Below are 265,308 nucleotides of genomic sequence, written 5' to 3'. Positions count from 1 at the left end.
AAACAATATCTTTGTAATAATCAGAATGTTATCCAGTTGTATATTCTTTATTTTAAATACTGGTGTACAGTAGTCGATAAATAGCTTCACATTCCTTTATATATATAAATATATAATATGAATATATATATTATTTATATATATAAATATATAATATGAATATATATATTATTTATATATATAAATATATAATATGAATATATATATTATTTATATATATAAATATATAATATGAATATATATATTATTTATATATAAATATATAATATGAATATATATATTGTTTATATATAAATATATAATATGAATATATATATTGTTTATATATAAATATATAATATGAATATATATATAGTTTATATATAAATATATAATATGAATATATATATAGTTTATATATAAATATATAATATGAATATATATATAGTTTATATATAAATATATAATATGAATATATATATAGTTTATATATAAATATATAATATGAATATATATATTATTTATATATAAATATATAATATGAATATATATATTATTTATATATAAATATATAATATGAATATATATATTATTTATATATAAATATATAATATGAATATATTATTTATATATAAATATATAATATGAATATATTATTTATATATAAATATATAATATGAATATATTATTTATATATAAATATATAATATGAATATATTATTTATATATAAATATATAATATGAATATATTATTTATATATAAATATAATATGAATATATTATTTATATATAAATATATAATATGAATATATTATTTATATATAAATATATAATATGAATATATATTATTTATATATAAATATATATGAATATATATTTATATATAAATATATATGAATATATATATTATTTATATATAAATATATATGAATATATTAATATATAAATATATATGAATATATATATTATTTATATATAAATATATATGAATATATATTATTTATATATTATAATTTTTACAATATATGTATATATAAAAATATATAATTTTTAATTGAACAGAATATACATATAAAAATTTCAGTTTTTATATGAACATATGAATGCATATATTCAGTTCAATTAAAATTGTTTAAAATTTCTTGGATATAACACTAAAATCATATGTAAAAAATGTTAAAATTGAAAAAATTAGACCATCAAAATCTAATGCCTCAAAATTAAAACATTTGTGCATTAGCTCATAAGCAACAGAGTAAAAACGCAACCCACATAGTATAATAAAATATTTGCAAATGATATATGTGATAAGGGATTAATATCCACAATATATTTTAAAACTCTTACAACTCAGTAGTAACAAAAAACAAAACTGATTTAAAACTGGCCTAAAGGATGAATAGACATTTCTCCAAAGAAGAAGATAGACAAATGAGCAACCAGTACATGAAAATGTGCTTACCATCAGTAGGGATTTGCCTTAGGGATATGCAAATCAAGTCCATGAGAATGGCTAAGATAGATTTTAAAAAACACACACATACACACAAAAACAAGATAAAATAACAAGTGTTGGCAAAGATGTAAGTAAGTTGGAACCCTTGTGCATTGCTGGTGGGAATCTAAAATGGTGCAGCCACTGTGGAAAATGGAATGGTTGTTCACCAAAAAATTAAACATAAAATTACCATGTGATCTAGCAATACCATATCTGAACATAAACCCAAAAGAATTGAAAGCAGGGGTGGGCCAGAGATTTGTATACCAATGATCATAGAAGCATTATTCACAATAACCAAAACGGAGAAACAATCCTAGAGTCCATCAGTGGATGAATAAATAAATGAAATGTGGTATGTACACACAATGAAATATTACTCAGCCTGAAAAAGGAAGAAAGTTCTAACACATGCCTCAATATGGATGAAGTTTGAAGATATCACATGAACTAAAATAAACGAGTAACAAAGGAAAAAAATGTTGCAGGATTCCATTTATTTGAGCTGCCTAGAATAGACAGATTCATGAAGACATAAAGTAGAACGATGATGGCCAGAAGCTGGGGGAAGCTGGCTTGGCAAGTTATTGTTTAATGTGTATGAAATTTCAGTTTGGGAAGATAAAAACGTTCCGGAGATGGATAGTGGTGATGGTTGCACTACAGTGTGAATTTACTTAATGTCACTGAAACTGACACTTGAAAATTGTTAAAATGTTAAATTTTATGTTATATATGTTTTACTACCATTTTAGAAGTTTTAAAACTATTTAGAGCAGTGTCTACAGAGTGTAAGCATCAGATCAAAGGAAATCTTCTGAAAGAATTAATTCAGAAAATATAACATGGTAACTACTGGGGCAAAATTTGTCATTGACCATGAAAGCCATGAATATTATAGTTATAACAAAAGTAAAACGTTTTGCAGAACACATATGAAGAGTTGAAATTCACCCTCTCAGAGGCTATTCTTATCTTAAAATGCTATGCATTTCTTGCCATAAAAGCCACTACAACTGAGCAAAAACTCTTCTAAGTGCTTTCAAAAGACAAATTTTAGACAGAAAGGCATAGGAAATGCATAATCTAGTACAGGTATTTGTTTCTCTCAGAACTCCAAATTTTCAGAATGATTTTCTTGTGTCTTTTCTCTCTCCTGGGACTCAGCAGAGAGATGAGACAAAGTTAAAGCATAGTAATCAGCTACCTTTCTTCTCTAATATATTCTTACAAACCTCCTGAAACAAATGACTGAACTTGACATCGCTCATCTAAACAATGGAGAACTATATTTTTGACACAAACTTTATTGAAATACAAGATGCATTTTATAAATTAAACCCATTTTTGTGTACAGTTCAATAATTTTATCAAATGCACACATAATTTAATCTCTAACATAAACAAGATAGAGAAGATTCCTATCACCTTGGAATGTTCTCTTATATCCCTGTTCAATCAATCTTAATACCCACCTGTGGCCCAGGAAACTCCCTATCTGCTTTCTATAACTATGCATTTTATTTTTCTAATGTTTTATGCAGATGAAATTGTACAACATGTGGTCTTTTTCTTCTGAGCCCCAAAATGTAAAGAACTTTCCGGAAGAAGAAGAAATGGGGCAGAAGAAGAAGTCAGAGAGATTTGAGCACCAGAAGGACTTGACATGCTATTGCTGGTTTGAAGATGAAGAGGGCAATATAACAGCAATGCAGCTCTGGCATTAAGTGCTGAGAGAGGCTCCCCGCTGACAGACAGCAAGGAAATAAAGACCTCAGTCCCACTGCTACAAGAAACTGATTTCTGCAAGCAACATGAAACAGCTTAGATGAAATTTCTCCCCAGATAATAACCCAGGTGAGCCAATACGTTAATTTTGGCCATGTAAGACCTACAGAAGAGGAACCAGTGAAATTTACTCTGATTTCTGTCCTACAGAACTTAATGTGAATGGCTTTAAGCCACTACATTTATAGTATTTTGTTACAGCAGTGACAGAAAACTAGTGTAACATGTAAACACAAAGAAGGGAAATAATGATATCTGTATAAATAATTAAAATATAAAAACCTGGCAGAGACACAACTAAAAAAGAAAATTTCAAGCAAATATTCCTGATGCATGCAAACGTTGTCAACAAAATACCAGCAAACTGAATCCAGTTCCACACCAAAAAGCTAATCCACCATGATCAAATAGGCTTTACTCCTGGGATGGAAGCATCCTTTGTGTTCAACATATGCAAATTAATAAACGTGATTCATTACATAAATAAAACTAAAAGCAAAAACCACATGATATCTCAATAGAAACAGAAAAGGCTTTGATAAAAGTCAATACCCCTTCTTGTAAAAAAAAAGCCCTCAACAAACTAGGCATTGAAGGAATATACCTCAAAATAATAGGAGCCATCTATAACAAATTCATAGCAAACATCATATGGAACAGGCAAAAGCTGGCAGCATTCCCCTTGAGAAACAGAACAAGACAAGGTAGCCCACTTTCCCCACTCCTATTTAACACAGTATTGGAAATCCCAACCAGAGAAATCATACAAGATAAAGAAATAAAAGGCATCCAAATAGGAAGAGAGGAAGTCAAACTCTCTCTCTTTCAAGATGATATGATTTCATACCTAGAAAACCCCATACTCTCGGCCCAAAGCCTCATAGATATGATAAATAACTGCAGTGAAGTTTCAAGGTACAAAATCAGTTTTCAAAAATCAGTAGCATTTCTACACACCAATAACATCCAAGCTGAGAGCCATATCAAGAATGCAATCCCATTCATAAGAGCCACAAAAATAACAAAATAACTAGAAATACAGCTAACCAGAGAGATAAAAAATCTCTACAAGAATAATTACAAAACAGTGCTGAAAGCAGGCAGAGACAACACCATCAAATAGAAAACATTCCATGCTCGTGGATAAGAAGAATCAATATTATTAAAATGGCAATAATCCCCAAAGAGATCCTATCAAACTACCAAATACATTTTTCACAAAACTAGAAAAAAACTATCTTAAAATTCATTTGAAACCAAAAAAGCCCAAATAGCCAAAGAATTCCTAAGTAAAAAGAACAAAGATGGAGGCATCACAGTACCCAAATTCAAACTACACTACAAGGCTACAGTAACAAAGACAGCATGGTACTGGTGCAAAACAGACACACAGACCAGTGTAACAGGTTAGAGAGCCCAGAAAAAAAGCTGCCCACCTACATCCATCTGATCTTCAATGGCGAGTGAACATTACTGCCTGAGCTCCACCTCATGTAAGATCAGTGGCAGCATTAGATTCTCATTGGAGCTCGGACCCTATTGTGAACTGTACATGCATGGTATCTAAATTGTGTGCTCCTTATGAGACTCTAATTCCTAATGATCTGAGGTGGAACAGTTTTATCCTGAAACCAAGCCTACCCCCTATAAAACATGGAAAAATTGTCTTCCATGAAAGCAGTCCCTGGTGCCAAATAAGTTGAGGACCACTGACCTACAGAATGAGAGAATATATTTGCAAACTATGCATCAGACAAAGGTCTAATATTCAGAATTTATAAGGAATTTAAACAACACAGTAAGCAAAAACCAAAAAATCCGATTTAAGACATGGGTGAAGACATGAAGTGTTACTTCAAAGGAAGACATGCATGTGGCCAACAATCATATGAAAAAATGCCCAACATCATTCATCATTAAAGGAATGCAAATAAAAACCACACCACACCAGTCAGAATGGCTATTACTAAAAATAAAAATAAAATAACAGAAGGTGGCAAGGTTGCAGAAAAAAGGGGACATGTCTATGCTGCTAGTCGAAATGTAAATTAGTTCAGCCCCTGTGGAAAGCAGCGTGGCAGTTTCTCAAAGAACTTAAAGCAGAACTACCATCCAACTAAGCAGTCCTATTATTGGGTATATACCTCCCAAGACATAAATTATTTTACCATTAATTTGCTTAGGATAATGGCCTCCTAAGACACATGCATGTGTACGTTCATCATAGCACTACTCACAATAGCAAAGACATGGAATCAACTTAGACGCCCATCAATTGTGAAGTGGATTAAAAAAATGTGGTACATATACACCGTGGAATACTAACCAACAACAAAAAAGAACAAAATCATCTCCTTTGCAGCATCATGGATGGAACTGGAGGCCATTAACTTAAGCAAATTAATGCAAGAACCAAAAACCAAATACTGCATGTTCTCACTTATAAGTGGGAGCTAAACATTGAGTACACATGGACATGAGGAAGGGAACAATAGACATCAGGGCCTACTTGAAGGTGGAGGATGGTAGGAGGGTAAGGATCTAAAAACTACCAATTGAGTACTATACTCATTACCTAGGTGACAAAAAAATCTGTATACAAAACCCCTGTGACATGAAATTTACCATGTAGCAAACCTGCGCATGTACCCCCGAACCTAAAAGTTGGAAAAAAAAATAGAAAAATTTGAAAATCGTGATAATGATGGGTAAATCAGGAACAATCCTCCTTAAAAACACTCATGAGGGAGAAACATTTATGGTAAAACTGATTAAGGAAACAAGAAACCTAAATTATTTTAGAGGGATAACAATGGGAAAGAGTTTCCATACTGGATATCTAAATTTTTTCAATATTATTTATTTAAAGTAGGATGATTTTGGTGTAAGTTTAGAAAAATAAATTATCAGAACAGAAGAGAGACTGTAAATAAGCCCACACATATCAAGTATCTTGATTTATGACAAAAAACAAAATCTCTGCAAATCAATGAGGAAAGAATGTACTTTACAAAAGAATGGTGTGTGGTGCTCAGTCAATTAAATATCCATTAAAAAATCCTGTGTCCATTACCTCAAATCATACCTAAAAATTAATTTGAGATGAATTTTGAACTAAATGTAAAGGTAAAACGATTAGGAGCTAGAAGAAAGCCTAGCGCAACAAAACACACTCATGACCTTGAGACAGCAACATTTAAAACAAAAACAACAGCAACAAAAAAACACGGGTAGTATCAACCATAAAAGGAAAACAGGCTGGGCGCGGTGGCTCACACCTGTAATCCCAGCACTTTGGGAGGCCGAGGCGGGCGGATCACGAGGTCAGGAGATCAAGACCATCCTGGCTAACGTGGTGAAACCCCGTCCCTACTAAAAATACAAAAATTAGCTGGGCGTGGTGGTGGGTGCCTGTAGTCCCAGCTACTCGGGAGTCTGACGCAGGAGAATGGCGTGAACCCAGGAGGCAGAGCTTGCAGTGAGCCCAGATTGCGCCACTGCACTCCAGCCTGGGTGACAGAGTGAGACTCTGTCTCAAAAAAAAAAAAAAAAAAAAAGAGGAAAAGAAAAAAAGGAAAACAAAAATTAATCTCCACTTATCAAATGATAATAATAAGAAAGTGAGAAGGAAAGTCACCGACTTGCAGTAAATGCACTTGAATAAAATATATTTATAAAATTATCCAATATGCAAGTGAAAATATGTGCAACCTCATTAGGGCTCAGGAAATGCAAAGTAAAACCAGAAGGGGATCATCATATCAGAACAACTATAATTGAAAGACTAGTAATTTCCAGTGTATGCCAAGAATGTAGACATCTAGAACTGTCATATTTCTGGAAGGATTTTAAATAGGTTCAGCCACTTAAAAAGTTAGCAGTAGCTAAAAAGTCAAACCTTCATATAACTTATGATCTTTGTAATGCATCATTTATGCTCTTGAGGAGATACTCAAGATTAATGAGTTAATGTGTCTATTAAAAGATTCTACCAGCCTTATTCATAATAGTTAAAAACTGAAAATCAACCAAGTATTCATCAAAATTAATTAGAAGAAATGAGATACAATATTCTAACAATTACAAAGAATTTTGTTTTTCTTGAGACAGAATCTCGCTTTGTTGCTCAGATTGGAGTGCAGTGGTGTGATCTCAGCTCACTGCAACGTCTGCCTCTCAGGTTCAAACAATTCTCCTGCCTCAGCCTCCTGAGTGGCTGGGATTACAGGTGCCCACACCATGGCTGGCTAATTTTTGTATTTTTAGTAGAGACAGGATTTAGCCATTTTGGCCAGGCTGGTCTTGAACTCCTGATCTCAGGTGATCCGCCCACCTCAGCCTCCCAAAGTGCTGGGATTACAGGTGTGACCCACCACGCCCAGCCAGAATTTTTTAAAGGAACTATTTTTACATGCAACATGTATCAATAATCTCAGATAAAATGTTGAATGAAAGAAATTAGACAAAATTATTTATTTTTTGTATTTCTGTTTATATGAAGTTCAAGAATAACCAAAACAAACCTACGGTATTAGAAGTCCAAATAACAGTTACACTGGTGTGTAGAGGGATAGTATTGGCTGTGAGAGGAATAAGGAAGTTTTCTGGGGAGCCGAAATATTTTATACCTTTATCTGTGTGATATTTAAAAGAGTGTACCCAGATCTAAAAATTCTTCAAAGCATACACCTATGACTGGTGTATTGATATACATCATTGATTTAAATCATTCTTCAATAAAAAGTAAAAAAATACTGTTAGAAATAAAAATCAACATAATAAAAGACAGTTGTCATATGAAATTACTATGAACTACCTTTCAAAAATACCTTTGGAAAAAAGAATTGCTTCCTAGGAAGATATACCTTTTCAAAATTATATAAAGAGGGTTAAATACCTATACATGAAAATGAAAATATTAAAACATTTATAAGAAAATATATGAAAGCAATGTTATGACATCAATGCAGATAATATTCTTATTAATAAGATAATAGATAATAATATTCCTATTAATGTAATCAATTAGTGAAAGAAATGAGGTTTAAGGATTGAAAGCTAAAAAAACAAAACAGTGATTATTCATTCTTATAACAGAAAATTCAAAAGAATCAACAAAAAAATAGAGATTCATGAGACATTTCAGCAGTATCTTTAGCTATAGAATCTATGTACAAAATGTAATAAAATTTCATATATCAGGAACAACAAATTAGATAATATAATTTTTAAAATCCTATTCTATAGATCTAAGTTGGTATAACATATCTAGAAATAATCCTATCGAATGTTGTCTATTTGGAGATAACAATTTTCCCTAAATTAAGTGATATATTTAATGTAGTTCCAAAAAAAATCTCAGCAGGGTTTTTAACAATTCTCACCAAGCTATCTAAAAGGCTTATGAAGGAATACAAGAGTAGCCAAGACAGTATTAAAAAGTAATAAGCAACCAAAACTTGTCCATCAGAGTTCAAAATGTGTTGACTAATTAAAACAATGTGGTTTCAAAGTAGTGTTAGTCAAATACATATATATATTTTTAATATATATATAAAATACATATTATATATATATAACATATATATATTTGCTACAAAATAGACTAGCAAAAGACAAAAAATAATGCGGATGTGATACAAACAGACCTCTGAATATATTGAAAGGTGGTCTTGGCAGAAAAAGTGTTATGCATCAGCAAAGAAAAGATGCCTCTTCCTAAAAATGATGCTAGGACGACTGGCTCTCCATATGGAGAATGATAAATTAGATGCCTACCTCTTAACATGCCTGAAATAAATTCCAGATGGGTTAAATACCTATATGTGAAAATGAAAATATTGAAACATTTATAAGAAAATATATGAAAGCAACGTTATGACATCAATGCAGATAATTTTTTTTAAAGGAGACAAACAAAATTACCCCATAGAGTTAAAAGTAAAACATAGTCTGAGAAAGATATATTTACAATGCTTATAGCTAATACAATCCTGGTAGCCATTCTCCTTCTAGAAACACTTGCAACATCTACACAAGGGCTGAAACAGATGTTAGGTGTAGAATTGTTTGAAATAGTAAAAAAAGAAGTGAAATTTAGAAAAAACACTCATGCATATGTATATGTATGCATATATGTACACATTTATACATATATGTATCAATATATACATATGTAAGAATATGTATGTATATACATACTCTTCTTCAAGTATATAGGAGATATATACATATTTATATATTCATATAGATATATAGATATGCATAACATATATAAAAGGTATATGTATATATGTGTGTGTGCATATATCTCATTTCATTTCAGATCATGAGTATTGTAAAAGTACTATATAATAACATATAATATATAATATGTAACATATATAATATACATCATATATTATATATGAATAGATATGTGTGTATATATCATTATATGAATAGATATATGTAATATATGTGTGTGGATAGCTATATGTACAATAAATATATAGATATATTGCCACAAATTTGTCTATCTTGCTAGCTGGCTAACTATATTTGTTGTAAAACCATAAAATCAATGCTATATGAATTAAGTAATCTGATTTCTACAATAATCATGACCTGAAATAATAGCAAATACATAATAAAAGGATAAAGGAACTGTGGAGATAAAAAAAGTAGATTTCAAATGTATGTATAGCATTCCACTTTCACAAAAGTAGAAAAATTGGCAAAATTTTGCAAAAAAGTAAAATTATGTATTAATATTTCATAAGACTTAGGCCGGACACAGTGGCTCTCGCCTATAATCCCAGCACTTTGGGAGGCCAAGGCGGGTGGATCAAAGGTCAGGAGTTCGATACCAGCCTGACCAACATGGTGAAACCCTGTCTCTACTAAAAAAATACAAAAATTAGCCAGGACTGGTGGGCCTGCACCTGTAGTCCCAGCTACTTGGGAGGTTGAAGCAGGAGAATCGCTTGAATCCAGGAGGCAGAGGTTGCAGTGAGCTGAGATCATGCCATTGCACCCCGGCCTGGGCAACAGAATGAGACTCTGTCTCAAAAAAAAAAAAAAAAAAATGGTAAGGCTTAGTGGAACATACATAGATTCAGTTATATTTTATCTATATTGTATGATCATCATGATGATTAATTTCCAAAGTGTCAAGATAAAAACACTTTGAGGTGCATGTTGCATATTATAATTAAGGACTCTTACCTATTAACTTGACAGTTTTCCTAGCAACTTTATTTGGAAGGACTAAAAATTACATATAAAATATTATTTATATTCTCAATCTACACTACACTATTATAAATAATAAATAGCATGGCAATAAGTATAGATATTATAAGACAGAAGGAACAGACATATTTAAAAGCAATTTATTTGTAACAGAATTAGAGATGTCCAATGGACCTCAAAAATCATAGAATTTGAACAGAGCAAGCAAGTGCACTCCAAGAAAAAAAATTTAAAAACGAGGTAAGTCATCAAAGTAGATATTGCTAGGATCTATTGTAGGGTGAATTAGGAGCTTGATCTAAATGAAGCAGATTCTATATTCTGGGGCAAAGCGAGCGGTAACCAGGAATTTCAAAGACAGTATTAGTTTACGACGTACCTTGAAAGCTTGTCAGAGACATTAGTAGTTGAGAGATATACATGTTTCCTACATGAAACAAATTTAATCTTTATAATTAGATTTAATTTTGTTGGTCCCACAATTAGTATGCCATGCTATTTCCTAGGAGAGTGAATTCTGGTATTAACTTATTCTGCAGCTGCTTCATCTCTAGATGTTGACTGGTCCAGAATATGGGTGATGACTCTACCCTTTAATGGTATAAATCCTGCCTAACTTTTCACTCCCCAAACCTCTCCAAGATCAGTTTAGTCTGTATCTCATGGAAGTTTAATAAATTTCCAGAGTAAAGGAGCTGGAGATTATTCCCAAACAGTAGAATGTGAATTAGTTGGGGAAGTGAGATTACAGAGTACACTTTATTCTCCTGGTCTTTCATTTATTCCTGGGCTTTTATGAGTTTATATCTATATAGACACTCTCAAGGCCTTCACTAATTCCCTCACTCTTTTCCCTTCTTTCTGTATTGCATTAGAAATTAATATGTTCTTTTTATATATAACTTTTACACTATACTTTCCAAAGAAAATCTAGGTATTTTGTCTCTGAAGCTAGATTGCCTGGGTTGGAATAGAAGTTCTGTTACTTACTAGCCATACAACCTCAGGCAATTTATTATATTCCTCAATTGTCAGTTTGCTCATTGTAATAAAAGAGGTTTTTTCTGAACATTAAGTAAACTAAAAGGGTTTTTCTGAACATTAAGTAAACTAAGACCGTCTGTAACCCAATTATAAAATGGCCTAGCACATAGTAAGTGCCCAGAATAGTTAACTGCTGTTTCACATCATTTCTTGTAACTTCTGACTGATATCCTCTGGGGAATACCCCCTAGGGAAGGGGTCTCTAACTGCTGAGCCACACACCAGTACTGGAACCAGGCTGCACAGCAGGAGGTGAGCAGCAGGTGGGTGAGTGAGCAAAGCTTCATCTGTATTTAGAGCTGCTCCCTATTGCTGGCATTACTGCCTGAGCATCGCCTCCTGTCAGAGCAGCAGCAGCATTAGATTCTCATAGGAGGGTGAACCCTACTGGGAACTGCTCATGCGAGGGATTTAGGCTGCATGCCTTCCTTATGAGAATCTAATGCCTGATGATCTGTTACTATCTCCCATTACCCCCAGATGTGACCATCTAGTTACAGGAAAACAAGCTCAGGGCTCCCACTGATTCTACCTTATAGTGAGTTGTATAATTATTTTATTATATATTACAATGTAATAATAATAGAAATAAAGTGCACAATAAATGTAATGCACTTGAATCATCCCAAAACCATCCCCCACCACAACCCGCCCCAGTCTGTGGTAAAATTGTCTTCCATCAAACCGGTCCCTGGTGCCAAAAAGCATGGGGAACACTGTTCTAGGGAATATATTCAGTCTATGTGCTGCTCCAGTGGTAGATTCCACTCTTCTCTAGAAGTGAGTATTGCAATTAACCAAGCTCTAATTGGTTTAGGGATGGGCATATGGTACAATTAGGGGCAATGAAAGAAAACAGGATTGGGGACAGGTGGGCAGAGGTGCTAGAAGAGAGGCAGGTGCTTATTTTTTACTATTACGAGTTTGTGACAATATAAATTGAAAGCTACTGATATTTTATGATAACAAGGTTAAAACTAAGGCCACATTTGACTATGTTACATATTTTTGTAGTTGCATTTTTTTGTCACTTGCAACACATATTCTAAATTATATACCTGGCCTAATAGGCTAAGAAGATAGTTGCAGTCCTATACTTAGTTAAATCACAAAATCTTTTCTCCTTCACATTTAAAGGAAATGTTCGGGGAAGAAATTGAGTAGATGTCCCCGTCTTAACCCTTCATATATCTTATTCATCAAAAGTAGTACTAATGAAAATAAATGTTCTTGGGAATTTACATGCTCTTGCTTAATCTTTGTTAGTGATAATAAGTAAGGCTTTTTACTAAAGAATATTCTAGCTACATCAAAGAATAAATCTAACCCTAAACAAGAAATGCGTCATTTTCTTACCAGTGATTGATATATTACACATCATTCTTGGTTAAGACTGTAAACAAGATTTTATATCTCATTGTGCTTAATGAGACAAACAATGATACTTTTATATGAGGTATTTTGTACCATAGCCATGAATAACAAAGCACTGAGATACTATTTAATCTTTAAGTTTCATTTTAGAAAATAAGAGAAAGGGAAATATTTTTAGTACCAGGAACCAGGAGGCAAAGAAATGTCTGTGGTAAATCTATCCAAATAATGAGAATCAATACATTCTGCAATATCTGATTCAACATATCAATACTTACAGAAGAGATTCAAAAGGGAGGTGATCTTAAATATGCATCTGGCTACTCCTTGGTGAACAGATTGCCTTCCTTAATGCTTAAAGTTTAGAAACATTTTAAGAAAACACTTCTGATAGTACTTAAAAGATTCATTTTCATGCAGTGCACTTCAGATTTTCAAAAAAAGAATTAAAAATCATTACTTTTTTGCTTTATCATCACCTCAGCATGTTTCATATGTCCTTTCAAAGAGAAATATTTTGACTTTGTTTTTAATTTTGGCATATGTAGTAGAGAAAATATGAAGAATTGAAAAGAAGAGTCCCATTCATCTTCCCTTTTTAATTACAACAGTTCATTCTTATTTACTTATGCAACCTAATCTGAATCTTAAACTAATTTTTAGGTACAGTGAACCTAAATCTTGCAGATAAATACAAAATGATGAAATAATTTTAAGTTAAATTTGATTTTAGAACAAATACCTATCAATTTCTTAAATAATCATTTTGTTCTTTATTTAAATTTTGTGGTAGGAGACATTAGAAAGCCCTTTGCTTCTTGTGTTGCACAAACTGAAAAGGCAGTCTAAATTTAGAAAGCATTACATAATTAATTTTAGGAATCCTAACAATGAAATGTAAATAATGATTTTATTTTATTTTATTTTTTATTATTTTACTTTAAGTTCTGGGATACGTGTGCAGGACGCGCAGATTTGTTACATAGGTATACATGTGCCATGGTGGTTTTCTGCACCTATCAACCTGTCATCTAGGTTTTAAGACCCACATTCATCAGGTATTTGTCCTAATGCTCTCATTCCCCTTGCCCCCAAAATAATGATTTTAAATAACAAAAATATGTAGTGTCATCATCCCCAAAGCATTGATTATACTGCTGATTTTTCATGACATAACATGAATCCTTGACAATAATGAAATGTATTATTATAATGACATCTTTTATATTGTGAGTTCCCAAATGATAGGAAATAACTACCTTTAGAATACTTCTACAGTCTGAAGTAAAAATGGCAATTGGCCATTATCATAAATAAACAAGGAAGGCTATACAAAATATATATCACAGGTGATTAGAAACACCTTTCCCAATTTAAAAGAACTATGGTTATTTTAATTTAATATACCTTTTTAAAAGTGTACTGTTGATTGAATGTTGCCAAATGAATGTGATAGTGAGGCCATATCACAAGCAAAATTTATTTCCAGCTCTCCGAAAGTTATATCTTGCACTTTGTAGTAAATCTCTTCCCAAGCCCTCTGGAAATCACTAATCTGATTTCTGCCTCTATAGTTTTGTCTTTTACAGAATGTCATATAAATGCCATAATAAAACACGTAGCCTTATAAATCTGGCTTCTGCCTCTTAGCAAAAGGCTTTAGTGATTCATACATATTGTTATATCAGTAGTTCATTTCCTTTGAAACTGAGCATTATTTCATTGTGTAGAGGTACTACACTTTGTTTAGCCATTTACATGTTGATGGACATTTGAGTTGTTTCTAGTTTGGGATAATTATGAATAAAATAGTCATAACTATTTGTGTACACGTCTTTATGTAGACATATCTTTTCATTTTTCTTGGGTAAATACCCACAAGTGAAATTGTTGGTTCCTATGCTCAGTGTACAATTATCTTCATAAAAAAAGTCAAAATGGTTTCCAAAGTGCTGTACCATACAGCATTCCCAAAACAAGGTAAGAGACATGCAGTTGCTCTGCACCATCACAAGGATTTGGAATTGCCAGTATTTCTAAATTTAAGCATCTTAGCAGGTGTGTAGAGGTATCTCATTATGTTTAATTTGCATTTCCTTTCTAATGATGCTCAGCATCTTTTCATGAGTTTATTTGCTATCTGCACATACTCTTTTGTTCACATCTTTAGCCCTATAATTTAGTGGGATGTTTTTCTTCTTATTGAGTTGTAAGAGCTCTTCCTATAGTCTGGTTTACAAGTCCTTTATCAGATAGATGTTTTGCAAGTATTTTCTGTCAGTATATGGCTTATGGTTTTTTATAGTGCCTTTCAAAGGTAGACATTTAGTTTTGATGAAGTTTAATTTATTAATTTCTCCCTTTATGTTTTTGTGCTTTTTGTTGTTCTAATAAACATTTGCCTAACTCAAGGTGCAATAATTTTTCTTTTATGTCTTTACGAAAATTGTTTCACTTTTGTCTCGTTGCAGGTCTATTTCATTCAAATAAATTTTGTATATAGCGTGAATTAAGAGTAAAGATTCTTTTTTATATGAATTTCAATTATTACAGACATTGTTGTTCAAAAGACAATCCTTTCCATTTTGAATTACTTTGGCACATTTTCAAAAATTAATAAATTGATATGTGGGTTAACTTCTGGACTCTGTAGCCTTTTGTCGATGTTTTTGTCCCTTTTCCTCCAAAACAATACTGCCTTGAATTTTCTTAGCTTTTATTTTCCTGCAAATGTCTTCATTTATAGCAAATCTTAAAATCCAATAGTCCATGTCCTACAGTTTATTTCTTTTTTTTTTCAGAAGTGTTTTGATTTTTGTCCACATAAATTGTATAATTAAGTGGTCAATTTCTACCAAAAAAAAAATGGGATTTTGGTTGGGATTGTGTTGATTCTATAAATTATTGTGAAGAAAACTTGATATCTTAAAATATTTTTTTCTTTCAATCCCCAAATGTGGGATAGGTCTCCATTTACTTAGGTTTTTAAATAATATCTCTTCACAATGTTTGTAGTTATTAATCTAGAAATTCTTAATCTTTCATATTTTTATGCTATTATGAGATATAATTTAATTTCAATTTTTAATTTCTCATTCTATATTTCCAATAGTCTAATTTCTTCATTTCCAAGTATGATGTCCCCAAGTAGATGGTGGGTGACAGATGGAAGTCCATGCACAAAATGAGGGGCTTTAGTTAAGGAAGGTCGTAGAAAATTTATTTATTAAAAACAGAATTAAAAAGAATACATGAAGCCCATAATCATTGGCAATAATCTCTTATAAATTCACTTTAACAATAAACTCAAGATGGAAAATATTACAGTTTACATGTTGGTCTTGGTTGACAAAAATGGTCAGCAGTGGATAGCTATTAAGCAAAAGAAAAAAAAAGCCAGCATTATCTCTCAATCAAACACCAGGCTACCACTTAATAATTCAAGTAGATTTAACGTCTGAATAATATCACATTTGTATTGTGGCATTTTAACAGTTAATAATTTTTTTTGAAGAAAGGGCTTTATATGTTGAGAAATAAAAAATGAAACACTGGAACATAAAATTAATGTACAAATTATGTAATCATCTATCAGTACTTTGATATAAAATTCTCATTAATTTAGGGGGAAAATAAGGTTGAGTTGAATAAACATCTTAAACAACATGTAATAGTTACAAAAATAATGCATCATAAAATAGGATTGAGTTCAGTAGACATGTGGTACCATATATTAGTATCAATGATTACATATTTGATCCCACAATGTGTAATTTATTTGTCTATTTAAATACAAATTTTCAGATAATCTTGTATTTCTTATATCTGAGAGTATTAAGATTTTCTTTTCCAGCCCATATTAACCATCTGCTGTTTCTATGATTCCACATTATTTTCAATTAACTAGGAAATTAACTAGGTTATTCTGAAAACTAAGCTATTATTATATTTATAACTATACTTTTGGTTGAGGCAATGAGATGCTAAAATTTATAAATCTGAATATCACACAAGAAACAGGAGAAAAAATTTTGAAAGAAAGTCTTACCAGAATTCCTCATAAATTAAATTCATGAAAAAAAATGAAGGTGTTTAGCCTTAACAATTTTTGTTAATATTTTCTAGAAGAATTAACATCTATTTTATTATTAAAATGCTATTACTCTTAAAATGTTAATATTTAATAATATAATCTTCAGTTTAATTTTATTTCTTTTTTAGTAATATGACGTTTAATGAGAAAGAAACATTTACTTTCCTGTTTTAAGAAATATGTTTTCATGTTAATTAGAATGTCATTTTATTAAAAAAATATGCCCTTCATCCTAAAGGGCATTATTCACCTATGGTTCCTACACATAATTACATATTATGCATTTCTAAAAAAGAATAAGAAATATCTCAATATACTGCTGTGTAATGATCTTGTGTATATATTATTAAATAAACAATCAAGAAGGGAAAAGGTTTGCATATTGTGCTATGATTTTCTCCGTAAAAGTAGAGAATAAGCATAAGCCTTCATATTTGCTTATATGTTTTAGAAAACGAAAACAAAAACCAAATCTCTATTCAATGATCCTCTGTTAGGAAAGGAAAGGATTAAGATTAAGGGGACAGTGACAGAAGCTAAATTTCTCCAAATATAGTTTGTCTTGAAGATTTACTTTTTAACTATGTAACAATATTTTACATAATTATAAAATATTTAAAACAACCTCTAAAGAGTCTAAAGTAAAATAAAATCTGCATACTCTGTTAGATGCATAATTAACACCTCACAGAAACCACTTGAACTGAATTTAAAATACAATAATGTATTTTTCCTGTATGTCTCTAATAGGATATATCTCAAGGAAAAAAAAATTATAAAAAATTTAAACTTGTTTCAGTAATTACATTGTTGGTAGACTATTTTTGACATGGAAGAAAAGATAAACTAAGATATGTGATATTAAGTAAAAGTCCTGTATCCTTAACACACATTCAAATAGTGTAAATTATGAATTTTTTTCTTAAAATACGTATGTATGCATATGCATTTGTGTGTGTACATGCAAACATATAAACAGATCTCTAGCTCTATGTACATCCAAACATACACAGATTTCCAGCTCTATCCAACTGAGATGACTTAGAAACAAAGACCAATCTTATGGAATGAAGATCTCTAAGTCTAAACTTGTAGATTCAAACTACATATCGAAACAAACAGAAAACATGCATGTTTTCCATTAAAAGAAACCAAAATCAATGATTCCATGTCTGGGGAAAGAACCAAAGAAGGTGATCCTGAAAGATCTTGGTATACCAGGATGTAAGGAAGCTTCAAAGACTACTGAAAACACGTGGTAACCTACACCCAAAATCGCCACCATTGACCCTCATCTTCTGGTATTTATTGGGTTGTGTAGTTGCCTCTATGATATAGTGTGAAGACCTATGTAAATAATAAAATATTTGGAATTAACTATGTGTGTGTCCTATTACTAAGTCATTAGAGTCATTCCTCCTTGTGCTTTGCTCTTACTGAAATGGCTTGCTCTGGGGAAAGCCATCTGCGATGTCATCAGAACACTAAAACAGCCTCTGGAGAGGTCCGTGTGTGAGGAAGAGAGGCCTCCTGGTAACATGAAGCACAAGCTTGCCAACCGTGTGAGTGAAACAACTCAGAAGTGTATCCTCAATTTCTTTCAAGCCTTCAGATGACTGTTTCTGAGACAGACATCTTTAAAATTTCGTAAGAGACCTTGATACAAGCTAATGAGCAATACTTAGTCACGAAGGGAAATGATATTTTCTTTAACTCACTGGTTCTGTCTGAAACATATTTATATAATAACTTTGTAAGACTTCAGTTTCCAGGAGCACAGACTTTAAATATTTCTCCTTACTTTTTCTACTAAGTACAGCTAAAAACCATGCACATGATATATTAAACAGAAATAAGAAGGCTGTGAAAGATAAAGAGAAGAAGGTATATATTAAAGATAACTTGGGATCTAAAGAATAACATAGTGGTGACCTTACTTGGATTTTGTTTTTCTGTTTTTTTGAGATGGAATTTTACTCTTGTTGCCCAGGCTGGAGTGCAGTGCCTCTTGGGTTCTAGCAATTCTCCTGCCTCAGCCTCCCGAGTAGCTGAGATTATAGATGCCACACCTGGCTAATTTTTGTATTTTTAATAGAGACAAAGTTTCACCATGTCAGCCAGGCCAGGCTCAAGCTCCTGACCTTAAGTGATTCACCTGCTCGGCTTACAGATGGGTACCACCAAACCTAGCTAATTCTTGTATTTTTAATAGAGACAAGGTTTCACCGTGTCGGCCAGGCTGGGCTCTAACTCCTGACCTTATGTGATTCATCTGCTGGGATTACAGACATGTACCACCAAACCTAGCTAATTTTTGTATTTTTAATAGAGACGAGGTTTCACCATGTCAGCCAGGCTAGGCTTGAACTCCTGACGTTAAGTGATTCACCCGCCTCAGCCTCCCTTTCACTCCTGAAATTACAGGCGTGAGCCACCACTCCTGGCCCTTACTTGGTTTTGATTTTGTTTCTTATGTATCAGACATGGAAATGACAAAGCTGGCAACACAGAGATGTCAATGAGTAAAGGAAAAACAAACAAAAAGCCCACAAAACCCTTCTCTCTCTAGACAAAATAACGGAAAAGGAGTGGCCTCAGAAGACAGAAAACTTTTAGGCAATAACTGCATAACCGCTCCACTCTTCATAGCTTCAAAAAACAACAACAAAAAATCATCAAGATGAAGCCTTTAATTTCTCACATGTAGCAAATAATTTTTTGATAAATCTATAATTTATATTATTCTTTATTCTGGACTAATATAGATACCTTAGTGAATGGATTCTATAGAATTCATTTAGATAATCCTAGAAAACAAATTAACATGTAAGTTGCCTCTTTTTCATTATGTTTTAAAAAATAATTTCAGGGACTAGAGAATGGCATGTGGCTCATGAAGTTGTAAGCAAGGTCATCCAGCATAGGAATTAAACACTGACTCCACTCAACCTTTCCCAATATATGACATTAACAAGCTATTACCTGTCTAATCTTCCTTTCCATATCTGTAAAAGTAAAAATAAAAAAATCTTTGCAGGATTTTTGCAATAATTAGCAATAATGTCATATATGGTATCTGACACAGAATAGTAACTGTATTATTTATGGTAAATCTATCACGAAGTTGGCACCTTACAGATGATTTCACTAACACAGTGGATGATAATTTTCCCTGTGCATGTCATTTCTAAGCAATTTTGAAGAATCTTTTAGAGGACAGGAAATCCACAATGCTGAATATTTTAGGCTAGACGGGAAGGGAAACTGCCACTTTATATCAGTTCCACCATCTATTCATTATCTAGCTAGAAATGTAAAAGTGTTCTTTCTTCATGTGAACGCATTTTCAGCACCCTGGCAATCACAAGGTTGAAACAATTCTCCTACTTACATATCTCTTAAATCCCTCACCTCTTATCCCACTAGCTTCCCTCTCACTAAGGAACTGGTCATCTCTTAGCTGAACACCAAACAGCTGCCTCACTGACTCTTAGTATCTGAGTCCTTCTAATCATCACTTCTGTCCTGGAGATTCATCAAACAAGTTGCATTATATCATGTACTTCTTAAAAATTATTCAGTGGTTCCCATTACCTGAAAGACACATTTCCATGTTTACTACATGAGATGCAGAGTCTTTATCATCTGGCTCCCTTTCCTACCACCCTCATCCCCAAATCTAGGCTATAGAAATATTGAATTATTTGCAGCTTCCAAAGCACAATTCACATTTGCAGCACCATCTTTGCATTTGTTGTTCATTGCTCTGATGTAATCACTTGACTTATTTACCAGAGGAATCTTATTCTTTTTCTCAAGTCTTAGATTAATGTCGCATCTTCTGTGACGTTCTGTGTGGCTTGTATAAATCAACCTAATATCTTCTTCCAACGCTTTTTCCACTTTACCTTATATATTATGCACATTATTATTAATGCCTTTATAATTTTATATTTTCATGTCTATCTTTCTACTAAACTTTATAGTTCTTAGTGGTGGGAACTAATTATTGCCATCACTGTGTATTCTGGCTCTTGTATAGTTGTAGCTCAATAATTATTTGTTTAATACATGAGTGCATGAGGATCCTGGTCTACCACTCATATGCTAATTGGATACACTAATGGGTAGCTCATTCCTAACCAACCCATTTCAATTGTTTTCAACTTGCAGGGATCAGAGGGGCAAAGTTTCATATACCACCTAGTTTTCTTATAAGCAGATACTACCCTGCTCCTACCTCATTAGTATGAAGTACTCACAGAGTTCAGGTGAAAGGGGAATCATGGTCACAGTTATTGACTAAATCGTATTATTGTTCAAGAGAAACAACAATATTATCTAATGTTTATCATTTAACATTACCTAATATATGTAATTTTAAATACTTAATATTACCTACTGCCCTGTAGAAACTTTGCATAGGTTAACTCATTTAATCTTTAGATGCTATATTTATCTTCATTTTATAGATGAAGAAATTGAGACAGAGAGGTTACAGAGCTTGCCCAAGGTTATACAGAGAGCAAGCGAAGGATCAGGGATTCATCCCAGAGTGTGTAGCTTTAGAGATCTGTGTTCTCAGCCACTACATTATATCACTTTATAATTGACTGTAGTGTCACAAGATTTTGACTCAGCCTGTTTCTAGGCTTATCTGTGTAAAGTTGGTGAGTCCGCCAGGAGTTGTTTGCAAGAGAAATTGTTTTTAAGCTGAAAAAAAAAAAAATAGGAGAAAGATTTCTGTACAGCTGCCTGAAGAGTTAGAAAAGACTGCAGAAGATAGCATCCTGCCTATCTTGGGTAATAGTTTCCCAGCAGGGGCAATGAACTTTTGCCTGAGGCTTATAGAAAGAGGAACTCTAGGCTGAAAATAAAAAGTTGTTTGCACAAGAGAATCTTAGAGGCACAAGGCATAAATGGCTCTCAAGAATCCAGATGACAAATCAGGAGGAAGTTAACATTTATCTCACTTTTGCACAGAGCATAATAGGAATTCGGCTTATCAGTATTTTAGGGATGTGGTTCTAAAACTTAGAGGTACATTGGAAACACCTGGGAAGTTGTTAACATTCAGATTCCGTAGGTCTAGGGTGTGCCTGATATTCTGCATTTCTAAAAAGCTCCCCAAATGTTAATGTATCTGAACCCTGAACCATAGATTACACTGTGAGAGTAGGAGGGATCCAGAGAAATTCAAGTGATGTGGGCTGTGGTCATCAACAAGGGAGCTAGAAACAACAACAAACAAATAAAAACCCAACAACATAGGAGGAATGTTTGCAAAAGAACGTGCAAATCAACTGGGAACCCAAAATTATCTAGTTGAGGCTTTGAGGTAATCTGTATTTCCCCTGTTATTCACAAGCAGTGCAAAGTCTTTCTTAAAACATAAGCAAAATTCTGAAAGTGTATATTTTCACAGCAATTTTGGACTATCAACACCAGTGGCTGCTGCTCCACCCATTCTCACTTGAATTCTTCCTCTCATGAATAACTGCTTTCTGCGTTAGCACACTCATCCAGAAGGAAAACCAAGTCAGTTTTCCACATTTTCCCCCCAAACTATTTACCAAAAACCATTGCATCTGAAGTCTTTAATGCATAGCAAATTTTAGTGATGCTTTAAGTGGTGAAGCATTTCTACATATCAGAAATGCAGACATCTACCACTATTCTTGAATTCTTTAGCTTCCTCACCACTGATCATTTCTCTGGCCACCGTACCCCAAAGAACTCAACCTCATGTGTCTTGTTGCATTGCTACCTCTCTTCCCATATTCCATTTCTCCCTGCTTGCACCAAATAAAAATTCCTTAATAATGTTTTATAAATAACAATATGGCTCTTACTTTGTGTTCTATAGACCAAGGCATCAAAGGCCCAGATTTCCCCTCCTAAGACAGCATATAAAAATACCCTCCCCTAAAATAAAAATAATTAGTAAATGTTTAAAAAATTATTTCTTACAGAATCCCTGGTAGCAGCAGTTAAAATGTTTTACCAAACCATCTATAAATGTGTATTGTTTATTGACTGTCAAGTATATGCACAGTACAATGTTATGCATGTCATTAGGCTTGCAAAAAATAATTCTACACTTCATCACTAATTATTTACATTGAAGTTATGTCTCACTAAGTCTTTAAAATCACAGTTTTAATAGTTTGTATGTGTGTGTTTTAATTTATTCATCTTAGCCAACATGCTAAATTAAAATATATATTTATTAACATATATGTTTATATATATTTAATTTTATGTGGATAAACAAATGTGACTAAATACCAAATTGTTTTTATTTAAGGACAGTTTGTTGTTGTTGTTGTTGTTTCTTTTCTTCTTTGGTTGGTAACTCCTTACTCCTCTTCTCTTTTTTACCCTATAGTTGAGCCCCTATTCCAAGTCTAATTGTTAAGAAAAAACTGAATGTCTTCTTCTATTGTTCTCTGTACTAATGGAACGCTAAATAGAACCATGTATCTATCACACACACACACACACACACATGCATGCATGCACGCATGTGCACATACACATATGCAGGATAAACTAGACTGATGATATTCTGTGGCTTGCTTTTCTCATTCAATAATACATAAGGAAAATAATTACATAATCTCATGTAGCTATAATTCATTGTAACATCTATTTTTGACTTTTTAAAATTTATAAATAAATGGAAAAAAGTCTATCAAATGCTCTTTCTCTCAAATCAGTGAGTTCATCCCCAAGTAATCAGCAAGAGCAATCAATAAATCAATAAAATCATAACTTTTATAAACCTAAAATTATTTCATTAAAGTAAACATTCAAATCCCTAAAATGACTACAGATTTGTGTCTTAAGAGATCTCACCATACTTTTTGGTGTAGCAACCAAAAGTTAAAGTTGTTCATTTGTATTCTTTCATGAGTTGGTTCAGCTAGGTGTAGCCACAAGAGGAGACACAGGCAAGGCTCAGGAAAACAAAATTTTTTATACTCACAGGTCCTAGAGGCACAAAATGCCACCTGAGTTCACATGGGAAAGACACCGTGGTAGTCAGGAGGCAGAAGACAGGAGCTAGGGGAAGAGTTAGGCCACTGCCTTTATTGAGGTTTCCAAAGGAAAGGTAAGGCAGATGGAGTGAACCATTCGTGATTGTCTAGTTTGCATAATTACAAAAGGCGTTGGGCTACCTGGGTGATCTCTAGTTCCCTGGCACCTGGCCCTGGGATGATTAAGGCAGAGGCATATTGCCTCCTGGGTTTATGAGCCAGACGGAGGAGATAAAGCTTCTGATTGCTTGGTTTCCATATCAAAGACATGAGCCCTTTATTATATTTAAGAATTAACTAGCTCAAAGAGGAGCAGTCACGACCTTGCTAGAAAAGTTTAAGATGTCAAAACATCATAACATAAAGAAAATATTAAAGTATTTTAATTCATTGGTTATTATTTAGTTTACCTGTAGAAGGCAATTAAGATTTATCTTGCATGGATGCATTGATTTAGAGATCAAATTACTTGCAACTATATTGTGAAGACCAACATTTGGAAGACTCATTTTGCTTTTCTATTTTAAATTGACATAATGAGGTGAGGCAATAATTTTTTCTCTTGCCAAATAATTTTTTCTCTTGCTAAAGATGGTAAATATTCTTTCTGCAATTACAACTTTATTACAACATCATCACAGACCAGAGGCACTCTCAGGCCATGCAGTATGGTGTAATGGAGAGATTCCTCTCCACTCTATTACTAATAGCTCAGTAAGCACGACATCAATTAACTTCTGTGACCTAAATGGAAAAGGATTACAGATTACATTAAACTGCTAGAACATTACAGAAGGCCATGCTAAACTATCAGGCATTAGGATGACGCCAGGAGAAAACAAAGAAGATATAGAAAAAAATAAAACACATCATAATTGTCAGAGTCAAATCACAATTAACACATGGGTTTGTACAAGATAGTTTAAAATATGGTCATCTTATGAGTAGAGAATAAATATTTCTGCTCCCTCTCTCATAGCAGTAACATATTATTAAGAGGCCAGTACAGATATTCCCACTAGTAACAAAAGACCATCAAGTTTCTATATCCCCATGCAAATCTCTTAAAACTCCTGATATCGAACTGCTGGATTTTTGCACAGGGCATGTCAGAATGTGTTATGTGTGGGGATACTGGAGAGTAAACTCTGTTGCTACAGATGTTTTTATCTGAAATCACTTGTTCCAGATCCCAGCTTGGCCTTTGGTCTTTCTTCTCACAGGAGGAAAAAATGTTAACAGTGTTATCTTTCCCTCTGAGAACAGATAAGATATGTCATTCCTTTTATTCATTTGTTATTTATCCCTTGAGTTTCTTGCCAATATATGTAGGCTGATGCCCTAATTGTGGTAACATCTTATCCTTTAAAAACAACTAGACTCAAAACAATTATAGGCTTGAGATAATAAGAGACATAAGAGAAGGAGAAATGTAGAAGAATACATGTGGTGGAAGTGAGGTGAGGGTAACTGAAATGTAAGAAATGGAGTGACATAAAGTGCAAGAAATGGAAAAATGGAAAAAAATAATAAAACCATTAAAACTCCTAAAAATGTAAGGTCTACTCTTAAGGAAATATTTTGCAGAACTTTGTGGCATTGATTTGTCTTCTTGACTCAATAAACTGAGCTATCATTTGAAATCTATTCTGACACAAAACTCCTGTTCCATAAATGTTAAGATCTATAGGTTTATTGCACAAGAAGATTAGGATGTATCCTAATTGTTGTTTTCTTTGCTCATACATTACAAAGACACACGTACACACAGAAGAAAATAAAAGGATAATTTTTAATAAAATTATGTTACTATTTTAAAATATATATTTGTGTGTGATAATTGTGAATTTAGATAATTTCTTAGAAAAATGCATCTAAGACAAATTTGCAAAACAAAAGAATGTGAGGCTAATAATGCTGTTTAATCACACAAAATTTACATGTCATCTTTGTCATTTATTCCAAGCAATATAGTAAAATGCTCTACAGTTTTTCTGTTTTATTCTCAGCTTCGTTTATGCAACTTAACATGCATTTTTTAATGCTGTACTTTCATTTCTGACTGAGTGTGCATTTATTTCATTTTATTGAAATTGTGGTATGCCATATGATTTATCCTCATTTTGTTGGTTAATTGAGAGAAACTTTTCGTTCACACAATACGCTGCATTGTGTTCATTGCTAAAAGTAAATGCTTTTGTTTTTTCAGGGTATAGTCTCAAACATGAAATTGCAAAGCCTACATTTATACTTGATTTTATCCTTATTATTAATTCATTATTCTCATTTAATTATAATTTACTTGATTCTTAGCATTCTTTTAATTTGCATTTCTTCCAATACTAGTAAGATTGTATAAGTTCAATGTGATGAACACATATACATATACACATACAGGTGATGCTACTACCTGTATGCTTTGTGTAAAATCATTTGCTCACTTTGAAGTCTGCTAATATTAAATCTATAATAGAGAGTCTGATAGTGGCATAAGAATATACATGTAGATCAATAGAATAGATTTAATGATTCAAAATAAACTTTTATATTTGTGGTACATTGATTTTTCACAAATGTGCCAGGGCAATTCAATGGAGGGAAATTTGACTTATCAGCAAATGGTACTGGGGCAATGAAATATTCATATGTAGAGCTTTCTCTTTGATTCACACAATACACAAAAAATTAGCTTAACTGAATAACAGCTCTCATTGTAAGAGCTAAACCTGTAAAATTTCTATAAGAAAACATACAAGAAAATTTTCATGATTTTAAGTTCTGGATTTCTAAGATATGATACTAAAATCGTGATCCATAGAAGAAATCAATGATAAATCATACTTCATCAAAATTAAAAACTTTTGTTTCAAAAGATGCTATTAAGAAAATGAAAAGAAAGAGTCACATACCAGGGGAAAATATTTGCCATTCAAATATGGAAAAAAATGTGTCTTAAACATATATTTAAAAAATATTCTTAGCCCAATAAAAATGAGAAAAGGTAGTGCTGGTTCAAGATGGCTGACTAGATGTAGCTAGTGGGCACCTCTTCCATGGAGAGAAATAGAAATAACAAGTAAATACTTACACTTCAGACAGATTATCTAAGAAAGAACAAAGGATTTCATCAGAGAAGTGACAGGAATTATGGAAAGCAGATGAGAGTGAAGCCAGGCAGCCTGCTGGGCTGTGATCAACATGGAGCTGGGAGAGACTCCCTCACTTGTGGAAGGGGTGAGTGGGGAACTACTGAGGATCCACACTTTCTCTGAAGACTTTTATAGTCCTAACTACAGGACAGCCTCTCAACCACCCAAACCCAGGCCTCCAGACTAACACAGAGAGCTGCCTACAGATTGCACAGAGGCATTGCTCAAAATCGCACAGAATCATACAGGCATTTGAGTCCTGAGCAGCTACTGCCCAGTGCCACTCTGAAAGCCCAGACCCTAGAGACATGGGCTTTGCTCTGGGACTGCCAACACCACTTGTGCCATGACTTCCACCAAGTAAGGGATGGAGCATGGAGCCTGGGCAGCGATGTGTGCCCCAGCAATGGATACAGCCGCAGCTGCTACAAGATTAAAGAGAGTGTGAACTATGCACCCCATGGTTGCCTGCCTCCACTGGCTCCCTCTGTGCAGGCCTGCCATATTCAGTGGTGGGCCCTCAGTGCAGCCACCCTGCCCCCTCCTGAGCATTTCAACTGTAGCTCAGCATGATTCTGAGACCCCAAACCCTAGAAGTTTGTGTTCTGCCCTGGGGTTGGCACTGCTGCCTCAGCAGCTGCCACTGCAGTCAGGCCATGGAGGGAGTATGGAGACTGTGCACCTTCATGTGCTCCAACAATGAATACCATTGCTGCCACTGCAGGATGGAAGCATGAGTCGGCCACATGCCTGATAGGTGCTAGCCTCCACTGCTTCTGCTGAGAGGGGCCTGCCTTCCCTCCCGACATTTCCATGGCAGAGCTACCCCGCTCTTGCCTGAACCTTTCAGCAGCAGCCTGATACATTCTGACAGCCCAGTCCCCAGAGACCTGCATTCCATGCTGGGGCTGTCACTGCCACTGCTAGCAGGCCCGGGAGAGAGCGTGGAGACTGAGGGCCTTCAGGCATGCCAGGGATGGTTGTTGTTGTTTCTGCTGCTTCAGGACGAAAGCATGAGCAGTCTGTGCATCCCTCAGCTACCTGCCTCCACTGCTCCCTCTGAGAGGGGCCTGCCTACCCTGTTGGCAGGCCCACAGGGCAGCTAGCCTGCCACTGCCTGCGTGTTCTACCTGCATGCCCTAAAAACCTGACCTCCTCTCCCTATCATTACCAGCATCTGAACTTGGAGACCTAAGGGCAAATCTCCTGGTCAAGTTCCAGCCCAGTCCTTCCAAGACTTGTGCATGCAGAGGGCTGTCTAGGGGCTTGAGGACTGCAGATTGCCTCGCCTGGTCCACCATCTCTAGAACCTGATCATTCCTCCCAGGGTCTGAGGTCAAGCTGACCCAACCAGCTGAAACCACCACAGCTACAGCTGACACCTACCAGCATGCACTAAAAGGCATAGCCCTTTCCCCTCTCTACACAAAACAACATCACAGCATTTTTCCTCTATCAGGGGACAGGTGAGCCACAAAGCTGTCTGTATTTGCTGAGGGAATATGTTTCACCTTAAAGCGACTTCCATGGAGAACTGTGGGACAGGTGTTTTCCTTGGCTCTTGTCTACATTGTGACCTAGAAATAGAGGACAGTGTCTGACTGAACTGAGAGTCCCAAGCCCTGGGACAGGGGTGTGATAGAGAACTGGATCATGTTCCTGCCTGCTAGGGATATGAAGCTGGTGCAGTCCCCTTGCCTACTGTGGAGACCTCAGTACAGTGGAGACCTCAGTACAGTGAGAATACAGTGAGCACTGCTTATATGCCTAGAACATTACTACTGTAACCATCACATAAGAAACCCCCTACACAAAGTCTGTCTATAACCAAGGAACTCATACAGAGCTTTAATCTCATGAAAGCACATATAATTAAATCCAAACACAACAAACATTACAGTCACATCCTCAAGGCAGGAAAAAAAAGGTCCCATCTAAATAATCTAAATGAAAGTAAATTCAAAAATAAAAGTAACAGCTTCTTCAGAGGAGAAGGAACCAGCATAAGAACTCCGGCAGTATGATTAAATAGAGCATTAGGAAATCCTCAAAGAATAAAACCAACTCTTTAGAAATGAAAATTCTGAAATAACATGTAAAGAATTCAAAATATGGATTTTAAGGAAGCTCAATGAGATTGAAATGAAAATTGAAACTTCACACAAAGAAATCAGGAAAACAATTCAGGATTAAAAGAGAAGATAATTACTTTTAAAAAAGAAAACTTTTGGACATAAAAAAATTGCAGGATTATAAAATACAATTGAAAGCTTTAACGATAGGTTAGACCAAGCAGAAGAAAAAAATTTCAGAACTGGAAGACAGATTTTTTTTTGAATTAGCCCAGTCAGACAAAAATAAAGAAAAGGGATTTTTTTTAATAAACAAAGCTTTTGAGAAATATGGGATTATATGATGTGCTCAAACCTACAAATTGTAGCAACTCTGGAGGGAGAAGAATAAAAAGCAAAAAGCATGGAAAGCCTGTTTGAGAGGATAATTCAGGATAAGTTCTCTGGTCTTGTTAGAAATCTGGAAATCCAAATACAAGAAGCTCAGGAAACTCCTGGGAGATACAGGGCAAAAAGAACTTCACCAAAGCATATAGTCATCAGGCTCTCCAAAGTTAACATGAAGGAAACATTTCTGAAAGTGGCAAGAGAAAGGCATCTAATCATGTATAAAAATAAAATCACATCAGACTAACAGTGGACCTCTCAGCAGAAACTGTAAAAGCCAGAAGATATTGAGATCCTATCTTCAGCCTTCTTAAAGAAAAAAAAAATGCAATCCAAGAATTTTGCATCCAGCTAAATAAAGCTTCATAAAAAAAGGAAAAATAATGTCTTTCCCAGTTAAGCAAACACTACAGGAATTGTTCACCATTGGACTGGCTCTAAAAAGGTGCTCAAAAGAGTTCCAAATATGGAAATGGAAAACAATACTCATCATCATAACAACACGTGAAAATATAAAACTTTCAGGACTTATAAAGCAATTACACAACTGAGATAGCAAAGCAACTAGGTAATAATTAACAATATGACAGGAACAAAATCTCATATCATTTATTAACATTGAATGTAAATGGACTAAATGCTTCACTGAATGAGATAAAAAAAAAATCCTGATCCAATCATATGCTGCATGGAAGAAACCCATCTAACTGGTAAAGATATTTACATACTGAAAGGTAAAGGAGTGGAAAAAGATATGCCATGCAAATTGGAAACAAAAATGATCAGGAGTGTCTATATCTACATCAAAGAAAACAGACTTTATAGAAAATACAGTTAAAAATGACAAATGTCATTATATAAGGATAAAGGAATCAATTCAACAAGAAAACATAATAATTTTAAATATGTATTCACTCTATACTGGAGCACCCAAATTTATAAAACAATAGTACTTGATATGGTTTGAATGTGTTCCCACCCAAATCTCATCTTGAAATGTAGTTGCCATAATCCCTACGTGTCATTGGTGGCTACTTACCCCCATGCTGCTGTTCTTGTGATAGTGAGTGACTTTTCAAGAGATCTGCTGGTTTAATACGGGGCTTTTCCCCCTTTTGCTAGGCACTTCTCCTTCCTGCCACCATGTGAATAAGGACGTGCTTGTTTCCCTTCCCACCATGACTGTAAGATTCCCACAGCCTCCCCAGCCATGCTGAGAAGTGAGTCAATTTTATTTATAAATTACCCAGTCTCAGGTATATTCTTATAGTAGCGTGAGAATGGACTAATAGAGTAAATTGGTACCAGGTGTGGGTGCTGGTATAAGGATACCCAAAAATGTTGAAGCGACTTTGGAACTGGGTAACAGGCAGAGACTGGAACAGTTTGTAAGGCTCAGAAGAAGACAGAAAATGTGGGAAAGTTTGGAACTTCCTGGAGACTTGTTGAATGGCTTTCAACAAAATTTTGATAGTGATAAAGACAATGAACTCCAGGCTGAGGTGGTCTCAGATGAAGATGAGAAACCTGATGGGAACTGGAGTAATGGTCACTCTTGCTGTGCAAAGATTCTGAGAGCATTTTGCCTCTGCCCTAGAGATTTGTGGAACTTTTACTTGAGAGAGATGATTTAGGGTATCTGGCGGAAGAAATTTGTAAGCAACAAAGTGTTCAACAGGAAGCAAAGCACAAGACTTTGGAAAATTTGCATCCAGATGATGTGATAGAAAAGAAAGCCCCATTTTCTGCATAGAAATTAAAGCCTGCTGCAGAAATTTCCATAAGTAATGAGGAGCCAAATGTTAATCACCAAAAAATGGAAAAAATGTCTCCATGGCATGTTAGAGACCTTCACGGCAGCCCCTCCCATCACAGGCCTGGAGGCCTAGGGGGAAAAATATGGTTTCATATTTTTATTAGGCTGCTCTATGCAGCCTAAGGACATGGTGCCCTGCATCCCAGCTGCTTCAACTCCAGCCATAGCTAAAAGGAGCCAACTTATAGCTCGGGCCATTGCCTCAGAAGATGCAATCCCCAAGTCTTGGTGGTTTACACATGGTTTTGGACCTGGGGGTACAGAGAAGTCAAGAACTGAGGTTTGGGAACCTCTGCCCAGATTACAGAGGATGGATGGAAACACCTGGATGTCCGGTTTGCTGCACGTGCAGAGCCATTATAAAGAACCTCTGCTAGGGCAGTACAGAAGGGAAATGTGGGGTTGAGCCCCCACACAGAGTCCCTACTGGTGCATTGCCTGGTGCACCAGTTGTGAGAAGACGGCCAGCATCATCCAGAACCCAGAATGGTAGATCCACCGATGGCTTGCACTGTGCACCTGGAAAAGTGGCAGACAGTCAACACCAGTCCATGAAAGCAGCCAGAAAGGGTGCTATACCCTGCAAAGCCATAGAGACGGAGTTGCCCAAGGCCATGGGAGGCTACCTCTTGTATCAGCATGCCCTAGATGTGAGACATGGAATCAAAGGAGATCATTTTGGACCTTTAAGGTTTAATGACTGCCCTGTGGGATTTTGGCCTTGCATTGGGCCTGTAGCCCTTTTGTTTTGGCCAATTTCTCCCACCTGGAATGAGTACATTTACCCAGTGCTGTACCTCCATTGTATCTAGGAAGTAACCAACTTACTTTTGACTTTACAGACTTATAGGTGGAATGGACTTGCCTTGTCTCAGATGAGACTTTGGACTGTGGACTATTGAGTTAATGCTGGAATGAGTTAAGACTTTGGAGGACTATTGGAAGATCATGACTGTTGCATTAGTTCTCACTCTGCTAATAAAGACATACACAAGACTGGGTAATTTATAAAGGAAAGAGGTTTAATGAACTCACAGTCTACATGACTATGAAGTCTTCACAATTGGAAGACAAAGAAAAAGCAAAGGGACGTCTTACATGGTGGCAGGCAAGAGAGAAGTGAGAACCAAGTGAAAGGGGAAACCCCTTATAAAATCATCAGATCTTATGAGACTTATTCACCACCACAAGAACAGTAGGGGGAAACAGCCCCCATGATTCAATTATCTCCCACTGGGTCCCACCACACATGGGAATTATGGGAGCTACAATTCAAGATGAAATTTGGGTGGGGACACAGCCAAATCATATCGATTGCGTTTTGAAATGTGAGTACTTGAGATTTGGGAGGGGTCAGGGGTAGAATGGTATGGTTTGTCTCTATCTCCACCCAAATCTCTTCTTGAATTGTAGATTCCATAATCCCCACATGTTGTAGAAGGGAACTGACTAATGGGGGCAGTTTCCCCCATGCTATTCTCATGAGAGTAAGTTCTCACAAGATCTGATGGTTTTATAAGGAGCTTCCACCTTTGCTTGGCCCTCATTCTTCTCCTTCCTGCCACCTTGTAAGTAGGATGTGTTTGCTTCCCCTTCTGCCAGGATTGTAAGTTTCCTGATAGCCATGCTGAACTGTGAGCCAATTAAACCTCTTTCCCTTATAAATTACCCAGTCTTGGGTATGTCCCTATAGCAGCATGGGAATGAACTAATACAGTACTAGACCTAAGAAATGAGATAGAGAGCAACAAAATTATGATGGGGAGGGGGCTTCAGCACCCCACCAACATCATGGGACAGATCATCAAGGCAGAAAATTAACAAAGAATGTCTAGACTTAAATTGGACTGAAGACCAAATGAATGTCACAAACATTTACAAAACATTCCATGCAACAACTGCAGAATATACACTCTTCTTTTCTGCGCATGGAACATTCTCAAAAATAGATAATATACTAGGCCACAAAGCAAGTCTCAATAAATTTTTTAAAATCAAAATTATATTAAATATTTTCTTAAACCACAACAAAATAACAATAGAAATCAATACCTAAAGGAGCTCACGGAAATTAAACAACCCATTCCTAAATATTTGTTGGGTAAAAATGAAATAAAGGTGGAAATTATAACAATTTTTAAACAAATGGAAATAGAGACAAATCATACGAAAACCCCTTGGATACAACAAAAGCAGGGCTAAGAAGAAAGTTCATAGTGTTAAATGCCTGCATCAAAAAGATAGAATGAGCTCAAATTAACAACCTAACATTGCACCTCAAGGAACTAGAAAAAAACAAAAACCACACTCAAAGATAGCAGAAGAAAGGAAATAACAAAGATCAGAGCATAACTAAATTGAGATCAAAATAATATAAAGCATTAATAAAAGAAAAAGTTAGTTCTTTGAAAAGATATATAATGTTGATAGACTGGTAGCTAGATTAACCAAGAAAAAAAGAAGATTCAAATTAGCACAATCAGAAGTGATAAAGGTCACAGTACAACTGATACCACAGAAATACAAAGATCATCAGAAACTATCATAAGCGTCTCTATGAGCACACACTAGAAAACCTAGAGGGAATAGATGCATTCCTGTAAATGTACAATCTCCTAAGATTATACCAGGATAAAATAGAAATTCCGAACAGATTAATAATGAGTAGTAAAATTGAATCAGTAATTTAAAAATTATTCTAAGATGAAGAAGCCCACCACCAGATGAAATTTATAGCTGAATTCAACCAGACATACAAGGAAGAACTGATACAAATCCTATTGAAATTCTTCCAAAATATCAAGGAAGAGGGAATCCTTCTTAACTCATTCTATGAAGCCAGCATAAGCCTAATACCAAAATCAGGCAAGGACGCCACAAAAAAAAAAAAAAAGAATGAATCCAAGAACCCTAATGGACATAGATACAAAAATCCTCAACAAAATACTTGCAAAGCAAATCCAACAGCATGTCAAAAAATAATACACTATGATCAAGTGGGTTTTATTCCAGGGATTCAAGTATAGTTCAACATATGCAAATCAATAAATGTGACTCACCATATTAACAGAATTAAGGACCTAAACCATATGATAGTCTCAATAGACCAGAAAACACATTCAATAAAATCTAGCATACCTTTTTGATGAAAACCCTCAACAAACTAGGCATGGAAGGAACGTGCCTCAAAATAATAAAAGGCATATATGACAAACCCACACCCAACATCATGTGAAACTAAGACAAGTTGAAAGCATTCCCCCTAATAACTTTAGCTAGACAAGGATGTTCACTATCACCTCTCCTATTCAACACAGTACTAGAAGCTTTATCCATGGCAACCAGGCAAAAGAAAGGGAAAAAATGCATTCAAATTGGAGAAGAGAAAGTCAAATTATACCTATTCACAGATGGTATGATCTTATATCTAGAAACCCCTAAAGTCTCCTCCAAAAGACTCCTGGATTTCATAAATGTCTTTAGTAATGTTTCAGGATATAAAATCAATGCACAAAACTCGGTAGTATTTCTATACACCAGCAATGATCAAACTGAGAACCAAATCAAGAACTCATTGCCATTTACAATAACTACCAAAAAAGGACAATATGTAGAAATATATTTAATCAAGGAGATGAAAGATGTCTAGGAGCAAAACTACTGAACACTGAAAAAAATATATATCATGGATGACACAAACATATAGAAAATCATCCCTTGTTCACAGATTGGAAGAATACCAAGAGGTCTACCCATGTGTTTCCTTTATTGTCATTACTTTGAGTGAAGACCTTGTAGTTGCCAAATGCTACCACTACAAATGAAATGTATTAAGTAAAGTACATATTTGTTTGTTATTTTGGCAACCAGTCTCTTTATTACTAGGTAGTATATTTATTTAACAGGGGTCATAGTTTAAGTTATCAAAATAAACAACCAAGTTACAGAGAGACATAAGCTTAAAGTAAAGCATGAATTCAAGGTGGCATTCCTTTTATTGTGTCTGCAATTGAAATATGCTCATAAACACAGTCTGTTTCTAAGTTGCAATAAAGATTGTGAAGATTTTATCTTGAGCCAAGATAAGGTACAGTTAAAACTAAACACAAGCCTTTTGCCTGCTGCCACCCCTAATCATAAAGGCATCAACTTCTGAGGAAAGCAGGGAATGTTTATTTTATTAAGTTGAAATACCGTTATCAGCCCTAAAACAGAATTAAAATGTGGACTATGAGGGAGAATTTTTAAAAAATAAGCAGAGAACAGCAAAATTTTTTCCCAGTTTATAATCTTGTTCTAACTTTTGAATTGGTTCAAAAAGATGTACTATATTTCTGGAATAAGAAGTATGATATTAAAACTGGCCATGTCTCAAACCACATAGATTTTAAAAATATAATTAAATCATATATGTGTGTGTGCATGCATATATACAAATGCATATCCTCCAATCTTTCAACCATATATCTGCTTTAGACAACTGATAAAAATACATTTGCCCTATTTACTTTTATAATTGAGATACCTTTGTCATGTTTTATCTAAAATGTATTCCACAATTTGTTATTATTCTCATTCTCTATTGCATGAACTTCCCACACTTGATAGTCCAGTTACATTAGACAACTTTCTGTTTCCTTTTCACATATCTTGCCCTTTTCGGTGCCCATATATCTTCATACACTGTTCATGTAACAAAGAGTGATTTAATCCCTACATACCACTGTGCAAATCTCACTCAACATTTTGATCACTTCTGCCGATGCCCTCTATTCAAGCATCACCAGGGATATATCTGTAGTTGAAGAAGTTTGGTTTATTATTCATTGCAGCAAGGGAGAATGTACATCATGGAAAATGGTGAGATAGCTCAGAGAGTGTTCAAAGAACTGATAACAAGATTTAGCTTTGTGTTAGCTAATCTGAGAGAGGGTTCAAAGAATAAGAGTTTTCCAATTTTTGTACCTTACATTCATTTTTCCAACTTAAACTGTCCTCACTAGTCCCTGGAGAATTCTGTTGACTAGAAGTGATCATATGAGATAATCTTCTTTTGTTCCCTAACTCAGAGGAAACGTTTTCATCATTACATGAACTACAATAGATTTTGAAGTTTTGGTAGGTACTCTTTACTGGGTTATTGATGTCCTTTTTCATACTGCTTGGCATGGGTTTTCATCAGTAATGAATGTGAATCTTAACAAATGCATTTTAAATTAATTGGATCATAAAATCTGTAAATGATTTGGTTTGCAATAATTTCAAAGGTATTAGTGTTATTAGCTCATAATTTTTCATGTTCTATCTCACCTTTATCAAGCATTTTTCTTTAAAAACTGTTAAATTTATCGAACAAGTTAAGGTGTTTACTTCCTTTTCTACATTGTTAAATAATATGGTAATATTGGAATTTTTATTCACAAATATCTGGTGAATCTTGTGACAAGAATTTTTTTGAATACTCATTGATTTTTAAAGATAGAATCAGGAATTTAAAATCAGAGAGGAGACAATAATACTGGATATCAGTACTTGTATTAATAATCTCGTTCAAGGTCCTAATTTAAGAAAATTATTAAAATAAATAAGATATATAAGGAATGGAAAGTAAATAAGGAATGGAAATTAAAACTTTTATCAAATAATTTGATTTTATACTTAGAAAATATACAACATTTCATAAGGATTGGAAATAAAAAAATCACTATCCAAAAACATATGGCTATCTACATACAAAATCCAAGAAACTCAGAATTTTAGATACACATCAGAGCATTCCTATTCATGAATAATATTTATGAAGAAAATGCATTTTTTAAAATATCACTCACAAAAGCAGTGACATCTAAAAGTATCAAGATATTTACTTAATAAATTATGTGTAGACATGAAAGGGGAATTATAAATATTTATTAAAAGACATCAAATAAGACTTGGATAAATGGAAAGTTAAATACTACTCTCTGTTAATATAGAGAATCAGTATTGTAAATTCTTCTCAGTTATACCAAAATATAATGCAATTTCAATCAAAATTCTGTGAGAGCTTTTCATGGAACTTAAAAACCTGATTATAGAAGCTGAGAATTAAAGGGCTTAAATACAAATAAAATTTTGAAAAAAATCAGGTGCACAGCCTTCCCTTATCAGGCATTTCAGTTTTATAAATTAAAAATTCCATTTTCTCTAATGTTTTCCTTAAATCCTATTCCCATAAATGTGCATGTCTGTTTCCGTGATTTCTATTTTATTTCATTGTTATCTCATACTGTTTTGTTTGTGATAGTCTTAATATTTGCTAAAGTTTCAGCTTTAAAAGTAAACTTGTCACTATTAGGAGTGTTTCAGCTATTATTGGCACTGTGTATTGCCTAAGAAATGTTAGCAACAGTTTGCCAACTTAAAAATCAATGATGGGATTCTGAGTGGTCTGTATTGGTTACATAAATTTGAGAGAGTTGACATCTCTACAATATTGAGTCTTCAAATACATAAATATAGCATATAGCTCCATTTATTTGAGTCTTCTGGAATGTTAATAATGTTTTGTAGTTTTCCCTACACAAGTCTTGCTCTTGTTTTATTAGTTTATTTTTAATGTACTTTATTTTCTTGATGGTATTATAAATGACACTTCATTTGGAAAGTATTTCTTGGTGATGCAGACCTTTTCATTTGATTATTGTGTGTCGTCCCTGAATCCAGTAATTTTGCAAAGTAATCATTAAATCTTAAAGTTGATGTGTTAAATTGTTTGTATTTTCTACATATAAGAGGACTTTGTCTATGAATAATCACAAATTTAGATGTTTTCCCAAATTTTCTTTTTTGTTTATTCACCAAAGCATACTGTAGAATACCGAATAGGAGTGGGAATAGGAAGGGAAAGCTGTCAGTGTTTCATTCTTTTTTGTTTTTCTTTTATTTTGAGACGGAGTCTCACTCTGTCCCCAGACTAGAGTGCAGTGTTAGTGGCACAGTTTCGGCTCACTGCAACTTCCACCTCCTGGGTTCAAGCGATTCTCCTGCCTCAGCCTCCCGAGTAGCTGGGATTACAGGTGCGCGCCACCACGCCCAGCTAATTTTTGTATTTTTAGTAGAGATGGGGTTTCACCATGTTGGCCAGAATGGTCTCAATCTCTTGACCTCGTGATCCACCCGCCTTGGTCTCCTAAAGTGCTGGGATTACAGGCGTGAGCTACTGCACCTGGCCCAGTGTTTCATTCTGAAGTTTTGTATATTGCTGTAAAATTTTTGTGGTAATATTAAATCACTTAAAGGATTTTTATTTAATCCCTGTGATAATAAAAGTTCATCTTTTTTTTTTTAATAAACTGCTGGTGATTTTCTCCAAAATTATTTTCTACACCTATCGTTTTTCTAATTTAATCTGTTGATGAGGTGAATTGTACTGAGTAACTTTTATATTCCTAAAATAACCATGGATGTGTGTGATAAATCCAACTTGCATGTGATGTATTATTATTCTTTTTAAATGTTTTTGAATAAGGTTTAATAATAACCATTTTCAAGGACTTCTCTCTTTTCATAAGTAAAATTGGACTATAGTTTTTTATTCACAGAAAGTACTATTCAGGTTTTGATGTGAAGATTATGCTGGTCTCATAAATTAATTTGGAGAAAATGCCTCTTTCTCTATTCTCTGAGAGTGTTTAACATTTTAATAATTTATTTCATGACTACTGATTGAATTTACTAAAGAAACTCTCCATGTAGTTTTCTTTGCCGTAGGATTTTATTTACTGATTCAATTTCTGTAATGATTGTAGAACTCTTCACAATTTCTCTATATTTCTACATCTGTGTTGGTAATTAACACTTTCTAGGAAAAATTTCCATTTCATCTAAGTTCTCAAAGGCATCATTGTAATATCCAATTCTTATATTTTTATTAACTGCAGCATCTGTAATGATAATTGCTTTTTTATTCTTGATGTTTTTCTTCTTGATCAGTCTTGACAGAAGTTTATCAAACTTTTAAGTATGTTATCTCTATTTTTTAGTTTGTTTTCTAATTCATGAATTCTTGTTATCTCTATTATTTTATTAATCATTTTTCCTCTGGTTTTATTTTGCTATCCTTTAACTTCTTAAGAGAGATTTTTATCTCATTAATTTTAATTTTTTTCTAATATTTTTATGCATTTAAGGTATAAAATTCTCTTTGCTTTAACTGGATTCTACAAATTTTGATCACTAGTTTTCTGTTAAAATTGATTTAAGTATTAACGAATTCCCATTGTTATTTATTCTTTTAACCATGTACTACTTAAAGCACTTTGTTAATTTTTAAATATGTGGATTTTGTTTTCTAGTTAGCTTTGTCCTGTTGATTAACAGCTAAATTGTGCTATGGCTAGATAGCAGATTCTATGATTTTAAATCTGTAATTAATGGACACTTGCTTCATGGTCCATGTATCATCAGTGTTTGTGAATGTTCCAGGTATACTTAAAGGCATGAATGTCATGCTTTTATGGGTAGCATAATGCTCTATTTAAATATCAGTAAATTTGTAATGAATCTTATTTTTCCAATATCCTTAATAATTTTTATTCAATTTTTCAATTACTGAAATAGAATTGTTAAAATATTCTGTTATCATTGTGAATTTATCAATATCTTCTTTTAGTTTATTAATTCTTTTGTATCTCTTATGTTTATGATTTTAGGTCATTTCACTTGAAAATTGTTGTATCTTCTTGTGATTAATGCCTTTCATAAACTTTGGTAAAGTTTTTGACTTAAAGTCTGTTTTGCCTGTTATTAATGTATCTATCCCAGGTTTATTTGAGGTTGCATTCTTATTGTATATCTATCTGCATCCTTTATGTGTGTCTCTTAAAAAATAGAGGTAAATTCTTCCTACTGTCCAATCATTCAATATAATTGGTTGGCAAATTCTCACTTTTTTACAGTGTGCAGTTTTACCCACAATGGAATCTGGATACCTGCCAAGCCATTTCTGAGTTATGGAAGTATATGAGTTATGCCAAAATGTTTAAATTGCCCTTTGTAGCATGGTGGCTCATGCCTGTAATAATACCAGCACTTTGGGAGGCCGAGGCAGGTGGATCATGAGGTCAGGAGATTGAGACCATCCTGGCTAACACAGTGAAACACCATCTCTACTAAAAATTCAAAAAAAAAAAAACAAACAAAAACTGGGCGTGGTGGTGGTCACCTGTAGTCCCAGCTACTCGGGAGACTGAGGCAGGAGAGTGGCGTGAACCTGGGAGGCGGAGCTTGGAGTGAGCTGAGATCATGCCACTGCACTCCAGCCTGGGCGACAGAACGAGACTCCGTCTCAAAAAAAAAAAAAAAAAAATGCCCTTTGTAATAAAATGTAATGCATTGTTCACCAAAGCTATTGCTAATGCCTATTTATAGGATCTAATTCATCAGTTTTACAATTCTTGTTCTCTCTTTGCAATGAAATTCCATATAACTTTTATTTACATTGTATGAAATATTTATTTGCAAGAAAAATATACTTAATTTAGTTAACCTAAGAAAGAAAAATGACAGTCAAAAAATAATGTATGTTGAAATACTTTTAAAACCAAGTTTCTCTTGTTTTAACTTCTTTTTTTTTAATTTATTTATTTTACTTTAAGTTCTGGGATACATGTTCAGAAGGTGCAGGTTTGTTACATAGGTATACATGTGCCATGGTGGTTTGCTGCACCCATCAACCAGTCATCTAGGCTTTAAGTCCCGCATGCATTAGGTATTTGTCCTAATGCTCTCCCTCCCTTTGCTCCCAACCTCCCGACAGGCCCCGGTTTGTGATGTTCCCCTCCCTGTGTCCATGTGTTCTCATTGTTCAACTCCCACTTACGAGTGAGAACATGTGGTGTTTGGTTTTCTGTTCCTGTGTTAGTTTGCTGAGAATGATGGTTTCCAGCTTCATCCATGTCCTTGCAAAGGACATGAACTCATTCTTTTTTATGGCTGCATAATATTTCATGGTGTATATGTGCCACATTTTCTTTATCCAGTCTATCATTGATGAGCATTTGGGTTGGTTCCAAGTCTTTGCTGTTGTGAATAGTGTTTTACCTTCTAACAAATCACACCTCTTTCAAAAATTTATCATATTCTAGTTGTGTAATTTAATCAATACCACTTGCACTGACTACCAACTGTGCTAATTCTAGGAGTTATGTTGTCTTTCCTCTCATCTAGTTGGTTTGCAACCTCATCCAATTTATAGGCAATTTTGATTTGGTTTCTAAATCACATTCCAATATATTTTAAACTAAAATTATTTTAAAAACAAAAATTACAAATTAGTGCAAACATTAATACAAGATAAAAAGTCTTTATTTTGATTACTTCATAATTTAAAATGATGTAAACAAAATTATTATTGGTCTATAAAAATGTATTAGTTTCATAGTCATAGCTGTTTCTAATACTATGTCACTGGTTTTCTTCTGACATGTTTCCAATTTGACCTTATTTTTTAAAACCTTTGTGTACTCTTATTCAAAGTTGTAAAATAATTTTAATAGTTGACCCATTAAAATATTGATAAAATACTGTCCTCTCCAAGGGTATGACTCCAAGGGTATAACTAATAAAAAAAAATCAAAATATTCTAAATGAAGTTATCTTCAATGCAATTTACTGTTTCCGTATGTCCAAACTAAACATAACAACTTCTTAATCTTATGGTAATTATGCAGAATTCCAACTTCTTAACAATATTGCTATTATATTATATTTAGAAAATAGCCTGAAGAACTCCCTTTGAGAATCAAATTAAAGCCAGTGAAATGGCTAAAAACTGTCCATGTGATTCAAATTTAAACAATGCCAACTACCAATATAAGCACTTTAAAAGAGAATTAATGACAGAGGGAATCACATTTTTAGGTTTTCATCAGGTCTCTTTCCCCATCTGTTGTACAAACCATGATGTGTGCACATCCAGTATTTCTTCAGTGATGGACTTGTTGCCCTGTCTGCTGGAAGTGGACATCTGTGGACAGATGCCTTCAGCTGTCAGCCTATTCAAGGGTTGCCTCAGTTCCAGTGTCTCAAGGCTCCTTCTCTTTGCAGAGAGCTGCAGCCAATGACTGATCAATGAGGGCACAATAAGGCCTGGCATCTCAGGGGCATTTTAGTTCCAGAGCTTCCTGTACAGTCAGTAGAGCTGTTGTGGGACCTGCATTACAATTTGAATTCTGTTCAGTGTTGCTTCCTCCCACTCCCTTCCATAGACTTGGATGCCCTTGTCGCTTTGTAATAAGCATCTCACATTGAACGCTTTCCCAAAAATCCAACCTGTGATACCATTGATGTTCCCATTAGCCACAGGAAAAACAGTGGAAATGTGTTATGTGCAAAACAGGATAAGCTCAAGTTTAAATTATACAGAAAAACTCTGAGAAAAGTAGGAGAATCTACCATCTACACACTCAGACATATTTACACAAGTAGATGTAAATATGCAGATGCAAGAAAAAGTCAACAGAATAATGGGTAAAGATTATAAATTAAATATTGACAGAAAAGGATAAAGGGGCCTTAAATATTAAAATGTGCCTAATCCCTGTTATAATTAAATAAATTCAATGTAAAATACATTGCATTTATACTTCATCTGCAAATTTGACAAATGTAACATGAAATTGATAAACAACTTTGTAAAGAAGGTTTTGGGGCAATAGGCTGGTTGATAACATTGAAGGTAAGAATGCTAATGAGTGCCAGTTCTAGGTGGTGAAATAAGCATTTTCTATCAAAACTGAAAATTTGTGTATTGTTCTTGATCCAGCAATTCCACTGCCAGCTTTTTATATTGTAGACATATTCCAAGACACATTAAGTGGATAAAAGAAAACGTGAGACCATTGAACATATATTTGTAGTGGGCTTCAATGTGTGAGAGGAAACAAATTTTTAAAAACTATATATATATACACACACATAGTTATATACAACTATGCAAACACAAATATGAGTGTGTGTGTGCACCTATAATTTTCTATGAATTCTATGCTTAGAACTGCATAAGATGCCTCTGAAATATTCTGTGATATATACTTATATCTACATAGAATATTTCTAGGTATATACATAAGGTACAGGCAATAGTGTTTTCCCCTAGGAATGGGAATGAAGTGGCTCAGTGGGAAAAGTATAGGAGATACACTTTTCACCATACAGACTATTGCAAATTCTGAATTTTATACCGCAAGCATGTATTAACTATTTGAAAAGTAACATTAAGAGCTAAAACTATTAAGGCTCAAAGTTCTTGTCCAATATGTCATAGTAATTACATTTATGTTGTCGGCTGGAGATGGACAAATTATTTGCCTTTAAATCCAATATGAAATTGTAAGTGCTTATATTTTCTGGAATTTCTTTTAACAATTTTAGTTACACTGACAATAATTATGAGTTAATATCAATGGTCTCTGCCAAAGCTAAGAATCCCTTTTCATTTTATTTATATTATCCATCACTCTCTCTTCTACCGTCTCAGTTGTTAAAATGGGCATTTCTATTTTTGAAAAATAATATTTCTTTTCTACGGTAGAAGAAAACTTTAGCTGTCATTTTCTAAAATTTCTTCCCCAACTATAGATTTCAATCTACCTGTGATTGACTAACAGTATTCTTTCAAGAAGTACACATGAGATGTTATTGATGTGATTACCTGAGTTGCCACCAGGGAGTCTCTGATTATTCACTACTTACTCTTGTTTTTGATTAAACTCATTACCTGTATATTACTGTGTTAATATTAACTATGTATTAGAAAGGCAAATATTTCTGATTCATTTAATTAGTTTCTTAGGGTACCATGGGTATATGATTTTTTTTCTTTCATTAACTGTTGAAGCAAATTTCAAGGCAAGGATATGATTCTGTTACCTAGGATCAGACATAATGAAGTATGTAACACTACCTTCCAAAACCTGGGCTCAGAATACAGCACACTGGTGAAAATCAGAAAAAGGAGCTCTCTCTGGAAAGAAGTATGAGAGAGAAATCCCCTCTCTGAGTGAGCAATTAGACACAAAGGGCCCCATCTGGTGAATACCACAATGTTTAGTTTTGCCAGTGTGCAGAGGTTGGATATCAGCCTTTCAGGCAAAGCACAAATCACCCAGCAATGTATGGAAGGGCTGCTTTCGCCAGCCTAAGGAGGAGACAAATTTCAGGTACAGTTTAGGACCAACAGTCCACTTTAATATCAGCTAAAGTAATTTACCTTAAAGGAAACTAACTCCTTGCTCTGCCTCCACTGAGAGTGACCAGTTTATCAGAAACCATTTAAGAGAAGAGGAAAAGAAGAAATGTTTGTTTCATTAGATTAGGAACAAATTTTAATTATTTAATTTAAAATTTTAATTTAATATAAATAAATAAGTAACCTTCTCATCTGGGTTACATCAGCTTCTTTTAGTTTTAATTCCCCAAATAGATGAAACCTTGAGCTTTTCCCGACCTCTCCTCAAAGAAGAACATATTTTTTTTAATCTGGGCTTTGGAGTTCTGATTTTTGAAAATCTATAAGCAGCCTGGAAAATATGAAAATCACATGGGGAAATTGTAGTTTTCCATCAACGACAGGTTTCCATCAATAACCTTGCTATTCCTGTGGGTGTTTTTTTTTCTTTTTTTTGGTAAGCCAGTACTCCTGTTTTCCCTTGTAAGATTTCTTTGCCAGTAGACTTTGTTTCTTTTCTAAATGCTTTTACATCAGAGTCTTATTTGACAGTTTTCATTTAAAGTATGCTTTTGGTGGGTGTGCTAGGTTTACAAAATGAACATGGAAACTTTGATTTGTCATGTGTTATGTTAAAATTATAAAGGCAATTGCATTTTATTTTGGCAGAAATTCCCACTAGCTATCTTCAAAAATATTCAGAATACAACTACTTCTTACTAAATGAATAGCTATCTTCCTAGTTCCTTTCTCAGCATCTCTTCTCTGTGGCTTATTGCCAAAAGCCACCTAAATGGTCTCCCTGAGTTGTTCATGCTCCCTATCATTTGCTTGCAATACAGCAGCTAGTGTATTGTGTTAAATACAAGCCAGTGTGATTCTATTAAATATATATTAAATCAACAAAACTCCTTTGCTCAAAAATTCTCTTAACAGCTTCTCACTCCATGGCAGTAATTAAAATGGTTCACACAACTTCATACACCTTCAATTTACCACGTCCTCCAATTAGCTCACTTACTTAATCTGACCCTTCTTAATTATCCCAAGAGAAATTGTCATTGCTGCTTTGAAATAAAATAACTAAGCACGTTTCTGCCTTGAGAGAGTTCCCACTTTTGGGAATTTTCCCTTCCAAGAGAGCTCTGGAACCTTCTACTGATCTTCATTCAAATGTCACTATCTCAGTAAAAACTTCCTAGTTCCCTACCCTAGCATCACTTGTCTCTCTTCCTACATTTTTCAGCACAGTGTTCATCACTTTCTACATATTATATATCTTACCTATTTGTTTTGTATATTGCTTATCTTTCCAACACTATAATATTTTCTCTAAGAGAAAATGTTTATGTTTATTTTGAGTGTTTTTATCTTCTCTTATATATTTATATATTCATTCCAGTCATTGAGCATGCACTTCCCTGCATTTGAAGAGCATTAATCTAGCTACAGAACATGCCTGTGTCAATATCTGCATTTTCAACATAAGGGTAATAATTGCATTTATCCCGTTAAATGCCTATGAAGATTAAAAAAGAAAAAAACGCACATTAAAGAATAGGCACTAGACTTTCAATTTCAAAATAGCAGCATAGAAGCAAGCTGGCTTCACTCTCCTCCACAAAAAAGCCCCACACAAATATATAGAACAGATTATTACCAGCAAGATTCCAGAACTCAAGTATGAGGAACAGCCAGTTTCTAAGGCCACAGAGACTTGAAAAAACTCCAAGAAGACAGAAAACAAATCTGACTTCTATATGTGTGATGCCCCTCCTCCAATCTGTGTATCCCTAAGCATGAGGAAATTTCCCCTAACTTATAGTTTCTCCCCTGGTAAATGTAAGATTGCGATGGACAACAAGCTTCCCTGCCATTTTGGAATCTCTGGCCAGAGACCAATATTTGCCTCAATCCACAGGAAATGATGGGAGTTCCTGAAGGAAGAAATATTCCTGAGGACAGTCAGTGATAAAGAGCAGGAAGCAGGACTAGCATAACTAGCCCAAGAAACTCTGTTCTGTAACTTGGCAAAAAGACCTATAACTTTAGTCACTCTAAATTAGAGTGGCTGTTCGGCAGCACCACATTGTAGGAGATTTGTTTCACAGATTCCCTGGGCATGAACCCCCTAGCCAGTCTTCCCACACTACTGAGATTAGCTTTGGGACCTTTCTCACTTGGAAAAGGCAATGCTATGATTGTTTACTAGAACCAAGGCAAACCTAGACTTAAGACATCATCTAGTACTGAAAAGAAGGTAGTGATGTAGCAGATTTAAAAAAAAAAGAAATCAACAGATAAATTACAAAGAATCTCTAAGGAAACATATCCAATATAAATAAACACAAGCCATACAAAGAAGACTGAAATAAATCTAAGTATACTTAGATAAAATGGACAACAGATCAAAGGCTATAAAAAGAAATAAAGATGGTCACTATATAACAATAAAGAGGTCAATTCAATAAGAGGATATAACAATAATAAATCTCTATGCACCAAACACCAGAGCTCCCAAGTTTATAAAGCAAACATTAATAGATCTAAAGGGAAAGATAGACTTAAATACCACAATACTAGGGGTCATTAATTCTCAATAATGGACATCTACTCTCAATAATTGATAGATCATCTAGACAGAAAATCAACAAAGAAAGATCAGAGTTAAACTATGCAATTGACCAAATGGACCTAACTGATATTAACAGAGTGTTTCACCCAACTGCTACAGAATACATATGATTTTCATCAGTACATATAACTTTCTGCAGAAGAGACCATATCTTAGGACATGAAACAAGTCTCAACAAATTAAAAATAGTAGAAATCATGTTAAATATCTTTTCTGACCACAATGGAATAAAACTAAAAATCAACTGTAAGAGGAATCTCAGAAACTACACAAATACATGGAAATTAAACAACATGACTCTGAATGATCAATGGATCAATAAAAAAATTAAGAAAAAAATGTAAAAATGTTTGTGAAATAAATGAAAGTGGAAAAATAACATATCAAAATCTGTGAGATAGAGCAAAAGCTTTATTAAGAGAGAGGTATATACCAATACACAGCTACATAAAAAAGTTGAAAGATTTCAAACAAACAACTAGGCAATATCCCTCAAAATACTAGAGAAGCAAAAACAAACCAAGCCCAAATTAGTAGAAAGAAGAAATTATAAAGTTTAGAGCAATAATAAATGAAATTAAGATTAAAATAACAACACAGGTTAATAAAACAAAAACTTAATTTTATAAAAAGATAAAATCAACAAACTTTATCTAGACTAAGAAAAAAGAGAGAAGATTCAAATTAAAATTAGAAATGAAAAAGGAGAAATAACAACTGAGACCACAGAAATATAATGAATTATTAAAAACTATTATTAACAACTATACTCTAAAAAATTGGAAAAATTAGAAGAAATTGATAAATTCCTGGACACATACAATCTACCAAAATTGAAACATGAGGAAATAAAAAACCTTGACAAACCAATAACAGATAAGAAGTTCAAAGCTATAGTAAAAAGTCTCCCATCAAATAAAAGCCCAGGACTTGAGAGCTTCACTGCTGAATTCTACCAAACATTAAGAAAAGAATTAATGCCCACTCCTCAAAACAAATGGAAAAGGATAAAATACTTCCAAACTCATTTGACAAGGCCAGCATTACACTGCTATCAAAACCAGACTAGAACACAACAAAAAAGAAAACTACAGGACAGTATCACTGATGAACATAGATGCAAATATGTTCAACAAAATACTAGCAAATCATTCAACAACACATTAAAATGATTATTCACCATGATCAAATAGGATTTATCCCCAGAATGCAAGGATACTTCAACATATGCAAATAATAAACACAATACATCACATTATCATAAGCAATACCAAGAATCATATGATCATTTCAATAGATACTCTGAAAAGCATGTGATAAAATTCAACTATACTTTATGATAATAATTCTCAAAACACTGGGTATAAAAGGAGCATAACTGAAAATAATCACAGCCAATACTGTAGGGCATAGGGAAAAATTGACAGCCTTTCTTCTAAGATCTGGAGCTAGACAAGGATAACCACTTTCAACACTTTTATTCAACATAATACTGAATGTCCTGGCCAGAGCAATTAGGCAAGAAAAATAAATAAATGACATCTAAATCAGAAAGGGAGTATTCAAATTAGCATTGTTTACATATGACATGATCTTATACTTAGGAAAACCTAAAGACTCTATGTAAAATCTGTTAAAACAGATAAATTCTGTAAAATCACAAGATACAAAATCAACATACAAAAATAAGTAGTGGCACTCCTCTGCTCTGAAAGCTGGGAGAGAACTCAGAAATCAAGAAAACAATGACAAAGGTTAGAGGGGGAAACCAAGATGGGCAACTAGATGCAGCCAGAAGGAACATCTCCCATCAAAAGCCTGGGAAGACTGGCATACTCCAAGCAGATCTTGAGAGTAAAGGCATTTACAGTGCATGGAGAGAGGATGCTGATACTGGGCTGTTGGGGGAGGAAGTTGGGAATGCTGAACAGCACTACCAAGCATGGGGACATGTTTCTGGCCCTAGCAACTCCTAGGGAAAGAGTAAATTGAAAAGGTGAGGAATGGCCCACTGTTGCCACGGACCTCCAGAATCCAGACAGCAGGAGACCCTCATACATCCAAGGACACTTGAGCTAGGATGGAGAGCTGCTTAGAAAGGTAGTAGGGGTAGATCTCCGGCCTGTGCAGAGCCCTTATGGTTTTGTGTGGGTATGTCTGCAGTGAAGCAAAACCAGGGATGCCTATCCCTCAAGGTTGGCCATACTCCTCTAGGAGACTTTAACCTTTGGGTGACTGTCAGACCTGGACAAAGCAGTGTAGTTTTGCCTGTTAGCCAGGGCCACATGGTTCTGAGGGCCATCTGTCTGCTTGCCTCTCCTGGGTCTGCAACCTGACCATGTCTGCTTGCAATACAGTCTTAGATGCCTAAACAGACTGTCTCCTCAGAGCTATCATCATAGCTCCTTCACTGGTAGACCATGCCAGACCACAAAAGAACTCCAGCAGATTGGTTCCCACTGACGGGCAACAGCCAACCCACAACCTCACCCCAGAGCCTTCCCACAATGCTTTCTCAGCACAACTTCCCAATGATCACCCTTCTACCACTTGGTTGACACATGTGTACAGGTGGACCTCACCTCCCACCACTTACCCACTAGACCACATGTGCACACACAGCCCCTGTGCAACTTCTGCCAGTGTGAGTGCACCCCACCATGCCACCTCATTGCTGACACACAGGCACCTGGCTGTATGCCATTGCCAGTGTGAATACAAGCATGGATGCCGAAAACCCCATCCCTCCTACATTACCACTGCAGCTGCTGCAAACCCATGCACAGAAGTGGGCAACCCCATGCCACCACTGCTGCTGGTACGTGAATGCAAGCGTGGACACAGTGGCCCCACCCTCACCAGTGCCGTGTCTCCATTGCTGCTGATGTAAACACATACAGATATGCAGCAGCCTGACTCCTGCTGGTACCGCATCCCAGACAGCACACGTACACCCCACTGTGCTACTGCAGCTGCTGGCATGAGTGAACGAGCACGGTTCCCACTGCCACCATCCTAATGAAGTGCTTTGGACAGCACTACTCATCCAGATATTGTGGATGGCAGACCAGGAACACTTAGGCCCCTCCAGCATAGCAGGTTTCTAAGCTCTAGGGGGCCCTGTACAAAGCTGGGGGCCCTGTACACATGCAGAGTAAGAGTACATAGGTCAGGAGTGCTGAACTGAGTGTTGGCCCCTAAAAACTTCCAGAAATGAAGCCAGTTGACTGAACCCACCTTATGCCACAATCAAACATGCAGCGTATCAGGGCATAAAATAAGATAGAAGCAAAAAAAAAAAAAAAACCTCATCTAATGGACAGCAACTTCAAAGACTTAAGGAACATCAGCCCACACAGATGAAAAAGAATGAATGCAAGAACTCTGGCAACTCAAAAAGCCAGAGTGTTGACTTACCTCCAATGAGCCCACTACTTCCCCAGGAATGGTTCTTAAAAAGGCTGAAATGTCACAAATGACAGAAATAGAACTCAGAATATAGACAGGAATGAAGATCATTGAGATTAAGGAGAAATTCAAAATCCAATTCAAGGAATCAAAGGAATACAATAATACAATACAGGAGCTGAAAGATGAAATGACCATGTTAAGAAAGAAGCCAGCTGATATGATAAGAGCTAAAAAAAAAAACTTCACTTCAATAATTTCGTTATATAATTGCAAGTGTTAATGGAAGAATTGACCAAACTGAGGAAAAAATTTCAGATCTCAAAGACCAGTTGTCTAAAATAACTTAGGCAGATGAAAATTAAGAAAAAAGAATACAGAAGAATGAACAAAATCATGGAAAACATATTTGAGGATATTGTCCATGAAAATTTCCCGACCTTGCTAGAGAAGCCAATATTCAAATGCAGAGAATCCCTGTGATATACTGTAAAGATAACCATCCCCAGGACATATAGTCATCAGATTCTCCAAGATCAAAATGAAAGAAGATAATGTTAAAAGTCACTAGAGAAAAGGGGCCAGTCACCTGCAAAGGGCATACCGTCAGGCTGTGGACCTCTCAGCAGAAATGCTACACACAGCAGAAAAGATTGGGGACCATATTCAGTATTCTTAAATAAATTACAACCAAGAATATCATATTTAGCCAAACTAAGCTTCATAAGAGAAGGAGAAATAAGATCCATTTCAATCAAACAAATGCTAAGAAAATTCATTACCATCAGACCTGCCTTACAAAAGGTCCTTAAGGTAGTGCTAAATATAGAATTGAAAGACTGTTTCCAGCCATCACAAAAACAGTTGAATACATAGACCATTGACACTATAAACAACTATACAATCAAGTCTGCATAATAATCAGCTAACAATATGGTGACAGGATAAAATCTGCACATATCAATATTGAACATGAATGTACATGAGCTAAATGACCTAATTAAAAGCTACAGGGCAGCAAGTTGGATAAAGAAGCAAGAACCAACTGTATTCTGTCTTCAAGAGACCCATCTCACTTACAATGGCACCCATAGGCTCAAAGTTAAGGAATGGAAAAAATCTACCAAGCAAATGAAAAACAGAAAAAAGCAGGGGTTGCTGTTCTCATTTCAGACAAAACAGACTTTAAACCAACAATGATCAAAAAAGACAAATAAGGGATTACATAATGGTAAAAAGTTCAATTTAATAAGAAGTCTTAATTATCCTAAATATATATTCAGTGAACACTGGAACACCCAGATTCATAAAACAAGTTCTTAGGTAACCACACAATAATAGTGAGAGACTTCAATATCCCACTGAAAGTATAAGATAGATCATTGATGCAGAATACTAACAAAGATATTTGGGCCCTGAACCTGATGCTTAGCGAAATAGACTTAATAGACAACTACAGAACTCTCCAACCAAAAACCAAAAATAACAGAATATACATTCCTCTCATCTTCATATGGCATATATTCTATAATTGACCACACAATTGATCATAAAGGAATTCTCAGCAAATTCAAAAAAATTGAAATTGTACCAACCTCACCCTTAGACCACATTGTGATAAAAACAGAAATCAATACTAAAAAGATCTCTCAAAACCATGCAATTACATAGAAATTAAAACTTCTTCCTGAATGACTTTTCAGTAATCATTGAAATTAAGGCAAAAATCAAGAAATTCTTTGAAACATACATAATGATAAGAAACATACAACATACTAGAATCTGTGAGACATGGCTAAAGCAGTGTTAAGAGGAAAGTTTATAGTGCCAAATGCACATATCAAAAAGTTAGAAAGAGCCCAAATTAACAATCTAACATCAAACTGAAAGGAATTAGAAAAGAAAAACAAAACAACGCCAAAGCTAGCACATGACGAGAAATAAGAAAAGCCAAAAGCAGAATTGAACAGAAGGAAATTGAGGCATGAAAAACCATACAAAAGATCAATGGATCCAGAAATTAATTTTTGAAAGAATAAATAAGATCGATAGACCACTAGCTAGACTAATAATGAAAAAAAGGGAAGATCCAACTCTAGACAGATTAAAAGCTTAAATGTATATCCTAAAATTATAAAGCCCAGAAGGTAACCTAGGAAGTACCATTCTGGACATAGGCCCTGGCAATGATTTTATGTTGAAGACTCTGAAAGCCATTGCAACAAAAATAAAATTGATAAATGGCACCTAATTAAACTAAAGAGCATCTGCACAGCAAAATAAACTATCAACAGAGTTAAAAGACAACCTACAGAATAGGAGAAAATACTTCCAAACTATGCACCTGACAAAGGTCTAATATCTAGAATATATAAGAAACTTAAACTTACAAGCAAAAAACAACCCCATTAAAAAGTGGGCAAAGAACATGAACAGACAGTTGTCTAAAGAAGACATAGATGGGGCCAACAAGCATATGAAAAGATGTTCAACAGCAATAATCATTAGAGAAATGCAAATCAAAACTACAATGAGATAACATCTCACACCAGTCAGGTGGCTATTGTTAAAATGTCAAAAAATAACAGATGTTGGTGAGGTTATGGAGAAAAAGGAATGCTTATACACTGTTGGTGGATATGTAAATTAGTTCAGTCATTGTGGAAAGAGGTTTGGTGATTACTCAAATAACTTAAAACAGAACTACCAACTGAGCAAGCAATCCCATTATTGGTATATACCCAACAGAATATAAATCGTTCTACCATAAAGACATATGCACATGTATGTTCGTCACAGCCCTATTCAGATTAGCAAAGACATGGACTCAATGTAGTGTCCATAGATGAGGGGACTGGATAAAGAAAATGAGGTACATATACACCATAGTACACTATACAGCCATAATAAAGAAAAGATCAAGTCCTTTGCAACTACACTGATGCAGTTGAAGGCCATGGTCCTAGTGAAACTAACACAGGAACAGGAAAACCAAATACCACATGCTCTTACTTGTAAGTGGGAGTTAAACATTGAGTATGCATGGACATAAAGAAAGGACGACAGACACCAGAGCCTACTTGAAGGTGGAGGGTGAGAAGAGGGTGAGGATCGAAAAACTATCTGTCAGGTACTATGCTTTTTACCTGGGTGATGAAATAATCTGTACACCAAACCCCTATGACAGACAATTTACCTATATAACTGCACAGGTAACCCCGAACCTAAAATAAGTGTTTAAAAACAGGGAGAAGAAAGAGTATAAAGAGAAGGAAAGGGGAAAGAAAACAGAGAGAGAGAAAGAGAAACTGGAAGAAGAATCCAGTTAAGAATTTGGAGGAAAAGAAATGTAGTTATGGCATAAAGAATGCAGAATGCCGAAAATCTCAGGAGGAGGACTTGGTGGTAGCCTTTTCTGACTAAAGTAAGAGAAAGGTGTGACATGGAATACTACATAGCTGTAATGAAGAATGAGATCATGTCCTTAGCAGCATCCTGGATGAAGCTGGAGGTCATTATCCTAAGCAAAGTAGTGCAGTAACAGAAAACCAAGTACTGTGTGTTCTCACTTATAAGAGGGAGCTAAACAGGAAGTACACATGAACACAAAGAAGGGAAAAACAGACACTGTGGCTTACTTCAGAGTGGAGGGTGGGATGAGGGTAAGTAACTACCGATAGGGCACTATGTTTATTACCTGGATGATGAAATCATATGTACACCACTCCCTCATGACACACAATTTGCCTATATAACAAAACCTACACATATACCCTTGAACCTAAAATAAAACTTTTAAAAACATCAGTAACATTTCTACATGTCAGCAGAGAACAACCTAAAAAACAAATTTAAAAAGATAATCCCATTTACAATCACTACAAAAAATATAAATTTTGTAAGAATCAGTCTATCAAATAAGTGAAAGATCTATACAAGAAAAACTATAAAACACTGATGAAAGAAATTAAAGAGGACACAAGAAAATGGAAGGATACGCCATTATCATAAATTGGAGAAATAAAATAGTTAAAATGGCATTACTCCCCAAAGCAGCTTGTAGATTCAATGTAATCTTTATCAAAATGCCAATGACATTCTTCACAAAAATAGAAAAACAAAACCCTACAATTTATATGGGGCTACAAAAGATCTCAAATAACCGAAGCAATGCTGAACAAAATGAACAAAGCTAGAATTTTTACTCTGTTTGACTTCAAAATATACTACAAAGTCATAGTAACCAAGTCAGCACGATATTGGCATAAAAATCAGACAAATAAACCAATGAAATAGAAATGAGAATCCAGATATAAATCCTTGCATTCACAGCCAACTAATTTTCCACAAAGGCACCAAGAACACTCATAGGGAAATGGACAATCTCTTCAATAGGCTGTGCTGGGAAATCTGGATAAGCATATGCAGAGGAATGAAACTAGACCCTATCTCTCACCATACACAAAACTCAAATCAAAATTTATTAAAAACTTACATCTAATACTTGAAACAATGAAACTACCAGAAGGAAACCCTGGGGCAAAGCTCCAGGACTTTGGTCTGAGCAAGAATATTTCTTATATAAAACCTCAAAAGTACAGGCAATCAAAGCAAAAATTGAGAAATGGGATTACATCAAGGAAGGATGTTCACAGCAAAGAAAACAATTAACAAAGTGCAGAGTCAACATACAGAATGGGAGAATATATTCGCAAAACTCTTCAGCTAACAACGGATTAATAATTGGAATATACAAGGAGCTCAAACAACTCAACAGCAGAAAAATAATCTGCTTTAAAATTGGCAGTAGTTCTGAAGAGATATTTCACAAAAGAAAATATACAAATGGCCAATGAGCATATTAAAAATGCTCAACATTACTAATCATGAGAGTAAAGCAAATCAAGCACACAATGAGATATCATCTCATGAGAGTTAAAATGGTTTTTACCAAAAATATATTTATGGATGCTAGTGAGGATGTAGAAAATGGAAAACCCTAGTAAACTATTGATGGGAATGTAAATAAGTACAACCACTATGGAGAATAGTATAGAGGATTCTCAAAAAATTAAAATAGAATGACCTTATGATTCAGTAATTTCACTACTAAATATACATTCAAAAGAAAGGAAATCAACATATCAAAGAGATATCTACACTCCTATATTTATTGCAGCACTAATGACAATAGCCAAAATGTGGAATCAACCTAAGTGCCCCTCGGTGGATGAATGGATATAGATAATGTGGTGTATATACCCCAAAGGATATTATGCAGCCATAAAAAGAAGGAAATTCTGTCATTTGCAGCAGTATGGATAAAACTGGAAGCCATTAAGTGATATAAGCCAAGCACAGGAAGACAAATATCACATATGCTTGCTCATATGTGGGTTTCTTCAAAACACAAAAACAAAAACAAAACAAAAACCTTCTGCTTATTCAAATCTGAAAAGAGTTTGGGCAACTAAAACCTGATTAACTAGAGAAGACTCTTACTTTCAGAAGTTTATTAGTATTTGCCTTTCATCCTACAAAGACCATGGCAGTACATTTCAATTCTATAATTTCTTCTTCTCTATCTTGCTACTTCACTTTATCATAAATCTCCTCTATGTATACTGTCAAATCAAAACATCATCTTTTGAAGCAAAGGATTCATCTGTTTCATGACTCAAGTTGTGAAGTCCAAAACATACAGGCAAACATTTGATCTTCCCAAGGCTTTAATTCTCAAAAGCAATTGCAGCCTCTAGCCTCTATTAGTAAACCATTTCACTTCTTAATATAACTTCTGTTTAAGTGTTTTCCATTTCAGTTGAGTAACAAACCACTTTCCCTTCCACATTATTGGAATTTTACTTATATCTCTGAACTCATTCTTGTTGTCATCTTCAATTTTATGCTTTTACTCTTCTTGCTGCATTGCCTAAAACATAATTCCCTAGAGAAATGGATACAATTGTACCAGCAAATTAATAACACTATTTTTGCTTCATCAAAAAGCTTTAGGAATGCTAATGTCAAAATGTCTAAGTAGTTTATTCTGCATCAGCTTTATCTAAAGATCATACTGATTTTGAGATACACTATGAAAAACATTATCTTATATAAGAATTTTTGAATTGAACATTGCTAATTAAAATTTCAACATCCAATTTTAACACTGATCTCAGAAGGCGAAATATTTTTTAAACAATTACTGTATGCCCAACATGTATTATGCATATGCACACAAAATGTTATCTTTTTTTTACCCTCCCAAAATGAAGGCCACCGTCAAAGACTGTTCTATTTTTTTAACTAAACCTAGTGAAATAAACATTTCTTTTATTTGTACTTTTAAGATTTAAGTGTACTTTGACTTTACCACAAGGACATATATTTATATAATAATTCAGTTTTAAACATGCTTACTGATTGAAAACAATTTTTGAATCCAGTAATTGAATGAATTTGTATACATAGGCTTATATTCACACTGCAGTTACTTCTGTAAAAAAAAGATTTTAAGGAGAAATAAAAAGCCTAAGTTACTAAAGGAAAAAATTGTTGATAAATCATTCCCCTTTAAAAAGACATTATATGATCTAAATCCATAGAAAACACCAAAAACAATCAAAACATTGGATGTAAATCACACTGTGCTTTTGGAAACAGGTTAATATTTAGTCCATGAACATGTTCAGAAATTGCCATCTTGTTATATTTGTTATGTTTATGGGACATGCAATATCACAACATTTCCTGATGAATTTTATAAGTTGTTATCTAAATAAGTATGTTGAAATTTTCAAAATATAGTTTGTGAGGTTTTATTGTGGCGATAGCCAGGGTGGGTGACTGTTAGGTTTTATGTACCATAAAGACACTAGAGGATAATGCTACATAAGCCTGGCTATTTCAGTAACCAGTTTCTGACAGAATCTGAAGACATCTATGGTTTCCATCAAGGTGTCCTTAGTGAAAAATGCATGTGAAAAATAAATTTGAAAAAAAAATTCTCTTTTACACATTATGCATGCAAGATAAATCCACATTGTTATCTACAGTCTAGATCCTTTATTTTCATTTATTACAACATTTAATTTTATGAATTTATCATGATTTATTTTTCCTTTCTACTGTTAAAAGTCAGATGGATCTTTACATTATGTGCAATGCTATTGTGAATACTCTTTTACATGTATATTGGTATAAATGTGACTGAGCTTCTGTAGTGTAGAATCTCAATATCCATGGGGTATTAGTTTCAGAGCCCCTGCAGATAAAATCTGCAGATGCTCAGGTCCCTTAGATAAAATGAAATGGTATTTGCATATAACTGATGCAAATCCCTTCTTATAGTTTAAATTATCTCTAGGTTACTTATACTACCTAATACAATGCAAATAGTCAATATACTGTAGTGGTTTTATTATTTTTAAACTTTTATTGCTTTCCTGTTAGTTTTTTCATATTTAAAAAATTAATGTTCCTTATTTCACTTTATCTGTAAAGTGAGCCCAAATTTCTCAGCCAAATTAAAACAAAATGTAATACCTTATATGTCATAAATTTCTGTTTAATTTAGATTTGGGCATACTCTTATTAAGAGCGTTTCTAAATTATATTAAAACCAACTTTGTTTAAATTTTACAATTTTATTATAATTTAAAAGCTATCTCAGAATCCTTTGTGGATGAGGATCTAGAAAGCAGAGAAAGAAGTAAAATAAATAATGAATAAATATACAAGTAAATAGACTAGGTACATATTTGTAATTGATATTGGAAAAGGAAAATAGGACAAATAGAAAATTCTCTCACCTGCTTACCGCTACACAGATTTTTCATAAAGGTCTCACTTCACATCATGGGTAAGATCTGACTCATAGGTTTGTATCTTTGCTTTGAGTAATTTTAGAAATTTTGAAACTTATATAGGACTAAATAAAAATGTAATTGATAAGTTATAGGAGGTTTGTGTGGAGTCCTCCATATTTGATATTTTGTAAGACGGAGAAAGTAGCAGACGACATATTCTAGCAATTGTCTGTTCACCTAGAATCTTGGGAATTTATCTATATGTTCAGATTGTTAAACTCTATTTAAAATTATCAGTCTCCAGGCCAGAGAGAAAAAATTTCTCATATGATTCCCACTTCCTGGGATTAATGCCGTTATATAATCCTCTCCTCTTGAGTGTGAGCAAGACCTATGGCTTGCTTAAGTGAAATGAATGTGCCAAAGGCAATGGGATTTAGATTACTTGTATGTGATAACATAAAAGTATAGCAACAGTCCTACTGGGGTCCCTCTCTCTATCCCTTGCTAGCTTTGAAGAAGCACATTGCCATCAATCCTACAGCTATAAGAAAAGAAATTTTTCTTACTTATCCTGATTACATTACTTCTGAGTAGCAGGATTATTATAGTGCATCACTTAATTATTATTCAAGGATAAGTAGGCTCATATATTTCTCACACAAAGTCGGGAGACCAAAGGAGTCACTTTAATTAGACTTTATCAGGAAAATAGCACTCAGCAACTATATTGCATATTTTATGTTAGGAACTACCATTGTGTTGGATGTGAAAGGAATGCAGATTAAGTAAGAGTTCACTGGATTCCTATCTAAAATTTTCTGGGGGATGGTTGTAACGGTAATTACATACTCATTTTCAGCTGAGAAATTTGTTTCCATGTGCCGTAGTTAAAGAGGAGAACCTGATGTAATTCAGTAGGAAATATTAATATATTCTTACTAGCATGGGAGTTCTCATTGGAAGATGGCTAAGAAAAACAAAAAGCTTTCTATGGTTTGGTGATTAAGGTGTCATCTGCTTATGGAAAATAATTATTGACAAACTGTCAATCTGCAGCATGAAGGAAACTGTTTGAAACATCCCAATTGTTTTACGTGGAGGCCTGGTGCTAACTAGTGGCACTGAGTTTTCTCCATTACAATTAGTTCCCTCCTTAAGACCCAGCTGAAATTTTCCATGACCTAAGTGGCTCATTCATTAATAAACACAAAAGTAGTTCTCTTGATGTGCTAAAAATTATCTGAGTATTTTATCTGTTTTCCATATTATACTAATCACACATTTATTTTGAAATCATTTATACATGTGCATGTAAGCATCTAAAATAATAAATGTAGTGTCTCTCCTAACAAAGATAGCATAATTTTCACATTTCAAATTCTCTGAGAATGTGTACAATTATACGTACACCAAAATATATTAGGTAATTTGTTACTGTAAAACTATAGTTATTTTTATGCATTGAATAGGCATGGATTCTAACACTAATTAAAGCAAGTACTTGGTTTAGTGATCTGGCAATTTATATATTTTTTCACAAAACTGATTTGAGGTGGAGTTTGGCTAACTTGTTTTTCTTCTTGTCAGACTTCTCAGTACTGCATCCATTTTGATTTTTGCCCAGTCAGCTGCTAGTAATCATTCTGGGTACTCAGATAAGTCCAGGAATGAATTTCTTCCAAGTGAGCACTCTCTTGAGAAGTTGTTCTGAGAGATATTTGAAAATAAACCTGTGTTAGTAAGCTCAAAAACATCTGCCATATTTGTGTAATTTTCCATTTGTTATATTGTAAGACTAAATGGAAGCTGAGATATGTTTAACTCAACCAACCTCTTCAGAGGATATGTTGCATCTGCGTCCTTCAAGCCAGATATTGATTAGGGTAGTCAATTTCTGCTGTTATTTCAAAATGACCTTTGATTTTAGGGTCACCAACATAAATGCCAGTTATTGGCTGTGCTTTCATTTCTCTTTTTCTAGATTTGGGAATTAGCTGTAAATTAAAATTGTAAAGCAGCAACTCTGATTTGTAGTTCATCAAAGTTCATACAAGTTCCGCGAATGTAAATGCAGATGGCTTATGTATGAATATCAGTCCACGTGCTGTCTATATTGATCAGTCACTATTCAGAACTCCTCTGTTAAAGGGGAGGTTTAATGTATGAACATTTATTGCCTAGAGTGATATATCCTAATACCCAATTATTTATTTTAATGCAAATAATTACTGAAAAAATGCCGTTTATTGGATATATTTTAAATTCTAGTGATTTAACAAATGACTCTTATTACATTTCAAATAATGGACCATCCATAATATTACTTGAGATGGCTCTAGACTGTGTACCACCACTGGGCATTTATTTTCTTTTTAAAAATTTCATCTAGGAATTATTCATCTGAAACATATATCTAATACAAAATCACCTCTTGGTTAGCAAGCATCTGCATATCAATATTGTTATATTTCTCACACTTGCTTTTTCAGTTTGGATTTTACTGCCTTTATTTAAACAAACTTCATACTCTTAAATGCAACAAGAGGAAACAAAGAGAGAAAATAAACTTTTTTTTTTGATGGAGTTTTGCTCTTGTTGCCCAGGCTGGAGTGCAACTTCCACCCCCGGGCTCAAAAGATTCTCTTGCCTCAGCCTCCTGAGTAGCTGGGATTACAGGCATGCGCCAATAAGTCTGGCTAATTTTTGTATGTTTAGTAGAGACAGGGTTTTACCACATTAGACAGGCTGGTCTCGAACTCCTGACCTCAGGTGATCCATCCACTCCAGCCTCCCAAAGTGTTAGGATTACAGGAGTGAGCTACCGTGCCCGCGCCAAGAAAATAAACTTTCAAAACAGCTTCCTTTCGGGAATGGTTCAGATGGAGTGCTTAATTGCAATGCTTGAGGAAAGAGACATTGTTGTGAAAGTCTAATGAGAACTAAAAAGTACTAAAATATTTGGTTGACCTTTGGGCAATTGTTGGCTTTCTCCTTTTCAGATAAGGGGAACCACAAACATGATCCCCACGCTTTTCTAAATCTCATCGGACAAGAGTGAAATATTACATTTGGTAACAGCATCTATATTATCTTTTGCATTTAAAATTATTTTTGCTTTTTTCCTTATCTTCATTGTGTATTTAATATTATTCATCTTTTCATGTAACATTTTTAAGCTTCTAAAATTATTTTTCTGAAAAATGTGAACTATAAAGTTTAATGAAAAATACATTGGTTCCAATGAAATAAAAAATTATAGAGTTAATTTATCTTTAATATACGTTGGTGGAGTAAATTTTCTAAAATGCGTATCTGGTCCTAACATCTTAAAAAGCTGCTTTGAACATAAAAATCCAACTATTTTCTGTAGGTTATAGTACACATTGTCAATGTGCCTACTTGTTTCTCTATGTATGTCCCATATTGACCCACTTCTCACACCCCATGTTCTAGTCTTCCTAAACTTTTATTTGCAAAACATATTTTCATGAGTGTCCCTGTGAAGAGACCACCAAACAGGCTTTGTGTGAGCAATAAAAGCTTTTAATCACCTGGGTGCAGGCGGGCTGAGTCCTAAAAGAGAGTCAGCGAAGGGAGATAAGGGTGGGGCCGTTTTATAGGATTTGGGTAAATAAAGGAAAATTACAGTCGAAGGGGAGTTGTTCTCTGGCGGGCAGAGTGGGGGGTCACAAGGTGCTCAGTGGGGGAGCTTTTGAGCCAGGATGAGCCAGGAGAAGGAATTTCACAAGACAATGTCATCAGTTAAGGCAGGAACAGGCCATTTTCACTTTTTTTGTGGTGGAATGTCATCAGTTAAGGCGGGAACAGGCCATTTTCACTTTTTTTGTGGTGGAATGTCATCAGTTAAGGCGGGGCAGGGCATATTCACTTCTTTTGTGGTTCTTCAGTTACTTCAGGCCATCTGGGCATATATGTGCAAGTCACAGGGGATGCGATGGCTTGGCTTGGGCTCAGAGGCCTGACATTCCTGCCTCCTTATAGTAATAAGAAAAATAAAACAAAATAGTGTTGAAGTGTTGGGGCGGCGAAAATTTTTGGGGGGTATGGAGAGAGAGAATGGGTGATGTTTCTCAGGGCTGCTTCAAGCGGGATTAGGCGTGGCATGGGAACCCAGAGTTGGAGAGATTAAGCTGAAGGGAGATCTTGTGGTAAGGGGTGATATCGTGGGGTTGTTAGAAGAAACATTTGTCATATAGAATGATTGGTGATAGCCTGGATACGGTTTTGGATGAATTGAGAAACTAAATGGAAGATACAAGGTCCAAATAAAAGAAGGAGAAAAATGGGTATTAAAGGACTAAGAATTGGGAGGGCCCAGGACATCCAATTAGAGAGTGCCCAAGGGGATTCAGCATAATTACTTGCTTGGTTGGCAAGTTTTTGGGCTCTACCCTTGAGTTTTTTTATGTTGTCATACACCAAGCCAGATTGATTTAGGTAAAAACAACACTCTTCATTAAAGAATATACTGAGTCCAAGGCCTCGGCGGTTTTGGAGGACAACTGCAGCTAAAGAGTCAACTTGGGCCTGGAGGACTGATAAAGTTTGTGATATGTCTGTGATGCTAGCAGAGAAGTCATTAGACGGGCTACGGAAGGTGGTGACAGAGGTTGAAACGCCTGCTATTCCAGTACCGAGAGCAATAGTGGAGGCAGAAAGTCCTAAACCGACCATCAAGGGAATTAGTGGAATAACTCTTTTTTGTGGTGTCAGTGTCATGAGGGGAACAGGGAGCTCTTTGGTCCCATTTGCAAATTGAATTTTGGGGGTAAGGAAAACTAGTGTGCATGTGCCTGTCCAATTAGCAGGTAGACACATGTAGGTAGAGGATCCACAGAGGAAGAAGAGACCTTGTGCGAGGCAAAACTGGAGATGTAAAGTAAAAAGGTGAGAAGGAGTGCTGAAAGGGGTGTCTTGTACCCAGACTCCTAGGAATCCAGCTAGGGCGGCAGCTGTCAGAGGTTGTAATGGGGACTGATGGGCTAACTGCATAGAGGAGGAGGTTCGATTTTCATGGTGTATGAGAAAACGTTGAGTATCTACGAGCAACCTTTCACTGTTATTTTGGGGGCTGGGTGTAAGTAAACAAGAAGAGGGCCTGGGAGGAGAGTCTGACGAGCAAGGGGAAGGTAGCCAAGGATGGAGTGAAATATAGGGTAAGTGTCTTCCTAAGCAATAATTACTGCTAACATTTTTGAGTTTGTCAGTGTTGATAGAGGGCTTGTCTATAATATGGAGCTGGAAGACTCCAATTGTTTCAGTGATGTGTGTAGTTGGGCTTTGGAGATGGAGAGTAAAGGAACATCGAGAAGGTGAAATATTACCTAGGGGAATTCCGGTGGGTCTTTGCCGAGAGATACATAAAGGAGCGGCCACAGGAATAGCAGTTTGTGTTGTGAGAGGTCCAAATATGAGGGGAGTAGAGTTAATATAAGGAGAAAGGTTTTTCAAATAACTGTGGAGGGCGGCAGCTGGCTGATGTGAAATGTCTGGGGAGGTTTTGCTGGACCTGTCTAGAAAGTAAATGAGTTCTTCAGGAGGGTAAAGGTGAGGGCTGTTAAAGGAAGTTCGGAGGTGTAAGGAGACAGGAGATGTTGCCCAGTCTGTCTGTAAGGTGGGGACAGCTATGTAGGCACTGGAAGAAAGGGAAATGCAAAGCCAGCAGTTGTTCGCTAAGGAGGGATTAGAAGCAGCTAGGAGAGAATGGGTAAGGTTGATAGTGTGGTGGATAGCTGGGGAGAGGTAAAGGGTGGTATAAGAATGGGAACGAGAATAAGAGTGAGTATAAAAGTAAAGAATAGAACTTCATCAGGGTGGAAGTATTGGAGGGTGCCCTGCCAGCCAAGATCATCTACCCACTCTAAGAGGGAATTAAGAATGGCGGTTTGGGGATAGCACCAAGAGATATCAGCTGTGAAGGCATGAAGAAACAGTGTAAACCGGCAGTATAAACAAGAGTAGGGCATTTATAAGTAGTTGAGAATGGAGAATAGGAGTATGACTAGACAGAAAATAGTAGGGATGACAAGTTACTTTGGGGCACAGTCTAAGTTGGTCTGGTGTCTGGAATGAGACTTGGGCCTAATAAAAAGGAGCATCTATATGGGAGCTCAAATGGGCTGTACCCTGTAGTATTCTGAGGACAGGTCTGACTTCTGAGAAGGGGAAGTGGTAAAAGTATTGTCCAGTCCTTTTTCAGTTGGTGGCTGAGCTTGGTGAGGTGTGTTTTTAAAAGATCTTTAGTCCGTTCTACTTTTCCTGAAGACGGAGGACCGTAAGGGATATAAAGGTTTCACTGAATACTAAGAGCCTGAAAAACTGCTTGGCTGATTTGACTAATAAAGGTTGGTCTGTTATCAGACTGTATAGAGGTGGGAAGGCTAAACTAAGGAATTATGTCTGACAGAAGGGAAGAAATGACTGCGGTGGCCTTCTCAGACCGTGTAGGAAAGGCCTGTACCTATCCAGTGAAAGTGTCTACCTAGACTAAGAGGTGTTTTAGTTATCTGACTTGGGGCATGTTGAGTAAAGCTAATTTGCCAGTCCTGGGTGGGTGCAAATCCTTGAGCTTGATGTGTAGGGAAGGGAGGGGGCATGAATAATCCCTGAGGAGTAGTAGAATAGCAGATGGAACACTGCGAAGTTATTTCCTTGAGGCTAGATTTCCACGATGGAAAGAAAATGAGAGGTTCTAAGAGGCGGGCTAGTGGCTTGTACTATAGCATAGCCTGCCTTTGCTGGTGTGTGGCGATTAGGCCTGGTGGAACGGCCATCAATAAATCAAGCATGATCAGGGTGAGGAATGGGAAAGAAGGAAATATGGGGAAATGGGGTGAATGTCAGGTGGATCAGAGAGATGCAGTCATGGGGGTCAGGTGTGGTATCAGGAATAATGTGGAAGGCCAGATTGAAGTCCGGGCCAGGAACAATGGCAACTGTGGGAGACTCAACAAAGAGTGAGTACAGCTGAAGGAGCCAGGGAGCAGAAAATATATGTGTCAGGTGTGAGGAAGAAAATAGATTTTGGAAGTTATGAGAACTGTAGAGAGTGAGTTGAGCATAGTTTGTGATTTTAAGGGCCTCTAAAAGTATTAGGGCGGCGGCGGCCGCTGCACACAGACTTGAGGGCTAGGCAAAACAGTAAGGTCAAGTTGTTTGGATAAAAAGGCTACAGGGCGTGGTCCCGGTTCTTGTGTAAGAATTCCAACTGCACTAACCATGCCTAGGAAGGAAAGGAGTTGTTGTTTTGTAAGGGATTGAGGTTTGGGAGATTAATCGGACAGGATCAGCAGGGAGAGCACGTGTGTTTTTATGAGAATTATGCTGAGATAGGTAACAGATAAGGAAGAAATTTGGGCTTGATTGAAGTAATGGGGGCTGTCTGTGAAGTTTTGCGCCCAGGTAATTTGCTGAGCCTGATGGGTGTCAGGGTCAGTCCAAGTGAAAGCGAAGAGAGGCTGGGATGTTGGGTGTGAAGGAATAGTAAAGAAAGCATGTTTGAGATCCAGAACAGAATAATGGATTGTGGAGGGAGGTATTGAGGATAGGAGAGTATACGAGTTTGGCACCATGGGGTGGATAGGCAAAACAATTGGGTTGATAAGGCGTAGATCCTGAACTAACTTGTAAGGCTTGTCTGGTTTTAGGACAGGTAAAATGGGGGAATTATAAGGAGAGTTTATAGGCTTTAAAAAGCCATGCTGTAGCAGGCGAGTGATAACAGGCTTTAATCTTTTCAAAGCATGCTGTGGGATGGGATATTGGCATTGAGCGGGATAAGGGTGATTAGGTTTTAATGAGATGGTAAGGGGTGCATGATTGGTCGCCAAGGAGGGAGTAGAGATCTTATACTTGTGGGTTAAGGTGGGGGAATACAAGAGGAGGATGCAAAGGAGGCTTTGGATTGGGAAGAAGGGCAGCAATGAGATGCAGCTGTAATCCAGGAATAGTCAGGGAAGCAGATAATTTAGTTAAAGTGTCTCGGCCTAATAAGGGAACTGGGCAGGTGGGATAACTAAAAGGAGTGCTTAAAAGAGTATTGTCTAAGTTGGCACCAGAGTTGGGGAGTTTTAAGAGGTTTAGAAGCCTGGCTGTCAATACCCACAACAGTTATGGAGGCAAGGGAAACAGGTCCTTGAAAATAAGGTAATGTGGAGTGGGTAGCCTCTGTATTGATTAAGAAGGGGAAGGACTTACCTTCCACTGTGAGAGTTACCTAAAGCTTGGCGTCCGTGATGGTCTACGGGGCTTCCGAGGTGATCAGGCAGAGTCAGTCTTCAGCCGCTAAGCCGAAAAGGAGTCAGTCACACAGCCTTGGGCCAGAGATCCAGGGGCTCTGGGAGTGGCTGCCAGGTGAGTTGAACAGTCCGATTTCCAGTGGGGTCCCGCACAGATGGGACACGGCTTAGGAGGAATCCTGGGCTGCAGGCATTCCTTGGCCTGGTGGTCAGATTTCTGGCACTTGTAGCAAGTTCCTGGGGGAGGAGGTTCTGGAGGAACGCCTGGCTGCTGCGGTTCAGGCGTTTGGAAGTTCTTGTGTGCTGGAGATGTGGCTGGGGTTTGTCTCACAGTGGAGGCAAGGAACTGCAACTTTTTTCTATTATTGTACACCTTGAAGGCGAGGTTAATTAAATCCTGTTGTGGAGTTTGAGAGCCAGAATTTAATTTTTGGAGTTTCATTTAATGTCGGGAGCAGATTGGGTAATAAAATGTATTTTGAGAATAAGACGGCCTTTTGACATTTTAGGGTCTAGGGCTGTAAAGTGTCTCAGGGTTGCTGCCAAACGAGTCATGAACTGGACTGGATTTTTATATTTGATGAAAAAGAGCCCAAATGCTACCTGATTTGGGATAAAGAAAAAGGAGCATTAACCTTGACTATGCCTTAACTCCAGCCACCTTTTTAAGAGTAAATTGCTGGGCAGGTGGGGGAGGGCTAGTCGCGGAACAAAACTGTAAACTGGACTGGGTGTGGGGAGGGCAGGTGATAAAAGGATTATAGGGTGGAGGAGGGGATGCAGAGGAAGAATTGGGACCTAGCTCGGCCTGGCAAGGAGCACAGCCTGGGGAGAGGGGAGAGGTCAGATGGGTCTGTAGAAAAGGAAGATTAGAAAGACTCAGCGACGCTTGGGGTTGGGACTGAGGGGACAGGTGGGAGGGAAAGATGGAAGATTTGGGATGAGTTGCATTCGGAACAGAGACTAGAGAGGGACCAATGTGTAAAAGAATGCCTGGATGTCAGGCACGTCAGACCATTTGCCCATTTTACGACAAGAATTATTTAGATCTTGTAGGATGGAAAAATTGAAAGTGCCGTTTTCTGGCTATTTGGAACTACTGTCAAGTTTGTATTGGGGTCAAGCGGCATTGCAGAAGAAAATAAGATGCTTAGATTTTAGGTCAGGTGAGGGTTGAAGAGGTTTTAAGTTCTTAAGAACACAGGCTAAGGGAGAAGAAGGAGGAATGGAAGGTGGAAGCTTGCCCATAGTGAAGGAGGCAAGCCCAGAGAAGAGTAGAGACACACAGAATGGGTGGGGGGTTCTTGCCCTCCTGAAAAGCAGAGAAGAGGTTGGGGCATAGAGATACGAGGTCGGGGCATGGAAATAAGGGATCGGGGTGCAGAGATATAAGAGGTTGGGGCGCAGAAATAAGGGATCAGGGCGCAGAGATATAAGAGGTCGGGGTGTGGAAATAAGGGATCAGGGTACAGAGATAGGAGGTTGCGGTACTTGACCCTCCCCCAGAAAAGTGGGACTTGCCACTCAGGGTGAAGGAGAAGGGGTTGGGGGTTTCTTGACCCCCAGAAAGGCAGAGAAGGGGTAGAGACACGGAGAGAAGGGGTTGGGGTACTTGCCCCTTCCCCAGAAAAGCGGGATTTGCCGCTAAGGGTGAAGGACCAAGGCAGGCGTCCCTGTGTGGTCTGACACCTCTGAAACATGGGGGAATAATCACAGCAGCATCCCTGCAATGATTAAACACCAAGGGAAGGCTGCCTTCCCTAGTCCGTGACCGGCGCCGGAGTTTTGGGTCCACGGATAAAACGTGTCTCCTTTGTCTCTACCAGAAAATGAAAGGAATTGAAATTAAGATAAAGGAGAGATTGAAGTGTGGCGCCAAGATTGAAAGGAGAAAGAGGTTGAGGGATAGTGAGGGAGGCTGGAGAAGAGAGTAAAAAGAGGCCGCTTACCCGATTTAAAATTGGTGAGATGTTCCTTGGGCTGGTGGGTCTGAGGACCTGAGGTCGTAGGTGGATCTTTTTCACGGAGCAAAGAACAGGAGGACAGGGGATTGATCTCCCAAGGGAGGTCCCCCGATCTGAGTCATGGCACCAAATTTCATGCGCGTCCATGTGAAGAGACCACCAAACAGGCTTTGTGTGAGCAATAAAAGCTTTTAATCACTTGGGTGCAGGTGGGCTGAGTCCGAAAAGAGAGTCAGGGAAGGGAGATAAGGGTGGGGCCGTTTTATAGGATTTGGGTAAATAAAGGAAAATTACAGTCGAAGGGGAGTTGTTCTCTGGCGGGCAGAGTGGGGGGTCACAAGGTGCTCAGTGGGGGAGCTTTTGAGCCAGGATGAGCCAGGAGAAGGAATTTCACAAGACAATGTCATCAGTTAAGGCAGGAACAGGCCATTTTCACTTTTTTTGTGGTGGAATGTCATCAGTTAAGGCGGGAACAGGCCATTTTCACTTTTTTTGTGGTGGAATGTCATCAGTTAAGGTGGGGCAGGGCATATTCACTTCTTTTGTGGTTCTTCAGTTGCTTCAGGCCATCTGGGCGTATACGTGCAAGTCACAGGGGATGCGATGGCTTGGCTTGGGCTCAGGCCTGACAAATATTGTTTCCAAATTCTGTATAGGCTTCTTTCTTTACTTTTCCTCCTTTTCATTATCTAAGTAATTTATTCAAGTCTTCTAAAACACAATTCCAGTATTCTTTACTATAAAATACTCTTCAAGATCTTCCCATCTTTTTTAGCCCCACGCAATTCCACATCATGCATAACTTAAATCACCTTATTCGGTTTTCCCATAGCATGCTGTGCAGTTATGTTTCAAAACATTTACTGTATTTTAATTGTCAGTCATTTTGAATAAGTTTATAATTTTTTCCCTTTATTATTTTCTATAACCCTCGTGCATACAATAACACCTACAACGTGACACAAAATTGGCCAAACAAGTGATTGTTGACTTAATGCTTTTAAGTTGATGGGTCTCTGTGGAGATTTGAAACTTCTGTACATGAATACCAATGAAGTTTGTGTAAATCGGCAAGAGATGGGGCAGATTCTATACATGATACAAACTGCTTCCATAATTCTCAAGTAAGAGCTTCCCCTATAAAAAGCCATGCTTAACAGTTTCAAAAGTAATCATAAAGTATTGGGGAGAAATAACAAATAAATGCATAAAAGGTGACTAATCTCTTTTTGGCTCTGGATAATAGAATATTGGTTTGAATAGTGCTCATTCACAGCTTTTCTTCTATTCCAACATTTTAGTTCTCATCTGGAGGGGAAAATACCCTCTTTAAGGCTAACTATGATGCATAATTTCCAAAGCAATCTTTTCCTATGACTTAGCCATCAATAAGAATTTTATCAATTAATAAGCCTAAGTTTTCTGATTAATCCTTACTTTTTAATCACTACATATTTCTAGCATAGTGTAGATCTCACTTTTCCAAATATCTTCCACTTAATATCTTCTTTACAGTTGAACATCAACTCTAATGGCTGGCATTCTATACAAGATTCTTATATTTAACTAAAAAACTATAGTTAGATGAGAGATTTTATTCACATGTCCAAATCGAGATATTTTAAGAAAGTTGTAGATAATGTGAAATATGAATCTCAGTATGAAAAGTAACGGAATATAATTTCCCACTATAAATGTTATACATAGGGAAAGCGAGAGCCAGTGAAGTGAAACCTGTATAATATTACAAAAATATGGGACTATAATATAATTGTTTTATTCTTTGCCCACTTTTCCCCTCAATATAGCTTGCTTTATGAACCTAAGAAATCACTTAAGCTGTGAGGTGGGTGGGAGATAAAAGTTGGTAACAAAAAACAATAATTATTTAGGAATTTTTACTAAGAAAGAAAGCCATAAATCTCATCAGACTTCACAGCCCTCTATATGACAATGGGATACTAGTAGAGGATATGCTAGCAGCTTTCATTTACAAAATTAAACCTGCATCTAAATGACATTTTCTGACTCATTCTTCTCATTGAGTCAGCCACTGAAACTTAAAAACTGATCAGTGTTCACTCTCATGGGCCCATCCAAAGTCGCTATATACATTTCATTGATCACCTGGTTAAAAAACATTGGAATTCATTTCTAAAATTAATTGCCAGGCCACAAGTTTTTATATATTTTATGTGTCTGTGTGGCACAGTAACATTTTTCTCCCAATAAATACTGACACCAGCTCTCAAGTTGATCTACTGAAACTTAAATCTAACCTTGATATTGTTTTAAGACTATAGGGTAGGGTAGTGAACCAAAAGAAAGTGGACTTGAGATACATTCTTAGATTCAGAATATTGAAGTTATACATGTTAATTTTAATCCATTTTGTTTTGTTTTGTTTTATCTTCCATGAAGAAGTATAAAATAAAACCTGGCCAGACATTTGTTCACAGACTGTGACAGAAATAGATTTCCAAGAGAATAATTAAACAATGTACGGGTAAATATATTTCTTCACAAGGAAAAATGTCATTAATAGTAATAAGTGTCTTCTCTTATTTTAAAATTTTCATAAATAGATTAGTGAAAGAACATACTTTAAAAAATTATTCTTATATTCTCTTTTTATAAAAGGGAAGAAGAAAGAAAGGTTAGTGAGGTAGGCAGAATAATGACGTCCAAAGAAGTCTGTATCTTGATATCTGGAACCTGTGAATATATGACTTTACTTTGCAAAGGGGACTGGAAGATGTGATTAGGCCAAGGAACTTGAGATTATGAGATGGTGAGATTATCTTGGATTACCTACCCCAGTGTAATTGCAATGTCTCCCAAGGTTGTAAGAATAATGTAGAAGAGAGTCAGAGCTAGATGTCACTATAGAATAAAGGCAAAGAGGGAGGTCATTTTGCTGGCTTTGATGATGGGGAAAGGACAACAAGCCAAAGAATGTGGATGGGCTCTAGAAATTGGAAAAGACATGGAAATGAATTCTCTTCTAGAGCCTCCAGAAGAAACTCAGCCCTGGTAAGACATTGTCTTTCGCTCAGTGAGAGCAGTGTCAGACTTCTAGCTTCAGAACTGTAAGATAGGACATTTGTGTTATTTAAGCTGCTAAATTTGTGGCAATTTATAGCAACGGTGATACTATAGTCTAATTAAATACATTAAGTGTGTTAATTAAGACTCAAAATAACTTAAATATAAGCATTTATTTATTGATTGATTTCTGAAATTACTAAGACAGTAGTTGAGGGATATTAAAGCACAGTAGAGCGAAGAGGTCAGAAAAGGAGATGATAGCAAGAAACTCACTGAAAGCCCATTTAAGGAGCAGATCCCCTTCTAATCAACTCAACTTGTTGATTGCTTCTCTCATATCCTGGCAGAAAACTGTATCTAGAATCAGAAGCCTAAACAGTCTTGAGAATGAGGATACTGTTCTGAAAATAGGATAGAGATAGTCATTCTTGAACGCACTCTTCCCTGTGAACACTGGTGGCCAGGTACTGACCCTTCACAGACTGCAAGAGCAGATTGAAAGAGTCTTACCTGGGTACAGTTACTGACCTTAAATAACAAGCTGAAGGATATACTAAGCTCAGGTAAATAGCTCAACCACATCACACACCAGTGAAGATCAATTTGATTTACCCCATACATTTGAACAGAACTTCATTGATCATTGCAATTGCTCCATTTTTCAGTATGAGAAAAGACCTAACAATCATCAGATATATGAGAAAACAATCTAATATGAAATATAGACCCCAAATCATACATATAAAAAGACATTAGAAATAGGTATAATGCAGAGAGAAAAAAACATTTAAAACACATTATCTTTAATAATTTGAGAGAGCTAAAATTATGCATTCATGAAACAATAAAAGGACTTGTAAAAAAGGAAATGTTTATAGAACAGGAAAAAGTACTTGAAAATTAAAACTAGTATAGCAGAAATGAAAATCTGGAAGATAAATGACCTAAAGTGAAATAAATTGACAGAAATAAAAATCGTAAAGGATAAAGTCAAGAAAATCCCCAATAAAGTACAGAAAAAAATGCAAAAAGATAAAAGAGGAAACATGAAGGGGTTAGAGAATCAGTCCAAGAGCTCCAACAGCCAAACAATAACAATTCCAGAAAGAAAGAATAGAGGAAAATGGAGAGGACCATGAGGATACAGATTGCAAAGGCCCAGCAAAAGGGATTAAGTGGGCCCCTACGAAGATAGATCATTTGAAAATTTTAGAACACTGGGGAAGAATAGAATATCTTAAGAGCCTTATGGATAAAAATTACTTTCATACGAAATATTATTATAATTCAGAATGGTATTAGATATCTCAGTAGCAACACTGGAAACTAGAAAAAAAAGAACAATGTCACTGAAATTCAGAAGAAAAAATAATTTCTACAAGAGACCAAACAATTAATTACAAGGGAAAGATTTATTTAAATATGTGCAAGGCCTCTAAAAGTTTATCACTATTTCTTTCTCAGAAACCCCTGGAAAATATGTTTTATCAAAACAAATTTTATCAAAACAAAACAAAGTAAACACAGAAAGAAGAAAACATGTTCCATGAAACAGGGTTTCTACACCAAGAACAAGGTGAATGGACTCTCCAGGATGATTACAAAGGAAGATCCCAAGACAACATCTGTATGGCGTCAAAAGATCTTTCCTTCGTAGGAAACGTCTCAGAACGTCTTGGTGGAGGCTTCTTCAAGAAGATGAAACTTGTAGGGTATCTAATGAGTCTGACAAATTAACAGGAAATCATTTACATAATTGGGAAAGATTCTATGACTGTATTAGTGATACATACATAAATGAACAAAGAAGTCAGTTATCAATTATAGGAGGAAGAAGCTACAAAGGGTGAGAAAAATAATCAAAATACATGGGGCTCAGTTGTGATAGAACTTAATGAGGACATTGATAATTAAACTCTTAAAATATAGCTGTTGAAAATCTAACTATACTAGAGTGGATGTTGAAGACGTATAGTGGATAGCAAGGGTTAAAATAGAACTAAATAATTTACCACAGTGGAAGGCAAACAAATAATACCCCAAAATGGAAAACCAAGGGAAGCAATAAAAGAATGATTAGAAATTTGCATGTAAATAACAATAGAGTCATTTAAAAGGGTTGAAAGTCTTTGTCTCTGGGGAGAGAATGAGGAGAGAGTAGGTAGAGAGTGGGGGCTGTTTTTATTGTAACAAGCCTTGTAAAAACTTCATGACTTTGTGTATGTGTGACTTTCTACTATATATATATATATATACACACACACACAGAGAGATATGCACATGTATATATGTATGAAAGCGTGTGTGTGTGTGTATATATTTATGTATATATATATAAGACATATGAAACAATGTCTTTAAAATTCAGGAGTTTCTTCCATGTATGTGAGTGTGTGTGTGTGTGTGTGTGTGCAAATTCAGGAGAATTAGACACGGAGAAAGGTTCTAATTTGGGGACTGAGATTTTAACACCTATAATGGGAAAGGTGCAACTTCGATACCTGTTAAACAGGAAACTGGAACTGAAGACCCTGAATAAGTCTAGGGCTGTGTAAAACCTTATCAGGAACCAAACTTTCCACCTAAGGCCCAGTGACAAGGAAGCTTGTCTGTGCACGGGGCTATGGAGAGAGCAGAAGGTATTCTGGGAGAAGCTGAAACCTCAAACCTAAGCATCATGCAATTATGGATATCTTATCCAGGATATCCCATGTGAAGAAATTTTTGTTACCTGGCTCCTGAAAAATGAAATCATAGTGAAACTGAAGAATATGAAAATATTTTCCTTCCTGAAAACACATCAATTAGACATATAATATAATTTTAATCAACAAGAATGTCCAGAAAAAAAAAGTAAAAAAAGAAAAAAACATTTAAGATGATCACAGATGTTTGCCTAAATAACTGTTAAAATACATACTTAATTAAGAAAAAAAAAGAAAGGATGAATGAGTAGGATGCAAGAAGCTATGGTGAATGAAGAAATCAGGAAATATATAGGCAATTATACAGATGCACTGACTTAAAAATAACAGTTTTTTGTTAGAACATTAAAAACACGTGTAATACTATGCAAAAATAGCAGAGAAAACGGGAAGATGTGGCTGAATTTAATACGCTGTAAGATCCTTCTTTTGTTTGAAAGGAAGGTGGAGATGTTAATTAGCTTTGGTTTCATTAGTTGCTGTATGCAAGCTTAAATTTTGAAGGTTACTACAATAATAGACATGGAAATTTTTTTTAAAAAAGGCAAAGAAAACACAAAATCCAAGAGAAGAAAGAAAAAATAAAAACAAATTTATCAGTAGGTGTGTATCTATGAATATTTATATTTATATTAAATATATATTTATATTTATATTAAATATATATTTATATAGCATGTTATAACATTTTATAGAAACATTTATATAACAAATATATTTTATATATAAATATCACATATTTATATACATTTGTATAGAAATATATTCAAGTAAAATATCAGATTGTTATAGTATGTATTACATATAAATTTATGTATATGCAGTATACATATACACACCAGCACAGGAAATATACACACTCATTTCTAGGTAGTAATGCCTTCCGATGAGGAAGAGAAATGGAATAGTGTAGGATTTGGAAGAGACAAAGTGGCTGTTTTAGGTTTCTTTCTTTTTCTTTTTATTCTTTCTTTTCTTTTGAGACAAGGTCTTACTCTGTCACCCAGGCTGGAGTGCAGTGTCGTAGATCATAACTCATTACAACCCCAAACTCCTGGGCTCAAGGGATCCTCCCACCTCAATCTCCCTAGTAGCTAAGATTATAGGCACATGCCACTATGCCCAGCTAATTTTTTTAAACTTATTTTTAGTAGAGATGAAGTGCTACTGTTGCCCAGGCTGGTCTTGAACCCCTGGGCTCAAGCAATCCTCCTGCCTTGGCCTCCCAAAGTGCTGAGACTACAGGTGGGCCACCATGCCCAGCCCGTTTTAGATTTCTATGACACTTTATTTAATAAGTACATGAGGTAAATACAGCAAAATGTTACTGTATCATTTTTTAAAAAAACCTCTGGGTCTGAGGTACCTGGGTTTGAAGAAACTTTCTGCTTGTTTGCAGTATTTTTTCAAGTATCCAGTGGACTCTTGATTTTTTAGCTTGTCTTTTTCATTTTTACCTCTTTGCCACTTAGGTATTTCTTTGTGCAAAACTTCAAGTGTCTACTTTCCTCCACATTTTCTTCATTTTTATTTGTCCTTGCTTCCTACCTACTTTTTTTTTTCCTCCTCTAACCAACACACAATTGTGACCACAGCTACTCCTTACACGACTATCATTTTCCATCCACCACTTCTCCAAATGACAGCTAGGAAAAATGCAAACTCCATTGCACAAGACATTCTGTTAGGTTAGAAGCCATTGCACACAGTCATTGAATATTTATGTTCATGCATCCAAATTTTCTGGAATATGCAGTTGTTTTTAAAAGGGATTCTCTTCATTCTTTATACTTCCAGGGAGCAGAGACTATACCCCATGTTTGTGGATTTAATTAAAAACCCGCTAAACAGCCTCTCTGAGAATAAGTTTCTTCAAGTGTAAAATAGGGATGATCTTTACCATGCAGAGTTGTTTCTAATATATAAATAATGTGTGCAAGTCACCATGTACATGATTGACACATTCAGAGCTGGGAGAGGATAAATAGAAGCATGGATTTGATTCTTTGTAAACAAGGAGAATATAGTAGGTCCTACAGTATTTGTGCTCTATAGCATCTATTGGTCATAAAAAGCCCAGATATTCTGAAACAGCTATAATTTCAAAAAATCTTTACAAGTAGATTTAAAAATCCCAAAGAAATCACAGTGAAACTGGAGAATATCTAAGTTAAAGAGAATATGCAAACATCCTCCTCTCTGAAAACACAGCATTCAGACATATAATAGACCTTTAAGCAACAAGAAAGTCCAGAAGAAAATTGTAAACAACAACAACAACAACAACAAAATATATTTTGAGGAACAACCCTAACAATTCTACTAAATGATAAAAGACCATCTGTACGGAACTCTACTAGGTCAGAAGCTGCAGCGGCTTAGCTTTTCTAAATTAATTCTCTGAGGTGCCTGGGGGTTGGGCACATTACACATCACAAAACTCATCTGATCCAAGATTAAGAACACAGTTTTCTGTGAAACACAGGTGAAGCAACTGAATGCTTTATTAAAAGATGATTAGATATTTAAACAAAATTAGAATAACTATGCGTTTGTCTCCTTTACTTACTGTAGCTTTTAAAACACTGGTTCAGCAAGGGGTAGGATAACCATGAAGCTTCCTCCAAGAAATGCAGGTCCTGAGTATCTGCATTATTAAGCTGACGTTTGGTATTGCTGAAGCATCTTACCAATAAGCAGCCAAAATAAAAGGAATTATCAAGGAATGACTTGTGATGAATTTAATGATTGCCTTTCAGGAATTAAGAGTCTTATGATAAACAAACTGAGTCAAGAAATGTGAATAATTAAGTGGTGAAGAGTGCAAAAAGGATGAGAACACTAAAAATTAAACCCAATCATGTTTCAAAAGTTTAATACCGTTTTTTATAAAATTGAACTTGCAGTATTGAATACATGAGTTTATATTTTTGAATCTAAATGACCTTTTACACTTAAATAATTATAGATTTCATGCCAGAAAATGGAATTAGGTTGATGCTAATTTAAATATGTACAATGTAATTCGAACATAAATTCTGAAGAATGTAAGAACTAATAGAATGTAAGCCAGCTTTCCCATGACCCCAGTCTTCCTCCAGTAGAAATACTGTATTATGAGCCATTTTGTCCCAACAAAAAAGCTCTTTTCATAATATTTTAAGCCATATATAGATAAATTTAAAACAGCTTAAGAATCTTTCAGAAATAATTAATGGTAAAATATCCTTATTTTTCATTTTGTATATATTTACAAAAGTGTATTTATATATTTCTGAAAAGAATGTTTAAACTGAAGATAAGCATTATCAAAATAATTTTCTTTTATTTACACCATTTTGATAAATAGAATGAAATATCTTACTATAACAGGACCTATATCATGAAAATGCTATAAAAAAGTTCTAGTTTCCACTTGTTATGTAGAGTTATTCAGTTCAATGATCACATTAGGTTTTCCTTTCCAATAGCCATGACATTGGTGGCTTGAAAATGATCTTGGCTTAAATTGACTTTTACTCTCTTTAATGTGAGCTCTTACAACTTCCAGAAATGGAAATAGCAGAGGTTAGGTTTTTATTCATTCAATAAAATGCGTAACTTTTCGTTACTGAAAGACATGTCACGAACATATTGAACAAATGTTACATGAAATAACTTTGGTAAGAAGTACTTCAGGCTGAAATATATGAAGCTGAGATGATTTTGCTTAGAATGATGTGTCAAAAAATCAGCAAAAGGAGAAGAAAAGCAATTCTTTATTTTTATCCAAATATATCAGACTTCATAATTTAGTTTCAACAAAAACTTCACCATATATCATCCAAACCAAGACATTGTAAGAGTGAAAGGGAGTGCTACCAATAATTACACAGGTACAACAGGTATAAACTGGAATTTTCCTGGGTAAACTGGGACCTATGATCAACCTAGAAATAAGGGTTAAACTGCAATTACATGCAGAAATCATACCTTTCCCACGCATGTGTGGAAAAGATTAAAAAAAATACCATTCACTCAGATAAGGTAATTTTGACAACAGTAGCACTTTCTCATGAGATAGATTTCTGTTCACATATTATCCCCGTCCTAAGCCAGTCACATTTTCTAAAATAATCAATTTTTATTCCACACAGTTACTTTGCATTATGTTACCCTGTTTTCATTCTTTTTTTTTTCTTTTTTTTTTTTTTTTTTATGTTGAGATGGAGTCTCGCACTGTCACCCAGGCTGGAGTGCAGTGGCAGATTCTTGGCTCACTGCAACCTCTGCCTCCCAGGTTCAAGCGATTCTCCTGCCTCAGCTTCCCCAGTAGCTGGGATTACAGGTGCCTGCCACCATGCCCAGTTAATTTTTGTATTTTTAGTAGAGACGGGTTTTCACCATGTTGTCCAGGCTGGTCTCGATCTCCTGACCTCAGGTGATCCCCCAACCTCCGCCTCCCAAAGTACTAGGATTACAGGCGTGAGCCACTGAGTCAGGCCTGTTTTCATTCTCTTAACTGATACTTTGATTGTCTGAAGTGGTCTTATTTGTTTTTTGTCTCCTCCCCACTCTCCTTCCGGTATACAGTGTTCATGGTGAGCAATGGCCTTCTCTGACTTAGCCATGTCCAAATCCCCAGGAACTAAAAATGCCTACGACATAGAAGGCATGCAAAAATTTTGTTGAATGTGTGAATATACTTGGAGAGTTTGTTTTTGGTTCCGTCTTCTCCTTGGTACCAAAGACAAATTAAAATGACTCTCCAAAGTAAATTATGGCTCTATTTAGTTTTAAGTTCTTGGACTAAATGATCTACGCACTTTTTTTCCACTGCTGATAAATATACCATGCCCTTGGACCCCCTTCTCTCTCTGTCACTATTTTGTTTCCTACATCTGCAAACTAAGAAAGCTTGGTTATCAATGGGTATAGGGCAATTTGCTCCATTCACAGTGGATGCACACTCCAGATTGATCATTTTGCCAGTAAGAATTCCCTGGTATATGTTTGCACCTACAGAATTTGGTTGATACAGAGGTAGCCAGAAGGTATTATTATAGTCAATGATTTAAGTGTTGATGTATTAATTTGCCAATAATAAAATTATCACAAAAAAATTGTTAAAAAACAGGAAATAATGAGAGCCCAAACTAGCAATTAATGACTGACATATTAATGAGAATTTTTTTTAAAGTTGGGGCAGACTTAAATTACAATACTTAAAGAAGTTTTATAGGAAAACCCATGATATTCTGTTAAGGAGCACTTTTAAATTTTCATAAAAGTCTGCATTCCAAATTTTTATTTTGAAAGTGTTCTACTGATCACTAGTTTTGATTCCTGCTAATGAGTCATAAATATCAGACTTCAGGATTAGAAAAAACAGTACTGTTAAAATTATTTGGGTAGACTAGGGATCCAAGACACCAATAAAATCAGTGTTCACCAAAAAACTGTGTGTAAGATATCTTCAATTTATCTAATTTTAATTTCTCTCTGGTCTGTGCAAAATCTTCCTCCTGAACTATAAGTGACAGGCACGGGATAGGTTCCCTAGGTGAGGAAAAAGTCTATCCTGTTACAACAAATGCCATAAACAAGAAAACAGAATAAAAAAGAGACTCAATTAGACATACATATTTTAAGCATAAATATTTATCATCTGTTTCATTGCATTGTCATGTCTTCTTAAAATGATTGGTTTTTAAAATGGACAAAATTTCCAGAAAAAGAATGAAAATGTTTCCAATTTACTCAGTTTGAAACAGGGACAATTAATTGTGTAACTTCACACAGATTCTGATATATTCAATATAACTTGGCTACTGTCTATTAACATGATTCAGTGTTTGTTCAGAGCTCATCTTTGTATTAGATCATATACAAAACAGATTTCCAGATTTTAATTAGTCTAGGAAAGGAATAATTCTCAAATTAATCAACAATTATTTCTCCCCAGTACTAGCAACTTTTAAAAATCATAAGAAATGTTCAATGCTATACTGAGTACTGGTATGCTGTAAAATTTACAATTTAAACATGTAATGGTTATATTTTTGCAGGGCCATAGATAGCACAAACTTGTGTGATTCTCTCATATAAAATACAATTGAAAGCCTCCCAAGACCTTAAACAGCAGAAAACATTAAATCGGATTTTAAAATGACAAAAATTTAAGGCTAAAATATTTGGTATTAATAATTAATGCCAGTAGCCTTCCTACTCTAATAAAGTAAACATGCACAAGAACTACAACTTTGAACAAAACATCACAATTTTATCAGATATATATGTATGTATGTATGTGTATGTATGTGTATATATATGTATATGTGTGTATACATACACACACACACACAGACATATATTTAGTTTTATCGCCCTGAAAGCTATTCACTCATGTTTGGCTTAATACATATGTTAGAAATGTCAGGGAGAGTATCTCCCCTTTAAATATATATATATATATATATATTTTTTTTCCAGAATATACAATATAAATATGCCATATATAAATCATGCCATAAAACTAAATGCAAAATTTGCACATTATTGCATGCTTGATGTGATAATACATGCCCGTTAATAACTTCCTTATGATGTCCTCCCTCCGTAACTGTTGCTTTCTGCACATTAGCAATACTTGGGAAAGGAAGGGTTCTCAAATATGCTTGTAGAACTGGGAGGAAAATATACTTTCAGATTCCTTGGGGAGAATTACCTCATCGCCAAATATTGGACTATTACTAAATCAAACATTAAATAATGCCTAAGGGAGTGCTTTGTTATGTGAAGCGATCAGAGTTCATTTTTCTTAATTTGGCTGGAAGGTTCCCTTCCATCCTAGCTGCTCCTCCAGCCATCTTTTGAAGCTTTGGTGGCAAATCAGCCACAGACTGGCTCATGGGATCAGATAACATCTTGGTGGTTTTAGATACCAGTTTTTCTTCTGAGTTGCCCGGAACTGAACTTATTCGTTGAAGTTTCATGGGCAAGTCTCCCAAGCTGTAGGCTTTTTCTGAAGTTGTAGAACTCATCCTCAAGAGTTTTTTGGGAAAGTCTTCTCTTCCAGTAATTTTCTGCAGCTTAGATGGTAGTTTTGTAGTAATATCATCTAGTCCATCTAAGCATTCCACAGAATTATGTCTTTCTTTGCTGTTAGTTATGGCTGGTGCTATTAAAGGGGACGACATGAGAAGCATTTCCTCCTGCTCTTTCACACTGTAAGGTGGGGTGGGGACTTCAAATGTTGCATGGAACTGGGAGTAATCAACTTTAAAGAATCCCTCTTCTAAGGAAATTACAGGAAAAAAACGATGACCCCAAAGAACTTCATCTTCAGTATATGATGTTCGAGCTTGACAAGTCATCCCTACAAGAAAAGAGAAAATTCTTGATAAATTATGCATAGTGGAAGCACATGTAAAGCCGGTTTGGCCTAAATAATTCATTTCACTTTCTTATCTAGGTTTTGGACTGTTTATCTGAAGCCTGAATAATAGAATAGATTAAAAGTTGTACTCTAAGTTAATAGCTTTGATACATATACTTTCTTTCAACAAAAAACACAGGGTGATGATACTATTCATGTCTGAAGGATAATGCATCATTACCTAAATATTAACCACAAACCAAAAGCAAAAGTAGCATAGAATAATCTCAGAACATACATGTCCCTATAAGGAGATAAGTGGAAAAATTATGCAACAATTTTTCATTGTTTAAGAAACAGTGTCATAAATAAAACAAATCTGATTTTAAATCTAAACTTTAATATTGTGTAAACTTAGAAAATATATTTAACTGAGTATCACTTTATTCTTCTGCAGAGTAAAGCACTGTCAACAATACCTGTCTCACAACACTGCTGTGACCATGAAATAACATACACAAATGTAACATTTGTCATATAATATCTACAATAAGTGACTCAATTAATGGACGCTTACCTTTTTGTCTTTACATAGCAAAGGCTTGCTATGGGGGGGTAGGAGGACAAAAGGTAACTCTCCCAAGTATTTGTTAAACAAATAAAAGGTGGTAATATTTATTTGCTAGAAAAAGAAAAGCCATTGTGCTGGTTCTGTTCTTTTGCATCTATAAGGCCAGAATAAACTTTTGCTCAAGTTTCAGAAATCCATATGCTAAAATCAGTGTTCTGGGCCATGTGATGTATCAAGTTCCATTCCTGCTCTAGGAATATCTGGAACTGGTTGCTGGCTATCAGATGTAAATTTTTTCAATTTATCAATTATGTTCCTTGGATATCATTTGCCTCATGGTATTCTAATTTACTCAATTGTGTTCTCTTCATAAATCATTTATTTCGATTGTGTTACAATCAAATCAGTCAACTTGTGAATATTCATTTTGTGAAGACTGGAAGTACAGGAATAAATTAAAACCATATATCAAGTTTCTGTCTCATATTAGTCAAAAGACACAATTTTCTGTAAATAGTAAAATTCACCAATTTCTCTACTTTAATAGAAGTCTAATAGACTTCTATTAAAGGCTATTAAAATGTAAGATAATGATGAATTTTAAAAACCATCCCCTCAATAATTAAGTGTAATTTAAATAAGTGATGATAGTTTTTCTTCATTCATTTCAATTCTCCTCCATCCATTATAAGTAATTTCTATTGTTTTTAAGCCTGGCATAGTTTGAAGGAAGGGATATTCTGTCTTTTTTCTAACTGACTAGCAATCAGACATACAATACATATAGATAATTAGGATATAATGCATAAATAAGAAGCCACATTTGAATCCTTCCAAAATCTTGCCTTATGAATATTCTGTTATATATTACCAAAGAATTAGTTGTTATCACTATATACTATGTTTTTTCAAGACAGTTTTAAAATAAACTCATGTAGAAAATTAGTATCTATCATGTGGCTAGCACTGTGTTAGGTGCTCTCTCTCTTCTTCCCTCTTTTTTTTTTCCATTCTAATCCTCAGTATGGTCCTGTTAAGAAGATATTCTTGTGTCTATTTTAAAGATAAGGAATTTAGTGCTCAGAGAGGTTAAGTCTCTTGACCTTTCTTGAGCACAGATCTAATAAGCTGTAGAGAAAAAAAGTATCATCCTATTTCTGTGTGTGGGTTTTTTTTTTTAATTGTTGTTGTTATTTTACTTTGCTGTAATGTCTCTAATATTTTAGTTATGAACTCAGTTATCACTTAAACTCTGTAATGGTGCAAATCTGACTATGATCAAATATCCGTGTTTATAATCAATTTTACGTGAGGAATAGCCCCAGAAACATTTATATATAAGATAATAAAATTAGTTTTAAAATATTAAGTGTAAACACACACATGGCAGCATTCTGTATTTTCTAATAACTTTCTAGCCTCTAAGTATTTCATAAGAAAAATCATAGATTATCACTTAATCAGGAAAAATAAAAAATGTATTTCCTGATATATTTACTTGGTTTTGAGAAATTTAAAGATAAAGAAAAGTATCTAGAATAAAGAATAAATATCTGATGTCATTGTTAAGATAAGAAATAGTAAAACAAATAATGTGGAAGTGCCTTATATTTTCTCCCTAAAAGCAGCCACTGTCATTCTAAGTGTCTTTCCCATCCAAGACATTAATTTACATTTGAGAAAAAAGACTATAAATATATTTTTACTAAGTGATAATACTGCCTTACAATCTTTTTTATTTTTATGTTTTTCGAGATGAGCTCTCACTCTGTCGCCCAGGCTGCGGTGCAGTGGCACCATCTCGGTTCATTGCAGCCTCAGCCTCCCTGGGATCAGGTGATCCTCCCACCTCAGCCTCCCAAGTGAGCTGTATTTCTTTGTAGAGACAGGGTTTTGTCATGTTACTCAGACTCATCTTGAACCCAGCCACTTTTTTAATTTTAAAAACTTCAATCATTGAAAATTGATGTCAGGCAGAATTATCCTAAGTAAGGTCACATACTCAATATAATTCAGTGTCTTAAAAAGTAAGGAAAGTTTGTAAGTTTGTCCTTTGATTAATATAAATAAATATTTACATTGAGTTAAAGTAAATTCAGGTTATGAAGTCTGTTCGATTATTTCTAACAATCACAAAGTAAATTTTGAAGTAAAATTTGATGATATCACCATCTTAGCCCATTTCATTTTGGTGGCTTTTTCTTATTTTCACATTGCGAAAATAACATTAAATAAAAAAATCAAAATTTTGCCCCCGCTTTTACCATTACAATTGGGAAAATAAAATCTTATAAAATTTTAACATTGGGAAAACTGGCCATCAATTATTAAGGTACTTAACGTGCTATGACATCTACAGTGGAAACGTGTATTCAAATGTTTGTTGGCATTAAAATACTTGTAATCATTGTTACTGAAATGCCAATGCATGATTTCAGCTGAAAAGGAAGGTGGAGAATCTATTTTACTAGATAAAATTAACTTTACTTATTTTCACAGCAAACTCACATAAGTGAGGCAACATCTGAAATATAATTAAAAAGTTTATGAATCTGGCTGTCAATGCCACTATTAAATAGCTTGTGAAAATTACCTAAAGCTCTCTCGCCCTGTTTTCTCCTTTATCAGCTAGAGATAACAACATATCTTCTCTTAGAAACCTACTGAAAGTTTGAAAGTAAAAGACATAGAACCTTGCTTGGTGTTTAGGTAATGCCCGTTAATGACTAGTGATTTATTGTTCTATAATAGTCACTTACATTTCCTGTTCTTCCTGAAAATTAGTAAGGTGCCTTAATATGTGTGATGAATTTTTACATCTTTGTAATTTATCCCATATTAGTAATATAGAAAATTAAGAATTAAGTTTAAAAGTCACTGGCTATGAGATAACAATTATTTTTTTTCAGATGGGCTCTTGTTCTGCCACCCAGGCTGGAGTGCAGTGGTGGGATCATAGCTCACTGCAGCCTCAAACCCCTGGGCTCAAGCAATCTTCTTGCCTGTTACTCCCAAGTAGCTGGTATTACAGGCACGAGCCACCAAGTCTGGCTAATTTTCAATTTTTTGTAGAGATGGGGTCTCACAAAAGGCTGCTCTCAAATTCCTAGCCTCAAGTAATCCTCCCACCTCAGCCTCCCAAAGTGCTGGAATTTGCCCAGCCAGTAATTTGTTTTTAAAATTGTCAGACAATTAAACATTCAAAATATTTAAAAGTATAGAAAAAAGTTACATTACTGATATTTCCAACTTTTAGGGTTTCTGAACATTTTCCACCTAACTACCCCTAATAGCAGAAGAGACTAAGTATGGATATATGGGGTGTATTAAAAGGCTTGCAGCAAGCAGAATGGCTAAAATCAATGTTAATACTATGTTAATCATGCCAAGAACATTTGTCAGCACCTTAACCTTTGTTTGTTTGTTTTTCTACTGTTCCTGTCCTACTTTCATTAGATGTAGGTACCCAAATAGCAGACATTTCCAATTCACAATCATAGTTTTAAAATCTGGTTTCATCTCAGGATATTATGAATTTGCAATCAATATATGGATAAGGATATGGAAGATTTATAAATTGGATAACAGAAAAATGTCTATGTTTGCCAATCTGCATCTTAGACAATGAACTAAGATAAGATAGATATAATTGAGAGAGTACTTCTTTTTGCAAAAGTTATCCCAAAATGGTGATGAAAAAATAAAATGCAAATTTCAACTGAGAAGATTTAAAGTAGATATCATTATGGTTTCTAAGAACATGCATGTACCATATCATTCTTCCTTCTAGAATTAGAATGCTTTATATTTCTTATTCTAATTAAAGTTATTTTAAAATAATCCATGCTTAGATTCATAATTGCAAATGCCATTTGAATTAAAATAAATGCAAGTGACTACTATTATTCAAAGGGTACTATGAGATTGCACCTCTTAGCCAGCAACACAACTGTTTGCATGTTTTAACCAGATTCCAGACTTGAACAAATGTGGTGAAAATCAACACGAGCTCATCTCTGTGGAAACTGGCAAAGCAACAGATGCTGCTACTGGAAATAGCTGGGACTTTTGAATCCTTAGATAAAAAACATTTTGTAAAAAAAAAAAAAAAAAAAGATTTATTCTGTGCATTGCATTGCAATATTCACAGATTTAAAAGGGTATATATTATTGTTTAGTGTAATTTATTCCAGTATCAGTATGTCCATTTAAAATGGTAGAAGCAACATAGTCTAACCTTTTTATTTTTGACATTTTCCTTTCCTGATTCTGCCTCTAAACTGAACTAAGTCCATCCTTTTAACTGAATTAAACATTCATTCAAAGAACAGATCTGTGGAAGGTTTTAAAGTGAAAATGACAAAGTGAGTTGTTATTTGACAAGTCCTTAATTAAACTTTCAGGATATCTCTAACTCAGTTATTTTCCATTGTTTCTCCCAGCCGGAGATGGTGGATGTGTCACTCACACAAAGAGGGCACAATATGGTTAAAAACAATATAACCACAGGCCAAGGGAAATGTCTGAATGCTGTGACACAGAAAATATCACACAATCAATAACTTCTGAACATAGAGGCTTTATCTAAACCTTACCCAATATAGATGTGCTTGGTGGAGGTTGGGGGAGAGAAGAAAGGGAAGGAGGAAAGATAGATACAGGGATAGAGAGAATCAGACCCAGAGAGAGAAAAAAGAGACAGGAGAGAGAGCAAAAGAGCGTTCTCCTGTAATGGTAGCTGTGGCTGTGTTTTATCATACATACGTCAAACAAAAGCAAAAAACAAAACAAAACAAAACAAAAAACGGAAGAGCAAATCCCTTTCAGTTAAGTCATGTAGTAATAATATCTCTATAGGATTATATGTCAAGTATCTCTCTAAGCACTATTTACAAGTTGTCTTTAATCCTCACAACTCTTCGAGGAAGAGACTGTTATCCCCTTTCCTATTTTCTAGAGGTGGAAACTGAGTCACAGAGGGATACAAGATAGTAGCATCACATAGAAGTGATGCAGCTGGAAATTGAACATAAGAAATCAGGCTTGAGGATTCATGCTGTTAATCTCATCTCTCTATCAAGTAGTACTGTGTAGGCAAAAGAAGAAACAAAAGAGAGTTTATCACTAGTAATATAATTAGTGAATATTCAAATTAAAGTGTCAACAACTTTTGGTTACAAAAGCATCAAGTCTGTGATTCTGTGGTCAAGGGGACCAGATTTGCCACAATAAAAATCAAAGCAAGTGATGAAAGAAATGAACCTTTCTTCAGGGATGAACACCAGAGGCACTCTGCACAACTCCCTGGAGTAAGTACTGTGGTGTCAGACGACCCTGGGGCCGCATCCCAGCTCTACCACCTATGCTGTTTACCTTTGGAATGGTGCTTTGCCTCTCTGAACCTCCGTTTTTCTAATCTTGAAAATTATATTAATAATAGTACTTATATTCTAGGATAATTGGAATAATTTTATGAGATATTGTATGCAATATGTTTAGCAATGTCTTAATAAATATTAGTGATATTTATTGTAGCTGCTATTACATGTGGAAAAAGTATGGGAAACCAATTGATGAGCGAACTTTTAAGAATTAAAATAACGAATGAATCATCTTCCTACTGGACGGGAAAAAGAAATATTTGCTAATGTGACTGTTGGTTAAAATTGCTAATTATAAACATAAAAATAATAGTGGTGATATTAATTACATATTGAGTAACAATGTGCCACATAGTGTGCTATATAGGTTTTATATATTTTATCTCATTATCTCATCGCAGCAAAACTGTAAATAAGATTTTATTATTTTCATACTTCCAGGAGAATGATAGAGCTTGAAACTTCAAGTAACAGAGAATAAACAGCAAAGCTAAGTCCAGAACTCATACTGATTCCCAAACCTAGCTCTTAACAAATAACTTTACTATCTAATGACTTCATTAGTGAAGCATATTACACCAAAACGTAGAATTAAAAATTAATATTATTTGTACAAATATATATAGGTGGTATATGTATATGTGTATATATATTTGAGTTGTTATTAAGTAAATTGTACACTGTTCATTTCTAGTGTGGCATCCAGATTTCTTAACTACTTTCCTGAATAACAAAGCCTTTTGGTATCACTATAAGGATCTGAAGTGAAGAGATTCTATAGGACAATGCTAGCTGATATTCTGGTGTCCACAGTAAGTAAGTCATATCAGCCCTAGAGGTCAGTTGCAGAGAGGGTAAAGCATCGGTTTTAATGCCAGATGCACCTAACATCAAACACTGAATCCCAGCTTCACCAGTAATTAATATGTGGCCTTACAAAAACTAATACATCTCTTTAAGCTTTAGTTTCACTATCTGTACATTAAGGCCCACCCTGCTGATTTCACAAGAAGATTGTGAGAATTAAATGAAATTAAGTGACACATGTAAACTACATGCACAATAAATATTGATAATTTTCTCTCAGAAGAATCCTTAATAACAGGCTATATGACTACAACTTTCATTTACACAGGCACATACACAGAAGAAAAAATCCTGAAAATTTAACCAAATAACATGTTAGTTTTTTCCATAAATCTATTCTATTATTTACTTCAAATTGGCAGTTGTTTTAATAACTGAATCAGCTAACAGCTTAGCATGCAAAGCATGTTGTATATCACCAAGTAACTTCCTAGTCCACCCTACATATTGCCCTGAGGATTATTAAACGAGGACTATAGCTCTTTCTTCTCTAAGATACTTCCAAAATTTCACCCATCTTCCAAGATATATTAACCGTAACACTAACTTGGCATTCTCTGCATACTCGCTATTGTGTTGCACTGAGCTGAACCCAAATGTAAAATATAAACTTTCTGAAGAAGCTTATGATTTTTTTTTTAAATCTTGTTTATAAAACACAAAGACACTGCATACATTACAGTTCAATAATACTAAGGTTACTGGCAATAGGCTCTTTTGAGATACAGGTTGCAAAGCCATTAAGAATACATAAATTGCTTCCAGAAACTGCAGTTTTCAAAAAGATGGAATCTCTTTAAATCTCCACATATTCTGCTCAAAACAGACTTTTAGCGAGGAGTAGAAGGTTCTGGCATGCATTCAACTCAATATTATCCTCTATTATTTACAAGCACTTGGTCTTACAATGTGTTCTCAGACATCAGTTTGCCACTACTGCTTGAGCTAGGTCAAAGAATTTTAAAAAACTAAAAATAAAAAAAGAAGAAAAGCCCAGTTGTATTTGTCAGAAAATAAAGCTTCAATAAGAATTTTATAAACAAATATTTCAAATAAAATACTTAAGGTTTCTAAGCTCCCAGAACAAAAGAAAAAATAGATTTTTAACAATGACAAACAGAACACAGTATTAGATGTTCAAAAAGGAAGATAAGTGCAGATGCTAAAGGCTCACGGTCAGGTAGAAAACATGACAGGAAATTCACAATCATATTGCTGAAAATATATTTAGGAGAGACAGGGAAATATTAAGCAAAAGAACATGGTCTTTGAATATAAACTTGAGATTGTTCCTGTTTGGATAACTTACTGTTAGTAAGACGTTGGGCATGTTATAATTATCTGAACCTTGACTGCTATAAAATATGGGTAGTAGTACTAGATAAAATATATAATGTATATGGTTATTGTGACTATGAATGATATAACCTATTTATGGGCCTACTATATTAGCTGGTAAATAATAAAGGTTCAATCACTGATCACTATTATCAGTCATGATTATTAAGGTTCCAATTAATTAAAAGATTAGTTCAGATATATTTTAAATAATTCTTTAGTGATCATTTAATTTCTCAGAAACAGATCAATGCATAGAATAATTTTCACCATGTTAATTTCTGGCAATTTGATACAGACTATGTTGTCTATATTTATCTGGAATATGAGGAAGTATATATAATGAAGTGAGTAAAACAAACACAAGGAACTGAGCCCAGTCTACTATCACTGTCAACCTGGCCTGCTCTGAACAAATTTGACTTAACTTTGTAGTAACTACTTTCTCAAAAATATAATTGATTTATCTGCTGTGTTGACAAAGCACTACCTTTAACTCTCTATTCTATGACTTTAATTAGAAGCATTGCAGAATTTGCCAAATTCACTTCCTTTTTTTTTTTTCTGAGCCAGAGTCTCGCTGTGACGCCCAGGCTGGAGGGCAATGGTACGATCTCGGCTCACTGCAACCTCCACCTCCCAGGTTCAAGCGATTCTTTTGCCTCAGCCTCCCAAGTAGCTAAGACTACAGGCACATGCCACATGCCCAGTTAATTTTTGTATTTTCAGTAGAGAAAGGGTTTCACCATATTGACCAGGCTGGTCTCGAACTCCTGACCTCAAGTGATCCACCCGCCTCAGCCTCCCAAAGTGCTGGGATTACAGGCGTGAGCCACTGTACCTGGCCTAAATTCACTTTCAACTGAGTATTATTCCTTTAACCTAACAGTGGAAATGTCCCAGTCTCATCACACCTTTTTCTGCTTTCTCCTTATGGTATTTATTAAAGCATGTTTCTTTGCATTGTTAATTATAGAATGAAAGCAATAGCTACCTAAATAAATTCATGCTATTGCAGTAAGATACAATTTTTAGCTTTCAAAATATCTTAACTATGTAACTACAATATAATATAACTATTGTTGAAACAGACTCCATATGACTGGTATCGGAAAAGATATTTTTCAGGCCCGGTGCAGTGGCTCACACCTGTAATCCCAGCACTTTGGGAGGCCAAAGCAGGCAGATCACTTGAGGTCAGGAGTTCGAGACCAGCCTGAACAACATGGTAAAACCCCATTTCTACTAAAAATACAAAAATCAGCTGGGCGTGGTGGCACATGTCTCTAATCCCAGCTACTTGGGAGGCTGAGGCACCAGAATCGCTTGAACCCAAGAGGCAGAGATTGCAGTGAGCTGAGATTATGCCACTGCACTCCAGCCTGGGAGACTGAGCAGACTCTGTCTCAAAAAATATATTTTTTTCAAAAGAAAAATATAATAAATTTCTAGCTTAAGGCATTCCAAAATGGCCAAATAGGAACAGCTCTGGTCTACAGCTCCCAATGTGATCAACGCAGAAGACAGGTGATTTCTGCATTTCCAACTGAGGTACCTGGTTCATCTCATTGGGACTGGTTGGACAGTGGGTGCAGCCCACAGAGGGTGAGCTGAAGCAGGCAGGGCAAGGCGTCGCCTCACCCAGGAAGCACAAGGGGTCTGGGGATTTCCCTTTCCTAGCCATGGGAAGCCATGACGGACTACCTGGAAAAATGAGGCACTTCTGCCCAAATACTGTGCTTTTCCCAAGATCTTAGCAACCAGCAGACAAGGTGATTCTCTCCCATGCCTGCCTCAGAGGGTTCCACACCCACGGAGCCTTGCTCACTGCTAGCGCAGCAGTCTGAGATCAATCTGCGAGGTGGTAGCCTGGCTAGGGGAGGGGCATCCACCATTGCTGAGGCTTGAGTAGGTAAAGCGACCGGGAAGCTCGAACTGGGCGGAGCCCACCACAGCTCAACAAGGTCCACTGCCTCTAGACTCCACCTCTGTGGGCAGGACATAGCTGAACAAAAGGCAGCAGACAACTTCTTCAGATTTAAACGTCCCTGTCTGACAGCTCTGAAGAGAGCAGTGGTTCTCCCAGCACGGCGTCTGAGCTCTGAGAATGGACAGACTACCTCCTCAAGTGGGTCCCTGTCTCCTGTGTAGCCTAACTGGGAGACACCTCCCAATAGGTGCCAACAGACACCTCATTAGGCGGTTGCCCCTCTGGGACGAAGTTTCCAGAGGAAGGATCAGGCAACAATATTTGCTGTTCTGCAAAATTTGCTGTTCTGCAGCCTCCGCTGGTGACAACCAGGCAAACAGGGTCTGGAGTGGAACTCCAGCAATCTCCAACAAACCTGCAGCTGAGGGAGCTGATTGTTAGAAGGAAAACTAACAGAAAGGAGTAGCATCAACATCAACAAAAAGGTCATCTACACCAAAACCCCATCTGTAGCTCACCAACATCAAAGACCAAAGGCAGATAAAACCACAAAGATGGGGAGAAACCAGAGCAGAAAAGCTGAAAATTCTAAAAATCAGAGTGCCTGTTCTCCTCCAAAGGATCGCAGCTCCTCGCCAGCAACGGAACAAAGCTGGATGGAGAACAACTTTGACGAGTTGACAGAAGTAGGCTTCAGAAGGTCAGTAATAACAAACTTCTCTGAGCTAAAGGGGGATGTTAGAACCCATAGCAAGGAAGCTAAAAACCTTGAAAAAAGATTAGACGAATGGCTAACTAGAATAAACAGTGTGGAGAAGACCTTAAAAGACCTGATGGGGCTGAAAACCATGGCATGAGAACTTCGTGACACATGCACAAGCTTCAGTAGCCGATTTGATCAAGTGGAATAAAGGGTTATCAGTGATTGAAGATCAAATCAATGAAATAAAATGTGAAGAAGAGGTTAGAGAAAAAAGAGTAAAAAGAAATGAACAAAGCCTCCAAGAAATATGGGACTATGTGAAAAGATCAAATCTACATTTGATTGGTGTACCTGAAAGTGATGGGGAGAATGGAACCAAGTTGGAAAACATTCTTCAGGATATTATCCAGGAGAACTTCCCCAATCTAGCAAGGCAGGCCAACATTCAAATTCAGGAAATACAGAGAACACCACAAAGATACTCCTCGAGAAGAGCAACCCCAAGACACATAATTGTCAGATTCACCAAAATTGAAATGAAGGAAAAAGTGTTAAGGGCAGCCAGAGAGAAAGGTTGAGTTACCCACAAAGGGAAGCCCAGCATACTAATAACGAATCTCTCAGCAGAAACCAAGCAAACCAGAAGAGAGTGGGGGCCAATATTCAACATTCTCAAAGCAAAGAATTTTTCAACCCAGAATTTCAGATCCAGCCAAACTAAGCTTCATAAGTGAAGGAGAAATAAAATCCTTTACAGACAAGCAAATGCTGAGAGATTTTGTCACCACCAGGCCTGCCCTACAAGAGCTCCTGAAGGAAGCACTAAACATGGAAAGAAACAACCAGTACTACTAGCCACTGCAAAAACATGCCAAATTGTAAAGACTATTGATGCTATGAAGAAACTACATCAATTAATGGGCAAAATAAGCAGTGAACATTATAATGAGAGGATCAAATTCACACATAACAATATTAACCTTAAATGTAAATGGGCTAAATGTTCCAATTAAAAGATACAGACCGGCAAGTTGGATAAAGAGTCAAGACGCATCAGTGTGCTGTATTGAGACCCATCTCACGTGCAAAGACACACATAGGCTCCAAATAAAGGGATGGAGGAAGATCTACCAAGCAAATGGAAAGAAAAAAAAGCAGGGGTTGCAATCCTAGTCTCTGATAAAACAGATTTTAAACCAACAAAGATCAAAAGAGACAAAGAAGGCCATTACATAACGGTAAAGGGATCAATTCAACAAGAAGAGCTAACTATCCTAAATATATATGCACCCAATACAGGAGCACTCAGATTCATAAAGCAAGTCCTTAGAGACCTAAAAAGAGACTTAGATTCCCACACAATAATAATGGGATACTTTAACAGCCCACTGTCAACATTAGACAGATCAACTAGACAGAAGGTTAACAAGGATATCCGGGACCTGAACTCAGCTCTGGACCAAGAGGACCTAATAGACACCTACAGAACTCTCCACCCCAAATCAACAGAATATACATTCTTCTCAGTACTACATCGCATTTATTCTAAAATTGACCACATAATTGGAAGTAAAGCACTCCTCAGCAAATCTAAAAGAACAGAAATCACAACAAACTGTCTCTCAGACCACAGTGCAATCAAATTAGAACTCAGGATTAAGAACTCGTTCAAAACTGCACAACTACATGGAAACTGAACAACTTGCTCCTGAATGACGACTGGATAAATAATGAAATGAAGGCAGAAATAAAGATGTTCTTTGAAGCCAATGAGAACAAAGACACAATGTACCAGAATCTCTGGGACACATTTAAAGCAGCATGTAGAGGGAAATTTATAGCAATAAATGCCCACAAGAGAAAGCAGGAAAGATCTAAGATGAACACCCTAACATCAGAATTAAAAGAACTAGAGAAGCAAGAGGAAACACATTCAAAAGCTAGCAGAAAGGAAGAAATAACTAAGATCAGAGCAGAACTGAAAGAGATAGAGACATAAAAAAGCCTTCAAAAAAATCAATGAATCCAGAAGCTGGTTTTTTGAAAAGATCAACTAAATTGATAGACAGCTAGAAAGACTAATAAAGAAGAAAAGAGAGAAGAATCAAATAGATGCAATAAAAAATGATAAAGGGGATATCACCACCAATCCCACAGAAATACAAACTATCATCAGAGAATACTATAAACACCTCTATGCAAAAAAACTAGAAAATCTAGAAAAAAATGGATAAATTCCTTGATACATACACCCTCCCAAGACTAAACCAGGAAGAAGTTGAATCTCTGAATAGACCAATAACAGGCTCTGAAATTGAGGCAATAATTAATAGCTACCAACCAAAAAAAGTCCAGGACCAGACGGATTCACAGCCAAATTCTACCAAAGGTACAAAGAGGAGCTGATACCATTCCTTCTGAAACTATTCCAATCAACAGAAAAAGAGGGAATCCTCTCTAACTCATTTTATGAGGCCAACATCATCCTGATACCAAAGCCTGCCAGAGACACAACAAAAAAAGAGAATTTTAGATCAATATCCCTGATGAACATTGATGTGAAAATCCTCAATAAAATACTGGCAAACTGAATCCAGCAGCAAATCAAAAAGCTTATCCACCACAATCAAGTCAGCTTCATCTGGGATGCAAGGCTGGTTCAACATATGCAAATCAATCACTGTAATCCATCACATAAACAGAACCAATGACAAAAACCACATGATTATCTCAATAGATGCAGAAAAGTCCTTTGACAAAATTCAACAGCCCTTCATGCTAAAAACGCTCAATAAACTAGGTATTGATGGAATGTATCTTGAAATAATAAGAGCTATTTATGACAAACCCACAGCCAATATCATACTAAATGGGCAAAACCTGGAAGCATTCCCTTTGAAAACTGGCACCAGACAAGGATGTTCTCTCTCACCACTCCTGTTCAACATAGGGTTGGAAGTTCTGGCCAGGGCAATCAGGAAAGACAAAGAAATAAAGGGTATTCAGTTAGGAAATGAGGAAGTCAAATTGTCCCTGTTTGCAGATGACATGATTGTATATTTAGAAAACCCCATTGTCTCAGCCCAAAATCTCCTTAAGCTGAAAAGCAACTTCAGCAAAGTCTCAGGATGCAAAAATCAATGTGCAAAAATCACAAGCATTTCTATACGCTAATAACGACCAACAAAGAGCCAAATCATGAGTGAACTCCCATTCACAATTGCTACAAAGAATAAAATACCTAGGAATCCAACTTACAAGGGATGTGAAGGACCTCTTCAAGGAGAACTACAAACCACTGCTCAACGAACTAAAAGAGGACACAAATAAATGGAAGAATATTCCATGCTCATGGATTGGAAGAATCAATATTGTGAAAATGGCCATACTGCCCAAAGTAATTTATAGATTCAATGCCATCCCCATCAAGCTACCAATGACTTTCTTCACAGAATTGGAAAAAACTACTTTAAAGTTCATATGGAACCAAAAAAGAGCCTGCATTGCCAAGTCAATCCTAAGCCAAAAGAACAAAGCTGGAGGCATCACGCTACCTGACTTCAAAGTATACTACAAGGCTACAGTAACCAAAACAGCATGGTACTGCTACCAAAACAGAGATATAGACCAATGGAACAGAACAGAGCTCCCAGAAATAACACCACACATCTACAACCATCTGATCTTTGACAAACCTGACAAAAACAAGAAATGGGGAAGGATTCCCTATTTAATAAATGGTGCTGGGAAAACTGGCTAGCCATATGTAGAAAGCTGAAACTGAATCCCTTCCTTACACCTTACATAAAAAGTAATTCAAGATGCATTAAAGACTTAAATGTTAGACCTAAAACCATAAAAACTCTAGAAGAAAACCTAGGCAATACCATTCAGGACACAGGAATGGGCAAGAACTTAATGACTAAAACACCAAAAGCAATGGCAACAAAAGCCAAAATTGACAAATGGGATCTAATTAAACTAAAGAGCTTCTGCACAGCAAAAGAAACGACCATCAGAGTGAACAGGCAACCTACAGAATGGGGAGGAAATTTTTGCAATCTTCTCACTTGGCAAAGGGCTAACATCCAGAATCTACAAAGAACTCAAACAAATTTACAAGAAAAAAACAAACAACCCCATCAAAAAGTGGGCAAAGGATATGAACAGACACTTCTCAAAGGAAGACATTTATATGGCCAACAAACATATGAAAAAACGCTCATCATCACTGATCATCAGAGAAATGCAAATCAAAACCACAATGAGATACCATCTCATGCCAGTTAGAAGGCAATCATTAAAAAAGTCAGGAAACAACAGATGCTGGAGAGGATGTGGAGAAACAGGAATGCTTCTACACTGTTGGTGGGAGTGTAAATTAGTTCAACCATTGTGGAAGACAGTGTGGCAATTTCTCAAGGATCTAGAACTAGAATTACCATTTGACCCAGCAATCCCATTACTGGGTATATACCCAAAGGATTATAAACCATGCTACTATAAAGACACACACACACATATGTTTATCGCAGCACTATTCACAATAGCAAAGACTTGGAACCAACCCAAATATCCATCGATGATAGACTGGATTAAGAAAATGTGGCACATATATTATGCAGTCATAAAAAAGGATGAGTTCATATCCTTTGCAGGGACATGGATGAAGCTAGAAACCATCATTCCCAGCAAACTATCTCAAGGACGGAAAACCAAACACCGCATGTTCTCACTCATAGGTGGAAATTGAACAACGAGATCACTTGGATACAAGGCGGGGAACATCACACACCAGGGCCTATTGGGAGGTGGGGGGCTGGGGGAGATACAGCATTAGGAGAAATAACTAATGTAAATGATGAGTTGATGGGTGCAGCAAACCAACATGGCACATGTATACCGATGTATCAGACCTGCACGTTGTGCACATGTACTCTAGAACTTAAAGTATAATATAAATAAATACATACATACATAAAAATTTCTAGCTTAAAAAAAGAAACATCCAGGCAATGCTGGAATTTAATTATTTTGGAAAACATTATCCCTAGCATAGATAAGAAAATCTTTTGAAATATCGTATAAAGCAATGACATACGTGTTATCTTTTTCTAAATGTTACATGCAAAGTACAATAATCAAATGCTTAGGTTAATTTCTGTTTTCAAAGATTACTAAAGCCTTGCTTTACAATGTCATGTTTTACAATGTTACATTTATATAAAATAAACAAATAAAATTTAAATAGGTAATAAAAATAAACCCCAAATTTTCTAGCATGTCTTTCTAGTTCCTTCAAAATCTAGTTCTAACTTACCATTACAATTTTCACTCTTAAAAATCTTTAACAACAATAACCACACACACAGTAAAAACATACGTGCCGGATCCTAAGTGCTTCTATGTGTATTATCATATAATTCTCCTCACTACCCTAGGAAGTATGTACTGTTCTTTTTCTCATATGACTGATAAAGATACTGAGGTACAGGGAGGTAAAGTCACTTGTCCAGAATCACAGGACAAGAGATGGTTGTAGTCAAAATACACACTCAGGTCCTCAATTTTAGAGCCAGCCTTTTTCACCTCCATGCTAGTCTGCTATTTTGTTTTCATAAATTATTGACTTTTCCATTAGAGAGAAACTAGTATTTCCCATTCATATTACTTGGTTGATGCCTGGCATGTCCTCTTCCATCTCTCCACCTGTTGACATAACTCCTCACATTCAAGGCTGACGAAATGCTCTTAATTTTATGAAGTCATTCCTGATTTCTCCATCTTAATTTGTCCTTTGAATGTGTCATATTGTCACACACACAAACATGCATTCACATACACACACTCATCCTGCACCTGCTATGTACTGTAAATGTCTCAATGACATACATACTTGAGTTCAATCAGTAATAATATTTAACATGTATTCATTTATTAAAAATTCCTTTCTGCCAGGCTTTCCAGATGCTAAATTACAAGATGCTATGACAATAAAGTGAAGAATAAACTCTCTTAAATTCCATTTTTAAACCTATTCTGGAAAGGCAAGTAGCAGTTTCCCATATAGTCTATATCCGCAATGTGAGAAAACTACATTCCGGGGTGGATGGAAAAAGAGCACATGCAAAGGCATCACCAGTCAACATATAATTCCTATTTATAATCCACTGCAGTTACAGACACATTTCAGATTACAGTAAGCTTCTTAAGCGAGCTCTTATATACCTTATCCGTCTCCTTACCCAGCATTGTGCCAGGTATGAGATGATTAATGCATTCCACAGGAGAGACAGCAGAAGGAATGGAGAAAGAGGAAGAATGGGAAGGTTAAAAATGTTAGCACAGGTGAAGTCAACTTTTTGAATAATAAAGGTCTTCCATTCCCATTACTATACCAATCTACTTCACCACCACTCCAGAGGGTCACAAATAAAAATAAAAGGAATATAATTATTATTGAAATAAATATATGCTACATTTCAATCTGGATTATTTCCTGTGCTTTTAAGACAATGATATGTTAATCAATTCAACTCATGAACTCAAAAATTGACTTTGAAACATCCATACAAAGAGCTTCTTATATTGATTAGTGAGGGAGAAAGAATGTCAACATAAATTATATATAATCATTGTTTAAATCATGAATGACTTTTGCACAAAAAAGTAAGATACATTTGCTGACAAATCAAATTCAGTCATAACCAGATGTGTTTTTTCTTTCACCCTTATGAAATTATACACAGATAGATGTATATCTAGTTACATTTACTAAAAAAGTTGGCTTTATCGTCATCCAATCATTAAACCATAGAATAATTACAGGAATTGGACATTTCGATACACTTACACACTTGACATCCATGGAATCTAAAGTTTTGGTGAAATTTCTATCCCTCGTGTAACTACGATTGATCACCTTTAAAATACACTGTATCTATTTTTACCTGACAATTTTAAAATTGTTTTACCCCAACTCATGAGTCTTACTCTTTACATAGGCTGCCACATCTTTTTAAATCACAAACTATGGCTATTTTTTAACATCTCCTTTGGCAGAAATTCAAATACATTTTGTTTGCTTGCAGGCTTAAAACAGGGCCTGAATAAATATTTGCAATTCAGCAGTTGTTCTGGTTCTATGCTTTGCAGTAAAAGGTCAGAGAATTTTGCTTCTAATTTTTCTTTTATGCTATTTATAGAACCTAAGTGAAAAATAAATTCCCTATAATTTTATGAAAACATTTTGGAATGCTTTGTATTTCGGTTGTGAAAATGCATCACAATAATAATCACAAATACATATTTTAGTACATGTATTTTAAAGGAAAAAATAAATGATTGCTTTGACCATGTATATACAAGTCTGATAAAGGAATTTAATTTTCTGCCATGACATAAATAGGCATTTAAAGTCACATTATTAAAAGTTTCCTAAACTACATGGCTTCTCATTTCCTTACATGCAATTTATTTCAATTAAGAAAAAAAAAAAACAGAAAATCACTTTTAAAAAGTCAAAGATATAAAAATGCTGAGACAAATAACATATGAGATGCAAACAGTGACTTCCTTAAAATTGACATTTTCAGAAAAGAAATGATAATTTAGCTCTGTAAGTTTAATGCTAAAATGTAGCTCAACTCCAAGGCAGGCTAGATTTCCTCCTAGTTTTTTTTTTTTTTTTTTTTTTTTTTGAGACGCAGTCTTGCTCTGTCACCTAGGCTGGGGTGCAGTGGTGTGATCTTGGCTCATTGCAATCTCCACCTCCTGAGTTCAAGCGATTCTCCAGCCTCAGCCTCCCGAGTAGCGGGGACTACAGGCGCATGCCACCACGCCAGGTTAATTTTTGTATTTTTAGTAAGACAGGGTTTCGCCATGTTGGCCAGGCTGGTCTCAAACTCCTGACCTCAGGTGACCAACCCGCCTCAGCCTCCCAAAATGCTGGGCTAGAGTTTAAACTAAAAGATAATCTGTCTATAAGCATTCTGTTAAAATCAAGAGCCAAGGTCTAGATATAAAATTCTCTAGGTCTGGTGACCTTTCAGAAAATTTTTTTCATATGTGAAGAATGTTTTGACATTTATGAACATAATTATCCATATTATATGAATGATGGTAAGACATAAAATATATGAAACTGCCTAATATTCAAAAGCTTGTTAATATTATAAAATGACATAGCTAACGTCTAAACAAGGAAGGGAGAGAGAAAGGAGGAAGGTTGGGTAAATTAAGCCACCTGGGATTTTGGAAATCGAGCCCTTTGGCCATATACTCACTTAGGAATCATTAGATAGAAATAATAATTGGTGAAGAAAAGGTTTACGTTGTGGCCAAACTTATCCACAGGTATAAATTATTATGTCATCCAGAAAATATATATTCATATATATATAGTTTGATATATATATTCATATTCATGAATATTATATATTCATATATAATCTGTAAATTTTAACATCCTTTTGCTAGTGATATTTACCCTTAAATATATTACTTTTTGAACAGTAAACAAAAAAAGTAGAAAATAATTTATTGTTGTAAAGTTATTTTAAGTAACATTTTATGCTGCCTAATAAGCATTTCAAAAATTAACAAGGTAATATTCCAATTAACCTGAAAAATATATAAACTGTAATGATTAAATCCTTTCTTATACATATTGACAAAAGTATCCAAGATTTTTCTGAGCCTACTTAATGAAGTAATGACTGATTCATGTCTTATTTAACAAAAGTTTCAGAGAAATAAAATGACAGACATTTTTCTGTATTTAGTTTATGAATCAAGAATAACAGAAATGCTTTAAGCCAAATGAAAAGGAAGAATATCGGAGGTAATGATATTTAAAAAAAAAATAGGAAGAGAAGCTGGGGTGAGAAGGAGTGAGCAACATTGGGTTCTAATTATTATAATTGATTAAAATAATTCATAAAGCCATAATTAAAGGTATTTTAAACTTTTAAAATTTACTATTAAGGGTGGAATGAGAAGTTGTTATTATTAAGTATGTTATTATGATGTAGATAACTCATAAAAATGGCATCATTTAAAATTTACTGCATATATATTATATGCTAGGTTCTATGGTAAAAGACTTAAATGATTTATTCTATTTTATTTTATTTTATTTTTTGAGATGGAGTCTCGCTCTGTCACCCAGGCGGGAGTGCAGTGGCTCACTCAGCTCACTGTAAGCTCCGCCTCCCAGGTTCACGCCAGTCTCCTGTCTCAGCCTCCGGAGTAGCTGGGATTACAGGCGCCCGCCACCATGCTTGGCTAATATTTTGTATTTTTAGTAAAGATGGCGTTTCACCATGTTAGCCAGGATGGTCTCTATCTTTACCGCATGATCCACCCGCCTCGGCAGCCCAAAGTGCTGGGATTACAGGTGTGAGCCACCGTGCCCGGCCTAACTGATTTATTTTCAAATCCTTGTAATATAATTAATATTTTATTTTTCAGATGAAAAATCTATACCTCAATAAAATAGGGGCAAAAGACCTTAACAGAGACTTCATCAAAGAAGATATACAGATGGCAAGTAGGTGTATGAAAAGATGTTCAACATCATATGTCATCAGAAAATTGCAAACTAAAACAATGAGATATCATTACATGGCTATCAAAATGGCTAAAATCCAAAACATTGACAATACCGAATGCTGGTAAGGTTATGGAATCACAAGAACTCTCATTCATTGCTCATGGGAATGCAAAATGGCACAGTCACTTTTGAAGACAGTTTGCCAGTTTATTACAAAACTAAACATATTTTTACCATACAACCCTTGATATTTACCCAGTTGCACTCCTTGATATTTACCCAGTTTAACTGGACAGTTACGTCCATGCAAAAATCTGCACAGGAATGTTTATAGCAGCTTTATTTATAATTGCCCAAACTTGGAAGCCATCAAGATGCCTTCAGTAGGAGACAGACTGTGGTACAGCCATACAACAGAATTATTATTTAGTAATAAAAAAAATGCACTATTAAGCCACAAAAAAACATGAAGGAACCTTAAATGCATATTATGATTTGAAAGAAATCATCTGAAAAGGCTACATCCTGTATTATTTCAACTATATAACATTCTAGAAAATGTAACTATGGAAAGAGTAGAAAGATCAGTGATTGCCAGGGGTTTAGGGAGAGGGAGGGATGAATAGATAGAATACCAGAGATTTTTAGGGCAGTGGAATTATTGTTTGATACACAACGATGGTTATACATCATCATACATTTGTTAAAACTCACTCAGAATATACAACACAAAGCATGAACCTTGATGTAAACTATGAACTTGGCTGAATAATGATGTGTCAGTGTGGTTCATTGATTATAACAGATGTACCACAGCATGCTGCAAACTGATGGTGTGAGAAGCTGGAGTAGAGATTGGGCTGGGGGGAACATGCATGGAAACTCTCTGTACTACTTGCTTAATTTTGCTGAGAGTCTAAAGCTACTCTAAAGTCTATTAATTGGAAAATTTTAAAGTTTAAAAAATTTAAATAACAAAAACAGAAAAACCTTGTACTTTAGAGAGGTTACATAACTTGCTTAAGGCCTCACAGTTTGTAAGTGGTGAAGCCACATTATTTCTGTTCTTTAAGTTAACTATTCCACAAAGGCTGTATGATTACATGCTACATTTCAGCCATTTCACTATGCCATAAAGGACCTATGTACCGTGATGCATATAATGAAATAAAAATGATTGACATAAAGATTTACCACCAAATCTGCTTACTTATTTAACAATTTCTAAATTTTCACTATAATAATTCCTAGAACTATATTTCAAGGAATTTTAAAAATTTAAAAACAATGCCTTTAAGGGTGGAATGAGAAGTCACATAGTCAAACCTTATTTTTGTTGTTCCGAAATTTGTATATTCTAAATACCCTGCTCACCACATTTGGCAACATTTTGCCGAGTCACCTAAGTAAATAGGCAAATCTGCTTTGTTGTACCTATTCCATATCTCCACACAACTCTCCAAAACAAATGAAGGCAAGAAACATGTAGATTTTCTGTGCCTTATAAGCCAATTTCAGAAGCCTCAGTCTAATGTTAAAGTTTCTGTGAACAAAGATAAAATTATTTAATCATTCTTCAAAATGTAAAGCATCTCCATTTGAAGCCATCACTATTGCTTATACACTCTATAAGCTCCATTTCCTCTGATGTTAATAACTCCAAGTTATTTATTGGCTATCATACTCTTTTATAACTGCTTCTTCCCTCAAGCAATACATATTATTTTCTTAATCTGTCTTCAGACATCAATTAGTTAAGTATATAAAATATCAAATAAATGGTGGAAGAAGCAGAGCTTACTATAAAGTGTTATCACATAAGATCCAAGTTCAGGACTATAATGAGAATATGCTATGATCTTAAAAGAGAAATGTTCCCATCACCATCAAACAAAGAGAAACATGCATAGACTATGTTTCAAGAGGAGCATTAACTAAACATTCAAAACTTCAACTGGCCAGAGGTAGATTTAACATACTTGTGAAGATTAAGCTTCAGGGACTCTCACTAGCACAAGTCCTTTCCATTTTCATACATTTGATTTCATACTTTTTTTTAATTAAATTGAAACCCACTCCTATGGTTTGGACACTTGAACCCTTCAAATATCTTCCTGAAATTTGACCCATAATGTTGGAGATGGGGCCTGGTGGGAGGTGTCTAGATGCATGGGGGCAGATCGCTCATGAATGTCTTGGTGCTCATGAATGTCTTGGTGCAATGCATTCTCCATGAATGTATTGGTGGTAAGTTCTCACTCTGTTAATTACAAAGACAGCTGGTACAAAGAGCCTGGCACCTCCTTCCCTCTCTCTCTTGCTTCCTTTGTCACCACGTGATCTCTGTGTTTTCTGCACACACTGGTTCCCCTTCACCTTCCGCCATGACTGGGAAGCAGCCTGAGTCCTCACCAGAAGCAAATGCTTCTTGTACAACCTGCAGAACCATGAGCCAAATAAACTTATTTTATTTATAATGTACCTAGCCTTGGGTATTCTTTTATAGTAACACAAATGGACTAAGATACATCCCCACCTAGATGTGCTCCTGCAAAGTGCTATAACATGTAATCAAAGCAATGTTCCCTGACCTAGACTGCATGCACAGTTAAAAATATTTGCCAGTACCTTGGTGGTATCGTTACATAAATTTTCTGTTCTTAATATTTATGAACACTGAGAGCAGAATACACATTCTGCACATCTTTTATAGACATTGCCTGTTTTCCCTCAGTGACACATCTCATCCATACATGTGGCCCATTGGACACTGTCCTTAACCTGGTATCATCTCCCCCACCCCATGCTACAGCTAGTCCTGACAACAGTCTTTGACAGACCTGGCAATTATCCTAACCTTAAAACTGTTCCTCATAATCACCCTTCTTCTCTTTCAAGGGGTACTCAATAAATATTGACTATTACTACTACCGTAATTATTAATATTTAAAGATTTAATCTTATGAAATGGAGTCTTATACAAAACTATTTTTAGAGTAAAACAGACTTTTCCATTTCTTTTGAATGATGACAAACCTCCATCAGATAAGGAGTATTTGGTGTTGTATATTGAAGGGAAATTGTACTTATCACCTGAAAAAAATGTTAATCCATTCAGTAAGGGGTAACTGTTGTGCTTTATCAAAGGCTGTGACACAGTCTTATGAGACTGTGTTTTGCAGAGATCACTTTGACTGTCCATTGGAGAAAATATCTGATGAGGTCAAGACTGAACAAGTAAACCAATTGGGAAGCTGTAGTAAAAGACAATGGCCAAACAAGTGACTGCAGAGATAGATCAAAAAGATATTTAGAAGGGAAATTTAACAGGACTTGACAACTAATTGGATTTAGAAGGTGAGGAAGGCTGGCTACGAACAATTTCTTATTGTTGCAATGATGAAGATGGACATACTCTGAAATTTTACTTGTACTTCTTGTAAGAAAGGAAAGATAAAAATAGTAAATTAAATCATGCCCTTTCATTTTCTGAACTTTTTGATCAAATTTGTCTGACAGTTTTGTAGAGTCATCCCTGCCAACAGTCTTAGCAGCCAGTAGAATGAGAAAAATAATCATTCTCATCCGATCATGTGCCATTAAACTAAGAACAATTACTTCCAACTAAGCTGTCTCTCCATTCTGCCAAGTTCAAAGGAAATGTTATGACCAAAGTGTCACCTCAAGTCTCAAGTTTCTATATCTGGCATTAATTTCATTAATTATAGCCTCTTTATTTTACTCCTGATCTGCTGACAGAGCACTGGCTGGGTCCCAGCCAACTAATCAAGATTAAATACATTAAGTTTGAAACACATGAAGCACATCTTAATGCAATTGTTTTTTCCAAGGCTCTTTTCTGGAAAAAGAGGTATAATAATCTTTCAGTGTTTTGATGACTTTAAAATACAGTTTTAATAAAAGGCATTAACTTTCCTATAATCAACAGGAATCTGCTGGAATATAGCCATAATTCAATGCTACTTTTTCAGGAATATGAGAACAAAACAGGCAAAGAAACTACTTTATTCATATCTGATGAAATAAAAATTATGTCTCTTGTAAGTGAATAACCTTATTGCCTGAATAGTGCAATTTAAAAATCCAGACTAATTTGAGTTGGAGAAGCCTGAGGAAACATAATTTAAAACACTAGCTTATATCCAAGAGGGAAACTGAGGTACAGAGGAGGAATTTCCTGTACTTATCCTGGCCTTATCTATTTTCACTTTTTATAACGTAATTCAAGGTTTTCCAGATGAACTTTCTGTACAGGTTTACTTATATTCTGAGTTACCTCATTTTAATTAGAGGTTGCTACTAGAATATGTGAAGGAAACAGCCATCTGTCTCCTTCTCTACTATCATTTATAAATAATATTTGGGACTTTTCCAAAGAAGATATATGTGTCACCAACAAGCATATAAAAAGTGCTCAACATCACTAATCATTAGAAAAATAAAAATCAAAACCACAATAAGATACCATCTCACACCAATCAGAATGGCTATTATTAATTGATAATAAGAATGTTATTATTAGTATTTCCTATTGATTAATAAACTGTCAAAAATAGAGGCTAGTGAGGTTGCAGAGCAAAGGGAACACTTATACACTGAAAAGCAGCATGGCGATTCCTCGAAAAACTTAAAATTACCTTATGACCTAGCCATCCCTTTACTGGGTATATACCCAAAAGAATATAAGTCATTCAACCATAATGACACATGCACACATATGTTCATTGCAGCACTATTCACAATAGCAAAGAAATGGAATCAACCTAAATGCTAATCACTGGTTGACTGGATTTTAAAAGTGTGATACATATACATCATGGAATACTACACAGCTATAAGAAAGAACAAGATCGTGTTCTTTGCAGCAATATGGATGGAGCTGGAGGACATTATCCTAAGCAAACTAACGCAGGAACAGAAAACCAAATATTACGTGTTCTCACTTATATGTGGGAGTGAAACACTGAGTACACATGAAAATAAAGAAGGAAACAATAGACACCAGGGCCTACTTGAGGGTAGCAGCTGGGAGGAGGGTGAGAATCGAAAAACTACCTATTGGGTACTACGCTCATTATCTGGGTGACAAAATAATCTGTACACTAAACCCCTATGACATGCTAATTGCCTGTATAACAAACCTGTGCATGTACCCCTGAACCTACAATATCAGTTATACATAAACAAATAATATTTGAGTTTCAGTCCCTTAGTATACCCATTCTGAGGTCCCATCAGATATTTTTAACCTCCACTTTACCAGGCCACAGAGGAAAGTCACACAATCAAGATGGTACAGCAGATATAGTCATTATTAAGTGTTTATTAAGTTTTTTACTTCAGATGTAAACATTACATAAAATCAGTTATATACCATAAGAGCACATACCTGGCATAATATATTTTTGATATACTTAATTGGTTAAATAAGTTCTATTTTCCACCGTATTTTGTTTGAAAAACTCAAACTAAATATTTTACCCCTAAATCTTCCTATTTAGCAATATAGAGCAAAAGTTGTTTATTTTGAAAAGATACAAGACTTTACATACCCAAAGGCATGGAGATAAGAGATAATTAGTTTAAAAGAGATTTATCACCTCTGCCAAAGGGAATAGCATTCAAGGGAGCAGTTTGGGAACTGAGGAGATGCCCAAACTTGTGCTTCACATTGGACTAGAATAGCCCAGTTTGGTCTGAGCTAAGAGTCTAGTTATTGTTCTCATTGCCAGGTCATATGGACATCTCTCAAACCCAAAGGCATGCAATACAATGATTATTTCAAATCTCTTGACCAGTCTCGACAAAGCACCACCGAAAAATTCCAACACTTGTGCCCCATTCAGTAAACTGATGATCCTGATCATACTGATGATTCTAACTCAACCTTCCCCACTCCCAGAACATGGGAACTTCCACGCTTCCCTTCCCTGATGGCCCTTGCATGTGGGAGGTGGGTAGGACTGCAATCACTGGGAGCCCCAGTAGGATATCTAAAGCTTTTAATATCTGTTTAAAACACTTGGATAGCTTTTACAAAGTTCAGTTTCATGTGGTTTTCATATGATGGCTCTCATCAGTGAAACCTACCCATGCAGTAATGTAAAAACCATGCTTTATAATTTTTAAATGTTGACAATAATAGGTAAGTAGTAGTAATTCTTCAGAACTGAGTCATTACAGTATAAATGTCTTCTAAGACTTAGTTTTAGCATAACTACAATGCGGATATCAACCTTGCCACCCATTTAATGTGAAAAGAATTCATATGAAGATAATGAAGTATAGAAGTCAAAAATTATGTGTTCTTTCATCTAACACAAGAATAAACATCTGACGGTATCTGTTTATATTTTCTAAAATCTAAGTTATTTACAGAAAATATATTGTTCTTTCCAGAATTTGATCATTAGAATTGTTAAGTTACATTGAAGAACAAAATTGCTTATAATGCTAATAAGGTACTCTATGACTAAGACGTGTTTATATTTATTAATTTCTATTAAGATGCACTTGATTAGAATATATTACAGTGAATATGGCTAACATAGTAAAAGCCTGGTTAAAAATAAAACCTTAAATGCACATGCCAAAAAAATAATAATTTCTTGAACATTTATATAAAGCACCTATATAGCCTATATTTGATTTGTTTACACCTTCCTTTCCTCCTGAGTCTTCCAAATGTCACTAGATTGAGAGGCTTCCAGAGGTTTAGAGTCTGTTGTAAATTGTGTTTCAAGCAGCAGTTATTACTAGAAAGGGTCCCTGTCTCTTCCTACTTGCTAAGCAGAAACAGTCTCATTAACATAAGGCAGGATGTTAAGCAGAACATCTGTTAAACTGATTTAGGAAAAATATCACCTTTGAAAGGCCTTAGGGGAAATTTCTGGGTTTAGAGCACTAAGTCACAGGACGATAATAGATTTTATCAACATACAAGTGAAAATGAATGAGAGGTTCTTTTAAAAACCTTTTTGAATAAAATAGAAAAATACCCCAAAGATTAGTGAAGCCAAGAAAGTAAAAAGCTAAAGAAAAGTCTATGCCTAGAGCGCTTTGCCTTTAGGAGTCAGATTTTCTCAGCAAATCAAAAAAGATATAAGTCAATTAAAAGATATGCTTATTTTAAACTATCAGAATGGGAAAAATTCAAGCAAAATAAAAACAGACTTATTAAGCTGGGAGAAGGATACAATTCGGCAAAAGGTTGTCATCTCCAAGAACAGGATATACCAATCAGAAAACGAAACAAGGATCTTGGAGGCTCAGCTAAACAGAGACACACACACTCTGACCTGCTCTGAAAAATGAAACTGTCTAAGATGGCTAGAGGTCCCCAAATCACATATGCTGTTTTGAACAAGAAATACAAATTATACACACTTAGTAAGTCCAAAATTCTGATAAATGAAGTGTACCTGCTTTAAATTAAAATGAAATTGCAGAAAATATCACCCCGCCCCTGATATCCACACACATCCACACATGTGCACAAACAGATAGGTTCATTTATAAAAATAAAATGTCTGATCTAAACTTGCGTAACAAAATTGGTGCTCTCTGAATTCATTGTGGGGTATTTTGTAACAAGGAGTCTTGCTAACATTCATCATATCTCATGGCGGGACAACCCCGATCCTCAAGGTGCTCGTGTCAAAGAGAAACAACAGTGCAAAAGTAGCTGCAAGTATTTATTTCTAGCTCCATATAAAACGAGTTTTAACTTTATGTCTGCAAAGCTTATTTTAATGACAATTTTTAGTAAATTATATATGTGAAAATAGTAATGGCTTTTCCAACATTAAGTTAAATTACCACAACTTCATTAACCAACACTGCAAATGACTAGTGTCTTCAAGAAATTCCATTTTATACAAGTAACAGGAAAACAACATAAGGGTCTGAAATTCTTTAAACAGTTTATAAGTATTTGAAAATTTCCAGATGCCAAGGTTAACATTTCAGAATGAAAAGCTGTTGTTAGCCAAACTGCTATGTATTCTGAACCACTCTTTATAAACATTTTCACATATCCCATTGGGCAGACTATTTCTTATTCATCTGTGCCCCTTCTAATGATTAGTCTCGTACATAGCTGGCCCTCAATAAACAATTCACGAATCTTGAAACCAAATGACAAAGGATGCCATAGGTAAGTTAGTCAGAGCCTCAATCAATTTCTATTATTCTTCCCTCTAAGTTAAATATGGGAAATATTTACTCTATAAGACCAATAAATGGGAGGGAAGTATTATCGAAGATTTGTTTCAATAGAATGAATTGTGCATTTATATTAGGTAATTCTACCACTAATCTTTTGACTATTAACACTTCTATCACAGCCCTGTATCCTGGGTGGAATGTGATTGCATGATTAAGCTTGTTTGTAATATGTTAACATTAATAATTAAAAAAAAAAAACAGGTGCAGTGGCTCATGACTGTAATCCCAGCACTTTGGGAAGCCGAGGTGGGAGGATCACTGAAGCCCCATAGTTTGAGACCAGCCTGGGCAACATAGTGAGACCTCATTCTCTACAAAAGTTAAAAAAAATTAGCTGGGTGTGGTGGCGCATGCCTGTGGTCCCCGGTATTTAGGATGCTGAGGTGGGAAGATCACTTTAAGTCTGGGAGGTCAAGGCTGCAGTAAGCTGTAATCATGCCATTGCACTCCAGTCTGGGCAACAGAGCAAGACCTTGTCTCAAAAAATAATAAATAAATAAATAAATAATTTCATGAGTTCTTGGGGCCCTGAACCTTCATTACTGTGACTAGATCTTTGAAATTGCTACTTGCTACACAATATTTCTCCTAATATTTCAGTTACATCGTTAACATTCACTCATACATTAGATATTGAATATTGTACTAGGCACTGAAGATAAATTGGTAAGCAAAACAAGTTAGATTCCCACTCTTATGGACCTAAGAAACTAGCAATGAATAGATTTTTAAATACAACATTTCAGCAAAGTTTGATAATTCCATCACAGGCACTTTTGGAAGACAAAGCTGGGCATTCATCCTGAGCATGAGGTCAAGAAGAGTGAGAAGGCTTCCAAAGGTAGGAAAAACACAGAAGGATGACAGGAAAAGGGTAAGTTGGGAGGAAGACTGTTCCAGGCCAAGAGATCTGCCTATTAGCATGCCCAAAAGGGAAGCCCCTTGAATGTATTAAAGAAAACAAGTTATAAACAAGGCACAGACTATTAAAAAGGAAGCAGAGAGACATCAAGTAAATAAGCAAGTATTTATCTTAACAGAAATACTCAAAACAGATTGCGCAGGACTGCAACACCAAATCATCCACATAATATTTTCCCATAAAGAGGATTCACACATGCTTCACTGCATTACTTTTGAGAAGACCCCACTGCAGTCATTAGTGCACAGTAGTTGCTTTGGCCTGCACCCCTGCAAGGTAAGTTATTAATGTGTTTTTTATATAAGCCATCTTCTAGTTATACAACTATTCATGCGGTTTCTGCAACATGCTTTTCTTCTGGCTGGATTCTGCTTCCTGATTTCCATACACGACAATGGTTTGTATTACATAATTTAAAAATAAACACTTTGTTTTCCTGTTTGTAAAATACATTTATATGTTTCTCAATACAAGAAATACCATTGCAAATAACAGGTATATCTTAAGTTTTTTATAGATTACTCACTAGTTTTATTTCAGTGGTAGAACCTCAATAAATCCTTGACTTTAAAATCACTTTTAAAACACAAATTTGGTGCAGGGGGATTTACATATGTCTGACATATTTTAGGCACCCAAACCATTGTTAAAATGAAAAGCTGATGTTTAATATTTAAGGAGACTGGTGTGAATATATCAAGAATAAATATTAATAAAAATAATATGACAGTAATATATTCTCAAGTATAGGGTAATTTTTTATTTCTATTTTATTTTTCTTGAGATGAGATCTCACTCTGTCATCCAGACTGGAGTGCAGTGGCGCGATCACAGCTTACTGCACCCATGACCTCCCAGGCTCAAGTGATCCTCCCCGCCTCAGCCCACCAAGTAGCTGGGACTACAGGTGCATGCCACTATGCCCGGCTGATTTTTGTATTTTTTGTAGAGATGTGGTTTCACCATGTTGCTCAGGCTGGTCTCCAACTCCTGAGCTCAAGCGATCCATCCACCTCGGCCTTCCAAAGTGCTAGGATTACAGGTGTGAGCCACACTACATCAGGCCTAAGTATAGGGTAATTTAAAGCCAAATATAATTTTCTCAATTTCTCATTGCAAAGGGAACAAACAAAACTCTATACACCAATAAATTTTACTTCAAGGAAGTTGTAGCTCTTCATTAATTAATTTATTTATTCAACAATTATATGATGAGTACTTCCTTTATGCTAAACACTAAAAAGTCATAAGATCAAAGACGAATAAATGACACAAACCCCCTGACTCCATGGACATCACAGTCTTCTATAGAAGACAAAAATATAAACACCTTACAAAAAAGCAATATAAATAAACTAAGATGTATATGTATAAATATCGTGATAACAGGAAACTAATTTAAATTGAGCTGAGTAAGATTGGGGACACCACTTAAGAGGAGGCAATATATGAAGTGAGTTTGTAATGCAGACATACATTATATTGAAAAGGAGAATAAAAAACAAGGAATTGATATATTCAAGAGTCAATGAAGGCAGTGAGAGCAGAGAAGGAGTTCACATTTGAGAGATGTAGGCATTGGGATCTATGTGCTTACCACATGGTAGATGCTCTAAATACCTGCTGGTTGAAGAGATAAAAAACTGAATAAATCAAACCGTGATTATTGCTGGACTTTAGTCATTGACTCGATGTAAAAAAAAAAAAAAAAAAAAAAAGAATGTGGAAAGTTTCTACGGTACTGCAATTCTCTTTACTTTACCCCCACCTCTTCTTCTTTCTCTCTCTCTCTCTTTTCCATCTCCTTCTGCCCTTCTAATTCTCTATCAAAACATCAACTATTCTTTATTTTATCATTGCCTTTTGTCCTTTTATTATTCATGTAATTCCATTCATTGTGCAGTAATAAAGGATTAAAAGTTAACTCAATGTTGCATATGCATGATTGTATGTACCATACTTTTTACTAGTACCATATCAATATTATTTGGCAATGTAAATTATTAGAAACATCTGTTTCGGTTCCCAGTAGTCAAACAATGTACTTCAAACATGTACTCTTCATAAAAAGAATATCCTTCATGTTATAAAAATATCAGATTTTAATATTATATTAAATATAATATATTATATTCATATGCATATGCATAAGAAACATATTAATTACATATGATTAATACATAGTAATTATATACTTATATTAATGGTTTCATATTATATCCAATGCCAAATTTAACAAATATTACACTATTACTTAGTCAGCTAAAAGCATTTAGAATTATAGTACCACAAATTATTTCTGTCTACTATATCAGATTATTTTATTCAACTATTTTTGGTATACTGTGAATTCAACTGCTGGTACTTTTAGAAAATATATTCTATTTTAATAATTTGAGCAATTTAAAAATATATATTTAAAAGTATCTAATTAGCATATTAATTAATGTTTAATTTACTTGGAGGAATGAAAACTTTACTCCTGTAATCAAATAGGTATGTTTACTGCAATTCAAACATAGTATTCATTAGCACAGCAAAACGCTCAGAAACTGCTACATAAAGTGCCAACTACATTAACTAAACTGAGTTCATCATGTCAATGAAGGAATGACAAGTGGAAAGAAAACTATTTTATTTGTAAAAATGAATGGATAGATTTTTATGGATCCAATTCTAGTGTTTGCCACAGTACTATTTCATTTGGTCAATTAGAGAAACTGAACAGACCATTTGTAAATGTCATCCTAGGTCAGTTAGAGCTGCAGAAATGCCTCAGTGGTTCAAGATAATTATGAGGCACACAGATAAAAAATAGAAAGTATGAATTTTAGTACCGTAGATTTAGCACTATAGTTTCAATCCCACATATTAAGAAAATTTACATGATCATGTACATTTGACTTATTCCACATCAGATATTTGCAAACCTGCTCGTGTTCATTTGTAAACATCTGAAAATATATTACAAAACTATTTACTGAAGTCAGAAAAATGTTACTCTGCTGCCTTGTTTCTGATGTTTTCGTGGAGAACATCATCATTAAGTTTGGCAAGTGTAATACTGTATAGGTAGTGAACAGTAACATTGGCATACTTTAAGTCCAGAAATAAGAAAATAGAATGATTGCACTCTTTGGTGTAGTTCTGCTGTCAACAGATGCACATTTAAAAAAAAAAATCACATATTCAGGCTGGGAGCGGTGGCTCACTCCTGTAATCCCAGCATTTTGGGAGGCCAAGGAGAATGGATCATCTGAGGTGAGGAGTTCGAGACCAGCTGGGCCCACATAGTGAAACCTGGTCTCTACTAAAAATACAAAAAATAGCCAGGTGTGGTGGCACATGTCTGTAGACCCAGCTACTCAGGAGGCTAACAAAGGAAAATTGCTTGAACGAGGGAGGCAAAGTTGCGGTGAGCGGAGATCACACCACTAAACTCTAGCCTGGACGACAGAGTGAGACTCCATCTCAAAAAAAAAAAAAAAAAAAAAAAATCACATATTCTCTTTTTCTTTTTTTGGAAAAGTTGGTGCTAGCATATCTGCTCAGTCACTGCAAGCTTTTGAGGCAGGCTGTTCTTTAAATTAGAAAGCCATCCCAAGGAAGGTACAAAATACACTAATGGAATCTTGTTTCAATTACTGTACAGAAACTGATTTGTAGATAGCTTGGCTTTGAAGGGATACAGGGAAAATATTTTCAAAACAAAATTTCCTACCCTCAAACTTCGTAGTGGATTATTTTCTAATAGTTGCCTAGTAATCTGCTCATGAAAAATAATGCACTTTCAAGAAATATAGTGTCTATGTCTTGACTCTCACATCCAGGCTATGATCTCCTAATACCATTTTCACTTTCTTTCACAAAGAGAGAAATTTGGGCTTTTTGAAGGATTGGTTCATTCCAGATCTGGGGCAAAAAAATGCACAAGATGAGACTGACAACTTGTGCTGACAAACAAGAAAACTGTCAATGTCTAATGAAATTGTGTGCAAAGGGCATGAGGGCCAGCTTGACTGGGCTAGTACTGATAAGAGACAAGGAATTTGAGCATGGAAAAGAATAATGAGTATAATTAAGAGAAATATTGAATGTATAATATCCAGGAGCTCATAATGATACTTAAAAACATAGACGTGATACAGAGACAAATTACTCAAACCAAATGAAAGAGAAAATAAAATCTCTTGTTTCAGCTGAAGGTAGCTAGAGCACCAACCCTTTACTCTAAAAGTTGGTAATTAAAGGGAGAAATTAAAATTCAGGGTAACTAAATCACTTTAGTTGTTAAGGACAAATTTTCTTTTACAGAGTAATTCTAGACAATAAATTTTAAGAGAAACAATAAAATTAGAAAATTACCATCATTTTGCAACCTCAAATGAAATAAGTGATTCATGCAATGATTATCAATGGATACTGTGAATAAACCTTCTCTGAAAAGGAATTTAGACACTGAAAGCTGTAACTGCCAGGTTTGCAAACTGTTCACTAGAAGACAGAAAGTTTCTGTCTTCCAAATCCCTTTTCAGAGAACTTTTGTTCACAATACTAAAACCATCAGGAGAAAAGTTGATAGGAAAATTTACAATTGAACAACCTGGCCTCAAGCGTCTTCACCCTTCAACCTCCAACCACCACTAAAATGGGACAAGCAAATATTGCGTCTCCTGATGTGATACAATATTAAGTACACAGCATCACCTTTGAAATATTTTAGTTAAAAATGATGACACTGAATCAAATCAAACCATTTGGTCTATCTTCTAATTTTCAGGAAATACAATGGATAAAGATACATAGTGACTAACATCGTAAGAAAACACAAAAAATTCAGAATGTAGAAATTCTATCAATTGTTTCAGTTTCTTCAATAACTCGATAACGTTGGGAGATAAAGCGGGCTGTATATGCAACAAGGGATCCTGGGTTGGATCCTGGAAGAGGAAGGAAAAAATAATTAATGAAAACAACTGGTGGAATTTGAATTCACCAGTAGGTTAATTAATAATATTGTGACCAATGTTAATTTTTTGGTTTTGATTATTGCACTATGGCTATGTAAGATGTTAATACTAGGAGAAGCTGAGGGAAGAGTATTTTCCAACTCTGTGCTATTTTGCAATGTTTCCATAATTCTAAAAACACAACAAATGCAAAGCACACAGCTTGTTTTGTTCTGAATTTGAACATACTCATCATAAAGGGATTTTTTTTTTGCCAATCTGGAAAACTTAAATATAAATTCAGTATTACATGTTAAACTTAAACTTAAGTTTGTTATATATAATAATAGTATTGTATCCGGGAGTGGTGGCTCCTGCCTGTAATCCCAGCACTTTTGGGAGGGTGAGGTGGGTAGATCACGAGGTCAAGAGATTGAGAGCATCCTGGCCAACAGGGTGCAACCCCATCTCTACTAAAAATACAAAATTTAGCTGGGCGTGGTGGTGCACACCTGTAGTCCCAGCTACTCAGGAGGCTGAGGCAGAAGAATAGCTTGAACCCGGGAGGCAGAGGTTGCAGTGAGCCAAGATCATGCCACTGCACTCCAGCATGGTGACAAAACAAGACTCCATCTTAAAAAATAAATAAATAAATAAATAAAAATAAAATGTTATTGTGTTTAGAGAAGAATATATCATTAATTTGAAAAACACAGAAGTATTTAGTAATAAAATGTCGTGATTCTAAAGGTTCAACTTAAAAATTCAACAGAAAAAAGAAAATTAAGCATTGATTATTTGTCACTGATACTGATTGAATCTGAGGATGGGTATATGAGAGTTTACTATAACATCATCTCCACATTTGTGTTTGTTTGCAAACCCTAACAATAAAAAGTTTTTTAAAAGTTTACATTTTATAACATTTGCTTGGCCATGAAACTAGGACAAAGTTCTGGGCCCATTTCAGCCTCTGGTCATACCTTTCATTCACTATATGCTGAGGTGCAATAGTTATCTCATGGTCTTTTTTTCTTTTCTTTACTTTTTCAAAGACATGGTTTCACTATGTCTCTCAGGCTGGTCTCGAACTGTTAGGCTCAAGCAATCCTGCCTCTGCTTTCAGAGTAGCTGGGATTATAGACACACTCTGGCCTTGCCTCATTATCCTGCTATTGCAAGGACTGCCTGGCAATCCCTGATGGCCTGCAGTAGAATTTCACAAGATGATTAAAAAAAAAAAAAAAGGCTTTTGCAGCTACAGCTCAAGCTGTATTGGATTTCTATTATGTTTAGCTGGCTGCTGAATTCTAACAAAATGGACAAAATGTCAAAAGCATGAGTTGTGCTTTGTCCACACTCAAGCTTTTCAGATGTTTTGAAACTTCCATGCATGTAATCACAGACCAATTAAAGAAAACAATACTTTCTTAAATAACTGAATACTCTTGTCATTACACTTTCTTTTTAAAGTTTCAAAATAAGTATAGAATGGCAGCATAGTAGTGAGGTTAAAACCAGTATTTAGAATCAGACATTTTTTTAGGTGTATGACTTTTCTAGGGTCTCTCTAAGCTTCAGTTTCTTCATCTGACAAAAGATAATAATACCTGTAGTTGGAATTCTGAGAAATAACTGAGATATCACATGTAAAACACTTAGGAAAATGTTTGATGCAAATGACTGCTAAATAAAACGAAGTAATAATGATGCTATCTCAATTCTTCTGTTCTCCAGATGGAGAAGTAGACGTTTCTTTTGAACAACACTGGTCTATGACAGGATGCAAACAACTAGTTTGTGTCAAATTAAAAAAAACATGTGTCTAGTTTCCCTCCCTAGCCATTTCAGTGGGAAAATATTTTCAATGTTAACTCCAATCCAAGACCCATACTTCGAAGAATTTCAGAAATTGAGGAAGGCTATGTTATTCCCCACAACCTAGAGGAGTCCAAGGTTACATATGGTATGATAAAAGTATCAGGAAATGAAGTATACTTTTATCATACCATATATACCCATATATCATATATAAGTTAATACATAATAAAGGGAATATTTATTCTAACTTTTCTTCCACCAAAAAGGGGGTGCAAATAGCTTTGCATGATCAAGTGTGGCTCATGATTTTCATATAAGAACATGGAGAGAGAGATAATAGTATAAAAATGATTATATCAGTTTCTACAAGACATGAAATAAGAAAATTTCTTATTTGATTAATAAATATGACATTGTTGGACACGTTTTTATTGACCATGCTTTAAATCTCAATGGGATAAAGGCAAAACTTATTTGGGATGTGGGTTTTATACAAGGTACAGGAACTAACGGACAGTAAAACAAAGGTTAAAATACGAGAATGGCATGAATTAAAGGGGATGAATGGGAAGGTTCAGTTATTAGGAAGCACTTCCTAACAATGAAATCTATTAGAGCAGGGAAAGTTATCCTGGGGGAATTATAGAAGTCTTATGGACCAAATCATTTCGGTTGACTAGACAAAATAATCAAAAATGGCATTAAAGAACAGTCCCTTAAGAGAAAGAGAGGGGAGGTAGGTTGATTAGATAACCTAATAGAGCTGTCTCTTCTTTAAATTTCCATAATCCTAAAATTCTATGAGGTTTTTAAACAGTTTGATCACTCACTAGAGAGACTTTAATTTCATTTTTTGTGACACATCTAATAGGTGAACAGCAGTGATTGTGCAAACTTGGCCCAGCTTGCTCTCTGGGGCTTGGATTTCTGGCAAAAAAGCTAACTCCAGCTCTAACATAAACCTCAGTGAAACCAATAATTACTAAGTAATCCCTGTGCAGAATTTCCATCAGACATTGAAGGCTCCTATCAGCACTGCTAATGTAGAATTATTGAAATTTAAATCAGAAGTGTTTATCCAACACTGTGATGAAATAAAGTGATTTGAGACTGCTTATCATGATTAAGGCTGCAGACTACAGGTTATTATTGGAATGCAAAAGAAGTATGAAATTAATGGGAAGAAAACCAAACATAGGTTCTTATTATCAGGGGGAAGAAAAGGATTGTATCTTGAATGGAATTAATGCACTCAAATGATTCTGTTATTTTTGTTTCCTCACATTAATCATTTTTATAACTGAGGACTGCCATAGATATGATATAACGCCTCAGGGCCAAATGACTTGCCAGGAGAAGAAAAATAAAGTCATAAACTATTTAAAATTACTCACAGGGCTTTATCTTTCAGATATGAAACTAATATCCGTGATTAATGTAAAGGCCAATGAGAAATTGCGATAAGGATAGAAGGGCTACACTTTACATCCATACACTTTACATCCATATTTTAGAATGTGTGTACAGAATAATTATTAATACTTGCATGCAAACATCACCTCGGGAAAATCAGTTTTTCCTAAGGCTTACATAAACTGAAAGTTTAATGGTGAAAGTTATTTGCTATGACATCTGCTGATGTATTCAAAAATTTTCTATCCATTATTTTATGGTCCGAATTTATAAAGATAGAGCCTACCAATATATAATTATTTGTATGTATTAAACACCATATGTATAACTTTTATTACGGCCAGTTGTCAGTGCTTTTCTGTTTTCACCAGTTCACAAGCCTTTAAAGTATTTGTGAATGTGCTTTCATTTCCAAATAGAAATGAGCTCCTCCAGCTTTGGGATTTCATTTATTCATATACTATACTGCGTGACATAGCAGGCATTCTAAAATGCATGTTGCATAAAAGGAAAAGTTAAAAACAGGTCAAAAACAAAAACCAAATGATGATGCTTTTTTCCTTTTTAATCAGTGATATCCAAACTGTAGTGTAGAAGCTACTTTTAAATGAGCAACTTTTTTAAGACTTTGATCAAGTCCCAACAACCAATATTCTTTTTGCATAATATTGTGTAAGGCATTTTTAACTCACTGCAGCTACTTTTATACAATTTTTTAACTGTTTGATCATATTAAGTAATTTACTCCTTTGTATTTAAGAATGTTCTGAATTTCAAATAAAGGTTTTCTTCATTATATCATTCACAGTTTTGCGAATCTACTACATGCGAGGCAGAGCAACACCCTCATGAAGTTTGCATTCTAATGAAAAGAGAAAGAAAGTAAGCAAGCAAACAAATAATTGGCTTGCAGGCAGTGATCAGCTCTCTGAAAAATACTAAAGCACTATGGTGGGACACATTTATATTCTGGCTGCCAAGAAACACTTCCCTGATGAGTAGGTACGTTAATAAAGGGAACAAGGAAAACCATGGAAATATGTGGAAGAACTGGGTTTCAGCAAAAGGACAGTAAATGAAAAGACCCTGAGATGGATACAGGCTTGGTAAGTAAGAACAGCAGTATTCTGTCCAGTATGGCTGAAGGGCCTGCAGTGAGGCAATGAATATTAAGAATTGAATCAGGGAACAAGTAAAGAGTCTGCTTATGCAGGCCTCATAGATTAACAGAAAACATATAATATACAAGGAAGACAGGAAGGGCATTTCTCTCACGAGTCAAAATGCATGAGCACTTCATATATGCCTATGCATAAGTACACACAAGTTCTATACTGGGTTAATTAATACATTTTCCATCCATTTAGTCATTGATTCTTTCTGGTGAACATGGGCATGTGTGATAGTCCTATAAATAAATTACAAAGGACAACATTGAAAGCTGACTGCACAATCAACATTAATGTCTAATGCAGATTCAAAAGGAAAAAAGAGGAGATAAAAAAGAACTGAACAAAAGATGCAGTTCCTGCTTGCTATTACCAATGATTGATATAGATCTTTGGAATAGAATTAGCCATTGAGGATTTTTTAAATTCCTGGGTATTGTCTATAGCTGAATTAATAACCATGTATGTTTACCTTTTTAGGATTTAGTTAAAATTGAAACACATATTGAAGAAGTTGAGAAGGCTCTCTACCTTAAGGAGAAAAAAAAAAGATACAGAAAAAAATAATTTCTATAGAGATATGGCTTTAAAGGAAATGTTTATATTGAAAAGAAGTCGAACAAATTAGGCAATTCAACTGTTGTATTTGCTTGACTCCTAGGGATAGCAGCAGCTATTCCTGCACTTTCAGCATACCGTATACACACAAGCCTTGCTTTTGTGCAAGTCATGGTGCCTGCTTTAACTGTCTTACCTACTTACAGTTGTAATCTTTTCCAGAATTGCTTTCTGGCTCTAAAAGTATTAACTGTTAAATTTCCTATCTTAGAGTAAATGTTGTTTCTACCACTTTATTCTTAGAACTTAGAACTTAACAAAGATTACAAAATGTTCCTGGGTGTCACCTTTCATAATAATGCATATAAAGTCATTGACTACAAATTTTTACCTGAAGGCCTGTGAAGGCAGTTCTACAGAGATAATTATAAAATAAAAAGATTGAAAGGTGAGTAAAAGTGATTTTTGTAAATTTTATGTATTGAGAGATTTCCTCCCTTAACATACTTCATTTATTTTATTTTGTTTTATTTATTTATCTTTTTTTGAGACGGAGTCTCGCTCTTGTTGCCCAGGCTGGAGCACAGTGGCACGATCTTGGCTCACTGCAAACTCCGCCTCCCAGGTTCAAATGATTCTCCTGCCTCAGCCTCCTGAGTAGCTGGGATTACAGGCTCCTGCCACCACACCTGGGTAATTTTGTATTTTTAGTACAGACGAGGTTTCACCATGTTGGCCAGCCTGGTCTCGAACTCCTGACCTCAGGTGATCTGCCCACCTCGTTCTCCCAAAGTATTAGGATTACACGCATAAGCCACTGCGCCCAGCCAAAATACTTCATTTTATACCTGATACATACTTTGAGGATTATAATATTTGTATACTTATATGTTATATTAGACATTATATATTTAAAAGATTTGCTAGTAATTTATAGTATTGCATGTGCCCTGGGAATAGAGCTGTCACCTTATGTCAAAAGTCACACAGTTAGGTGAACAACAAAATTAGTTACTAAATTTAGTTTTAAAAAGAAAATTAAACCTTTAAAAATGTATGTTAAGCAATAATATTAACAGAACTGTTGAGGAAGTAATGACAAGGTAGGAGAGAATGTGATGAGACTAGAATTTAAGACATTGTTGGAGAAGTGTAGCAATTGACCAGTCAGTGGCAAATATGTGGACCACACAACTGGCTGATGAATATACACATTTTTAAAGGCTACAACTTGTGACTATTTATCTGAGCATGTAAACCCAATATTGAAACATAACATTAAAGGGATAATGCATTTATCTCTGGTTCAGTAAGAGTGTAAAGCATTGTTCTATGTGAGGAAGATGCCAGTTGACATCATCAGGGCCTATAACTAAAGCTCTCTCTCACACAGTGTTAACATTGTATCCTTAGGGCACAAGGTTGCATTTATAAGGTCCATAACAAGAGTTATACATTTTGATCTCTAGATATGAAATTTGATTCAGCTGACTGGATAGTATCAAGATAATTTATATTACATATTTTACATAGTACAAATTTACATAATACATATTTTGCTAAACCAATGATAAAACATCCCAAATAATAACAAATGTCTTGAAAAGTGGCAAATTACCATATCCATCTAAACCTATGTTCTACCAGAATTCACTGAAGCAGTCAACAACATAAGAAAAAGAAAAAAAAAATTAAACTTTGGATTCCAATAGAAGTAATTTCTGCTAAATAGAGTATAGAAAGAACTAGAGGATGGAAAGGCCACTTTGATCCAGGGCTCCATGCATGATGAAAATGTTTGTTTGAGAAACAAGTGGAGCAGAACTCAGGAGACCATTAACAACATAATCTTGCAGAGATTATGGATGGGGGTTCTTATCAGCAATGCTTCAAACAGAAGCTTCGCAGAGCTTCCCATAATTTGCATGTAGAAAAGATCTCTGTGCCTGGCAGAAAATGAAGCACAACTGCAAGCTAGTTACTAAAGAGGGCAAGTAGACTAGAAAAAAAAAGATGTGATCGGCCCTGCTAACTACTAAGTTATGAATGAAACTCTTTAGCAATCCAACATAGTGATTAGGAGTGAGTTCTAGCTACTAACTAGCTGTGTAACCTGGGTTAATGAGTTACCCTTACTAACATCAGTTTCTGCATTTGAAAAACAGGAATGATCGCAATACTTACCTGTGGATACTGCCTGTATTAGTGAACACACTAAATGTAAAACACTAACATATATAAGATATACTATATAAGATATACACAAAGTGCTCAATAAATGTTACTTACGATTATTTTATACAATATCTAGAATGAAGCTTTTACTGCCCTTTTTCTGGCTTTATTCACAGGCAATTTGACATATGACCTAGCAAAGCAAATTATAGATAAACTGTTTTTATATTTTTTAACCTCGTTATAGGAGAGCCAAAATAAATCAAAACAAACATTTGAAAAGCCTATATCAACTCCCAATATTATACTGCACCTGTATGAATGAAAAAAGCAGAAAGTTCCCCAGATTTTAAAAAAAATTCTTTAGTCTAAAAGAAGGGGGTTACTCTGGAGATCAGAACCACTGCTTTACGACGAAATCAATGTCCTACAAGAAATTCCAAGCAACTTGAGAAAGTTTCTAATTTGTCTTCTCAACAGAATTCAGAAGATTCTACAGCTTTCACAATAGAAAAGTCATGAATTAGCGATGGTAGATCAGGAAAGCTTAGAGATTTTTTAAAGACTCTTTTAAAATTAAAAGTGTATATATATTATAATTTTTGTCCTAACTCTTCTTTTTCACCTAAAAGTTGGATATATTCTGTGTCCCACACACCATGACAAGGCAGTCTGTCAAAATTTTCTTGATTATATAAGTGTCTGCTTGGTTCTACTGGGCTTTGGATTAAAATTATATTAATTTTAGAGATAAATTTGAGCCAAGTTTTACCTTTATAATATTGACTCTTCTCATCCAGGGCAATGGTATTCAAAGTTTTTTGTACAATAATCACTCAGTAAGCATTTATCAAAGGAATACATAAATGTCACCCAATTATTTTTTGCAATGGTCTTAAAATGCGTCTTAAACATTTATTTTCAAGGTTATTCCAAGTTATTTTGTACTTCTGGTAAATGAGATCATTTTCCTCTTAAAGAATTTTGTTTAGTTGTCACTAGTAGAAAAGGATGCTGAATAGGACTTTTTTCTTTGCCCAACAATTGAAAACTGGTGAACGACCTGGAAACACAGGAGGCTTTAAGTATCTTTTATTCTAAAGAGAATGTGAAAGAACAGGGAGCAGACCCTGCTAGTATATTCCAAGGTTAGTGCATTAAATGTGGCAGAATTAAGTAAAATACCACCCATCTCTGCTACAAACCTGCAATTTGTCTTCCTCTATCCCATTTCCCTAAGATGGCTGAAAAACACACTGAAATTTGCTTCTTAACTAGATGTTTCTGGAGACCAAAGGCTTGCTAGAGCTCATGGGATTAGGACAGGAAGTAACAATGGTATAGTGGAGTGAGGGTTCATGAATTGATAGGGGACAAAAGGGAACAAAGTTTCCCCCTCTAAGAAAGTGATAGAGTGGGCCGGGCACAGTGGTTCATGCCTGTAATCCCAGCACTTTGGGAGGCCAAGGTGGGCGGATCACAAGGTCAGGAGTTCAAGACCAGCCTGGCCAATATGGTGAAACCCCATCTCTACTAAAAATACAAAAACAAAAATTTAGCCAGGCATGGTGGTGCGCACCTGTGGTCCCAGCTACTTGGGAGGCTGAGGCAGAAAAATCGCTGAAAACTGTCCCCAGAACACTTATCTTTCCTGAGGAGGTATTTCATTGGCAGAGACTCCAAGAGCATATGGAACCAGTTTTGAGCTACCACCCTCCTATCACATTTTAACATAACCTGTCATTTGACGTATACCACATCTCCTAGCCCTCTTCCGGCCATGCATTCCAGAAGATTTAGAAGGTATGGGGGAGGAGATAACCCCAAGCCACACCCCTACTGCATAACTGCGTAAGTTTCTGGATGTGTACATCCTGATTTTCCCAGAGTTGTGCTTGGTACATATTAAGCATACAATAAATGTAATAAATATATGAAGGTGAAGAAAGTTGTTCACGCTTTATCCCACACAGGAACAAACCTAGTCATCCTATTTTCATTTGGACAAGAGAATGCAAGAGACATTCCAACAGCGTGATCTAAAATAACATTTAACTTTGGACAGTAAAAGGATCATCCATGAGCACTGGCAAATAAAATATCTTTATTCTGACAAAGTTTTATATAAGTCTGAGATCATTTGCCAGGAAAGAAAGTGATATGTATTTAGATATCAGTCTTCAGCCATTACAGTTTCTTAAATTTTACTAGCCTGAGGAATAGCTTAGCCACATTGAGCTCAGATAAATACTTCAATTATATTTCTAGCTAGTTAATTTTGGTTTAATTTTTATTGTTTAATTCATCTGTAGTTTGATTTGATATATTTTTGACTAGTTTTTCAAATAGTAAGCCAACTGTTATGGCACCACTTAATAATTTTTTTAATAAAAATAGATTTGAAATGCCAGTTAAATGCCAAATTTATTTTTCGTTCTTCTACTTTGATTAACTGATCTGGCTAGTCTTATAATAGAATTATTTTAAGTATTGGATCTCTTAGTTTTCAATAATTGATTCAATAATTGGCCCTTATGATATCTTATCTAGTAGGAAATGTTTTCCAAATGTGTTCTTGTCTTGCCTGTTTTTCTTATTCCTTGAATTTATTGCAGAGAACAGTAGTGGCTGCGTGTCGTGGCTCATGCCTGTAATCCCAGCACTTTGGGAGGCTGAGGCAGGCAAATCCCTTGAATCCAAGAGTTCAAGACTAGCCTGGACAACATGGTGAAATCCCATCTCCACAAAAAATACAAAAAATTAGTCAGGCGTGGTGGCACACAGTTGTAGTCCCAGCTACTGTGGAGGCTGAGGTGGGAGGATCACTTGAGCCCAGGAGGTCAAGGCTCAGTGAGCCGAGATTATGCCACTGCACTCCAGCCTGTGAAACAGAGAGAGACCCTTTCTCTAAAAAGGGAGGCACAGAGAGAGTGAAAGAGAGAGAGAGAGAACAACGTTAATCATTGTTAGAACCGTATTTAGTGCCTTGCACATATAAATGTTCCATATATGTGATACTGAACTGAACTTTGGAAAAATGTAAATAAAATAAATCTGTGCATGCATGTATGTGTGTATATCCAGATAGTATATATGTGTGTGTGCGTATATATATATATAATATTTTCTATGATATAGAATTTCATATGCAATATGTAAAATAGCCAATGTTATTTCTTTATAATATTCACACACAGGTATAAAAACTTGCATAAACTAGCTATGCAATGTTTGCTTTTTGAGTATTAGGCAAAAAAATTATTATGGATAAGATACCACTTTGCAAAGTATGTTATTGCTCTATATGAGTACATGACCAAGACTGCTTTAAGTTTTTGTTTCAAGTTCACAAACAGACAATGGAACTTTCTGCCTATGATAGAAAACCGGTAAATAAAGGAAAACCTCAAGCCAAGGCTTTCTGTGGTAGACGGTGCTAAAATGAAAACCTGACCACTCTTTGTCAATCCAATGTTACTTATTCTCTGCCTTGTATGAGAGCTTCTGATAATTGCTTTTATAGACAATTCACTTTACCTCTCAATTTGGTAATCAACCTGATTATCTCATTTAATTAGCCAACTATCCAGCCTACTCATTTTCACAGCCCTATTGTAGGTAAGATCATTCCCTGCTCTTCTCAGTTTTCTCCGTAATGAAATAAAAATTCTAATCTCTCAGCATTAATGGAAAACCTCCTCTCATTGGTGGTTTTCCTTATCTGACTTATCTGACTGGTGAGATCTGGAGAAAAAACCTGGTTGATTTACCAGGAGTTGCAGGTTTCTTCTCTTGCCTTTCCTCTGCTATGCAGTAAGGTGCTCATTGCTGGACTGGGCTACCCAAAGCTGTCTAGGTCTGATTATATCCGAGGGAATGAGCCCGTGGGGTGGGGAGGGGTCAGGAAAACTGTTACTATTCCAAGCTGATTAGCCAACTCCAGCTACATCATTGTGGCCCATGAAACTGAACTGTGTCATGCTTTTAGCTTTCCAGACCATTTTCCATCTGACAATGATACAACTTTTGTCAGAAAGGTCACCTAGCAGTGGGCCAATAATCAAGGTATCCGACGGACATTTCATACCCCTTTTCATTCTTAAATGCTGATGTCATTAAGAATTGGCATGGTCTTTTAAAAATGTACAGAAAAAGATTCATGACCTCACCTCCTTCACCTTCTCCTGATCCATACACTTTAGTAAAGGCAATTTGGTCACAGAATATGGCAGTTTCTCCAAAAGATTAATTTTTTTCTTGATTGTCTCATGGGCAATAATCAAAATAAAAATGGTTGAAGAGTTATATCAGTCTAGTTTTTAAATTTGGGATGCCACCATGCATTTTTTGGTCATGATGCTATTTTTTGCCCTTAAAAACAACCTCAAGGCAGCCTGGTAAGTACTCAGACTAGGTGGCAACCTGGACCAAAGGTGGTCTAAGGAACTAACACTTAATTCTTGTTCAGCCACCTGAATTGTCTTGTTGGGTTGTTATCGTTCTCAGGTCACAAGGATAATGATCACTAACTGAGTGCACTGATCCTGAGTCTGTGATAGAGACCCACATGAGGCAAGGTAGGAGAGTGTAATCCACCTCAACACATTTTATTTAAATGCTCTTATCCCGCCGAGTGTGGTGGCTCACCCCTGTAATCCCAGCACTTTGAGAGGCCGAGGCAGGTGGATCACCTGAGGTCAGGAGTTCAAGACCACCCTAGCCAACATGGTGAAGTGCCATCTCTACTAAAATACAAAAATTAACCAGGCGTGGTGGCATGTGCCTGTAGTCCCAGCTACTTAGGAGGCTGAGGCAGGGAGAATTGCCTGAACCTGGGAGGCAGAGGTTGAAATAAACCGAGATTGTTCCACTGCACTCCAGCCTGTGTGACAGAGTAAGAATATGTCTCAAAAAAAAAAAAAAATTTAAATGCCCTTATCCCTCTTCCATTTGACACTCCAGATGCAAGATCTGGGTGCAGGTAGATTATGATTGAGGAAAAGTTGAGTTTATGGGTACTAGAATGAGACACACTGATGCTGGGGGAGTACAGAGAGAGCACCAACTCCAACACCTGGGGAGGAAACACCTTAGAACCCAAGAGGGATAGAGTGGGGAGAGATACTAACGATCTTTTTGTCTTTCAGAGCCACCCTGGTGCCTTCCTCACAAAGAAACACATCCCAGTGTCCCAGTGCATCTCTCCTAAAGGATAGCAAGCTGTTTAAATTTAAACAACTCCTAGATCTGCCACTCTTCACCAGATGGTGGTGGCCATGACTTGATCACCAGTCTCTAAGTTTACCAAGGAGTCAATCAGAAACATTAAGAGGCAACCCTAGCTCCTGTAGCTCCAATGTAAAACACCTGTCACCACCTCTAGATGTCTTCTCATCTCCATCCCCATTTGTATCAGTGGATCATCCCATGGGATAGATAAATGCCACCTGGTAGTTGGTATAGACAAATATTATAAGTCAGACTGCTGTTCTCAGGTTATCCCTCCAAAGACAAAGTCTTAGCTGAATTGGAGACCTTAAGGTTTACAACCTAGCGAGGAAGCCACATCAGAGGCATTGTCAACCTGTGTCCTTGACTGATGTAGGTCACACATTGGGTGAACAACTATTGTAATTAACATTTTCCCTCCAAGGGTGCTATGTGTGTCACCAAGATTGTACTATTTCTGTGAATGCTAGGCATTAACTTTCTTCCCCCCAAGCCTACTGTAACCTGTACCCAAGGAATGGTAATAAGAGCCCTTCAAATGTTTAATGAAACACCACTAATCAATCATGTAGTCCTCAGATCAATGTGGAAATCTCTCTGGAAAAGGCCACTATTCAAGGAGCTTCCAGGAGGAAGAAATGACTGAATGTTTCTGTGCACTCTGTGGGTGGTTATCTTTATAACTGATACTATCCAATTAGAAATAGTGATAATAAATGTGTCCCTGATTTTAGGTGAAATTATCAATGACACCATTATGGAAACAGAGGCATTTATGTCACCTCAACTCACTGGCAAGACTCTTACGCAGAACAGTATTGTCCTATGCATCCCTCTTTGAGACCAAGGTGAAACCTGTGGAATCTAATATACCCTGGTGTACCTGGACTAGTTCCCTTGGACAAGAGGAAAGGTCAGTGCAGAGACTTAAAGAGAAAGTTACGCGTCTTTTTAAGGTATATTTTAAAATTTATAGGATTTGCTTAGGTAGCTGAATCTGGAAACCTGAGGAAGGCAGACATGGTTGAGGTAAATAGTGTAGGTTGGTGCCATCCTGCTGATTGGAGTCATGTTGATGGTAGCCTTACACATGATGTGAAAATCTGAGTGCAGCTAAGAATATGTAGGGCCACAGAGTGTTTTTTTCGGGAGAGGCAGTCTTCCAGGTCTCTTAGCATCCAGTATGTTATTGCTGAATACGCCAGACTTCAAGGCTTATTTGTCTCTTGATACTTAGCAGTTTTTCTAGCTAGTCACATAAGCAACTAAACAGGTCAAGTCTACCAGAGTATGACAACCATGTAACTGTGTGCTCCCTGGTGGACAGGGAATCTGCTTGTTTGCCATTTGGCACAATGTTTGATCCTTGCTCAAAAAGTTCTGGGCCCTTAGTCCTGGATTCCTCAGCTGTGAAGCAAACCCACTGCTTGTGTAACATCTGTCTGGTTCCATTGCATTGCTCCATTGGTACTTGAGAGGCAAAGGAGACAGACACAACTATGCTGATGCTCATACTGCTCACTGTGTCATGAGTAATAACATCCTTTATCTCTGACCCAAGAGTCTTGTGTCTTCTGTCAGTATTCATGTAATGGAGGAAGACTGCCTTTTCACTTGCAAGTAGAGTAAAATCAAATCTCAGAACATTCACAGTTCTTGAGAGGAAACAACATACATTTTGAATGAGATAATTGTACTCTAAGCATCTCACTCGTTTTCAAAAAACAAATGGAATATATCTTTATAATTTGACAAAAAGCACACTACCTAGAAAGTAGCCAGACTCGGACTTGAACTAGTATATGAATGCAGAACACATTTTTGGCTATTGTCTATGCTTCCCTATATGTTCATGTAGAACATTGAAACATTAGAATATTTTGCATTTTGTTTATAAAATTTCCATATCTGTCTTATGTAATTCTGCTTATAACTCACTAAATATAATTTTTTTAAATCCTATTTTCTAAATTGGAAATCACTTCATGTAAATTTGATGAGTCTCATCATTATTCTTTTTAATTTTGTGTGATATATGCACATTCTTAAACTACAGATTTAATTGTAATATGCCCATGCTACATATCATAATCTATCATTTGCATATAACAGTTAAAGAGAGTTGATTCAATATTTAAAATAATTTAAATATACTTCTATCATAGCCCTTTAACTAAAAAGTTCCACAAATTTAGATGCCAGGAATTTGTTAAGTAAAAATACAATCTTTTAGCTCCTTTGCTCCAAACTGTAATTCATATGATGTGCTGACTTTAAAATTATCCCTGCACTACCATTCAATAATTAACCAGAAGGAGAGAAAAGCAAATTTAAAATCATTTCAAAATGTTATTGAAATGTTTTCTGAAGCAGAAAAAAATACTTCACAAGATTTCTCCTTCATTTCAGCCCGGCGTTCTTCTACTCCCTCTGAAGCTTTTGTTCCTATCAAGGCACTTACACAATTTCAGCAATCTGCCTACCCCAGGCTGATGGCAATACTTCATCAGCACAAGAAGAAATTATCTTGCCTCAAATTAGCCCTCCCTTTAGTCTGTTAGGTCACAATTTGTACCAAAAAAAAACCTGTTTTTTTTCTGTAATATTTCACAAGTTATTAAATTCACCTCTTTTGAACACAAACTTATAGATTGCAACTTTTCAATTCCACACCATATTCCAATTGCTAAGTTTACTTCTTAGGAAAATTGTTCATTCTTCTCAGGATTTCATTTGTCAGTCCTTCATTGTGTTTCTTATCCTTATATTCTAAGATCTGATAATGGAAATAAATTTCTGGAATAGAATCCATTTGTAATGTGGTGGTTCTCTATAATTTTATATTGAAACACATTTCAATATAAACAACTCAAATGATGTAATAATAAAAAACTGATAATGTGTAATTCTTACTGTAGACTATTTTTGTTTAATGTTTACAAAGTTTAGGAGCATGTCAGAGGAAAATACTTCCTCCAGTTGGGAACTCAGCTTCGGGTGATACTGACCCAGCTTTCAACATCAGCACCATTATTTTTAGTGTATGAACATGGATAAGCTCCTTAACTCTCTCTGTCTTGGAGTATCTGTCAATACAATGTAGATAATACCTACTTTACAGGGTTGGATGCTATATAAACAGCACCTTGCCTAGTACTTGACACTTACTTGTCACAGAATAAGTCAGAGCTCTTATTACCTGATGAGAAATTCAGCAGAAAATTCAATAGGAATACAGTAGATGGCTTCTGCTTCATTTTTACTCACCTGACTATTTCCTCCCACTACAACAATGTGAAATATCTTCTAAAACAATAGGGAAATCAAGAAATTTTGCAAATGCTGGCAGTGAAGGAAAATAGAAAAGTTTGAGGCTGACAAGAAAATCAAGTGACCCGGTATCAGAAACAGCTCAATCATAAATATGTTTAACTACTTTTTCACTAAAACTAGCACTTCTAGTGAAGTTGAAACTTTTATCATTATTTCCTTATGGACATTTTGTACACCTGCACCTTTGGATTCAACATTTACCAACATTCATCGGGGATGTCCTATGTATCGCAGGTTGTGCCATTTTACATGTATTATATTTCTCCTGTCTGAAGACTACTCATTGAAACAGGTATTATTTTTATCTATTTAAGCATTTTTTAATCATTTTATTAGCTATGTCTTTATAATAGCCAATAACATTTTAGGACTCCAAATTTTGAAATGGCCTTCAAAATACTGAAATCATTCTCAGAAATATAAAACCTTTTTAAAAAATAAGCTTGAAAAACTTGTTAGAATGCATTGAAATACTCTAACACAACCGTTAAATTTTGTAACTTTCCTTTGCTCTTTTAAATTTTTTCCTTCAGTTCAAAAATTATACTTAAAATGTCATAATTTTCTGCATCCAGAATATTTTTATTCACACACAGCCTAATCAGCGTTACTCATTTTATATTAAGCCTCAATTCAAATTCAGCATTAATCTTGACTGCATTTCATCTCCATATCACAATATATTTTTATTTCTGTATGCATATTGTCAGTGAGATGTTCTAATTAACTATTTTTATCCTTATTTCAACTTCATCAGAGAAAAAATAAATGTCAACATACCATCATGTAAATTAGAACTCAGATTTTAAAACTTAGGTTTTTGAAATAATAATTAAAGGGATACAATAATTTGGTTTAAGCTTAATTATACTAAATTCTTAACTCTGTGTAGGAAAGAGTGTGATTTATCAACCTTTATTCTTTTGCCATCATACTTGAAACTGCCACTAAATATTTTATAAATTAATATAATATATTGAATCCTTATCAATTATTTTCTGTGTGTTAGTGCGTGTGAACTATTTTAATTTAAAAATAACATTATAAAAGTCCAAGGTTTGAGAATGATTTTTAAATTATTCCAATTCTTATTTTTTAAAACAGGTGCTCATTTAATTCAATTCTAATTTCATGATATACCAAATTTACATTTCATAGATCTATGAGAAAATATAGGAAAGGAATACTATTTGCTAAAAAGTAGCTTTTTTGGCTTCTTGAATATTACATTCTCTGAATATGAAAAATCCATTTAAAATAAATTTTAAAACACTTTTTATTGATAGAATCTGCAAAATTTAAGAAATATCCAAATTTGTTCCCACTGTGTCATGGAGATCATCTAAATAACCTTAAGCGACAGTAGGTTACAATTTAACATTGTTCTCATCTATTTCCTTAATCTGTTTTCTTTTCATCATTCGTTCCAATAGTGGAATTACATTACATTATTGGTTTCAGAGCCTTGAAGATACCATTTAATTTACTATTAGAAAGTGGGTAGGTTAATTGCAAAATCTAGAATCTGTAAAGTATTTTACTCAATCCATACAGGCAATTCCTCCATCCCCTCAAAAAAAAAATGTGTAGTTCATTTAAAAGCCAACTAAAAGTCAATAAATTATCCGTATCACCTTCAGTTAGTTACCTTATAAAATGGCTGTGCTGCTATGTATCTCACTATAAAACTGTTAATCAACATATTATAAATATATTTCACATATCTGTGAAACTATGAGACTGAATGAGGTAGAATTAATTTCTTATAGCCATGAGTTATTGTGTATATGAAAGAGAACTGGGAATGTAAATTATTTTATTATAGGAAAGTGTAGTTATGCATATGTATCATGCAAAGGCACAGTTGATCTTTTAGTCAAAATGTCAATATACTTAAAAGAGACAATCATGATTAAAAGCATGCAACCCAGGTTTCCTTTAGTCTTTCTCCGTGGCTCGCTATTTATTCAAAAACACTATGAAAATACACAGCTGTAAAAACTGGCAATGTGAAATGAACTACATGTGAGATAATACAACCAAGTCATGGCAGGGACCATAATATCAGGCAACGATAATACTGATTAAGATCCCTAATCCAAGCCATGGGGAACCAAGCTCCCTCACATGACCACACCTATGTTCCCATCTATGGAACATTACAGCACATTTTATGTCACTGTAAACAACTGGGTGACAAGCAAGCTACAGGTAGCGCATAAGAGAAAACTTGTTGTCTTAGAAAAAAAAAAACTCCCCAAATCCTTAAAAACCTAAAAAAAATTTACATAATGGGCAGCAGGTTCTTTTATCAAAGATATATAAACATATGGACATTACTCCTGACTCACAATTACAGTTAGAACCAAAGAGCCAGAGCAGGAGAAAATCCCAAAGCAGTAGTTCTACAGATGCAAACAACATTAATAGCAAGAAAATGAGATGGAGGTTAGGCTAATTACTTTTGTTGTTGTTGTGTTTTGTTTTAATTCTAGGTGTGATAAGAAAGTAGGAAGACCAGTTGCAGTGGCTCACGCCTGTAATCCCAACACTTTGCCAGGCCAAGGCAGGTGAATCGCTTGAGCCCGGTAGTTTGAGACCAGCTTGGGCAATATGTCAAAATCCTGTCTCTACTAAAAATACAAAAATTAGCCAGGTGTGGTGGCACACACCTGTAGTGTCAGCTACTTGGGAGACTCATGTGGGAGAAGAGCTTGAACCTGGAGGGTAAAGGCTGCAGTGAGCCCAGATCACCACTGAAATCCAACCTGGGTGACAGAATGAGACCCTGTATCAACCTGTCTCAAAAACAAAAACAAACCAAAAAAAAGAGAAAGAAAGAAAGAAAGAAAGGGAAAGAAAGAGAGAGAGAGAGAAAGAAAGAAAAGGAAAGAAAGAAAGAAAGGGAAAGAAAGAGAGAGAGAGAAAGAAAGAAAGAAAAGGAAAGAAAGAAAGAAAGAGAAAGAAAGAAAGAAGGAAAGAAAGAAAAGAAAAGAAAAGAAAAGAAAAGAAAAGAAAAGAAAGGAGGGAGGGAGGAAGGGGGCCTTCCAGGCCCTTGGAAAACATGAGGTAGGTAGAAAAAATTCCTTCCTGGTACCAGAAGCTAACAATTGATACATGTGTTCTCTTTCAAAGATTAGGAAACAGAAAAAATTCACTAAAACTATGGGATTTATAAATAACAGTAAATAAAATTAAGAATAAATATGCTAACATTCACAGAGTGCTTAATCATGTTTTTAGATATTTAACCTGCATTCACTCATTTACTCCTCCTGAAGTCAGTGGTTATTTCTATTTTATAGATCAGGAAAAGGAAAAGGAAGACCAGAGAAATTAAGGTAAGTGGCTTTCCCTGAGTCATGGAGCTGACAAATGTCAGTCAAAGTGGGTTTTAAACTCAGGCATCTGGCTCCAGAGTACACCGGGTTAATACTACACTGTACCTGCTATATCCAAGGCTTTAAAAAAGTGAGACTGTCTAAGATAGATGCTAAAACAACTAATAGATGTCTCCCCCATGTCACATGGGAGCCAGAGGGGCAGGAGGATCATAGGGATAGGAAGGCCAAGGAGCTTGTTCTTTTGACGGCGATGGTACCGCCAAGAATTCTGCATTGTGTAGCCATCTTCCAGTTATACTTTTATATACTGTACTTAAAATATAATCTATACAATAAGCAGACTCTTTCTCTAAAGGCACTATAGAACAGCACAGCAGTGACAAATATTGTTTAAATGGGATTTAAAATGCATTTCTGAAAATAATTGTTTGGTGTCATCAAAAAGTGTCAAGATCAATGAAACAGAAAAATGAGCCATAAGGCAAAGACAAGCAAGGATGAACAAGATAGTACAAAGAGGTTGGCAGAAATAAGAAAAAATGCAAAACATTCTAAATACTAAGGCTCAATTAAAAGTCATATTGAAGGCAATAAAAAGTAGAATTTAAAACATAAAATTGATGATGTGAAGGAAAAACATAAGTGCTCTGTAAATAAAGAAGAAAGTCACTGGAAGAAAAACTACAAGAAATGTGATAGGTGTGGGAGAATGGAGTGCAGATCTCTACATCCCGTCCTCCATTTCACAAATACTTAACGAGAATTTACCTAGGACTGCCCAAAATTGAAAACCTATTGCCTTTAAAATCATGTCCATATTTTTACAGAATTTATAAACTGAAAGAAACAGAACGCTTGACCTCATTTAGCTTGAATTTTAATGCCTGCAGAGGAAACCAGAACAGCCCAAACTATATTCAAAGTTATTAATAGTAAGCTTTCTAGAGCTGGAGGCAAAGAGGTCACAAACCTATAAATCAAAATAAGTCAGTGAAGACCAGACAAACATCATGCAAATGGACCAACACGTACATCTTGTTTTGAGCATCAAGGGTAATGAAAACATGCTCTTTAGTGTAGAGTCCAGATGTTTCCACTGATAAATCCACCAAATTCCTTCAAGACTTGGTACAAATGTCATCTTGTCTTTGGCTCTGTCCTGACCATCCTATTTGAAATTTCAACCCACTCTCCAGCTAGATCCCACTCGGTTCTACTTTTACTTATCCTTTGCACTTAAAATCTGCTAACGTGCTACACAATTTCTTATGAATTATGACTAGAATGTAAGCTTCTTGAGGGATGGGACATTTTTAATGCTGTCCAGGTATAAATTCCAAGAACAGAGAACACTGATGAGTATTAGGATATCAACAAGTGTTCGATTTATTAAGGGGTGAATTACCTAGGAAGTGGGTAGAGAGCAGGCTGCACACACACAGGAGGAAACAGCAGGCCTCAAGCACTTACACTTAAAGAAGAACCTGAAATATGGTTGGAATGGTAGATTGGAAGAGGGACCTGTATGCTAAGTCTGGAGATAGTGGCTATAGATTGAGGCTTTGGGCTGTCCAAGGTAAAAGAAAAGGGGTGGTTGCATCTAGCATGCAGAGCCTTGGAAACATCTTGGAGTTGATTAGACCATTGACTTCTCCATCCTCCTCCCTCTAGACCCCACCACCCCTCCTCCTTCCTCAGCATTCTATCAGGAATTGCTTTAAAATTTTACTCTTGTGGCTGGACACAGTGGTTCATGCCTGTAATCCCAGCACTTTGGGAGGCCAAGGCAGTCAGGAGTTGAGAGCAGTCTGGCCAACATGGTGAAACAGCATTTCTACTACAAATGCAAAAATTAGCTGGGCGTGGTGGCGCACACCTATAATCCCAGCTACGGGGAGGCTGAGGCATAGGAATCATTTGAACCTGGGAGGAGGAGGTTGCACTAAGCCAAGATTGTGCCACTGCACTCCAGCCTGGGCCACAGAGCAAGACTCTGTTAAAAACAAAAAACAAACAAACAAAAAACTTACTGTTTCTTTTCTTTTGACTGTGGAGTTGCTAAATTCATAGAATTACATACGTACATACAGATCTACCATCTAACGTACTAATCGCTGTTTCTCTCCCACTTCAACACACACCATATACACACACCTGACACACCACACACACTACACACCACATACACATACCACATGGCATACACACAGAGACACGGCATGCACATACACATCACACACACTATACACACACCATCAGTACTATTCATAACAGTCAAGATGTGGAAACAATGTTAATAACTGGATGAAAACAGTGTGCTATAAACATACAATGAAATAGTCTGCCTTTTAAAAGAAGGTAATTTTGCAATATGCGACAACATGGATGAACCTTGAGGACATTATGCTAAGGTAATAATCCCATTACAGAAGGGCAGACTACCTTTTTAAAAATATTAAATGAAGTTGCAGGGACTAACATGGTTCACTTATCTTAATGCTCAGGTTTCAATATTCACAGACTCTATTTTTTTGTCACTGATATATCCCGATATATCCCAGGACCCAAAACCATTCTATGTTAATCACTGTGACCTTTTGTATGTTTTGATAACGAGAAAGGCTAGTCCTCCCTTAATATTCTACTTTGTTTTAAGAAATATCCTGGCTGTTCTTGCACAGTTTGTCTTCCAGATAGACTTTAGAATAAACTTGACAAGTTCTCAGAAAAAAAAAGCAACCTGTTGAGATTTTGATTGAGATTGCACTGAATTTTACATGTATTTGGGAAGAGTTGACATATTTGAGGTATAGGACGTTTAGTCTAGGAATCTTTTAAGTTTAACCATATGTCTTTCATTCGGTGTTGTAGTGGGCAGGAGTGCTGTGGCTAGGGAACAGACTCTGTGTGTGTGTGTGTGTGTGTGTGTGGTGTTCGAATGATGGGTATTTGTGGTATAGGTACATTTAGAGTGTGTGTAGTGTGTATATGTGCATGGTATGTGTGGGGTGTATGTGAATGCTCTGTGTACATGTAGGGTGTGTAAACATGTAACATTGTTTCCACATCTTGGCTCTTATGATGGTGGTTGCCAGAGGCTGGGAGGACTAGGAAATGAAGAATTGTTCAATAAGTATAAAATTTCAATTATGCAAAATGAATATGCTTTAGAGATCTGCTGTAGAACATTGTGCCCACAGATAACAATACTGTATTCTACCCTTAAAAATCTGTTGAGAGTATATCTCATGTTAAGTACTTTTATGATAATAATGCAATATAATAATAATAAGTAGAAACAATCTGAATGTTCAATCTAAAGGGAATGGTTTTATAAATCATCATATGTTCCATAAAATATTTTATATAGGAAGAGTGTGCTCAATGTAAATTTAACTTCTAAGGAGAAGGCAAGTTACAGTAGGACATATGTACATATGTGATTTTATATGTATATATATAGTGATTATGTTTATATGTATATCCTTATAATCACACCAATATACATACATACATATATCTTTTTATTTTATAAAATAATAACACTGAAAACAGCAACAATATCAAAACTAAACGTGTTTGCTTCTATGCATAACCATGGCTAAAATCATCAGATACCACACTAAACTATAGACAGTGGGGTTTGCCCTGGAAGAATTTCACTTTTTATTTTACGGAGTTTTGGTTTATTGAATATTTTAAAAAGAAGACATTTCATGTTTTACTTTTATAATTAAATGTATATTTGTGCATGTATCATAGTATCAAATAAAAGGCTTTTTCCAAAAAATCTATTATCTAATTTAAGGTTCATATCAACTTTTGGGAAACACAACCACACATTAATACCTCAGTTTTACAAATGAGAAAACAAGTCAAAAGATGCTCCACAGAATGTAACTAAAATGCTTCGGCACCAGACAAGTGACAGCTGCCCACATTTGCCAAACACCTCCCACATTAGATGGTGCATTGTGTCTCTCAGTAAACGCTCAATGGCATGAATAAAAGACAGATTGTTTCCAGAGACCAGTAATCTTAACATCTAATTTGAGGCTCTTTCTCCTCCTACACCTTGTACAGGTGAGCATTTCGCTAGACATTGCTCAATGGGTATGTGCTAAAGTCTCTTGGCCAGCAATCCTAGAATAGAATGGGCTACAATGAGTCTAGAATAAAATGGGCTGGCTCAACCAGCTATAGCCACTGATTTTGATGCAAGTATTTTGAAAAAGATTTTTTTACCCTTAAGAGAATATTTTATAAAATTGAATGATACAGCTTCTTCTAATAAGCATATTCTGTGACTCTTAAGCACCCTTCCAAATTTAAATTAATAAATTGCAATAATGCTAACAAGGTAATCAGCTAGTATTCTAGGTAGTCTACTTTAAATGTTGTCAACATCAGGTCATTCAACCCTGTTATATAGCATACTTTTTCATAAGTATCACAAAAAAAACCTTTAAAACATGATTTGAGTTCAGTGACTCAAACATTAGTGAGCAACATAGACTTCTACACTGCCTTCTCAAATGCTAAATTCTTTGCCTGCATTTGATACAAAAACATGACCCAGGATCCTCAACTGAGTAATGCCCAAAAGGTATCGCTTCATTTAGTAAGGTGGTCAGGTGTTTAAAAGATACAAAGCAAACAATTATGTCAATATAACAGTGAAATCATTGAGATATAATAATAAAGGAAACTGGAATACTTCAATAGTGTCTAGACAACATAATTAGAAAACTGCATTTTTAATTGTGTATGAAGGGGTATTTTATGTTCACAGAAATCCACAGAATCTCTTGAATGTCTACCCAGCTTGGCATTTCTTCTTTTCCGACTGCATCTTCTCAGTGCCATTCCTAGAATGAATCCTTCTACTGTACAAATAGACACTGTACCTCAGCAATAGACCTCAATTCCTTTAATTCCTCAGATAACCTCACACGATTACGGAATTTAGCACTGCATCCCAACCTTCGTTAAGACACTCTTCACAGTTTGCGTTTTAATCTATCACTCATGTTATATACATGATAGTTAAAGAAAGGCACATGAGGAAATTTGCAATCTAGTAGGGGGAAAGAAAAGAACACTAAAACTATGGCCCAGGATTTTGTGAACTATTCTACAAGGATATTCCAAAGATGCCATTTTCTTAGAGTTTGAGTTACTGTCATTCATACTACACTGGGGAAATCCAACTCGTCAAAATCCAATTTCCCAAGTGGAAATTCAATTCTTTCCTTATGCTGTGATGATGCTTTGGGCTCCACACTGATTTAGCAAAGGGGATAAAAGGGAAAGCACTTCACAAAGAAATGCAAAAATAAAGCAGCAGGTATTCTTACATGACTGAAAAAGAGGCCTCCTTTTCCAGTGTACATAATAAAAAAACTCATAATTTATTTCATCTACAAAGCTACCAAATCAACATGAAACATTAAATACTTTAAGCCTATTTGATTGACTCTGGAATATTAAATAAAAATGCCCTTCATAAGCTAAAGACTTAAAAATTCCATTAAATGTGGAAACAATGTTAACTGCAACAGATTACTGATTTAAAATCTCCAATTTTATAGAACATAGATTTTCCTCTAAAACTGTGGAAAATACATCATAATTATGAACCAAGCCCAATTAAGGAGTTACAAGAGGGTCAGTAAACATCATAGATTTCCTTAAGACATAAATGGAAGAAGAAAAAAATTAAAATTGAGACAGATTCTTGATAGCGAAATCAACATTTTTAATATTAAAAATCTAAATGTAATCTAGTAAAGAGTCATTCTTTCAATCAAAATTTTTTATTGAGGAGCACTGATTTGTGCCAAGGGATATGTGTATTGCTGTTGAACAATGTATACTTGTTTGCTAAATTAAAACAGCATTCATATAGAAAATAAAAAGAAATTATGGTTGTTTAAAAAGTAGATTATTCAAAAAGGTGGAGTTTCAATCCAGTTATTCCAAGATACATGTAAATGTTACTAAGAGAACAGTTTTCCTTGATGAAGATTCCTTAATGTCCTGTGTAACATTTCCCCCTTAGTATTACTAAGTATTCCCCTCATTTCACTATGAGTTTCCTGATGGCTAGAATGTTGTCTTATTCTCATTTTTATGTCTAATTAAACAGTGCTTGGCATACACTGTTGGGTATTAGAAAAGAAAATTCTTTGTTAACACGAGTAGTAGGCTTTCTTTTAAGGATGTTCAGTACTTCATCATTCACTAGTATTTATTGAATACCTACTATGTCCTCAGCATTGTGCACAAACATCTCAATATGACTAATCACTAAACTATCTTTGATTGAAAATGAGAAGTCAGATAATTCATGTATTTTTCAACAATGTTTTGTGCTTCACATAAATGGAAGTATTCATCAGAAGTAACTATCACACTTGTTCATCAATGAGATTCATTATGACTTTGAGGGCAAGATGCCATTTGGCAAGTTAATCTTCTTTGCTGGGGAAATGAAAAGACAGAATTTTTCTGTGAGCACTCTTCTAGATATATTTATTCCTGGATCTCTTTCTCTCCTCCACTCAGTCATACTGCAACATATTGCATGCTGCTCTAACTTGGAACAAGCACCAACCTCAAAATTCAATTTGGAGAATCTTAAAAATAGACTGAACATATCATGACAAATCAAACGTTTTGAAATAACACTGTTGGCAAGGTGGTTTCTACTTAAAATTGAAAATGTTAACATTTTGCAAGAAGGTGAATTAGTTTCATTGGCAGATATTTTTAAAGAACATTGAAAGGAAATACTGAATAAGAATAAAAGTTTTAACGTAAAATCATTTCTCTTAAAGGAAATAAAAACATTAAAGAGAAATGACAAGAAAATACATGTCACTTTTTATCTGGCAAAAACAACTTTATCTGACCAGCTTCCTAAAAATAAAGCAATTGAAATTCTTACCCAATAGCCCAAGACATAAAATTATAGAATATATTAATCTGATTCTTTAGTTAGATTTGAAATGTCATCTCCCAATTCAGCAAAACCAAACTTTTCTCATAGATTAGCTTTGAGGAGATTCCAGACACCTCCACATTACATTGCTGAAAGTGAACACATAACAGTCCCTGAAAATAGCAAGGCATTTGCTTCAGGAAAAAATATATATATATATACCATAATGTTTGGGCTCAGACTCTACAGTACAAGTGCCTAGAGGCATTAAATCCAATTACATATATTTAATCCATAGCCATTCCCTCTGATACAACTCACTCATTTATTCATTCAACCAGCAACTATTTAAATGCCAGGCTCCCTGTGCTACTTGAAGAGCTTACAGAGAAACATATTAACGGTTAGTCATTAGTCTCAGCAAAACTTAAACCTAAGTCCAGTTTATGTGTGTATGTGTGTTTATCAGAAACTTCTAGTGGCTAATACTTGGCGAAACTAAAATTTTAGAAGTGTTTGTATTTTAAACTACAGATACAGCTTTAGACAACACTTTAGAAAATTTAATTTGATAAGCAATATTTTTTGAAGAATTGAGGGCCATGTAGTCATGGTAAGCCCAAGCAATCACACTTTTCTGATACACTATTGTCCTGGAAATCATATTTTTTAAAAAAAAAGACATTAAAAGGAAGACCACTCATACAGTGGGGTGTTCCTTGTTTTCATCTGTTTGTATATAGGCCTGCAGTTTCTAGCTTTCACCATAAATTGACAAGCATGTTCCTAGAAGGCACAAACCTGATAGGGTTTATGCAGTAACCTTTGATTATTCAAAATATTCACTGTCATCAGTGAATATTTTCCGGTGAGCAAAGAGAAGTCGTGAAAAGAAGCCTTCAAGTATTGGACTGCCTCAAAGAGAGGGAAAAAATACAGTAAAAACTCGCCAATATAATATAATCTTTATGACCTATGCTTGCACTTTCCATGAACCCACTTATTTCCACAAAATCTTGAAGTCTTTCACTTTTGAATGTCATGATGTGAATACTTAAAAACTATACTATATTTGGAGGGAAAAAAATTTTAAATCAGCCTGTGGCCTAAATTTATTCTGTTCCCATAAAACAAACCATGTAAAGAAGCACTTTCCAATGTGCTAATTAGTACAACTCTGGCCTTTCTTTCAAATAAAACTGTTGTAGACGTCTTTTTTAAGATTCATCCCAGGGATTTGTGATAAACATTTATCTTTCTCCTACCTCCATGGTCTCCATTTACAATTACGAGACAACTTTGTTCAGAAAACAGTTTGCCAAGTGGATTGAAGTATGGTTGACAGCATGATAAACTAAGCAAATATTTTTAGGTAGAATAGTCATTTCTTTAAAAACACCCAAATAACTAAAACAGAAAACAATAAACAAGGACAACCATTCTGTGAGGCCATAGATCTCTCTGCCTTTGGGCTTGGTGATGAAAAAGTAGAGAATGATTCTCCTGGCAAACACAATCACATACTAGTGATTGACTGAATAATCTGCACGGCTCCTAAGAGGAGTCTGTTGAAATTCTACCCTACTTCAATACGTGTGATATGGGGAGGGGACCTAGTAGCAGGACAATTCACACTGCAACAACTGTATAAACTAACAGATTAGCTTGTCAAGCTCCATAGACTTTGACAGCAGACACAGGACTCCTGGGTCACAGAAGCAGAAGAATCAGCACAGTTGTTAATCAGTTAGTGCTGATTCCCCAAGCCCTAAATCCCACAGGGCAACCCAAAGGGCTAGGTAGAGATTGTATATTCAGTGGAGTGTGTCATCAGAGAGGAGCCCTGAGTTTAAGGAGCACACTACTTTTACAATAAACATTAAGCAAGCCTCTGTTCTACTCATGGGGAGACCAAGCATACCTCAGGTAAACACGATACATTCCTGGGATGCATGGCCTCAGTTTCCAGAAATGGCTGCTACATAAACAATCCTGAGAAAAGGCACAGGTGAAGGAATAGTCAGGGCCTTGTCATCTTGGTACACCCAGGAAGAGAAGTAGGAGCACAAGATGACAGCAGTGGACTGCTTTCCAACAGATCTGAAAACTGTTTTGTGTTTGGGAAGCCACGTGTACAGGATTAGAAATATAAAAGCAGTTAAAAGACAAAACACCCACTTTTACTTTGCCTCCTAAAGAAGCCACATGAGGACAGAAGCCCTCATTTGCTTTGCTGACTAATGCAATCTCTGGGCCTTATACAAAATCTCGCCTGTACTAGAGTTTTTAATATATTTTTCTTGAATGAGTAAATGAATTCTGTTTGCCAGTGTACTTGTCACATTCTATTGAGCATTCTGCTGATTAGCCACATAGATCTTGTGTATTTTCTGCTTGAATCACTAACCTTGGCTGTATTAAAATTTGTCTTGACCCTGTGGACTAATACTAAAGGCTTTCTAGTCTCTGATTTTATGCTCTGGTTCCCAAGTCCTTGCTTTAAATCTCTTATCCTTTATCTATTTCAGAGCTTTTATACCACTGCTGTTCACAGTCATGGGATCTTACCTCCCATTTTACCCAATTCTTGCACCTATCCATCCTGGATAAGGGTCAGTGTCTAGCTTCAAAATCTGGCCTTGCCATCCACTAACTGTGTGAACTCAGACAAGTTTTATAACCTCTCTTGAATGCACATTCTTCAAATAATAATAATAATAGAATCCATCTCATAAGGATTCAGTGAGGTAAAGCACATGTAACCAGTTTACAGAACAGGCTGGACTCAGAAGGCTTAAGGAAAGAATAACAAACTTTACTTGTTTCTATCACTTAGTTTTAGCACCTCCAAAATCAGCTTTGTTGCCCCTATCTTCCTCTTTCCTAGACCAAATTTTGGGCATATGCTTTAGCACTTTAACGACTTTCAGAAATTAATTAATAAGCAATTCTTAGGTGATGTATTTTAAGCCACTAAGACTCTAATCTTAACCAAACAAAATTTCAACACTTCCCTAGATCAGGAAAGACCAGCAAATCTCACCGGCCAACAGTGGGGTGAGGCTTCTGTCTTTCTCCAGTACTCTTCCCTGTGTTCTTCCTCACCTCCTCCAAACCTCACCCTCTACTCACTGAACAGCTTCTGGGGAGAGAAGGAGGACAAATGCGATGATAAGAAGAAAGTCATACTTTACTAAGATTGTTGAAACACAAATATTGGTAATCTCTTATTATTTTCTGACTTACTCAAAGATCACTCTCTCCCCTTTCTGGGGGTCTCTCCACTACCCCATTCCTTGTCAAAACAGGCAGATCTTCCCTGGCAGACCTCTCAGGACTCCCACGCAATTCCTGCTGTATATTCCATACGTCTTTCTGCTGGGATCATCACATGCATTAAAAATACATGGACTTGAAAATGTAGGCATTCTAATAAGTGGCCTATGTTTTCTACATCCCCCAAAATCCAAAATTTTAAACATCAAGAAGAAAACACTCTTATATCTTGTGATAACCAACACTTTATAACCTGTTTGATATTTTGTGGGGGCGATAACCTTCTTCAAAGCATTTAACCTCACCATGGAACTACAGTGAGAAATGAGAGACATGCAACGTAGCTAAGCATTAGTGTATCTATCATCCTATCATCATACCCTCCTAGTCATTTTTTTGGGAAGCCTCAGATGAGTTCAAGGGCGTCAGATTCAGAATAAGTATGTAAGAGAAATAACAAAAGCAAGGGGAAGAGATGATTGAAGTTTATGCAACAATACCATTAGAAAAACAACAGAGTGTCAGAGAGGGTACAAATTACCTTTAGCATCTGCTGCTCTGTTTCCCTAGTCATTTAGTTTCTAGAGTTGGATTACTAAAGTTATAGTTTGTTCTATAGATCACTGCATCACCTGTGATGGAAAAATAAATATTCCTTGGATAACTTTCTAGTTCTCTGCTTTACATTGAATAATCTGGTCAATCTGTCTTGAACACTGTGCTATTTTTGGACATTTTCTGTTAAAAAATGTTCTCTCTGTCTGTTTATCTGTCACGACAAAGAAGTAAGATCATGCCCCCCAGTGACAGTGGCATTTATGAAACATGTTGGATCATTTACTTTCCTTTTTTCCTATAGGGAATGAAACTGCCTCTTATTAAGACTTGATGGAACTTGATTTCTGCGAAATCCTCAAACATTATAAATTATTATACATCATATTCCTATTAAAGAACTCTGATAAAATTAGTGTTCATTTTGTACTCCTTTATTTTGCCTCAAATTCTCTTTGTTGCAAATCTTTATTCTCCCCATTGCACCATTTTTGAACTCTTGATTATCTCTAGACGTATTTATGTTTTAATAGCTAAAGCCTTTCCTAGGCAAGTATTTCAATAACAAAATCACACATTTTTACACTGAACATCAACAAAGATTTTAGAAATTATATGACAATTTGGGTTACTTGAGTGCAAATACCTACATACGTGTGTATATAATGTGAGGACAGAAGATAAAGGGAATTTGTTTAATTACACTATATGTATGTTCTGGCTACTTTTTTACCTTGCCCAGAAGCTTCTGTTTTAATAAGCAAATAATATCTAACATTTGAATGATGTTTTTCATGGCACTTTTGAGTGCATTATCCCAGTAATCAGGTTTGACTTCTACACCAATCTGTTAATTATATGAAGGGCACAATATGTTTTCTAAAGAAGGTAACTGTAGGTCCCTAGCTTTGTTTGCTCTTCTAACTCCTAATAAAGTCTTGCATAAAGCAAATTTACACAATTTAGATTACTAAATAAAACAAATATTCTTAGTGTTTTCCTCATATAAAAGCCCCATGGTATTCCAACAAACAAGGAGATAGTCAGTTTAATTTCCCCCGTGGCCACTGTCTTCTTTACTTTACTGATTACTATTAGGCCCTAGGTACATGGTAACTTCTGGATTTGTTGATTAAAAAATCTAATATTCAAATATCCTTGTGCTTTTTCTTTTTGCAATAATATGCAGCTTGGAAAATAGCCACCAAACATCCATATCTTCAACAAATTAAAGGTTTTGGGGTCAATATAACACAGGACAATCTATAATATCAAAAAATAACATTCACACCAACAAATTCTCAACCATGTGGTAATGGTTTCTCAAACTTCAAAACTAAACTTCAGAATGAGAGTCATAAACCACTCTGAATCAAGAACAGATAACACAGCTTTTTAAAAGAACTGCCATAGTCACACTGAGGCAAATTTTGAGTAACCTTTTTCTCCAGCATATCCTCATTATTTTTCATGCAGCATGCTGCCTCACTTCTTGAAAATTATCCTTTCAAATATATTTGCTAGTAATTCTTACACCTGAGTTTCTTTTTTTAAAAAAAAAACTCACACTCACATACTGATATTTTCCCACCCATATTAAAATCTATGGAAATTTTAACAGCAGGAAACATAAACGTATTTTAGATCAGTATTTTAAAAAGAGGAAAAATTCACGACCATGCAAAACATATGTCAATTACAAGTGTTACTGGCTATCTCAAATTTTCCCATCAATATTTATTTTAAAAACTGCTTTTGCTAGCAGACAAACAGTAGTAAGTATCAAAGGAATATGAGAAAAATGATAAGACATCTGTTTAGACACAGGGAAATTCTAACCAGTAAATTGCTTTTTCTGCAAAATGCAAAAAGACCACCATTTTTCACAATTGTAGCAATATAGCACCTTGATTAAAGTCTAGAATATCAGCAGTCTGATATTCACTGGGACCACTGGCTCTGCTCATGAACTTACATTCAAGCAATTCCTATCTACCAGAAAGCAGCTGAATACAATAATTTGCAATATTTTTTTCTAGTTACTTTATTATATCTTCTCAATATCTCCATTTTGCCAGCTGCATATTTTGGCTAGACTATACTTATGTAGATTTTATTTACCTTATATAGCAATAAAGAATTTAGATGTAGGATGTGTCTGCTTCTTCTCACTCTCTCTGATGGCCTCCTTTTCCGTATCTTAATTATTGCTTACCTTCTATGCTCTGTCCAAGCACATCTTCTCAGCTCAGTTTTCATGCATTTTATAGAAATATCAGCTGTTCCATTTCTTAATTTTCTAAACTGAATAAATGAGTGTGGACAGATGTCTATGTGTCTTTCTAAACACTCTTCTCTCTCATCAAAGAGTTTTTACCAATTAACACAAATATATGTTGGATCATATCATAAGCAACGGTTAAATAATTGTCATAAAAGGTACTAGATCTCATTTAGTTTGACAGCACCAGTAAATTATATTTGGAATACTAGAAATGACTAACAAATGATGTACAAGTTTTCAAATGGAAGAGATAAAAAAAGTTGCATGCCAGTTAGAGGGAAAGTCATGAAAAAAATGTTTGAGTGCAAAATGGCACAGGCTAGTTTCAAGGAACCTGGGCAGTCCAGCTTGAAGAGTGAGTAAGAAATGCCAAATTATCTACATCTAAATCCACTGAGATGTGGCTTTGCCATGTATTAATTGCTACTTGTTGTGAGAATTGGACTCGGAAAAGTTTGAGAAAACAGAAAGAATAAGAAGAGGTAAATACATGGATCTGCATTGCTGGGAATAGTCACATTCACCCTTTGCTCCTGATGTCCTGAGGTTTCAAAGAGGCACTTGATGATTGCTGTAGTGGTGGAGGAGGAGGGAAAAAGAGGGTTCAGTCTCTGCACAGGGCTGAGTCAATCCCTGACTGAGAGCAGCTCCATTATATGTTGAAATTCTACTAAAGGTTTTGTTCAAAAAGAGTATTAAGAGGGCACAAAAAAGAAAAAAAAAGACTGAAAATTAATTTTTTCAAGACGATGCTAAGAGCAAAAGCCATTAGTGAATGGTAGAGCTCAAGAAGCAATTCAAAGAAGACAAAGTTATGTCAATAATACTAAGTGGTATTGAAAATGCGAGGAGGATGAAAGAGAGCCATAATTCCACAACAGAATATTAAAAGTTCTTTTCTTTCCTTTCTCAATTTTAAAATTATCTTTTCGATATACTTTATAACTATTTTTAAATTTACACACTTTTTTTCTAGTGGTCATAAAAACACTTATTGGAAGATTCCAACAAATAAGCCAACCGTTATCATTATTAACAGCATATTCCCACTTCATACCTCAAGTTATACAGAAAGCTAAATTTTAGAATAACAAGTTAATATTCTCTGGCTCATAGTTGCAAACATAGCCACTAAATCTGCTTTCCCTGTGCCAGTGGATATTATCCCCTGAGAGTCCATGTCTAATTCATTTTTGGTTTGCTCTTCAACGAAAAACAATACATTTTGTAATTCAATTTTGGCAACTACTATTCTAAACAAAGGGAAATGTATTTTTTCTTGATTTTTTTTCAGTTAACTAAAATGAAATTCATTTTGTGACAGCTTTATTTATGGTGTACAGTGATTCATGATGTAGGCAGAAAGTACTTTCATTTGGTGTGTTTGGGCCAGGGGCAATAAATAATAGAGGAGTCTTGAATACATATATACGTATATATCTGCATCTCACTGGTACAATATAGAAGATTGTCAAGTACTCAGAAGCAATTTGACTGACTCAAAACAACATGGCGAGTGACATTTCATTCCTCACATAAATGGTGTCTAATAACAAATTGTTAATTTATACAGCTTTGGTGGATAGCATCATTGATCCTGAAATACATTTTGTATGTCTATTGTCTCATCCTTCAGAAATGAATGAAATATTTATAAATTTGAGTATTTATTTTTCCAGAAAATATTTGGCTTTCTATGTCCCCTTGGTTCCCAAGGGTCTATAGAAAGAAATGTTTATAATTTTCCTCCCACAGTTCTCAAAGTAATGGAATAAAATCTTCGTTAGAAATATACTGAGGTAAAAAGACTAAATTCTTCTAACTGGTGGCTATTTTATCTCTAAATAAATGTAGTCAAAACCCTAATCTAAAAGCACCAGATCTGAAACACTTTCCAAAGGCCTCAGTCTGAGTGAGCTGTGTTTCTACTATAAGCAATCCATTTCCTCAGAAGATGAAGCTCCATATTACCACAGCAGTCCTAAAAAACAGATAACCATCAATTTCATGATTAAAACATTGACACCTTAACATTAGCCCAGACATTTAGTCACAGGTCTTAAAATTCATTTACCTCAAAAATGACTGTTATGAGCTGAACCGTGTTTTCTCTCCAAATTCATATGTTGAAGCCCTGACCCCCAGTATGTCAGAATGTCACTCTATTTGGAGATAAGGACATTAAATAGGTAATTAAGTTTAAATGAGGCCATTAAGATGGGCTCTAATCCAATCTGACTGGTATCCTTATAAGAAGGGGAAATTTGAATGCACAGAGACACATCAGGGATATGTGCTAAGTCCATATTTGTTGCTATAATAGAATATCACTGACTGGGTAACTTATAAAGAAAAGGAATGTATTTCTCAAATTTCTGAAGGTGGAGAAGTGCAAGAGCACTGTACTGGCATCTGGGGAGGGTAAGCACATTAGCAAAAGGCATCACATGGTGTGGGAGCCGATGAACCTTTTACCAGGAGCCCAATCCCCTAGTAACTAACACACTCTCTCCATAACAGCATTAATTCACCCGTGAGAGTGGATCCCTTATGACCTAGTCATCTCTTAAAGGCCCCACCTCTTCATACTGTTACAATGACAAGTAAGTTTCAGCATGAGTTTTGGAAGGGACAAACACACAAACCATAGCACATGTGCACAGAGAAAAGATCATGTGAGGACGAGGCAAGAAGATGGCCATCTGTAAGGCAGGAGGAGGGTCCTCAGAAGAAACCATACCTACCAACACCTTGATCTTGGACTAGGATCCTCCTAAACTGTGAGGAATCAATTTTGGTTAAGATATCCAATCTGTGGAATTTCGTTACTGCAGGCCTAGCAAACTAACACAATGACTTTACCACACATCTCGCTATATACATGAAATTACACATTTTATTTAGCCATCATATATTCTCTATGAGAGAACAGTTTATAGCAGCAGCATTTGGAGTAACATTTCACTCATGTAATGCTGCTATGTCTTATCTGCTATTTGGCACATTTAGACCATAATTCAGTAAAGCCCTCTTCTCCTCCTCACACTGCTATCACCATCACAATATAATCTCACTTTTATTGAGCACATAGTATATTGCAGGCTCTGCTTTAAATGCTTTGCACACTAAATCATTTAATTCTCACAATGATTCTGTAAGGTAGGTACTATTACTGTGCTCACTTTAACAAGTTGAAAACAGACACAAAGAAATTAACTAACTTGTTAATTAACTTAGTTAATTAACTAAATTTGCAGAGCTAGCTTACAAACACAATGTAGATAGCACAACTTTGCTTGTGTTCTTTAACCAATATGTTAAAGGGTTACCAAAACACCACTATGACTTTTAAAAAGTTAGACTGTCCAGGCCGGGCGCAGTGGCTCACGTCTGTAATCCCAGCACTTTGGGAGGCTGAGATGGGTAGATCACGAGATCAGGAGTTCGAGACCAGCCTGGCCAACATGGTGAAATGCTGTCTCTACTAAAAATATAAAAATTAGCTGGGCATGGTGGTGTGTGCCTGTAATCCCAGCTACTTGGGAGGCTGAGGCAGGAGAATTGCTTGAACCAGGACCCAAGAGGCAGAGGTTGCAGTGAGCCGAGTTGCACCACTGCACTCCTGCCTGGGCTACAGAGCGAGACTCCATCTCAAAAAGCAAACAAACAAATGGGCTGTCTTTCATTCTGTCTCAATCACTCTGTTAACCTGTCTTTATTACAAAAGTCATGTCCACTTTTCACTCAAGCATTTTTCTCTTTTACAAAACGCAAAGATCTTTTTAGCTCAGATAGATAAGCTAAATCTAAATTTTGTCCAATTTTGCCATTATAACAAATAATATTTCTGTAATAAATAAGAAATTTTAAATATTAAACACGGTTTGAAAATCTTTGAGTTAACATTATCAATTCACAAAACGTACTTATGCTTGTTACAATTGTTGATGTATCATTAAAGCAATACCTTCAAATCTAAGTCATTTTATAAACCTCAAATTTTATCACCCAGCAAGAAATTTTAACTATTGGATTTTTATGTAAGGTTTGTAAAATATAAGAGTACCATACTCTTCTATCATTCCTTTATGAATCAATTCTCTATTATTCCATCATTGTATATGTTCAGGAAATTATTTTTGCATCTAATTCAATCAATAATAGTGGTAATCCAAATTTATTTTAAGGTTGCAGCATACATGGAATTTAAACTGAGCAAATTTTTAAAAAAGCAGAATAATGGAAACAGTTGCCATTGAGTTTCTTATATAGAGAAGAAACACCATCTCTTGTAGTTAAGGAGGTAGGGTATAAGGTCACCTGGGTTTAAATCTGACTCTAGTACTTAGCAGCTGTGCTGACTTGGGAAAATTATTTCACCTCTTTGTGCCTTGGTTTCTCTTCCATAAAATGGGAATGCTTGTAATACCTACCTCATGAAGTTTTTATGAAAATTTAATAAGTTAATATTTATAAGCCACTTAAAATGTGATTTGAACATATTATCTTCTATATGTGTTTTTTCATAAGCCATGTAAGTATTATTATTTTGAGACAGATCCAGGGTGTTAGTAGTGGCAGGAAAATATAATAAAGAGCCTTTCTCTTGCTGCATCATATGAAAGCATATTCCCATGTCTCCTTGTTTCTGTCTTGTTCCAAGCAAAACAAAGAATCCAACAAACAAAGAACAGATCTGTTAACATCACTAAAACTCATTTTTAAAAACCTGAGTTATGCAAAATGCACTGAAGAAGCACATACAAATTTTTTAACAGCCTTGATTATTCCAATTCTATTAAAATCCTACTTGTTGTTTCAGTGTCTCCTCTGTATATTTCTTAACCCAAACATACTAAAAGTACTTTTTTTTTTGAGATGGAGTTTCACTTTTGTCGCCCAGGCTGGAGTGCAGTGGGCAATCTTGGCCCACCGCAACCTCCGCCTCCCGGGTTCAAGCTATTCTCCCGGGTTCAGCCTCCCGAGTAGCTGGGATTACAGGTGCCCGCCACCACGCCCGGCTAATTTTTTGTCCTTTTAGTAGAGACGGGGTTTCCCCATGTTGAGCAGGCTAGTCTCGAACTCCTGCCCTCAGGTGATCTGCCTGCCTTGGCCTCCCAAAGTACTGGGACTACAGGTGTGAGGCACCACACCTGGCCTAAAAGTACTCTTTTAGGATTTAAATTCAGAGCTCTTGGCTCAAAAGGAAATATTAAGTTTTAATTTAATTTTAACCCGAGTCTTCTTTTGTACTTGTATACACTCTGGCCAACTGAAAAAAATAAACAAGGTAGGGATAGGCTTCTCTGTGCTTTGATCTGAGTTGTAGAACACTGTGAGAAAACCATATCACTCTTCCCAATCTTTTCACAGAGAGAACACTTTATTATTGTCATGCATGGCACTAGACAGGCAGTTGGGGACACAGATTTATTAGTAGATATTTTATCATGTCATTTTGCATTCAATTTCTGACCTATAAAATGCATGTTGGATGTGAAAGCCTGGGTGTGAGTATGTGTGTGTGTGTGCCTGTATGTTGTAGGAATATGAATATGTATGGTATTATTATGCTATGTATCATGACAACTTTAAATGCAAGCCTGGATTATTTTCAATATCATATGTTGCTTAAGTAAATAATTAAAGCTAACATTTAGTTAGCACCTACTATGGGCCGATCACTGTTCTAACTACCTTAAATGTATTAACTCATTTAATCCTTTCAACACCCCGTGAAATAGGCATTATTATTATCCCCATTTTATACACAGTAAAAATCCTGATGCATGGACAGATGAGAAGCTTTCTTAGAATTAGTTGGTTAGCAAGTAGCAGAACCAAGTTTAACCAGGTATTCTGGCTCCCTGATTCTTCCTCTGAGGCATTACAATGTTTCTTTAAACTATCTCACTCATTAAGACTTCCTAATAATCACTGAATGCACAAACATGATGAACATGATGAAGCTCCTAAAAGTACCCCAAAACTAAACAATAATTGTATACACTTCAATATCACAGACAAAAATCATCACAAAAACAGATTTAAAAGTCCAAAGAATTATTTATCCATTTAAATGAGAAAGTTCTAAGCACTCAAAACCACTGAACTTAGAGACCAGTTCGCCATTTGTTAAACCAGCCTAATTAAAACACTGAATAAATGTAATTATATTCCTTAGGGCTCTATTGAGCCCCTCCTAAGAGTAAGGTAAGCATTGTTGGAGAAATTAAAAGTCACAGATATACTCCGCATTTACATCATAATCTCTATATTCATTACACGTAGCTATTGCAAATAAATTATTAAATGGTTCGGGCAAGTAAAAAGTACCTAAATATTGACTTTTTTTCAATTTAAGATCTATTTTTAACCTACAATATCAGTGACCAGAAACAAACCAATCAAAAGCCAAGATCTTGCATGCTATTAAATTCTGCCATCATTTCAGCAGTTAAAATGCACTTTAAGTGGTACAAATTTCAAAACAGACTCCTCACAGCTAATTCTTGCATCCGTACTTTGTTTCGTTGTGTGCTGCTTCCTTTTTCTTTCTCAGACTATATTTCTTTCCTATCAGCAAAATACTAAAATTCAAAGGTAAGACCTCCTTGGAAAAGTTACGGATAATTTCGTATTCATCTATCAGTTGCAAACTTCATGTAAATAATTGAGCACAAGATGGCAGAAAAAAGATACAGTCATAAGGTTCATTCCTGTTCCAGAGTGAATTAATTTCTTGTTGTGGCTATAACAAATTACCACAAACTTATTTGTTATAAAAAATAGATCATTTTACAGTTCTATAAATTAAAAACCTGAAACATGTCTCACTGGGCTAAAACGAAGGTGCTGGCCGGGCTGCATTCTTTCTTGGGGCTTTTAGGCTAGAATCCATTTCCTTGCCTCTCCACCTTCTAAAGACTGCCTTTAGTCTGGCCTGCTTCCATCTTCAAAGGGCCAGTTGTTCTTCTCATATCTCATCACTCTGAAGCTGACTCTCTTGCCTTTCTCGTCCTCATTTAAGGACCAACTGCGATTACAGTGAAAGCCCTTTCCAAGATAATTCAGAATAATCTTCCCATTTTATAGTCAGCTAATTAGCAACTGTAATTCCTTCTGCTGCCTTAATTTCCCTTTGTCAAGTAACGCAGCATATTTAGCTGTTCTGGGGATAGCAAGTAAACATCTTTGGGCAGCCATTATTCTTCCTACCATAAAGGACCATTGTTTCTTTGCTGTTCAGAAATTATTTATGTCAATTTCTTTGTTCAAAAAAGAGGAAAGCTGGAGGGATATATATTTCTAAATACATGCATATGGTATACACGTATAACATTTATGTATGATATATATGTATGAAACAAGAAAATCATAAGCATAAATACCCTGTAGCCCATATCTCAGAGACCATGCGAGCTGGAACTCAGGAGTCCCTCCGAGACCCCCAACCCCTCTCACTCTTGCTAACCCACTGCACTAATAACTAGGTTCCTCTTCTCTGTCTCCACTGCCTTGCTCTGAATCCCATTCATTTTTTGCCTGGACACTTCCTATTGACTGTTACCAGTGGTTTCCTTTCCTAACACCCTTCATACTGATAATGCAGTCATTATCCATCATGTAAATCCTATCATGTCCTCTTTGTTAAAATTGTTGCATCGTTCTCCATCACCTATAAGATAAACTTAAGTCATTTAAGAAAGCAATTCTCTATCCAGCAGTCATATCACATAAAACACAAGCCTCTCTCACAATATAGGCACATAAACTTGTGCGAGAGTGCGTATGTACACACACACACCTTAATCCATGTTGAAACACTTATTATAACCAGAATGTACCAGGCTGCCTCCTGCATTTGTGCCTTTTTTTCTTTACCGCAATCCCTCCTTAGTGTGTCTCAAAAACTCCTCTTCATAATCCACTTCAAATATTTCTTCATGAGCAAATTATCTCCTGACCTTTCCAAGGTAGTACATTTCATTCTCTGTATTCCCACAGTACATGATATACTGTTATTAGAGTGTTATCACATTACTCTTGAATGTATGTCCTTGCTTCTCTCTCATGCACACACACAACCTGTTTTTTCCTCTCTTCCTTTTAACAAGACAATAGTACAAACAGAGGCATGTTTTGAAGCCATAGAAAATAAAATTATAATACCTCATCATAATCCTAAACTAGTAGGGCACACAAAAGATTCAAACTTGGCTGGGTGTGGTGGCTTACACCTGCAATCCCAGTGCTTTGAGGCCAAGGTGGGCGGATCAGGAGATCAAGAGATTGAGAACATCCTGGCCAACATGGTGAAACCCCGTCTTTACTAAAAATACAAAAATTAGCCAGGCGTGGTGGCATGTGCCTGTAGCCCCAGCTACTCGGGAGGCTGAGGAAGGAGAATCACTTGAACCCGGGAGGTGGAGGTTTCAGTGAGCCGAGATCATGCCACTGCACTCCAGCCTAGGATATAGAGCAAGACTCTGTCTCCAAAATTATATATATAAATATATATAACTATATATAAAATATATATATAACATATATATACATATATATGTATATCAAGTCTAGTAAACTGACCTCATAAGTCTCCAAGGATTTGAGTCCTTTAGGATGCTAGGAGGAGCTCTCATGTTAGAGAAGCCAGTATTTTGAGCAACTTTTAGGTTCCTAAGCACCATCTCATGTGGTCTCTTTTTACCAATAATTTGTTTGCACAAGATCTGCAGAAATCACTTCTGGGCTAGAGGTAAGTGACTCAAAACCAACACTGTTAAACTTCTCAAATGATTCTGCATGCCATCTAGCTCTAAACTATAAAATGAGTGGTCAATGTATTGTGTGGTTTTCCGTGTACCACACAAGAATAGAATAAATCATTTAAAAATTAGTGATAATTTTTATTTCATTTCAGAAGAAGTACTGCTAAGGTTTTATTAGGTACTGACCATTTGCCAAGCACTCTCCTATGAAATTTACACATATTTAATCCTATGGCGCCTCAGAAGTATATTATTATCTCTATTTCACATAGGGGAATACTAAAATTTAGGGCATTGCATCAACCCTTTGGTGCTAATGTAAAAAGTTTTAGCCCCCTTCAAAAACTAAGCTGATGCCCTAAACTCCTAAGTTTTTCTACATCCCCATAGACCTGAGGGAAAAAATATTTCAGTAATTAACCACTCTTTTAACCACAGGAAAGGAGTAGAAAAAAGAATTATTCCCAATCTCAACTATAATTTTACAAGAATATTATTGTTTTCCAAAAAGAGCATATGCATATGTATGATTATTAAATACATCAATAATAATTAAATAAAAATTATCTCAGTTCCAAACCTATTGCACCATTTACATGGTGCTTAATTGTCTTAAGGGAAATCTATCCCTGTCTAATTCTACGACAAATCTCATTATAATGTAATAGGCTAAGAGTTTGAAAGGAGCTTAATGTTTTCAATCATTATAAATAACACTCCCTGACTGATATTGTAGAACATACTTCCTGTCCTAGGGATTTTGGTTTACTAGACAGAAATTACCATATGGAAGTCTGTCATTTATTCTTGAAAGAGTTTCAAGGGACAATTTGATCTGTTGTTTTGCACTGGCCTTTAAATATCTCAATTCACTACAGTAATCTTGGCAACCACATACAAATTATAAGCTATGACTGCTAAGTCTTTGTTTTAATAAAAGAACAAAATGAATTATTATATAATACTTTTTTCGGAAATTTTTTTTTCAAAATATGAGTTTCAGTAGTGAAACTACAAATAAGCATTTGGTCATAAAAACTGAAGAAACCTTTATCATTTAAATAATCAAATTGTGTAGCTAGACCTAAGGACTCTTCAATAAAGATTTAGAAGGCAACACAATGTTATAAGTATTACACCTAGTATCTTTTCTTTATGATTTCTAATTATTACTCTCCTTTGTGAAGAAGAATTAGGAGAGAATAAATTAATAAGCTAGCTAGGGAATATCCACTACTTTGGCATAGCAGGAAACAGAAACTATAGATGAAGTGGTTTATTGAACTCATTTTTGCTATGAAAGCTTCATATTAAAGCTCCATATATGTGTTCATGTTTTATTTTATAATGGCTACCATAAAGCCAATCTCCTTTTTCTCCTCAGTATGTTTTGCCAACCGAGTCTAAATTAAATTAGGACAACTGACTCAGAGAAGCTAGAGTTGAAAAATTCAGTAGGTTTATGCGAAAAATATTTTAAGCCTTTGCAAAAGCATTACTGAAGAAATACATTTCAAAAGAAAAAAATTAAAACATTCCCAAAATCCTATGTATTTAAACAGGATATACCACACAGTGGGGGTGGGAGAAAAAGAAGTTACTGATTCAACTAATAATAATACCACTTCCAATATCCTATATTGTGCAGAGCTATAAAAAAGTATCAATTTGCAGGCAGGAAATGAAGAGGGAGAAAAAGCGAAGCGGAAACAAAAGATAAATAAAATTTTTGATAGAAAAGGAAGATAAGTTATAAATTTCATAGGACTGTTTGTTTTTGGTTTTCTCTGGGTCAGTGATTTTTGACAGCAGACAATGCCAACCTGGCTAACCCAATAAATGTACATGGTTTTCACTAAGGATGGAAAATTTAAAAGGATATTTGCTTAAGTTTGAGACACACACAAACACACCAACCACCACATACACATATATTCACAAATAAGTCGCAGAAACACTGTAGTCACAGGAAAATAATGAGGCCTATTGCAATGCAATTCAAACATTCTCAATGAAAACTGTTTGAAAAGACCCTAGTTACAGAAAATGTTTTCATGTATCTGCATTATGTATGGAGATATTTGCAGGCGGGATTTGCTATTTTGATCCATCGGACAAATTTAGCTCATGTCCCAACTGCATCTTTCCAATTTAATGAGTGTGTGTGTGTGTGTGTGTGTGTGTGTGTGTGTGTGTACGTGTGAAAACTGGTTGGAGAGACTTCTGGATAAACTAGCACAAGATTTCCTTGGAACATTAAGAAATGGAGTGTGCCTGGTATGTGTGATGTCATTTTAAAATAGAACACTAGAACATAATTCCACTCTTCTTAAGTTCCTTTTTGTTAATGTAGAGGGATTTTTTTTTCTATTTATTGCCAATGGATTGCGAAGAAATGTAAAAATAAAGACAAAAGATAATAAAATTTCAGTCATCTTAGGAACACTGCTAAATGTCTAGTACTGTCATAATCATCTAACTATGGTATTTTTTTTGACTGAGATTGCAGTTATGTATCTTTTCTTCAGAGGGACTAGGATATTAATTCAATATAATCATATGAATATTTTCAAAGTACTTATCGGTCCTTACTGAATTATATTCTAGAGATACAGTCATATAATTGAAAGAATGTTTCCTAAATTAGATATGTGACAATTTCAGGAATGGTAAGAACCTGTTTTACTAAATAATGAGATTTGAAAATTACCATGAAATAGCTGAAATCTTCAGCTTCAAATCCACTAATTAATTAATTAATATATGTGCCAATATATTATGTGTACGTGATTTTGTGATGGCCAATAATGAACAAATGCTTTTGTTCAAGTTCCCTCCCCAGCTATTTTCTAAACTTCTTAGCAGATGGGGGTTGGGGGTGGGAAAGGGAACCGTGAGGCAGTGGAAGAGTATAAGTACTAAGAATCCCTGGCCAGGAGCGGTAGCTCACGCCTGTACTCCAAGCACTTTGGGAGGCCGAGGAAGGCAGATCACCTGAGGGCAGGAGTTCGAGACCAGCCTGCCCAACATGGAGAAACCCCATCTCTACTAAAAATACAAAAATTAGCCTGGTGTGGGGGGGTGTGCCTGTAATCCCAGCTACTTGGGAGGCTGAGGCAGGAGAATCATTTGAACCCAGGAGGCAGAGGTTGCAGTGAGCCGAGATCGCACCACTACACTCCAGCCCAGGCAACAAGAGCAAAATTCCACCTCAAAAAAAAAAAAAAAAAGAATCACTTCTCCTGAATTCCTTTTTCAAAAAAGGTTATCTGTCTGAAAAATAAAAATACTAATATGCACTGCAAAATACAATATGAAGAAAACAAGCTCAGTATTTTGGAAAGAATTTTTGTCTGCCTCATAGATATTACTTAAACTTTCATTACATCAACCCCTTCTCCTGGTACTTTTTATATCTTCCCAAAGTTGTCTTGGTCTAAGTTTTTGTCCTTTCATGTTTTACGCAATTACTTGTACCCAAATGCTTTAGTGGATAACTTCTGTAAACCCCCAAAAGGACATATACTGAATTTCCTTAATCCTAAAATGAATATTGAGGTACATAGTGACATTTATAACAATAAAAATGTGTTCTAAATTCAATTAGTATATTTAAGTAAATGGTATTATTTGATTTTTTTATGTTTACTTATCTTAAAATGCTTTGTAAGCTCAATCTTTTATTTTTTAGCAGTCTGTGATATTTAGGAAAGTAAAATAAATTAAGAAATGTACATATTAAGGAAACATCTAAAAAATTATGCCCAATTCTGGGAAGCAAATAGCACTATGATACAGGAATCAGATACAAATAATATACATGAGTGGTTTAACAAAATCTCTTCTGCAAAATACTGATTCCAGAATAGCATAATAAATTAACCAAGCATCTTTGAAATGATTTTTTTTAAATTCTACCCAACTGAAAACATGTCATTTATAAGTTTTTGTGATATTCACTAAATATTATGAAGAAGGCAATTCTTTTGTCTTACAACAAAGAAAAGTTAGCAAAAACAGGCCAGGTGCAGTGGCTCAAGCCTGTAATCCCAGCACTTTGGAAGGCTGAGGTGGACTGATTGCTTGAGCCTAGGAGTTCGAGACCAGCCTGGGCAACATGGTGAAATGCCATCTCTACAAAAAATACAAAAATTAGTCGGGCATGGTGGCTTATGCCTGTGGTCCCAACTATTCCAGATGCTAAAACAGGAGGATCGCCTGAGCCAAGGAGGTAGAGAGACTGCAGTGAGCTATGATCGTGCCACTGCACTCTAGCCTGGGCAACAGAGTGAGACCCTGTCTCTAAAACCAAACCAAACAAAAACAACAAAAAAAGAGAAAAGTTAGCAAAAATAAAATTAATTGGGAGATGTTAACAAAAATAGAAGGATAACTTCAACATTTGTTTATCTAAATTTTAAACATAAAAGTGCCCAGTTATTGTCATTATAAAAGCTTTAAAAATGTAACATCCTAAAGGGCTTATCATGATTTCATAAAAGTAAGTTTGCATTTGCCTTTTCCCTGTTTCTAATATCTTCAGAATTTTAAGGTTTTTTTCCATGTATTACAGAATAGAGAGTTCCCACTTGATTTAACCATTTCATGAAAATATTTGTATTTTTGTACTGCAGAAGGTCTTTAAACCAATGAAAATGATTACCCCTCTAAAGGCTATAAATAGTTTTTTTCATAAATATTAATTTAAATAATTAAATCTTAAAATAAGCGAAAAATTTTGTCAAAAATTACATCAGTTTTTTCTAAATAATGATGTTAATATTTAGAAATATTTTATATAATATGTTACAGTTACCCTTCTGACCATAAATTGCTACATTAAAACACTGAAGCAATGCAAATGATGAAAAGGTAAATGAGCGTAACCTTCTTTATCAAAGTGCTGTAAAACTAGTCTTGGAGATGAGATGAAATGAAATGAAGCAGACTTTACAGGCATGGAAATTGGTTTTTATTTGAATAAACTAGTTCTATTCTATAAAATCTCCTTTAAAGAATTTGTCCTGGACCAGTGAGTTGTTTCATTTTGAGAATATATGTCATTTGTAAAATAATATGCTAGAAGCTAATTATGATTGTCAAATGAGAGTCAGTCTACATGGAAGTGATATTAAAGTATTACTGAATGAAATTTTAAACATAATAAAATAGGAGAGCAATATGCATCTTTGGTAACTTAATGTCAAAATTACATTTGAAAACCTTCTTTGCAGCTCATTGGGATGATATATATGGAAATATGAACTCCAGGGAAAGGACAGAATTAACAACATCAGGCAGTTATGAATTGGTGGTATTAAAGTTGGATAGTAAGCATAAAAATAGCTAAGAGACTAATACATTTGTGAAGAAAACGTCATTCTCTGACAAAGTATCGAAGAAAGTTAACATCTCATAATGACTACACAATGTTTTTAGTAGATATAATTTACATATTAAGACATGCTTCAAGTGTGAATATCAGACATTCAATCAATTTAATAACCCTTCAAAACTTCTGAAAATGCATAAATGAAAAATGTGCAACCTAAAAAAGATAGGTCTGAATTATTAAAGGAGCATTAAAATACAGAATACTAGTGATATCAAAGTCAGAATAAAAAGACATTAATTGAAACATGACTTCACATGACTCTGGCTTAATCGTCCTTGGCATGTGGAAGAGCAAGTGAATTTGGCAGCACCATGGAACTAAATATCACCAGAAATTATTCCGATAACAAAGTTAATCTCTGGATCATGAAATCTCTCCCTAAACCCTACATACCCAATATCTTAATGTTGCCTTTAATCTACCCCCAAATTCCTATTTTCAGAATCACACTTAAGCCAACCCATTAAGCAAAACAGCCCATGCTCCAAGAATATATATCATCCTTAACCATCACACACACATGCTCTTAAAATTTATATTTTGGTACTAATCTCAGCAGGTAATCAAAAAGAAAGCAATCCTATGATATGATGTGTAGGGAAATATAGTAAGTCATGCAAGAAGATGCTTACATATTAAAAGCAGAGACTAAATGCATTAAAATAATTGATATTAACAAACAGTTAATTTCAATAGTCAAAATGTGATATTTTTCCCCAATTACATGTGATAACTTTTCACCAAAGGTTTCTCTTTTATCCCTTGCTTAATTTATTTCACTACTTTATATTAATCTATTCGGGGCAATTTGCAATCCTGCTTTTTAAGGATTCATGGATTGTAGATCTTATAGCACTAAATATTCCAATGATTTTTTTCTAGAATAAAATATATTTAAACTTGGAAATACTATTTTAAAACAAAATTGAGTTAATAAAATTACTTTGGGAAAAAAATCATCACACTTGGTTAACTGCACAGTTTGTATGACTGAAGCTTTATGTGACTTTTAGACACCGAGATGAGTAAAGACACTAAGGCTTGAAGTTTGCTGCAGCCATCTCTAATTAGGTTTACAAGAAATGGTCTCTGAAAACAGAAGTCTAAGGATAATAATGCAGAATGACTCCCAGCCTTCAGATGATCTTATTTTCTCAGTTAATGTTTAAACTAGATTAAATACTGTAAACATTCATTCATTACACAGTACATATTCTTTTTTAACAATTTGAGGGAAAGTAAAACGGAAAGTAAAAGGTTAAAATGACCATGCAGCATTGTGCTTTCAAAAGTCCTATTTCAAGAACAAACCCAACATTGAAAGTAGATTTTATAGTACTTGTGTTTCAATCATTACAAATTCCATGAAGTATTTTTAATACCCACGAAAACACATTAGGATTTTCGTATATTCCAAAGTATGTAGCAAATTAAAAAAAGAACTGAGATAAAAAAAGAAACACTTTGCCATAGTGACTCTCAGCCTTTATCTCTTGTTCTCTCTCTTTTTTACAATGTGCTATCCCATACGTAAGGAGTGGGAACAGGAAAATTAGACTGATCCACTCAGGACAATATTCACTATGTAAAATACAAAAATACCCTGTCTTTTTGCAAAACAGTTAGTAAAACATTTATCACTATTTAGAGTTTCGCTTAAATTCAAATTGTCATTACAAATTATTAGTTTGTGTCAATGTTATTTTACGGCTTCACTCAAGCCAGTCAGTCATCTTTCTCAGTATCAATTTATGTATTTTTAGCATCTTGACAACAGATCTCTCATTTCTGTCCCTGCATCTGTTTCTAGCACACATGAAATTAAATGTCCTCAACCTTGGGTGGTTTCTCTGATTACAGTATTTACAAACATAAGCAATAAGAATTCAAGCTAGCATATTACTCTAATACTTAGTAACAAGTGACCGTGGGTATGAAGCCACCACTATTGTACTCCAGGGTATCCGTTCAGTAATTTGCATAGTGCTTCAATCTTGCTGATATCAATTCCTCCCTTAAGGTTAGAGGAGTACAGCCTATGACCCCAATCTAAGGTATTGTCCTGCCATCTCTCAACAATATTGTCTAGTTCCCAGAGTGTATTTGCCTCTTGAACAGGATTGAACTGTCCCTTTTCTACCGGATTCTTAAAACATTCTAGCCATGTTGGACCCAGTCGATACCAACTGTAATGGAGCACAATTGCTTGATAACTGGTCCAGAGTTTAAGGAGCTCTACCTTTTGGAATACGCAACCTCTCTAGTCCCGTGGTTGAGTCTGCCGTATTCTGCACACTCATTTTTATCCCTTTAGCTACCCTACTTCAGTAGCTCTAAACTTTCTTCTCGATTCCTGCTCACTGAAATCAAGTGAGCTTTTCACAGGATCACTCCATGATTATAAAGCAATTCTCCAGTATTTTCATCTACTACTTTCATGCTTTCAGGTTATATATTTAAATATTTGATATATTTGCAATTTAGCTTATGTAAGTGATGAATCCAAATTTATTTTCTCTTCCAGATGATTGTTCACTTGTCCCAACATCATTGATTAAAAAGCCCTGTTTTACATGGGGGACAGAATCAATAGCTTTTTTCCCCTTCCTCTTCCAGATAAATTTCCTTTAACAAATAACCATTGAAAATTATCTTCTTGGGAGGGCGCGGAGGCTCACACCTGTAATCTCAGCACTCTGGGAGGCCAAGGCGGGCAGATCATTTGAGGTCAGGAGTTTGAGACCAGCCTGGCCAACATAGTGAAACCCCTTCTTTATGAAAAATAACAAAAATTAGCCGGGCATGGTGGTGTGTGCCTGTAATCCCGCTACTGGGGAGGCTGAGGCAGGAGAGTCACTTGAACCTGGGAGGCTGAGGTTGCAGTGAGCTGCGATTGTGCCACCGCACTCTAGCCTGGGCAACAGAGAAAGACTCCATCTCAAAAAAAAAAAAAAAAAGAAAAAGAAAAAAGAAAAAAATCTTGAGACTTACTGTCTATGAAAATAAATTTAATATTTTTACAATCACAAATTTATCATATAAATCAAATTCTTTTTGCACCTTCAAAATGATGTCTTGAGTATTTTGTCATAGAAGAGCTGTCATCCAGAGACTACAATAAGGAGTAACAAAACTACTTTTCTAGTGAATGAAAATTAGAGGATCTTTATGGATCCCTATGATTCCTAACCTATTCTTAAGTACTTCTCAAAATTCCAAAACAGCAATAAAACTATGATTTAAAAAGAATCAGCAGTGTAATAAATGAAATAGACTGAGGACAACTCATTTGAATCACAAAATCATCTAATAACAGTGGAAGGAAATGATCAAGATACTACACAATAATATATCCTTAAAACACTACAGGCAAGAAAGAAAGAGAAAAAGAAAAAATTGCGGCAAAAAAAAAAAAAAATCCCATTTCTCAAATTTCTTCAAGCTGCCAAAAATGCTCCTCCCAGTTTCCAAGAGCTATGACGGAACAGAATTAAGAACCAGGAAGATTTCCATCAACATGAATTCTACTCCTCTTTCTAAGAAGTCTCAGTGATACAAATTCTTCACAAATTACTTTAGTGTACAATATCTGGGATTTCAAAGAAGATTGTTCAGAGGGCAGTTAAATGGAAGCTATGTGCTAAGGAGAAGGTGTAACGAAGCAAAGTAAAGGTCATGATTATAAATTTTGTGGCAAATACGTTTGATACTGAGAATTGTAGATTGTTGAATTGGCTCCCGATGACATACTTGTCTCCTCAGTTAAGGTGTGCAACTCATTCTGAAACTTAATCTATCATTAGAAATACTTTTTCAGAACCAGTAATAATATAGTGCTGAAGATATAATCATCTTATTTAAAATGTCTTTTAAAAGGCTTGAATTTTTTACTGAAAACTTTTTCATTAAAACTATCAATGGAGGAATGATACCAATAAGCAAAATTTATTATTAGTTTTGGGATTCATAAAGCTTTCCTTCCACCCATTTCTGTATATACTATCCCAACATTGTCATATAACCACAGAATGTTGGGATAGTATATAGAGTCCATTAAAAAAAGGTAAAGAAGAGGTACAAAGAGGACCTGGTACCATTCCTTCTGAAACTATTCCAATCAATAGAAAAAGAGGGAATCCTCCCTAACCCATTTTATGAGGCCAGCATCATCCTGATACCAAAGCCTGGCAGAGACACAACAAAAAAAGATAATTTTAGACCAATATCCCTGATGAACATCAATGCAAAAACCTCAATAAAATACTGGCAAACCGAATCCAGCAGCACATCAAAAAGCTTATCTAACATGATCAAGTGGGCTTCATCCGTGGGATGCAAGGCTGGTGCAACATACGCAAATCAGTAAACATAATCCATCATATAAACAGAACAAAAGACGAAAACCACATGATTATTTCAATAGATGCAGAAAAGGCCTTCGAAAAAATTCAACAGCCCTTCATGCTAAAAACTCTCAATAAATTAGGTATTGGTGGGACGTATCTCAAAATAATAAGAGCTATTTATGACAAACCCACAGCCAATATCATACTGAATGGGCAAAAACTGGAAGCATTCCCTTTGAAAACTGGCACAAGACAGGGATGCCCTCTCTCACCACTCCTATTCAACATAGTGTTGGAAGTTCTGGCCAGGGCAATTAGGCAGGAGAAAGAAATAAAGCGTATTCAATTAGGAAAAGAGGAAGTCAAATTGTCCCTGTTTGCAGATGACATGATTGTATATCTAAAAAATCCCATTGTCTCAGCCCAAAATCTCCTTAAGCTGAAAAGCAACTTCAGCAAAGTCTCAGAATACAAAATCAATGTGCAAAAATCACAAGCATTCCTCTACACCAATAACAGACAAACAGAGAGCCAAATCATGAGTGAACTCCCATTCACAATTACTTCAAAGAGAATAAAATACCTAGGAATCCAACTTAAAGGGACGTGAAGGACCTCTTCAAGGAGAACTACAAACCACTGCTCAATGAAATAAAAGAGAATACAAACAAATGGAAGAACATTCCATGCTCATGGATAGGAAGAATCAATATCGTGAAAATGGCCATAGTTCCTGAGGTAATTTATAGATTCAATGCCATCCCCATCAAGCTACCAATGCCTTAATTCACAGAATTAGAAAAAACTACTTTAAAGTTCATATGGAACCAAAAAAAGAGCCCACATTGCCAAGACAATCCTAAGCCAAAAGAGCACAGCTGGAGGCATCATGCTACCTGACTTCAAACTATACTACAAGGCTACAGTAACCAAAACAGCATGGTACTGGTACCAAAACAGAGATATAGACCAATGGAACAGAACAGAACCCTCAGAAATAACACCACACATCTACAACCATCTGACCTTTGACAAACCTGACAAAAACAAGAAATGGGAAAAGGATTCCCTATTTAATAAATGGTGCTGGGAAAACTGGCTAGCCATATGTAGAAAGCTGAAACTGGATCCCTTCCTTACACCTTATACAAAAATTAATTCAAGATGGATTAAAGACTTATACATTAGACCTAAAACCATAAAAACCCTAGAAGAAAACCTAGGCAAGACCATTCAGGACATAGGCATGGGCAAAGACTTCATGACTAAAATGCCAAAAGCAATGGCAACAAAAGCCAAAATTGACAAATGGGATCTCATTAAACTAAAGAGCTTCTGCACAGCAAAAGAAACCACCATCAGAGTGAACAGGCAACCTACAGAATGGGAGAAAATTTTTGCAATCTACCCATCTGACAAAGGGCTAATATCCAGAATCTACAATGAACTTAAACAAATTTACAAGAAAAAATCAAACAACCCCATCAAAAAGTGGGTGAAGGATATAAACAGACACTTCTCAAAAGAAGACATTTATGCAGCCAACAGACACATGAAAAAATGCTCACCATCACTGGCCATCAGAGAAATGCAAATCAAAACCACAATGAGATACCATCTCACACCAGTTAGAATGGCAATCATTAAAAAGTCAGGAAACAACAGGTGCTAGAGAGGATGTGGAGAAATAGGAACACTTTTACACTGTTGGTGGGACTGTAAACTAGTTCAACCATTGTGGAATACAGTGTGGCAATTCCTCAAGGATCTAGAACTAGAAATATCATTTGACCCAGCCATCCCATTACTGGGTATATACCCAAAGGTTTATAAATCATGCTGCTATAAAGACACATGCACACGTATGTTTATTGTGGCACTACTCACAATAGCAAAGACTTGGAACCAATCCAAATGTACATCAGTGATAGACTGGATTAAGAAAATGTGGCACATATATACCATGGAATACTATGCAGCCATAAAAAAGGATGAGCTCACGTCCTTTGTAGGGACATGGATGAAGCTGGAAACCATCATTCTCAGCAAACTATCACAAGGACAGAAAACCAAACACTGCATATTCTCACTCATAGCTGGGAATTGAACAATGAGAACACTTGGACACAGGATGGGGAACATCGCACACCAGGGCCTGTCATGGGGTGGGGGGAGTGGGGAGGGATGGCATTAGGCAATATACCTAATGTAAATGATAAGTTAATGGGTGCAGCACACCAACATGGCACATGTATACATATGTAACAAACCTGCACGTTGTGCACATGTACCCTAGAACTTAAAGTATAATTTTTTTTAAAAAGGTAAAGAATGTACTAGCAGTTAGCACAATTTGCATTCTCAGCTAAAATAACTGATTTAATTACAATTCCATTTTTGAAACCTGTGGTACAAATGAGTGAAAATTACTGAAAAGACAAAAAGAGATTTATAGTTGAATTAAAAGTGACAGTTAAGACCTATTCCAAATAAATTCTTCTAAGAGTCTTATCTAGTATTAATATCTAGATATTAATAACTTGTGAGTAGCTTAGTAACCCTCTGGCGGATACAGTGATAAAGTCTAACATCTACTCAGCATTACAGTTTAGTTTCAGCATTAACAGATAGATGGCCCCTATAAAAATAAAAATTAGGCCAGGCACAGTGGCTCATGCCTGTAATCCCAGCACTTTCGGTGGCCGAGGTGGGTGGGTCACAAGGTCAGGAGTTCGAGACCAGCCTGTCCAATATGGTGAAACCCCATCTCTACTGAAAATACAAAAATTAGCCAGGCATGATGGCACGTGCCTGTAGTCCCAGCTACTCAGGAGGCTAAGGCAGAAGAATCAGTCGAACCCGGTGGTGGAGGTTTCAGTGAGCCAAGCTCATGCCACTGTACTCCAGCCTGGGTGACAGAGTGAGATTCCGTCTCAAAAAATATATAAAATAAAAAATAAATAAATAAATAATATATAAATAATGATGGATAATTTTTATTAAAATTTCTTTTATCCACTTTGGGTAACCTGGAAAAGCCTCTAAAATCAATACCGGTTTCTTTGAATATTGAGCTTCAGCATCACAGCAGAAGAAAACCTGCAACCTTTATCTTTCCTAAGTTTCTTGCCATATATTCTACAGGTCACAATGATATATCATGGCATAAATATATTACACTCAGACCTGTTAAAATATATTATTGCTTACATAAGGAAATGCAAAATAGTGTCTATAAAAAGAAAGTGGTTAGAATGAAAATGGTTAAACTGGTTAATGCAGAGATTCTGAACTTTCTCACTTCATCACCCCCTTACCGTTTCAGTAATTTTGCTCATTACGTCCTTTTGCAAAAAGAAATATCTATTGTTCTACTTCTTAAGTAGTTAAATTCAAGCAACCTACTAATTATTTATGTCTTTAGCAACCTGATAGTCATTTTAAAAACTAGTATACGTAAATAGAAAAATAGCATTTCATTTCATTCTTTAGTAACCACAGTTACTTACTAATGGCATGTGTGCAACTGTTTGGCGCCACACCGTTTCTGGAATCTTAGAATCAGACTAAATATCACCACCCTCGTTTTCTGTTCCAGATTGATTTTTCTTCTAGTATTTGCTTTTTCATCACAGCAACTGTCAAAAATACAGCTTTGCAAAGATATGACATTGAAAAAGTAATGTAATGTGCTATAATGTTGAAACTGAACTAACTAGAACTAGTGGTTTCCAGGGTGTATGTAAATGTTACTGTATTTTCTTTGAAGATTAAAATATTCCACAGCGTCCCAAGAGTTCACTGCAGTCCTGTGGCACCCAGTTAAGGAACCACTAGGCTAAATATTAATATAATCACAATAACAAAATTCACTGTTAGGATTCCGATAACTGCAAATATTTGCTAGTTTCAAAAATACTAGTTTTATGTAGTAGGAATAAACAGAACCAAAATGAAAGATCATTCAGTTCACAAATGCATACTGAGTGCCAACTATGTGCAAGGCAGTATGCTAGGCACTAGAAATACAGTAGGGAACCAGGCAGAACAAGTCACTTCTTTTTGGGCTTTACATTCTAGCAAGAGAAATTAATGCAAAATATGTATATAAATATTCCTTCTGTAGTTGAAACTGGTAATAAGTGCCACAAAGGAGACTTTGATAGACGAATAGGATAGAATGACTTGAGAATGAATAAGGGCTGAAAGAAGCCAAGTTATTTCAGGGGATAAAAGAAGCCTTCCTTAATAAGCAAGCAACATTTGCAGTAAACTCTAAAGCAGTGGTTCTCAATCGAAGGTGAGTTTGCTCCCCATGGGACATTTGGCAAATTTCTTTTGGTTGCCATAACTGGGGCTCTGGAGAATGCTACAGCCACTATGGTGGGTAGAGGCAAGAGATGCTGCTAAACACCTAAAATGCATAGCACCGCCCTCATGCCCCTTCCCCCCGACAAACTACCTGATCCTAAATGTCAATCGTGCCCACCTTGAGAAATAATGTTCTAAAGTGTAGAAGTTTTTAAGTAGGCAAAAGTGTGTATGTGGGTGTATGTTTGGGGGGTGGAGAGCATCAATGGCCATTTCCACTAGAGCAAACAACATGTGCAAAGGCTTTGAAATACAAAAAGCATGGGGCATCCAAGGATCCAAGAGAGGGCTAGTGTTGATGGAGGATAACAAGCTTGTCCAACCCATGGCCCTTAGGCTCCATGCAGCCCATGATGGCTTTGAATGAGATCCAACACAAATTTATACACTTTCTTAAAACATTATGAGATTTATGCCCAGATCTTTTTTTAATTAGATTATCAGCTATTGTTAGTGCTAGTGCATTTTACATGTGGCCCAAAATAATTATTCTTCCAATGTAGCCCAGGGAAGCCAAAAGATTGGACACCACCGGCTGTAGAAAATTGCAGTAATTCTCAATATTCACTCAAGAAAGTTAGAAGAAGATGTAATCAAAAAAGTGAGTGTGCCTGAATATTCCTTAGAGTAGAAGGAAGATTAATGGCTATTATTTTAATTATTCATGCCAATGCCAGGCTGTATGTAGTATTCAACATTTTCTTCTGTGAAATATGATACAGGATGGAAGGCAACTTGTCTATACAAAAGTCCACACAGTCATTAAGTGGCCATACCGTGGTTGTGTTGGCAACTAAGCAGCCATGAGATTCTGAAGGCTGATCAAGCCTAATCTGATCAAAACAAAACAACCAAAGGGTAAAAGAGAGGAGGGCATTCTAAAAATATAATCAGAGATATTTTCACCCCTTAACTCTCCTTTTAAATAAACACTTTCATTACTCTTAATCTTTATTTTAGCCCAGAATATAATGGAGATAGTGCTAGCACTTTTCGTGCTTAAGAAATTCAATGATGTAGTAAGCTGACAACTAACATTGATATCACACTTGAGAACAGAGAGACTGTCTCAGTTTGAATGACAATTCTGTATATTTCAGGTGTGATACACATAATCAGCAACATCCTAATTTATAGACCATCAGACAATATCTATGATATGCAGCATAGACTCTTTAAAAATCATTCCTCATATTAGTACTTGAACAACAGAGAGAAAGAGAAGGGATGTAGTATTTGTTAAATACCTAGTTTGTATATGCTACATTCAAAGCTAAATCTTTTCACTTGTTTCTATCTAACCTCTGAAATATCTTCATTTTAAGAAAAGGAAAACTAAGTCTACACAAAGAAATGTTACTTGCCCAGCTGTAGCAGCTAGAAGCTAGAAGCTGGAAGCTAGAAGGTAGAGCTGGGGTTTGATTCTCAGCATCTCTCACTATGCAAGATCCTACCATATCATACTTCCCTTCAGTAGAAAGGGGAAAACCTAGCTTTCCTCTACTCTGCAAGTGATTCTTCTTCTGCATTCTAGCTTCTTGGTGTTCTAACAGCTGCTGGGAAGACCCTGAAGTGAGTACCTACTTCCAAATCTTTCTCTCATAAAGAAAGCCTATCACATTCTGTGTCCCCGGAATAGATGGTCGATGGTGACATGGATCAGCACTATCTCACATCCTCCAGGCCATCAAAAGTAATGCAGGAAAAAGAAAGAAGCAGCTGAAAAGAATAAGCATTCATCTAAGTAAGAAATACTAGTATTCCAAGCAGCCTAGGCCTGTGCAGAAACACCTTAAAAGGATGAAAACTATAGCCCCACCTAGAGAAAATCCAATGGGGAAGAAAAAGCTTCCGTTTATTTCTTCTTGACAGCACATTAGCTTCTAAGCCTTATTAGGTAGACACAGACAAGAGACTAGATTAATTCTGTTAGCAGCATATAAAACAAATTTAAAAGGTGCACTCTAAGATATTTATGCTTTTAATAAAGTTCTCACAAAATTGACTGTCAGAAATGTGAATTCCAAAGTTACAGATATAATGGAATGGGTATTGTCATTATATTATTTCCCTTTATCATCACAACAGTTGCAGTTGTCACGTTACAGATGAAGAAACTGAGGCTTGGAGAAATTAAATTTCTAATCTGAGAAGATAATTCATGGTAAAATGAAATTTTCTCTGCACTTTCCATGAGACCACTTACAAGGCATTTTATCCACTCCTCCCCACCCGCTTTTTATTTCTCTAGCCCAAGTAGCTTAAAGCTTCCCAGCCCTCTAACCACCTGAGGCTATTTACATTTTTAAGTCAATAGCCAATGCAATGTAATGGCAACAGTTAAAAGAGTCTCACATCCATTGTCATTACCAATTTGTTTTCCTCTTTCCAGTTCTGCTTCCTTCATGTGGGCCCCAGGGAGTGGAGTTCCTCTTACCATATTATTTTGTATATAATTTGAGAATTAGTTGTAAGATTTTATTTATTTCTCCCAACAAGTCCTTGAGATAGAAGATATTATAAACCCTATTTTAAAAAAAGGAAACCAAGTTCCCAAGAGGAGAATTGGCTTTGCTGGGAACACTTCTGTAAAGAAATGACTATCAGATCTTAAAAAATCTAGTCTAGAATCTCCTTATTACAACTGGCTACCTCCCTTATATTCAGCTAGCCTCAAATCCTGGCCCACTCTCCAGGGGCCTGTGTATAAATGATGAATGTGTAACTGGTAAGACTGAACCTCCTCTAAATGCCTCTACTTCTAGATTAATGTCACTAAACCAACAAACTCTTCACACTATGACAACGTTTGTTATTTGATACATAATATTAAAGGCATTTTTTAATTATTACATTGAATCCCATCAGAGCCTTGCAAAACAATTTCATTACAAGGTATATTTGTTTCCTATTATTGCTGTAAAAAAATTGCCACAAACTTAATGGCTTAAATCAACACACATTAATTACCTTACTATCTGGAGATCAGAAGTATAACACCAAGGCATTGAGAGGGCTGTGTTCCTGCTGGAGGCTCCAAGGGAGAGTTCATGCCTTGTCTATTACAGCCTCTGGAGGTTACCCACATTCCTTGACTACTGGCCCCATCAATCTATTCTCTACTTCCATCATTATATCCTCTTCTCAGACTTTTTTTTTATAAGGACTCTGTGATGTCACTGGGTACACCTGGATAATCTAGGTATGATACTTAACATAACCACATCTGCAAAGTCTCTTTTGCCATGTAAGGTAATATATTCACAAGTTCTGAGGATTATGACCTGGACATCTTTAAGGAGTCATTTTTCTGCTTACTACAAAAGGTAAATTTTAAAAAGCAAGTACCCTAACTAATTACATTTTACATAATTCTCATAGGCTCTGATATAGCCATTTCCAGAAGTTAAAAAAGGGATTCACATTTAATGGTAAAAATTAAATTATTCCCTTTAAAGTACAAAATGGAATAAAGTAAAAAAATCCTATCTATCTCATTCAACATGTATGTGTGTCCTAGAAAGCATAATAAAATAAGATGTAATTAAAAAACACATTAGGATGTAGAGACCCAAAATTATGAAGTTGATAGTTCTCCTAAATAAATCTAAAAGTGCAATTAAATTCTAATCAGCATCACAGTAAGCCTTTTTCTAGAGCTTGATAGAGCTGATCCTAAAATTACACAAGAGATCAAATGACAAAAATAACGACAGGGGCATATGCCCACAAGATATCATGACTTATTTTACAATTGCAATAATTAAATTAGTAGGGATTGATATAGGCATAGATATACATATCACTGAGGAAGTTAAAACCTAAAAACAAATGGCAATATAAACAAACTTGTGAAGGTAGACTTGGCACTACAGTTTGATGGAGAAAATATGCTCTATTTCTTCTGTTAAGGTCAACTATCCATATTAAAACAAAAAAAAGATGAAGTTAAATCATACCTCATATAATACTGATAAATGAATTCTAAAGGATTACAGACCAAAAAGTAAAAGGCTAGACTGGGCAACATAGTGAGATCCTGTCTCTACAACAAAAAAAAAAAAAGAAAAAATTTAAAAAAAATTTAAGGGGGCCGGGCGTGGTGGCTCACACCTGTAATCCCAGCACTTTGGGAGGCCAAGGCGGGTGGATCATGAGGTCAGGAGATCGAGACCATCCTGGCTAACACGCTGAAACCCCATCTGTACTACAAAATAGAAAAAATTAGCTGGGTGTGGTGGCGGGCACCTGTAGTCCCAGCTACTCGGGAGGCTGAGGCAGGAGAATGGCATGAACCCGGGAGGCGGAACTTGCAGTGAGCAGAGATCGCACCACTGCACTCCAGCCTGGGTGACAGAGCAAGACTCCATCTCAAAAAATAATAATAATAATAAAAAATAAAAAATAGCCAGGGTGTTGGCATGAGCCTGTAATCCTAGCTACTTGGGAGGCTGAAGTGAGAGGATCAGTTCAGCCCAGGAGGTTGAGGCTACACCAGACCACGATTATACCACTACAATCCAAGCTGGGTGGCAGAATGAGATTCCGTCAAGAAAGAGAAAGAGAGAGAGAAAGAGAGAAAAAGATTCTGTTGAGAGAGAGAGAGAAGTGAAAAGCAAAACTTCACAACATTTGGAAAAATTGAATTCGCTCAAAGTAATTAAGATCCCTTAAAATAAAACCAACTAAATTTAAAGGAAGAGACCAATAAATTTAATAATAAACTGAAGGGTACTATACAACAAAAACTCCTACATAAATATTTAAAGCCCAAAACTTAGAGAAAACAGTCATAACACACATATCTCATAAAAGGTTACGTCAGAAAAATAATGACTATCTCCTACAAGTCAGTAAATAATAGATAATTCAGAAGATAATCAAATGAGTAATAATTATGTGAAAAAAGGTTAAACTTTACTAGGATCAGAAAAATGTAAATTAAAACAATGGCAGTGTAACATTTCACAGTAATCCAGCTGGCCCAAAATTTTAAAGATTTAATAACACCAGGTGCTGGTTAGGATGTGTTAGTTACAGAGTTCATGAATAGCTGGTAAGAGTATAACTGGAGTAATCACTTAGCAGAGCAATTTGGCAGTGTGTTACAGTATTTAGAAAATCTGTTGATGTATATTCCCTACCACTCAGTACTTCTTTAAATAGTTCTGTAGACTTGTAAAGCCTTGTCTTATCTAAAGAAACATCTAAAATGATACAGATTTCAGTGACGCTGGTTAATATGTAAAATTAGAAACAAGTGATCTATTAATAAAATACTGATTATTGAACGCTCTTTCATAACATGCAAGACTATCCAGTGGTTCAAATACATGAACAAAATTTTATTTTTTGAAAAATACAATGAAGTTAAAGAAACAAATTGTAAATGACACAATTTACCTGCATTTTAAAAGTAGAACAATCAATATTCATTTTCATGGGCTTATATAAATATGATTAAAGTAAAAATCAATACACGGATTTGAATTTCCTTGGGAGAAGTAAGAAGTGGAAAGGAAAAGGTGCTTTGGTCTTAGTGATTATGTATACAGAGATGTATCTATATCTATCTATATATATATCTATAGATAGATATTTTTTAAAAGAAAAAAACAAATATTTCAAGCAATACAAAATAAATATTTCAAAATATAAACAACTATTACATCTGGACGCTATATACACAAGGATTTACTCTTACCTATATGTTTGAAATATATTTTACCAATGAAATTAAGTTGAATTTAATACCACTATGAAGGTCCTTTAGGTATATTGCAAAAAAAAAAAGTTGTAAAAAGAAGACTTCTAAAACCATTATCAATGTCAAAAAATCCTTCTGGTGCATTAGAGAGTCCTTCTTAGTCCAAACACAAGATCAAAGTATTAGTTCAACTACACACACAAAAATAATAAGAACAAAATTCAGTGTCCTGGCACTAGCAGTTGTTGCACTGTTCACTTTCAATTCTACACAATCCTGTGCTTTCATAGCCATGAGACTTGCTCTGTGTTGGCTACAGATATGAACATTATAAATGGGCATTTAATAGAAGGATTAGAAGTACCATCTGTTCCTGAGTCAGCATAAACAGAGAATTTCCACCAACCATTTTATTTCTTTGCTTATGAAACTTGTTTTTCTGTTTTTAGAGGCCTCTAGGGCAAATCCAAGACTCCAATCAACAGCCTGAGAAGCAAACTTGAAATAACTAAACATAATGCCCTGAAGAAAAAGCTTAAAAAAGAGCTGTCAAGACAAATATTTTAGAACACCCTTTTCCTTAAAAGTGGGTTCTCGACTGGTTCAACTGTCCTCTTTCATATTCAGTTTAATGTTTAATCCAGTATGGAGATCAGCATTTGATTCAAGTCACAATTTTTCCAATTCAACAAAAGAAGCTTTCTCCCTTAACACACATCGCCTGATTTGCAAGACTGCAATTTCTCCAGAGACAGCCAGTATTAGAACACAAGTGTATTTTATTGGGGATCCATGGGGTTTCCCATCTGTGGATTCAACCAGCTAGGGATTGAAAATACTCAGAAACAAAATGGATAGTCATGTCTCTACTGAACATGTAAGGACATTTTTTCTAGTCATTGTTTCTAAACAATATAGTATAGCAGCTATTTATATAGCATTTACATTGTGTTAGGTACTGTAAGTGGTCTAGAGATGAATTTAAAGTATACAGGAGGATGTGCACAGGTTATATGCAAATACTACGTAATTTTATATCAGAAACTTCAGCAACCACATATTTGGTACCTGAGGGAGGTCCTCATACCAATCCCTTACAGATACCAAGGAACAACTCTACTATGTTGTATGTTTGTCTTTAATTTTTATTCAATTGCATTTAATGTACCACTTCTCTAGAAACCAACAACAAGTATAAATTCTAAACAATGCTACTGACCAAGTGCCATGCTAGCCATAAGAAAAATAATCCTTACTCTGAAATTCTGAGATTCCCCACCAAAAGCCCTGCAAATGCACTCAGCTTAAACATAGGAAACAAGTATCAAGACGTTCTCTATTGTTAAGAAATTTTAAAATGCCTGAAATAAAGGAACCTTATCTAATAGAAATTATGTTCAATAAATTTGAAATGCTGAGTACTTCTCAAATACTAAACATATAATTTTTAAGTGCCATCTGCTATGATATGAATATTCATGTCCTCCCCAAATTCATATATTAAAACACAATACTCGATTTGATTGTATTAGGAGGTGGGGTCTTTGAGAAGTGATTAAGCCATGAGGGCTCTACCCTCATGAATGGGATTAGTGCCCTTATAAAAGAGGTTCCAGGGAGCTCCCTTGCTCCTTTCCACCATGTGAGGACATAGCAACAATGCACCATCACTGAAGTGGAGAGGGAGTCCTCGCCAGATATCAGATCTGATGGTGTTTTGATCTTGGATTTCCCAGCCTCTAGAACTGTGAGAAATAAATGTCTATTATTTATAAATTACACAGCCTAAAGTATTTTGTTATAGCAGCCTGAACAGTTTAAGACACCGTCAAAATCAGAGATTGAAAACAAATTTACAAAATAAAGTGAAGTATTATATCTACATCCTTTTTTCTAATTCTTACTACACAATAAGACCTCGTGGAGAAAAAAACAAAAAAAATGCAATATATAGAATGGGGATATATGGAGAGAAATTTATAGAGGGAGAAAAGGGCACAGAATTAATTTAGTTGAGTAAAAATTGTATTTTATGCTCCTATTCCTCCTTTTGATACTCTAGAAGCACTATTTCTGATAAGGGAACAGCTTGAGCCAGCCTTTGCAATACTACACTTTCTTCCCAAAAATATTTACCTCACTTATTTTACTGCCCTACTGCTCACAAATAGAAAACCAGCAGCTTTCCTTAGTTGCTCATCTTGAAAAAAGCCACCCCACCTTCCCAAAACACAAAACAAGGATGGAAAGGGCATTCTGTTGAATTCAAATGTCTTGACTTATATTCTTGATTTATAATATTTTATCTACTCATGTCCTGTTCCACTTTGAAAAATCCATATTGCTGTGAAAAATATATATATAATACTTTGACATTTAAAAACTTTTTAAATTCATTTTTTATTTCTAATGAATTGTGAAGTTATCCTATTTTAAACATTTTTCTTGGAAGAATATAGGAATTTACAGATGAGTTCAATTTTTCCAAGATTATACAGTTTCCAAGAGTGTATTTCAGTCAAAATCCTCTCACATATATCTTATGCTCTTTCTACAGTACAAATGTCTTAGGTGTCAAATTTGTAAATTTGCTTTTGTTCTAAATATTAAATTAAACTGAAAACAAAGGGCTTTGCTCTATTATCTGACACAACATTTGTATTTTATTTTATTTATTTTTATTATACTTTAAGTTCTGGGGTACATGTGCAGGACATGCATGTTTGTTACATAGGTATACACGTGCCATGGTGGTTTGCTGCACCCATCAACCTGTCGTCTGCATTAGGTATTTCTCCTAATGCTATCCAGAAAACCAAACACCGCAAGTTTTCACTAATAAGTGGGAGTTGAACAATGAGAACACATGGACACAGGGAGGGGAACATCACACATCAGGGCCTGTCGGGGGGTGGGGGTCTAGGGGAGGGATAGCATTAGGGATAACATTAGGACACAACACTTTTAATGAAAATGGCACTATGAAAATATTACTCATAGCACCAGTTATATAAAATCTAACATTATATATCTATCTGATATTCACTAAATTACCAAACATGAGTCACAATTAGGCTGGAGGATATCAGAGCATAAGTACATAATACAGTGTTGTTTTCAAAAATAAAATACCAAGTGTAAAGTATTTTAGCTAGAACCTTGTCTATAAGAAATAATATATATGGCAATTGCTACTTTCATTATCATTATTATTTATCTAGATAGGTAATGGTTAACTCTAGTTGATACTGGTATCAAGTTCTGTAGTTTATTCAAAATGAAGACTGTAAGAAGGATGGATCAAATATCAATAATAAAAAGTATGTAATAAGTATGCTGCTTACATAAAGATCTAAACCTGTCTGGATATCTAGGAACCACAATATAAAGATGCTGAAGACTGAAAGTAAAAAAGGTCTGCCCCAAAGTGACATCTTTAGGGGTAGATGATGTGCAAGAAAAATGGCATATTTAAAATGTAACAGAAATTGTTTTAACATCTTCGAGACAGTTGTATCTCTATTAACTATCCCTATTTCACACATGAAAAAACTCAAGGAAACTTTTATTAAGTAACTTAATATCAGAAAGCTAGTACAAGACAGAACCAAATCTAAATTTCCCACCCTATCACACTAGCCTTTAGATGAAATTATTTGTTACATTTTCTACATTCCTTTTGTATAACTTCATTTCTAAGCAAACTTAAAAAGCAATAAAGAACATATTAGTTTGCATTCGATTTCAAGCAAAGAAGAAAAACAGATTTGTAAAAAAAAAAGTGAATAAGAACCTTAGTACAAAGTATTTATGCCCTCGTAGATTTTATGAACATAAAATGCTGACCATGGTCAGAAATAATCTAGTATGCTGGAATAAAAAGCAAAATTACTTTAATTTGAGTACCTCCTACGGCTACATTTATTTACAGGTATCCTTAACCTTTTTTGTGGCATGCATTCCTTAGGCAGAATAATGTTTGCAAATGCCTAATATCAGATTTTGTAAAACATTAAAATATTTGAAAATTTAGCAACAAAACTCTAAATGCACATGACAAAACTTATCCAAATGAAAACCAGAGAATACTCATATTTTGAATTTAATAAAAAAGACTCATTAATGTATGCTCACATCTCAAGAAGCTAAACAAATACGGTAAATCAATCTCAAGAAGTAGAAGAAAGAACAAAAGAATGGTAATAGAATAAATTAATGGCAAATATGCCAGACATACAATGGAGAAATTCAAAATTTTATTCTCTGAAAAACTTTAAAAATGTGGAAAAATCTCTAGCAATACTGATGGGAAGAAAAAGGTTAAAAATACACATTTCCAGTTATAGTAATGAAAAGAGAGGTATCACTACAGATCTTGAAAATATTATAAAAATAATACAAAGGTATCACAAACAACTTTACAATAATAAATTTGACGACTTAGAATAAATAGACAAATTTCTTGGAAATATAACTGACCAAAACCAACACAAGAAAAAGTAGAAAATCTTAATAGTGTTATATCTGATTTAAAAATTATATTTGCAATTAAAACCTGCTACATTAAAACTCCAACCACAGATAACTTCACAAGCAAATTTTATCAAATATTTAAAGCAGAAATAATATCAATCTTATGCATTCTTAAAAATGGAGAAAAATTTTACCAACTAGTTTTATAAGGCCTGTATAACCTCATGAGAAACTTCACAAGGACATTGTATATAACTTCCACTGAAAAAATCCTGTAAGCTAATGTCTCAAAAATAGACATGTAAGCCCTAAGTAAAATAGTTCCAACTCAAATTCACCAAGATATAAAAAGGATATTATACCATGTATTGAAGTATTATTAAAGAAATGTTTACAGCCGGGTGCGGTGGCTCATGCCTGTAATCCCAACACTTTGGGAGGCCAAGGCGGGTGGATTGCCTGAGGTCGGGAGTTTGAGACCAGCCTGGCCAACACAGTGAAACCCCGTCTCTACTAAAAATACGAAAAATTAGCTGGGCGTGGTGGCACATGCCTGGAATCCCAGCTACTCGGGAGGCTGAGGCAGGAGAATCGCTTGAACCCAGGAGGCAGAGGTTGGTTGCAGTGAGCCGAGATTGCACCATTTCACTCCAGCCTGGGCAACAAGAGAGAAACTCCGTTTCAAAAAAAGAAATGTTCACATAAGATTTATTGAAGGAGTGCTAGGTTAATTAAATATTCAAACATCAATGTTATTTATCACATTAATGTCATAAAAAGACCATTCAATAGATTGAGAAATAGTATTTGCTAATGGTTAGTATTTATTCATGATACAAAACGGGAATAGATGGGAACTTTGTAAATCTTGGCAATTGTCCTGTAAATCCAAAACTATTCTAAAGTAAAAAGGTTATTAAAAAATAGTGGTGGAAAATTGGCAAAAATCAAGTAAGATTCATAATAAAAAATTATGGAGTCAATGCTAATTTTCTGTTTTTGATAATTGTACTATGGTTCTGAAAGGCAGTAACATTAAAAGCGAGGTTAAGTGTAAGTGGGAACTCTGCTAATTACATAACTTTTCTGTAGAATTATTTCAAAATAATATGTTTTCTAAAAAAAGGATAAGACAAATTTCTTGAATAAATGAACAAATCTATGTATTAAACAACAGAAGCAAATGTATAATTATTTGAATGTCTTCTGAATGATGTTTAAAATCTATCACTTATAAATGCCACAGAGTCAGCCCTTCCCAACACCTGCAGTACCTTCTAGAAGGCTTTTCCATTTCCATTCTTTCAGAGTTGTCAAATACACATTTTTAAATGTAATTTTAAAACCATGATTAAAAACAATCCATGTAGCTATAAGAAACCAAAATATTCAGGATCCGAAATCGTAACATAAAACACAGTAAGCATGAGAAAAGGTAATTCTACTGAAAATTGAAACTTGAGTGAAGGACTGGTATTTATACTTCAGTGCTAAAATCTGGAAAAAACTCCACAATTAATGTGATTTCTTACAATCTTGAACGTGCATAAAGGCAACAATAAATAAAGAAATAACAAAGGAAATACAGACATTTTTCCTAACGTTAGTATCAACAAAATTTTAATAAGCCAACACGCCATGCTGCTTCTAAACGGCTTTCAGTCAATCAGAATGTTTCTATTAATAAACATTACTATCATCCATTTCTGTGGTAGTATAATTGGTATAACCTGTATTGAAAGTAACAGGGGACTGTCATATCACTGGCCTTTGACTTTATAATTATAGTTTTAGCAATCCATTACAATGAAATATTTTAATCACTGAAAAAGTCTTACTACAAAAACAATGGTCATTGCATTATACATTATTAGAGAAAAATTCTTATCCAATAAGAGAGAATTAGAGGCTTCATCTGAGGTCAATAATGCTAACCAAATAGGATTGCTGTCTTAGAACAATAACTGATACCTAAAGATTGATCAATATAATTTTTATTAACAGTGCCACATACTGATTGGTTATATATTTTTAATGTTTTAGACATAATTGTTTTGTTTCATATAATTGTTTTGTTATTGTTTCTCTTCATTTTTTTATGATACAGAAATTTTAATCTGCATCAAGTCATATCATGAATAACTTCCTTTACTTATAGTGTTCTATATGTTTATGTAGCTTAACAGAATTTCAAGCTAACTAACACTTTGTCATACTGGCACAATTATTGTCCCCAATTTATAGTTGGGGATATCAAGGATAGAGAAGTGTGAACACTCACATAGAATCTTACAAATTGTAAATATTTGAGAAATTTTTGGACATAACAAATAATGTGCACTTGAAAATTTACAAATAGTAAACAGTCAGGAAAACTTAGTGATTAGCTATTACTGGGATCATCATAGAAAGTTTCATAATATTTCCGATTTTTATAGTTAATAATGTACCATATAAATAATTTTTAGTAAATTACTAGCTTATAGAGTTTTGTTTTAACCAAAACATATATCTCTCAATTTCATCAAGTTTTTAAAATCCTTCTTTAAAGCTCCATACTTTTCATTTTGTCTTTCACATTCTTTCTTAGATATATTCATCTGTATTTTGTAGTTTATGTGGTAGTTGATGTTGTTATTATGAATGGATTTGATTTTTTTCCATCATATTTCCTAGTTGACTATTGCTATTGCAAAGGAAAACTACTATTTTTTTTTGTATTACTTTTATTATGACAATAGCACTTTCTAAAGAAAAACAATCTCAGTTTGAGTACACCAAAATGTTTATATATTCAAGAATATATTTTTCAGCACTTAAGATAACATCAAGCTATTTTATTTGTATGGAAATGTATAAGAGGAAATTACTTTGTAATGAAAATAAAGGAAGTTACATTGCCTTTAATGAGTAAAAAGTAATTTTAATTGGTGTTATGGTGTGAATTGTGTCCTTCCAAAATTCATGTGTTAAAATTCTAACCCCCAATTCCTCAGAATGTGACTGTATTGGCAAAGGAGTCTTTAAAGAGGTGGTACTTCAGTTAAAATGAAGTAATTAGGGTGCCCTAATCCAATATGACTGTTGTCTTTATAAAAAGAGAAGATTAGGTTGCACACAAACACAGAAGGAAAAGTACGTGAAGACACTTGGAGAAGAGTCCATCAATAAGCCAAGCAGAGGGCTCAGAATAAATCAGCCCTACTGACCCCTTGATCTTGGGCTTCAAGCCTCCAGAACTGTCAAAAAACAAATTTCTATTTCTTAAGCCACCTTGTTCGGTACTTTATTAAGACAGCCCTAACAAACTACTATAATAGAAATAAATACAACCTTTCTTTCTAGAGGATATAATTATTTAATTGTATTACATATTATGAGAGACTGCTTTAACCTTTCAGCCTTTTAGATGAAATGTAATAAATACACAGAAAGGCACACATAATAAAAATGGATACATGAATGGATGCAGATCATATAGGACATATCCTGTGTCTATAAAGCAACTAAACTAGATATTAATAATAAAGCTGAATTTGAAATGTCACATACTTGCCAAATTATGAAATAAAGTACTAAATATCCTGATTCAAAAATGAAATAAAAATTAGAAATTATTTTGATATGTAATGAAATACTATATTATTCAAATTTATGAGATATAGCTAAAGCTTTCCTTAGAGAGAAATTTGCAACTTAGAAGAAAATGTATAGCATATATTAAAAACATAGGCCAAAAGTCAATAAGCTAAACTTCCATTTCAAAAATTTAGAAAAATATCAGTAAAATAAATTCATCTAACTTATGATTTTTAATTTTTTTTATTTCCATAGGTTTTTGGGGAATAGGTGGTATTTGGTTACATGAGTAAGTTCTTTAGGGGTAATTTGTGAGATTTTGGTGCACCCATCACCCGAGAAGTATACACTGAACCTGATTTGTAGTCTTTTATCCCTTACCCTTAAGTTATTATTATAAAGCAATATAGATAACGAAGTGTTTTGCTATTACAATGATAATATGCAAAACTCAGTTTTTCCAAATCACAAATACAAATTTTCAGTTTTTCTGGAGAAAAATAATTATCTACCACCAAGGAAAAAAGTGAAATATACTTATTTTTGACTAGAAAATATAAATAATGAGAATTTTCACTGTTATTTGAGGCTCAAAACCTACACCTTTGTTCATTTTGGTCTATAGAAGGAAGAGTTGCAATGAAAACAAAATGGCAAAAGTTGCTGGTTAATCACAAATCCACAAGGACAAATCCAAGCCATAGATTAAATTAGTTCTGGACGGTGAAAAAATTGTATGAAAGGCACAAGCAGCTATGATAATAAATCAATACTGTAAGGTTTTTATTGTTGTTGCTTATGTATTTTTCTATTTGTTTATGCTAGCCTGATAGCAACAAAATTATGCTGTTCAGAAGCTATCTCATAAATAATATAATTTCAAGATAAGAATTTATAAAAGTTATAGAAATAGAATTCTAATCAGTTTTGGAATAAGTTACCATTGCATTAGGGAACAACATAACTTTTTAAATGTTTAAAAGTTCCATAATTTATATATATTAGTTGTGTCTAAAATTTCTTCAGTACAGATATTTTAATTATATTAGCAACAATTAGTAGCATAATACTATTACAAATTAGCAAAGTTTATAACCTAACCCTATAGATACTGAAACTAAAATGAAGTCTTTGTCAGTTAATCACTTAATTATAGCTGTATAATATAATTGTGTACAAATAAAACATAAGGAAGCTCTTATTTCATTTATATGTTGCACATAATAGTCATAATCTATTCTTTAATATTGTTCAATAGGAGAAATAGGAGAAAAAATATAACTTCTGGAAATGCAACACCTTAATAAGAGGACATACTTGCTTTATTGCTATTCACTAGGCTTTCTTCTACAAGACATTTACAATAAACTACTATTTTAGGCATGATTTTCAGTTTTGAGTCCATACAAAGGTAAATTAATAAGCATTTATTTCGGTGGTTATGGTCACTAATCAGCTAGTTTGGAGATAGGGAGATTGTTATGAATTATTCAGGTGGGTCCCATCTAATCACATGAGTCCTTACACACAGAGGAAGAGACAGAAAGGATGTCAGAGAGCCAAGACATGAGGAAAACTTGACTTCCATTGCTGTCTTCAAAGATGGAGGAAAGAGGCCAAGAAAAAAGAAAAGAAAAAGAAAAAATTTACATATATGCACTCACTACGACTCCCTCAGTAATAATCTGTTCCCACTTTACAGATAAGGGAAAATGAGTGTGAGGAAATTTATGTTACTTTGGCAAGGTCATAAAACTATGTGATCGAACCAGAAGCCAAACACATTTTAAAATAAAGGAAAGCTCAAAACGCATGATCTTGCAGTACAACCCTCTGACATGGGCTGCATATTCACAGAGTTCAAAATTTCAAGTTATGCCTATGCAAAATTATCACAATCACATGCAAGAAAAAAATCTTTTGCTCATTTGCCCACAACATGCCTGCTAAATGTTGAGTTGGACAGAGAACTAGATTACCATCCTAAGGACTGGCAAACTGACTACCTGCATGAATCATAACGAAGCAGATCTGCTAAAACTTTTGAGCATATCCTACTTTTCCACAGACATGTAGATGAGCCTGCTATAAATACACATATCTCAGAAAGCTTTAATTAATTTTGAGGGGGGTCTCTTGGTATCATCTAAATTCATTTGAAAGGTAGCTTACTTGTCAACGAATCTATTACTTAGTGTTCAGTGGCTAAATTTCTAAATGATAATTTATAACAAATTAATGGCTTCTATAAGAACACCTTGACTTCTGCAGAGGCTCAGTTCACTCCACCACTGCCCATTCCAAACAAAAACAAAAGTAATGATTCTCAGTACACAGCAGATCTGGTAACTTTTAAAAATTAAATGGGAATAATATCTGCTGATGTTGGAGAATAAAAATATTGGTAGTTCTCCATTGCAATAAGTCAGGTCAGCTGAAAGTTGCAAAGTGCCTTGCAAGCCACTTCATTTTTCACTGTGAAGTGAGGGAAAAGTCACGTAACTGACAGATAACTGTTAATATGTCCGTATCAGTGGTACATTTACCAAATGTCTGGTCTCCAAAGATTAGACAAGTGAAACGATTTGTGTTTTCTAGTATGTTGATCTGTCTTCTCACTGACAGCTGTACTTAAAAGAAACATTTGAATTTTATCACTCTTTCTTGAGAATGTAAGTCATTACTTACTCTATTTTCATAATACAACTCAATGAAGAAAAGCATAGGTTTCTAAGTAATCTGTCAATTGATGTATGACTGACAGTGTTCAATTCACTCACATTTATTTTAAACTAGATATCTTACAATTGGATGAGTTTGGTTCCAAGGCACAGGACGAAGGGCACTGGACATCCCAGAAATGTCATGTAGAATTGCTTCCTCACTTCCTCTCACTAGATGACATCACACTCCATAGCAGTTTGAAAGGAAAACCTAGTTTTTAACAGAAACTCCACACATAATTTTCTACTTTTCGTTTCTTAAAGGGAACAAGGAAGGAGCACTATTGTACCTTCAATATGCCAATGTATTTTTATTTTTTTGCAAGTTTTATTTGAAAGGCCACTATATCCCTAGCACATGAAAGACAGAAGGAAATAAATCAAGTGATTTTAAGTTAACTTTAAAATGAAAGTCACATTTCTTTTATAAAAAGAGTCTTATTTAGTCAGTTTATTTAGGTATGAATTTGTTCCATGAATGGCATTCAAGTGAAAGAAAAGTCATTTCATAACTTTTCAAAAAATTAAAAATAATCTAATATGGTTTATTTCTTCTTGTCACACAGGGTTGACAGAAAATTTTAAACTAGTCATGTATTATATTTTGGGATGGGAGATGGAGGCAGGGGGCGTCAACAATCTCTAGGGTTCTAGGGTTTTATTAGATTCCCAAAGCGGCATACTTTATCCAGAAAACTTGAGGAAGAACATTGGGTTTGGTAAGAACTGGTCAGGATGCTTCCTGACAAAGCCCATGCAGTTGACCAAAAATTGACTATTTTTCTGCCTTGGCCACTGGAATCTTCCACCTTATTTCCCCAAACCAAGGTCCCTGGTATTCAGCTCCCAGGAGCCATACGTCACCTATCAAACAACAGGCCTTTATCTGGGTTTCTATAAGTTTTAGGCTGAAGGTTTTTCCACTTCCAAAACCTACAACTCTAATTTCATTTCTCTTGGGAAATTAACTCCATGCAGGGCTATTTGTCTTTTTCAAATTAAAGCAATAACCTCTCCTTTCTCTATTCTGGAATAGGAATGAAATCACAAAGCTGTTTACTTATAATGGAGATGGGGGTAAGATAAGGAGAGCTCAGACTTGTAAAAACATTAAGGCTATTCCCCACCCCTGCCTACCTGGAAAGGGGGAGAATACAGATTAGTATCACTCTTCCTTAACGGGTCCACACTAACAAAAAATCCTGGGCACTAGTTTTTTTCTTAAAAATATACTTTGTTATATAAGCTTTATAAATATGTATATAAGCAAAAAGATTAAAAATGAAGTAGAATATTAATTAAACCCTTTCAATTTCCCCCTCAAAAACCCTTTAATCTTATCTCTTACAACTCTCCTACTTTACAAATAATTCTACAAGAATTAGGGACCATAGCCCCAAACATACTGACATATGAGTAAAAGGAGTAATTGTTAATAGCTTAAAGGGTGTATGTTTTATGACAAGTATAATACTGACTTCCTTAGAGAGGCAAATTATAAACTATTATCTATAGTCACTAAGTAAGAAATGAACTGAAAATAATTCACTTCTTAGTAACTATAAAACACAACTCTCACGTGCTTTATACAACGAAAATGTACTGTAAGTTTGAGATGTGCTACCTGTTGTACAAAAGTAATGGGACTTCCCTGTTCTTTCAACAGCAACAGTAAGAGGTAGTTTTCCTGTTTGAAGTTCTTGCTGTCATTTTACAAGAGGCAGACTAGATATTATTGGTAAGATTCAAGCAATGAGCTATTATTGCTAATTTAGATAATAACATTGTCCATATTATTATGATGTAATGACATAGGGAATATATTTCACAAATCATTTTCCAGGAAGTTATAGAAAGAAAACCTCCAAGTAGAAGAGTTTAGTGCCTATTAATTTCCAATGTAGTTTTAAAAAGACTTTATGAATTTTCTTGTGCTCCCTGTGATTTTTTTCCAAAGAAATTTCAAAATTGAAATATCTTGAAATATTTGAAAACACACACACACACACACACACACATATATACATACATACATATATATATATATATATATCTGTGTATATGCACATACACATACAGTGGACCCTCCACATAGACAAGTTCTGCATACATGGATTCAACCAACCTCAGATAGAAAATATTTGTAAAAATAACAGTACAATAATAAAAATAATATAAATAAAAATCAATATAGTATAATGCCTATTTACATTGCCTTTATTTTATACTAGGTATTATAAGTAATCTAGAGATGATTTAAAGTATATAGGAGGATGTACATAGGTTATACAGTTCACCCTTAAACAATGTGGGGTCTAGGGGTGCCAACTTACCACGCAGGCACAAGTTTACATACAACTTTTGACTTTCCAAAACTTAACCACTCTACCATCGACTGGAAACCTTATCAATAACTTTAACAGTCAATTAACAAATATTTTAATGTTATATGTTTATATATTGAATTATTATAATAAAGTAATCTGGAGAAAGGAAAATATTATTAAAAAACCATCACGAGGAAGAGAAAATCTATTTACTATTCATTAAGTAGAAGTGGGTCATCATAAAGGTGTTCATTCTTGTCATGTACAAGTTGAATAAGCTGAGAAAGGAGAGGAAGAGGAGGAATTGGTCTTGATGTCTCAGGGGTCGCTACCTGGGGAACAGTAGTGTGGCATTTCTACACCTCCCAGACAGGGAATGGAGACCTAGTAGGAGGCCAGTACTCAACCCCTGCCTAGCAGTAAGAAAGCTAGGATATCAGTGACGGCTGAGTGGGAATCTGAACTTCTATCTACAACTGGCGGTTACGATGTGGTACTTCACCTTTCTCTGTTCAAGTAGTATGAAAGGAAGCCAGCTAAACCAGAAAATTTAGATAAGATCAAGTTTCAATTAATGTCCAGGTTTCAACTGAAAATCTCTAGTTATTCCAAGAACCATGAAGATAAATGTTAAAGACAATCAATAGATGGCCAAATGAAGATGCCAAAAGTGTGAGACTTCTCTGGAAAAAAATTTTAAAGCAGACATTCTAAAAATGCTTTAATGAGCAATTGTAATCACATTTGAAAACAATGGCAAAATAGTGGCAACAAAGAAATGCAAAATATAAAAATGAACCAAATGAAAATTTTAGACTGAAAAACACAATAACTGAAATAAAAATTACCAAGGACAGAGAAGTATATTAAATAATGATGAAAGAGTCAATCCATCAAGAAGATATAGCAATCCTAAATGTGTATACACTAAAAGCAGAGATTTAAAAATGTGTGAAATAAAATATAACAGAAATGAAAGAAGAAATATACTAATTGTCAGCAATAGTTAAAGACTTTTGCACCTGTCTTTCCACAATTGATAAAACAATTACACAAAAACTTAGTAAGGATATAGAAGAACTCCAGACACCATAAACCAGTAGGATCTAATTCACAAAAAACATTCCACCAATTAACATCAAATACATGTTTATTTCAAGTACCAACATAGCATGTATCAAGATAGGGCCTATACTGGACCATAGAACAAGCCTCAGCAAATGTAAGAGGTTTTAAATGAGGTAGAGTGTGTTCCCTGAACACAATGGAATCAAACTAGAAACCAGAGACAGAAAGATCACAGAAAAATTTCCAAACAGAAACCAAACAACATACTTCTAAATAGTCCGTGGGTCAAAGAAGAAATATCAAGGAAAATAAAAAATACCTCAAACTGCATTAAAATGAAAATACAACATATCTAAATTAGAGCAACACAGTTAAAGCAGTGCTGAGATGGAAACTTATAGCACTATATAAATCCAAAGCAAGCAGATGGAAAGAGCAAAATCAATAAAATTAAAAACAGAATAACAACTAAAAAATCGATGTGACATATACCTGGTTGTTGGAAATGATCCATAAAATTGATAAACCTTTAGCAAACAAAGACAGAAGATGCAAACTACCAATATCAGCAATGAAACAGAGGATATCACTATAGACAATGCAGACATCTAAAGGTTAACAAGGGAATATAATATACAACTCTATATATATAAGTTTGACAACCTAGAGGAAATGCACTAATTCCTTAAAAAAATGTACTACCAAAATACAATATGAAATAGAACATCTGAATAGTCATATAGCCATAAAGAAATTGAATTCCTAATTAAAAACTGCCCAAATATAAACTTCAGGCTAATTTCACTTTTGAGTGAAATGTTTTATAAAACATTTAAGGAAGAATTAACACTAGTTATAAACAATACCTTCCAAAAAAACAAGTCTACTCAGTTCATTTTTGAAGCTAGTATTACCCTGATACCCAAAGCAGACACAATCAGTATAAAAAAGAAAACCACACCTCAATATCCCTCATGAATTTAGCTATAAAAGTTTCCAACAAATATAAGCAAATAGAATTCAGCAGCATATAAAAGGAACTATACACCATAACCAAGTAGGGTTTATTATTCCAGGTTTGCAAAGCTGGTTCAATATTCAAAATCAATCAATTTAATCTGCAATATTAACTAAGTGAAGAGAAACATCACAGAATCATTTCAGCTGATGCAGAAATAGTACTAATATTTAACAGAATTCAATATCCATTCATAATAAAAACATATAGAAAATAGGAATACTCAGGCATTTTCTCAACTTTATAAAGAATGTCTACAGAAACCATATATAATATTATATTTAATATTAAAAGATTGAAAGCTGCTTTTTAAGATAGAGAATAAGGCAAGAATGTCCACATCTATCACTCTTACTCAACATAGTGCTGGAAGTTCAAGACTCCACATTATGGGAAGAAAAAAACAAAAACAAAAACAGAAAATGTGTTCATGTTGAAAACAGAAAAATAAAACTGCTTTTTTGGAGATTGCACGATTTTCTTTGTAAAAAAAATAGCAACCTTTAAATACAAAACCTCTTGGAACAATATGTAAGATCAGCAAGTTTACAAATATAAGATAAACATTAAAAAATCAGTTTTATTTCTATACACTTGCAATGAATGAGCATATAGACACTAAAACAAAAAAAATACAGCATGTATAACTACTCAAAAGAATATACTTAAAAGTAAATCTGAAAAAATGTATACAATTACAAAACATGAGTGAAAGAATAAAGAAGATATAAATAAACAGAAAGACATCCCATCTTCATAGACTGGAAGACAATATTGTTAAGATGTCAATACTACTCAAAACTATTGACAGATTCTATCCAATCCCCATCAAGACCTTGATGACATTTTTTGAAGAAACAGAAAAACTCATCTTAAAATTCATTTGGAATTTCAAGAGACCCCAAATAGCCAAAACAATTGATGGAAGACTCATATTTCCTGATTTTAAAATTTACTATAAAGCTACAGTAATAAAAACAGTGTGGTACTGGTATATATAGATATATAGACCAATGGAATAGAGAGCCCAGAAATAAACTCTTATGTATATGGTCAAATAATTTTTGACAAAGATGTCAAGACCATTTAATGAGGGAAAGGACAGTCTTTGCTACAAGTGGTGCTAAGAAAACCTGATATCCACATGTAAAAACTGAAGTTGAATTTTATATAACACCATACACAAAAAATAATCAAAATGAATCAAAGACCTATATGTAAGAATTAAAACCATAAAACTCCTAGAAGAAAACACATGGCAATAGCTTACAACATTGATTGGCCATTGATTTTTTGGCTATGATACAAAAGGTAAAGATAACCAAAATAAAAGACAAATTGGACTTAATGAAAACTTAATTTTTTTTGCTTCAAAAGACACTATCAATAAAGTAAAAAGGCCACCCACAGAATGAAAGAAAAGATTTGCAAATCGTATATCTGATAAAGAATTGACATCTGATGTATAGAGAGAATTCCTAAAACTCAACTATTAAAAAACAAACAACCCAACTCAAACATGAGCAAAGAACTTGAAAAGACATTTTTTTTCCAAAGAAAATAAACAAATGGCCAATAAGCATGAAACAATGCTCAGTATCAGTCATCATTAGTGAACTCCAAACCAAAACAATAATGACATACCACCTCAGATCAATTAGGATGGCTAGTATCAAAACAGACAATAACAAGTGCTGGTGAACACGTAGAGGAATTTTAACCCTTCTGCACTGTTGATGGGAATATAAAAGGGCATAGCTGCTGTGGAGGACTATGGTGGTTCCTCCAAAAATTTAGAATAAAATTACCATATGACCTGGCAATTTTACTTCTGAGTATACACCCAAAAGACCTGAAAGCAGGGTCTTAAAGAGATATGTGTACACCCATGTTCACTACAGCAGTATTCACATTAGCTAAAACGTGGAAGCAATGCAAGTACCTATCAACAGACAAGCAAAATGTGGTATAGACATACAATGGAATATTACTCAGCCTTAAAATGGAAGACAATTCTGACACATGCTACAACATGAATAAATCTTAAGGACATTATGGTAGGTAAAATAAGTCAATTATAAAAAGACAAATATTATATGATTCCACTTAGATGAGGTACTTAGAGTAGTTAAAATAATAGGGATAGAAAGTCAAATGGTGGTTTCCAGGGACTGAGCGTATCTGAGAGAATGAGGAGTTATTGTTTAACAGGTACAGAGCTTCAGTTTTAAGATGAAAAGAATTATAGAGAGGGATGATAGTGACGATTGCACGACATTATGAATGTGTTTAATACTACAGAATTGTATATTTTAAATAGTTAAGATGTAAATTTTATGTTTATTTTACCACAAAAAATACAGGATCTGTACGCTGAAAACTATAAAATTCATCAAAATGTCTTAGCTACATCAATGATTGTATGTATTCTTTTCTGCTTCCTGGGATTGTTATAGACTCATTTCTTTGCATATATATTTCTCTGTCATTTCAAAGAAATTTGGAGAATGAGGGGAACTAAACTCACATGTTTAATCTGCCATCATAAACCTCAAGTCAATCTTCTAAATTCTGTTTTCAGCCATGATTTTCCAGATAATTATTGTAAATTCATTTTATTTAGATTTTCATCTGATTTTACCTACTTCCATAAGCAGATGATTTGACTGAAGAAATGACCACATCCCAAAAACAATAAAACACTTGATTCTGATAATTTTTAACACAATTGATTCTCTGTCAATCATTTTAAGGAAGACCAAAACAAAAAGCCTAAATGGAAAAAAAAATTCATCAAAATGCAACACTATAAAATGACATATCAAAGTTAACAAAAACATATTTTTGTTTATAAGGTAGTTTGAATTAAACTCATCAGGGAAATGTGGGTCAAAAGGGGGCTTATAGTTTATCCTGGAGATAATCAGTTATCAGAATGTGGTCTGTGGTCAGACTGCAAGTGTTCATATCTCAGATGCACCATTAACTAGCTGTGTGGCTTTGAATAAGTTACTTAATCTTTCTTACAATCAGATTCATCTAATGTAAAACGTAATAATAGTTTATATCTCATAAGGTGATGTGAGGCTCAATAATCTATAAAAACACTTAAAGACAAGCATCTGACAATTTCTCAATAAATATTTCCTAAGATTATTAAAAGCTGTGTTTCTCAGAAACTATACATGGAGTGATTCCCAGAAACTTAGACTGAATATTCTCTCAACATTAATTCCAGTTATAAGATTCTCTAGAAACCTATATTGTGCTGAGTGAAATATTCAGCTATTTGGTACCCAGTACAAACACTCAAGGAAGGTGACTAAAGTGCTTGGTACTGGTCTTATTTGCAATTTGCATTATTTTCTATCTGACAAGTCAGGTACAGAGCTAGAACCGGTAGATTCTGACAATCCAAAACTTGTGGTTTTGATTTCATCTCATGTACCACATTAAAATGATTTTGTACTGATTTTCTATGCAAGAATTGTCATTTTTTGATTATATAAAACGTTCACCAAAAAATATAGAAAGGAGATTAAAAAGAGAGTCAGTGCTAAAACAGACTCTTTAAAAGCAAAAGCCTACCATCTGTAGCAGGAGGACTTTATAAAACCCAGGGGTGTCTTCTTACCCAACTGTCAACACCAGGAAACATGCCAAGGGGACAGATGCTAAAACTGGAAAGTCTCATCTAGGGCGTGACATCAGAGTCCTATAATTTCTCTCTAAAAAGGCAACAGTCACCACAATGGCAATGAGATATTATTGAAAAAACAAAACTCCATCCTTAATGAAGAATGGCCTCCATTAAATAGTTACGCTACTAAAATTCTACTAACAGAAATGAACATACTGGTCTGTGGGATGGGAGGTAAAATCTGTACTCTATTGAACAAGTTCCTAAGAGACCAGCAGGTACCTTTTTAATTACTGGCAACAACAGGGAACATAAGATCAATCAAGGAAATAATAACAGAAGCCATTACTAAAAATAGTTTCCAATCCCAATGCAGAGTTGAAGAAAAACAATAAGGAAATCTCTCCGTCTTTTTTAACAATACACTGACAAGCATGTGATAATAAAAATTGTTAACTCAAAGGTAACATCCAGCATTAAAAATGAAAAATAATCTATAATTACTACTATTACCTGGGGAGTTTATGTTTACTTTATTTCATTTTACTCTAAGGCAAATATATAAAGAGATTTTCTTCTCATCAGTCAGTCCTTTCCATTTCTATACCCCACTGCTTCTCGTTTCTATTCACAGAGAGGAAAACTCATATATGTCCCTACAGGATGCAATGCCATATTTGTTGCTGAACACATATGAAAAGACTGAGTTATTTGCCAAATAGTGAAATAAAGGCAGAAAAGGCACATTTGTCAAAACATATTTGGTGGGCTATATCTTGAAGTATTAGCCTGAGTACTCTTCTGTATACATTTTGTGCACACTTCTCATTCTGTAATCTGAAGGGAACTCCAGTTTGAGCGAATTTTCTTTTCCCCTGCCCATATTAAAACAATGACTCAAAGAAGCCTCAAGCCTCTGGGCATAGAAGAAGTATTTGAAAGACTCAGATGTATGCTTGAGTTGTTCTGTTCCAAAAGCCAAGATAGGATGAAGGTTGGGAGTCTCTGGAGAGTAGGAAATTATAGCTACATGAAAATGAAGGTGAAGAAGGATGGATGGTCCTTCCCCAAGTGGTAATAAGGAAGGCAAATGACAGGAGAAAGACGAGAAAAAGAGAGTAACCAACTATCGTGTGAAAGCACCAACTCATCACTCATGGAAAATTCAATTGGACGCTTATTCTAAGAATCTTAAATAGAGACTGGGAACTTGAACTCTTTATGTGGGAATGAGGACATGAAAGAAAAAATATCTTGTGCTCTGTCCAAAGTGAAATTTTTGACACAGTTGAAAATTTTCTCAGAAGCTGGTACAGTGGTTATCGTATAAAAATAACACTTAGTTCTCTGTAGTAATTTAAGACCTCTTTTTGCATAGGAAATAGTATAATAGGTTAATACTCCCACATGCTACAGATTTTATAAACTCCCTTATACTAAAATGTATAAAAACAGCACCTGAGGATCTACCCACCCCCACAAAAGTAACTTTAGAAGATTACGAGTCTGAAAGTTATTTTTTCTTAATTATATAATTTATGATTTCTGCTTTCTAGTTTTTAAAATAAGTATTGCATTAACAATAATGAAGTAATTCAAAGTAAGAACTTTGGGTGGGTTTCTAAGATATTTACTAATATAGTCACCATTTCCATGTTCTTCACTTCATCTGGTACTATTTTTCTCCTCCTGAAGGACTTCTTTTAACAATTTTTCACGATGTGGAGCTTTTGGTGATTATTTCAATTTCGTATGTATGAAAAAAAATTGCTTAATTGCACCTTCTTTTTTTGAAAGATAGTCCTTGCTGTTTACAGCAGTCTAGCTTGGCTTCTTTTCTCCCTTTCAGTATTTTAAAGATATTTTTCCACCGTCTTCTGTCTTGCATTCATTTTGAGGATAATCGGATGTCATCCTTTATTCCATACTTACATGTCTTTTTCTCTCCAGTTACATTTAAGATTGTCTACGCTAATTTTATTTTTAATTTTTATTTTTTGTAGTATATAGTTTTTAATTTTTGTGGCTACATAGTAGGTGTATATATTTATGGGGTACATGAGATGTTTTGATATAGGATTCAATGTGAAATAAGCACATCATAGAGAATGGGGTATCCATCCCCTTGAGCATTTATTCTTTGAGTTACAAACAATTCAATTACAGGCATTAAATTATTTTAAAATGTGCAATTAAGTTATTATTGACTGTAGTCATCCTATTGTGCTACCAAACAATAAGTGTTATTCAGTCTTTAATTACTTTCTTGTACCCATTAATAATCCCCATCTCCCCACCTCCCTTCCCAGCCTCTGGTAACTATCGTTCTGCTCTCTATCTCCTTGAGTTCAATTGTTTTGAATATTAGATCCCACAAATAAATGAGAACATGCAATGTTTGTCTTTCTGTGCCTGGCTTGTTTCACTTAACACAATGATCTCCGTTTCCATCCATGTTGTTGCAAATGACTGGATCTCATTCTATGTTTCAGCACTGTTTATAATAGCTAAGATTTGGAAGCAAAATAAGTGTCCATCAACAGATGAATGGATAAAGAAAATGTGGTACATATACAAAATGGAGTACTATCACTAATTTTAACGAATTTAATCATGGTATGTCTTAATGTAGTTTTCTTTCTTTTGCCTCCTTGAGATTTATTGAGCTTCTTGAATACATATGTACATGGAGTTGTAGTTTTCATTAAATTTGGAAAATTTGTGGCCACTGTTTCTTCAACTATTTCGTCTCCCCACTCTTCACCTTTAAGATAACCCCCACCTGACTGATGTCCCTTTAAAAAAAAAAAATTCTGTGTTTCATTTTGAATAGTCTCCTTTACCATGTCTTCAAATTCACCAGTCTTTCCTTCTGCAATGTTTAATTTGCCATTAATTCCATACAGTTTATTTTTCATCTCCAACATTATAGTTTTCATGTCTAGAAGCTTGGTTGGAGTATTTTTAATATTTCTATGTATCTCTACTGGTCAGTCCTTCCTCTAGCTTTATGCAGATAAGGAATATAGTTTTAATAACTGTCTTAATGTCCTGGATTGATTTTTCTCCTCCTTGTGGATCATATTTTCCTGCTTCTTTGAATGCCTGGTTACTTTTAATTGGATGCCAGAAATTGTGAAATTTGCTTTATTGGATGACAGAAACTGTGAACTTTACATTGTTAGGTACTAAATATTTTTGTATTTCCATAAATATTTTTGAGTTTTGTTCTGAGCATATTTATTTGTAAACAGTTTCACTTTTTCAAATCTTACTTTTAAACCTTTTTAAGCAGATCTAGAACAAACTTCAATCTAGAGATAATTTTGCCCCAATACTGACACAAAACCTGCCTGCATATTCTACACAATGTCCCAAAATTATGAGGTTTTCTTCTCTGTCTGGGTGAACAAGAACTTTCCCTGGCCTTGCCTGATTTCCAGCACATGACCTCTACTCCCTTTGAGTGGTTCCTCCTCACCTCAGGTGGTGTCCTCATTCATGGACATGAGCTGATCAGTCCCCAGGTGAAGACTATAGATCTTTGTAGATGTCCAGAGTTATTTCTTTGTTGTAGCTCTCCCCTCCCTGATGTTTTGCCTGTAAACTCTAGCCACTATGATGACCTCTCCAGATTCCAAGTTCTCCTCAACTCAAGGACATCTCTATGCTTTACCTGGGTTCCCCTCCCTGCACCACAGTCTGGAAAAAAGTATAAGCAGTAAGCCGGGGCAGTTTTAGGTCTTACCTCATTTGTTTCTTGTCTCTCAGGAATCACTGGACTTCCTCGTGTGACATCCAATTGTCCTGAAAATTGGTGTTCAATATGTTTTGCTCAGTTGTTTCAGGTAGAAGAGTACACCTTGTCCCTGTTACTCCATCTTTGAAGGCATGGAATTTTGGATTTGTTTTTCTTTCATATATATACTTTTAAAGATAAGAGTCTGTTCTTTTCTCCCCACATTCGTTGCTCTTTACGAGTTCTGTTGCTTCACTGCATATATACATTGTAAAACCCTCTGAGTTGTTAAGAATAAGTTAATTCAGGGTGGCCACAGGCAGAATCCAATGTCAGGTTTGTTTTTGTTTTTGTTGTTTTAGAATAAGTCAAATCGGGGGCCACAAGCAGAATCCAGTGTCAGGTTTGTTTTTGTTTAGGTTTTTTTTTTTTTTTTTTTTTTTTTTTTTTTTTTTTTTTTTTAAACTAGTGACTCCTGTCACTCTCTTCCACTCTAAAAGGGCAAGATGCAATGGCAAAAGGGTACATAATTCTGTTGCCTTGAGTGTGTCTTAGTATTAAAGTAGGCTCAGGTTCTAAATATTAAAATGACCCAAAATAAGAGCTGCAATGATTAAGTTTATGACTTGTTATACCAATCAATGTACGACAAGCTTAGAAAAACTGTATATAATTTACAATGACAAGAGAGGAAAGAGGAGCACAGGAAACAGAAACTCCAAGAATAATTAAGAAGACATTGCAAGTTTCCAGAAAGGAAAGCCACAAGAAATTTTACACGCTGCCCTAGGAATTTAATAGAGACAGAGTAGTCTCTCCTTAGCAGTAGAAATTATAACTTAAAACTAAAAATGGAACTTATTACAGATTTTAATGTATCAAATAAGAAGAATAGAGATAATTTTTTAAATCCAAGCCATAACAATTTTCTATGAAACAGTGCAAGGCATGTCACTTGCTCAAAATCAAGATTGCTCAGTTTTCTTTTGCTTTGAAAACTATAGGGCAGGCGAAGTGAAAGATTTCCAATGTATTTCTTCAAAAATGTGAAATATTCTGCAGAAAATAAATATTAAAATAGTAATTAAATGAAGTCATCTAAGATAACATATAAAGGACCAACTACATTTCAGAACAATTGTTAATGCTTCTATGTATGTCTAGTTCCATTTTTAAATTGAACATCTGGACTTCTTAATAATAAAAAACGTTTTGTACTAACATCAATAAGTCGAGAAAATTAAATTAACTGAAAGAAAACAAAATAATATAGAATTTTATTAAACGTATTTCTAATGTTTCTCTTCATGTTTGGAGAAAAGCTGCCACATAATTAAAACAATTCTTACCCTGTAAAACTGATTGTCTTCCAATCTCAGGAGGTTTACATTAACAGGAATATAGAATAAGAAACAGGCCTATGGCCGGGCTCCGTGGCTCACGCCTGTAATCCCAACACTTTGGGATGCCGAGGCGGACGGATCACGAGGTCAGGAAATCCAGACCATCCTGGCTAACGCGGTAAAACCTAGTCTCTACTAAAAATACAAAAAAAAAAAAAAAAAGAAAGAAAGAAAAAAAAGTAGCCAGGCATGGTGGCGGGCACCTGTAGTCCCAGCTACTCAGGAGGGTGAGGCAGGCGAATGGTGTGAACCTGGGAGGCGGAGCTTGCAGTGAGCCGAGATCGCGCCCCTGCACTCCCGCCTGGGCGACAGGGCGAGACTCCGTCTCAAACACACACACACACACACACAGGCCTACAAGGGGAGTGAAAATTCTAGATAGCTAAAGCCATCACTATCACATGATTTTTGACTAAACATAAATGGAACTTGTTTATTGAACAGTCTGAATTTGATGTGGGAGGAAAAAAAGTCTCCCTTTTTCTCTGTTTTCTGCCATTCAATTCATTCTGTTGAGTCCTCATTCTTAAATACTCTGACAACATCTCAGCCGTTCAGGTAACTTCTCAGTATAGAACAGTATCTTTACCCATAATTACAACTCACTTTTATTACTAAGTGGTTCAAAACTCTATAAAATCAAACCTCACTCTCAATGTTTTTGTCATTCTATATCAATAGGGATGTGTAGTCTGACCTTTCACTCTCTCCATCTCCTCCCTCACCCTCTTTCCTTCTCTTTCTTACAAAATTGGACAGAACAGTAGGCATGAGAATTAATAGTAGAGGGGTGAAACACCGGCACTTCTCCATTCTATCTTGTTGAACACAGGCTGGTTGTCTTGCTCTCTATTCTAGCCATCAACAGATGCTGGTTTCTTTATAGGACACATATAGGGTCATCGTTGTTTGTTTTGTTTTGAGGTGGCTCACACTTAATTGTGGTTGATACTTCACTAATTCACTCTTTGCAGAGGATGAAGGAGAGGGTGAGCGGTATTTCTAATGACTTCTTTCTCAGATTCTAACCATGGAAATCATTCTAGATTTTCTTAAGGTGAGGAGGTGCTGCCCTCCAGCAAGCAGTCCTTTTGGGCGAATTCCTCTTAGGACAAGTATTTCCAGCTATTTCCTCCAGAATGCAGTTAGCTTATGACAAACTAAGGCGTCCTTGCCATTTAAAATGTTAGACACATTATCTGCCTTCAGTCTTGCAGAATTCTGTCTTCTCAGGTATCTTCAGCAAATTTTCATGAAAGTGGGATGCAAATATTCTTTTCTGTTAGAAGTAGATTTATTTTGAAATTAAGGAAATTTAAACTTCAGGTTCCCTTGCATAAGGCTCTTCCAAATCCCTGAAAAAGGCCTTAGAAATAAGTTCACACTGTGAAAGTTTGTAAAATTTGCAAACGTAATACAGAGTTCTTTATATTGTGTAAGTTTCAGGACTCATAAATCTTGGATGCTGCTGAGGTCTATATTCACTTAGGCACACCAAACCCCAACACCAACAAACACATGTCAGGTCTCCTAGGAACTGTGACTAGGATTTCTCCTCTTCAGTCTTCTATGGGATAAGAATGATGAAATGCCCCAGAATAACAAACTCCCCAGTAGGCTGACACATTCTACATTAATAATTCTTGTCAATATTCTTCCACAAATCAAGGCTAGCAATGGGGGTGAATAGTCACTGAAGCAGTTTTTCAATCATTTTGACAGTCCTACACGAATGTATCTAGCACCTCCTTATAATATGAAGCACTTTTTACCCAGTAATTTCAGCTTTGGGGCTTCAACCTTTCAATTCAAGACAAGAAGGAATTTTTCATAGAAATTTCTATTATATAAGCATTCATTCACCTGAGACAACGCAAGTGGATATCACTGACTCAGGCTTCCTCCTTCATCCAAAGGGGGCCTCAACTTAAAACTAATGAAAATATGCAGGAAGATAAATTTATTTTATATTTTATTTTATTTTCCTAGGAAAACTCATTTTTGTTTTGCAAGGCAAAATGGAAACAAAGCGCAACATTCACTGTTTATTATAAATGTTCATTGTATCTCAGTGAAAAGGAAAACACTGCAGGCTAATTTTGCAGGAGGTAGGACTCCTAAGATTTTTAAATTTAAATTTAAAATTAATATAGAGTAAGTTAATTTAAAAAAGCATTCACTTGAGAATTAGGTTTAAGGGTAGTTAGTTCAAATATAGACACTAAAAAATAATTTTGTAATAAAAAAAGTAAAATAGAATCTGCCAGTGATAGAATCTGTTTCAACACCCAATATGGGTTCTTACCATAAGTAAAATGACTGGTTTATCTCTAAGTTTGTAAAAAGGAGAGTAGGTTTTATAAAACAAAATGTATACATACAAACAGGTTAACCAAAAATCAACACTAAAGTTTTCATTAGTTTGCTTTTTTCAATGTTGTGCTGGGCAGACTTGGCTTCTGTTTCCTAGAAATGCATTAAACATCTGATTTATTTTCCACTTTTAAAATAAATCACTGATAAAAGCTAAATGTGCTTTTGTACTTTCCATCCTTGATTAATCTCTGGTACTTCCAAGTGATCTGTAAATAATGCATGATTTTGAATGATATCTTGCCAGATTGTTTACAGCAGGCCCAAAGCTACATATTGGATTTTGATAGGCAGTTAGCAAAACAATGCAAAGAAGATAGAAATGAGCATCTAGTGAACTACTTGGGATGTCAACTCATGGAGATGGTGTGAGTAAACAAAAGGTATATTTTAACATGTTTAGTCTCTTCCCTGGCACATTGTAATGAATATACTATTGCTATACTAGCATTACCTATCAGTAGAACCTGATGATAATTTTTTACCACACAAAACTTCAAACTGAGTGATAATACAATGGAAAAAAACTGATTGAAGTCACAAGCCTTTTGAGTCTTTTTCCAAAATATGAGCCTGTAAGATGTTTTGGTTTGTTTGTTTGTTTCTAAAGAATCCACTGAAGTCTGCAATTGTCTTTCATTTATCCAAACACCAATGGGTAAGAAAAGTATTGACTGTCATGAAGTAAAGTAAATAACAAGTGAAAAATAAAAGAACCCATAAATGCTATTCTAATTAGGAAACAGTGACAAATTCCCATAGCAACCAAATTGTCCTGGGATAAATAAGACATTTAGAAATAAAAAATGCACACGTATGCAAGGTGCAAAACTCACTTCTTACAAAACTCTATACAAATTGCATTTCATAAGGAGATAAAAATTAATAAATTGTATTTCCAGTACTTTTTAACTTAATAGGCAAGTACCTTGACTTATATCACGCAGGTCAAAGTTCAAATTGAGACTTTGACTTATAAGAGGCAAGTTATTCTGACATTTCCTCATTTACAAATATGGGGAAATATTGCCTAACTCATGGAGATGGTGTGAGTAAACAAAAGGTGTATTTTAACATGTTTAGTCTCTTCCCTGGCACATCGTAATGAATACACTATTGCTATACTAGCATTACATATCAGTAGAACATGATGATAATTTTTTACCCTACAAAGACCCACTGAAATGAATTATTTTCATTTGGTAGGACAATTTTTTATCTAAGAATGCATGGGCTTACCCTGGAATCCCCTCCACTTAAAAAAAAAAAGTGAATCAGATTGTTTTATATGAAAAAGTACTGAATACAAAAACTGTGTCTCTCTTTTTTTTTTCCAGAGCAAGATCTGTTCACCTATCACCTATTTGAAAAGGTAATTTCATATGACAACAAATATATAAGACAGCAATACATAGATATCATCCTTACACTTATAAACAAAAAAGCATGAGTTATGTATATTTAAAAGATACCCAAAGAAGTCATTTGCCTTACTCAGAGCAACTCAAATATGTACATAACTTGTACATTTCAGAAAAAAAATATTTTCCTTGAATTAACTAGATAAATTCTCTTATTCACAAAACAGAAAAATGGGCATAGGAACTGGGGTACAAAGTGTAAAAATGATACAAAACTAAAGCTACTAATTCTAACATAAAAATTTCACCATATAAATTTGAGTTTTCAAAATTGTTTGGGATTTTGCTAATCCAAAAGAATATATTTGAATAGCTTCATGATACGGCAACTCCACCTCTTATTTTTGATAGGCAGAATTTCAGAGTTCTCACACCCTGTCTCACATAGAAGGGCAGGTAATGTTACCCAAATCATACCATACTGTATCACTCCTTCAAGCCTTTGCTCTTGGTGCTGGCTAAAATTCTATTCATCTTTTTAAAATTCTAGTGAGATGACACTTCATCTGAATAGGCTACCTTGACCTCAAACTCTCAGAGGCATTTAATCATATTCTTCTCTAAATGATCATTCTGTACTCAGCATTCTTCTAGTATTATAAGAATCATAACACAGAGTCTAAATGAATTATATTCTTACTTCTTTTTAGAAAAAAATATGCTAAATTACTTTTTAAATGTGATTTCAATTTTTGGTAGGTTTATTTCACCATACTTCAAAATAGGGAGTAATTATAGGTTAGTGCAGGGTGTGATTTGACAATATATTGTAGATGAAGAACCATCTACTGGAAGGGCATTTTTAATCTATGATGAGATTCAAACTAGAATATGTTAAAAAGAATGGAGAGAAAAGAGCTTCTCATGTGAGCATGATTAAGGTTACAATAAAATTTGATGTTTCTATAATACCTTATATGGGGTTTAATGTTTATATTTGCAAAATTCATTGGTAGTTAAAAAAAAGTTGACGCAGCTTTTCTTTCCTTGTACCTTAGCCTTATTTCATATTAAAAAAGCAATATGGGTTAACACCAAGTCACTAAACCTAATAATTTTAATACTCTCTACCACAATTTTTCCTACTTAAGTTAGCTTTTATGGGAAAAATACTAAATATCTTCATTGGATTATTTGGACTTTTAAATTATTAAGCTTGAGAAATTTTATATAAAATAATGCCTTTTCATTTTATGGCTTTATTAACATAACATTTAAAACTTGGCTGAGCAAGGATTTCCTCTTTTCTCAGATTATCCATTCCTTCATTTCATTATTTCTTACTAAGAGAAGGCTTTAGTTTAATAAAAAATATGTACAACTAAAACTACTCAATTTTTTAACTCTTCCAGTTGGAGTCAGTGGGGTGGGAGGAAGTTGTTCTGACCAATGCAATGGAGAGATAATTTCCCAGGCAATGTCCTTTTCTGAATAAAATGGCAAAGTCTCTCCAGGAGAAAGCCCTGTTGGTCCTTAGTTGCATCATTTCAGAGTTATAAGCAGAAAGCAGTTGCCCCTGCTTTCTGCTTATAACTCTGAAATGATGCCTAAATGTGCAGCAGGCATCTCAATGAACCCAACTAGGAAAAGCAAGTGTTACAGACGGTAAAGGAGGGTAAGAGGAGTCTGGGCTTCTATATGAAGTCTTCGAGCAAATGGATCAGCCTGACTGCCTGCTTCTGAACATCTCCTTACAGATGAAAAATAAACACTCAGCTATTTAAGCCATGGTTGGTTGGGTTTTCTACTATTTGCAATCAAACCCAGCTTTCTGATATAAAGTTATTCTGATTTAAAATTATTTCATTACAGTTTGCTTTATAATAAAACATTATTCTTATTCACTCTGTTTTTAAAAATTGATTTATGTAGTCTGTATTGCTTTATATATAGCATCTTAGTCCCCAGTCTCTGCTTCTCATTGATGATGAGAAGTCATGATAATTAACTTTTGTTATCAAACATTATAAGCCATATACTGCTTTATTGCAGATGGTTCATATAATGATTAAGCTACTGAAAAACACTTTCAAAAATGCTATTTAACAAGAACAACAACAAGAAGGCCTAAATCAACTAGGAGTTAAACTTACAGTTGTTGATAAAATAAAATCTACAAGGGGTATTGTGAACACTGACTACTATATTCAGGTTCATAGTCTAGTTCAAAGGAACTTAATTAAATGACTGTGGCTCAATCAGTTAAAAGTTTCTCCTCTTATCACTTTATGACATTTTATTGCATTGAAAAATTAAAGGATTAGTTAAATTCTTCTATGATGATCTGGCTGGCAAAGTTGGTTGCAAAACATATAAATTTTGGATGTGATCCTCCCAAAATGGCATAGAGAAACCCAATTTGCAATTTGTTCAAGTCATGCTAAATGTGCACTTGTTAACTAAAAAACATTCTGAAACTGAAGAAGACTTCATTTCTGGCACTCACTAAAAAGGTTTTCTTGTAAATATGTTGTAATCTCAAACAATTTCCATTCTTGATTAATAGTTTTAGAGAATTTATTTAAGAAATTGGTATATATTACAGATGTTAAAAGATAATTAGTCCTCAAAACTGAGTTAAACTTAGAACCCTATCATATTAATGATTTTGATGACAAAAATGACAATTACTAATATTTACTGGATGGCCCGGAGTACTAGATAATGTGCTAAGCCCACTAACATGTTTTAATATTGTTAACATCTTAATATTGTTAATTTAATCCTTCCCTTTGCCACTAAAAAAAATAAGACCGGTATAATTTCTACCTTCATTTTACATATGAAGATACCAAGGCCAGGGGAAGTTATTCAACTGGCCCAGAATCCCACGAATACTACATGGCATATAGAAACTAAAACCAGGCAATCTGACTCTATAGACCAAAATTCACCACAGGTGCTAATTCCTCAAAATACTACAGCCCAATCACCTGACATATTTTTAAATTGGCAAGTTTTAAATATCACATGCTACATTCTTCTATAGGAAATTCAGACTGTGGATATTGTGGATATTGAATTTTTTCACTAAAGGTGGCAGATTTGTTCCAGTGTTTCCAGGAATCAACCACATAAATTCCCAAAAAGTGAGACCAAGCCTGTAGTATATTAATAGGGAAGAGGTTTATTGTAACTTCACAAAACTTTGAGAATATATGCTATTTTAGATATCCCCTTTTCAAACTGACATCAATAAAAAGTAGTTCTGACATTTGCATGGCTGCCCAGCATCAGAGCACTAGAGCAAAGTATTGGAAAAATACATAAAGACAAGCATCCAACAAGCAAGTAGATAAAATTAAGACACAAGGTGATTTCTGTAAATAATAGACAATGCCAAGAGTATCAGTAATTTTACTGGCTATAACCACACTATAATTAAGAGTAATGAGGTCACAATGAATAACCAGGAATGTATCTATACTAATACATATGCAATATGATATAGAGTACTAATGAAATTTTGATATAATCAAAAGAAGAGCTAATGAAATAGAATTTAATGAAATACTAATAAGAATAACAGGGGGAAATAATATTTAAGTTATTTTCATTAATCAAAATCATTGTTTTTCACATTATGGAACTTCATAATTTTATAAAATATTTCACTTTATTTAGCAAATTCCAGGATAATATATTATCCATATACTTTAAATAAATATATATTATAAATTATATCTCATAAGCAATGAGAATTTTACTCAAGATTATTATTTGACTTTGGCAAATATAACATTTTTTGCCAGAAAAGGGCAGAACTGTATTCTAACCCAGCATTTTTTCTACTACGACAGCTGACCTCGCAGGTATTAGACACCATTTTTTAAAAGTTAACATCATGTATAACCTCTGCACCCTAGAAATTTTCAATCTAAGCAATTTTTTTAACGTGAGAAATCATATTGAACCTATGATATTCTGTAAACACTAAAAGAAACAGTTTTAAAATCAATTTAATTCATACTCTTTTTCTCTCTCTCTCTTTTTTTTTTTTTTTTTTTTTTTTTTTTTTGACGGAGTTTCGCTCTTGCTTCCCAGGTTGGAGTGCAATGGCACGATGTTGGCTCACCAGCAACCTCCGCCCCCTGGGTTCAAGCGATTCTCCTGCCTCAGCCTCCTGAGTAGCTGGGATTACAGGCATGCACCACCACGCCTGGTTGATTTTGTATTTTTTTTTTTTTTAGTAGAGACGGGGTTTCTCCATGTTGGTCAGGTTGGTCTCGAACTCCTGACCTCAGGTGATCCGCCCATCTCAGCCTCCCAAAGTGCTGGGATTACAGGCGTGAGCCACCGCGCATGGCCATTCATGCTCTTTTCATAAATTACTATAATTTTCAGGTCACTGGCAAATCTGTGTAGATTACAAGTAAGATAATAAAAATGGAAAGTTAAAAGTATTGTTAAGAACTAGTAAAATAGAAGTTTTTTAAATTTTTGTTTTTTATTTCTATACGTTTTTGAACAGTGGTGTTTGGTTACATGGATAAGTTTTTTTATTGATGATTTCTGGGATTTTGGTGCACCCATCACCTTAGCAGTGTACATTGTAACCAATGCGTAGTCTTTTATCCCTCAGTCCCCTCCCACCCTTTCCTCTTAGTCCCCAAAGTCCACTGATCATTCTTATGCCTTTGCGTCCTCATAGCTTAGCTACCACTAAGTAAAAACATATGATATTTGGTTTTCTATTCCTGAGTTTGAGTTCCATCCTGGTTGCTGCAAATGCCATTATTTTATTCCTTATTTTGGCTGAGTAGTATTCCATGGTGTATGTGTGTGTGTGTGTGTATGTATATAAAATGTATGTGTGTGTGTGTGTGTGTGTGTGTGTATACACATTTTCTTTATCCACTCTTTGATTGATGGTCATTTGGGCTAGTTCCATATTTTTGTGACTGTGAATTGTGCTGCTTGCTATAAACATGTATGTGCAAATATCTTTTTCTTATAATGACTTCGTTTCCTCTGAGTAGATACCCAGTAGTGGGCTTGCTGGATCAAATGGTAGATCTACTTTTAGTTCTTTAAGGAACCTCCATACTGTTTTCCATAGTGGTTGTACTAGTTTACACTCCCACCAGCAGTGTAAAAGTGTTCCTTTTTCATCACATCCACACCAACATCTATTATTTTTTGATTTTTTGATTATGGCCATTCTTGCAGGAGTAAGGTAGTATTGCTTTGTGGTCTTGATTTGCGTTTCCTTAATCATTAATTATGTTGAGCATTTTTTAATGTGTTTGTTGACCTCTTGTATATCTTCTTTTGAGAATTGCCTATTTATGTCCTCAGACCACTTTTTGATCAGATTCTTTTTTTCTTGCTAATTTGTTTGAGTTTCTTATAAACTCTGGATATTAGTCCTTTGTCATATGCATAGTCTGCGAAAATTTCCTCCCACTCTGTGACTTGTCTGTTTACTCCACTGATTATTTCTTTTGCTGTGCAGAAGTTTTTTGGTTTAATTAAGTCTCATCTAGTTATCTTTGTTTTTGTTGCATTTGCTTTTGGGATAGTGGTCATGAAGTCTTTTCCTAAGGCAATGTCTAGAAGGTGTTTTCTAATGTTATCTTCTAGAATTTTTATGGTTTCAGGTCTTAGATTTAAGTTCTTGATCCATTCTGAGTTGATTTTTGTAAAAGATGAGAGATGAGGATCAAGTTTCATTCTTCTACATGTGGCTTGCCAATTATCCCAGCACCATTTGTTGAATAGAATGTCCTTTCCCCAATTTATGTTTTGTTTTTGTTTGCTTTGTCAAAGATCAATCGGCTCTAAGTATTTGGCTTTATTTCAGGGTTCTCTATTCTGTTCCATTGGTCTATGTGCCTATTTTTATACCAATACCAGGCTGTTTTGGCAACTGTAACCTTATAGTATAGTTTGAAGTTGGGTAATGTGACACCTCCAGATTTGTTCTTTTTGCTTAGTCTTGCTTTGACTATGTGGGCTCTTTTTTGGTTCCATAAGAATTTTAGAATTGCTTTTTTTCTAGAAGAACTAATAAAATAAAGTTTGATACAGGAAAATTATCAAATATTTCTAAGAAAAAAACACTGGGAGTGGAACCATGAAAGTTTATGGTTTTAAATAATTGCAGGGGATGGGGAAATGAAAAACGGAAGACAAAATGACACACTGAACTGGAAAACGTTTCTCAGGATAAATCTGACAGTTACGTGAAGAAGCTATTCCCATTACTACTATTTTCAAAAAAAAAAAAAAAAGCAAACTTGCAGAGAAAAGATATCTTCCCAAAACATCTGGGTAGTTGGTGAAGAATGGCGAGATATAAAAAATAGAAAGTAGTAGAGGACATGTCTATAGAAGAGAAGTTTGGAGAAAAAAAAAAACAGAACATAACCATCTATTGTTTGACTAGAGAATGACAAGGTGGGAATGTGATCAAAACCAGTAACAATGTGAAAGATATTATTTTCAAACAAACAAACAATAGGCTGTAGTTGATATTATACCAATAAAGTTATATTTCTTGAAGGAGATATTTGAATGTCTAAGAAAATTATTTTTGAAACATGTACCATTAAGAAGCAGAAGAATCTCCCAAGGGAAACACTAAAAGCCCAGGTGAGTCATTAAAATCTCTTCAGAGTAAAATATTTCTTCATGTCTCAGGTCTGCATCAAAGGTATACATATATATATATATATATATATACCTTATATATATCTTGTATATATACATACATATATAATAAAACATAACATTTTTCTTATATTTATAAATATAAGTATAAATATAAATATAAATGTATATTTTATTTATAAATAATTAAAATAAACATTACAGGTATAATAGTAGTATAGAGTTTACTTACACCCATTGCAGCAGGTTTTATTCTCTCAGACAGTTAAAAAATCTTCATTTTCCCATTTGACACGACATTATATTGGAGAATGGCAAAGCAAAGGTAAAAGGCAATAAACCATTCCTATAGTACATAATTGCTGGCACAGTTCCAGGAATTGAAATACGTAGGGAAAGATTCTTCAACAGGTTATGCTCTACTCTCACTTTTGCTTGCTCACTGCATGAGCAGGAAATGTTTAATAACTTAGGCTGACCTTGGCGACACATCAAAAGAAAATTCTCGAGCTGTACGAAAAGTTGATTTATCTATACCTTTCTCTCCCTGAATCAGTTTAAATGCATTTTGTTCAAAAAATAGGGCAGAATTTATCTATAGTCAGCACTTACTGAACTAAGATATTCTAATAATAGCATAGATAAAATAATAATAATAATGATTATATTTTAATGGTCCTCGATTAACCTTAAGTGTGTGCATCAGAAGCCAGGAGGCACACACAGACACACACCCACAACAACACTGTAATCTCAGATCTTCATGGTATTTTATTAATGGGAAACTGTCACCATGAGACTGATTTCTGTAACTATAACATTCATCATTTTATCTTCACACAAAGCATAAATCTAATTTAACATATATCAAGTTTCTGATATTTTGTTTTTTCTTCACAGAGTAATTCTTTTCTTTATTAAAGAATTCTGAAAGACAAGTGGTGTATGATTCAACAGTGCTCTCTAGAATTTAATTTTAAATTACGAAATACAAATGTATAATTGGGTGATTCAAATGCTTTCACAGATTTCCTGTTAAAAAGCTTTTTAGAAATCTAATTATAATTTGGAATTATAATTTAAGCTATAAATTGTAATTTATCTTTCATATCACTCTGAAGGATTTTTAAAAGACTATGTTTTGAACACAAACTCATTCTAGGTATCTAAATACTCTCCTAAAAATAAATTTTTGTATTTTTTTAGTTGTAAAATTAATAATTTGGACAATTTATTTTTACTGAAGTACTGAGCATATTTAATCTAGTTTTTAAATGTACTTACCCCATTAATGTAAAGCATTTTTTACAAGGCTAAATGAATACAAACTACATTCATTTATCCTCTCACAAAAGGGACAAAACAAACACAAAACATAATAAAATGAGAAAGACAGTATTACGTATACTTTTGTTACTTATTTTACACATTATTACCCAAAGACCTTAAATACAAATGTGATCCCAGCGATCTCCTGATCAAAAACCTGTGATAGCTTCCCTTTTTGTTTGTTTGTTTGTTTTTTGCCTCATAAAGTGAAAGTCTGGCTCTCTCAGCTATCCACAACCTACTCCCAATACATTTCTAGCTTACACCTTACTGTTTAATCTTATTCCTCTTCGTATACCTCACACTGCAGTCCAAACCTGAATTTAGAAACTCTTCCATTATATATTTCCTGCTTTTATTTTATTTTATCTTTTTATTTTTGAGACAGGATCTCACTCTGTTGCCCAGGCTGCAGTGCAGTGGCGCCATCACAGCTCACTGCAGCCTTGACTTCCCAGACTCAAGCAATGCTCTCATCTCAGCCACCCCTGTAGCTGGGATCACAGGCACGTGTCACCACACCCCACTATTATTTTTGTAATTTTTGCAGATAGAGGGTCTTCTTATATTGCCCAGGTTGGTCTTGAATTCCTGGGGGCTCAAGTAATCCAACTGCCTCAGCCTCCCAAAGTGCTGGGATGACAGGCATGAGCCACCATGCTCGGCCTATTTCCTGCATTTTCATACCCTCTAACCTGTACTGTTTTACCATCTTAAATATCTTCCCCTCCATCTTCAAGCATGAAACTTTATCAAGGGAAAAATTAAATGTTACATACTTTGAGTTTTCAGGTCTTCCCCTATACCCCAGCCAAAAGTGGATACTTGTTCAAACTTCCTCTAGCAATAAATGAATAAATGATCATCTCTCAACTCAATTACTGCCATAATACCCTAATTGTTCTACCCACCTCCAGTTTTGCCCTATTTTACACTGTCTCCAAGGTCAGTCAGTGTGGTTTTTTTCTAAAATGCAATTGTGATTATGTCATTTTCCTGCTTAAAAACCATCTATGGCTCCCCCATTGCCGTTTACAGTTAAGTGCACATACGTAACTTAAAAGTGCTACGTTTTCCAGCCTTTACTCTTCCACTAACATCTCCTGAAATACACTTAGCTCACACACACTCTACCTCTAACCATATGAATGTCATTCAGTTATTTAAACAGCAAGTTCTTCTCTTCTCTTACACTTGAGGTCCCCCAACTTTCTTCACTCTTTTGATAATATTCTTTTCCCCCTTCTTTGCCAAGTCTCACTCATTCTTCCCAAGCCTAAACTGTGATCTCATCCATCCCCTAGTAGCATGGCACATTTCCCAATTTACACTACTCATCACTGCCTGTGTACATGTTTTTGTCTCTCACCGGATTATGAATTATACTGGCTGAGACCCCTGGACTTTCTTATTCACCATTGTGTACTCAGTGTCTGGCACAGTGCTTGATACGTAGTTTGTTTATGCACAGTTACTGACAATATGGCTGTCTTAATAGCTACAACTTTTAGTGTATTTGCTGCCAAAAAAAAGCTTTGTAATTTTGTTCAACAGAAGGCCTACCTATGAGACAAAAATCTATTGACTTGCCTTCCTCTCTAGTTAGCTAGGTAACTGTCTATCTGATCTGAAACTTAGACCCTAGAAATAGAAAAGATTATTGACAAATGTTAACAAAATATAGTCTTTATGTCATTATAAATTATTTTAAAGTGGGCAAGCAAGACATGCATTTAAATAACTGAAACATTATTGGTAATGAGAAGAACGCTGGAATAAGAATCAAAGCACAAAAACGTATTCCAGATCATTCCACCAATGGACTCTGAGAAGACAGACAAGTTGTTTCACCTCAATGAATCACAGTTTCCATTTCTGTAAAATAGAGGGTTTTAACTAGATTATCATTAAGGTGCATTTTATCTTTATAATTTTATCATTCCAATTCTACTATTCAACTTGATGGCAGCTAAGATTTTAAAAATCATAAATGTGCCTTTTTTTCCAACTCTTATCCTTTTCTGGTTCCAATAATATTCTGGCTTCCACTATAAAAAAAAAAAGTAAGAAATATCCTTTCCAAAGCTGAACATGTCGTGTTAGATTTTACCAAGCTTATCCAAGCCAGAGAAGACATATCAAGCAGATATGATTAAATGATCAGTTCAAATAAGAAACAATATTTTAATTGGCATTTGTACTACTGGTCTAGTAGAACCTGGAACCCAGGAGAGCTCTCTGTGACATCTCTTCATTTAGTAATATTTTAGATATATTTAGCAGACAAGACAAATTCAGCTTGTTAGACTGAATTCCAACAATATGCAATAACTCAATTAAAACCAATAGATCAGTGTGCTACACCACATGGGACATAGAAAGTTCAAGACCAAAGCCTACCCTCAATTTTAGAAAACTGGCTTTAAACACTTAAAAGACCTGACCTTTTGCGTAAAAGATTATTGTAAAGCACTACTGTTATACAATCTACAGGCTATAAAACATTAAAAATCTTAACTGAATGAATAGAATAAATCATATGAGTTTAACAAAGCTTTGCACAGAATGTAGAAAAATTAAAATGGAGGGTAATGAAGGATATTTTTTAAAAGGCCACTGGGAAAAATGTATAGCAAAGCAAAAATAGAAAAAAAAAACTAGATAACACATGCTGAAACATTTTTGGAGCCGATAATGCTAATCTGAATAAATACACACACACACAAAGAGGCTACATCATTTTCCTTCTACATTCTCTAAGTAGTGCTGCCAAATACAGAAGGATTGAAGCCATTTCTGGGGAACTGCTGAATCAGGAGCATGAGTCAGAAAGTAAACCCTTAGTGAAGAAAAAGTACTAAAATAGTGCTGAAAGCTCATACACATACACATACGTTCAGTTCATAAGGTCCAAACCTTCTCTAGTCATCAAAGCACTATGTATTCATCCCTTCCCACACTTATCCTCCCATATTCATGTGTGTTTGGGAGAAAATTTTGTTTCCAAGGAACCAGATTTTACCTGTATCTAAATGGTAAGGTATAGTACAGAGTTGGTACTACATGTGAATAAGAGGGCTCTGAAATATGAACAGGACATTTTCCAACTTAAATGACAAGGAATCTGAAATGAAAATAAAGTAAAATAAAATTAAGGACTTAAATTATATTAAAAATTAATTTAGAGTCATATGGAAAAATCGCTTGACAGTAATTTAAGGGAGACTAAGATGTTCTTTCTTCAAAAGGCTTTAAGATCTAATCATCCCTCTAAAATGGTCTAGACATAGCTCTTCTCTGAGGTGGGCAGCAGGAATGGATCAGAACTAGAGCTACGCGTAGGCTTATGAGTATATTTTTGACATAAAAGGCTAAACAAGTACACCCCATATGTAACCACCACAGTTAATAATATGCTCCAAGGGTAAGTCACCCCTGGACAACAAAGAATTGATGGTCTTCCTTCCTTCCCTCCCTACCCTGTCCCAAGAGGATATTTTCTCAATATTCTGATGGCACTCTGCTTCCACCATTAATAAACATTAAGATGTTCCAGTTCATAAAATAACTTCATATTATTTTATCTCATTGAACATGTATTTTCAACAGCAATAATAAGTGCAGTTATGATTTTCTACTGGAATTTGAGTGCTAAGGTCACTGCTATGAATCCAGCAGGTCAAATAATCTTAGTTCTTTTTCAGACAGAGACTGGGGCATAGAAATAACAAAGTTAAAACTAATCAAATTGAGGCAATGTCAAACTAGGCCTAAAATGTTTATTTGTCAAGAGAGACTCACTCTGTCTGGACCTCAGCCCTTATCCACTCATTATCATTACCTCTTAAAAGCATATTTCTATTTAATCTCTGTTAACTTTGGAAAATTTTCCCCAGAAAAGGAAGCCCTCAAATAGTTTAGTTTTAATGACTAACAGCCAGTGTTAGTCTCCGTGTAAAATTATGAAAATTGTCATTTTGAATTTTGCTGTAAGCATAATGATATTCTCTCCCATGAAACAGTAAATAATAGCACATGGTGTTCTGGTTTCATGAGTGTGTAGCAGTTTCAAGGATCAGAATTCTCTCCATCAGTGAGTGGCACTAACATCCTTGCATGGCATTTATATTACATCTTCACACAATGTTCCACAATAAATATCACATCTTGTTCTTGGTTATGGTAATGAATAGTCATGCATTTTAATTCATACTGTTGATTTTCACTGTTTTCTACCCACATTAATTTTCATTTGGCTGCATTGATCGGCACAGTCTGAATTAACAAAGATTCACCTCCGAAGACTTCAGAAATTTAAAGGGCTATGTTCTCTTCCAGTTTTACCACATGCCAGTGGCTTAGGTTAAGTCAAGCTATTGCAGTTGAGTAGTTAATTCAATAAATACTAGTGGCTTTCCTAGTTGCTAGATGGAGGAGTCCTATACTTTAGTGCTTTTACTAAGAATTAGTTGTGTGTTTTTTAAAAATGCACATTTCCTGGACCACAAACGTCAGACATTTTAACACTGTAAATCTAGGTGAGGGCCCACAAGTCAGCATTTTAACAAGAATCCCATGAGATTATGATACAGGTAGTCCCAAGACCTCATCTTGAAAAACTCTGGAAATGAATTAGTGTAAATTGTACAGTTCCTTGTAACTGCACTATGACGCATCTTAACCAAATCTGCTTGTCCCCCAATTACAATTTTCCTGTGCTTACGTTTAAAAATTAACTAGATTATCCATGAGGCTTGCTGACTTCCTTTATCCATATAAGTCTAGATTATGACAAGGTAGTGTCAACCGTATTTCAACCCACTTCACATTAGTATGGTAATTCACCCATACCAGCCTCCCACACAATTAATGAAAAATGTCCATTCTAAGATGTTAAGGGCTGTATTAATTAAATTTTCTATAAAACACTGCAATGAAAACCATACAGAAAATAACGTATGTGCAAATATCCTTTTTACGTATTTTTGTGATTTCAGTCTTGACAAAAGTAAAGTAAGGAAATGGTGGAATACACCAATCCTAAGTGCAAAAAGACTTTTCACTATCGATAGAGTAAACTTCTCAATTAAATTGAGGCAGGCAGTTAGGAAGGCTGATTTAACATTCTCAGACTGCTGAGTAAGGTGACCATCCCAATTTGCACAGGACTTTCTTGGTTTTAGCACTGAATTTCACATGTTCTGGAAAACCTTTCAGCCTCAGGCAAACTAAGACAGTTGTCACCCTACTTCATGCTTCAATATTTAAGTATTATTTTCATAAGTCTGCAGACAATTTCTACAATTACCTATCAAAAGAAAATAGTAAAGTAGGATTTTATTTAGGAACTCCTCATAAAAAGTTGCTTTAGATTAAAAAGGAATCTGTGGCCCCAAAAAGTTTGAGTTTTGACCTATGAATTACTGATAAGATATATCTTAAAGAGAAATAAATTCACAATTAAGAAGCAATAAATAACAAATATATAACAATAGAAATTTCCAGGAAGAACCTACTTTGAGATGTCCAATCTATACAAATCCATGTGTCATTAGTTTTTCCTGATAAGGTAGTAAGTCTTCTAAAACACCAACAATTAATTTAAAAGGAATCAGCAATCTGGGCGGAAACAAGGAAACTAGAGAGGTAAACATGATACCCCTGACTTAGATATGGCTATAACAAGAGTGAGGAGCTCACAGGCTAATGACCCAGAAACTGCAATTACGAAGGATAAATAACATTTCCAATGGTCAGTAGAGTACTACCTCACTTACCATAACACTATGTAGTTTGCTGATCCTGTCTTTTGACAGATCACTAAAAAGTTATGATTAATTACAATTAATAAAGCTAAACATTGTCAAATCATTAAGAGAGGAAAATTACAGGTACACCTCAATTTTTCACAAGTGGAGCTTCTACTTTATGATATATTCATTAGAAAATTCCTAGCTGTTTTTCACTAATAAGGAAAAGAGTCAAGGGCTTGATAGTGCTGTTTTATTTATCATTCTTAATTTATCATTTTTATTTATCTGGGTGTCTTGGATTTTTAAGTAGCCTACAGAACTTCGGGAGGAAGAATCCTGGGGCCATTTTTCCCTAATCACAAGTAACATCTTGGAAACCAAGGGCTTTTTAAATTATTTTAAACAGTCACAGGTTGCTGAGCCAGACAACTTCATGAAGGACCCAATTACCTCTGGTCAAGCCTATTGTAACAGCTTAATAACTGGGCTGTCTCCAGTCTCAGCCACACATCCTCCACCTGGAGCCAGAGGCATCTTTCTAGCACACCAATCATGGTGTTCTCTTACTTAAAATCCTTCAAGAGCTTTATGGCCTGCAGAATTAGGTCCAAACTGTTATCCAGGGCTAATTCTAGGCTCATCTCCAGTCAGTTCCCCTAGACTTGTTCTACACTGTCATCATACGAAATTATTTATGACACCCCTAATAAAATGAATCCTAAGCGCCTGCACTTGTCTCTGGCCAGAAGGCTTAGCTCCCTCTACTCTCCTGCTGAGCTTCTGCTTCACTTTCAGGTTTCAGTTCACACCATGTTCTCAGGAGAGACTTCTCGGACCTCCTTTGGAAGAAATCCATTAGGGACCACTCCTCTAGGTCCCTGCTGTAGCCTAACTTAACGTTCGAGTACACAGTGCTAATACTTGATTTAGTTCAGTTCCTTTTTCCCTCTGGACTATGGACTTTCTCCTTAATCAATCTTATACTATCTAGAACCTAAAATAACATGGGTAATCAACAAACACTTACTGATTAATTTCCTGTAAGAAAAAATTCACAAGAGTAAGCTTATAAGAGGAAGGCAACTCTATTAAAATCAGTTACAAATAAAAACAAACAGATCAAATGTTTTTACTAGGTTCTACCACTTTCCAGGATCTATGGCATATAAAATAAGTAGCCATAAACAAAGTCCGTAACCAATATCGGAAGTTTATAGTTTATTCAGAGATGTAGTAAAACACTTGAGTTAAATATAATACAATTATACACATACACATTTAGAAAACATTTTCATAAAAGTATTCAGACTGCTAGAAACATGATTTTTTTAATAATGTGTTAATTATAAGAGCAATGTATGCATAAAAAGAGTTGCAAGCAAATGACCGATATTAACTGACAATTTGCAAAATAAAATTCGTAGCCAATAGAGAGATACAATAATTTCAATCTCACTACTATTAATAATCAAAGAGAAAAAATAATGGGCTAGGCGTGGTGGCTCATGCCTGTAATCCCACCACTTTGGGAGGCCGAGGCGGGCGGATCATGAGGTCAGGAGATCAAGACCATCCTGGCGAACACGGTGAAACCCCACCTCTACTAAAAATACAAAAAAAAAAAAAAATTAGCCGGGCGTGGTGGCAGGCACCTGCAGTCCCAACTGCTCGGCAGGCTGAGGCAGGAGAACGGCATGAACCCAGGAGGCGGAGCTTGCAGTGAGCCGAGATCGCACCACTGCACTCCAGCCTGGGCAACAGAGTGAGACTCCATCTCGAAAAATAATAATAATAATAAATAATGAAAAAATAAAATAATTATGTCCATTATTAGCAAGGGTATGAGGAAACAGGCACTTGGTAGCAACCCTGCAATATGTATTACAAACCAGCAGATATATATGTGCCTTTACCCAGAAATTCTATCTGCAGAGAATTTATCTAAAATGGTAAAGTTGGTGATAAGTAAATTGAAACTAGGGCCTATAATAGTATTTAACCTTATTAAAAAGTAAATGTCTCAAGATCCAAAACTAGGAGATAAGTAATAAAAAATTGAGATAGATATATAAACTAGCATATAGTAAAGTCATTAAAACTAATGGTGTAGATCAGTAACTTGACACGAAAGGGATTAACAATAGATTATACAATAAATCCAGTTATAACATGGCACATGTAGCATAAGAATAATATATCTGAATATAAGCACCTTACTCACAAATGTGTTAACAGTGTGATAGATAAAATTAAGAGTAAAGTTTTGTATTTTGCATATTTGTACTTTTTTCTACAATAAGCATGCATTTAATAGCACTTGCATGGTAAAAGTTTTGTTTTAATGAGGTACTGAAGAAAAACTATGGATTAAAGTGCCCAGGGAAGATTCAACAAATATGCCACTCTCGTGCTATATGAGAAAAGGCAGAAATCCTATCCTAGGCAGTGAAAAATGACATGATCACAAATATGGGAGGCAAGAGTGAGCATGAGTGTATGAGCAGTACCATAAGAAGGGCAGCCTAATTTTCTCAATAAGAAATGTGTGTATTTTGATGGAGCAGTCATTAGGGGCTTTGAGCACGAGTATATCACGAAAGTAGTGTTGTACACAAATTCACCAGGCAGTAGTTTGCTATCTGTATGCAAACAGAGATCCTCCAGGTACTAAATCCATTTCTGAGACAACTACTGTGATTTAGAAGTACCGTGATGTGGGCTTAAAAATGAACAGTTGAATTGAGAGTTATTACTAACAGGGAGTAGCAGCCAGGTACCCTGCTCCCTTGGAGCATTTGTAATTGCTGATAATTCTACCTGGAAAGTTCTACTCTGAGTTATTAATATTTGCTTTGCTCAAAATACTCAGTTTCAGCTCAACTATCACCTGTTTACTCAGCCTTCCCTGACCTCCCTACACTCCCAATCCCTCTTGCCTGGCTGCATTTTTTTCCCAAAGCACTTATCATTTTCTAACATTCTATATGATGCACTTCATTATGTTTATTGTCTGTATCCCACATTACATAAGTATCCATACAAGGCAGGGATTTTGTTTTGCAAACTGTGTCCCCTAAAGTCTAGAATTGTTTAGCCTACAATACCTGCTCAATAAGCATTTGCTGGATGAACAAATTAATTAAATATAAAAAGAAAAAACAGGGGGCCGGGATAAAATAGCTACCATTAATAGATGTAGATTTTCTGAATGAGGATATAATTTGAGGGTACGTTGATGACTTGGTATTTGGACAAAGTGACTTTGAATTAAAATACTGACATTCAAGTGGAAAAAATTGGCCTAGAAATTAAATAACAAATAGAAGACCATACCTGGGAGTAAGTTTCATATCTGGAGATAAAATAAATGGTGGACTTGTGAGCACTTTGTGAATTCACTAAAAGAAAGGAAATATCTAGACTAGAAAGGAAAAACTAAAAAATATTTACAGGAGCGAGGAGGAGTAGGAAGAGGCAGGGATGTAGGATATATGGAACAATTGAAAAATATAAAGAGAAAGAAAAAAGAGAGAGAAAGCGGGGAAAATGTAGTGTGTCTGAATTTCAGAAATAACCTTAAATGTATAAAGGGACAAATAAATAATAGGGTTTTATTTTTTTCCAGTAGGAAAGAACTGAAAATATTTCAGAGCAAATAGAAAGGAGTCAATGGGAATTTAGGTGTCAAGGATGCTAAGAATTGGAGCTTGAGTCATAGGTGGTGGAAAGCAATGCATAAGAAACATTTGTAGCTATAAAAGACATAGTTTCGGAAAAGAATAGATACTTTTCTCCACAGACACCAGGAAAGAGAAAGAGAAGCTAACTATGAGAAAAGAATAGAGATAAAGAAATGTATAAAAATTGAAGTGTCTCATTCTTTTTAATAGACTAGGTGGAGAGATGACATGCCAAGGCAGGGATGGGACAGCTGGGACTGGGAGTGTAGAAAGAGAGAAAAGGTCTAAAATAGATCCCATGGGGAGCAGGCCTGAGAGTACAGAAAAGACAATTAAAAAGACTGCCAAATAGCAGCAGAAACCAGATTGAAGTTTGAAAGCATGGAGTTCTAATGAGCCAAATCTGCAATGCTTTGTTTGCCTCTAGCAGTGCTCTCTCTCCTGGGAGAAGTTGCAAAGAGAGCAAGAGTGAGAGGTAACCTCTGTTTTGAAATTTGCTAGATGAGCAAAGATGTAAAGCTTATTAATGAAGAGGCAAAGCTTGAGAGTGAAAATCCAACTCATTTGAAGCAAGGAGGGCAACAAACCTGTGTCTGATCAATGAGGAGTACTTCCAAAAAAGTGGGGAAAGTAACATTTGAGTCCTGGGCTGAAAGCTGAAACTCTCAAGAAAATTAGAAAGCTAATTTCTCACTTCCCTCCCCCCACCACTCCTGCTGAGACCACAGCAATAGGAAGGAGCAAAAACTAAATGAAATGAGAAGATTCTTACCACCGGCACACTGCTGTGAATGGAGAAATTGGGTAGGGGTGCTAGGGTAGGAGGGTAAAAGAGGGAAGATAATTGATACACAAGTGGTAGCTGTCTAAAATTTTGTGCATTTTTGAGGCATCAGAGTGTCTCAGAATGCATTTCCAAGACATTCAGAATGACTAATTTTTAAATTAACTACATGCAACCCACTATGGGTAAAAAGTGGATTTTTTGTTGTTATATACATTTTGAGATTACTAAATTATTACTCTTTCATATAAATACAGGCTCTGCTTTTTAATGAAATCCTAACACTTCCTATTGCTGCAATAAAACCATCTAGAATGCAGATAGGCCCTTCCTCCTCTCTGACTTCTCACCCCACTCTCCACATGGCTCACTCTGCTACAACCACCTCCACCTTTTTTTTAGTTCCCAGAATAAATCAAGCTCATTCCCAGCTCAGGGCCCTTGCACCAGCTGTTCCACAGCATCTGCCACGCTATTCCCCCAGACTGGCCCAAAAGGGCCTTCTGGATAGTCAGGTCTCAGCTTGAGTGTCCCCTCTTCAGACCTTCCCTATTAGCCTAAAACAGCCTACAGGAACCCTTTATCCCTATCCCATCACCTTGGTTTTGTTGTTTATTTATTTATTTTTAGACACAGGGTCTCACTGCGTCGCCCAGGCTCAAGCAATCCTTCCACTTCGGCCTCCTGAGTATTGGTTCCCCACGCTCACCCCCCGCAACACAATGTTATCTGATATCCCTTATTTATCTGGCTGTTATAGTCTGCCACCTCCTTAGAATATAACCCCCCTGAGGAAAGAAATTCTGTCTATCCGGGTCACCACTATATCTCTAGCATCTCACATACTTTCAAGCACACAACACACATTCGATACATACTTATCTAATACATGAGTGACTGAATGATGAAAAGCTGTTTTTTAATGTTAAATATGATAGAAAGTTACATCAGCTAACTTTATGCACAAAGTAGTGAAAAGTTTATTCACAAGATAGTAAGAAGTAAAAACAGTATTCTTGTTCCCTGAAACAATCCCATAAGATCATATTTGTCTTGTTCTAGGCAATATGTATTATGAGAAAGTAAAGTTGATTGTGAATGAAAGGATAAAGGAAGAAACATCCTCAAAGATGAAACTAAATAAATCTCAGTAAAATTTTAAATGATCAAATGGACATAAGAATGTCTTTGTTGTTTTTACCAGGCTCAGGGAGGTCTGGAAATAAACAGAGATTTTATAGAGTTTGAACAGTGTGGGATTTAATTAGTTAGGGCATACACACAAACAAAATGTCAGATAAATTTTCCACAAAATAAATTCTATAAATTATGAGTAATGTTTTTCTTATTTGTCTTGCTATATTAGATCTAGAAAACAGGCTTAATTAAGAGGTTAAGAGGAGGTGGACTTTAATCTCTTCTCCATAAAAGGCAATCTCTAAATAAGAAATTCAATCTCCAGCCAAGTTTTCACATTTTCTGTGGAAAGTATTGTCTTCCAGCTTATTATTTCTTTTTAGGCAGGAGGGGGGAAATGGTAAAATAACATCTATAATTCTAATAAACAATTTATGTTATAAAACTCTTTACAATGTCATGTAGGATATTATGTACTAACCATGATCCTCTGAAAAATAGGTAAAATTTACAAACAACCTGCTTCAATATTCCCTTAAGATGCCATGTAGGGGCCAAAAATCAAAATAAGGAATAAGGATACTGCAGACATTTCCAAATTGAGAGATATTCTACAAAATATCCGGCCTAATTTTTCAAGTATATTAAGGTTAAGAAACACAAAATAATGTTGAAGAACTATACCATCTTCAGACCGTGATTTTATAGAAAAACACATTCACTCCTAACAAATATATTCAGTATTTAGGGAAAAACAGAAATGAATGAATGGGTAGCTAGATAGATAAGTAGATAGATAGATCTAAGAAAACATTTTTAAGGCTGTCAAGTGAAGCAAAAATGCATTAATGTCAGTGATGAGAATAATAATAAGCAATTGGTAAACTATAAGCAGATGTATGAAAGAAAGAACCATATGCCATAAGAAATAAACCAATAAAAATGGCAACATCTGTTTTTAAGCCCTAATACATTACTACTTTAATAAATGAGATGAGTAAAAATGGAAATGTAAAGATTTCTTGGACTAAGAGCCTTTATAAATTGGTTATACTTTTTATCAATATATGGTATTTTTAAAAATATTATATTTCAATTATAAGTTGAAAAAATGAATGGGAGCTTTAAATCATAAAATAGTATGCAGAAATAAAACTTCATATATAGATTAATACATTAAATCTTTTTTCACTGCTCTTAAAATCGTAATGATAATAGTGCTTCAGCAACTAATAATAGTGCTTCAGTAACTAATAATAGTGCTTCAGTTTAAAATACTACAAGCAGCTTTGAGGTGGTTATTATATCATCCTCACTTTGAAGAGAAGGAAAAGAAGCTTTAAGAGAGTAGATATCTTGCATAAATTTCAGATGGGTGTTATGTGACAGACATGCTAAAATTACAATGACTGGCCTCCCTCTATTACTTGGACAATACTGACTGTTACATAATTGAGGATCTTCCACCTTGGTATAAAACTTGAATTTATCTGTAGTATTGCCAGTACTAATTTCTATATTGCTATACTTTATACATAATCGTTAGCATTATATAATTCAGATGATAGTGGTAGAAAACAATTAAAAGCTAAAATATTTATTGTCTTCTCAGTACTTGTAGAAAGCATAGAACTCAAAATACACACATACACATACACATATACGTATACATACAATTATATGGAAACTACATTATTAATCTCAAACATCCAGTAGCTTCCAAACTAAGCAATGTGTAGGCCCCAAATAATATGCTCATAACTATTGTTTATTTCCTTTGTCAACTTAACTGTCCTCAGAAAATAGCAAATGGTATTTGGGGCATACCAATGTTATATTGGATGTTAAGGAGAAACATATAGCACATAGCTATACAGGAGCAGAAAAAGAAAAAAATATCTTTTTGAAATGAAATTTTGGTCAAGGTTCAGCTGGGGAAATCCGCTGACCCACTTCGATATTAAAATGCTGGTTTAGCACACACAGCACACACAGACACACACACAGGGAATTTTCCACTGAGGTTGCACATAGTGGATATCAAAGCTCTATCAATGACACCCCAAATCACCATCCCCAAGGCCAGAATATGCATGCTGATTTCAGGCTGCTCAATAATTACCCTACTTTTTTGAGCCTTAAATCTTTAAAGAAAAATCATGATTATAAGAAAGTCAAGTTTGTAATTATAATAGAACATCATAATCATTTATAAGAAGTCATCTCACTTTTTTTTACAGTGAGTGTTCCTGAGTTAATATTATGTATGTAACCATCAAAACAGTACATTTTAATTTTCAAAATGGTATCAATTTAATGTTACAAAGAAATAAAAGGCAAATCATTACTTTCATTATTGTAAACTCTGAGTCATTTCGCCCAATTCATGACAGGTATTGTGCATATCATATAATGTCATTATGGTATAAAGAAACTTTATGGCATATCTGTTTTTACTCACCAGTTGTTTCCACAATGCCTTCTAGGATGACGACAATCTCGAACTGTTCAGTTTGCATGCTTCGCTGGGATAGGTCATAAAAGGGGCTTTTGGCATCGATCACGTGGCAAATTGTGAGGGGGGACACAAGAAAAAGTTGATCTGCCCCTGTACTAAAACCTACATCCAGTTCAAGTTGGTCAAGGGGAAGGAACTCACCCTCAGGTGTCTGCCGAGACTAGACAAGCACACAGAAAAAGAGAAGAAATCACCACTTGTACTGAAAATTTCAAGGCAGCCCAACAGTAATTTACATCATTGCCAACATTCTGCACTATCAATCATCTGCAACAAAATCCAAACAAATCATTATGCAACTATGTTCTAGCAAATGGGCCGAAATCCCACATAGCTCATGCGGAACATACATGCATTATTTATAATACACAACTTGCTATAATTACCATTCCCTAACTCATGAGCTTTGGAGAAATGCCTGGTCCAACAATGGTTGTTAGCACAAACTGTGGAACTGAGTGTGCATGTGCTGCTGCTTGACAGCAATCACTGCAGGATAACTCATTGCATGCCAGATATTTTTTTTCTCAACAAAGCAAATAAATAAGTAGGCAATTCTTATGGAGTGTGTTAAAGCTGACAAAGATTGACCATCATTTCGAAAGAGATTTATTGATTACTAAAAAGCAAAACACAACAATTTATTTTTCAGACTTTTGAAAAGTAACAAACACATATAAAATGGAATAGAAGAGTGAAGATGTTCCCATATTAAGCTATGTTATGTACACAAGAGCTTACATAATAAAAATAAATGGCAGATGTTGTTAGCTAATGGTTTTCAAACTCCTAATAATAAACTGCATTATAAATATTTGCTTCTCTGTCATTTCATGAGTTTTAAAACAGTGAAAAACTGAACTAAATTGAACTTTCTTTAATCAAAATGCAATTTCAAAAAGCTATACCTGAGAAACATAGTTTAATAAAAGGTTTCTAAGGTAGTGGCATTCAGTTTCGGTATAAATCACTCTAAAGCTTAATTAAGTAAATTGTTTGCAAGCTAGGGTTCTATGAGAAAATTTAATATGACTATTAAAAATTAGCAAACCATGAGAGTAAAATTACTTATTTCCTTTTATCTTTATTTTCCATATCTGTCACATATAATAATCATGCACAAGCAAACATATACATTTAATTCATGTAATTGGGGGTAAAATAAGGGCTGGGTAGTTAGGAATTAAATACAGAAAAAATGGGGGGAAGGTGGAGCATGCTGCTGGTCAAATAGGACTTTGATGAATCCAATGTATTCTAACAGATTCCATGTAAAACAAATGTAATAACAAAACAATCTATAAGACTGGTCTGCCCAATGAAGTGATAGTTTGAAGACAAAATTCTTACTCTCAGAGTTCCAAAAAAAATACATTGGCTTTTTATGTGGAGTAAGTGAGTCTGAAAACACTGAGAAATGTGGCTTAGCAACATGTCCTTTGTGGCAAAACAGAATGAAGGGTTCCAAATTGGTGGTGCTTCATTATGGCAGCAATTGTTGCAAAGAGTTTCAACAGGAGAATTAGTCAACTAGAGAGGCTACTTTGTAGTTAGAAATATTCAGGGATATTATTTGTGTAGACAAAATCCTAATGAAAGGGAGACTATTCTTCTTCTCTAACTTGTGTGTGGCTGAAAAAACAAGGCTATGAAAAAAATGATTACTGACAAACAAATAAAAGAGCCCATTGAAAAATCTGATGGTGCAAAAATTAAAACAGCAGCTCTAGCAACCAATGTTGGAGAAAACTAGGCGTTTCCAAGACAGCATGAAAAAGCTCCCAAAAGAACTTTTTTGAGTGACCTGTATTTCTAAATCTATTCTCAAATTAGTAAAATATAAATGAGACCAACATCTTTCCAACTACATGGTTGTATAACAAGTATTGATTAATATAACAAAATAAATGCCAAACACAAAACAAAATTAAAGCAACAAAAAACAAAAACCTTGTGTCATTGTTCTCTCACCTACTAAGAAACAGGTGCTATATAAACACAAGGTGGTATTCTGATGTGTATAATTAATTTGGGTCTTTTTGCTGACCATTCTAAGTTCTGCTTTTCCTGAACTACATGGCATTGTTGACAATAATAATTCTTTTAGAAACTAAATCTCCCATTTATTCTAAAATAATTTTCCCCAAAGAAGATATATTTTCCCAAGTATTATATATGTACACAAATATTAAAATTTGTCTTCCTTTTTCATACATTTGTTATTTATACCTGTGCCTCATTCTAAAAGGCTTTAGAGTAAGCTATTAAATTTTGTATTCCCTAATCATTTAATAACCCATGGATATAAGTGGCCTAGAAACAGGCAGGCTATCAGGAGGATGACAACTTGGAATAAGAAATACTTTATTTTTACCAAAGTAGTTTATTCAGACATAAGTAATTTTGGCTTAAATATGCATATATCTGTTCCATTCAGACTTAATATACCTTCTGATTTTAAATATTTGCTCTATACACTCAAAATTACACCTGTACTCAAAATTACCCTACCCCACCCTCCCACCTCAAATACTTGATATCCTATCCAGGATATCAAGCATATGACATATGCATATGACACTTTGGGAAACATGCTTTCAATGCTCATATATTTTTCAGATAAGTGAAATTCTTTACATATGTATTGAATTCTTTACATATGTATCCAGTGGATACTACTATATAATTTAACCTTTCTTTAAATGACAAAGATGCTACACATATTCACAATTTTATTGTCCAGGTCCTTCTTCCTTTATATTAGGCCACCAAATATTTCAACTATTAATATGTTCACCTCCCTGATTTTTTTTCCTTCTTTGACTTTGTAGTAGAGTGAGGAGCCTCTTAATCACTGAAATTCCATAGACTTTGGCTCAGGTCAAAAGTGAAGGGTGTGGTTTTAATGTGGCAGGTGCCTGGAATACTACAATTGTTTGAAGTCTGAGCTTCTGACTACAGCGAAATTATCTTAGCAGTGTTCAGTCACATGCTTTTGATGCTCTCAAAACCTATACATGCTTACCAAATACATTTTCAGAAGCACATACATTCTACTTTGGGCTTCTAAATAATTCTAATCTAGGCTGTCCTAATTCTGGTGCAATTCTGGGGATTTGCAGGAGAAAAAAAAAGCCTATGAGTTAGTTTTAAATCTCAACTTGTGTAAAAGGAGTGAGAGAATGTTCGAATGTTTGTTCAAGGAACTGTGATAAATACATGTATATGAAAGTGAAAGAAAAAATAAAGACGAGTTATGCATGTGTCTTTACAAAATCAATTTTCTTCTGTAATTTGAGTATATAATAAATTGGCACCACTGATATTTCATCAGTTTCATATTATTTAGCAATTAACTACCCTATTTCACTCAGAAATATTTGATAATAAGCAGAATATTTTGAGATAAAAACCAGTTTGACCTTTCTTCATTGTGTCATGTTAAGCATTATGATATAAGAAACTTTCCACTGATAGAGCAATTTGTTGATGATGCAGTTATCTCCTTTAGCTCAATAAACTTTCTAATTCCCAAGAAAACATAGAACCAGGATTGTTTTCTAGATACAAATGTATAAATTGATATGGTCTAGATCAACAATAATTTAAATTATTTTCAAATTCAAAGCGATCGCTAAAAGTTAAGATTTATGCAGTAAATTATTTAAATTTATAAGAAGTTGATTACTAAGTTTTACTTTTAGTTTATAAGAAAATTATTTAGAATCACAAGAATTGAGGAACAAATAAAGTAAAAAAGAAGTTTAAAGAAAGACAGTGAATAAAAATGATTAATTCTTAAAAATTTAGAAGATAATTTGAAAAAATCCTTGGGTTGAGAATGACTTCCATACAACTTCTACTTTCAATTTTATAGAATCTTGGGAAGGAAATAAAGGTCTTTCCACCATTTTAGTATATCTTGTTGATTGCATTACAAAAAATTCTGGGAGTTATAAAAATTGAAGAAATCTAGAGCTTAAAATTTGTTTAAATAAATTAATTGTTTAAATTAACTGTCTAAAAAATTATAACGTGAACATTAGGTATTTTTCGATAATTCTGTACAATTTTGGTTGTGGCAATAATTTTGAAGTTACTTATAATACAGATATCATTTAATAATATTTCAATTATTCACATTTTCATTATATGTAAATGCTCTATGTGTAGAATTTAAGTGTTGTGTCACATTTTATAGTCATTTATACTAATTTCAAACAAGCAATTCAACTCAAAGGCCTTTGAACTTCCTTAGAGCCCCAAAAGAGGCCTATAAGATAATCAACTACAATTCTGACTATAGGTGGAAAAAGAATCAAAAGCCACAGGTGCCTAGAAGGGATCATCATTGTCATGTATTTTGCCGACAGTCTTCGTATTACAGAGGGCAACTGTTAAGTGCTTATTCAAAGACAGACAGACACACACATACATATACATACATGATCCTAGGATATACATTTAGCACTGCCCTGGCACAAGCGGATCCACATTTGGCCCCCCTCCTTCTCGTGGATATATGGCCAAGTGCCCACATTCATTTGTCAAGGACACATTTCTCCAGTGCAATCCATATCTTTGCTCCCTCTCTCTCTCCCGTCTCTCTAATATGTAACTATGTTCTTTCCTAGCTTGGAGTGAGGCTTAAGGAATTCTGAATGGCACATTAAATCACTACTGTCCTACACTATAGATTTACCTCTATCATATTCTAAAGTTTGATCCATGCCTAACCACCTTTCACAAGTCCTTGCTGGAAAAGGGCCCACAGGGCCAGTGGTCTGGGAAGGAAAGGGAAGGAGGCTAAGACGGAGAGAGCAAGCCATTCTTGCTTACCACCTCCCCACCATTTTATCTGTAATTTCACTTATCCTCTTTATATGTGTAATATGCATTTATGTGTGTGTGTGCATGCTGAATATATGCTGCAGTCATAAAAAAAAATTACATGGAATGAGGTCAGGGTAATATCTGGAAACTAACATTGGGAAATGAGCCAAACGCAGGTACCAGAATCAGGAACAAAAGTACCTTGTGACCCAAAGCAGTTAGGGCAATGGCTTTGGTGCCCAGACCAAAATTTAAGTAGTCAGGTGGAGGGGAATATAGACCTAGAATTTTATTGGCATTGTCTACAATTACATTGTACATTTATTTGGACTCCTTAAGCTTGAAACTCCATGAATACTCAGATGGAAAAACTATGAACCAATGTCAAGTCCAAAATAAGGATTTTTAATGCTGAGCCAATTAACCCACAAAAATATGTTCAATTTTATGAAAAGAACATTTCTTACAGAACGCAATGTAATTTATCTTATAATAGATTATGTGAGGCTTTCATACCATTCAAATGAAAGAGCGGCTTTATAACTCCTTGAGGGCCTTTGTGGCATTTATAATAATTGAGGACAGGCTTCGTAACCCTACTTGCACATTTCCTCCTACTCGCCAAATACCCTCCAATCTATTAAATGCTTTTTCCTGCTCCGCTTTATCATTTGTTCTTACCTACTGCTGTTTATTTATGGGTCTTTATGCCCAATTTCTGTTCACTTTTTATTCCCTGAGCACAATCCACCCTTTACTTTTCAGGAATAATATTAAAAATAAAAAACAAAACTAAACAAAATATATTACCACTATTTTAAAAAGAATAATAATTATATATTTTTAGAAGCCAAGTTCTATACTTATTAGAGAATTAGTATACTTGTGTCAGAGAAAGAAAAACTAGACTAAATAGGAACTGTGCTAATTTTAAGGATAAAATGAATCTACCTGAAGAACTCACCAACCAATACAGGACCTAGCTCCTGAGCATTCTGAGGTACTCAGCTTTAGACCTCTTGAATATTTTTACTAATGGCTTAGATGATGTTCAGAAGAACAGGGCTTTTACAAATATAGACATTCATTTGTGGGTTTTATTTTTGGAAAGGGAGGTAAATAATTGTCTCATGATTAAAAATAAAGTTCAAATTGGCCACGGTCAATTGGTGAAGAGTCAGTTATAAAATTAAGATCATACTGAGTCAAAAACATAATCACGTTTCAGTGCAAGATATAAAATGAAAGCAAACCTATAAATATATGAGAAAACTGCAGGAATCCTGTGATTCAGGAATCGTTGTGGTTAGATTAGCAAAATGTTAGGACATATGAGGAGGATAAAGAGCTTAATGGTCTTTCAGACCACCATTTTTGTATTGCATCTGCACTTGATAATAGTCATATGGAGAAACAAGACAACATCCAATTTGGAATATAGATATATATATGGAGGATATGTATACACACACACACACACACACACACATATATATGGAGGATAAAAGAAGGTGAGCACAAAAATAACATATGTGATGTTAGAAGAGGAAAGGAATGTTCTCTATTACCTTTTGACAAGTGAAAGTTAAGGATTGCACAGCTGACCTCTTAGGAAAGAAAGAGGATGCCTATTGGCAATAAATAGAACTATAAAGAAGTAACATTATGCTTCCAGAAAATTAATCCTTACCTTTTTGTTTCAAAATATGAATGCAACCATAGTTTATTTTATGTTTACTTTATGTAAAAAATGTGTGCTGACTGGATGAATATAACCATATATATGATGGCATTGAGATAATAAATTTGTAATTTCTCGAACAGTGTATCAAAGGATAGTAATTAATTCTTGCCCTAACAAGTTGTATGCCTAGGTCTATCAACCATTATTATTAGGTTGGTAGAAAGGAGTAAGTAAGACTTCCAAATCCTTTAAACCCAGCACTAAACTATAGGGTTCAACATTACAACTACTGGTCTCAAATCCCTAATCCAGGCATTTTTATAAAAACTTTCGATTGGATGACATATTAACTTAGCATAGCCATGATACTAGTTAGTCCTTATTTTCTGGGTAAAACAAAAAGAGAAAAGAAGATAACTAAAATAAATGGAAAATTCAAGTAAAAATTCAATATGGGGAGAAGAGGAAGAAAGAATATTCATCTTAAAAGAGCTGTCTATAGCTATATTTATAATTCAATCACAGATTTTAATGAGGAACTTCAAACTATAGACTTTGATTTTTATGTAATCTACTTTCTCTTTTTATGAGTAGAAAAAGGACTGACCCCTCCAGGCATAAAGTTGAAAGATCTATATTTGACTACTGAAAGATATTTTAGTGTTTGTAAGGCTGGAAGACAGGAATAGAGATGGGATAAAATGTGCTTTCAAATAAGTGAAAAGCATAATAAAAATTAGGCAAATAAGTTTTACAAAAAACTTCCATCAAAAGTTAGGCATTTAAAAACTATTATACATGAGAAATTTCATAACAGAAAGCATTAGAAAGCCATGCCCATGTTCTTATTGTCTCCCCAAGAATCAAAAAGTGCTTTATAATTATTAAATAGAAGTTTTACATTTATCTAAAGACGGTTTTATTTAGCAAATAAGAAAACAGTAATAGAAAAATTAGTAAATTAAATTAGGTAGTAGGAAAAGAATACATGCACTATAGTTACTAGCATTAAATATTATACTGGATTTTGTTGCCTCAAAAATTCTACACATTCTGCATTAAAGACACATAAATTTTGCATTTAAATTGTTAAATGGAGGTTAAAAGGGGAAATTGTGTGTAATATTTAATCAGAATAATGTATAAAACTGATAGGGACATATTATTATGTCAAGATTTTGGTATAGCTTCTATTTAAAAATACAGTTGACTGTTTTAGGTCACTTAATCTCAGTTCCTAAGAGAAAATGAGAGCAACTTGTTAAAGGCAAATCTCCCCTCTAATTTTGCTGAATGTTATTATTTCCCCAATAAAACATGACTCCTTTTTAATGAAGTCTAAGGAATAACAAGAGCTACAGCAATTCATTTAAATTACCATGCCTACAGGAAAGATTAACTTTGAACAAGCTACGCTAACTGACTAGTTGAAGAGCTACTCGCAGATCAACTCTCTCCCTTCGCCATGGGGAGAATTTCACCATAATTTTGTTTAAATATAAATTGATGCCACAGGTAAATCGTGTTTACTTCTAGCACTGACATCTTCCTAACAAATCAAAAGTAAAAGACTTTATAAGAATATTATACGTATTGTTTTAACTAGATGTTTTTATCACCTTGTGTTAATATAGCACCTTGCTCCAAATTTGTCAACACTATACATCTTTCATCTTTTTAACTAGGATACTCTTTATGGTATATGTGGTACATTTCCTTAGGCAGAAAAATTATTATCAGTACCCTGCACCAGTGTAGAGACTGGGTGCTTCAGAATCATTGTACCTTTGTATGAAAAAATAAACAAAAACTAACATATAGGTTAATTCTAATTATGACTGGCTTTGTTGAAATAAAATGTAATAAAATCTATAAACATCAAAAATATGTTGTCTGGAAAAGACATCTGTAATAAATAACCTTAAATGTTTAAAAAACTAAAGAATGTCTATAAATAACCTTTAATGTCTAATTTTCAATTTCCATTACATCAGTTAATATTGTAAACTACTCTTCAGTAAGTCTCAAAGTGATACATAAACATGGATTGCTTGAACAGAAACCTTGCCACTATACTAACAAAGTATTTCTATCTGTCTAGTAGGCCTAACCTAAAGAAGCAGGTGCTATATTGTGGTCTATGCAAAGATAAAGACACATACAGTTACTATTGTAATAAACATATCTACAACACAACTGCCCAGCTTGATCTGACAAACTGCTTGGTTCAAACAGCGGTCAATAACAATACACTAAGTTAAATTTTAAAAAATTGTATGCAGTTCATTGAAATTAATTATATATGAATATGATCTACCCAAATTATTTATTCATAGTTAATGAACGTTTACATCAGAACCAGGTTGATAATTTTCCACTGTGGTGTACAAAATGTAGTTTATTTACTGTATGTAGCACAGTAAATATGCATATGATATGAAGTGACAGGACAAGTGAACTGCTTTAATTTAAACACTTTACTGAGCAACTTGGTCAAGGATAATTATGGTAAGATCTTGTAAGTGAATAATGAAAATGACACAAGAGCAAAACTTTTTAAAAGCACATTGGATCCCTTTTAACTACAACATCAAGTTGGGGCTGTGTAAAACAATATATACTTGTGGATTGGAAATTGAAATTTCAAAGGCAAAATCTCAAATATTGATCAGATTTTCATTTTATTAATACTAAATTCAGACTCTGGCTTCAGTTCTCTACGCAACCTCAGATAAATATTTTTCATTGTACGAACTATTTATTTAAGGTCATCTTTTTCAATTTATGGACATCTGAAAACTACTAAGACAAATCCCTCTAGGGAAAAAAATTAATTGTAAATCACACACAGAGACAAACAATTGGGCTTTAAGCCTTCCTTCCCATACTCTAATTGGATGAGTGATTAAGAAGGACTTTTCTTGTTTGTGGTGGTGCCCTCTAACGACTAGACGGACCTTGCTTTAATAACTACTCCATGTGCAATTTGTTTTAGCATTTACACCATTGATGGTAGGAAGCAATCTTCTTTAATGGCTGCTGAAAGCTTCAAGTGAAATCTGTAATTGACAAAGGCTTCACAGAAACAGGCAATTAAGAATAAAATTAACAAGAGGCTCTACAGGAAAAGCACTCAAGCTTTCAAAGAATACTTCTCCAAGAAAATATTTAGTAAAAATAAAAATGTAAAAGAACCAAGTGTGGTTTCTTCCACTTTATTATCTGCTTCTTGTATCTGTGTGTTTGTTAAAAAGATGACCATAGAGTTAAAGTCATTGGGTCCAGAGGAGTAATCCGCCTCCTAATATTATTAGGTGGAAAAAAAGGAAAGAAAAAAATAAGAAAAGCCCATCGTGAAAGTTGAGGCAAGTTCAGCACCTATTTCTTCAAAATAACAGCTGTTCAGTTGAGTTCTAGTACCTCGCATTGAATGGGGTAGTGTGTACACAACAAATAAAATCGCTCTGAATAGCGAAGCAACAGGGACAGGAAGGCGAACAGGGCACTAACTGCCCTCATGGCTCCAGGAGCCAACAGCAGTCCTCACGTGTTACTAGTCCAGTAAGTGATACAAGCAGATCCGAAATGACGAATATAAACAAGAGCACGAGAGTGAGTGGAAAAGGAACAGAACTGTCAACCGCATTCTTTGCCCAGTCCTCCAACCCCCAACCCCCCAAAAGGAAGTTTACCTGTGGCTATAGGTAGAACAAGGGGAGGGGGCCGGGGCTGGTTCTCAGACGAGTTACTCCGCGGGTTTGGGGGACGCAGGTCTCCCGGTGGGGAAGGGGCGGGGAGCACTTACTTTGAGCAGCTTGCAGCGAATCTGCGCGGAGACCATGTGGCTGTTGCGCAGGTTGCCCACCCGGAACATAAGCGTGAGTTTTCCGTCCCTCATGGAGATCACCGCGTGCTCGCTGAACATGAGGGTCTCGGCGCGCTTCTTGGGCTGGGACATCTTGATGAACATGCAGCCGATGAGGAAGGCGTCCACGATGGAGCCAAGGATGGACTGGAAGAGGAAGAGGATGATGCCCTCGGGGCACTTGTCTGTGATGTATCGGTAGCCATAGCCGATGGTGGCCTCCGTCTCGATGAAGAAGAGGAAGGCAGAAGGGAAGTTATAGACATTGGCCACGCAAGGCGTGTAGTTACCGACGTGGGCTTTGTTCAGGTCGCCCCGAGTGTAGGCGATCACCCACCACATGGACGCCATGAAGAGCCAGGCCACGGTGTAGGTGAGAATGAAGATGAAGAGGTTCCAGCGCCACTTGAGGTCCACCAGCGTGGTGAAGAGGTCCGAGAGGTAGCGGCTTGTCTCGCTGCCCAGGTTGCCGTGCTGTACATTGCACCGGCCGTTCTTGTCCACGAACCGCTGCCGCTTCTTCTTGGGCACAAGCTGCTGCTGAGGGTCCTGGCCTGGCCCCTGGGGCTGCAAGCCCGAGCCGCTGGACGATGTGGTCACTACCTGATAATCGTCCCCAAATTTCCTTCGGAGTGCAGACATAATACGAAGGGGCGAGCCAGATTCAAACGCGAAGCGAAGGCGCAGGAGCTGGGCGCTGCAAACTAGCACCAATAAGGAGGTGGGGGCGGGGGAGGAAAGGGGGCGAAGCGAGCGCTCCTGGGTGGGGGGCGCACCCGGCAGGTAGCTGCGGTCTCTGCCCCCTGCAGACGCCTCTCCTTCTCCCCTGGGACGGAGGCTTTCTTTCCAAGGTGAGTCTTTAAAAAGTGTTCTCCCGCACTCAAGCCAGGAGGGATGCAAGGAACAGGAACCCAAGCGCAATTTTGCCTCCAAGCTTCCAGAGGCTCCTCTTTTCTTTCCCCACCACCGGCATCCCGGGTCACCTCTTGACTCCCCACGGCCCTCCTGATTATCCTGCAGTACCCCCAAACTGACTGCTTAAAATTAATGAGTTGACAAGCGAGTCCCAACCCACCTGCCAACTCGCTGGCTGCCTAAGAAGCTGCCTTTACCTGCCTGGACCAGACCCTCCCCCCTCCCCGCCGCTCCCCAATCTCCCGCCCCCTGGGACCGCTCCCCGCACCCCCGGCGCACCTGTCTCCTATCTTTTAGCCAAAATCCCGCCCAAAGGCATGTCTGCCGGGCACTGGTGCAACGCCCCCTACCCACGCCCTCCGGGCTCAGATTCCCGGGTTCCGGACTCCAGAGACCTGTCCGCCTGGCGTCCCCCGACCGCCGAGTTTCCGCGGGCGCCACCGGGGCCCTCCGGCGGACCCTCAAGGGCCCGCAGGCCGCCCCCGCGCTCAGCTGAGACACGGCAGTGCGCGAAGCCTGGGCACTCACCCAGCGGGAGAGGGCAGGAGGCGGCGCAGCGGGCGGTAGCGGCAGCCTGGCCTCGCACTCTGCGCTCACGGCTGTTTTCCTCGTTCCCACTTTTCCTGGTGTACCACGATGGGCGCCAATGCAGGTCCCCCAAGCTCCGCACCTCCCTGAGGGCACCGCGCTGTCCCTGCCAGAAAGATCCTTGACGCACAGAGCACAGAATGACTCGAGCGGGGGCTCGTGGGTTCCTTGGCGCTGTGCCCTCCTTCCAGGCGACAGCGGTGCTGCTGGACGGGGTTCGAGCCTTGGGCTGCCGGTCAGACTTTCAGGTTAAACAGTAGCGCCGCTCTAGCTTTTCCTCTGCCTCTTCCTTCTTCGGTCCCCCACTCCTTGTCAGCGCCTCGGTGGCCCCGGGTGGAAGATGCGAGGCGCAAGCCGGGGCAGCAGGAATGTGGTGTGTGTGGTGGTGCGTGTGATCAGCTGCAGAGCCGCGCTAGCCCCGCCTGTCCCTGCCTTCCCCCGCTGCTCCACCAGCCTGAATTGCACCTCCGAGCCTCAGTTGAGCCTGCAGTGTCTGGCAGCTCAGGAAAAGCGAGCCCCTCCAATGAGAAGCGGCTCTAAATCTGCTCCCAAACGCCCGCCAACTCTCCTTCCTCGCCCCCTGCATCAGTCAGAAAGCCCCCAGTAAAAAGCAAATGCTGCTCTCTGAAGGAAGAGAAGTACAATATGTCTCTATAACTGGGCACTCGTTTAAACGGATGCCTGGATTTGGGGTTGCATCATAAACAGAGATCCCAACTGGCTCTCAGATAGGCATATTCAGAACTCAAAGTTGCAGGAAGCAGGAGGGGCCTTAGGATGAGAACAGAAAGGAGAGAAACACTAATAGAAATCCTTCCTGGAAATGGCTCTATTAGAAAGGCTCAGAATATCTAGAGTTAATGTGTGCCTATAATTGAAGGAAGAAGGCTGGCTTTTAATGGCCTCAGCCTGGCAGTTAACTTAATGGAGGGGCAAAGTGCAGAAATAGCTAATAGAGTGCCCATGAGTAAATACCAGCTTGTTTACCACATTTCACGTTTGCTTTAAAATGCCATGGTATCTTAAGGCATATTTCAGTCAGCCCAGATACATGAAGTTGATTTTGTTGGAAAATCATCAAATCATGGCATTATAAAAGCAAAAGGCTGCTATAAGATTCCCATGGAAAGGAAAATAAGTACATAATTACTCTATGCATTCTCTGCCAATAGGTACTCCTCTCTACCTCTCTACTTATAAACCAACTGCAGGAAAGTGCATGTCAGGTTGTCAGCCATAAGCAGGGGACTCTTTCACTGTTATTTGGTTAAAACATCTATCCTCAGTTACAGATGCTTCTCCTGCCAGTTCGCTGATAAAAGGTCAGTAACTATCTGTTTGTTCTCTTAAAATTACATAAGAAGGGAAAGTGACACCATGGGAAGTGGAAACTTCTCTGGTCCTAGAATCATAAGACCTGATTTGAGTCGCGTCTGTGCCATTTACAAGCTGTGTGACCTTGAGCAAGTAGCTGAACAACTTTGAGACCTAATTTTCTCCCCTGAGAAATTGGGAGTTTGAACATTTTCCTAGTGTTGGTATGAAAAAAGAGAGTAAATGTGTTTTTTTTATTTCTGCTATGAAGGATGTTATACAGTGGGCTATAAAGTTGCAACAAGGCCAAGAAGAGATTACAAATGAGATTTGGAGTTGGCAGCATGCTGTGAACTAACACCTATATTCTCATCTCATCTCTGACTACTCTCCCCCAAGCTCATTATGCCCTTGGCAGCTTGGCTTCTTTCAATTCCTGATACACACCAAAGCATAGCTCCAGCCCTGGGCCTTTGCACTAGATCTGTTCCCTCTACCTAGAAAGTTCTTGCTCTGCCGCTCCGTGTTGCTCGCTCCTTCACTCATTCAACTCTCAACCTAAATGCATCCTTCTCAGGGAAGCCTTCCCTAGCATCTCAGGTATTCCCACCACATCAACCTTATCTATGTTCCTCATTTCACTTTTTTTTTTAGCTACCGTTTTCTTCATTTGTTTGTTGTCTTTCTCTTCCACCATTATCAGTTGTAGAATGTAAGCTGTACAAGAGCAAGGACCTCGTCTGTCTTGTTCTCTGCTATGTCTCCAGTACCTAGAAAAGTATCACATACTAGGTCCACAATAAATATTTATTAGATCAATAACATGTGCCAATCTATATCACTGGAAACTTTACATGCATTGAAGCTCTCTGAGTAATATGGAATTAAATAAAAGTAATGACTAAATCAGATCACTTATATGGCAATATAAAAAACATGTAAGTTATTGTTGAAAAAGAGTAATACTTCCTATGCTCGTTAGCTTTAGAAATGATACTGAATCAGCTTCCAAATCTTTTTTATTGTTATTGCTGCAATATCTCTCATAATTCCCCCTCTCTTTAAAAAAAAAGTCACTACTCTTCTTCAAATTCTCATTTCAAGTTAGGCCCAACTCAAATAACTTTCTTGTCTTTATTTGGTTTTCCTCTCCTGCAGACTGCCCGGGATAGTAGTACTAGATCTCTCGCCTTAAACCATGTGTTTAGTATTGTTATAGAAAATAAAAGTTCTCCAATTATTTCATCTGGAAGATCTTAAAACATTCCCACTTTTTGAAAAACACTTTTTCATGAAAAACCTTTGCCATCTTCTAGCAACCAAATTTATAAACAAATAAGTTTATACTTCAGGAGACATGGTCTACTCTAATCCTCTCATTTTACAAGTGAGGAAATTGGGGATATAAAGGCAAAATAACTTGTTCAATGTCACAGAGTTGATAAGTGGAAACAGATTTGACCACAGAACAATATGACTGTAGAACCTGGATGCTCTGCCATCCCTTACCAGGTAGTGGCAGAGTAAGAAAAGAGCCCAGGATTCCTGATTCGTGGCAAAGGCCTTCTTCCTTTACAGGCCTAGCTTCTCATGCAGGTGAAATCTAAGATTCTCCAACATATGGCATAATCTAGCTTTCCAAATTATCTCCTACCTTCCTTTTAATGGGCACTTTGCTCTAGCCAACTTTGACTATTAGGTATTTCTCAAACATGCCCTATATTCTCTTCATTTGCTCACTTTTTTCTCATCACTTAGAATATCTTTTTTCTACACCTGCAAAGTTCAAATAATAGGCACTAGTATGTAAGGAAAGGGAAGGAGTTCTTCATATTTTATTTCAATTGCTATTGATGTCATAAAGTTTTTCCTTATATACTCCCATTAAGAGTAATGAATCCCTCCTCTGAACTCTCATTTCCCTAGATTTGCAATGTGGCATTTTTCACATTCTAACTGGTATTTCAGCTTAGAATTTATGAAGATTCCCTCTGAGCACCCTGAGCATCGACTTCTTAATAATTTGGTACCATCCGGTATTCCATGATCCAAACTGGCCTTATGCATGATAAACACTTGATAGAGTTTTAGAGAGAACCAAAATGTATTACGAACCTACTTTAAAGTGCCAGGTAATGTGCTTAGAACTGTACAGGTTAGCATTTATATTACATAGATAGGCAGTGAAGCAGGGATTCCAAAACACATCTGCTTATTGTCAAGATTTCTATTCTTTTAATGACACAGTCCTGCCAGGGAAATTAAATATTTTTAAGGATGCCATTTTGTCACACTTTAAATGTCACTGAGGCTTTGACCTATTTGTGACATTGAGTTCAACTCCTTGAAAATGTTCACAGATGAACCAAACTCATCTTTTCCTGTGAGGGCAGCTGCTTCCAGGATGAGGTTCTGGAGGGCAGCCAGCCCCGTGGTGCAGAGGCCAGGAGGATGTGTGGGGAATGGATGATAGAAGGCCTCCTAATCAGGTGCTGTCTGATGAACTGAAGTGAAACACTGCAAGCAGAATGGGTCAAAGGAGAGAGAGGCACACAATTTCAGGCCAGGCCACAAAGCCAGAAAAGATCTGGAAAATGTAACTGCAGAATACAAAATCATCTGGAGTCTAACATTTAAAGATAGGGTGGTAGATTACGAGAAAACTACCATACAGTTCATGAGGGTGGGGGGGATCAAAGCTATATTTAACAAACTCGGCTAGGAGCAAGCTACATATTTATTCTGCCTGGAAAGTACTTCTGGCAGTGTCTTATTTGCTGTGTCCAAAATTAGTAATATCATGAATAACTATAACTTCAAAAATGAAGAATATGAGTCTGTGTTTTATACTTTGTACATGCACTTATCCTATTATGTAACTGAACGGTGTGGGGAAAAGAGTATATCTAATATGAAAGAAAAAACCTCTGCCCCTGAGAAGTCCAAATTCTAAAAATGACTTAATCGGCCAACTGTGACAAAAGCAAGGCTTTGAACATCTCAGTATCCCTGGAGTCTGTCTTCTCGTCATTCACTTATTGCCACTGTGACATACCACGTGACAGTCTGCATTGCCAGAAATATTAATTACTGTCTGGGGAAGATGGTATTATATTTAATACTCCTTTACTCCTAATCCTGCCATTCTCCAAAAGTACAATGAAGAGATGGGCAGGCCTGGGGATCTAATGCTTTCATACATCAAAAGGTGACACATTCCCATTGCCACCATAAGTTTTGCTATATCTGGGAAGAGGTCACTCTTTGAAATTCTATATGCAATTTTGGGAAATAGAATGGTGTTCCTTTTTTTTACCCTCCTAAAAAAGAATGCTGAAGTTATTTTCTCTCTTGCCAAAAAGAGAAGAAAAAAACGAGAAGGAGAAATCAGTTTGAGATTTGATTGCGCAGACGTGAGAACAGAGGCATTGCCATACCATGGCAGATGACTCATCCAGCCTTTAATCTTGGCTCCAAACCCTGGCCTCTGCCTGAGGATTCGGAGAAAGGCAATATGCCATTCTAACTTGTAGACCATTTATTTAACAAGGTTTTCCTGACTTAAACCCTCTCTTTACTGCAAAGCTATACATTGGAGTATGCTGATTTATGAAATAATAAGGACTTTTAAAGTCTTCAAGAGCTCGACATCTGTTTAAAAAAGAAATAACTGTTTTATCAGACCTAAAGTTTTTTTTGGCAGGACTTCAAAGAAAAATAACAATTTCCTATTCTCATCTATGTACATGGAAGTTATACTAAGGATTTCTCCCCCTGAGAACACCAATGAAGCTGCAGATGTCAAAATATGTATAAGAATTTTGCCTAATTCAGTACAATAAACAATGTGCACAAACCATGTATCTAGCACTATGCCAAGGTTTGTGCAAATCAGAAATGAAGAAATTATGTCAACAAAATATATTATGACAACATGTATTTTTTCAAAATAATAATGACAATAATAATAATCAATACAATGTGGTAAGTACCTAAAGGAAGAGGACTGCTTTATTTGCATTCAGAGGAACAAGTAAGTCCCTTCAGGAAATATGGCTCTGGCTAATGGGAGTTTTCCAAACCTATCAAACTGGAATCACTTACATTTGGTTCAGCATTAAATTATCTCTGCTCAGACTACTTAATTTTAGAACTCTGAGAATGGATTTTTAATGACAAGATTTTTAAGGGTAAGATTTTTACACAATTAGAATAAAATAAGAAATAATTTGTAACCATGTTATAGAACCTTTCAAACATGTATTAAAATTCTGGGAGAAAAATACAAACAGTAGATTTTAGAGGTGGTAAAATTTTCACTCTAATATTCTGTGTATGTATATACAGAAAAGATTGAAATTATTTTTCAGTAATTGGAAAACAGTAATAAAAGTTTTAAACAATGTTTAAAAATATTAAGGCAGATAATAACATCAACACAGCTTATCTGGGAAGCAGATGCTGAGAGAAAGTTAAGAGGGGAAGTTTCTTAGGGTTCAATGCCTAAAAAAGATAAAAGGCGAAAGAAGAAAATGAAGCAGAGACAGGCTTCAACTGTGATGCAGAGCTGACACCTGTGAAAGGAAAGATGGAGAGGTATAAGAAGAAGAATTGAGTAGAGAGGGACTCAGACTACGATGTAAATCAGATGTAAGTCAGATAAAGTCTTGGCTAACTCAATGGGGAGCTCCCGAGCCCAGCGTGCCCATTAGAAGAGTACCACATTGGGAAAAGATGGCCTGGTCCCAATAGCCCACCGAGTTGTCAGTGGCTGGGAGGTGCCCTTGTCAGTCCTTGTCTTTAGCTGAATGCTGCTTCAGATCTGGAAAGGTGCTGTAGCTGGAGGCCATGAGCTAACTGCATGGCCTCCAGGTGAAGGGCAAGCTCTTCCTGAAGGAAGATCCAGTGGCATATCTCTATGGCTGCCAGACAGAGTAGAGAAATGGAACTTATCGGTGTCTCTTCAGAAGTTTTGTTGCAAATATCCAGAAATATTTCTATAATCTAATCAGCAGATTATGAATATATGCATTAGACTTTAGTTTTGGTGCAATCACATGAATTCCATTTTGTGGAGTAAGAGGTGACTGGGGTATAGGGCATAACCCATAGCCATCCATGTTCATCTTTGTTTTGAATATAATTGGCTAGAAGATACACATATATCTATGTAACTTCCTCTAGCATCCTCCAGTACGGAGGCTGCATTAAGACTGCATGAAGGAGAGGGAGAGAAGGGAGAAACAGAGCAGTTGGACAATAGGACAGGTATAGGGAATAAGGGAGAAGCCAGTAAGGCAGGAAAGACCCTCCGTGACAAAGGGGCAGGGAACAGAACTCAAACATTTAATGGCAGGTAACCCAGGTTAGACTGGTAAACTGAATGGTGAATATAAAGGGAGAATGGTGAAATGAATTTTCTGAAATTAATTGCTGTGTTTATAGTTTTTAGCCATGCATCGGAATCACCTCAGGACTCCACTCCCAATCAATTATATATCTGGGGGAGGACCAAGGCGTTGGTATTTTTCAGAAGCTCCACTGGTGATTCTGACAGCACAGCTAGGATTAAGAAACTGATCAATGGGAACGGCATGCCTGTTAGCAGAGGAGCTTCCCTGGGAAATGTCACTCACAGAACATCAATCTTCCTTCCCCACTCCTGAGATCCCTCATTCTCTGGCACCGGGAACAGTTGCAATTAGTAAACCCTGGTTCCCTGCTGTCTCACAAATCGCAAGAGTCCAACGTGTGGATATAAACTTTTGTTCATGGGAGGATCTTTCTCTCAGGGGAAAAGCAACTGGGAAAAGCAGGACACACTGTACAGTGACTGCAGTTTCATCCAATGCCACCACTCATGCAGGCACAAATAATGAACATGGATGGGGGATTCTGGAGCTGCTGAATTGTAAGGCTCATAAATGTTTAAACTTTTTCCATTAATAATATTTCTGCTTTCTGTGTATGTGTATGTAGAAGTTCTGTCTTTATAATTCTCACCACTTTGCATCATACTTTCCAGGAGGAAGGAAGAACACAGAAATTAAAATTCTCACAAAGGCTGCCATTAAGCTAGAGGAAGACCACATCACTGTGTGTCCACAAAGATACAGAGCCAGGCCGGGTTCAGCCATGCTGGTCATCTGCTCTATACAATACAATTATTTAGACATGGTGGGTAGAGAACAACTACAGAAAAAAAAAAAAAAACTGCCAGAAACTAGAATGTCATTTTTACACACTCATTTGTAGAATTCCTCCCGGTTTTTACTCAAGGGAACTTTAAAATGATTTTCATTTGGGGAAAGAACTGTTTTGAGTTTACCCTATAAGATGGCCACTAAAACTCACCCACTTTCATGATTACCCAGCCATCCTCAGATCATCTTCATGATTTTCCTGGAAATAATGGAAGAGGCCCTGGGGATGATTTTATTGGTAGAGTGGGAATGTATTAAAATTCTCTACTTCCTTGTTACATGGTCTTTCCTCCACCCTACAAGGTGTGTGCTTGTAACTCAAATTTCCATTTGAGTAATTAGCAATTATTATTTAAAACTAACCTGAAAATAAAAATTGTATTCAATTCATTCATAGGGAGCATCTACCTATTTATTATTACCACATAGGTGATGTGACTCTAGAAACATCTTGGTATTCAAATAGCCAATTAAAATATAAAATGTAATGATTTTCTAAAGCTACTCATTTTCCTTCTCTCATCTCTATCTACTAATTGGAAAGTCTATTCTCCAAACACAGCAAAGATGATTGACAGAATTCTAAAAATACACAAATTTCCCTATTAAAGAGGGTGAATGGATGTTAGCACTGTATCAGACACATAATATTAAGGAGATACCTGCTGTTTAACATTAACATTCTGTGTAGTTTTTGTTTTGCATCAAACAGACATCAAAAAGTGAATAAAAACATGTCATGAAATTACCAAATAATAAATTAACTTCCTGGATACAAGGAAGTTATTTTAGCAAGTTCTTTTTAATAAAAGCAAAGAATGGGGATGTAACAATTAGAGAAATGTGGAGGAAAACATAAGAAAGTTGGGAGAGGGAGGTCAAATCTCACTTCCAGTTATCAGTAAAGTGCACATTCTTTTCTGTATTCTGTGAGGCTGGAGGTGCTGCTGATAGAATGTCCTCACATATTCTGTCAATGTCAGGATGCAAACATCACTAAATAAACCCTCGTGTCAAAATGTCACATAGTGATTATTTATGCTTCTTGACAACATCAATGAATGACAAGGCTGCCTCTATGGCTGTGAAAGGTTGCATACCAATTGTTAGAGGTAACATAGATGAAGGACAAAGTAGTTATCAGAATTCATTTAAACTGTGCTATTAAATTAGATATATTTGCAGTAGCCATCACAGTAAATACTACTGTGATTCTCCTGAAAGAATATTGCCTAAACAATTTAATGCAGAACATTTCCTAATTACCATGCATTTCTGAATCTCTGCTACCATGTAGATATTCATACTGAAAGAGAAGTGTCATTTCTTTTTCTTCTTTAATTTGTCATTGTTTCCCAGTGTTCTTGCTTCTGGAATTGAATTTGGAGTCCATTTTTTAAGGGTACTGCAATTATTAATGAAGTCTGGCATGATAATGTCTCAGCAGAATGTACACAACGTGACTAAGATAGTTAACGCCCTAGTTGTTCCAATTCCATATTGCTTCCTGTTCCGAATCTACTAATGAGTAATAAGAGATGTAGCACTAATCAATGGGACAAAAGCACGCATTATGAAAATACTCTATCAACTCCATCAGTAAAATTTGTAAGGTAATTATAAATTTGTTATCAGACATTTTAAATTGTTAAAGTATAATTAAAAGGTATTATTTTACTGGGGATAACCTTCCACTCTGTTAATCATACTAAAACACTTGATGCTCAAAACACAATTCAAAGTTACCTTAATCAGCGTGAATTTCAAGATCCTCTTAAAAATGACCTCTGATACTACCCTGAGATTACTGGAGTGTAAATCCTTGCTTTGCACTTTCTGGCTGTGTGAACTTAGGCAAATTACTAACTTTGCTGTTCTTGTATTTTCTCACTGTTAAAATGAAATAGAAATAGCACCCACCCCTGTGAGGTAGTTTGATAAAAGGATTAAATGAGAAAATCTACATAAAGCATAGTGCCTAAGATCTGTCACACAATATTTTCAAGATACGTGAAAACAAATTCTAAAATTATCATTACTTGAAAATAAAATCCACATGGAGAACTTCTAATTTGCTACTAAGCCTACAGATGATTTTTCAGCTATAGAAATAAAGTGAAATTAAAGCAATAACTAAGTTCAAAAGAGTTCTGTGTCCTCCCTTCTTTATAACATTCTAGGTTTATAAACTGCAAACTATGTTTTCTCAGCTCAACTCAACAGAAATAAGAATGTGCTTGCTTTTACTCTCTACGTGTTCCTATTTTCCTATTACTTTTTTTTTTATGTTAGCTGTATCTGAAATTCTCCTACTCTGACTTTACTATCTCTGGTTTAATAGATACATTAATTCATTTTTATTCATAATATCTTTGCATATTGATGAAAGGGAAAATCCACTTATGACCATATTCCACAACTTAGGAAATCCTTGCCTTTATATAAAAAAGAAGTGGCTTCTTAGCTACCCAACAAAACTGTCACGCCCTCCAACTCTGAACAACCACAAAACTACTACAAGAAGCAAAATAAAACAAAACTTTCCTTAAGTTTTTCCTGTAATGAAATGGTGGAAGACTTGTTCACCAGAACACTTAAGAAGTGAGCCTGGCCAGGCGTGGTGGCTCACGCCTGTAATCCCAGCACTTTGGGAGGGCAAGGCGGGCAGATCACCTGAGGTCAGGAGATTGAGACCAGCTGGCCACCATGATGAAACCCCGTCTCTACTATAAAGTACAAAAGTTAGTTGTGGTGGTGGCCGCCTGTAATCCCAGCTACTCAGGAGGCTGAGGCAAGAGAATCGCTTGAACCCAGGAGGTGGAGGTTGCAGTAAGCTGAGATCACACCATTGCACTCCTGCCTGGGCAACAGAGTGAAACTCCATCTCAAAAAAAAAAAAAAAAAAAAAATTGAGCCTGTCAGACTCTGGGACATTTGACAGTGGATAGAACTATCTCAGGGAGAGGTCTGAAGAACTGCCTTTTACTTCTGAGAGGAAGAAGGATAAGAGGAAGAGAAGAAGAGTTGGAAGAGGTGTCAGCACTAGGAGAGGAGGCCTGTCATTCTGGTATGTGACTCTTCCCCATGATAGTGTTCAATATTCACAAAGCTAAACTGTCTCATGATTTTTCTGAAGCCAATGAATTACCTAGACTTCACATTCACCCTGATACGAGGCAAAGCCAAGGCAGTATTTATAGGTACAACAGCTTAAAGATAAGGAGACACAGGAGGAATTAAACCCTAAAAACTCAAATAACTCTCTTTGAGGGTTTTAGATTGGATTAGGCCATAGGTTCAAGTCGAGTTGGAATAGTTCTCTAAGAGACAAGGAGACTCCCAGATGACTCTTGCTTTATAAATTGATTTCAGGGTTTTGTTTATTTGTTGCTAGTTGTTTCGTTGATTCATTTAGAAATATTTTCCTCACTAAGCCAGAGACCAGGCACTGCACCACATCAGCTTTTTCACCATTAACCTTTCACTGTGCTCTATGTAGGTTACAAAATAACACAATAGGAAAAACATTTTGAAATTAAGAGATAAGGGTGGACCAGGCTATTAAAATAACTATGCAGATAACAATCTAGCAACACTCACAGAGTATTTCAAATAATGACTTTAGAAACTAAGACCACCAAAGATAATAACGCACACTTAAATTGGCACTATTTAAAGGCAAAATAGCTGTACTATTAAAAGTGTCACTGATATGTCAATTCTACGTGCCTTTCAAACAGTATGAAAAACTGTAACTATAGCGTATGCCTCAAAAAAGCAAAGACTGTAGCAGTGATAAATATATACAATCTCCTGAGAAAAAACTTTATACACATATTTTAGGGCAAGAAAATTTAATTTTCAAAAGTGTATTAGTCCGTTTCACACTGCTATAAGGAACTACCAGAGACTGGGGAAGTTATTTAAAAAGTGAGGTTTAACTGACTCATAGTTCTGTATGTCTGGGGAGGCCTCAGGAAAATTACAATTATGGTGAAAGCAGAAGAAGTAAGCACTTTCTTCACAAGGGGGCAGGAGAGAGAGAGGAATTGTGCAGGGGAAACTGCCACATTTAAATTATCAGATATCATGAGAACTCCCTCATTATCATGAGATCAGCATGGGGGAAACTCTCCCTATGATCCAATCGACTCCCACCAGTTCCATCCCTCTACATGTGAGGATTACAATTTGAGATGAGATTTGGGCGGGGATACAGAGCCAAACCATATCAAAAAGCAAGGACACTTAAAAGTAATGTTAGTTTTATGCAACTGTTAATAATGAAAGTTTAGGGGAAAGACAAATTTTATCCTGAAAGTATGTTCTCCTGAATTGCCTGATATTCACCATCTATTTGCAAAAGTTAGGATTGACTACACTAATACCAGTTACAGCTAATAGCTATCAATGTTGACTAACGTATCACTCTGACCACTTTTTAGCACTGCGATTCGGGATTGGGAAATAATAAAATTCTTGGAACGCTTCCTTACAAAGGAAGCTCATGAGGGAGAAAAAAATAAAACAGAGAAAAGCAGAGCTACTATTGCTGAAGCTGGGGCACAAAACGCCACCAACTTGGACCCTTTCTCCTTTCTCATGGTGGCCTCCAAGGGAAATCTAAAGAAACTAAAGGGTTCTGAGGGACAAAGGTCATCCTCCATCACTTTCTGGAAATCAGTAGATGGATGGAAGCAGGGTTGGGTTGAGGGAGAGATGCCAACTTCATCCCAAACTCTGCTCACTTATGAGATTCTCTCATATTTGGATGAATGATGAGGCAGACTGCAAAAGTGAATTCCTTGAGGGACTTGAAAATCTCATGAAAGACCTAACACATCCCCTTGAAGGGAAGAGAGAATAAGGCAGAAAAGCTAGTAACAAAGTTTAATCACATAGGGAAGCACCTCATGTTACTTGTTTTATTTTTTGTTACTTGTAGTGTGAAATATCTCTCATCCAGGCACTAATGGTCTAATATGATACATGAATGTTGCAAATGTGCAGATGTTGGAAAGGGTTTGTGGGATTCTAAATAAAAAGGGAAAGGTTTCATTAAGATTTCTGTAATAACAAAACAAGACAAAGGTTGAGCATAAGCAGCATGCGTTGGTTCCCCTGTGGAAAAGTGTAACAGTGCAGAGGAAAGGGCTGTTTAAAAAACAAAACAAAACAAAACAAAACAAAACAAAAACCTGGGTGTCTGAGCATTTGGGATACCCAAAATATGCCTAGCCCAGCTGCTATGTGATGGAATGCACTTGTTTTCAGTTTCGGAATGGTAAGAGTGGGGGTGGGGATATTATCACATCTGGAGCACGTGATGCCCAGTAAAGGTAGCTCCACACTTAATTCCTCAGGCAGGACCCAAGAGAACTAACAGAGCTGGAAGCATACAGAAGTTTCTTCTCTGTGTGGTATATTCCCTTCCCTTAGCGGGCAGAGCAGGAAAAAAGAGAAAAAAGGTTGTTACTGGACTAGACATCAACTTATACATTAACAATAATGAGTGACCACTAGAAGATTTAAAAAAAAAAGTGATGGACAGCAGAAGTTACATTAATTAAAAAATAAAATGTTGGGATCAAGTGGCAATGAAAAGGAGCTTAGCAATATAGAACAGGATTGCGTAGCCTTTACTCTTTAAAGTTTCAAGAAAAGAAATGTTCACATTCCTCCTTTACTCATTGCCACATCCTATCATTACCCCTCTCGAAATTTTTCAGTCACTTCACATTATGCTAAGTAGAGAGCCATGGTCCTCTGCGGTTCACACGTAGTGGGTGCCCTTCCCTCCCAGTTGCCTAACAAGAGAGTGAATGTGTAGATTTCCCCCTTTCTTCGGTAGGGAAAAAACTGGTACAATGTTACGGGCAAATAAAGATAAGAAATTACTGTAGAATCACTGAGGACAGCACTGGTTAGATGGATAATCCATCTTTAAATCACAGGCAGTTGCTCTCCTTAGTAATGGCTAAGAGGCCATAGCCTTGGTTTGTTAAAGTTTATGGCTCCACGTGGATGACAGATGGGGCAATAGGATCTAGGTGTTCTGGGTTCATGAGGTGGCAGAGAGCTGGCTTCTGCCCTGACCTAGTGCTCATGGGACTAGATTTGTCTTCGTGGAGAGGGAGTCACATATATAATAAGACAATCTTACCATCAAAGCTGGAACTTTGGGCAGATAAAACTGTGTCCCAGATGTGTTCCAGATGCAACCATCAGGTGCTGGTTCAGGCAGTGCCTCCCTTTGAGCCACCTATTTCTCCCTGAGTGGCTCTAATGTGCCCTGCTGCTAGCATGCACCAGAGCCTACATCTAGGTTCCTCATATTCATAAAGTGGCAGAGAAGTAAAAGGACTTGAACCTTACAGGCATTAGCCTCTTTGATGGAAGATTTTCCACTTTGAAAATATTTTGAGTAGGTTTTTTTTTTTTCTTTGAGTACTTTAGATTTCCCTGATGTTACCCTTCAATTGCAGATGGGACATGCTAGCTGCCTGTGACTCCTCCCTTGGCTTTCTACCTTTGCCAGTACCAACTCCTGCTCTCCACGCAAGAGAATCCTTGGGGTCCTTTATGAAAAGGCTCAGAGCCAGCTGCATCACCCAAAATGCTTTGCCCAAATAAGCATAGCTTGCTCCACATGAAAGCCCTTTTCCCAGGCTTCCTCAGTACTCTACTCAGGCATAGCCCTTCCTCTTTACACTTTTCAAGTGTGATACAAGTCCTTGTTTCAGTGGTCTTCAAGCTCCAGTGGACCCACATTAACAGCTCCAGAGTATTATCTTGAAATTTTTTCCATTTGGTTTTCTCTTCTTCTTCCTCCCATGGGCAGTTGAGAGGAGGTCATATCATATTCTGTCAACTGTTTGCAAAGCAATTCTCACTACAGAATTTTTAATCTCAGATAATTCTTTGTTTTCTTATATTCAGCTGGAAATGGCTAATGGAATAATGTTGACTGAGCCAATTTCACAATCTCTGAGTATGTCTTAAAGACTTCTAGCACCTCATTTTAGAAGTGTAGGGACTTTGTCACATCGTTCATGGCTTTTGAGGTCCATGCTGAATGAAACACAGATATAATGATAATATTACCCATTGATCACTTTATATATTTATCACATTATATTCATATACTCATTATATTGGTCACATATTGTCTTAGCCCACTTTGTGTTGCTATAATAGAACACCACAGATTTGGCAATTCATGAGCAATAGAAGTTTATTTGGCTGAGAAATCCAAGACCATGGCATCAGCATTTGGTGAGGGCCTATGTGCTTCATCTCCCATGGCAGATGGTGGATGGGTAAGAGAGGTCAACAAACCCACTCTTCTGATAACTTAACCCACTCGTGAGATAACATTAATCCATTAGTGAGGGCAAAGCATATTAATAGATTAATGACTCAATCACCTCCTATTAGATCTACCTCCCAGCGCTGTTGCATCAGGGATTAAGTTTCCAACATATAAACTTTGGATGACACGTTCAAACCATGGCACATATATTGATCATGTTAATAAATAATCAATATGATAATGTTAATACAATGATAACACTATATGATGGGATGAAGTAAGAACATTTGGAAAATAGTCGTGGCTCAGAACACAATACCCTAAATTATGGCATTTTAGAATACTGTTTTAAACTGAAAAAAATAAGAAAACCACAGAAGCAGGAAGGTGTCTCTCCAGGGCCTCTGAAGTGGGTCACAGAAACTAGAATTCTTCTACCCTGACCAAGCCATAAAACCTAAAAAGGTCACTGTCTGACTTCCTCTGTCTCTTATCCCCTGAAAACCCTCATATAACAGATGTCCTGCGCCATACCCAAGGGGAAGGAATGGCACACAGAGATGCAGAAAAAGTCTGAACAAGCCGGGCGCAGCGGCTCACACCTGTCATCCCAGCACGTTGGGAGGCCGAGGCGGGTGGATCACGAGGTCAGGAGATCGAGAACATCCTGGCTAACATGGTGAAACCCCGTCTCTACTAAATATACAAAAAATTAGCCAGGCATGTTGGCAGTTGCCTGTAGTCCCAGCTACTTGGGAGTCTGAGGCAGGAGAATGGCGTGAACCAGGGAGCGGAGCTTGCAGTGAGCAGAGATCGTGCCACTGCACTCCAGCCTGGGTGACAGAGTGAGACTCCGTCTCAAAAAAAAAAAAAAAAAAGTGTGAACAAACAGATCCTGCTGAGTACCCCGTTTATTATCATTAAATCATACCCCTTTTTCTCTAATCCTATTTCTTCATAACTATCCATGTCCCACGACTTTCGTCAAACTTAGCATACAAATACATGTTTTTCCCTGAGTCTTTGAATCTTTCTTTCCAAATGTTCTTGTGTCGCATAAAACTTTTAATAAATCAGTGTATATGCTTTTCTCTTTACTATGACTTTTTCAGTTTTACTTTCAGGCCTACCCAGAGACACTAAGTGGATTAAGGAAAGCTTTCTTCCCGTTTCTATTCTGTAGACTGAAATGATCGTATGATATTAACATGTGTTATACAACAAGAATAAACAAACTAAAGAAATGTCAGCTGAACAAATTACACACCCAGAAACCACCTAATAACCTATTATAGTATAAACAAATTATAAACTAGTGAGAAAAGAACGGGTTCTTAATAAATGTTGATGCTGTTGTTATCGATGAGTGATGTTAAGTTTGGATCCATGGAATGCAAGTCCTAAGGCAAAAACTTATACAATGCCCCTTTATTAAAAAGCATAATCCAAGACAGCAAGAGGGAAGGGAAGGGGAATAAGGCAAAGAAAGAGAAAAACCAACAGAGGGAGCAAGAATGAATGACTGAGTTGACTGACTGCTCCACCTTGGAAGACCACTTTCTAAGAGGCCATAAAAACAACTGCTTCTCACCACACTCCACCTGGGGTCAGAAAGCAGAAGAATTAATCTTTAGGCTCCCTGTCTGTCACGGATTAGTCAACAATGTGCCCCAAGGAGATTAATCAATCCGAACCCCTACCTCTGCCAAACACTTACAGTTACACAAAGAGAAATGGTGACCTCTCACTTCTCTACATCAATAGGGAAGCCTTAGAGTAGGAGGCAGGAGTCCTGTATTGGGAAGTTGGTCATAGGCTACCCCCAATGGGTCCTGACAGTAGTCACTGGGGCCAGAACAAGTAAAACATGTGCGACAGAACAGTTGAGGCAGAACCATTGTAAAGTGATGCCTCTCTGAGACAGAAAAATTGAATTTGGATTGGAGTAGGGCATTAACTTAAAAGTATATGTGAGGTTTTACTCAGAATAAATGCCAATAGTTAAGTATTTACATTTAGAGAAGTGAAACTGTTAAAAAGAAGGTGCATTGCTTAATTGCAGCTTTGCAATTTGCAATTGGTAAATTGATGCATATTTAACATCTCTAAAGAAAAGCTTCTAAGGATACCAGCAACAGAAGAGACTCCAAAAGAAAATGAGAAAGGAAATACAATCTCTGTGCTTCACTAAGGGATGCTTTAATGCACTTCTTGAAAGTCTTTTTTTCACTATCATCCAGAATACTATTTCTCTCCTTGTTCCTCTTGCATGTTTTTGAATTGCTTTATCTTGGTCTCCTTCAAGGGCTCCCCCTCTGTAGTTTGTACTATACATGTTAGTCCTAGCCAGATCCCTGTCTTGTTTCTGTTTCTCCCTCACTCTGTATACTCTCTTAATGTTCTTGATGCCACACTCCAGAATTAATTATCTATAGGCTAATGAGCTCCAAATCAATTTTGTCAATTCTGATCTTTTTTGAGTTCCATGTCAATATTTCTATCTCTAACTGGATATGCCCATCTTTTTTCATTACAGGAATATCAAACTCTGTGGATTCAAAACTGAAATCAATACCTCCTTTTCTAGGATATATCATTGTCCCTTCCTCCTTGTCCTGCAAAGTTATTGGAATTAACATCCATGTAGAAATATAAGGTAGAATTTTTAGAGTAATATCTTTGACACCCCTTTCTTCCTACCCCCCTTCCCCATATTCAACAAGTCAATTTCTCTTGTCAGTTCTTTCTCAGAATTCTCTCAAATCTGGCCTGTCTTCAATTCCACTGCAAATGCCTTAGTTCAGAAACTCAGGATCACTTATCTGAAATATTGCAATAGCTTTCCATGTGTTCCTTCTCACACCAGGCCCTTCTCACTGCAGTCTTTCCACCAGATTCCTGCCAAATTATCTTCCTGAAAGCATTTTTAATTGATCTTGTCCCTATCCTGCTTTAAAATCTCTTCTTGTTTCCATTCCTCACAGCAAGAGTTTAGTTTTTGAAACAATACTTTTCTTTTAACTTCATGCTTACCTAAAAGACAAATACGTAACCTCAAACCCTTATACCACACTGTTTGGGCTTCTCTTAAACATCTAGGTCATAGTTTTGCAATTTATCCATATATGTGTCTGAAAATTCCAAACTGTGGGTTCTCTCACAGTAGAAACTCTATGTTATTCATAGCTTTATGTCTCAGAGTGTAATACATTGCCTAGAGCTGTGTAGGAGCTCAAAAAAGGCTATTGTTGAATGAATTAATCATTAAAGACAGGATCTGCTAATATATGCAACAAGTATGTTAAATAATGTAATATAAAATTGTGGCTTTATAGACAAACAAGTCTGAGGCATTTTTGGAAAATAAATAAAACATTTTTTAAACTGGAGTACTTCCCAAAATCATTAATATTCTTTAATGCATATTACGACTCTTTAAAAAAGCAATGTAGCATAAAATATGAAATGAACTTTTTGCCTACTGAATGAGTTTTTGAAATGAGTAGTGCTCTAACAAAATGACTTTGGAAATGCTTTTATAGAAAAATACACAAATTCACTGTATGAAGGTAATAAAGACAGCTTCCTCTCATGTGTATCTTTATTCTTCAGGATAATATATCATATGACCCAAGTATACAATTTTATTCTAATTAAATTTCGGATATTATGCAAGGGAAGTGAAAGCAGCTTAGGCAAGGTTATTTTTCCAATGGCATTCCAAGCAAACATTATGGATGATGCCCTATTCCGCACAACAACAACAACAATAATAAATAAATAAATAGTCATATAATATTGTTTTTGGAGTATATTCTCACTTTTGATGAAAATGTACATTTAAGTCCTTGACAACCTAGGGCAATGCTGACAACAGAAAACAGATAGATGGATTGTGACTCTGTATATAGTAAAGCAAACATTCCAAGGAAATGATTATATCTATTATATGATTTATTTCTTTCAGAACAAATACAAACTATTCTCAAATTTTCCTAGGTGGAAAATGATTCGTTGCCCTTATTAAAAGAGGCAAGTCCTGATTCCATCAATCTGTGTTAGTTGTACAAATACCTTGATATGCCTTCACAGATAACAGTCTATTTAAAGGCTACATGGAGGAAAGAGGACAAATGGGGTATGATTGTTAATTTTATGTGTCAACTTGCCTGGGCCACAGTGTTCAGATATTTGGCCAGATATTTTTTGGATGTTTCTATGAGGATGTTTTTGAACTAAATTTACACTTAAATTTCTGAACTTTGAGCAAAGAACATTGACCTTCATAACATGAATGAGCCTCATCCAATCAGCTGAAGGCCCAAATAGAACAAAAGGCTGACCTCTCATGAGCAAGAGGAAATTCTTTAGCAGGCTGCCTTTAGACTTTATCTGCAACATTGGCTCTTCTTGGCTTGCCAGTGGACTGACTTTGGAACTAAATTGCAACTGTTTCCCGAGTATCCAATGTGTTGCGCTCCTCCATCGGATTTTGGACTCACCGAGCCTCCACAATCATGTGAGTCCATTTCTTCAAGTAAATCTCTATCTATCCAAGCCCCCTCCTTCCCATCCCCAGCTCCTGCCCTTCTGATCTCTCTCTCTCTCTCTCTGCCTACAAGCACACACACACACACACACACACACAGGAAACCATGGCAGTAATTGTATAATGACTCTAGTCCCAACACTTGCCAAGCTGGGTTATGGAATTTCTATTGATTTGTTTGCAAGCACTCTATAATATTCTGGGAACTCCCATCCCATTTATTCCTCTACCTGTCCACTCTAACCTGTATGTCTGGTTAAGCCAACCAGACTCTTTCTCCAGAACATTAGAAATAAAGCTGAGGAAGTGATGTCAGTCTTCCTTGGGGCAAGGGGAATACCCTAAAAGAATTCCAGATGTTTATAATATGAAGCCAGGGTTGAGAATCCAAGATACAGGACCTTATGTGCTGAGAACCCATGATACAGGACCATTGATCTTAACCTTATTTCAAGATCAATGGCTTTCTTGTTTGTTTTGTTTTGTTTTTAATCCTAAGAGCTATAGGAAATCACTAAAAACTACTAAATTTTAAATGTTCTTACCAGGGTTGAGTTTTTTAAAATGCATATCATGGCAGCTGGGAGAGAATGAATTGAGTGAAGGGGACAGGTGTGGATATAAGAAGATTTAGTGACTTAGATCAGGAAAGTAGCAGTAAGGAATGAAAAGTTGGCAGGTTTGAGGTACATTAGGAGTTGGAACTGACAGGAAATTATCAATTGATTGTCCGGGTGCTGGCATTAGAAAGAGTGAAGGGTCAGACTTCACTCCTAGGTGTCGAAAGCAACAGATGATGGCAACAAGATGCTGGCATTTACTAAACAGGAAACAGTTAAGAGGACCAAGTTTTGACTCCATTTTGGGCATTTGAGCTTGATATGCAAGAAATTTTATATGTATGTCTAGAATACAAATATAAATTTGGCAGTAAGCATTGAAGTGATAAACTCAGTAATCTCTTCTTTGATAACACTTATGCTGGTTGCAAGGACTATGAATTATTACAGAGATGAGATAAGGGCTGAATTCAGAAGTAAATATAAGATTTTGCAGTGGAAAAAGGTTTGTGTGTGTGTTTACTTACTCAAAGTACAAGTAAAATGTGCCTCTTTTAACTATACTTAAAATAATAATCCTACTCTCTTTTCTGTCTCTATAATAGAATACCGCAAACTGGGTAATTTGTAAAGAAAATAAGTTTATTTAGCTCACAGCTCTGGATGCTAGGAAGTCCAAGACCATGATGCCAGCATCTGGTGAGGGCCTTCTTGCTGTGTCATAACATGGCAGAGGGCATCACATGGTGAGAGGGCAAGTACATGCCAGCTCAGGTCTCTTTTTCTCTTTTGAAAAGCCACCCGTCCCATCATGGGGGCACCACCCTGATGACCTTTCTAATTGTGTTCCAAAGGTCCCACTTCCAAATGCCATCAACATGTGAACTGGGGGGTTAAATCTCCAACACATGAAATTTGGAGGACACATTCAAAGCATAGCAGTAGTGTGTTGCCTGGTCTGAAAAGGAGAAATAAAAAAGAGATGACTAGCATTTAGAAAGAATCTTTCAGACAGTTTTTGTTTTTAACGTTCTGTTTTTTCTTTTTTCAGAATTTAAGAGTGGCCACAATTAATAAGCCCTTGCTAGTAATTCTTTAAAGTCAATAATAATCTAGCTCTAATCATTTTGATAAAAGTTTATTTGATTAAGATATTAATAGATCTCCATAGGCTGTTATGATTTATTCTTGATGCACCACAGAAATATGTCTAAATGTTGTGTGACCTATCAAAAGGACTGGTTTTACTGACTGTAGGGTTTTACTTCTGTGGTGAATCTGAAAACAGTGAGTATGCCATCAGGAAATTTTGGGTGCCTGGAAAGCTGTAGTCACCAATTGTTTTCCAGAAATTATCAACAGTGCCTCTCGGAGAATTGTTGAGTTTCCCAACAAAATCAACATTCTCTTATGGCTTGGTGGATCTCAGGTATGGACCCTTTAACCACTCATCTATGAATCTGACACGGCTGCAAATACAGATAAACAATTGGTGGATGGCAACCAAAGACATGGTGACTTTCTTTCAGCAAATGCATTCTCCCAAAAGGTAAAATAAAGTGATTGATATAGAAGCAACAGATGAGAAACAAAACAAAAAATTGTTATGACTGTAAAAGGAATAATTTGTAATGGGAAAATTTATCTGTTCTTACAGGTCAAAAAGCTAATATGTTTGAGAACCATCTATTTAAAGAACAGCAAGTTTGGACCAACAATAAAGACCAACGGTGAAAGCAGGCAGCCCCAGAATAACTAGAAAATGCCAAAAGGAGGACCTTTTACTCACAAATATCAAACCATTTGACAGACACTTTCAACACTAGATTTGCATTTTTTTAAATAACTTTTTTTAGGCCTTAAGACTTATCCATAACAACTCAAGGATTTCCTACAGAAGGACATAACCAGGGCTGTCATTCAACCACGATTCACAGGCTAGTGACATCAGCTGGCAATACATCTTTCAGCTTTGCTGGGGACATTATAATTGCCAGAAGTTCATGAAATAGCAGTTGTTAAATATTTTGAATATCTCTTCTAAGCCTATCTAAATCCTGGAGAAATAGGTATACCTTATCAAAAAGATATTGTTAATCCAAAGTGATACATGGTATAAAAAAGTATTCACATTTGGCTTTGAAGTGTATTTTTGTACTAACATTTGAATGTGTGTCTGATGTTCTGAGAAATTACTTCAAAGAGATTAATGAAGCCATACAGTGAAGACCTGACTCAGGAAAGCTGGGAAATTGTCCAGCTTTTTCTTCATTCTGTTACCCTGCCGAACTCCTCTTTGACACCCACTCTCTGACACCAACAAGGAATAGCTAAAATATCTTTTAGAATAATGTCAATCCTTCCTTATAGAATGGAAGATGGCAGTTTGAATACTACAGACTTTTTTTGTTACAGCAGGCAATGCAGATTTTTAAAATGCATCTATAATCTATCTTTGTTGATTATATCTTTATTATGCACTTTCCTTTCATCCTTTTGAAAGGAAAAGGATGGTTTTATTTAGAGATCCTAGTGCTTTCAGGAAAACTGGGTTCCATCTCAGCTTCAGGTGTGGAAAATGTGATCTGGGCATCCTCCAAGCTTCAAGTGTGAGAAATGTGACCTTGACACAGTACATCCCATTTCCTTCATCACAGTCATTGGGTTCAGACCTTAATATTCATCCTAAGCTTGTTTAATAACAGTGAATCCCAGAATTATTGAAGGATTGCATCTAAGCTCTCTTTCTTTGGATGATGTCTTATATAGATATGAAGCTTAGGCCTGCTGCAGTCATTTTAATATAGTTATCATGAAGATAAACCAATGTAAGAAGATGCACAGAGAGATACAGAGCTGGATCTCTCAGGATACTGTAAACCTCTCCATGAAATCATGCCTGAGCCCTCCCCCGTCCATTAACACATGCACTTAACCAAATATTTTCTTCATTTTTTAAGTCAATTAAAGTTGAGTTCTCTGTTGTTTGCAATTTATGGCCTCCTAATTGAAACAGTAAGTCAACAAACAGGTCATTAAACTGATTAGGAACTGTCAATTATGTGACAATGTAAATGCTGCCAATTAATATGAAAGAAAATTTCACCACAGATAATGACAAGTTGATAGACACATTTGCCTCTCTCTGTGTTGTGTCTTTCTCTGTCTCTCTCTCGGCATGTACATGCAGGCACACACACACGTATCACCAATCTATGTTGCCTGCTATATTTTAATTCAGCTGAGCTATATATTTTCAAAAATTAAACGATAAAAAAATAAAAGTAATCTCTATGTTATGAGCTAAAGTCTACTTGATCCTGGAAGAGTAGCCTGTGAGAAGGCCAGTATACATCAAATATCAGAATGTTCGGCTCCAAAAGTTCCAGTAGCTTAAGCTTCTGTGCTTTAATCAGATGTAGATTGTATCTTTTTGTACAAAGAAGTAAATAAATTTGGCTAGAAGAACGATAACCAGAAATGGTACTAGTAATAAATGAAAATAAGAAATCAAACGCTGTGAATTAGACTTTTTATCCAATCCTTGTATTGACATGACATCATTGTCAATATTTTGAAGTATTCAGAAGAGTCTAATGTCCTTTATTATTACACAATAATAATTTTCTTATGTCTGTTAGAACCAAGGCAAAAATAAAAGAAGTCAATAGTCAGCAAAATTAATGTAAAAATAATGCTTTATCATTAAAATATGGTGATGAATATAAATATATAATGAGCGTCTCCTGTAAAATTTCGCTACAGCAGTTTTTTTTACCTACGACCCAGGGGTTGCACAAAAACAAATTTACTAGATAAAATCTTGTCAATATTATTGGGTATCTGCATAGAAGTAATTAAAAATTAATAAAGAGAGTGTCATAACCAAAGGTCATGTTGCTGTTGTTCAAGCCGTTATAGCTAGGTAATTACTTTCTCTAAGAAAAATTCTTGGCAATGCATCATTAGCCTTTCCCTGTAGTCAGAACAACTGCAGCGAGGCTGTTCTTAAAAGTGCTCAATGACACTTACTGCCAGGGCAATGGCTTGTGTCGGCACTCTGCTTTCTGCTGCAGAGATGTGTGGGACCAACTGACAGGCACATCATTAGCAATAACTGGGAAACAGGAATTACAACACAATGGAAAGATAAATGCATTCCACCTGAAGCAGCCTGAGAGAAAGGTAGAAAGAAAAAGCTTAGTGATGGAAGAGGTGGTTTGGGTGGCTTCAGTTACAAACGTATAAGATTGAGTTAGCAACTGAAATTGTCTTCAACAGAATCTGAGAGATATCAAGGGAAGTCCCTCACTATCAAATCAACAGTTGATACTGGTACGAAAGAGTTCTAAAGAGAGAAGCTGTATTTACTCTACAATGAGGCAGAAGAAAAAATGCTCTCACCTGTAGAGTCTTAATATTTTTTAATTCAAAAGAAAAGGCATTTATGATACCATACGATATTATGTCATGTCAATGTTATATTGATAATCAAAGAAATTGTTTAATGTTATGAACTTTTTTAAAGTACCTGGAAACAATGTGAGGCACCTGCCTCAGATTACTGCCTTCTCACTGTGTCCTCACGTGACCTATTCTCTGTGCATGTGCACATGTCCCTGGTATCTCTTCATCTTCTTACAAGGACGCCAGTCATATTGGATTAGGGGTGCACTCTCACATTTGCCTCATTTAATCTTAATTACCTCTCTGAAGGTACAAATACAGTCACATTCTAAGGTACTGAGGGTTAGGGCTTCACCATATGAATTTTTAGGAGATACAATTCAGTTTATAATAATAACTATTCTAATACACTACATAAACTACAACTTAGAAGATAAGTTATTTATTTCAGTTTCATGAAATCAAAGCAAATAACTTATAAAGCAGCACCACATGGCCAGGATAATATGTGTACTACAGAAACCAAGCATGATATTTTTAAATATCAAGACCAAAATGTTAGATGAAGGCTGTTAAAATATTTTTATCAGGTAAAAACTACTTAAAATAACATCCAAATAAATTTATCAGAGTTAGGACTAGGGAAAAAAATCTGTTGTAAAATACCAAATGATGACCATATCTAGTGAAGGAAACAAAATTATCTATTTCTAAATAAAACTAAACATTTTTATTTCTTAGCAACTGGTTGGTAATTAAAAATAGGTGAATATTATATACAAATTTAAATTTATAATAAACTAAAAACCTAAGGTATAGAATTGGGAGCTTTTACTAGCTCACGAAGGAAAAGGCATGTTTTGTCTTCTGCATCATCACTACTCCAAAATAAATGATGCAATGAGAACTGTCTATATGAGGAAAAGCATAAACATTGACCACTATGTTAGTTTGAAAAGATTTTTCTTTATCATATTTGTATATCTAAAGTAACAGGTACTGAAGTTTTGAATTTGCTACAATATACAGAATTAATTTTTGCTGTTGTTCATATTCGTAAGAAAAATATGAACATAAGCCCAGACAAGTCTAGTCTACTTATATAAGGCCACATTCTTAATCCTTTTCAAGAATCATCTTCTTGTAAAAATAACACTGTGAAAAGAAGTGACTTTAGAACCCAAATATTGCTGGTCACAAATTTTGAAGGATCCAGTTGTTCAGGTCAAGTTTCTCTATTTATTAAATTGGATAGAAATAGTATTTACTATTTTTACGAAGATTAAACAAGTTACTGTAAAGATTAAGTAAGATAATGCCTATTAAGTACTTAACACCCACAACAGGATTTTTAAAAAGGACTCTCACTCCTTCAGTTTCTTCTCATTTTCATTTTTATTTAAAACTAGAGAGGTAATAGTTCAAGTTTTGAAAACCAAAAATGTGGAAATCATATCTAAGTTCAGAATTACTATTATTGCCGTTTTCATTATTATTTTCATTGTGTGCTTTTCTTTTTTAATGTAATATATACATTTATGTTGTACAGCATGATGTCTTGATATGCATATTCATAATAAAATTACTCAAGTAAACAACTTAACATATTATTTACCTTGCATTGCTACCATTGTGTGTGGTCGGGTGGGGGGATAGAGAAGTGCACCTCAAATCTACTCACTTAGTAAATTTTAAATATAAAATACAACATTATTAACTATAATCTTCCCACTCTACATTAGATCTCTAGACTTACCTATTCTACATAACTGCAAGTTTGTACTATCAAACTGAAATCTCATTTCTTTCCCCTCTTCCTCCCTTGCAACCACTAGTCCACTCTCTGTTTCTATGTACTCAACTTCTTTTTTAAGATTCCACACATAAGTGAGATCATGCAATATTTTTCTTTCTGTGACTTATTTCACATAGTATAATATCCTCCAAGTTCATCCATATTGTTCCAAATGGCAATATATCCTTTTTTAAAGTTGAATAATATTCCATTACACACACATATAATACTTTATGCATTCATTAATTGATAAACATTTGTTTCTATATCTTGGCTGTTGTGAATAATGCTGCAATGAACATGGCAGCTCAGATATCTCAGATATTTCCTTTGGGTACATACTCAGAAGAGGAATTGCTAGATCATACAGTAGTTTTATTTTTAATTCTTTGAAAAACCTACATATTGCCTTTCCTTTCTGTGAGAGCTGTCTCAATGTTTCCTGCAGGTTACAAAGTTTGTCTCTGGTGCAAAATCCATCAGAAAACCAGAAATGCCATCTTTCAAAAAATAGCATCTACTTTTCATGTGTACCATATTATTTTCCTGAACTTTCACATTCATAATTCATCAGTTGATTTCAAAAATTGATCTGTCTTCTTTACAATAAAGAAATACTTGAAAGAGTAGGTTTTACAACCCAAATGTCCATCAATAATAGACTGGATTAAGAAAATGTGGCATGT

General features: G+C 35.4%; 1 protein-coding gene and 1 pseudogene across 2 annotated transcripts; one reads left to right on the top strand and one right to left on the bottom strand.

Annotated features, from left to right (window-relative positions):
• The window catches only part of LOC101148504 (chromobox protein homolog 3-like), a 4,807-nt pseudogene extending 1,603 nt beyond the window's left edge, over positions 1 to 3,204 (top strand).
• A 75,048-nt stretch (positions 3,205 to 78,252) lies between these two features.
• Positions 78,253 to 238,125, bottom strand: KCNJ3 (potassium inwardly rectifying channel subfamily J member 3). 2 transcript variants are annotated; one of them, XM_019022822.4, is made up of 3 exons: positions 236,920 to 238,116; positions 226,541 to 226,757; positions 78,253 to 81,869 (listed from the first exon to the last, which is right to left on the bottom strand). In XM_019022822.4, exons 1-3 carry the CDS (start codon positions 237,619 to 237,621, stop codon positions 81,283 to 81,285), a joined length of 1,506 nt encoding a protein of 501 aa, XP_018878367.1. In that variant the 5' UTR covers positions 237,622 to 238,116; the 3' UTR covers positions 78,253 to 81,282. The 2 variants fall into 2 exon arrangements, with proteins under 2 accessions (XP_018878367.1, XP_055236165.1); XM_055380190.2 differs by lacking the exon at positions 226,541 to 226,757 and having other exon boundaries at positions 236,920 to 238,125.
• Positions 238,126 to 265,308: the final 27,183 nt, after the last annotated feature.

Source organism: Gorilla gorilla, chromosome 11 (genome assembly GCF_029281585.2).
Source record: "Gorilla gorilla gorilla isolate KB3781 chromosome 11, NHGRI_mGorGor1-v2.1_pri, whole genome shotgun sequence".
Taxonomy (NCBI): domain Eukaryota; kingdom Metazoa; phylum Chordata; class Mammalia; order Primates; family Hominidae; genus Gorilla; species Gorilla gorilla.
Note: the sequence above shows the minus strand (reverse complement) of the source record. Positions and strands in the feature narration are given on the sequence as shown.

What these genes read in the sequence shown, in the direction of transcription:
- KCNJ3 (XM_019022822.4), bottom strand. Translation starts at nt 237,621, where the DNA reads ATGTCTGCACTCCGAAGGAAATTTGGGGACGATTATCAGGTAGTGACC. An exon ending in TTCGCTGCAAGCTGCTCAAA is followed by an intron (nt 226,758 to 236,919) that starts GTAAGTGCTCCC and finishes GTGCTTGTCTAG; the next exon opens with TCTCGGCAGACACCTGAGGG. An exon ending in AGGCATTGTGGAAACAACTG is followed by an intron (nt 81,870 to 226,540) that starts GTGAGTAAAAAC and finishes CTTTTCTTGTAG; the next exon opens with GGATGACTTGTCAAGCTCGA.